This window comes from Labrus bergylta, chromosome 5, assembly GCF_963930695.1.
Source record: "Labrus bergylta chromosome 5, fLabBer1.1, whole genome shotgun sequence".
In the NCBI taxonomy this organism is placed as follows: domain Eukaryota; kingdom Metazoa; phylum Chordata; class Actinopteri; order Labriformes; family Labridae; genus Labrus; species Labrus bergylta.
In genome coordinates, this window is record NC_089199.1 from 14802600 (window position 1) to 15084725 (window position 282126).

General features: G+C 39.3%; 25 protein-coding genes and 1 long non-coding RNA gene across 42 annotated transcripts in view; 14 read left to right on the plus strand and 12 right to left on the minus strand.

Annotated features, from left to right (window-relative positions):
* The first annotated feature begins 8687 nt into the window (after window positions 1-8687).
* Window positions 8688-24523, plus strand: c1ql4b (complement component 1, q subcomponent-like 4b). The gene is made up of 3 exons (XM_020646868.3): window positions 8688-9144; window positions 9698-11029; window positions 21837-24523. Exons 2-3 carry the CDS (start codon window positions 10490-10492, stop codon window positions 22014-22016), a joined length of 720 nt encoding a protein of 239 aa, XP_020502524.1. The 5' UTR covers window positions 8688-9144; window positions 9698-10489; the 3' UTR covers window positions 22017-24523.
* A 5008-nt stretch (window positions 24524-29531) lies between these two features.
* smarcc2 (SWI/SNF related, matrix associated, actin dependent regulator of chromatin, subfamily c, member 2) lies at window positions 29532-42561 on the plus strand. 2 transcript variants are annotated; one of them, XM_020646865.2, is made up of 26 exons: window positions 29532-29689; window positions 30564-30683; window positions 30769-30854; window positions 30986-31067; window positions 31472-31564; window positions 31762-31831; window positions 31925-31994; window positions 32198-32273; window positions 33377-33621; window positions 33774-33898; window positions 34018-34071; window positions 35200-35237; window positions 35333-35463; window positions 35635-35706; window positions 36702-36815; window positions 36938-37091; window positions 37186-37302; window positions 37393-37455; window positions 37541-37799; window positions 38161-38322; window positions 38455-38516; window positions 38598-38718; window positions 38819-38982; window positions 39078-39212; window positions 39318-39681; window positions 40426-42561. In XM_020646865.2, exons 1-26 carry the CDS (start codon window positions 29579-29581, stop codon window positions 40488-40490), a joined length of 3153 nt encoding a protein of 1050 aa, XP_020502521.1. In that variant the 5' UTR covers window positions 29532-29578; the 3' UTR covers window positions 40491-42561. The 2 variants fall into 2 exon arrangements, with proteins under 2 accessions (XP_020502521.1, XP_020502522.1); XM_020646866.2 differs by having other exon boundaries at window positions 30992-31067.
* Window positions 42562-42914: 353 nt separating this feature from the next.
* On the minus strand, window positions 42915-46198 carry myl6 (myosin, light chain 6, alkali, smooth muscle and non-muscle). The gene is made up of 6 exons (XM_020646864.3): window positions 46071-46198; window positions 45716-45743; window positions 44591-44734; window positions 44113-44286; window positions 43852-43929; window positions 42915-43301 (listed from the first exon to the last, which is right to left on the minus strand). Exons 1-6 carry the CDS (start codon window positions 46071-46073, stop codon window positions 43273-43275), a joined length of 456 nt encoding a protein of 151 aa, XP_020502520.1. The 5' UTR covers window positions 46074-46198; the 3' UTR covers window positions 42915-43272.
* A 463-nt stretch (window positions 46199-46661) lies between these two features.
* tsfm (Ts translation elongation factor, mitochondrial) lies at window positions 46662-52590 on the minus strand. 2 transcript variants are annotated; one of them, XM_065954947.1, is made up of 6 exons: window positions 52452-52590; window positions 48988-49140; window positions 48735-48863; window positions 48514-48636; window positions 47804-47885; window positions 46662-47407 (listed from the first exon to the last, which is right to left on the minus strand). In XM_065954947.1, the coding sequence occupies exons 2-6, from the start codon at window positions 49066-49068 to the stop codon at window positions 47013-47015; spliced, it is 810 nt and encodes a 269-aa protein (XP_065811019.1). In that variant the 5' UTR covers window positions 49069-49140; window positions 52452-52590; the 3' UTR covers window positions 46662-47012. The 2 variants fall into 2 exon arrangements, with proteins under 2 accessions (XP_065811019.1, XP_020502504.2); XM_020646848.3 differs by lacking the exon at window positions 52452-52590 and adding an exon at window positions 49446-49604.
* endou (endonuclease, polyU-specific) lies at window positions 51997-56341 on the plus strand. Its single transcript, XM_020646851.3, has 9 exons — window positions 51997-52144; window positions 52247-52369; window positions 52486-52608; window positions 54301-54472; window positions 54590-54795; window positions 55376-55489; window positions 55596-55702; window positions 55788-55930; window positions 56007-56341. The coding sequence occupies exons 1-9, from the start codon at window positions 52087-52089 to the stop codon at window positions 56125-56127; spliced, it is 1167 nt and encodes a 388-aa protein (XP_020502507.2). The 5' UTR covers window positions 51997-52086; the 3' UTR covers window positions 56128-56341.
* A 3965-nt stretch (window positions 56342-60306) lies between these two features.
* Window positions 60307-63351, plus strand: LOC109993735 (neurogenic differentiation factor 4-like). Its single transcript, XM_065955523.1, has 2 exons — window positions 60307-60466; window positions 61604-63351. Exon 2 carries the CDS (start codon window positions 61608-61610, stop codon window positions 62595-62597), a length of 990 nt encoding a protein of 329 aa, XP_065811595.1. The 5' UTR covers window positions 60307-60466; window positions 61604-61607; the 3' UTR covers window positions 62598-63351.
* A 7919-nt stretch (window positions 63352-71270) lies between these two features.
* LOC109993744 (zinc finger protein 385A) lies at window positions 71271-100799 on the plus strand. 3 transcript variants are annotated; one of them, XM_065954949.1, is made up of 9 exons: window positions 71271-71754; window positions 81427-81634; window positions 86876-87021; window positions 91066-91176; window positions 97087-97261; window positions 97570-97878; window positions 98394-98581; window positions 98672-98758; window positions 98895-100799. In XM_065954949.1, the coding sequence occupies exons 3-9, from the start codon at window positions 86947-86949 to the stop codon at window positions 99120-99122; spliced, it is 1173 nt and encodes a 390-aa protein (XP_065811021.1). In that variant the 5' UTR covers window positions 71271-71754; window positions 81427-81634; window positions 86876-86946; the 3' UTR covers window positions 99123-100799. The 3 variants fall into 3 exon arrangements, with proteins under 3 accessions (XP_065811021.1, XP_020502464.2, XP_020502465.2); XM_020646808.2 differs by lacking the exon at window positions 81427-81634; XM_020646809.2 differs by lacking the exons at window positions 71271-71754; window positions 81427-81634 and adding an exon at window positions 75475-75917.
* Window positions 100800-101926: 1127 nt separating this feature from the next.
* LOC109993738 (G-protein coupled receptor 84-like) lies at window positions 101927-105275 on the plus strand. The gene has a single exon (XM_020646799.3). The coding sequence runs from the start codon at window positions 102992-102994 to the stop codon at window positions 104171-104173; it is 1182 nt and encodes a 393-aa protein (XP_020502455.2). The 5' UTR covers window positions 101927-102991; the 3' UTR covers window positions 104174-105275.
* Window positions 105276-112048: 6773 nt separating this feature from the next.
* Window positions 112049-113644, plus strand: LOC109993765 (G-protein coupled receptor 84-like). The gene has a single exon (XM_029279883.2). The coding sequence runs from the start codon at window positions 112398-112400 to the stop codon at window positions 113604-113606; it is 1209 nt and encodes a 402-aa protein (XP_029135716.1). The 5' UTR covers window positions 112049-112397; the 3' UTR covers window positions 113607-113644.
* Window positions 113645-124794: 11150 nt separating this feature from the next.
* Window positions 124795-127772, plus strand: LOC109993781 (G-protein coupled receptor 84-like). Its single transcript, XM_029279871.2, has 2 exons — window positions 124795-125584; window positions 125980-127772. The coding sequence occupies exon 2, from the start codon at window positions 125988-125990 to the stop codon at window positions 127200-127202; it is 1215 nt and encodes a 404-aa protein (XP_029135704.1). The 5' UTR covers window positions 124795-125584; window positions 125980-125987; the 3' UTR covers window positions 127203-127772.
* A 1415-nt stretch (window positions 127773-129187) lies between these two features.
* stat2 (signal transducer and activator of transcription 2) lies at window positions 129188-140343 on the minus strand. 3 transcript variants are annotated; one of them, XM_065954950.1, is made up of 25 exons: window positions 140163-140343; window positions 139356-139493; window positions 139104-139248; window positions 138795-138890; window positions 138464-138556; window positions 138288-138366; window positions 138076-138155; window positions 137823-137974; window positions 137410-137568; window positions 137233-137322; window positions 136796-136855; window positions 136662-136682; window positions 136440-136533; window positions 136253-136300; window positions 136035-136118; window positions 135817-135915; window positions 135247-135382; window positions 134069-134121; window positions 132291-132376; window positions 132048-132184; window positions 131719-131907; window positions 131532-131586; window positions 131292-131383; window positions 131083-131158; window positions 129800-129995 (listed from the first exon to the last, which is right to left on the minus strand). In XM_065954950.1, exons 2-25 carry the CDS (start codon window positions 139484-139486, stop codon window positions 129944-129946), a joined length of 2307 nt encoding a protein of 768 aa, XP_065811022.1. In that variant the 5' UTR covers window positions 139487-139493; window positions 140163-140343; the 3' UTR covers window positions 129800-129943. The 3 variants fall into 3 exon arrangements, with proteins under 3 accessions (XP_020502474.2, XP_065811022.1, XP_065811023.1); XM_020646818.3 differs by lacking the exon at window positions 131083-131158 and having other exon boundaries at window positions 129188-129995; window positions 140163-140341; XM_065954951.1 differs by lacking the exons at window positions 131083-131158; window positions 131292-131383.
* A 4311-nt stretch (window positions 140344-144654) lies between these two features.
* On the minus strand, window positions 144655-147380 carry apof (apolipoprotein F). Its single transcript, XM_020646840.3, has 2 exons — window positions 147222-147380; window positions 144655-146589 (listed from the first exon to the last, which is right to left on the minus strand). Exon 2 carries the CDS (start codon window positions 146554-146556, stop codon window positions 145228-145230), a length of 1329 nt encoding a protein of 442 aa, XP_020502496.1. The 5' UTR covers window positions 146557-146589; window positions 147222-147380; the 3' UTR covers window positions 144655-145227.
* Window positions 147381-153492: 6112 nt separating this feature from the next.
* On the plus strand, window positions 153493-157849 carry tac3b (tachykinin precursor 3b). Its single transcript, XM_065954959.1, has 7 exons — window positions 153493-153801; window positions 155208-155325; window positions 155437-155548; window positions 155639-155668; window positions 156330-156374; window positions 157211-157280; window positions 157368-157849. The coding sequence occupies exons 2-6, from the start codon at window positions 155212-155214 to the stop codon at window positions 157276-157278; spliced, it is 369 nt and encodes a 122-aa protein (XP_065811031.1). The 5' UTR covers window positions 153493-153801; window positions 155208-155211; the 3' UTR covers window positions 157279-157280; window positions 157368-157849.
* Window positions 157850-159621: 1772 nt separating this feature from the next.
* LOC109993788 (glycoprotein-N-acetylgalactosamine 3-beta-galactosyltransferase 1-B-like) lies at window positions 159622-160921 on the minus strand. The gene is made up of 2 exons (XM_065955095.1): window positions 160271-160921; window positions 159622-159909 (listed from the first exon to the last, which is right to left on the minus strand). The coding sequence occupies exons 1-2, from the start codon at window positions 160919-160921 to the stop codon at window positions 159622-159624; spliced, it is 939 nt and encodes a 312-aa protein (XP_065811167.1).
* Window positions 160922-163360: 2439 nt separating this feature from the next.
* LOC109993786 (glycoprotein-N-acetylgalactosamine 3-beta-galactosyltransferase 1-B-like) lies at window positions 163361-178062 on the minus strand. 4 transcript variants are annotated; one of them, XM_065954957.1, is made up of 5 exons: window positions 172878-173948; window positions 172097-172367; window positions 170737-171401; window positions 170194-170455; window positions 163361-163395 (listed from the first exon to the last, which is right to left on the minus strand). In XM_065954957.1, exons 2-5 carry the CDS (start codon window positions 172320-172322, stop codon window positions 163376-163378), a joined length of 1173 nt encoding a protein of 390 aa, XP_065811029.1. In that variant the 5' UTR covers window positions 172323-172367; window positions 172878-173948; the 3' UTR covers window positions 163361-163375. The 4 variants fall into 4 exon arrangements, with proteins under 4 accessions (XP_065811029.1, XP_065811027.1, XP_065811026.1 ...); XM_065954955.1 differs by lacking the exons at window positions 163361-163395; window positions 172878-173948 and adding exons at window positions 167904-169630; window positions 177924-178062; XM_065954954.1 differs by lacking the exon at window positions 163361-163395 and adding an exon at window positions 167904-169630 and having other exon boundaries at window positions 172878-173952.
* LOC109976825 (glycoprotein-N-acetylgalactosamine 3-beta-galactosyltransferase 1-B) lies at window positions 176794-182431 on the minus strand. The gene is made up of 4 exons (XM_020626802.3): window positions 181423-182431; window positions 180099-180369; window positions 178588-179252; window positions 176794-178225 (listed from the first exon to the last, which is right to left on the minus strand). Exons 2-4 carry the CDS (start codon window positions 180322-180324, stop codon window positions 177932-177934), a joined length of 1185 nt encoding a protein of 394 aa, XP_020482458.2. The 5' UTR covers window positions 180325-180369; window positions 181423-182431; the 3' UTR covers window positions 176794-177931.
* A 40-nt stretch (window positions 182432-182471) lies between these two features.
* On the minus strand, window positions 182472-190920 carry c1galt1lb (core 1 synthase, glycoprotein-N-acetylgalactosamine 3-beta-galactosyltransferase 1, like b). 2 transcript variants are annotated; one of them, XM_065954958.1, is made up of 5 exons: window positions 190399-190920; window positions 189973-190240; window positions 188925-189589; window positions 188261-188562; window positions 182472-182600 (listed from the first exon to the last, which is right to left on the minus strand). In XM_065954958.1, the coding sequence occupies exons 2-4, from the start codon at window positions 190193-190195 to the stop codon at window positions 188269-188271; spliced, it is 1182 nt and encodes a 393-aa protein (XP_065811030.1). In that variant the 5' UTR covers window positions 190196-190240; window positions 190399-190920; the 3' UTR covers window positions 182472-182600; window positions 188261-188268. The 2 variants fall into 2 exon arrangements, with proteins under 2 accessions (XP_065811030.1, XP_020502515.1); XM_020646859.3 differs by lacking the exon at window positions 182472-182600 and having other exon boundaries at window positions 185072-188562.
* A 22-nt stretch (window positions 190921-190942) lies between these two features.
* On the plus strand, window positions 190943-195292 carry LOC114920971 (uncharacterized). Its single transcript, XR_003809262.2, has 2 exons — window positions 190943-191057; window positions 194718-195292. It is a non-coding gene; the product is annotated as an uncharacterized lncRNA (long non-coding RNA).
* os9 (OS9 endoplasmic reticulum lectin) lies at window positions 191956-200754 on the minus strand. Of its 3 annotated transcripts, none has more exons than XM_020646833.3 (15): window positions 200560-200753; window positions 199961-200143; window positions 197834-197897; window positions 197663-197739; window positions 197016-197114; window positions 196651-196852; window positions 196226-196381; window positions 195998-196113; window positions 195755-195806; window positions 195438-195520; window positions 195148-195351; window positions 194844-195045; window positions 194250-194417; window positions 193613-193722; window positions 191956-193266 (listed from the first exon to the last, which is right to left on the minus strand). In XM_020646833.3, exons 1-15 carry the CDS (start codon window positions 200707-200709, stop codon window positions 193129-193131), a joined length of 2004 nt encoding a protein of 667 aa, XP_020502489.3. In that variant the 5' UTR covers window positions 200710-200753; the 3' UTR covers window positions 191956-193128. The 3 variants fall into 3 exon arrangements, with proteins under 3 accessions (XP_020502489.3, XP_020502488.3, XP_065811025.1); XM_020646832.3 differs by having other exon boundaries at window positions 195746-195806; XM_065954953.1 differs by lacking the exon at window positions 194250-194417 and having other exon boundaries at window positions 195746-195806; window positions 200560-200754.
* Window positions 200755-201724: 970 nt separating this feature from the next.
* Window positions 201725-211836, plus strand: b4galnt1b (beta-1,4-N-acetyl-galactosaminyl transferase 1b). Its single transcript, XM_020646830.3, has 12 exons — window positions 201725-202059; window positions 203385-203481; window positions 205504-205726; window positions 205811-205987; window positions 206336-206442; window positions 206738-206775; window positions 206865-207045; window positions 208104-208196; window positions 208327-208514; window positions 208615-208755; window positions 208848-209085; window positions 209967-211836. The coding sequence occupies exons 3-12, from the start codon at window positions 205512-205514 to the stop codon at window positions 210182-210184; spliced, it is 1596 nt and encodes a 531-aa protein (XP_020502486.1). The 5' UTR covers window positions 201725-202059; window positions 203385-203481; window positions 205504-205511; the 3' UTR covers window positions 210185-211836.
* A 2704-nt stretch (window positions 211837-214540) lies between these two features.
* Window positions 214541-235487, minus strand: arhgef25b (Rho guanine nucleotide exchange factor (GEF) 25b). Its single transcript, XM_020646810.3, has 15 exons — window positions 235127-235487; window positions 227202-227524; window positions 226987-227091; window positions 225106-225233; window positions 223849-223915; window positions 223444-223547; window positions 223187-223256; window positions 221903-221992; window positions 221717-221809; window positions 220980-221030; window positions 220426-220503; window positions 220133-220324; window positions 219861-220041; window positions 219509-219768; window positions 214541-215472 (listed from the first exon to the last, which is right to left on the minus strand). Exons 1-15 carry the CDS (start codon window positions 235218-235220, stop codon window positions 215368-215370), a joined length of 1941 nt encoding a protein of 646 aa, XP_020502466.1. The 5' UTR covers window positions 235221-235487; the 3' UTR covers window positions 214541-215367.
* A 5576-nt stretch (window positions 235488-241063) lies between these two features.
* Window positions 241064-247275, plus strand: ankrd33ab (ankyrin repeat domain 33Ab). Its single transcript, XM_020646838.3, has 5 exons — window positions 241064-241265; window positions 242076-242384; window positions 242529-242658; window positions 242813-242953; window positions 244372-247275. The coding sequence occupies exons 2-5, from the start codon at window positions 242124-242126 to the stop codon at window positions 245211-245213; spliced, it is 1374 nt and encodes a 457-aa protein (XP_020502494.3). The 5' UTR covers window positions 241064-241265; window positions 242076-242123; the 3' UTR covers window positions 245214-247275.
* A 535-nt stretch (window positions 247276-247810) lies between these two features.
* On the plus strand, window positions 247811-259627 carry LOC109993736 (activin receptor type-1B-like). The gene is made up of 9 exons (XM_020646797.3): window positions 247811-247977; window positions 251151-251396; window positions 252759-253025; window positions 253132-253362; window positions 253473-253640; window positions 254346-254502; window positions 254616-254740; window positions 254856-254986; window positions 257014-259627. Exons 1-9 carry the CDS (start codon window positions 247911-247913, stop codon window positions 257137-257139), a joined length of 1518 nt encoding a protein of 505 aa, XP_020502453.1. The 5' UTR covers window positions 247811-247910; the 3' UTR covers window positions 257140-259627.
* Window positions 259628-259877: 250 nt separating this feature from the next.
* Window positions 259878-266354, minus strand: prkag1 (protein kinase, AMP-activated, gamma 1 non-catalytic subunit). The gene is made up of 13 exons (XM_020646798.3): window positions 266204-266354; window positions 265355-265406; window positions 264715-264815; window positions 264546-264627; window positions 264402-264460; window positions 264261-264306; window positions 264101-264155; window positions 263337-263463; window positions 262934-263099; window positions 262795-262832; window positions 261982-262128; window positions 261759-261858; window positions 259878-261609 (listed from the first exon to the last, which is right to left on the minus strand). Exons 1-13 carry the CDS (start codon window positions 266336-266338, stop codon window positions 261599-261601), a joined length of 1119 nt encoding a protein of 372 aa, XP_020502454.2. The 5' UTR covers window positions 266339-266354; the 3' UTR covers window positions 259878-261598.
* A 728-nt stretch (window positions 266355-267082) lies between these two features.
* Window positions 267083-272194, minus strand: rhebl1 (Ras homolog, mTORC1 binding like 1). Its single transcript, XM_020646858.3, has 8 exons — window positions 271778-272194; window positions 271026-271097; window positions 270853-270920; window positions 270392-270474; window positions 269960-270016; window positions 269805-269852; window positions 268890-268971; window positions 267083-268793 (listed from the first exon to the last, which is right to left on the minus strand). The coding sequence occupies exons 1-8, from the start codon at window positions 271827-271829 to the stop codon at window positions 268701-268703; spliced, it is 555 nt and encodes a 184-aa protein (XP_020502514.1). The 5' UTR covers window positions 271830-272194; the 3' UTR covers window positions 267083-268700.
* Window positions 272195-274233: 2039 nt separating this feature from the next.
* LOC109993752 (zinc finger protein Eos) overlaps window positions 274234-282126 on the plus strand; it is a 9134-nt gene continuing 1241 nt past the window's right edge. Inside the window, exons 1-8 of one of the 5 annotated variants that reach the window (XM_020646820.3) lie at window positions 274234-274347; window positions 275407-275447; window positions 275545-275649; window positions 277156-277455; window positions 277719-277886; window positions 277983-278132; window positions 278357-278488; window positions 279008-282126. The exon at window positions 279008-282126 is cut by the window's right edge and continues 1241 nt beyond it. In XM_020646820.3, the coding sequence (XP_020502476.1) occupies window positions 275408-275447; window positions 275545-275649; window positions 277156-277455; window positions 277719-277886; window positions 277983-278132; window positions 278357-278488; window positions 279008-279876 (1764 nt within the window). In that variant the 5' untranslated portion in view covers window positions 274234-274347; window position 275407 and the 3' untranslated portion in view covers window positions 279877-282126. Of the gene's footprint in view, window positions 274391-274448; window positions 274722-275406; window positions 275448-275544; window positions 275650-277155; window positions 277456-277718; window positions 277887-277982; window positions 278133-278356; window positions 278489-279007 lie in introns of those variants that run through there. The other 4 variants (XM_065954960.1, XM_029279874.2, XM_029279875.2 and 1 more) reach the window with 4 other exon arrangements.

Sequence of the window (282126 nt, forward strand, 5' to 3'; positions counted from 1 at the left end):
CTCTGCACCCTTTGCATAGCCTACAAACTGTCACTTAACTACACTGCTGTCTGCTCTGCCTAGTTAATGCTGAGCTTTATTAAAGAAAGATCTTACTCATAATTTCCAGTTTCTCATAACTCAAACAATCACAGGACTTAAGGCTTGACAAAAAAAAGTCTACGGATGAGTGGTTAGGTAGCAAACACGTCTTGAAGTTTAAAGACAAATGATCTGTTGAGATTATGAAAGTGTCTGTTAAAAATAAACACAAAGATTAAGGAGATCATTAGTTAAGGGTCTACATGTAACTTTCTACATGTATAAATCGTTTATCACGCATTAATAAGCGAACGGTTAACTGATGTGAAAAAGTGGATGTTCACTGTCTATCTGTGTTGCCTGTATACATTTTTTTACCCGGGTCGGTTTTTCTGCGAAAGCTCCAGGAAGTGACGTTATATGCGCGTTCACGACGTCCTCCTCGCTCCACTCCACTTAGGGCCCTGACAAAAGCAGACGGCAGAGAACTAGTGGCGACGAAGGCCGCCTGTACCGTCGGCTTCACCTTTTGTCTTGGCCAAAAAGTTGCACTAGAACACACCGCAAAGACTGCGGCCAACCACCACGTGCCTCTACTGCGTTATACTAAACTGTAAGATATGCCATTTACATGTAGAACAGAAGCCAATCAAAATGTAATCTGCAACACCAACACAGTCATAAGAAAAAGGAAAAAGAGATTTCTTTAACAATGTTTGAGATACCAATTTTGTGTTCACTAGGACTGTTTTTGGATGCTAAGGGGATAAATGCATTTTTTACTATATCAGACTTCCAGTGGTTGTAAATATGTATAGGCCAATTAAATCAGGGAGGTCAATGCCTGCAACATGATTCATGGAGTCATTGCCATATGTTGCCTGATAAATGATCATGTTTTTAATGAAGCAAGTCTGATTAGGAATACATAGAAATCTGATGTTTTGCTGTATAAGTAATCACAAAAAGCCTCAGAAATAAAACTGTGTGTGTGTATGTGTGTATAGGAGTGCGTATTAGAGAGCATTGTCCAGTATATCAGACAGGCCCTGTCATGTTCATGTCGCAGCAGCAGGGTATAGGAGGTGTTCTTGTCTCTGAGTGATGTGATGGCATGAACAGCATGGTTTAAAAGCTAAAAGAAGGTCATCGATGTCTCGCTTCACTATCTCTCCCTCCTTTTCCCTCCTCTCTCTGTTGCCCCTGTCATCCCTGCTGGATGATCCCTGGCTCTCTCTTCTAACCCAGGCTGTCTTTCTGTCCTTCGTCACGGGTTGCTGTGTCCCATTTCTTTCATTTATTTTTTTTTATTCCTGCATCCTGCTCCGTGTTGAACTCCACTCCAACGGACTGATTTTATTTTTGCTACATTCCCACGGAAATAAATGTTGGTAAACTGGCGTGCAGAAAAAAGGCAAGGGTCTAAGACCAGCAAAGATTTGTCACTCTGTCCAAGGGAATAAGATATGAAAGGAGCCAGAGGACAGAGTCTCCAGATCCATCTACTGTCATTATTTAGAGAGGCTGTGTGACCTCTGAGCATCAAGAGGATCACCACTGATACATTATTCAGAACTCTTTTTTTTTTCATATGAATGACAGGTTATGTGTGGGTATCTGGGTAATTTGGTGGGTTTAAATGAAGTGTTAATGGTTATTTTACCCACTGTCCTTGGTGACAGGAGGATGCTTCCCCTAACAGGCTCTTGGGAATGAATATCAGATAGATTCCCACCATATCACATCAGGAAATCTAGTTAAAAATATCTGCTGTAGCTCAGCATATACAGTGCAAGGTTGGGTGTTATCTGAAATGACATGGAAGGTCAATGTTCTCTGACTGAATGTGACCCTGTGGATGTGTCCGTAAACAAGACTAATAAGAGTCACATAGGTTCATATGAAGCTGGTCAAAGGCGTATTGTTGCTTAGAGCTTAATACATAGCATGGACACATTGTTATTAGAACAATAATGACCAGCTGATGTGTAGCAGGTACTTATTTTGCTGATCTTTTTATTTCACTTAGTATGCATAATACTTGATGACATTGGGCACCAAGTGCATCTGTAACTAAAGGAAATCTTCCAATAGTTTTGAGATATTCAAGTTTGGAGCAAATTGAATTAATACCCAACAGGAAATAATAGTCATATCTGTTTATAAGCCCTTGTTTAAATAGGTCATGACCCTTTCCTTTTTTTGATATAAATAAAGCTGGGTTTTTAAATCACAGTCCTCAATTAATATGACAACAGTTACCTAGATGTAATTTTCATGGAACATCATTCTTTTCACTTGTTTGTAAAGTGTTAGTGGAAAAAAATACTAATTCCCTTCTCAAATATGAATATGAGCACATCATGCAATGACATTATAAATGTGTCTTTTAATTGCATATTTACTGCTGTGATATTTTCACATTTTTCCTGTAAAAACACCCCTAAATCTACGAGACAGCCCTTTATTCCATTTATGGTCCACATCTTTTGTCTGATCATCTCATCTCTTGTTTCATTGTGTAATTACTGTCTCACTGTATAGTACAAAAAGACCTTCAATCCAATATTTATATAAGAAATGGTTATATCAGACATAGGCACATTTCCATAAACAAAAATTAAATGAGTTTAAGAAGTTTAAGAGATTTTTTAGCATCATGTGTAAATGTTATGCCTTTTTAGCTGCAACTTACAAGTTTTTAATGTTTTTAGCAACAACAAAAACTCAAACCTTCTCTCGATGGACCACAGCACTCACTTGGAAACAACTGGGAATTTAGGAACAATTTGAGATCCACTCAAACATAGAATAACGATTTTTTTTAATACAAAAATGCCCAATCATTAGAATAGAACAGAATATATGTGTATTGCCATTTGCACAGGTACAGGACAGTACAGGTACATTGGAATTTTTGTGCATTTCTCCCTGAGTCAGTTCTACAAAAAAGTTAAAAGTATATATAAAATAGGATAGCAATATAAAAAAAGAGTAGAAAAACAATAATAAGAAATACAAAAAATAAAAATAAGTTGTAGTAACAACTAAGAAAAAATAAACTCTACAGAAACTATACACTCTATTGAAGCAATGATATAATACAAAGGGAAACACTGTACAATGAAAAAATGTAAATATGTTCTCTTGTCCTATTGTCTGTCTCATTGTCTCATTACTTTCACTGCATGAATTAAAATTATTGCTTTGGACTTGCATGCACGTCATACATGTGGTGCGGTCTCAATCCATGTTTCCCATGTTAGAGGGAATCACTGATCGCCATGGCGGGAGCAGCAGGTAGTTGGAGAACACAATAGATTTCATTAATGCTCAGTGTGGGGTCGAGGAGTTTTGACACAGTTGCTCACTAGGGATCTTGTAGCTACTTTTGATATAGAGTAGTGAACTGTACATGGTACTCTTATTCTTCATATTTTTCTTTAATTGCATATCATTTTGTTCATCTTCCCAAAATAACTGCAGTTAGAAGGCTTGTATTAACATTGTTAAATGCTTAAAAATATGTCCTTAAAAAAATGGCAGAGTTTGGATAGCTGGAACAGACAAAAACAAAACCAATGTGCCTGAAGACGATTAGAGCAAAGGAAGAAAATAGATCTTTAAATAAGATGAAAATCAGTATTTGACAAAAAATGAAACAAAAGCCATGTTAATGGAAAAATATCTAATTACAGAGCACCAACATGGATATCAATTGGAGTGATAAATCATTATTTACCGATGTGAGAGTGCTTACTTAACCTTGGAGTGCTGGCAGAATTAAAATGTGCATTTCAGTGGGAAAACCCACTCAGTATGCTGACCATGCCAAGGAAGGAGAGCAAGACACGAGAGGCAAGAGGGGGAAAAGAGGAGTGCAAGAGCTGGAGATGGAGATGCAAGAAAAACGTCAGGAAAAGGAACAGGTGCAGGGCACAGAACAACACACAGAAAGGCAACAAATTGAAAGACGTGTGTTGTGCGGGGAATCTTTGGAGGAGATTAAGGTATGAGATGGAATAAGCAGCTCAGAGTAAGGGACAGGTAGAGGAGGAATAGTGTGTTTTGGAGGGGATGAGGAGGGACAGAAGGGAGAGGGGAGGGTTTGGTGAGGAGAGCACAAGACAGACGACAAATTGTGATTAATAGATGGGGTCCGGGGCAGCAGTGTGGAGCGCAACTCATTAATAGAGAGAATTAGAGAGGCTGTGCAACTCAATCTGCACACTGTCACTCGCAATCAAGGACCATAATCAGATCAACAGTACACAGACAGAGGTAGATGTACGACAGGAGGGAGACTCTTACCCATACATACTCTATTTCCCTACACTTACATAGAATCAGCAGCATTAAATCCCAGGGCCTAAACTATCCCGAGCCGCTAAGCCTGAAAGCTAAGGCTTGACTTGAACTCTTAACACCAAACTGCCAAACTGCCTCTATGAGGTTAGGATACTTATATATTCATATAAGTAAAATAAATGAAACCTATCAATGAGATTGTTTGATCAACAACTGTTACTCTAAGGTTATGAGTTAATTATTAGCCTGTGGTTTACAGCCAAAAGGGATGAAAAGTTGCTGAAATCAGAGGAGATCACAAAGTTGTTATGGTGAAAGATTTAGAATTTGATTCAAATATCCAATGTTAAAAATCTGGCAGAAGTTTTATAATTGGTCTAAAGTTGTCTGACTTTCCCTATTGAAGTGAGTGTCTCTTAATCTTCTCTGGTCAGGAGACCTCTAATCCTGAACCTTGTAGATCAAATACACTAAATTAAGGATAATCAGTGTGTCGTCTGCATATAGGTGATAACATTTTTTTTTGTCAAGTATAGGTAATGACTTAGAAGGAGCATGCACAGGTTTAACAGTAGTGGCCTAAGAACCGAACCCTGGGGGACTCCTCTCATTTATGATCACACATTCTTTCAAGATATGATATAAACCCAGTAATTATTCCACACTTTTTTAGTCCTTTAAGATATATTTTGGTCCTTAGTATCAACAGCTACCCTAGAGTGCTTTGTCTTAAAGTCACACGCTTATAGCCTCTCCGACAAGTTTTGCAGTCTCATAATTTTCTTATGTGACTTCTGACACACAGGAGTTACAGTTTTCCTACACCAGACTAAAACAAAAAGTAAGCGACATAGGTAGATGATGAATCACACTAAACAGTCTTGTGTTTCTTTAAATGCTCGCCCTTGTGATGCTATAGGACTCTTACCTTTCCTTTTCCCTCCCTGCCTCTCAGCTTTCCGTCATTTTGTGGCTTGAGCTCTTTCCGTCTCATTTACTCTCTGACCTGTGAGATTGCAGGTCAGGTTAAGCCCTTTCCACAGCCACTTACTCTGCTTACATTTGTGACTGGCTGTGTTGATAGTACCTGCATCATGGAATGAGCTGGTTAATACCATTGTAACGCCTCTGATCACATGCTGACTATCTGCTCAGGTCATGATTGCTTTTACTGATTCTTCCAAAAGGAGAGAATGACCTGCTGGTGAATCACCTATGTCCAGTCTTATCTATATCATTGGCTGCTGAATGGATGACCACAGTGTATCAACTGGAATGACTCATACCAAAACGTAGGTCCTTTTTAATGACAATGAATCTTGTGTAGTCTCTAAGCCTGCAAAGACTTAAGTTCAAACTGGGTAGTTGGGATGAATCCACACTATAAAACATAAAACTCTGTATAGGTCAAGGAAGGCTGTTATGTAGCTGAAGACACTTTATCCTTAGAGGATGTAAAAAGGAAATCACAACTTACATATTTAATCCAAAAATCATTAACTTGACTGTTACTTCTTACCTGAAGAGTTGTATATAATATTTAATAAAGATTTAAAGATATTTTGCTTCATCAAAACAAAAGTTATTAGTAGTTTGTAGCTATAGAATAAAACAACAATGAAGGCATAGAGACTATTGTATGCCATTAGTCAAACGTATGATAAAGGATGTATACCATATTTACGCCCCTCTTAAAGGTACAGTGAGTTACGCCTCTTTCTCGTTGGATCAGAGATCTTCACATTCAGCTTATGTCTAATTTCAAGACCGCCCTTGCAATTAAATTAATGGCTTGTCCTTAAATATCCTTTCTCCCTCTGCCAGAATGTTATCCTTGTGTTTTGGCTGTAGTTGAAAGTAGCCAACGTGCCATGTATTCTCTTCCCAGGTTTGTGGGAAAATGCTTTGTTGTTGTTTTCTTGTTATGTTTGCTTTAGAAAATGCTTGTTTATTTTACTGCACAATATATATTTTTAGTTTGTACTTGTCGTTATCTGTTTTATAGAGAGTTCCCTGTTTTCAGTTTAAAGAGAATTGTCCTAGCTCTTAGGTCACTCTTGTGATTTTATTGGTAATAATACAAAGATATAGCCTATAGTTGTAGTCACCATCCTATGCTGCAGCATTTCAAAGTCAAAGTCAAAGTCAACTTTATTGTCAATTTCAAAATATGCCAGACATACAGTGGAATCGAAATTGCGTTTGTCTCCGTCCCGCAGTGCAATACAACCAAAATAGGTAAAATAAGATAAGGTAAAATAGATAAAATAAAATGAGGTAAAAATAAGATAAATAATATTTACAGTAATAAATTCAAATTTTCTAATTTGACTTCAGTTTTCTTCTTGCTGGGGCTTCTTGACAGGGTTGGGTCAGCATACCTTTGTGTTAACAACAACAGCCATGTCTCCCACCTGAGACTTAACCCTGTAGTCCTTAAATCTTTCTGCCTGTTGTTGCTCTAAAGCCTTATATAAGTCATATCTCCACAGCGTAGTAACCTGAAGGTCAGAAAAGAGAAGGATAGATATTGAAGTCAAAAAAGGCAAGAGGATCAAACACCTAGCCAGGTTACAGGTTACCCTAAATAATATTTAGCAACGGGTTAGTAAACAATATTTTGTCAGATGAATTCAGTATCAATTTCTTCCTGTAAACAAGCGCTTTAAATAAACACAGGAGAGGATGATATATACATTACAGACAGGAACATGATATCATATATCATGAAGAAACAGAGTCACAGACAGATATTATCTCTTTACAGCTTATATATTCATCGGCTTGGTTAATATTTCATAAGGCTCTAAAACCCTCATTCTCTCTAAATTGTCCTCGCTGCTTGGCAATAATAATTTAAATGCAGGAAGACTCTGAGTGTGCTGCAGTCCACATGTAAATTGTAGGTGTATGTGTGCACATATGTATGCATGTAGGCACTCTTACTCATGCAATAAAGCCACATAAAGGAGCATTACCAGGCACACAGACACAAACAAAGAGTAGGATATAACTGACAGTATACTGTAAAATCACATGCAGAAAATTCCAGTTTCAATGTGTTTTTTTATTTTTGTTATAACCAATTTTGTAAGATGTAAAGACCCCCAGTGTCCCACTTTCTGAAAAGCAGTAGTTATTTTTTATCTCCACATGCAAATGTGACTAGAGGCTCAGCATCTGCCTGAGGGCTCAGTCGGCTGACAGTATGCATTCTGGGGAGTGATCTATTGATCCATATTCAATATTTGCTACACTTTCTTGCTCAGTAAAGTTGGGAGATGAATAAATAAAGAGCAGAACTGACAGAACATACAAGTGCACTAGTGCCTTAGAGGACTGGAGGCTTCCTAAATTGTTTTCTTGCTTGGTTCTCATGTGGACGCCCCCTAGACCAAAATGTCTTGATAGAATAAGCACATAAGAGCCATTCTGCTTTAAGGACGTATGTGTTCCGATTCTAATCAGTTTGTTTCTGAAACAATAAAACATTAAAACAATATTTTTCCATGATTTATAGGCATAAGCACCGCATAAATAATGTCCAATTTAACACTGAATTAATTTATTAAGATTATAAATTTTAAGTCAGTAATAGAGAGAGAAGGAGAGGGGGCGAAAAGAAAGAAACCAGGAGGAGATTGAGGAGCAATGGGAGGGGGTGTTGTCAGCAGCGATACATCTTTCATCTCTAACGAGGTCTGAAAGCTACAGAAAAAAAAAAACCAGAGACATTGACAACAGCCTTAAGAAACACAGCTCTCTTCCTTTCACCTTATCCTTTTCCCTTCCACCCTCCTCCCTCCTGCGTGATATGTGTCAGTCTCACATGTGTAACCCACCGCTTTCTTGCACTCACACCTCAGTCTTTACATGGTGCTGCTGTTCTCAAACACAGCTCAACAGGTAGCTGCAACCTTCACTGGGAAATCTTATTTTTTAATTCTCAGTGATATGCTGTCTGGAACTCAGTCGTGGGACAAAATCTCAGGAAATTTTAGCTACATGTTTGCAAGAAAACAAGGATACAATATAAGAAAAAGAAAAACTGGAAAAAGCCGATATTATAGTCAAAAGAACACCTGTCATCTTAGATAAGGATGCTGTAAATCAAAGGACATCACAGTCAAAATACAAATATTTACACAATACCTTTTCCTTGTATGAAATTGGTGCAAATAAATCCTCTATATTTAAATGGCAGACGACAACCATGATGGAACTATTTAATGGATGTAGTCATTGGATTTGTTAAAAGGTCACAGGCAGGATGATGGGACGGTGAATCTGTGTGTATTAGTGAGCATGTGTGTGTGTGTGTAGGGTGTGTGTGTTACAGAGAGAGGGAGGGGGAGCAGTAGTGGGCAGATGCTGAGGAGAGAGAAGCAGGACGGAAAATACAACAAGTGAATGAACTGTTGCTCTGCAAATAAAGTCGCTGTGCAGCGGGATTTCTGCAGGGCGGAAGTCGGCCAAAGTCACTCGTCAGGATGTGTGGCTTTATTTGAAGGGACATTACGCGACTTTAAACCATTTTATACTGTTTCTTTTTTTTTTTATTTGTCCGTGTGTGCTCGGACTGCCCGTGAGCGCTGCCCGGAGCGTTTTGCATGCTGTGGTCCGGTCTGCATGCCGCAATCGTGGATCTAAAGAAACTGCAAGTTTGAATATTAGTGAGACTTCAGCTGAACTTCACCCGATCCGAGAGAGATAAGTCTGTGAAGGATTCCATCCCGCCCGGAGCAGTTTTCTGCGGCGTTTCCGTCTGAACCCGCAGCTTGAAAATCCGAAACAAGAAGGAAATAAAAAAACTCAGTGAGTTAGTCTAATCTTTCCCTCTTTTGTTGTCTTTATTTTTGCTGGGGTTTTCAGAGGTTTGCTAATGATTTTGGTTTGTTAGATTAAACTTGGATAAACAGCATTCAATGATAATGAGCTCGAAATTACTATCAAACTTTAAATTGGTTTAAAGGGACATATGGTCAAGTTAGTATAGCCTACTGTTGTATTATTTTTAATTTATATTTAACGGACCTGTCGCCTACATTAATATCAACATATAGCTGTGAATGATTAAAAAATATATTAGTCTTTACAATGACAAAGATGACTTTGTGTAAGACGTTATACAAGTCTCTTTGTATAGTCACAAGTCATTTTGTTTAAAATTGTTGAGCAAACATTTTAGTAGGCTACATAGGCTATAATAAAAATAAGTTTTTAATTTAATGCACTTTATTTTTATTTTTTCAGTTGAAAGTTAATGATTTTCAGTGGAGGTGGTTTTATTTGTCAGTGACAGGTAATTTGATATATTTGTGTGTGTGTGTGTGTGTGTGTGTGTGTGTGTGTGTGTGTTTCTTTACAGATTCAGAGATTTGATGCACTGTAATAAAAAAAAAGAAATCAGCTGACTTCGGAAAAAGAGATACTTTAAAAAAAATCTGTAACCAATCTGTATTTAAATTTGATCTAATCCAGGCTCCTTAAAAAAATTACATTCAGATCTAAGAAAGGTGTACAGCTGATCAACACAAAAAGGGAGGAAGGAAGAAAGGCGCTGAGATTTTGCAGTTTCCTCTTTTCTTCTCATTCCTGTACAGGCAAATACAGCTCCTTTCCCCATATGTGGTGGGTGAGATGAACTCCAGTGGGAATACTGTAGACCCCACCTGACAGTTCTCTGCCTGAGCAACTAAGCTTTTCACTTGAGCCACTATAGAGCTTGTTTAAAAAAGATCAAATCAAACATCTGATTTGAAACCTTTGTTATTTTTGGCTTGCAGAATGATGTTTTAACTCTAGAAAGGTTAAAAGCTCCAGACATTCTAAACCAGAGAAAAGTGAAAAGTGAAATGTTACAGAACAATTACTGAACATCAAGAAATGGAAAAACCTTTTTGTCTCCTCCATCCTATATCAGATTTTTTCCTGTCTAAGACTTTTCAATCCCGACTTTAGAATAGAGGCCAACTTCTATTCTCTGCCCGTCACCATCTCACACATTCGACTGCCACCCTCTTAAGTAGTGACTATCTGCCCAAAGTTCAGTCTGGCAGGCACAACCATCCCAGCTAAGGGGGAGGAGGACTTCCTCACACTGGCCGCCTCCCGGCTCAGCCGTAAAAAACGAGTTATCGGGGCTGGAGTTGGCGTGGCAATGGTCCTGGTCCTACTGGTGGCCATTCCCCTATTGGTCCACACCACCAAGGGGGGAGGGTCCGGAGGAGGGGGCACGCATTACGAGATGCTTGGGAGCTGCAAGATGGTGTGTGACACTTTCACCCCCCCACAGGGAGAGCTCACGGCCGTCTCCCCTCAGCCCCCGGACTTCCAAAACCGGAGGGGCAAACATGGGCTCAAAGGGAGCCCCGGACTCCCTGGTCCTCCAGGTCCTAAGGGCCCCCCTGGAGAGCCTGGCAAACCTGGCCCACCTGGACCACCAGGGCCTGGACCTGGAGGTTATGGCCAGTCCCTCTACAGTCCTAAAATTGCCTTCTATGCCGGTCTTCGGAAACAACACGAAGGAAGTGAGATACTGAAGTTTGACGATGTGGTAACCAATGTTGGGAACTACTACGAACCAAGCACGGGCAAGTTCACCTGCCCTCTGCCTGGCATCTACTACTTCACCTACCACGTCCTGATGAGAGGAGGGGACGGTACGAGTATGTGGGCTGACCTAAAGAAGAACGGGCAAGTGAGTATGTTCTCAAGGGCAGAGATGGTTGAGTTTGTGTTGTATGAGTGTTTTCACAAAGTTTAGCTTTTCAAAAGCACACCAGAAATCTCCCAAGTCAGAGTTCATTCATCCTACTTGATCTCCCCCCCCCCCCAATGAGGCTATATAACATCAACACTATGTTCCCATTTTCTTCTAACAAACAAGACTGACTTTTAGAGTAAATTTGCTTTCCTGACGCAGGGTAAAATAAAAAAAAAGGAAAACTCAAAAAAGAAGATGATTGACTAATAGTTTGTTCTCATTGCCGAGTTCTGAATTGGACTGGATGCTCTGCACAGGGGTTGCTATAATTGAAATAAGTTTACTAACAATGTAATCAGAGAACAAGAAATATACACAGAGAGTTATAAAGCAAATGTCTTTATAATGAAAAAGAATGAAAATATGTTTACTTTGAGCAGATATAAACCAGGATGTCAACTGATGTGTCTCAACTCGTTAGTTTCAGCTCGTTAGTTTAATCAAAATAATTAACATTTTTGATTTACTTTGGAGGATAAAGAAAAAGAAAGGAAGGCAATGTGAATGTAGAAACAGAAGAAGGGCTAAATTCTGCTTTATCAAGAGCAAAAAATAATTAAATGTACAAATTTCAAACCAAAGGCGAGGGAGAGAGAGTGACAGCCGAGCGATCAGGAGGATAACAATCCTCCTCGTCTCAGTGGAACAGAGCCAAAACGCAACAGCTGGCTACTGTCCTCTGAGGAACTCTGACTTTAACTCTAATAAATAAACAAGCATGAATGCCTGGAAAAAGCCTTGAACGCTTCCATCTGGAGATCCGTGACAAGCTTGAAGTACTAAGCCCTCACAGTGGTGAGGAGCCCCGATTCTGACACGTGTGCTGCAGAACAGAAGAGTGATATTCTGGGAATTACGAAACAAGATGAAAATGACTTGCATTGCATTGTTACAAGGCCAGTCAAACAATGCTGGGTGTTTTATGTTACAACAGTAGTTGCTCTGCACAGAATTTGACAGCAATATGCTGCTTAGGAGACTGTCACCCTGCTATTTGTTGACACTGAATACACGTCAAAATTACTTATAATACAGTAGGCAAGCAAATAGGAACTTAACAGCTCAATAGTTTACACTTAAAACTCTCTCACCTATCCCTGTCTCAAGTTGTTTCTCAACAGGAAACGTGTGATTTCTAATTAATCCACAACTTGAGTCTGAACATCCCAAAAACATTTCCCTGTTTTATATAAAATAAACTTTAAAAAAAAGTATTTACACTTGTGCTGTAAACTTAATCCATCTTCATTGTTAATTGATTTAATTCATCAGAAGTACAAAAAGGGAAAACACCTCACAATAGTGCAGAGACACATCAAATAACAGATGCGGATACAATTCTCAAAGAATGCAGGAAGCTGAAAAAAGCTTTAAACTTTAATAAATGAGAAGAAAAAGAACAATTTACAGATTGACAGCAAAAACAATTCAAATTCATCAGCTCAACAATTAAAACTTAGAGTTGGGGTCTGATACTCGGAATCAAAGGTTTCGGTTATAGAGTGACTCTTTACCTTTACAGTAGCCCATTCCCCAAAATATTGTAGAGGGAAAAATGCACACCACTATCTCCAGAAAACCAAAGTAATATACTTGCATGTAAGTCCTTAATCCATAGTTATTAAATTGACTACGTTCCATCGAAGGAAAAACAGCAAACCCCTCTATTTAAATAATAAAGGTTTGTCATGTTGACCTGGAAAATTGCTAAAATTGTTAACTGATAATCAATCAGATAATAATTTCTAAAATCATACCTCCACCATGGCCACACAATTATACCCAGAATAGTTTGATAAAAGTTTATCTGTGAACTTGCATATAAGCCAACAACTCAAAGAAATATAAAGTCAGGTTCCGGACAAGATTAGATTTCTTTTTCAAAATGCTGTCGGTTCATTGACTCGCCAAATATACACATCATGATGTTTTTGATTGTTTTTTTAAGACTGTTCAAGTTCATAAAAACAGTTCCCTTCTGTTTTATTGATTTGTTGGGATGTGCATGAAGTGCAGAGCAAAGACGATTGACAGTTAAATGCCAGGTATAATTGGGGGACTTGGTTTGTTGCGTGCCTTTACAGACATTGTCATTCCTGTCTTCTCCTGCTGTTAAATCTTTCATAGCCTTTAGATGAGATCCTCTCGCCTCCACCTGTGCCCTCCCTTTACACACACACACACACACACACTTTTATAATTCACACTGGCTATTGACTCATTCCCCATTAATTATCTTTTCATCAACTAAATTATTTAACCCAATTCTGTGCTGATCTTGCCCTCAAAGTTTCTTTGCTTGCTTTGTTTAGCTGTGGATAGACAAGTGCTCTAGTAGCAGATTGATCAAGTCAGGTAAGAGTGAAAACATTCAGGAGAAACCCCAAAAAAACATTTGTCCATTCGGAGACTCTTAAAGGCATTTCCAAGCATTGTGTGTCAATTGTATTAGTTAGGAAACACAATCTTTCTAAAGGAATATGTTGTTCTTGTATTTCTTTTAGTCCATTATGACACAATGAGTTTGACATTTTGGGAATTGCGTTTATTTGCTTTGCAGTGAGGAATTGAATGAGAAGATTGATGCCTTATGTCTGTTTTGGCTTTCTATAATGTGTTTTTGCAGCATGGGCATGGGCGTGTGAGTATGCACGTGTTTACATGTGTTAACAAGAATGAGCAGACTGATATGTTAAATGGACTTGAGCTTGTATAGCACTTTTCTAGTCTTATACACCGCTTGTCACACCTACCCATTCACACCCCCAACCCCCCAACCTTCAGCCTTGCGGTTGAGAACTGAAAGACTTCACCAGATGAGCCAAAGCCCCATGATATGCATGGTGTTGATCAGAGTCTGAGAATAAGACGCATCATAAGGACAGCAAAGACAGACAGTACACAGACATGGGGGTAGACATAGAGAGAAACAGAGATGGAGAATTGCGAGAAAAAAACACTTAAAGGCATCTATATTGTTGAAGGGCAGGGTTGATGTTAAGGGAATAAATATACGAAAAATCTGACTCGCGTTCCCAGCTGACCACCTTCCTGTTACTGTTGTCTAATGAAATGTGCAATGATGTCTAACTGATGTGAAAGTTAACATGAAGTTTGCAGAGCAGAATCAATCAATGTGAGGAATCCTTTTTCCTCCTCGTGTCCCATAACTCATCAAAAGATTGGTGTTGAGGTGGATGACCTTTTCAATGGATATATAATTCACCACCAATATGTACTTTGCCCTTTGCAGTGATGAGCATGGAGGGAGAGTATGAATATTTATAGCTGATCCAGGTTGGTTGGTCAGTTGGTCCGTTTGTAGTGCCCTGACACACAGACACACACATTAGTTTGTGTGACATCACTCTTGTGGACATTTGTCAACCTTGCAGTAGCATTAGGGTGAGGCTATTGGACATGATCCGACATGTTGCTCTGCCTTAACAAGCATGTGTTGGCTGTTATTTTATTGAATGAGTTTTTCAATTCATTAGTGCCAAGTAAAGGTTATCAATAAGTTGTTGCAAAGTGCTTTTTTTTTGCATCTTTAATTGAGTCCCAAGGCTGTGTGCCTGTACATGAAAATAACTAATATATCAAGAGCTTATTAGATGATTAAATGTGCACTTAAAAGTTGAAGTGATGACAAGCTCTGACTCAATTAAAGAAGGAAACGTCTCTTCTCCAGTAGCTAGGTGTGATGCGGCTTCTGTGAGAGGTGGAAGCTGCTAATTACAGAATGTGAGACAAGGTGTCAATATGAACCTCATGTGGCTCATTATGAGACTCTTTCCAATTTGTTTTATTTAGGCATTTTTGAAACTGCCCCCCCTTACCCCCAACCTTACACATCCACTCACAGTTGGATGTGTTTGTACAGTTTATAATACTTTTCTTTGTGGTACTTTGCTTAAGTACCAGATGCAATAGTCTACATTATGTGATAAAAAAACGAAAGTCCACGGTTTCAGACAAGGAACCGTCTCTTACATCCTGCAGCCCGCCGTTTTTTATCTTCTCGTCTTTTGCCCTGAAGACACACACACACACACACACACACACACACACACACACACACACACACACACACACACACACACACACACACATCTATGTTTATCCACACAGCCATTATTTGACTATACGTTTCTGTTATAATGGCTGAGGCCATTACATTGTGTTGACTAAAATGAGCGGGCTGGCTGTACCGCGCTTTCTCATGCCTTTGTTGTGCTTTCCTTTCGCTGCCCCATTATATTGTTGTTCCTGCTCATCAAGAGCAGGAATCTGTCTCTCACATCAGTAGTGTTTGTTCGATGCAGAAGCAACACGAACAATGGTAAAAAGAACTTGATGATTAACATTAACAAAAGTCAGTATATCATTTTTAATGGGACAGTAACTTATTTTCTGTGATTGGTTTAACAGGACACATCTAAATTTCTGTTTTATCCCTTTCTGCATTCCTCCCTATATGTGTCTAGGTATTTGTGCACATAACTTTGAAAAACACACAAATTACACTATTGACTGTAAAGAATATCTCACATATGAATATTATAATGTAACTTTAGAGCTCAGGTTCTACAGGTACTATAGACGAGGGGTTCCCAAACTTTTCAGATTGCGAACCCCAAAAAGAAATTGCCAGAAACTGGGTTCCCCATATGTTAAAGCGTATAACTTTTCACACAGCTGTGCACACACGCTAATAGACCTATCCAACCACTGGCATTAGAACAACACACAAGAATACAAAAAAACTATAAAAACACTGTTATATGATACAGTAATTTATTGTATGAAAGGCTAGAACAGTAACAAGCAATTTTGACGTATAGACTTTGGCTCTGAGTGCACATAACAAAACCTAAGAAATAGACACAACTGTGTGTTCATCGTTATGTGTAAAGAGCAGCAGACACCAACATAGTTGCTTTGCAAGGTTTTTTACACATTTTTTTTTTACAAACATTCACACTTTTATTTGAGAAATAAATCGAATTAAATGACATGGTTATATTTTGTGTGTATATTTTTTTTACAATAATAGAAAAAATATGCTGTTTAAAATCATTTAGAATTTGTCTTTGTTTGTTTGGAAGGCATTTTGTGACCCCCTCTTGGTGTCTCTTGACCCCCAAGATACCAGGGCGGTACCGACCCCACTTTGGGAGTCAGTGCTGTAGACCGTCCACAGAACCGATTTATGTCCAATTAAAGAACCTCCTCCACCCTCAAAGGCTTCAGTCTAGAGCCAATTAGAGACTTTCTAATCAACATCTTGACAACTTGGGTTGAGTGTCATGACAAAATATTAACATTTAGTATGCCAATTAGTGTGTGAGTGTGCACTGCAGGAGAAATCTTACACATAGAACTACATTATAGAAACAGGGAACCTCAGGCGTGTACACATAAACTGTATGAAGTCAGAGATACATTGTAGCTTTTACACTGGCGGCCATTTCGATTGTCCTACTCCTTCTCCCTCTCCCAGTTTACCCTTAGAGGTCCCTCAGGTAACTTTAAGAGACCCGTTCTCAATCGCCTCGCTCTGCTCTGAGAGGTCTGTACATCACAGTGAATGAATCCTGTCAGTTTTATTGTCAAAGGATCAAGGCACTGCTGCGAAACAAAACAAAAGTGAAAAAATAACACAGTGCGTGCACGGACAGCCCACCTCCCCAGCCTCATTTCTATGCCCTCCTCTGAAGCAGGCATGCTTGATCAGTTTGTTATCCAACAGGCTCCCTCCCTATCACTCAAAGCCCCACTCAACTTTGGCTTCCTTTACCAGCATCCTGTGCTTAGACTGTTAAAAGTGCATGCAGCTGCTCAGCTGTCTTTAAGTCCTTATCCAAATATCATCCCTCATTCTCACTATCCTGTATTGTCCCTCTTTCCATTATGTTTAATTCAATAAAAAAAACATTCGACCTAAACATTATGATGTAAGACTTTGACACTTGTTTGAGATACAAAAAAAAGGAAATCTTTGGCTTGATAAATTTGATACACAGTAGCTCAGCTCTAAAATATGTCACACCAATCAGTGGCACACAGCTGAAAATGTGGATTTTATTGAGCATCTAGTACTGTCAATGAATTATTTCCCTGCTGTAACCCCCCTCTCTTTCTCTCTTTCTCACCATTTCTTGCCTCTCTCTCCCCCCATTTCATGCTGCCCCCTAATGAAAAGTGTAGGCAGTGTAATCGTCTCCATTGTCCCGCGGGTCTCCGCTTTCCCCACCAGCAGCAGATCACGTCAGAACTGTGTTTGTCCAACAGACAGAAATTCACTCCCTTGTCACTATCAATCTCTGCAGCTGTTGACAATAATCCTGATCTGCCTTTCCCTCTTGTTTTCACTCCCAAAGCCCCTTGTGCCTCCTGCCCACTTAAAGAACACCATGTTTCACTGTTATTGTTTCTGACAGTAAAGATTCATCTGTGGTGGTTTCAGGGCCACAAAACTCTGCAATGTCTCTAAATCGAGCTCAGATCAAGAAATTATACAATCCACAGTCCGACACAAGGATTCATAAACTATGCAAAAATGGTCTGTTGCAAGCAAAGTATTCACTCAAATTCCCAAAACATAAAATGGCATATTTCTTACTGCAAAACAGAAAGAAAATATTTAAAAATATATATTTTTAAATGATTACATAAAAACATTTACATTTTACACAACTACCTGTTGTAAGGCTTTGGATTTTTTAAATTATTTCAAATGAAGTTAAATGTCAGAATTTACAAAGAAAAAACATACTTAATGTAACACATCTGTAGTTGAAAGAGTTTCAGTAAAGCTCTTCAATAGAGGGGCAACAGTGCAGAAGATTTTTTTACTGCCATATAATAGATGGTGGAGCTCAAGCTAGTTTTACAAACTGTACTCTTGGGTAGTCTGCTGTTTAAGCACTGTATTTATATATTCCTAACATATTCTTCTTATTTTAACACATCTGTTATATAAAGCTTTGCTTATTTATTCATACGACACAATAATGAAATACAAATCATTTAATCAGTTATAGAACCACTCCCATGTGGCAAATCTCTCTTTTATTTATGTTGAGAGAACGAGCAGACTATTTTCTAATGATAAACTCCTGTACCAATGTGGCAGTGATATTGATAATGAGGTAGTATTTTAAATGTCAGACTCTTAAAACATGTTCATAGAATGTATAAAATGGTTTATTGTGCCCTGAGTTACTGTAAATACAGGAGGATGATGCGCCTTTGAATTAATCATAGAAATAACACATTAAATGTCAGCATCTTTGCTGTGTGAGGCGAGGCTAAGTAAACCTGCATGTCTCATAAGGAAGTCAGCCATAAAGAGCCATAAATAACATCATGTCCTTTTGGCTGGCAAATTAGCTGATGTTCATGTTTAAAAGGCCATTTCAATAAGATGATATGAATATCTCTGCTGCAGCGTTTTTTTTCTCCATGGTTCTTAATTATGGCTGATAGGTAGGGAAACCGTAAAATACACATTTTTTAATAGGCTGCATGCAGTTCAATTGTGTATTTTAATAAGTGGAATTGTAATTCTGGTTCCGAACGCATAGTGAAGTAATTGCACAAACAAATGTGATCTTTACTGCTTTTGTAGAAAGTTAAAGCAGCCTTTCAGCCTGTAACTCAGCTCAAGATACTATCAGGGGAATCCTGCCGTTCAGCCATGTAGACAGATGTTGGATGTACAAGATGTCAGATTCTCTTTGCTGTTATATTTTTCCCAAAACCTATTAGGCCTCCTCAGGGGAACAGTTCGGTCCCTTCAGAGCAAAGCAGTCTAACAGTATCAAACAACAAAATGTCTTAGATGCCAAGTGTTTTTTCTCAGGTGTTCGCTTTAGATTCATAAAAAAACAATGACGAATGAGAGGTGCTCTTAGGGAGAGAGTGGAGTCTGCCCGTGTGTGTATGTGTATTTGTGTGTGTGTGTGTGTGTGTGTGTGTGTGTGTGTGTGTGTGTGTGTGTGTTCTTATCTTATCCTGACCTCCTGCTAGGATTTCATGGGCCTATTTGACCACTGTAGCCTATACCCTGTGCCCCCGTTCGTTGTGATTGTATGGCGTTATTGAGGAGTTAGACCTATTAGGCTGGGAGCTGCCATGGCTGTCCAACTACCAATTACTGTAGCCTGCAGCCGTGTATGGCCTTCCCCTACGCATCTGGAGGTAGGGAGGCAGGGGTTGGGGGTTGGGGAGAGGGGGGTCGAGTGTGTAGGAAGGGGAGGGGGGGTCCTCAGGAGACCTGCCACAGTGCGCACCGTTAATCAATCCGATTTAGACCGGACAGGGACACACTTAGTCGCTTCTCCTGCCAACACTGCCCTGGTGGGGGAGAGGAGAAAACGTGCTCGTGACCTGCATCTCATTCTGGCAAAAGGACACAAAAAGATGGATAGACGGGTGCAGAATGAAGAGATAGTGATGGAGTAGCGATTGGGGTGGGATGATGGAGGGGGGGGGGGGGGGGGGGGGGGCTTGAGGTATGGAGGGGGAGACAACAATTAATGGAGTGATGTGAGCAGAATTAAAACAAAGGAAATGTATCGATTAATTTCTGTCTGGAGGAGGGGAATAAATATGTTCACCTTCGCAACACGGACAAAATGCTTGTAGAACTGAATTGATGACATGGGTGGGGAAAAAGAGTATTGGATAGAGGATGAGAAGAAATGGGAAGTTTAGTCTTATTTCATTTGTCTTGGTGATCACGAGAGAGTCAGGGAGGCCTGATGACTGGTGGATATGGACCATATTCTCCATCAGACCCTCTGCGGGGACAAGGATGGAGTGAGGGGAACATATTTGCATTCATTAATATGTATGCACTTGTGTACTTTATTTCCCTCTATTAAATGGATTGCCTGCTTGAATAGTTGGTTACTTCCAATGATAGAGCTATTTATTATAAGCTGATTTGCTTACTGGCTGCTAAAAAAAATTTAATTGACAAAATAATAGATACCTTTATGATGAATAAATGTGCCCTATTCCCCAACTGTTTACCCACACTGGATCCTGACCTGATCAAAGTGAGACAATGGATTGTTCTTCTCCTTTGATTAAGGAAGAAACCTGGCTTTATGTTAAGCAATTGCGTGGGTTTGACTTCATGTAATAAAATCAACATATACACAGGAGCATTTTGATCTTTAAATGACAGAGCAACATTAGATATGTGTTCAGCTGTTGTGCTTACTGCTATGTAAATATGTACAATGGCCATTAGATTTAATGACTTCATGTTAAATGGTTGGTCACACCATTAAAGAGCCAGTAGCATGTAGAGTGTATGATTCTCCTCACATAAACCCGTCTACATACGTGGATTAAAGAGTGAAGAATGACTCATCAGACCATCATAAGATCTTTTTTTTTGTGAGGCTAAATGATCTGTGGCCTTCAGATAGTGCATCTCTAGTGTGTTACCTTTGAATAGAACATAGAACACACATTAATGAGAGATCTATTATACAGCTCTTCTTGTTATTGTGTCAGAAGGAGGTTGATTATAATGTTCGGTCATTTCAGGAGATGATGTTGTGAAACTATCCAAGGCAGCCGCTGTGTGTGATGTCCACGTTTGGCTTAACATGTACAGAATTAGGATCTTTTATTCTTTGATATGTTACATAATGACGCTTTCCAAACTTGATTTATATGTACTTAATTAAACTGAAGATGATTTAGTGACTCACTGGCTATTAAATATTAAATATTATCTGTACAATAAAAAAGTAATGAGTCAAATTATTGTATCTAATCCAGAAACAGTTCCGACAGTCGAAATTAACATACTGAAAATTAAAACCTGACTTTCCCATTAAAAAAATAAGGTTTGTTGTGTTCGCTGTTATGGACACATGTCCTCCCTGATTGTCCTTGCATTGCCCATCAGACTGTTCCCTGCAACATGTGGATCAGGTGTGAGAGCAACAACCCGGTGGAAAAATTGATAGCGGCTAAAAAGGTTGAGCTCTCAGATGGAGGTTTGAGGCCAAAGATCACTGCACATCTCATCTATCTACCCAGTGGACGGGAAGGTATCTGTACTGATGACATTACACAGAGATCACAGAATGAAACAGGAAATAAAATGGTAACGGTAGCACTGGTAACATCCAGATAAAGTGAAAAGATGGTTTGCGGTTTGGAAACTGTGAGAAGTTTTGAAAGATACACTTATCATAAGCCCTTAATAGAAAACATGTGATTTGAAAGAAATTGTTGGTTGTGCCATTCTTATCAATCAACTGGATGATACCATTTCTGCATCCCAACAAATGCTTTCTTTATGCTCAACTTAGAATTCCACATTTCTACCATGTCTTTCTCCATTACCTGGTTATTAACATTTACAGTAGATGGCTGTAGTGAACAAGCCTCCATCCTAATAACTAGTGGTATGTGAGGACCAGGGATTTAAATAGAAGCAGAGAAGTTTGTTGCACGATTATTTCTCAAACTACATTTTTAGAAACTAGCAGGTGACAATCATTCATTGGCAATATACAGTTTGGGTGGTACATTCTTCCATGCTCTTAGATGTCTAAAAACCATATGACATATTTTTCCTTGTTATCATTTAGTTTACATGTCAGTATACAGTGAAACAGTGAAACACAATGCCAAACAATTATCCATTCCTTTTTTATATGTGTATGTATTTGCAACAAATTAACTACTACTATTGTCTCTAACTCAGGTAAGGGCGAGTGCAATCGCTCAAGATGCAGACCAAAACTACGACTACGCCTCCAACAGTGTCATCCTGCACCTGGATGTCGGGGACGAGGTGTGTGTACAGCTGGATGGAGGCAAAGTTCATGGAGGAAACACCAATAAATACAGCACCTTCTCTGGCTTCCTCATCTACCCTGACTGACAGTATTCTCACATTTCTATACTCTCTTTCCTCAAGCAAAAAGTCTCCTCTCCTTTCTGCATCTAACACACCATGCTACCATGATGTAATATGCCATTTCAATGCTGTCCAGTACAAAAAAACATGTAATAACATGCTAACAAATAGAGTTTGAAAAGAATTTCTGTAAAAATGAATATAGTTATGTATATATCAACAGTTAACATTTACTTCTGAATCACACACTTGTGTAATCATTATTCTGTGCCATGTACAGTATGTGTAAGGGCATCCTAAACATCTGTTTCACATGCTTGTACAAACACATGCACACACAGGCACACACATGAATTGAATTTCTCCTATTGCTTGCTAGGCTGAGACAAGATGGCAATTTTAGCCACCAGTCTGAAATCGACTGAAATGATCTCTGAATGTAGCCTGTAAATTGAAGTGTGTGTACTCGGCTGCAGCCTCTCGCCTTCACTGTGAGATGGATTTCCAAACAAGAAAAGTTATGAATATATTGATTGCAGCTGATAATACGGTCAACACGGTGAACATAATCCAGTGTGTTCATGCTGTTTGAGAGCACGTGTGTGTTTGTGTCGGGCTGTGAAAGCATCACGTAACAGTCCCTTAACGCTCAGGGTAAGTCGATACTGAGGTTTAGCTTTGAGATTTTCTCTGAGCCATAGCTTATGACAGTCTCATCATGTCCTGCTAATGAGCAGGACAGGATACGCCATGTCACTCACTCTCACACCTGGCACCCATTGCTGTATGACTGTACTGAAAAAGTTCGACATGATAAGAAATAGACATTTGCTTTTTTTGTAGTATGTTTATTGGCATGATTGATAGCACTCTCATTTCATTTTGACACTACAGGAAATGTATCTAAGCCGAGCATAGGAACTGGGTTTTTTTGTATGAAGTGTTTTCTGACCATGTTGGAAATCAAAGTGAGAACCCAACACCAGAGGTTGTCTGTATAAATAGATTCTGAATACAGACGAATACAGGATCCATAGGCAAGAAAAAGATTTTGGGGTCTGAAGTGTTTAGGTTTCCATTCACAATGTAACATGCGTAACTTTGTACACTTTTGTTCCGGCATTGCCTGTAGGCTATGCAAGAAAGCAATCTGTGTATAAGAGGATGTAATGAAATCCCAGTCCCCATCATGCGATGTCAATTTAGCTGTTTTAATCTCGATAAACATACATTTGCATATAAACAAGCTAACGTGCTAACGTTCATAGTCAACGACTGTCCATTCTATAACTCAAATCACCCATATAAACTATGGCCATTGCACAGAAAAGATTACCATCTGAATAACATCTGGTCACACTGGAAGACCTGAAAATTGTCCATTGCTCTGAGAGGTTATGTTGTTGTCTGCTGATAGCCAATGGGTTTTGAGACTTCAATGAAGGGAGCGAAACACCACCTGTTCCATTTTCTCATTCAGAAACATATAAATAGTTTTTGTAACAAAAAAAAAAAAAGGTAGAGAGAGAAGTTCATTTCCTGGCTCCTTCATAAACCCTCACACAGCTGACCAAATACAGCGTTGATTGTTGAACAGGACTTGCAGGTTAAAGCTAACAACATTGGGAACAGAGGGAAACAGCTAGCTCAGCTCTATATAAATGAAATGCAGTCCAACCACTGGGCTTTATAGCTCACCAGATAACATGTTACCACTTCAGTTTTATAAAAATGTAAGTATTCAAAAAAACAAAAAAAGAAGAATGTTTGTGGGTTTTTTTTTTTTTTTTGGTAGGCTTAATACAGAAAGAGCTAGCCTGGCTATTTCCTTCTGTTTTGAGTCTTAAGCTAGCTGTCTTCAGTCTGTCTGTTGTTATCATACACGCATGAGAGTGGTTTGAATGTTCTTGTCTAACTAGCTTAATAAAGCAAATCAAGGTAGGCTAATTCATTCATCTTACAAAGAATGATTTAACATGCAGGTAGCTGTTGGTGTTTTACTGCCATATACCACACCTCAAGGTTTTCTGTGCCTTACACTATCGTTTGGATGTGTGAACAAGCAGATTTCTATGATAAGTCCATGTAAGTTGTTAATCACTTATCACAGAATCTAACTGAGGACATTGACTGTCAATCTTTGTATGTAAAATAATGTAGCTCATTGCTGTAAAAAAAAAAGAAATGGAAAAAAGGCCCCAAAATGGAGACGGATTCTGTTCAGATAGAAACACCTGTTGGAATGAACAACAGAAGCATGTTTATGTGTAGTTAAAAAAAGGATTTCAAAAATATATAAATACATTGATGTAGACAAATTATGACATTCAACTTTTATTTTCATGACCTATCCATTGTGCCAAGTTGCATCCTGTGTGTGTTTTCTGACGCTGTTGCCTTTGTTCACGAGCCATGTGGTCAGTGTACTTTGCAGGCTGAGTTGTGTGTGTATTTGTTATGTATGAAATCAACATGGATTTTTCTCTGCCCTTGATGACCATGAAACACAATAAAGAAGAAAAGAAAATTCAGGATTGTTTTGCCCTCTGAGTCAGAGTAAAACAAGTCTGGTCTTTACTCTTTGTTCATTTTGTTCCTCACTCTCTCTCTTTTTTCTTTCAAGGAAAATCAAGAACTGTGAGGGCGCTGACATCTGGTTTAATCACTTTAACTGCTCAGGGGGTAATATGAATACAAAGATCTCTGATAAATTAACTTATTTGTGAAATCGAATTTTAAAACAACTGAGAAATATTTTCCAGTACTTTAACCAAACCCATCAAAAACCTACCTGTACATGTGTGTCTTTCATTGCTAAAGAATAATGAGGTAATGTTTTATGACTACATTATGGTTTTTAGGTTTTGTTATGTTTGTTACAGTGTTTGATTTAAAACATTGTTCAATGTACATGCATTTATTTATGTAGGCTTAAAATGGAAAGAAAAAAAGAGAAGCAACATGAATATGAAGCATTTAACATCCTAATGCCATGATGTTTAAGTTGTTTAAAAGAAAGTAAACATAACCACCTCTTTAACACAATGTTAAAACTGAGAAAATATTCGAAATAATTTTATAGGTTTAGATATTTTGTCTGATATATGGTTGATTCGGTTTCTGTCTTTGTGCGAGTTATGATTAAATAAGATATTTAAACACATAAAAATGAAAGAAAAAAACACCACATCATATGTGTTGATACAGGGATTACTTCAAACTCACAAATGAACCCTTCATGATGAGGTTTATAACTGTAATATATTTCTTTAGATCAAGTGTGAGAGCCTGATGTTCTCTATGGGATGTAAACAAATATGAAAACAGAGTTTGGATAACAGACAATGTGCTCAGATGTTCAGAAACATCATATGATCTTATATGATGATGTAATAGTTTGCATTTTGTACGACTTATACGACGGACAAACTGAAGTTAAGGATCATCTAAAAAGTGCACTTCATGATGCCTGACCTTCCTCCATTAAATGCATCATGCATTTTTTCTTTGCAGTATGAATGGAAATGATCTGTTATGATCCTTTTCATTGATTTGTTTTTCCACTGACACTTGATGCTTTGCATACATCGGGGAAAATATCATTTTGATTTGTAAAACTTTCTTTTGAGTTTCCTTAATTCATATCAGCCTTATCTATATAGCCTCTTTTTTTATGGTGTGGTTCTTATAACCTAAAAAAAAACATGCTCATTTGTTTTGTTTAATTTATTATGTACTTGAATATTACAAAAACTATTATACTTTTTAATATTTTGTCTGCTACACTTATTCTTACAGTAATAGTGTACTTTTCATGGTTTATAAATCTTAGTAATTGAAACAAAAAATCCAGGTGCTTGTCATGACAATCAGATATATACATATAGATATTTATGAAATTTATGAAAACTGAAAAAAAAGTTTTTTGTTTAACATGTGATTTTGATTGATATTATTGTATTATTGTGTCATGCATAAACAATATGCCCAGCCTAAAACAAGCCTACAAGACACCATTATTAATACAAAGAGACCAAAAATACATTGAAATGAAACAACCATTCCATCATGTCATCATCGGTCCTCCATATAGAGCTTTTGCCTTTTTCACATAGACATTTTCTGTAGTAAAAAGAATATAATAACGATATGTTGAGATTGGGAGAGTCTATAGAACCAAGACGTCTAAGAAATCATGTTTTACAGTGAAGTATGTTTCCATAAAGAAGTGGAGCCTGTATATCAATTGTATATTTAATTTGAAGCTTGAGGAAAAAGCTGCAACACAAATTTGAAATTAGAGATAGAATTAGGAGAATCTGTAACTTTGTAACACTACCCTGTGTAAATGAAACACCGTCTGAAGGAAGTTCTCACCTCACCAGGACCAGACAAAGAGATGACTCTTTAATTAAAGGTGAGCGGTAACACTATTCTTGAAGACGGGGTTCTTGCTGAATGTGGTGTACAGTACATGAGGGGTTTGGCGGGAGGCTGGTCTCAGCAGTGTCTCCCCCTCTCTGAGTCCCAACGCTCCTCCTGGCAGATTCCAGAGTTGAGTTAATTGGACAGAGAGAGAGCTGCTGAGGAGGGAAACATTCAGCCCCATTAGCAATTCCCCCGAGGAGGCCGAGCCGAGAGGATCACAGACTCACAAATAGGAGGATTAAAATAATCAATAGGCTTCACTCTCCCTACTTCAGCACACACACACATGCAAACACATACACACACACGCAAACGAGCAAACACACAGACAGCCTGAGAAATACTAGTTCAAGGAGCACTACTCTCCTAAACGTTTACTCTGGACTTCACAAATGTAGACAAGCATGCACACACAAACATACACACAAGCACACACACACACACACACACACACACACACACACACACACACACACACACACACACACACACACACACACACACACACACACACACACAAACACACACACAAGCACACACACACACACACACACACACACACACACACACACATATGCAAATCTTAATTCATGCCAGCACACTTCCTTTCAGATAACAAAGCAATAACTTTTATACAAGCAGTACATTAAATATACATGTATACTATTAAATACAATAAATTCTTTCTATTCTATCGATCAAATTTCTAGGACATGATATCAGGATAAGCTGCGCATTTGCGACATCCTTCTCTGTTAATGTAAGTTCATTTGGGTCTTCAGTAAAAACAAATATATATATATATATATATTTTTTTTTTTTTTTGTACTCTCAGAACTACTAAATTTATTATATGACTTTCATATAAAAGTTTCATTCTTTATCTGAATCAACTCATTATGAGAGATTTTTTTTATTTCCATAATGAATATTATTTATGGAGTATAATAACTACAGGCCAGTTAATACATTTCATTACATATCTATGTATAATATCACATATATTAACATATATTGATGTATATTAACTCCATATATTTATCTCTTTCTGAGGTAATATTTGTATGATATGAAAAGATACACTGTGGGTCATAGTCCTGTTTTTTCACATTTATCTATAACAAAATGTGTCATGCTGCAGATGTCAGTGTGTTCTGTGCACTTTTATCAAGTGTTACATTTAAGTAATTTAAATAACCACAGAGGAATGGAAATAGATGTTTTCCTCAGGACAAGTTTGTGAATAAATTGACCAATTTCATCACTTGTTTTTGTTTGACCCAAAACATATACGTATATTTAACATCCTCTGATATTTATTTATGAAATTGTTTGTTTTTATACTACCCTTCTGATCAATGTTGTGTTTTTTTTCTTTTGTCCTTTAAAATGATGTCTTTTTATTGTGTGTGTGTTGTTTTTTGCAGTGCTGCTGGCTGTAAAACAATTTGCCCTTCAGTGATGACACAGATACCATTTATATCTTGACATATAACTCATGAACCAGCTTAAACATGAATGTGCTCTGATCCCAAACCTACTGTTTGGTGGGAAAAACAAATTAAAATAATAATAAGAAACGCAAAACATGTTTTTATTATCTGGCAAATGACCGGAAATTATTACAGGGCTGACGATGTTGAATTGGTTTAATACATATACAACGATTAGTTAATGTAAAAGTAAGTATAAGTTGTTAATCTTGTTTATTTAAATGCTGCCTCCTTGTGTAGTCTATCAAAGGCAGCAGGGTTTAATCAACCTGTAAATCACTCTCAGCGAGGAGGCAGAGAGTGACGGACTGAAATGCACTGAGACGTCTGCATCATAATTCATTCCCAAACAGATTCTCTTCTTTGAATTGCCACTTTCAGAGAGCACTGACAACACTTTGTGGAGCTTCAAACTAGCTGCAGAAGGAACATAACACTGTAGTGAAGGGCCATGTGTGGCAGGGAAACTACTGTCAGAAGAGTGACAATTAGATAATAATACTTCTCTCCATTTTTCCCAGTTTTGCTTAATTAGTGTAACAAGTTCTGAGTGAGTGTTTGGAGTAATTAACACGGAAGCAAATGTTATATGTTGGTGCTTCTGAAGATGAAGTCACGAAAATCAGAGCTTAACTGGGAGAAAAAGCTGAATCTATTTTTATTTTGTGACTTACTCGTTGGTGCTTTCACAACTTCTGTGACCTCTTCAAACCTTCTCTTTCCCCACTGCACTTTATTCTTTTTTCACTAACCATTTTACGTTTTATGTACATTTACATTCATGCACATATAGTACTGTACTATACTACAGATTTCAGGCATTTGCACTTAACTCAAAACAACTAAACACAATGGCTTTTAACACCGCAAATATTTGTATTTTTGCCAAAAAAATCTGTAATTTTTTAACAATTATGAAACTGCAAAAATGTTATGTACATAATGTTGTTGACAGTAATTTATCAAGCATGTCAAACTTTCAGCAGTTCCAGCTTCTTACATGTAAATGTTTGCTGCTTTTCTTTGCCATTAATGTTATTTACTGAAGAGTGAGTGCTTTCTAGACTGTTACACTGACGGAATAAGCCATTTAGAGACATCACTTTGAACAGTGCGAAATTATGATAATGATCATTTTCACTTTTTCACTCCATTTTATAGAGTTGGTGATGAATTGTGACAATGATTATCGGATTTATCAATAATGATAATATCACTTCCAGCCCTGGTTGCTCTTTTTTTAAAGGCTGTATTGTTGCGTATTAAAACACTCTGAGTGACATTAAGCAATGAAAGGTCCCCCTCGACCAGCCACAAATCTAGGACAGTTTACATGTAAATGTCTTAAAATTAATGATCCAGTAGCTAATATAATTACATGACACCAACAGTATACATTCTGCAAAATGTTTTTTTTCTGCTCTAAAACACGTTTTTTTAAACAAGGCATTGTTAGTTTTGTTGAAAAATAAACATCGCGGATTTTTCCACCACTGTGCTTTTTAAAATCTCTTAAATTGTGAAGCTACATTTTAACTTATTCTCTAAACAACTGCGCCATCTGCTGCACATGTGTTGTTATTGCCTTGTGCTGTCCAGTATTTGCAGTACCACACGTCGGCCACTAGGCGGCAGCCGGAGACGACTAGTTGTCTGCAGGCAAAGATGGCGGTGAGGAAGAAAGACGGCGGCCCGAATGTAAAATATTTCGAAGCGTCTGACACCGTTTCCCAGTTTGATAATGTCCGCGTCTGGCTGGGAAAGAATTACAAAAAGGTATTGACTGCATGTTTTGTATCCACACACGCCAAGCTTACGTCTTCAGCCTTGAAATGTGGGCACTTACCTTTTGGGCAGAGGCTGTGACAAAGAGAGGAGGGAGGGTGCTGCTGAACATCCAGCTGTTTGATTCACGCGAGCCGGGATACAAAAGGATGCTGAGAGAACAGCTGCACCAGGAGCATCCGCGAAATGCGTTGCCACATTAACGTGACATTGATGTGTCTAAACAGATTCAGAAGCAGCACATATTGAGACATTAAGAAGGATATTTTGCTAAAAGGGGCACTTTAGCCGGCCAGCCAGCTAGCTAGTTAGCCAGTCTGCTAACGGTAATGCAGCTCAGATCCAGATGTTGGCTCTGTGGCGCGCGGCGCTGACTGAAGCTGTGGCCCGTCTGGGATAACACTGAGCAGTGTGCTCGCATAAAACACGCTGATTTACGATCAAAAAACAAAAACAAACCACATTTACTCCAAAAACAAGCATGTGATAATGATGAAGGAAACACTATTTATTGTTTTTTTTAACTCATATCAATTAAAACAGAGTATATAACTGGTAATGTACCCTGGAAAAAAAGAAAAGAAAACACCACTTTTTAAACTAATGACAAAATGAAAGTGTTGTAACCAGCACCTGATGGACTAAAGGTTTGTAAATACATTATTTGAATAAACAATAGTGATATTTTTGGGAGCCACAGTGTTGCATGTCTTTTTGCTTTATATCCAATGATTTTTTTGTACTAATGTGTGTTTATGCAGACTTTTTTCTCTAAATCCTTATAAGAAATAAAACCTTCCACAATGTAGGATAATTTGGTGTGTACTCCCAGCTCTAAGCGCTCTCCGTGTTGTTGTGCCCTCAGTACATCCAGGCTGAACCCCCAACAAACAAGTCTCTGTCAAGCCTTGTGGTCCAGCTGCTCCAGTTCCAGGAGGAAGTGTTTGGACGACATGTTAGCAACCCCCCACTCACAAAACTGCCGGTATGTCTCTGTGTCTCTCTGTTGACATCACATATTGTAAAATTTCAAACATGAGAGGTATTCTTTAACTGTTTTGTGTCTGCAGATGAAGTGTTTTCTGGACTTCAAATCAGGAGGCGCTCTTTGCCACATCCTGGCAGCTGCCTACAAGTTCAAGAGTGACCAAGGATGGTAGGACTTTCTTTCTGGCAGGATTGAATGTTCAAAGTGAAGATATACTGTGTAATCTTAATGTATAACGCGTAATTATAATTTGGCTATGATGCTGTTTCATGTGTAACTCCAGTCTAATTTCCTGGTAGGCGCAGGTTTGACTTCCAGAATCCGTCGAGGATGGACCGAAATGTGGAGATGTTCATGACGATTGAGAAGTCCTTAGTGCAGGTGAGTTTGTCTTCAACCTTCTCTTTGTTACACATGTTTTACCGCAAGTGCCAGAGATAAATGATTCACAGAAAATAACTTGTTTGAGATGTTGCATATCTCCTCACTTACAATATATACAAGAAGTGGGTGAGAAACAGGCTGCTCGAGCTTAACAGACAGAAATGATGAAAGGCATCCTGTCATGTTACATAACCAGTAATCCTATTTAATCAGTCCTTCAGTTACACCACCAGATCATCCCACTCTGTTAATCTGAAGAGTTTAAACTGCTGAGACTTCTTTTCTTAAGTGAAGATTGTATAAAATGTAAGAAGTAGTTATGTACCAGTAAATGTCCTAACAATTTAAATGAATGCGTGTGAATGACTCGGTTTCGCTCATTTACTCATCTGTTGCATCAGAACAACTGCCTGACGAGACCTGTCATCTACCTGAGCTCTGACATTGAGCCCAAACTGCTCGGCAAACTCAAAGACATCATCAAAAGGCATCAGGTACGTTTTATATTTGTTGATATTTTAGTTATACAGACAAACACTTCCCTGCATGTGAGAGCCACGTTCAGAGTACGGTAATACATATGTAATGTTTAAAGCTTTACCGCTTTTTTTCACTCGTGTTTTCCAAACTGAAACAAAGTCGTTGAGATGTTTTTCAAGATCATATTTGATTGTATCGACAATTTTTGCAGGGCTCAGTTACCGAGGACAAGGCCTCCAGCTCACATGTTGTCGTTCCAATCCCCAGCAGCCTTGAGGAAGGTGAGACTTCATGTGTTTTGTTTTGGCACAGTGCTTTTCTATTTATTCCGTGCACTGATTCACTTGGTACACTTCTCCTCTTTTTTTCTCCAGAGGAGTGGGTCCGTCCTGTGATGAAGAGAGATAAGCAGGTGCTGCTCCACTGGGGATACTTTCCTGACAGGTGCTGAATTTACAGAGCTGTGAACACCATCCAATATTCGACACCTCACTGAAAACTGTTACCTCATCTCTTTTTGTGGACGTTTAACACAATTCCCAACTTGATGAGCAGATCTGCTTTATATTCTTGTTATCCTGAAACTTTGTTTCCACTTGTAATCATCTCCTGCCTTCACCTTTGACCTTGCTTCTCTCATTGTTCAGTTATGATACTTGGATTCCAGCCAGTGAGGTTGAAGCTGCTGTGGAGGATCCCCCCAGCACAGAAAAGCCCAGGAAGGTATGTCAGTTCTTCTGTTGGTTCAAACGTCTTGTGTCTTTTCTTTCAATTTTTCATAATCTCCTCCTAGTTTAAAAACAAAATGTGTTTACCTTTTTTTCTCTGTTAATTTCCCTAAGGTGAACAATCCTTTATCATCTCTCAGTATGATGCAGTTTAATTCTTACACTATTACTTCATGCTGTTCAAAGACATGTTTTTCTTTAAGCCTGCAGGAGGAACTGTTGCATCTATTTATAGAAACAGTGTGCACTGTTTATGTGCATGATTGTTTTGAACATTTCTTTATGTTGTGTTTTTTTTTTTTATAAAACATTAGTTTGTATAAGATAGAGTTCTTTATGTTCTTTAAGCTGAATTGTACTTAGAGCTCAATACCCCTTAGTGTGGAAACTTTTCTCTCTCTATTTTATATTTCTCTCTGCTATAAACATCACATAATGAATTGCCATGTAAAATTGGCACATGGAGCAGCAGGGCCTTGTTTGACATTTGACTGAACAATAAATTCAAAGCAGGAGGCTCTTATTGAGATTCAGTCAGAGAGCATCAGTCACTCACGTAGTTGTACTCTCAGAAGGGCATGACAGTCGGAGCGATGATGGAGACGCTTTTATCCAAAGCGACAGACATACATCAGAGAGTAACTACAACACTAATACATTCATACACCGCCACCGAAGCAGAGGGAGCAATGGAGGGGGTTAAGTGTCTTGCCCAAGGACACATCGGACTTGTTGCTCAGCTGGGGATCGAACCCCACTCTCCTGTGGATCTGGCGACTCTACCAACTGAGCCACTGTCGCCCATTCAAACAATAATCAAGAGTCATGTCACTCTGTTTATTCACGTTGGGAATATCTACAACAGACCACAACTACATAGTTATATATTCATGTGGATTGCTTTTATGCATTTTATTTAAAAAAAATTGATTATTAAATGCGTCTGCCAAAAAACACTCCCAGAGACAGTTGGTGATTTTGACAAGATGTGGCTACTTTAGGTAGAGTCTGTAAACATTTCTCGGTTACATTTCACTCCTCTGAATGATATATGTTTTTGTTTTGCTCACACATCGTATTGTACGGTCTCATCCACAGGTCCACGCCAAGTGGATTTTAGACCTGGACCAGTATAATGAGTGGATGAACGAGGAGGACTATGAGGTGGGCGAGGGCTGCCCCAAGAGGAAGAGGATCTCAGCCAAGACCCTGACGGATGAGGTCACCACGCCTGATGAGCGGAGGGACAAGAAGCCTGGCAGTGCCAAGAAGAGGAAGCGCTCACCTTCCCCCTCCCCCACACCACCGCCACAGGAGAACAAAAAGAAGAATACCAAAAAAGGGTGTGTAGACCTCACACGTCTTTTTGCAACTCATCAGCTGCAAGGGAAAATCTGTTGCTTTAATTTTTTTTTTTTTCTCAGAATCAGCAATAATATAATGTCCTTTATATGTATGTACGTGTGTATGCATGTGTGTGGGTGTGTGTCAATAGCCCAACGACCCCTTACACCAAGTCCAAACGGGGGCAGAGGGAGGAGGAACCGGAGGATCTGAGTAAGGACTTGGAAGAAGCGTCTCCCATTCCAGCATCTGAAGATGGAAACCCAGCAAAGTCAAGTAATGGAGTCCACATATGCCAAAGATAACATTACCAACATTAATTATCAATTGAAATGAGCATGAGATGTCATCTCGTTGGTGCTTTGAGTAAGTTTTTGATATTTATTTCGTTTTAGATAACACGAAGAAGGACTCTGATTCAACTCCAGTCAAAGGAGGAACAGATATGGGTGAGCAGAACGTTTTTGCATTTCCTCTATCACGGCCACCTGTAACTTCTTTCAAAATAAAATATCCTTTTCTCAGTGCACTGATAATTAATATTAAGGCTGTCAGCGTTAATGCATACATTGAAAAGTGATGAAGGTAAAAAAAGTTAAATGTATCCAATTATTTTGGATCACATTAATTGTGTGCTTTTTTGTCTCTTTTGGCACACCATAGTTAAGCCACTGTCTTCCTGCTCCTGCCATAATGAAAAATAATGACACCACAAAACTGTAAAAACATCCCAGACAGCTCAGACAAGTCCAAATGAATATCCACCTTGGTTTAAGCGGAAATAAAACATCACCAGTGTACTCTTAGTTTGAGCTATCAGCTACGAGCTTTGCATACAGGAGCAGCCAATCAGACTGATGTCAGTCAGTGCCCGAACCGCCACTGACCTTCAAGAATTTGACTACAGTGCTTGCTTAATGTGTGGCAACTGACTGCAGGCCAGTCAAAGTTGTGGAAGACTGGGGTCTAAGAGACGTCCTCAGGTCAGCATGTTGTGACCAGATATCCGCCTTACTCCTGCATATTTCTTTGTGTGTGACAGTGTTATGCTAAAACAATATTTCACAGAACAAACACTTCGAGGCTGTCTCCTACCTCTGAGCAATGGTGTATCAGTGCAGCACTGGTTTAGATAATACATTTAATAGTCAAGGTCTCAAAGTACATTTCTCTGCATAGATTGGATTCCCAAATCAAGACACTGGTAAGAATTACTTTTTAAAGTTAATATGGACTAAAAAAAATGTTTCAAACGCAAAATAATCAATAACAAATACTATGAATTGTAATTCACTTTTGAAATTCAGCACTAAATAAAAAAAACTAAATAAAACAAATAATTGTTTAACAGCCCTAATTCAGATCAAACAGTGGAAAGGCAACAGTTTGTCACTGACTTGTTTATCTCAGGTTTTAACACATCTGTTTATTACTTTAGAGACACTTCTTTTCATCTTAATTTTCTGACTGTCCCTTTGTATTCTCTTATCTTAAGCAGTTCTCTATCCTAAACACGGTTACAATTTTCTGATAATCTGTGTTTACATTAAGCTGATGTTGCTTTTTGATTTGATCAGATGAGCCGGAGGATGAATCCATGGAGACAACAGGCAAGGTAAGAACGTTTGTGAAAGAGCAGGAAAAGTATGACAGAGGGGAAGTTAAAAACCAATATGCCACCTTGAATGTGTTTTTTTTTTGTCCAACCAGGAAGAGGAGGAAGGATCACCGAGTGTGAAGGGTGAACCGGTGAAAGGCTCTGACCTTCACGAGGACAATGTGACCGAGCAAACTCATCACATCATTATACCGAGCTACGCTGCCTGGTTTGACTACAACAGGTAGGTATTTTCAAATGATTGATATCAGCTGGTGTTACTTCTAGTGGGAATGAAATCCAGTACAGTCTCAGCACCAATCGGTACAGAGCTTGAGACTCGACTCAAAAAATAAGAAGTTGCTCATGTCGATGTATTTCATTATTTCATGTTCATATTTAATGTTTCCCACAGTGTTCATGCCATTGAGCGCAGAGCCCTGCCAGAGTTCTTCAATGGAAAGAATAAATCCAAAACCCCTGAGATGTAAGTATCTCACCATGACAAAACACAGTATCAGATGTTTATATTACAGTTAATTAGAACAGGAACCACATCATTTGTGGTAAAAGTGGGGAATTCACTCAGAATGGATTTCCGGTCCAAATATCACTTCAAATCAACTGCTCCAGCTACCTGCTCCATCTCAGGGTCTGTTTCACATATTGTGTTCGTGAGAAGTCAGCTCAATGCAGTTTTCTCTACGACTGATGATTGTGGAGAGCAGCTGTCTGCACTTTCATGCAGACCGAGCTCAATTCCATCCAACATGTAGATGATGAGCTGGGAGGGGAGGGAACACTTTTTTTCAAATTTATTGTGAGGCCAGAATGAAGAATGTGATTTGAGTTTTTGGCCGTTTGAAAAAAAAAAATGTCCTTCCTGAATGGAGCTAGCAAGGGCAACTTGTTCATTCATATGAAACAGACCGTGTTCTCACTTATGGATGATGTGTGCCTGTATGTGTGGGTCAAGCCACTGACAGCACAAGACTGATGATAACTTCATTGTATATATAATAGGGATGTCAGGGTATTGATTGTATTTAATATTCAATCGTTTCCCTCTCAATCATTTGTAAGGTGGAATTGGTGTCATTATTGCTGAAAAGTCTGAGTATGACATCCTTTATAAACACTGTGGTGCAGTCAACAGCAGCTCTCAGCAGACAGTCATTTTCTCACTTTAACTGCTCGTAGCTGTTACTGGATACTTATTTTGCAATGATGCTCATTTGCATTGAAAGGGGGCATTTTCCCCCAAATGATCGCATCATGACTCACTCAAATAAGCACAGCGAGTGAGCACAGAGAAGCTGTTTGAGCTGCAGTACTGTGTGATTTGTGTCATTTTCAGTATCTTTTTATCGTATTTGCACACGTTTAGTAAGCTGCTCAATCCTTCTGTGAATTAGGCAGTCAGTTTCTTTTCTTTTCCTTTCAAATACATCTTTTGAATCCATGGCCTTTTTCTTCTTTCAGTTACCTGGCGTACAGGAACTTCATGATTGACACCTACCGACTGAACCCTCAAGAGTACCTGACCTCCACCGCCTGCCGCAGGAACCTGGCAGGAGACGTGTGTGCAATCATGAGGTGGGTGAAGGCTTAATATTTTTATGTCAATCTAGAGATTTAACTATCTGTATCCAGACAGTCATTTATTTTAGTCAAACTTCCATCAGTGACGTAAATACACTTTGTGTCTTCTGCTGCAGAGTCCACGCCTTCCTGGAGCAATGGGGGCTGATCAACTACCAGGTGGACTCTGAGAGCCGACCCACACCCATGGGTCCACCACCCACCTCTCACTTTCATGTCCTGGCCGACACTCCATCCAGTCTGGTGCCCCTGCAGCCCAAGACATCCCAGGTCCACATAAACGAAAAGACACATACAATTAGACACATACAGACATATTTTGGGCTATATTTACATTTGTCCCTCTGTCACTGTGGGCCTGCAGACTCCTGCCACCCAGCAGATGATGTCCTTCCCTGATAAAGTGAAGGATAAACCAGCAGATCTTCAAAACTTTGGGCTGCGGACTGACATGTACAGCAAGAAGACTGGCTCTGTAAAGGTACATTTCTAACACTATGCTTGACAGAATGATTCTTCTGCTGTGTTTATCAATCACACTGATAAGGTGGTGGTAAATATCTGTGTACAGAGCAAAAGTGCAGCCAGCTCTATGAGGGATTGGACAGAACAAGAAACACTACTACTTCTTGAGGTAAAAATGAAACTCAAAATTAACCTTTTGGTGTGAAATGAACAAAAAGAAATACATAGCTAAATGAAAACCTCACTTTCCTCAGGGCCTGGAGATGTACAAGGACGACTGGAACAAGGTGTCAGAACATGTGGGTAGCCGTACTCAAGATGAGTGTATCCTGCACTTCCTGCGGCTGCCCATTGAAGACCCTTACCTGGAAGACCACTCCTCGTCCCTGGGGCCGCTGGCCTATCAGCCTATTCCTTTCAGCCAAGCGGGAAACCCTGTCATGAGCACAGTGGCCTTCCTTGCCTCTGTGGTTGACCCACGTGTGGCCTCAGCTGCCGCCAAATCTGCTCTTGGTGAGAAAAAACTTTTTTTAAATATGTGCACAAACACCAAAAACAATCTCAGCATAATGTGCTGCTGTACACAGGGTACTTAATGACAAAGATTTGATTAAATATTAAGATTAATAAAATATGAAATGAACTTGTTTTACCTTGTAGTTTTTGTCTTTGAAAACTTTTCGACCTTCTCACGACCTGCAATTATTCTGTATATAACCAGCAAAAGGATTGCGCATAATTATTCTGTTGAGGTGAAAAAAAAATGAATGGCATTGTAAATGTAAAAACACATTACCTCCACATGATATTGTCCTTTGTCATTATAGGTTACACTTTTTTTTTTGTTCATTACTAACGTCTTTTCCCCTCTCAGAGGAGTTCTCTCGTATGAAGGAGGAGGTTCCTGCAGCACTTGTTGAGGCTCATGTGCGGCGGGTGGAGGAGGCAGCGAGGGTCAGCGGCCGACAGGACCCGCTCTATGGACTGGAGGGGAGCGGCATTGCAGGCACCGGGCTGGAGGAGGGAGAGAGGCCTGGTAGGATGGACACACACAACACACATACAGTACAGTACAGCATACACACAGAGTTTAAAGATACAAGAAAGAAAAACTCCTTCACATGGAAAAACTAGAAAAGCAAATAAAAAGGATCTGACTTCCCTGCAGATGAAAGCAGTGATGAAAGCAAGAGTGACAGCCAATCAAGTGAAGAGAAGAGGGAGGCAAAGGTATGATGCATACCTGTCATGATATAAGGATTTAGGAGTTCTGTTGCATGGCTCATTATACTGCATTCACTTTCCGCACAGGACAGCAAAGATGGAGCTGCTGAAGAAGAGGAGAAGCAGGCGGAGAATGGGAAGAAGGAAGAAGAACGAAGTGGAGAGCAAGAAGGAGAGAGGGAGGTGGACAAAACAGAGTCAGAGATTGGTACGGAAATACACCTCTATTTCTGACGGTCAGATACAGAAAAAATGCTTATCCTAATTTTTGTCAGTGATGGTGACAATATAACTTTTTTCTCTCTCAGGGGATAGGGAGAAGGAGAAGGATGGAAAAGAGGGCACAGAGGAGGGACAAAAAGAAGCAGAGAGTGAAGGAGAAAGAAAAGCCAAGGTGGAGCGTGATGTGGGAGAGGGGAACCTGGCCACTGCTGCAGCATCTGCACTCGCTGCTGCTGCTGTAAAAGCCAAGGTAGGGTTTTGTTCAGGGGCCAATTCATGTATAAATTTACATATATGTTTTTCTTATTTCTCTCTTCTTACGTTTCTCCTTCATTTTCTGTGTAGCATTTGGCTGCAGTGGAAGAGAGGAAGATCAAATCTCTTGTTGCTCTGCTGGTGGAGACCCAGATGAAAAAGTTAGAGATTAAACTGCGACATTTTGAAGAACTGGAAACCATTATGGACAGAGAGAGGGAGGCTGTAAGTGAGGCATTCTAGGGTTTGTAGTATCACAAAAGTGAAGTCAGTGTCCTTACAACTAAAACCTGTAACATTTGCTGTTGTGCTGTGTTTTTATGTGTGTAGTTGGAGTACCAGCGTCAGCAGTTGCTGGCTGACCGTCAGTCCTTCCACATGGAGCAGCTGAAATACGCTGAGATGAGAGCCCGCCAGCAGCACTTCCAACAGATCCAGCACCAGCAACACAGCCAGTCCGGGGGTCCTCATTCTAATCAGGCTGCCTCGGGCCAGCCAGCCCAGGGTCCAACTCAGCAAGCTCCAAGCACACCAGCACCACAGCCTGCCCCAAGCCCCGCTCCTACAGCCTCTTCTGCCCAACCCTCTGAGTCCCAGCCGGCTCAGGGTGCTCACACCTCGCCCCCCTGCCCCCCAGGCCAGACCCCAGCTGCCCACTCCAGCTCCAGCTCCAGCTCAACCCCTGTACTCCACGGTGAGCACAAAGCAGCAGCTTTAAGAGATTCTAGTGTTAAAATAACAAGCAGGTTTAATATGTAATAACATATAATGCATAAAATATAAAATGATAACCTCCTGAGTTAGGAGTTATATTCCAAGCTTGATCCAAAGGCAATTGGACTTGGTTCAAGATCTTCAAACAAGTCCAATTGCCTTTGGATCAAGCTTCAAATTCACCCTGACCTGGGTGACTGAGAACCTACACAGACCCCCTGAGTTATAGTTTGGTAGATGTGATGGTTTATGTAATTTCTTGTGGTCAGACTGATGTTTCACATATTGAACAGCAAACAGTTGTTCACAGCAAGTATAAAAAAAACAGCAAAATGAACAAACTAATCAAACAGCTAAATGGGACAAGGGGGGATCACATGTGCATCCCAAAGCTTTATTGTTGGTAAGAAATATTCACAGTTTGGCAGCTTTGAGGAAAAGATAACATCCAATACAGGGAGAGTAAATATCAAACATTGTAGTGTTGTTAGTAACCTAAATATTTGGTTACATTCTAGGACTGTAACTTGTAGTTTTGTTTCCTATTAGCCTGTCAATCGTATTTAAACAAACAGCAACATCATCAAATTCTCATTTTTATAGACTTATCATCCCAAACCCAAATAATGTACACTCTACAACTATAAAAACAGAGAAGTAAGCAAATCCGACAGCTACCAAGTTATACAGATTCATAACAATTGTCTCCTGTTCCTCATCACAGAACCCAGCGCCCCTCTCCCCGGGGAAACGCTCCACCCCTCAGCTCCCGTCCCGCCTCCCCAGTGAGAGAAAAGCGAAACTGCCTGAGGATCTGAATGACTCTGACCACTTAGAATCCTGTCTGTATCATCGGAAATGAAGACATAAGAGGAAAGAAAAGAACACATTTTACATGTTACGCATTTTTTTCTGTCGTTTTTTCTTCCTACAAGACTATTTGATGTGAGAAAGAAAAAAAAAAATATATACGTCCATGTGAAACCACCTCTACTTTGAATAACCGTCGAAAATGAAGAACTCCCTTTCAATTGGATCTGCCTATGAAGAAAACGTACTGTCATGAAGAAGCCGTTCATCCTGCGTGGTCTATTATTGGACAGCAACATCTTACTTCCTGATTTTAAGCTCAACACCAGAGGTCAGGTGAGCTGCGAGGGTCTAAAAACATGCTGGTACTTATGAAGAAGAGACTCATCTCTTGTTTTCAGTGTTTTGGAAAATGTTGCATTCATGTCCTGCAATAGTAGTTCGCAGCGTGTGAAGTTACATGCTTCACAATGTCTCCCCCCTTTGTACTGTAGGTACTGATGAAAAAATGCACTTTTAATCTAGGTCTCATTGAAAAAACTTGAAGCATCCATGAAATTGAACTTCAGCACTTATATCGTCCTTTATCTTGTCTGAATTGCTTTTCCATACTGAAGGTTTTAGAAACTTGGATTTACTTTTCCGTCTTTATTGTAATACATTGACTTATGGTCTCTGTACAGAGTCGGACCTGAAGGTCACATGTCTTGAACCGACTTTTCTCTGCAGAAAAATGTATGTGATGAATGAAAATCAGAAGCCAGTTAGAAATTACAAAATGCTGGTTGGAATGCAGATGAAGAAAAAGAACTGTAAAAAGTGGGCGTTCTGTTACAAAAGTATTTTGTTGCTCTGTTGTGATCCTATTTAAAAGTACTGACGGCATGAGACCATCATCCTTAAAGGACTTATACTTAGGAATATCTTAATTCTGTCCCCTATTTTAACAGCACTTAGTGAAAAAACATGAGGAGCTTCATGTTTTTGCAATTTTGGATGAATTGAAAGAATCCAGGTTGGATTGTTGTGAAGAATGTAGTCATGTTCAAAAGGAGCCAATGAAAGAAAAGAAAGGTCTGAGAACAGTAATTCTACCAGCTACCACATTCAGTTTGTGTTTTATTCATAATCTGACTTTGTGTTTATTGCTAAACCAAATTGTTTTTATAATCATGTTTATCTCACTTTTATTCAGTGAGTTTTGTTACGGTTGCTCGGGAAATTAAGAGGACTTTTTTAGCAGCTTGTTTTTTTGTCGGTGCATTTCAAGTTTTACGTGGAAGAAATGTCAAAGAAGTCAAAAAAACAAGGGAGCTTGCACCTTAAACAGCTGACAATGGTTAGATTGTGTCCTTAATATCAGCAACAGTTTCCTCACTTTTTATCCTATCCATTTTTGTATTTTTTACTGTTTCCATCTCCTTTTTTTTATACGTCATCATTGTATCTGTATATTCTTACCCTTGTAGCCTATATTTACCCTCTCCACTGTTGTGTATGACGCGTGCAGGTCTGCTGGATCTGCCTCAAATGTGACTGAGCATGTGTGTACTTGGACGCATGCCATTACCGTCGGTTAACAACATTACCGTTCAGTTTTATTTTCAGTGCCATTTGCTGTTTGTTGCAACAAAAAAAAAACTGAAGAATGAAAAAAAAAAAAAACATGCTTTGTGTTGCACAAGGCATCATGTCAGTGTCATGAAAAATATTCCAGTCAGATGGTGAAACTTTACAGTTAATGTCTGTCAAGCCAGTATTGCAGACCTCACTATGGTCGTGATAATAAATGGACTTATTTTATCTGTCTTATTACTACATTGTGTGGATTTTGTGATATGAAAACAAGTGTCCGTTCAGTTTCTGTGTTTTTCACAATGCTGGAGGTAGCAGCAGTTGCATTGATTATTATACAGTAGAAATCCTTTTTCCTCAGTAAATCATCACGTTAGTGCTGACTGATACTCTGGCAGTTTGTATTAAAAATGGAAGGCGTATGAGGTTCAGCTTTTCATTACATGTCGGGGAAAAAATAAAGATTTGAAGAGGAGTCAATGTGTAGTTTTGTTTATTTTTTTCTACATCAACTCCACAGACCAGTAACACACACAGGTGAACAGAGACGAGTGGAAATCTAGTTTCATAAACTAGATTTTGAGGATGCCACAGAGCAGAGAAACAAATCATTATCCCACTGCTTATCTTCAAGACTCAACCTGGAACATGCTAAATCACTGATCACAAGTTATGCAACACTAGTGAAATAGTTTCTGACCTTCAACATATCATTTCAGTATTTTTCCTGATAAAGTTCAACTATTTGATTGATCTTATTTTAATGTAATTGACAATGTGTTTGAGCAATGAAGAAATATTTGACTTACAAAGACTCACAGCCTTAAAGACACTTTGGAAAGAAGGATGTTTATTCAATACTGTTCAATGTAACATTTCACATTATCATGTACACACAAACAAACTAATGACAACGAGACTGACTGAGAGTGAGAATGTTAAATCATCAGAATGTACAACTGTACCTGTGAGATGTAATACTGTTGAGACTAAGATGAAAGGGGTTATTCACATTAGACAGAAAAGGCACTTAAAAAATGTCATACAGATGTAAAAAAAAAAAACGACAACAAAATAAACAGACTTGTTGGAGGTAGGATGACTTGATGGACGGGTTACAAGAGACAAACCAAACAAAAACATTTAGGAATAAGATTAAAGCTGGAGATGTGTGAATCTGAACTCCTCAACCGCTCATCACCATACGGACGAGTTCTGACAGGACAGAAACAGAGAGACACAACATCAGATTTCAATTGGAAAACAAGGAATTATCCATATGGTGAAAAAATGGGGGCGGGGGGGGACAGGATACATTTAAGAAATGGATTGCTTTTATCATCAAAAAATAAATACATTTATTTTTGTCTGAAATGTTTCTTTTTTTTGACTCTATTGTCAGTGTCTTGGGGACTTTTTTAGATGTTACATGCAGGCTTTAGCCTGGGGAGACCAGTGACCAAAGCAGGAGAGAAAGGTTAAAGGTCAACAGAGAACACCAGCAATGCTCTAAGGCCATAGAATTAACCGTTTATAAATAACAATACCTGCTATGCTGTATAGTAAACCTGCCACACTGACTTCATTTATTATTTACTGTGAAGATGAACATGAGGCCTCTGGGCTTTTGTAAGTCTCTGTCTGGATATCACAGAGTCATTGAGCATGTGACACACAAAGACCACATGTTGCTGTCTAGTACTTGATACAGTCTGGTTGTGTCGTTTAGTTTTAAGGTGTTGTTCCACATTCTCTTCACTTTTACCTTCATAGTTAATGCAGCCATTGGCGTCTTCGTGTCCTGCTAGAAGAGTCTCCACCTCCTCCTCCGTCATTTTCTCACCTTGAAAACACAGAAGAAAAATGATGTACTGTACTTCTAAGAAGCAGGTTTAATTTGGTACAGATAACGTGCGTCTGGGAATGTTGCTTTAGATGTGCAGGACAAGAGGACAGATATCTGTAAAGTGAGGTTACTGGATAAAGAGAAATGACAAATCTTTGTACTAAGCTGGTGTTTACTTACCTAGTGTAGTGAGCACATGACGTAGCTCGGCTCCCATCACTGTACCGTTTCCCTCCTTGTCAAAGACACGCAGACCCTCTACAATGTCCTCAAAGGAGCCCTGGTCCTTGTTCTTGGCAATCGCCTGAAGCATGGGCAGAAACTGTTCAAAATCCAGCATCTTGTGGTTCATCTCTGCAGATAGAAACAAAGGGATGAGAAAGGATGAAAAGGAGTTAGAGAAACTCTCTTTGTTCCCACCAAAGTAAAAAAAAACAAACAAAAAAAAACAGCATTATCTCAAGACACTAAAAAAAAGAGCAGGTCTAGACGTACTGTTATATTGACCCACAATGAGCACAGCACTAAGTGACATTTAACAAAGTTACAGTGGAAAGAAAACACTACCTAAAACTGGAGCATCATTTTATTTTTTATCATTATTATTATTATAAATTATTATTATTTTTTCTATAAATATCTTAAATATGAATCTTACCTTCTAACTTGGGGTTTCCCAGGACCTTGAGCACCTCAGCATTGACGGGGTTCTGACCGAGGGCCCGCATGACATCACCACACTGGCTGAAGGTGATCTTTCCCTCACCCGTCCGGTCAAACAAGAGGAACGCCTCCTTGAATTCTAACATAGATACAGAGGGGTATAGTTCAAAACTCAGCTGTTTAATCACAGTAGATTAAATAGACTTCACTAACAAACTGTGGAGACAAAAGAAAACATGGTTTTGACAGGAGAAAAAAAAAATGTCTTCATCGCAGGTTAAGTGTACAACATTAAAGCAACAAGTCAGCTGATAATGTTATTGTGACATTACCTAAATTCAGTTACATCGCATTTATGAGCATGGGCATTCAAACATGAATACCCTGATTATTTGATCAACTGTAATATATTTTTTTAAAAGACCAGAGCACTGCCCTACCCTATAGTACACACTGGATCAAGATAACATTTACAAACATACTTTGAGTTAAAAACTGATTAGGACTGTTAAAACCTGCTAATCTAATCTCCTCAACCCCCACAGCTACACTGGTGGGTTTCACTGAGAGGGGGTGGGGGCTGTTGAAACAAAACTAAACTTAAAAAAAGACTAATGTTTACAACTTTAACAACACTCCTGTTATATTGACCACAAAGCAACTATTGTTCTGCATTAATGTATCTGTCTGTCACTAATCATTGGAGGGCCACTGAACAGTAGTTTCAGTGTCCTTTAAAAACACCACAAAAAGTCTGGGCCAACACACCCCGAGTCCTGCACTGCTTTGTAAAACACAAGCTGTCAATATTACTGTTGACATGCAGGATATCTGAAGTGCATATGTGTCCATCAGCATGCAGAAACACAAAGATGCTGTGCCAAACATGTAAGGTGTTAGTAGTATAGTGCAGAGTAGTAGTATTGACAAGCTTGGAAAGATCAACATGACACCTCACAGTTCAGAAATACTGTGTTGAGTTACCTGAAAGGTCTCAGTGGATTTCAGAGACGACTAACGAATTTATAGAGCTATTTTAGACAGCAGTTGTCAGGGTTATCCTGCAGCTTAACAGTAAAATAATGGGGGAATCCCCTCAGTTTATCAGCTGTGAACTCACCCATGATCTGGTCTTCAGTGAAGTCAGACTGGTTGAAGCAGGCACGGTTAAAAAGCACAAGGGAATAACAAGTAGGTTAGAGGCTACTGACGGACAACAGGCTAGCATTAGTCTGATTAATCCTGCATTAGAGCTAGCGTACAGTTACACAAGGCAAAAGGCTTTACAAACACTGCAGCTAGCTGGTGATGGGATGAGTGAAGCAGGCCAGGAGGGATAACGCAGCTAGCTTAACGTTAACTGGGTTAAATACTTACACAGCCATCGAAAGACGAACAAGGTATTGCACATTTGAGTTCAAACCTTTAAAAAAAAAACGAAAGCATTCAATCATTTAAACATTGTAAGGACTTACCATGTCTGTTTTAGGTTACAGGGTGGCAGACGGACGGGGGTCTCGTATCTTCCCTAGGCTAGGAGGATGACACTAACTACGAGCTGCATTATATCACTGATGACGTGGAGGCAAAGGTTGCAACAGCCAATCACAGGCGTCGATTTTACAGATGCATTGCTGGCATTTTTGTGCGTAGGAAGCTACAGCTTGAGGGCACCCTTAAAATAACAAACACTACCTTTTTTGACAACCTAGAGAGTTGTGTTGTAATAGAAAAGCATTAAACCGTTTCAACTTACAATGACGGACAATAAAAAAACAAAACAATTTCCATTTGCAGGCTCAGCAAAAACAACACATCAGAAACTCATGCAGTCAAAGGCAACTAGTTCATTTAGATTGCCTGATAGAGGTGGTAAATGGAGAACTTAGATAATTAGTTGCCACAGTCAGTAATGTGTTAAAAACTCTCTTGTGTCAAACAATCCTAAACATCAGTAGGAAAAAAGGGGAAGAAGTCTTATTAAGGCATCAATATTGTGTTCCTTTTTTAAAATCACAATCAGAAACACATCAACAAGGAACTCAGAGATGATGAAACTTGTGGGGTAACTTGATTTAGGGGATATTTATTTGAACAAAACAATATTTGTATTCATAATGCTTCCGACATAAATCATTAAAAGATACATCTCTGCAGTTTACATTAATTATATATATTATTATAATCTTAAAACATTGATTATAATACACAAATAAATACAATAATGAGTCGTAAGTAATTTTTTCAAAAAGAGAGCATTTTATTGTTAGATTAGTTATTTCATCAGGCATCAGTGGAGGTATGCCAACATATTCTGCTTTAAATTTATGATGTCACTGTTTGACTGAATGTGCATTTCATCTTCAAATCACAATGAGAAACATAAAGAATTACTTGACGTTAACAATTTCCAATCTTCATTTTTCCTCCTCACCAGTTCTCTCACCACATTGAAATCGGACAAAGTCCAGCACCCGAGCCTGTTGCCCCAAGAGGAATTGTGCCACAGTTCTGCTGGGGTCTCCTAGGAAGGTCTGAGGCAGCAGGCGGGTCTCACTTTCACCGCAGGGCAGGTCATCCATGTTCCCCAGGGACACAGGGGCTTCTCCCACTATGTGCTGTCCCAGCTTGTGTCCTAGAATATCCTGCTCTCCCTCCTTACCACCCTTAAATACAACCAGGGCACCATAGCGACCCATGGCCACCTTTGTCTGGCTGCTCACACCGCCGTGTACGTATGAGCCAACGTTCCATTCAGCAGGGACACTTAGGGTCACCGCCCGTTTCACTGACATGTTCTCACCAAGACGACCTGAGGTCAAAGAGATTTTTATCAATTAATGTTTAAATATAAAGATTTCAGCAAAACAAGTTTCATTTCATAGAAGGTGAAGAAATGTTTTCGAGTTTTGAAATCTGTCAGCAGGCAGTCAGTCAGTAATTCTTATATGTGAAAAAACTTGTGTGAAGGTCAATTTACAGTACATAAACATGATGTGCAATTACAAGCTCTCCTGTGCACAGGACGTTTTAATCCTCCTGTGACATAATGCTAATCGTTTCATTACTTCAGAGAATAAAATATTTGATTACTGTAGAAATGTATTAATGAAGAAAACTAGGTGTGAACACAGGAGCAGAGTGGGTTTGAACTACACAGTAGTCTTCAAAAGAGAAATAGAGCAGTGTCCCTTCGAGATGAACATACCTATTGTTAGAGCCACCCGGTCAGCAAGTGAAGCTCCTTCATCCACACTGAGTTTGCACACCTCATCACCTGCCAGGATGCTCTGTGAACAAATGTGCATGAGCAGAATTAAAGTACAACAAAGGAAACAGGACTGATGTGTTTGAATATTACACTGTTTTCTAGTAAACAGTGTAGCCTAATTCAAACATAATTATTATTTTCTATCAACATTAAGCCTTATGATGCATTTCATACATTTGACAAATAATAAAAAGGTTGAACTTCTGCTTGCAGAAGAGAAAATTAGCTAGAATCGTGGAACTCAGCAGGGTTGCACACTTTCCCCTTTTTTGTCTGCTGTTGATATTGAACCTCTGGCAGTGGCCTTCAGGTCCTGTCAGATTTTAGGAATTTTAGGAGAGGGCACCAAGCATAAAATTGGCCTTGTACACTGATCTATATTATTATTATTAGATATTTTACTTTATTTTTTATTTTATTTTTATCTCCCAACCACACAGTTCTATCCCTCTTTTGATAACCCTGTTAAATGAGTTTCAGATTAATGAGTTATTATACTGTGTTGGCTTTCCTAGAAAATATAAAAATGTTTACACTGTTTTTGAACCGGTTTAATAAACGGATAATAAAACGAATCAAGCTATCAAATCAAACCATCAGAATATCAAACTTCCAGTACAAATCCTGTCCTCACTGTATGGTCTTACCTTCACATATCCTCCTTTACTTTGGGTTTTGTTTTGGTGGTGCGTCATGGTAGCAAAAGCTACGTCCTTCACCAGCTGTTGGAAATTCTCATTGCGGGCGACAAAGTCTGTCTCACAGTTAACCTGCACCAAGCAAAGGAGAAAACCAACCATTCATAAAACCATCATGTCCAACAAATCTAAAAAAAAAGATATACGCAAGTATATAGATCTGGCTTTACCTCCACCATAACTGCAGTTTTATCTCCAATAAACAGGCCAATCAGACCCTCTTTGGCTTTGCGACCCTCCAGCTTGTTTGCTTTGCTCCAGCCCTCTTTCTGTGCCTGCTCATTTAACCACGTCTCCGCCTGAGAGTTTGTAAATCACATCATTTTACACAGCAAGTACTTTCAATTGTCAAAACAGCAATCAATTAACCACTGTTTCACATCTCAATAGTAGGTGCAGAAAGAGCCGGGGAGATGGGTTTACCTGTGATATGTCATTATCAAACTTCTCCAGGGCTTTCTTGCAGTTGATAAAGGTGTAGCCCGTGCTTTTCCGCAGTTTCATCAGGAGGGCTTTCTCAGCTGCCAGAAGATGACAACCTGTGTGCAATGACTGGACATGCTGGCAAATACCGACCTGAGGATTAGAGATGAAAGGTGTTACATTCAATGTAGGGTAACTTTAAAAAGCCCAGTGCCCCAAGACTTACCCTAAAGACTTACTCTGTCTTTAATACAGTTTTTCAATTCAAGGTGAATACATGTAACTAAAAGGTAACTCTATGAAGTGTTAATGTTAGATGGTTAATCAGAAAGTAGGGAACTTGACGTTAGCCAACAAGTCATCCAACATTATTTCACAACTGGTGTTTACAGCCAACAGTGACAGCTCAAGCCTCAGGTTGTTAGACACGTGACAGACTAAAGGATTCATGCACTCACCTTTGCAGCGTCTCTTGCAATTGCTTTAAATAAAAAGGATAATGACATCTTTACAGTCTGTACAAGTGACGTGCCTTATGAAAGCTCCTCTATAGAAAGCTCAGAATGTCATTGAAAGCCACGCTGTGTCAGGAAGCCGGGAAGGGGCAAAAATAAAATAGAAGTCTACGTAAGTTATTACTGCCCTCTACTGGACGGGAGGGGGACTACATCCAGACACTGTAAGGCTACTGACCTAAAAAAAAGAAATAAAGCAATACTTTAATGATGAATTCGGATTTGATTCCATAGATCTGATTGTCTGTCTGTCTGACTGACTGACTGTCTGTTTGTCTGACTGTCTGTCTGTTTGTCTGTCTGTCTGTCTGACTGTCTGACTGTCTGTCTGTTTGTCTGTCTGACTGACTGACTGTCTGTTTGTCTGTCTATCTGTCTGTCTGTCTGACTGTCTGTCTGTCTGTCTGTCTGACTAACTGTCTGTCTGTCTGTCTGACTGTCTGACTGTCTGTCTGTTTGTCTGTCTGTCTGTCTGACTGTCTGACTGTCTGACTGTCTGTCTGTCTGACTGTCTGACTGTCTGTCTGTTTGTCTGTCTGACTGACTGACTGTCTGTTTGTCTGTCTATCTGTCTGTCTGTCTGACTGTCTGTCTGTCTGTCTGTCTGACTAACTGTCTGTCTGTCTGTCTGACTGTCTGACTGTCTGACTGTCTGTCTGTTTGTCTGTCTGTCTGTCTGACTGTCTGACTGTCTGACTGTCTGACTGTCTGTCTGTCTGACTGTCTGACTGTCTGTCTGTTTGTCTGTCTGTCTGTCTGTCTGTCTGTCTGTCTGTCTGTCTGACTGTCTGACTGTCTGACTGTCTGTCTGTTTGTCTGTCTGTCTGTCTGACTGTCTGACTGTCTGACTGTCTGACTGTCTGACTGTCTGACTGTCTGACTGTCTGTCTATAAGGCACCTGGTACGGTGAACACCAACAGAAACTCCTTTGTCAGGAGGGCACTGATCTAAGGTCAGGCTGTACCCAGATCCTGAGGAGCGTATCTGTTGGAGACACAGACCAAGGCCATACAGAGAAACAGTTTCTAATTGCGAAATGATGCACGAACATCCTAATCTTTCAAGGTTAAAACGAAGGCAACAGACAGAGAGTATTTTTCCATTACACTGTCTGTCTCTCTGTCTGTCTTTCTGTCTGTCTGTCTGTCTGTCTGATATTGAGAAAATCTGAATTAATTGAGAGATCCCCTGAAAAATAAAGTAAAGTATTAAAAATAAGAAATCAAATTATATTTTTCAACTTTGTTAAAGGTTGTCTGCAAAGTTCGTCGGAGGAGAGATATTGCAGGTCCTTCCTTCTTGCTCCAGTCAGACTCTTTAACCAGGCCCGCTCCTAGTATAGATCACCAAACACACACAAAACAAGCTGGAGACAATTCACTCCAACTAGTAAATTATTATCATATTACAATATCCTCTGATACTTAATAATATACGGAACTTACTTGTTGCAGTAACATGTTCAAATTTTATGTATGTTCAGACTTCATTTGTTACAACTGCAGCTCTGTTTCGGCTCCTCAATTACTTAATTGTGCACTGTGTGCTCTCTTTTAGTCCATGCTTGCTCTTTGTGGCTGTAACAATGTTAATTTCTGCATTGAGGGGATAAATAAAGGTTTATCTCATCTTATCTTAACAAATGTTTCCCACTGTCTCCACATTTTTTAACTCCCTAGTGAAGCCTATTTGTCAACTGTTTGTGAGCATGAAAAATCAAAGATTTCACTCATCGTTACAGTTGAAAAATTGTGATTTATACTGCTGAACAGAAAGAAAATCTTCATTTGTCATTAAAAAGTGCACTGCTGCTGTTCTTGTTCTACTGGCAAGACTCCCGTGGTGTTAATAAATGGAAATGAACAATCAGGAAACAATACTTGTGTAACTTCAAAGATCACCATGCATCTTTGCAGGGTGGTATTTGCAGTTGGAGCACGTGAGGTCAACACGAGCACGGACACTGAGGCAGGTGAGCGACTCTGTGTTATCTTTTATAAACCCTGTGAAAAACAGCACCTGGTCTTAAAAAAAGCTCTTGCTGAGTTAAGGTATTTTAACAAACTTTATTAATAAACCCCTAATATGCAACTGGCAAGAATAAACATTTAGCTTCATCATTATTCATCTTAAAATGACCTTCATTTCATGAAAGAGCAAAACATCGGTTGGCTGTCATTTTTACACTTCATACTTTGTAATGGTTTTATTCTGATACAGTAAAGTACTGTTACAGTGCCAAACAGGTGAGAGAGAAAAAAACAACAAAAAGTTTGTTTGCAGCTTTCAAAATTATTTTTTCACACTTCTTAAAACGATGTCTTGATTTACAACAGGTCAATCATCAACTCTGTCCACCAGTTTGAAAAATAACCAACAATTAAGGAGTTTCATTGTGCAAGTGAGGATACATATTGTCCAAAAGACATGATGAAGCATGTCCAGATGAAGCAGTTGGCCTCTTGATTTAGGGGCTGGATTAACTTCAAAGTCTGGTTTGGATTGGTCAGGTTAAACTTGCTATAAAAGGGAGACCATGGTAAGAGCTGGAACACCTTGTTTTCAGGTTGCAGCTGATCTAGGATGAAAGTCGTTGCTTTCCTTGCACTGTTGGTGACCCTCTTTCACCAGGGATACAGCAGTAGGAGAAGTTTTCTGCTCTATTATAATCATAAACTGGTTTATGTATAACAGTGTTATATCATTTTAAAAAGGTTTTACTGTCTTGTCTGTTCATCCTCAGACAGTCTGGACTCATGTGAGGGACGCTGTGGTTATGGCACAGACAATAACTTCTCCTGTCAGTGTAACCCTTCCTGTGAGCGCTTCAGAGACTGCTGCTCTGACTACACTGAGCTCTGTAAAGGTGAGTGGTGTAAGCACACTCTTGTTCTATACCTCAGAACTTAGTACACAGAAATGCTTTTATTTAATATAATGCATATCACCTTTTGTTCCAAAGTGTGTTTTCTCTCCTTCTAGCTGAAGCCACGTCTTGTAAAGGCAGATGTGACGAGAAATACGACCATGACAACAAGTGCCACTGCAACTCTAAGTGCACCCAGTACAACAACTGCTGCAGCGACTACAAAGACCTCTGTGACAGTAAGAACAGAGCACCTGACACCTACTGTATAGGACTGACTCCGTCTCACATGCAGATCAGTTTGTCACCACTGTTAGTCTGCTAGCTTCCCTCTGTTTGCACTACTTCTTTTGAACAGCTACTCGGCTCATGTAACACCTGCTCTCTTTCACATTGTAGATACTGAATCTAAGAGAACGCAGATAAAGCCCCCAGACTCTGGACTGAGGAAAATTATTTTCTCAAATTACTACACATGACTTTGAGAATTTTCCTCTTAACTTTCTTAGTTTCACTTCAACAACTGTTTGAAGCTTGAGTGGTTCTTATTATACTTATTATATACTTTTCAATGAATTTATTTATTGAATAAGGACAGAGCACATTCAATCAACACTATCAGCATATTGCATCTATGTGAATATGCTGGAACTAATACGAAAGCTACATTTAATCCTTAGTCAGGTACTAACAAACGTAACAGATGTTTACAACTACAGGACACCTCACAGGACAGTCTTCAGAACAGCGCACTAAAGAACTCACAGACAATATTACAAACAAAATGGACACAGTTGTCACATAAGAAATAACAGACCCACATACAGTTAGCTAATTAAAAATGGAGGATGAGGCGGATGGGCACCAGAAAGGGAGGACAGATATTATATATGAATAAATGGTTTGCTTTTAACCAATGTTTAAGTTTTTTTTAAAGGTTGAGAAGTTCTCACAATCCCTGATATGTGCTGGTAATTTGTTTCAGGATTGTGTTCCTCTAACAGACTTTTTGACTTAATTCAGTTCTACGCCTCGGTACATTAATCTCCTCTAGTTTGTGCTCCTGAATTTATCCTCCTCTTTGCTTTTTTTAGTTGAGTTCTATTTTTAATTCAGGAGTTTTAATCGTAAATCAGTATTTTTATGTTGTAGGATTTTTAAATTCCTCTTCCACAAACTGTTGACCTGTATGGTCAGCAGCCTCTCTTTGTCAAATCTTCTTCTAGTATATGACCTGCAGGTGTCACTGTTGTGCTCTATACAACACTTTGAAAGCAATAAAGGGTTCAGACCTTCCTCTCTCTACTGTAAGAACAAAGTGGTAAAACACGTAATAATGCAATATGCACTCAAATGTAGAAAACATATCCTTAATCAGAGGGATTTGAATTCTTATCAAATTGTAACTTATAATGTAAACATCAAATTCATGTTTGGGCTGATTGAGGTGGAGCACAGCAGCTAAGGCTAATATTTCTATCTTTCAATACACTGATTGCACTGTCTCTTTGTATCTTGTGCACAATCTTAATCGCAAAAAAACAACAACATATAGCTGGAAAATAAATGTAATGTGGTTAAAAAAAAGTCCAGCATTTAATTTTTTTTAAATGAACATAAAATGCAAGCGGGTTAAAGTACCTCACAACTTTGCTTAAGTATCATACTTGAGAATATTGACTTGTAATTCTTGATAACCTTCCATCACTGGTATTACCACAGAAATGTTTAAATCAGTACAACAGGTAAACAAAAGAAACATGATTAACGCATAGTGTGTATGTGTGTGTGTGTGTGTGTGTGTGTGTGTGTGTGTGTGTGTGTGTGTGTGTGTGTGTGTGTGTGTGTGTGTGTGTGTGTGTGTGTGTGTGTGTGTGTGTGTGTTGTGTGTGTGTGCATGTGTGTGTGTGTGTGTATGTGATTATGTACAGGTGATGGAGGAGGTGGAGGTGGTGTGATCACTGATGCTGAGATCAAGAGTCTCTCTGAGACACTCTACGCTCTGGATTCAAACAAGGCTTCAGCCTCACAGTTGATCATTGACCCCCAGGCTCTGGTGCACGACTCTCAGACCGGCTCCCAGTCTGACCTCTCCTCAAGACTGTGAGCAGACAATGTGTTCATAACTACAGGCCTCTCTCTTTGTTTTTGCTTATAATTAATCTTCATAACTTAACTATATTTTTCTGTCTCTATTGGTGTCTGTCTTTGTGTTTCCAGGTTGTTCAAATACCTGGATGAGCAGACTCTGTTTTCCAGACCCACATACGCCGCCCTGCTGGCTGTGCTGGACAACTACAACAGGATGACAGGACAGACGGAGGACATGAGTTCTCAGCAGCTGGCTGAGCAGGACACCTTCGTGAAAGAGACCATGTCCAACACTGAGCTGGGCAGAGAGCTGTTTGCTTTCCTCTACACCAAGGGTAACTGCGGGTCCATGCTGAATACTTCATCCTGGGATTTGTTCCCGAACTACATTGTGGTCTGATAAAGCTAGTGCTGTAAAGCAGAGGATTTCAAAGTCTGACACTAGCAATCTGTCACAGTTTAAGGATGTTCTGGTTTACAATTGGTAACATTTGAACATTTTAAGAGGTAACTAAAATAAGCTATCAGTTTCTGTTTGCATGGCACTGTGCATATACACACACACACACACACACATATATATATATGTTTAGATTAAACTAAGTAAAGATTCAGTGAAAATGTGTAATATTTTTTTATATCATTTGAAGGCCAATTTGGGCTTTATTTGACAAGACAGATTTAGAGAGACAGGGCAAATGACATGCAGCAAACAGCACCTGGACTGGGAGTCAAACCTGCTGTCAGTGTGTGAAGGACTACAGCCTCTGTACACGTGGCACCCGCTTTACCAACTGAGCTAAACCAGCACCTCAAAGGTTGCAGTTTTGTAGGCATTTAGCAGCCACATCAAGCAGTCTCTCTTTTTCATGATCTTTATATCCATCCAAAAAGTATTTTATTCTGTATTTCCAGGTGTCTATGCATCAGAGGAAGACTTCATTCATGATCTGAAGATGATGTGGTTCGGTCTGTACTCCAGAAACAACAACAAGATGGACTCCAGCGGGTTTGAACACATCTTTGCAGGTTAGGAAGGAGCAGGTTTCTTAAAAGCACAACAGATGTTTGCAACTACTTTTTTTTTTTTTTTTTTTTTTACATAACCCTGATGAAGAACAATATTCTTTGATAGGTGAGGTCAAGGGAGGAAAGGTGTCTGGTTTCCACAACTGGATCCAGTTTTATCTTCTTGAGAAAAGAGGGAAGCTGAACTACTATAGCCACAGCTTCAATGGGCCTGTAAGCTACACAACTCAATGTGTGTTGATTTGCTCAAGCGCATATATTTCAAATTTTTAAATTTCTTTCTTTCAACTGCTCCTAGTGGACCACCTACCCTGATGTTCTGGGGATGCAGTTCAAGTGGGATGGCTACTACAAGCAGGTCGGCTCCGCAGTGATTGGCTGCAGCCCTGAGTTTGACTTTGCCTTGTACAGCCTCTGCTACATCACTCGCCCGGGAAAACAGTGGGTATATCTATGTCCTGCAATCTTTTTTATTTCTTTAAAAAAAAAAAAATTGTTCATGGTCTATTTTCTGCAGGTGTCGTCTGAGTCTGGGAGGGAAGGAGCTCATGATCCAAACTTATACCTGGGACAATTCTTCATATGGTGATGGAAAGAAGTTCATTGGCTCTGCCTTCCCTGCAACCCCCAGGAACTGAAGCTGCTGTCTGCAAAAACTCTCATAGGAGTCCGCTTGGTTTTCAGGACATAAAGCCTTTGAAAATTTGTTTCTGTCTACGATTTAGAAGTAAAAAGTTCAAAATATCTTAACTTCATTCCCAAAATGTTTTAATAAAACAGACCCAAAAAATCAGAAAAACAAGTTGCTGCTCTTTTTGACAAACAGTTGCATAAATAAAACAATAAATCAGACAGTTGATTATCTGAAGTGTAACCTTTCCACAGAACAAGGGAATGTGGTGCTCTCCCAGGGGCACGATCAAGCTGTGCCTAATTGTGCAAGAAATGGGCGTTTACACGGCCTGAGAGGGCACAATACTGACACCGGCCTGTGAGTGGTAAGAGCATGTGTGCATATGACACAAACGCTTATTGTCTTATATGGGAGCAAAACAAAACAAAAAAACAAAAAACTAAGCACAGTCTTTTGCAGTTTAAACTATAGAAACAAAAAGACATTAACAGATCCTGTTCTGCTTGACCTGCTTCAAACAGTAGCCACCAGCTAAACCTGTTCTTATCAGCTGCCCATAAAGCTGCGGGTGTAACTCCCCAGTGTGTGTGTGTGTGTGTGTGTGTGTGTGTGTGTGTGTGTGTGTGTGTGCCTGTTTGAATTGGTGCATCTTTATATTGTGAGTGTGTGTCCAGCTGGGATGGGGGTTGATTTTACTCTTTCACTCATCCAGGGTGACTAACAGGATAAATGTGGGTCTGCCGACAGAACAGGGGGACACACTTGCAGCCCTGTTTGAAGAGAATATTACTGGAGACGGATCTGCCACTGATCCCATTGTCCACTAGTCTGCGTGCATTCATGCAAAAACAAGCGCACAAGACCAGTCACTTTGCAGGAAAATGCAGCCTTCAGCGTTTCATCTGATTTGCGCCTCACATGCAGCAACACAACAATAAAGTCGGCTCAGAGAAGAATTTCTCACTATTTTGTCAGGCTATATTACATTTTCTGAGCTGGTGACTCCAGAAATTAGAAAAGTAAATCTTCTCTCTTTTCACTCAGCCCTTTTAAAAGCCCCAGTGGAATCAAATTAAATCACAGTGGGGCAAATAAAAGAAAAAAAATTCAATTGTGTCTTTTGTAGCTCACACAACTTCATAATCGAATTATAGCTGGCCACCCGCCAGCGTATCCTTGCATCTCCCCCAAAAGAGCTCCTCCTGGCAGATCTCGTGAGCCACCTGACTTTTGTTTTGTAATTATATTATCCCGCTCTCTCTTTAGCGTGTTGTGGCTAATGGCTGCGCGGGCTAGCCCAGCTGCACATGCAGAAACAAAGCTGCTTATGGGGCCAGACAATGGACCCGTGGAAAAGGGACGCCTGAAGGCGGTCAGCCAATGAGCGCGCACAACAGGGGGTCGACAGAGGGTTTAGGGAAGGGTTAAGGGGGTTTAGGGGTTTGGGCAGAGGGGAGGTTTCTATTTTATCCAGAAGTAGGGTCCATCAATGAGGTGGTTAGTAGAGGACACATGGTCAATATCACCCCTGTCTCCTCTGGGTTGGTGATGGGCTGGAGGGAGGTTCAAGTTTGGCTTAGATGCCGGCCATTTCTAAAGTTGATGGGGGAGTGTGAAATGCAGAGCTACATTCATTCTCTGGAGTTTTGTGTGCTCTCTAAACAATTTCATGACCTATATTGTCAATGCCTTTACCAATCGCATGCATTTTGATGTTTTTTTAGACAAAGGCAGCAAGAGAAATCTTCTTGGTTGGTTAAATTGGGGTTGTTTTTTTGTTTTGTTTTTTACATAACTTTGCAGTAAAAGTAGGCTATATCTAAGGAAAATTTTGAATTGCTGCACATGCCATCCATTCAGCTCTACAAACACAAGCACACACACAGTAACATGCACACATTCCTCATGCTGCAGTGTCGATATCTCTCAGAGGACTCCCAGTATGACAGATGGACAAAACCCACTTTTCCCCAACTGTCACACTCAGAAACTCTGGGGATTCAGGGAAAGGTCATGTTTGTGTGTGTACTGGAGTGAAGTTTTATCCATCCTTCATATTTTATAATATTAAACTAAATCCCATATCTCTATCACACCTAGAGGACATGCTGAGTGAGCTGAGCAGCCAGTGGAGGATAGATGAGCATCTGAGCCACACACACATTAAAACAAGAGATAAGTGAGAAGGCCATCTGCAGCAGGACTTCATCATGTGCGGTCAGCACTGAGGGACTTGGGGACATCATGGCACACATAGTGCTACACTTGGGCAACACTTGTACAACATAAAGACTGGGTGATATTCAAAGTGGGTCAAACTGAAAATAAAAATGAAAAAGAAAGCAAAAGACAGGAGGAAGTAAAAAAAAAAAAAAAAGTAGACCAACTTGGCAAATGAATTCAACCAAAACCCCATTTTGAAATGAAACACATATAATTGCTTATTTTAGTATCATATAAGCGGTGTATGAGTGTATGCAAAAGGGACACGAGACCTCAGCAATCAAACTCCCCTGCTAGTTCCACTCTGGGGATGATCCGACTCGGCTATTCCCATTTCAGGCTGCAGGTGTGCAATAGGAAAGGCAGAAACCCCAGGGAGAGGAGAAGTGAGGAAGGTGGTTGACCTCGGAATGAGAAGCTCATAATTTGAGTTAGCAGATTACATTCCAATCGACCTCCACTTCAGTGCATGTAGTGCTCGGTTTCTAAACCATGGATATATTCTCTGTCACCATGTTCCCCGATTAGTGATCATTTCTGTCAACAAGATGTTCTTTTTTTAAACAGAACACGTGTGTAGATTCTTTCCTGTACACATTTGAGTTAGTTTGTGTATTATTACATCTGTTTGACACATTATCTTCAGTTCAATTTGAAGCAATATCATATTAGTAACCTATTAAGTGTGTGTGTGTGGCTGTTCAGGGAGCCAAACCTTGTGTCATGATTTGGTCTTGTTTAATTTTGTATTTGGCAAATTTTCAGAGTTTAGATTTCCCTTTCTTGTTTTATTTGTGTCTTTATTTATTTTAACTTTTACATGTTTAGTCTTCAGTGTTTCTGCCTTCCCCTATCCTACTGTTGTGTTTTAATGTTCAAAAACTGAATCCATCCAAGTCATTAAAGAGGGAACCTTTCATTTATGATGATACAGCAATTAGCATATATTGTAAAAATACCAAAGCTAATACATTTTCAGGTTCAGGTTCAGGTTACTTTATTTGTATACCCGTAGGTAGATGAGTTCGCAGCCAGCAAGATCTAGGCTGCTCAAGTAATGTACTCAAAGAAAGTTTGTATGTATGTATTCAAGAACAATCCCCTCAGGTTACAGGTTCGAATGTACTATGGCTAATATGTAAGAAAGCTATAAGTCCAATGGAAGTTGTGTCAAGACTGATAAAGGTTGAGGTCTCTTAAATCAGTGTCCTTTATGATGACACAGACACAACCTTGAAAAGATCAAACTTTTAAATGCTGCTTACATATTGCAGCATATAAAAAACATGATTTAAAAAAAAAAAATTAGCATTATGAGTTTTGACACCTAGAAAACAATTTGCATATACTTATTTATTAATGTATTAATTTAAAGTCAGAACTTACTTGTGATACCTTTATTTAATATTGATGTGTTTTAAAATTTCACTTGATTACAGGAAGTGAGTTCATCTTCTTCTACCGCAGTTAACCTAATCAATGATGCCTTGCATTATCTGAAAATGCTGAAGGCATGGACCTACATACTTCAGAGTGAAGAAGCCATTTAATGAGTCCCAGAGAAACTTTCTCCCAGTTTGGTCAGAGCTGCCCCAGGGTGGGATGAACATGTTCAGCAGCCTGCGAAGGAAAGGATGACTAGAAAAGGGGATGGAGCAAGCACCTGCTCACATGCAACTTCAAGCTGTCACATACAGTTAAGATCAGCCTACTGAGCGCGTCTCTTCCTCCGCTCAGTGCGAACGTGTTGCGGATTTGGCGGCCGTCCTCGCGACGCAACAAAGGCCTGGGCCTCTCCTGTTTGTCACACACACACACACGCACACACACACGCACACACGCACGCAGGGGCTCGAGCCACGGGCCGGCCACGCGCGAGCTCAACAGCGACAACAGAAATTGGATGGGAGGATGGGGAGGAGCTTAAACTTGGAGGTTAAAACCCAGAGCCCCCGCAGAGTGACCCACGCTGAGACTCAGTGGGACAAGTCTGCGCAGGGACACAGCAAGGGACTTCTCCACACTGACAGTACACAGAGAGACCAGAAACTAGACCCGAAGACATTTGAACACTTCATCTGGCACACTTCCTGAGAGGCTCGCGAGATAAAGCAGCTCGGGTAAGTTTTATAGTCATTTATGAAAAGTTTGTCTGACTTCTGTCTCTGTGTGTGAAATAGATGTGCTAATCAGGAAAACAGATAGTCTTTTTTTTTTTTTTTTTTGGTCTAGATCAGTCGCATCATTGAATCATTTTCAAGTTTTGGAAAAGCATGTACTTTAGCAAAAACTAAAGGCAATGAAAAGCCTATATTTTATTTAATTTAAAATAAACCAAATGACTTATTTAATATGCTTTAGCCGAGACGACAGAAAAGCGATTCTGAGTAAAACATAATAACGTAATATTTCTGTGCAAATGTCTGAATTCAATTCCCTCTGAGTCGTCTGTCACTGATCTCGGGCCGCCGATCTTTCATTTAATCCCATGGTAGCCTTCATCCACGGAGCAAATCCTGCGATGGCCCAGATTGAAGTGCTGTCGTGGCTTTACCAGTTCACAAGATAACCGGGATTACCCTAAAAGAGAGGGAGGGGGAGGGGAGGGGGGTATTTTACACGATAATTAATAAATGTAAGGCCTATAGTAATATATAGGCTAGGTCTAGAACATAAAGTCAATGTCATGTTATTGGTTTTGTCGGCAGCATCACCTGTGACAAGAGAAGTGCGAGACAGTAAGGAACTGTCCGGTGCTGAAACTGTCCGTCTGTTTCAAGTGCTGCTTACAGTACTAGTTCATTAAATGCTGGTTGGTTTTTAACATTAGTTCAAAAACGTAACATCGCTGGCTTCAGGTTGTTGATTGTAGTAGTAGAAGTACCAGCTTGTAGAAGTACCAAGCCCCCCCTCCCCCCCCCCTGAAATGCACCTCTCCTAAGGTTAGAAAAAATAAAGGCCCAAAAATGTCTTATAATTAAGATTAAAAAAACCATTTTGCCCTTATGCTCCATTGTTAATAAAGTAAACCAAAAGGCATGTCTCCTGTTTAATTGTAATCAAATTTCAACACATTGGTTCTTAAATTCTAAAATAATAATCATTACAATGCAATACAATGTGGGGATTGCATGAAACATGGAGGACAGACAGCTTTACATTTGCAGTGTTGAAGCAGACTTGTAAGATAAATACTACAGAACTTGTGATTTTGCACAGCTGTAAAATATAACAAATATGTTGTCGTGTTTCTACAGTACAATGATGATCAAGCCCTATGCGAGACAAGGCGAGGAAGAAGATGTGGTCAGTCCTCTGCAGTGGATGGATGGAGACATGAGCTCACCTGATGGAGAAGCATCAGGCTCGTCACACCACTTCAGAGCAAATCAACAGAACAGAGAGTTGGGGAGCGAGGACGCAGAGGAAGACGAGGAGGAAGAGGAGGAGGAACAGGAGGATGAAAACGGGTCCAAACGACGAGGGCCCAAAAAAAAGCGCATGACCAAGGCCCGACAGGAGCGATTCCGTGCGAGGCGGGTGAAGGCCAATGCCAGGGAGCGTTCACGTATGCACGGCCTGAACGATGCATTGGAAAACCTACGTACCATCATGCCCTGCCACTCCAAAACTCAGAAACTGTCCAAAATCGAGACTCTACGACTCGCCCGTAACTATATCTGTGCTCTGTCTGAGGCCCTGGAGGGAGGTTTGTCCACAGAGAGCAGGGCCTTCATGGACACACTGTGTAAGGGCCTCTCTCAGCCCACCTCAAACCTGGTGGCCGGCTGCCTGCAGTTGGGATCGTCTCCTGTTGCAGGAATGAGACCTGAGGACAGACACAGGGTCCGAGTAGCACCCACTTCTCTGGGGAGCATGGTGAGCTACTCCTCCCCGGGTCTGCCAAGTCCCCCGTACGGCACCTTTGACTCTGCTCACCTGCTCCACCTGAGGGCCATGAAAGGAGGAGTGTACGAGAATCACTCACCCAATGAATACAATGCTAGCGGTGTGGGGACCCCTCCATACGACGGGCCCCCTACGCCACCCCTGAGTATCAGCAGCAACCTGGTGCCCAAGCAAGAGACCTCGCCCCACTACCCACCCGGACAGCATTACTCCTCCTCCCCTGTGGAGCAGGGGCTGTATCAGACTCAGCCTGGATACGACATACACTTAGAGGGGACGTATGACTCCTACCATGCAGCACACATGCCCCTCCGACAGATCACCTCTGTGTACAGAGACTGAGACAGAAGAGGAGGGTTGTCTCTGCTAGAGCCATCAGTACAACCTGACTGATCATCTTGTTCTTTGTGAACACTGCTGGACTTACGGCTGATGGATGATTCCTAAAAGAATGCTTGATGAGGACCTGAAGAAATAAACTGGTCTGTTTACATGTGTGGTGCATTTAAACTAGCACTGCTGAACAATTGTTGAAATTAAAAAGAAAAAAAAACTTGACTTAAAGGGAAACACTCACAAATCTGATTACCAAATGAATTAAGGACCTGCAGGGCTGAGACAGGATGACTTTGACCAGGCGTCCCGTTGTTGTTATATAAGCACTTCTGGATTAGTTGTGACGACATTAGATATTTTACATACATTTAAAGTATTTCTATTTATTCTCTTATTTAATACAGTGTATATTAACTTTGTTCTGAAGTGCAGGTGTGTGTCTCTTTCTGTATATATTTGTGGCAGAGGATTCTCTTTGTTTGCAATTAAGTGTTATAATTTATCTCACCTTTCTTTAGTGTCCACTTTTTCTCTGTTGTTTGTTACATCATGTACACATATCAAGAGGTAGCTGTCCTAGAACAATGTAGCTGATCTGTGCTTTCTACCGAAGCAAAAATGTTTTCATTAAAAAACTTTGAAAAAAAAAAGAATGCAAAGTGAGTGTGAAGAAGCAACAAGGTTGTTCTCAGGTAAAAAGAACATCTTATTTTTGTCTTTTTCTTTCTTATGTCATTAAAATGTCCAAAAATGTAATTAATCCTTCGCTTCTGTGTGTGACATCAATTCAGCATAAACATCACCAGCGATCCTGTTTACTTGCTACTTTGTTTCACAATTTTCTCTCCAGATCTCGGTGGTTTATCTGCACTAATCCTCTGGCCGTCGTTTAATGAAAGGTTAGATGTGGAAGGGCGGATTGTTAGATAAACATTTGTTATTAACATGGCTGCATGGCAACGCAGACATTCTTCTTCATCAACACTACGACAGCACAATCCTGTCCTGACAAAGTCAGGACATTACTTGACACTCAAATAAGTAATAAACACATTTGTATATAGGCTATGTATATCCTTTACCTTTCATGAAAACACACAAGAATTCAGAAAAAACACATATAAAGCTGAATAAAGATAAATTGGGGTTTTCTTTTGATGGAGAGACAATTAAAAAGCCAAGAAATGACCACAAGTGGAAAAGAAAAAAGAAACACTAAAAAGATTATCTGACTGAAGTCTGAAGACATGCCAAGGAGAAGACGTGACAACAAAAACAAAGGTCTGATCTAAGAGCAGCCACTTCTGTTGATTCATGGCCACACTGGTCAGTGTGAAGGCCACCCACTGAGAGGTCAGTTAGAGGGGGTCACAAAGGTCACACAGGGTCACAGCTCACTGGTGGGAATGGTCTGAAAGCATCATGGCCGCCACTTTTAACAGCTATTTCATGGTCAAATTATTAATTCCATGTTCACAGCACTTTCTATTTAAAACAGTGAGTGTTTGCCAAGTATGATGTTTGAGGTTATTTTATGGATAAAATGCTCTTAATCCTGATAAACATGCCGATGAACATCCCACGCTTGACCTGCACTCGGAGGAAATATATCACTTTGTTTTTGCAAGGATTAGTATAAGCCTGTGTGTGTGTGTGTGTGTGTGTGTGTGTGTGTGTGTGTGTGTGTGTGTGTGTGTGTGTGTGTGTGCGTGTCTGTTTGTAGAACATTTGTACTTCTAACCAGCATCTAACTTTGAAGCGGCCGGATGAATAACAAAAGCAGGGTATCTCTCTGCTCTCTGAAGGCAAACACTCCTCAGCAGGAGATCGGATAGTAGATATGTGGGATGTATTAATCCAAATGGTAGATGATAGTCAGATGATGGCCAAATGTTGTTGAAGGACAAAAGATTTCTAATTTGAAAAGGACACTTTTGCACCAAGACAAATGACCGGCTGCAACCGCTTCTGACTTCTGACCCCTCTGACCGTGACTCCCGATCCAGATGATCCTTTATATCTCGTGTGCCATTCAGAATATATCTGTAAAATCAGACGTTTTAGTCAGTGAAGCACTCCCACTCTCTAAAAGAGCATTCTGAGAATATCATTTACAAATTTTAAAAAAGGGGAAAACAAACATCTTCAAGTTTAAACTATGGGATTCACTATTAAATTCTGAAAATGGTATTCAAATATATTTTCCATCACATCATACAAAGTCTGTTTTTACACAGAATTGTAGGTGAGTAGTTTTTTCAATTAAAAAAACAGTGAATGTAGATAAAAAAATTAAAATATTATTAACGTTGGTTTTATCGCAATAGTTAATTGAAGAAAATGTATTTTCTTTGTTTCATTTAAATTTTTTACAATAATTTTAAAGACATGACCTATGACAATGTTCTAAAATAAAATAAAATCTGTTAAAGTTTAGTTTATAATTTTGAGGCGTGAGATTGATCAAAGAGCAGCTTATTGTAAATTTTATTTTCAAGTCACCTTTAAAAAACAAAGTGTTGGATATAGTTGTGGTATATGTGTCTTTATGCATGTGTGTGCATGGTGGTGTTATTGGGGGATAAAACATCATTAAGCAGCTGATCAGAGCTCAGTGTTTCAATGGTTGCATTAACTCACTAATCCTTAGAGGAGAGGGGCAGACAGGGCAGCAGCTCCCCCCCCCCCCCCCCTTCATAGTTTCATACATAACAGCATGAAGCTATTGTGCACTTTAGTACTGAATAACAAAGCAACTCAGGGTGATAACATTAACATAGCACAAATTCTGATTTCTTAATTTAAGAGGTTCATAGTAGTTTTATTGTACTGTATATGCCTAAAGGAGTGCTTTGGCCATCATGAGATGCATTTCTTAAAGTCTTGAGTTTATAATTGATGTGAGCCGACGGGACAGTAGAGTGGCAGCGTCACCCACTGGAGACTTTTTTTTAAAAGAAAAAAAAAACTACATTTGGATGGGAGTTCAGCATTTGTCCACAAGGTGTCACCATTAGACAACATTTTGGGCTCTGACAGGCCTTCTGAAGATACTTTAGTTGAAAGAAACATGAACATACTTCTTTGCTAAAGTTGATGAGAGATTGAAATTAATATGTTAAAAACAATCTGTGACACTAAAAAATCGCAAACTCTGTAGTTTATATTTGACAGAAATGTTGCACAAGGATGTCACAGATAACATTTGGTGGAAGTGAATTCGTAAACACAGACGAGTGAGAGGGTTGAGTGAGAATAGAATTAACCTATTTACATGTAAACTGGTTGGTGGAGTGTGTTTGGATCAGAATAATCAGGCTAATGAAGGTACCTAGGGACTCAGCTTCATCAGAAATATGCACGCTGTCCTCTCTATCCAGCCATTGATTGTATCACATTGTGTAATTATGAACCGTGAAAGGACATGAAAAAGGATTAATCAAGGGAAACTGACCGATTTAATCTTCAAAGGCTCAACTGAAGAGCAAAGTCTGGTAGAGAGGAGGGATGTAGTAGTCTGTGCTTTCATCCTGGAGGTGGAAAAAGCAAATAACAAAATCAGACAGTGCTCTGTAAAGCTGTAGGCACATCTCCCCACATAACAATTTCTATGTGATAATATCTGGTGTAGGTCAAGATGAAACTTATTTGTAAATGTTTGGGATGTAGGTTAGAACTCACTAATGTTTACTTAGTGTTCATGGACTCTCACAGCACCAGTTAAAGTCAGTGGTCAGCACATAGTTGATCAAATTTAGAACCTGAGATACAACTCGTCAATTAACTTCTTCAAAGGAATTAAAGATATATTCCAATACACACACACCTATTATTCTAAGGTATATTTATTTATAATTTCAGTACTCTGAATGCACTATCATACTTTAAACTTAACAATGTATCTGAAAGCATAATTGACTTTGCAGAATAAAATCAAGACACAATCCACTAGTTATGCAGTATAAGGCATTAGAGTAACCTGCAGAGTATTAAAGTATTAAACAAAATATGATTACGTTATTTTACTTATGACAGATTGCATTCTTTTCATACTTCTGGTCTTTCACTTTAGATTGTGAATGAAGTTATTTACACAATTTAGTGTTTTTTAATTTATGTAAAGGATTGGAATCATTTCTTTAACTTTCACAAAAAAACATTCTCTCAGGGATAAAAGAAGCTCAAACATGAATATATTCTTACAAGCTGTATAATCAAGTCAGTGACAATCAGTCCTCTTAGCTGCAGAAACCTACACTAAAACCACATTAGATTGGAAAATCAAGAAAATATACTAATTTATGGACGCATATAATTTTTTTCATGGAATGACCTTTTGTTTATATTTAGAAAATGTCAGCTCTTCTAAAGCAAGTGTGCAGCAGTTGTCCTTGTTTGACCTTCCTCTGAGGACAGACAATCCTCCTTTGACAGTATTTTTTTTTTTTTTTAAACAAAAAGAAAAACAAGACAGTAATCATGAAAATATAGAGCTGTAAAATGTAACTGTAATGTGATTTGCTGGTTAAGGAATCTTTATTTTAGATTAGGGGAAATGAGACAGAAATGGTAAAGGGAGGGACGGAGAGATAGAGAGAGAGAGAGAGAGAGAGAGAGAGAGAGAGAGAGAGAGAGAGAGAGAGAGAGAGAGAGAGAGAGAGAGATAATGTTTTACAAAGAGACAAGCTAACCTGACTGGGAGGAGGGAGGTGTCAGTGTATGTATGTGTATGTGTGTGTTTGTGTGTTTGTGTGTGTGTGTATGTATGTGTATGTGTGTGTGTATGTGTGTGTGTGTGTGTGTGTGTGTGTGTGTGTGTGTGTGTGTGTGTGTGTGTGTGTGAGAGAGAAACTCAAACCCCCTTGTGAAATGTGCTTACTCTTTCACTTTGCTGTCCTTCCTCACTGTCCCTCAACATAACCTCTGTATGGCATTCTGCCAGAAGATGTGAGGTGTGTGTGGCATATTATTAATATGCAAATAAAACAAACATGGAGGTGTCTGTCTTAAATGAATGAAGAAGACGTGTTTACGTGCACATATCTTCCTCAGTGACACAGTGGGACTCTGCCAAGCCTGACTGGGCGCTGCCTTTACTGCTTTTACTGCCTGCCTTAAACACTTGTTTTTTATAGACGGCAGATGTTATTATCACAGGAGCACTCCAAACACTGAATGCCAAGTGTTCATACAGATCTAGTAGACTTCACTCCACCATATACATTCACATTACTTTCTTGGTAAGTTGTAAACCTGGAGGCAGGGTAGCGCAGACTTGATTGCGAGCTCCCAGCATTTCAGAATTAGCCTGACATTTACTCGACATTGCGCCATGCGTCAGTCTCACCTCAGGCCTCTCCTTCGGTCTCCTCCACAAAATACTCCCCCACCTCTCGGAAAAAAAACACTTGTAAGCACATTTACGATATCTGATCTGAATTAACACTTTGACTGGTAGCAGTGTGGATTTAATTTGCTAGCACACAGAAGTCTAACTGTATCATGTTTGTAAATGTTGAGCTGCTGTCTTCATCTCACAGCCATGCATCCATGTTTTGATTTAATCATCCCAGCAATTCAAGTTCTCCACTGTGGGAGTTCCATTGGATGACATGTTGAACTTTGTAATTGGAGATTAGTTAGCTGGGGCTTGCAGTAGATCAGCATTTTATTGAAGGCCTCCTGATGTTTGATGATTTGCACTGTGGGGTGACAGCATCAAGAGAGTGGCATGCTCCTTTCCTTAGCCTTTTAGCTAAATTGTTTAAACGCTTTAAGAGGATGTGACTAAGATAATCAGCGCATGTTTCTCACTATACTCTGAATATGGTTACAGAACGGGGCAAAAATGTACAAAAACGCCACTATAAAAAGTCTCCTGAATACTAATGTCATGTTATTCCAAAACATCTCATTAGTACGGTGGCCCTGAAGGTTAACCGTACAAACATTTCATGACCGCATTAAACATTTCACTGAACGCCATAAACAGTTCACAAAAATTACAACTGTTTCATGAAACACAAGAACATTGCTTGAAACTGAAAACTATTTCACAAAACTTATAACCAGACACATAACACATTCTGTAATGAGCTCCAGCTCCATTTCCATGCAAGACCAAAGTTATCTCTACAGTAGCATCTATTAACAGGAATTGATGTATGACTGTTGCTACAAATTTGGGTTTTGTACAATACAAGATGTGTAGGTTTACCCTTTCAGTTTTCATGAAATCATTTTTTTATTAACTGATGTGCTTTTTCACTTTGTGAATTTTATTTTGTCCTGCAGATTCTTTTTGTCTTTATTTTTCTGTTGTTTTTTTTAACATTTTGTTAAATATTTGTACATTTTGTGAAATGGTTTAGCGTTCCATGACATTCATTAAATGTTATTATTTTTTATGGATCCAGTGATTTTCTTTTTGCAGCTATGAAATGTTTGTACATTTGAAGCAACAAAATGTACAGCAACCTAAAAATAGAAGTATTTAAGTCAATCTTGTAGTACAATAACTTTAAACAGAGATAATAGTGTCGCTCTCATATCCACAGCACAGCCTGGTTGCCTGCAATTATCACCATGTAACTTTGGCAGCTGCCTGCGGTCATCTCATGAGAAGTGCATACGGTTATACGACACTAATTAACACAATAATCTTCAGCCGTCTCTGTACTGTTGGATACAATGGCTGAGGCTAAGAGATGGAAGGGGACAGTGACGGATGAAGCGGGACTGATTCAGCAAAGAAGAGAAAAAGAAAGTGACAGGGCAAGATTCAGGACTAGAGGAGTTATTGGACAGGCTTTTACATGTTGGCGAGAGCCTCGTGAAACAGGTTGCAGGCAAAGGCGCCCTTCTGAGCAGCCTGTTTAAGTTGGTTGTCACCTACATTTGCCTGACTGAAGTAGGTTGCAACAGTGTTTCTTTGCTCATTTTAATATGGCTTTGTGTGACGGCATTTCCACTGAGGCGATGTTGCAGTTGCAGTGTGTGCAAAACGCAGCATATTCATTGGCTGGTACTTTTCAAAGGAAGCTGTAACTCTCCAGTAGTGTTGGGACTAAAACTGTAACTATCTATTTAGTAAAATACCAACATGAATATGGCTACAGTGTTATTTGAAATGTGCAAGTTGTCACCGCTAAATAATGTGAGCACTAATTTTGTTTTGATCGTTGTTTGAAAAATAATATTAAGTCCTTTGTCAGTTTACGAATCTGTTGTTTATTGCCGGTAACATGTAGTTAGCATACACCTTCTACCTCGGCTATCTATCTTACCTCTGTCTATCTTTTACATGTCTCATAGCTTTTATGATTAACCACTATCACCACCTTGTGGTCAACTGTAATAGCACTTGATCATCGCACTAATATGCGTACTGAGAGAAAAAGATTTCCCAAGTACTTACTTTTTGATAGTAGTAACTGTAACTAGTTACTAATTTTCAGTTACCTGCTGAACAATGCTCTCCAGAGGCTGACTTTCTTTTCATTATCACCGCTAGCCTACCTGTCGCTATGCAACAAGTCCTGTTAGTATGATAAGCTAGGCTAGCTATGCAACTGCACCAACCCAGAGATTGATTGACACAACAATACAGACAAATCAGTATTGAACTTTGACCCCTGATGCATTAGTGATGTTTTCTCTATGGATTCAAAAACCGACAGCCTTGACAACGACATTGATTAATATACAGACAAATCAGTGTTGCCAGCAAAGCAAGGATGAATCGAATAGGTACATGAATTAGAAATGGCATGAATAATAAGATGGACCCAAATATGACCTCCAGCAGTGACCTCCGTTGTCCATACATACACGTAGTCTGTACCCTTTGTGATGATGATTATGACATCAAGTCGGCAAGTCAGGCGAATCATATTTTTTTCGACTTTCGGAGTTGTTTTTCCGACTTGAGCAGGTGTTCATGTGCATTTTACAACTCTGAGACTCATTTTTCCCATGTTTCCGACACCACATGAATGCACCATAAGGCACAAGCAAACTGGCACACAAGGACGGAAACACAGATAACAAGACACAAGTGAGACACATCAGGTAATCACAGATTCAGGGAGAAACTGGGGGAAGGGCAGGAAGGATCATACCTTAAACGAGGCACAGGGTAAGAAACCAAAATAAAACAGGAAACACAAGACATAAAACACAAGGATAACAAAATAAAATACATAACTAGCGTGGAGCTGTGCCAGAAAGAAGCTAGTTTGGCAGAACCAATTGTCTGTGCACTTTTTTCCAAATCAAACAAACATGTCCGTCTGCAAGCCATCTTTAATCTGCAATCATATTTCTTTTTGCGTCAACATTTCCTTCTTCTCCTTCATGTCTCTCAAGTTACAACGACTTGCAGTCCTCCTTCTGCTCAACAACAGCACACACACAGACACGCACGCACGCACACACACACACACACACACACACACACACACACACACACACACACACACACACACACACACACACACACACACACACACACACACACACACACACACACACACACACACAAATCCATGTTTCCTCTGATCTTCCATCAGTAGCCAGATCCCCCTCCTCTGTGTCCTGCCCCTCCTCCTCGTCACTATCTCTCTCTCTGCCGGTGTCTCTCTCCCTCCACAGTTGTCATCACATATTAAATTCCCCACGTCCTAAGAAGCAGAACGAGCCTCTGGAATCTAGTGCACTGGTTTCGCTTCACGGAAAGAGGTGACGGTATGAAGGGTGACGGTATGAAGGGGAATCACTGAAGTTAGAAAAGACCACAGAGAGGGATTAATGAGAATCTGAGAAGAGTTAGGGAAATAGACTGTGAGGAAGATGATCAAGCTAAACATCAAGCCACCTGCTGTTTAATGCAGCGACATTGCTGGCATGTGGCTGCCTGTGCACAGTGGTTCCCTCTCCTCCCTCCAGCTGACGGCTGCAGGATCCGCACTCAAGTCGACGCTTGCTGCCTTATTTATCTTTTAGCAGTAACGTAAAGCAAAAACGTTCACTGATTCCGCTCATATAAAGGATCTCTGTCTGTACATCTTCATGCCGGCTGACACACTGACCTTTGGGAAAACTCTACTGGACGTGGATCACTTCAAGCCACGTGAATAACAGAGGCGACCTATGTGGAGCTCAGGTAAGCTCATCACAGACTACTGAGCAATGTGAACCCACCGACAACCTCGAGCAGTCCTCCTTTGATCACCTTAAAGTAACCGAGGGGTGTGTAATGCCCTCATTATTGCAATATTCAGAGCAGAAAGAAAGAGGGGGTGACAGAAGACTTTGAAGGTTTCTCTTTTTGATGAAAGTTAGGGTCGTCTCCAACTAATGTCAGCACTCAGAGTCCGATAAGAACCTACACTTGTTCCTTGTCTGACCTCTGACCTTTATCGTGAAGTTCCGACATGATGCAGAGAAGGAATGATGGATGAAGGGAGAGAGAAAGAGAGCATGCTGAGATACAGACAACTCTTGATGTGCACTTCATAACATCCCACAAGTTGTTCCTCCACCAGTATCACAACAGGAGAGTTCTTGAGATACTGGAGTGGAAGTAAGTTTTTAGTTTTGAAGGCATGGATTCAAATGATTGTAAATTGTTACAGAATCTCAATGGGGAGACGTTCTGCAACAAAACAGTTTATAAAAATGCAATCGGATCAATTTTTCCCCCTACTCAGGACCTGTAGGGTCCTACTCATGCCTACGCCTTGAGCTGCTAAGAACTCAAAACATCATCTCCATTATATCAGGTCAAGTCACTACTAGTCATGTGATCTCAGTCAATCATGTGATATGAGCTGATCTTACATGCTGGGGATTTTTGAGTGGAGTATTTGCTGCTTAGTAAAAATATATATTAAAAAATATGCACCCAAATAACAAACTGATAATACAGTTTATGATTAATGAGTATTTTAACATTACAAAATGTCAGAAAATTGATATTTTAAATGGTCCAGTAAGTTTAAATATATTAAACATAGTAGATAAGTTGAGTTAATTACTCAACAAAGCATGGTGTGTCTGTATGTGTGTGTGTACATTTAACAGTGAACTTGACTCCTCATTCCAAGGGTACAGGTTTAGCCCAGACTGTGTGTGTGTCTCTGTGTGTGATTTTTTTTGTGTCCATTCTAGTAACAACTATTTTAACCTCTGAGGTGCAGTAAACTGACGCTCTGCTCTCTGCCCCTCCAGCTCTCACTCTGCAACAGAAGTTTTAGTTAAACAACCACACACCTTCATACTAGCTTGATATTGTTATCAGAAATCAGGGTTTCTCAGAAATTACTTTAAACAATTGGATTGTGTAAAACATAGAGTTAAACATAATTCTGATGCAGGATAGAAAACTGCAGTAAAATATGTGAGAAAAGTTAAACGTTCATGAGTAGATTTCATCTCTTTGTCTCTGTCAGTTTTCCTTTTAACCTGCAAGGGTCCGATTTAACATAATTTTAGGGGCAATTCACGTGTGAAAGACATTAAATGAAGAATGCGTTAAATGTAGGCAGGACTCCTCAGGTCTCCTCAGGGCTCAACGGTAACGATCACAGCTAAAATTAGAGCTCAACAAGCCTGTCGACACAGTTATGGCCTGCTGGGGCAGTTTGACAGAACTGATAGGGTGGCTGGGGCCACACTCGACTGACACATACTTGCTCACACATATACATATAAACAAGCCTTGTGACTACTCTGCACTCAAACATTTTTTATCATTTCATCTATACTTTTTAAATAATTTGTAACTTATTATTACATAAATAAATATTATGAGGAATGTAACTCCACCTCAACTGTGTTAGGCATTTACTGCATGCGTTCAGTGTACCTGCCTACCAGAAACAAGTCCACTTTTCAAACACTTAGATTTGATCAGAAAATTAGTATTGTTTCCTGTCTTTTATTTAGAGAAGTTTGGCGGTGAATCCATTTTTTTTAAAACGTTAACTCAGATTACGGGGCTGAGCAAAATATGATTATTAGCTAAAAACAACCAACGTTTTTTTAAAGCAGCAAATACAGCAGGGGTTTTCAAAAAAGCTCTGCTCTCTAGCAAATAGCTGTGCCACCAAACAAAAGCAAATCTACCCTCTTTAAAGTGATGACAAAGTGAGCTTGAAACACTAGAGAAGGTTCAGTGGGCCTTAAGTCTTTTGTTTCCTTTTTTTAATTGTTTCTGTCACAATCTTTAAATTATTTTACTTTACTTGTGTTGATATCATGGTAAAAATACTGCATGAAAGGGGCATGCAGCTGAGATTAAGAATCAATCACTATCTACTTTATCTTTGAAAATGCTATGGAATAGTTGTTTAAATGTGGATGAAAAAAACCCGAAATAAACAGTTTAGATTAGTCAATTTTATAACTAAATGCATTCAAATATACTGAGACAAACACATGTATAAGCCTCTATTGTCACTGTGCCTGTACAGTAAAACTGCTGAGAACACTTCTATAGACTCCTGCAATAGAGTCTTTTTATTATAATTCTGACAGCTCTTGTATGTATAAGACGCTGTGCATTGTAAGTAAAAGGTTAGCTTAATTGAGATACGTCTTAAAGGCGTAATTATATTGTACAATATTCTATCAACCTTGCAGTAACATCTTGCAATTCTAAAACTGAAAAAAAAAAAAAAATAGTCAATCGTTTTACCAAGTAAGCAACTAAAAGCCTTCACTTGCATCCCCATGAGACACGCACATGCAGGATGGTGTGTCACCCGAGTCCAGTGATCTGGTTTCAGTTTCCCATGATGACATCCATTAAAGTCATGCTGGATCTGACCCTCCTGCCTCAGACAGCCACATTAGCACCTGGCCCATTGGCCACAACAATACACCTACCTGCATTATTCAGCTCAACTCGACTAATGAGGAAACCTTATCTCATGCACAAAAAACCCTATCGTGGGATCACACAAGTTAAACAAACAGCATTTGTTGTGACGACGGTTCATCATAATATGATGAACATACATGAATATTATTATCATGACTTCTTTTTCCAGTCAATCCTTGAAACGCGCTGCCTCATTTGCGTTAGAGAGTCTGATAGTCATGAATACACTTTAGCAAAGTGTTTATCTTTAGAGACAATTCTGGGAAATGTTGTCACAGTTGGGCGTGCAGATGGCTCACTTTTTGGGCTCATTCAGCACTCCCTGTGTGTCAAACAGCTGTCATCGACCTCCTTCATCCTGCTGTTCCAACACATCTTCAACATTTCTTCACCTTCCTCTCCATCTCTAGTCAGTCTGTGTTAACCTCAATCTATCCCCGCCCCCCCCCCCCCCCCCCCATGCTTCATCGAGTGTCGGGAGCTGTCAGCCTGTGTCGCACTTCAGTGTCCACTTTTTTTTGTTCTGCAAGAACAGAGCACGAGCTCTGTCAGCATTGTAAAGAGTTTACTCTTGTCTCTGTGTAAACAGGTAGAAAGAGAGACAACAGCAGGTACAGCACAGGGGTAGGGGGCGTTGTGAATGCAGACATAAAATGTACTCAAGACATGTTTCAGATGCAACTGGGGTGAGGTGCAAGGTAGACAACAGAGCGTGACAAGAGGGGAATAAAAATTGTTAGAGGTAAACAGTAGAAAAAAGGGTGACAGAGGGAAAGGCAGAGCACAATTGACAGCAGCATTATCACTCTGCCTCCTGAATCAAACACGCAAAGAAAACGCTCTGCACCGACTGCTGCCATTGGCTGAACCTTCAGCCTATCATGGCTCGGGAATGCAAGGTGCCTTTAGGTTATAGCCAACCCCAAAAGATGAGAGAGGGAGAGAGAAGAGAGAGAGAGAGAGAGAGAGAGAGAGAGAGAGAGAGAGAGAGAGAGAGAGAGAGAGAGAGAGGCATGCTGTGGTGCAGAGGTTCCTCCAACAGTGCACAGCTCCATCTCAGCTGCATTCTCTGCTGTTCCTCCTGCTGGACTGAATATATAATAGTGAATAAATTACAGGCTCTCTTGCAGTAGTTTGAGTGTATGTTGTGTTGCGGTCAGGACTGCTGCTGCTGTACTGCTGTACCGCTCCTCCTTCTCTTGCAACAGCTGGCTGGGCTGGAGATGTGTGTCGAGATCTGAAGGAGAGGCATCTCATGTGGTAGAGGGGAAGAAGAGGAGGAGAAACAGCGTAGGGATGCAAAGTGAAGGTTGTAACGCCTCATGTCTTCTCCATGTTGAGTTTTGAGTCACGTCAGTAGCAGATCGAGGAAGAGAAGAGTCAAGCAGGAGGAAAGCGTTCTACAGAGAAGTTGACAGTGGAAGGATACAGGATGATCTTGGGTAAGAGCATCAGAAAGGATTCGTCTCTCACTTTATATGGATTGGATTGATTTCTTGTTACACTTACATTCCTTTTCTGTGAAGGTAGGTACGTTTGGCAAAAAGTTTGGGCTGCATGTGCTTTAGTCTCAAACTTAGTTGTACCTTAGATGATCTATTTACTATGTTAAATAGTTAAGTTCACATGAAGACGAGTGCATCATGGTAGGGTTGATTTAGGAAAAATGCATAGATTGTGTGAGAAAGATTAGTTACTGTTTTTGTTAATTTAACGTTCCAAACAGAAATACAATCCCAGCATTCCCTGTGTTGGGAGAGGAAAGTATTGCAGTAACTATCTGACGCTATTACTCTGAAACACACATGCACACTGACACACACACACACACACACACACACACACACACACACACACACACACACACACACCCACACACACACAAGGACAGATAAGAGGCAAACCCGCATTTTGAAGCTGAAAGATCCAATCCATTTACACACTTAATATTACCACATTCAGCTTTTCATATATTTTAAGGAATCTTTTCCAAAAAAGAAAGCCCAGTGAAGGTCATATTTAATTTCAGATACTCCAACCTGACCCTCAGTCAAGAATGTCTTGGTGATAGTCCAACTTCAGTGATCAGTCATCTCATCTTCTCACTGGTTCAAGTGGCCTCACCACTGACAGAATGTCCGCATGTCATTCATCAATATAATCTCCTGCCTCGTTAACAAACATTATTATCATACACCTCTCAGTTTTCATGGCCAATGTTCATTCAGTCTGAGGATTAAGTATCCAGACTGCTTAAGTGCAGTCTCTCGCTCACTCAGTGTTAATACAAAGGCTTAAACATAACGTATCCACTCAGACAGGAGAAACATACGTGCACTTGACTGAGTGTAGATTTTCTGTACTTTTTTTTTTTTTTTTTTATGTGACGCAGTCTTTTACATTAGATTTCACCATCAAATACAAACACTTTATCTTGTCAGACTAACTCTTGTTAATTCATATTTGACCAGTTCATTTTTGTTTGCTTGCTCTCATCGCTGCTCAAGTCTCGAGTGATTTGGCAGTAAGTTTGAGCTGGTGGTAATCCCGCTGTGGAGCTTTAAATATGTGTGTGCATTACACACTAAACACACTGACACTAGATCACAACAACATGGACTGATCAGGTCTGAAATATTGTGTTAGTTTCCTTTAACGCAGACTAGGATGGAAACCAAAATAGTTTTGGTGAAATGCAACGTCAGTGAAAGTGTTGATAAGAAAAGATGGAGGGACAAACACAGAGAAAGAGCCCCTCCCCCCCCCTCCATTAGTCTGTTATGTCCTCTCCATCCAGCAGCGCCTTCTAAATACTTCATTTCTTAAGCAAAGCTTAAACATGTTGACACAATCGGCAGCTAAGTATGAAAGAACTGTGCACAAGCCTGCTTATCTCTGCCTGTGCAGAGGAGCAGGAAACAGTTTAGTAACTCTTGTGTGATTTTAACGATGAATATTTCAGACCCTGCAGGTTTGAAGTCTTTATTTATTTAAAAATGGGCCAAGGCTTTTTCCAGTCTGACGCAAAGACCTCACTCATCGCTATAAAAAAAGCTTTGTGGCTTGCATCACTATTCATCCATCTAATATAAAGGAACCAATAAATGTGTGCTGTGTGTGTTTGGGGATGTGCATACAGCCAACACACACATAATTCAACCACTCATCAATGTCCTCCAAAAGACTCACAGGTGTAAGCTGTCTCAAACAAAAGTGTGACCTTTGAATGGAGGCGATGCAGTGAGGGATGAAAAGTATTGACATTTAAAACAGGAAAATGTGTCAGCCACTCAGTATGTTTGATGAGGTGACACATATTGCACATTTGTGTGTGAATCAAATTATTGCTTAGGACAAAACCAGCACGAATTACCAATGAAGAGAAGGACCAGTGGCTGTAAAGGTCTAAAGTTAGAGTTTATGTTTCATATGCAGTCTGTTCTCACAAGAAAAAGCTTTCATTTTTCATTCAGCCTGAAAAATCTTGGTCCAATATTTACCTGTCAAGGAGCTCAAATGACAGTTGGAGTATGACTCTTACCTGTCATCAGAAAAGGAAAGAAAAGTCTACGTTTAAAAGCACTGATAGAAAAGCTTTGACTGTTCAGGTTTGTAAAGAAACGGCCTCTCTGCGCATATTGGTACATTTTTGTGTTTCAGACAGTTTCAGTGAACTATTACGTCCACATACAGTATCTAAAATGAATGAAAGATGCTGGATGATTATGTGTGAAGCTTGGCATTTAAATGTGTCTTTTACATTGTTATTTATTCATTTTAATGCAAAAGTCCATCGACCACCGGTGTGAACAGTACAGTTTGCTGTGGGAGAAGTTTGGTGTCAGTTGCGAGTGGTGTGAGTTCGATCTTTGTGAGTCCGATAATTTTGACTTTCTTTAATGTATTTGCTTACTTTAGATGCTGACAGAACCAGATGTACTATTTTGTCTTCTGTTTGTGTTTTTTTTAGCTCTTATATTTGTCAATGAAGCGAAAACAAGAATAAACAAACTAGAAGAGGCTCGACTTTTTTTCAAATAGATGACTTTATCTTTATATACGGATCCTTCGTTAGTATTTGAGTCTCAGAAGTGTTCTGATTTTTGGTTTTAAAAGTGGAATGAATAGTTGTCCGTCCCTCCTAGAGACTTAATCGGTGTCAGACAATAGCCAATGGGCTCCCACTCTGGATCACTTAACAGGGAGATCATATTGCCAATGTTCCCATTGTACATTTATTCATTCAAGAGGTCAACCTTTTTAATTATAGGAGAAAAGACTGGCTAACATAGGATTTATAACTACTCATGTACTCATTACCAAGAAAAGCCACCGATTAAGAAAAAAAACAGGTGACACAGTGGTTACATTATGTCACCTGGGTAATGCAGTTTATCCAGATACATTATTAATTGCTGAAGGGATCTGGTATGGACAGAGCAGAAAAGAGAACCAGCAGCATGAGAAATTACAGAGGGCGAGAAGAAGTCACCAAAGTCACAAAAAACAGTAGAACATTTTGTGACCATTTATAAAATAAATTATTAAATAAATCACAAAATACATTTTAAAGATAGATTGAGGACATGATAAACAATAAGCCTGCTGTTGATGTTTCAGGAAAATGCTTTAAGGTTTAACCCCTGGATATCTGTGCAGTATTTCATTGCAATCCATTCAATAATTAGAAATGAACAACATTTACACATTTTCATGACAATCACTCAATCACAATCAGTGGCACAAGTGGTGGCCCATGGATGGACATTATCATGAAGTCCTTTTGCATAGTATTGAATGTTTTTATGGTTTTGGAGGGCCTGCTGGTATCACTGTGTCCAATCAGGAAATGTTTGTTAATGTTGCTTTGAGAAGCTTGATTTATTATTTTGTCATTTGTTCCTTGTCCTAAATTGTTAGCAGTTGTGACTTTTTTCTGAAATAGGGCACTTGCTGTGATTTTACTCCTGGTATAAAGGTTGAATAAGTATTTTTTAAGCACATACTTTTCTTAGTTCTTAGAGGACTTGTTGGCCATAATAATAAAGTAGAAGGTCTTAAAAAAAACCTGCAGCTCAGAACCTTAAGTCCCTCACTTTATGGTTCAAAGGATCAAGAGTCGAGAGGGCACATGGGCAGATTATTACAACTCTTTGTTGTTTATTGTCCTGAAGCTATGCAGACCACAGCTGACTCTTTCCCTCCATAACCTGCTCGTGTCACTTTGAGACAAAGCTATAGAATGAAACCACACTCTGCCCTTGAGGCTCCCAAAATGCAGCCTGTAATTTGTGCTTCTCGTCAAGCTATATGTTTTTCAGCTTCATGCATCATCCTTTTGTTCTATTTTGATTATGCATTCATTGCCTTTGTGTGTTTTTCTATTTATTCTATTGTATTAAATCATAAGGAGATGCACCTGGCTTATGTGCCTCTGATGCCATTGTTGCATGTGTGTGTTCACCTTTTTGCACATGTGCCTTTGTGTGTTTGTTTTGTGTGATCTTTCAGCAGGTGTGTAAATGGTCTGGCAAACAGAATAATAATGTGGGGAAGGGCTGTGGATCATGTTGGCACAGTGATCTCCTAATGGCCCTCACTTTGCTGTGTATGATTTGATGTAGTGGTGCTTTCTGCTTCTAACTGTGTTACATCATGACTGCAGTGTCATGAAAGAAAGTTGGCAGCAAAGTTCAGGTTGTTCGGACAACTCCCTGAACAGCTGAAGCCTGAGAGGAGCTAGGGAGAGGCATATTTTCAGGAGACTCTTCAACAAACTCAGAGTGAACGTTTGAAACTAGCCAGACATCAGGCACATACAAATTATATCAATGTGACTGTTTCATATAAATACGGTTGAAATCAAATCTTGTCTGATCTTTCAGTATTTGTCAACCTAGGTGGACCTTTTCCATCTTGCCCCTTTTAACTATTAGATTATTTTGCTCATTAAGTACATAATAAGGAAAACTGAAGCAAGAGTCTTATGGATTGGGGAAAGGAAAGTCAGCTGGACAGCTTTCCAACAAACTGGTTAGAATTGTGAAATAAACAGAGGTCTCCAGTTCATTTCAATTAATTGCCTCCCTCATGCCTCTCAAGTTATTACAGCCTCTAGAGGTCTCTGACACTTGAAGGTAAAAAGATTCAACTGTTTTGATTATATTAAGGCTAAGGGTTATGAATGTATTTGCATAATAAGGGGCTGGTTGATTCGACTGACAGGTAGGCGTATTTAGCTGTTGGCCAGGCCCAGGACGTTTAAGATCCACCTCAACTCAAGTCTGGAGTCTGTATTTCCAATATGGAATATATACTAATATTTCCAGTATTTCCATTGTTGGGCTTCTTAATGCCTCTTCAGAAACCAATGGGTGATGTCACTGGAGCTCTGTCCATGTTTTAAACAGTCTATGATTGGGACAAAATTATGTAATTTTTTTAATTGAATTTCACAAAATGTTTTCACTTGAAGAAAAAGGCAGGTTCTAACATGGTGGATCCTTGTTGGAATAAACAAAGATTGCAAAAACAGTGAGTCAGTCAAACTTATGTAAAGTACACCTGTAGCAAAAAAATGCTGCACTATAACGCACAACCACACCAACTGAAGGCATCAGGCAAACAGAGTGGACCCCATATGACCCAAACTTCAAACTCCATGTATCAGGATTTGTCTGAATTCTTAAAACAAGACATGACATGCAGGCAACCTTCAGGGAGGCCGACAAAATAACCCAAAATTGTTCATGCGTGTATGACATTTTTCATGTGACAGGCAAAGGTTAACTCCTACAAACGTTTGAACCGTCTGGACTGTTTTCATTGCTCTGACAATGTAACCATGAGATTTTGAACACATGACCAGTATAGTGTGTCACATGCTGCAGTGAGTATAACTGCTTTCTTTAGTTAACAGATGGGTTTTTTTTTCTGTGCATTAACCTGCAGGTTACCATGGCTTTTTACCTCCTCTGGTCACCTTGGACTCACCTCAAAACATGCGGCTCCCTCCCCCTCCTCCATGCTTCCCTTCTTTTTCCACCTCATCTCCCCTCCTCAGCCAGACCTCTTTTCCTCGCTCAATCGACTTCAGCCACTCAGCCTCGCCTCCATTATTTCCAACCAAAGTCCTCATCTCTGGTTCCTCACTAACCAGGTCTTTTTTTTCTTTTTACCTCTTCATGATGTTTCATAATCCACCACTACAGAGAGAGAAACATAATTTTTGAGAAATGAGAAATTGTGAGAAATTGTAAGTAAGGACAAGTTCAAACAAGCTATGTTCTACATTTGTTACATAATGATTTTTAATTTTAATGAGAGCAGGGTTGAATCTGTTAGGGGAAACAAAAGTCATCATTAGTTACGAATACTGCATTCAATCAGATCTCACTGCATGAGCTAACACATATATACACACACACACACACACCCATGCACATTTCCAGTGAAAGAGGGCTTCTGAGCATTCTCTAGGAGGTGGCATTTAAGTGTGGCCACTGGGGCGCAGAGCATCTATCATTAAAATAAAGTACGGGCTGAAATCAACTGTGTTCTCCTTCAGCAGCACTCAGCCCTCCTCTTCACCGTGTCCTTCCCTCACACTGCCCAGACCTCACTCGGACGAACAATAATCAGCAATGAGCCAATAAGTTACTCCTTTTCAACAATTCAGAGTATAAAGGTTTGTGTGTGCAGTGTTTTCTGTCGCCTGCTTAAGGTTGAAACAGCTGCCTTTGACTTGAGGCTAAGCCGAGCTGCAGTAAATTGGATTTCATGCTCAGTCCTTCACAGTAGCAGTATGCGACACTAAGACAGACCCCCCCACCCAAAGTTAATACTCTGTTTCTTCAAAAGTTTACATTACATTTACACCACATGTATGAAAGATGATGTAAAAAAAAAAAAAATCATTTAAAGCATTTATACAGCTGTTCTTGTAGGTGGTTATTTTGTTATGTCACTTATTCCAAAAATGTGGGGGCTCAGCATTCCTGCCACAGAACAGCAAACAGAAGTCATAAAGCATTTAAAAAGATGGCAATCATTGACTTGGAAATTGTCATCTGTCAAATAATCTTGGATCAACTGTTTTTCACATTGTGTTGCAGAAAAGGGTAAACAACAGAGTGGATCCAGTGGTTTTTCGGGGTAGCACTGCAGTGTTGTCCCTTGTTGCTGCAGTGAAATTGGAGGGGGGTCAGGGGGTAGGCATGCTTATCTGCCACTGAGGCTTAATTCAGAGTCTTCTGTGTAGAGAAGCCCATGCAGATGCAGATGTGAGGCAGCTGTCATCGAATGCCAAGCTTGTCCTCTTCAGTGTGGGTCTGAAAGTCAAGATGCTTTTTTGACCATTTATTTCCCTTTCTTTTTTGATAGAAAGCTGCAGAGCTTCTTCGATTCAGTCTTCATTCTGTCACCCATTCTCCTGGTCCCATCATGGAGCACTAAGATGGAGAAGGGGACCGAATACAGAGAGGCTCCAGCTGCGTCACTGACATTGACATTACCTCTGAGATCATTAAACCTAAATTGGCTAAATGAATTGCCAATTTGAGAGGCCTTAGTCACAGCATATTGGTGTCGGCACGCCAATGTGTGCACACACTGAGACGACTAGATCCTGTCTCTAGATGTCTGTTTTTCTTTTGTCCCTTTAGCCTGTATCTCTTCATTGCTGTCCAACTACCTTTCCCTCCACATTTCATGCAAAAATTCAATAAGCTATTACACAGGCATTGATCTTTTTCTCACCCAAACATTTGCATTAGAAAAAAGGGCAGTGTGATGAGGGGCTGGGTGAGAGAGCGCTGTCTGTGCATTTTAGTGGGGAGAAAAAGCAATAGACAGAGCGACCTAGATTTATAGAGTTTGGCAGCACTTTAACACTTTAACGCTCCTCAGAATGTGTCCAATCAATGCGCTCCCTCCCTGCGTGGCTGCTGTCGAAGAGAAGTGGCGTTCACTTATCTGATGTCATTGTAAATCACTCAGGAGGAGGGTTAGCTCATAAGATGCTGCTGCTACACTTACACCACATCCAGCTGCTGTGGAATGGTGCAGAATATCACCCAACCACTAAATCCATCACTCTGTTAGTGTCTCCACAGTAAGCCCAGACTTATAAGAAACAGGACTTGCTCTGACCTTTAAATCTGTGTGGCGTAAAATGAGATGCAGACGAGGATGCGAATCAGGAATACGCTTCACTAATCAATGAGGAAACACAATGATGATACCACTGAGCCAATCCATAAAGCTTAAGCGATAATTTCCCTCTATGTGCTTTAAGAACCACGTTTAATTACCTCAAAGACATTTTTCCACCTTGTATTTCAGATTGTGAAATAATAAGGATAAAAGTAGTAATCTTCTGTATTTTATATTAATGAAGTATATTAATGAACCACATACAAGTATCTAATTCCTCTGTGCCATTGAGGTCAATAAATGATTTTATAATACGTAAGTAAGAAACACTTGGTCTGGATGTTGTGTTCCTCTCCTTGCGTGAACATGGACAGTACAGTCTGAGTTTTGAGCGTAGACTTGATAAATATTGCATGTAGCAACTATGGCATCAACCATTAGTGTGTTGATGCCCCTTTTTGAAGCCTCCACTTTGGCATTTTGGCTGCCCCCATGTTGGTTCTCTGGAGCTTAAAGTGACCATATTTTTCAACACAAGCACTGGAGAGGAGAGAGGTGCAAATACCAAGTTACAAAAGCTTAACAGTATGTGGCTCATTCATTAGCTGTTTGTATGAGCTAGTCAATCTTTGTGTTTCCCACAGAATGGGATGTTGTTTGTAGTGGAAACAGAACAGGATTGTCACAGCAACTACCAAAGATAATTATGCATACGTTTGACGTCAATATAATTCGACCTCAAAAAGGTTGATATAGAAAGAGAGAGGAACTATAGAGACCAAACAGTGTTTTTGTTAACCAAACAGACTAAACATGCAAATGCTGCTGCAGTTCTGTATTTTAATATTGTCACACTGAACCAGCCATTGTGGCTAAAAATGTTTTACTTTCAGTTCTCATAATCCATGCTGTCACTCTCGACTCTACCAGAGATATTTTTTGCTTTAAATGTTGATTTTAGCACGGCTTTTGGTCAGAAACCAGAGGTTTTATGACTGTTTTACGAACCAGGTTTTTTATGAGAGAAACACCTGCGCTGCAATGCGTGCCCAAGTTTATTTAGCGCACTCTCGGCGTGACAGCAGTGAAGCTGTCAGCTGCCCTTTCAGCTGTGACACACACAGGTGCTTTAGGATGATTGCAGCAGTTATTACAAATTGACCTCAAAATAATTACAGACAAAACATCAGTAAGCCAGGACAATGGTCTCTAGTTGAGAATAATGTTACTGTTTTTTTAAGGCAGTATTTTAACTGGCCTGAGCGGGCCAGTGGAACATGCAATCAGCTGGCCCGGACTCTGTTATTCATGCGTCGGGGCCAGCGAGCCATTTATAATGTTGTCCAGCCCTACAACATATTTGGGTTAGGTCTGTCCCTTTGATTTAATGTCTTCAAATCGTTTATCATTATTTAAGGCCAGTGCCAGATTGCTTTTCCTTTATTTTTTTTAACCAAAGCTCAGCTCTCATTTACAATTGATCGCACTTTTGCCTTCATTATATCTGGTGTTGAGCATGTGTGTATCAACTAAGACTAAGATGTGTTATTATGGCTCTTTCTTCGTGCCACACAAACTTTGCTGTGGTTGCATTGGAGAGGTGATAATGGCGTCCATGTGAGCTGTGGCGTTCATGGCATGTCTGTAAGACATTTAAAGCATGACCTGCACATTATATCAAATTTCCCTCCTACCTCCCCTTTATTATGCAGCATACTGTATGCAAAATTAGCCAGACAAAAATGACAATAGCTACAGCTGAGCTTCAGCTGTCACAGCCTCACAAGGACTGACGCAGCCTGAAGAGGAATGCTAGAAGGAGTGACTTTCCCCTCCATCTATTTCTGATCCTGACAGCACATTCTTTTTGTCTCCCCTGCAGTCAGTGGAAGAAGAATCCTTTCTGTTACCAAAATAGCTTCTTCTCTCCCTCATTTGCACAAGTGACCAGTTTTCTTTACAAATGTAACAAATTGGTAAGTAGTCACCACAAAGCAGCGGCAAAAAAGGATGATGATTGCGTATAATCTCAGAGGAAGATTATTCAAATTCTCTCTGCGTAGCCAGATAGGGCCCCAAGCAGCCTGCTGGTGTACGCTACAGAAAAGAATAAGGGGAGAAAGAAAAGAGGATGAGAAGAGGCATGAACAAAACAGCTGGGAGGACTGGTACGGGGAGAAGTAGACTTGGGCGACAGTGGCAGGCAGACAGAATAAGGGACCATAAAATGGGGATAGAAAACTGCTTGGTGAGAGAGAGAGAGACAGAGGGAGAAATGGAGAAAAGGCTGATATCTGTGGCACCCCAGCTGCGAGGCTTAAGGAGCTTAGCCCTCCTGCCCATCACAGAAGACTCCTCAAGTGCAGGCATTCAGTGCTGCTGAGCTACGACTGAGAAAAAAAAAAGTGAGCAAGAAAGGCAGAGATGTGTGTTGGGCTCAGTATAAGGGAAAACTAAGCAGAAGATGAGGGTTTAGATTTTGAAACAGGGGATAGAACTCATCTTAAATCAGGTTCAGTTTAGTGTTTAGTGAAGCTTCATTTTGGGGAATACTCTGAGAACATTTGTTTTGTTGCAAAGAGTTTGATGAAAAGATCAATAACCAATCAAATGTCTGCACCATAATAATGAAGCTGCAACAAGCAGTTTGGTCTCAGAAATATGTGGAAAGATAACATTCTCTTAACACTGCACGGTGTAGGGGTGGCACATTGTGTATGAAGATTTAACAGCCTGCATCACAGAAAGAATGACGATGGAAAGTCAACTAGCATCTCCTTTTGTAGTGGACACACAACTCCTTCAGAAAGTCAGTTGAGGCCGTGTAAGGAGTGAAAAAGTTTGCTTGGGGTAGGGAGCCGAAGTGTTGATGGCTTGTGATAAGAAGTCGCAGTCATTTCAAGAATTTATAAAAGGAAGGATGAGCCCTTACTAATTCACTTAGTTAGAGTAACCTTCTAAAAAAAAACAACAACAAAACACAACACATTGTGGTTATGTCATGGACTCCAGTACTGAGTTGCTCCAGCTACATGTAAGTTCGAACCTAGCCTAGCTGGAAGCCTCATACTGACATCATAACAACATTGATCGTTTTATCTCACTTTTGGTGTACGTTGATTTCCAAAAATATTTTGTAAAATATACATTAAAATTTCTGAAAAGACTTTTTCATCTGTTAACTGACAAACCATGTACAATGTCTTCATTTTGTGAGAATCTTATTTATCCTCCTCATCTTCCACAGGAAGTGTAAACCGACCGGGGCCGGTCCCTGCCTTCCTCAGGAGTCCCACTGTCATCCCATCCCCACTGGACATGAAGCACTTCCTCCAGTTCCCCCTGGAGTCACCTCACTCGGCCGGCATCGGCCTCTTCCACAACTTTAACACAGTGAGTGCTTACCTGCTATATGAACAAAGCGTGTGCACATTTTCTTATCCTCTTGTTTCACACAATCGAAGACAGAGATGAGATTCAGTCGTCATTCCGGAGCATTGCCTTCTGAACGAAGACAAGGGATGAAGTGTTTAGGATTTGTACCTTTATAAGCCAAAATGATAGGGTCACAGCTGTTTACTTTTTATTCAGCAGAGTGAGTTTCAGCATAATTAAGGAAATGCCTGGTGGAGTGTTTTACTGCATTAAAATGAGTAACAGCTAATCAACTGTATAAGAGGCACAGGCTGTGTTCTCTACAGTCAGCATTTTCTATGGCTCCTTCTCATTTCCAGATTGGGTTTCATGTGAAGGTCAGTGTGGCGACAAGCAGAGATTCACATGCATCTCACACACACACACACACACACACACACACACACACACACACACACACACACACACACACACACACACACACACACACACACCTTATAGTCATGCACTCAGGCAAAATGATCTGTCCGCAGGTTAGTGATTCATCCTGCTTCAGTGAGGACATTGAGTGTGGCCACTAACACCAGAACATTGTGGGTTGGCCAGAATGCACTGACAGGAAACAGAGAAAGGGAAACAGACAAATACATCTGGTTATTTTGTTTAAACCGTTGAGTGTTCCTGCTTGGGACAAAACTTTTAGTGGGGTTGTGGGAGTTATCCAGAGAACCCAAATCAGGTCTGTCCCACCAGGATTACAGGTAGTTTCCGGCAATTAGGATTCTAAGGAGTATACAGCAGTCCTCACCTTTGTGAATAGAGACATGAGCTGCACACTGAGTCCTGTGCAGAGGGAGACAATGAGCCTGTCACTCTGAGGATTTGTAACAATCCAGAGGAAAATATTTTTTCAGTTGGTCAAATTATTAAAGTAAATGTCATTACTCTTTGCGTATATTTCAGAAAGTGATTGTACTCCTAAGTAGAATTCCTAAGATTGAATTATATTAAATAACATTTGATATCTTTAAAGGTTTTCCTTTTAGAAAAAAAAATCAACTTAACTGGAATCTGTAAATGTGTCTCAGCCAGAGTAGGACTGGTGTCTCAGTTCCTCTCTAACCCGGTTAACAGCCTGAGGAGATTAGAACAATGTGCAGGGCAACATGGCTAAAATGATCATCACTTAATTTGCTTTGCATTGTTCCAGACGGCTTTCACTTGCATTTCATGTGTCTTGAGTATTTTTTTTCCGCTTTGCTTTAAATAACAAAGCCTGGATTACAAGATAAAAGATTAAACCTCTGATGTTATATTTGTAATCTTGTATTTGTTTTTGTTTTTTTTGAGGCAGCTTTGACAGTGAAAGCCCAAGAAGGTTGAACTCATTTCATAGTCGACTTTTTAGGTGTTACCAAATCAACCAAGACTGAAAAATTGGAGATTATCACTTCAAAATGGTTAAATACATGCAATACTAAGGAATGGTTAAAGACTTTAAAGTCTATTTTAAATTCCAGCTTTTCTCTACCTTTCATTTTGGTTGACAGGTCACCACCCCAAAGAAAGGCACTCACTTTAATCATAGAATTCACATCATTGCTGTGCGATCGTATTTATTTTACCAAAACATGAATGTCTTTACCGCGTTTCACTGTCCTGTGCAGCCAATTAAGACATTTCTGGAATGGCGGTACGGTTTACAATTATCATTGTGTTGGCAGTCTACATCCAGTGTGAAATTTTGCTTAAGCTAACCCTTTGTTGACGTCATTTTCAGACGCAGACCCAGCGCTCTGATGTTAGATTACAAGATAAACAAACAGGGACGTCCATCACATAGAGAGAACTGTATAACTGTTGTAATGTAATTTCTTTTCATGTACACTTTTTTTTTAAATAAAAATAAATAGCACATTTAGGTGATTCAATTCAGCCAATGATGCAGCACGCATTAAGCTTTCACCTTATTACACTTCCTCTCAGCCAGAGATTACCTTTCAAGTTTTTGTTAGTTTGGCATCAGCAGGATGTAAACTGAAGTCAACATGACAACGATAGAATCCAATAAGGTATGGGGGTGGGGGGTTTGTTTTTGGTAGCACTTTTGGAAAAAGTAATTTGAAGGTGTTACAGGTCCTCAGATGAAAATCACAAAACCACAGAGGTCAATTGGAGACATGGGCAGCAGTAGCTTAGTGATTAGGGATTTGGGCTGGGAACCGAAGGGTCACAGGTTCAAGTCGCAGTGCAGACCAAATCTGGAAGTTGGTCTGGTAGCTGGAGAGGTACCTGAGCACTGCAGAGGTGCCCTTGAGCAAGGCACTGACTCCCCACCCCCACTACCATCGGCTCAACAGAGCCCACTGTGCAGCTCCCTCACTCTGGCATCTCTTCATTAGTGCATGTCCATAGGATCCTGTTTGTGCATGTGTGTATTTCAACCTATGTGTGTGTTGCATGACTTACAAAGTGTAAAAGCAGAAATTTCCCCTTGAGGAGATCAATAAAGTAGATCTTAATCTTAATCTAAATAAGAAAGAAGGGCAGAAAAAGCAGTCTATAAATATGTCTAACATTGAATTCAGACAGGGTTTAGGTTTTCAGACCAATTAAACAATTTCCCTCTGGTGCTTGACAGTGTAAACAGTCTCTCTTTTGGCAGCGTACATTTACGCTCTGAGCAGGAGATGAGAGGCTGAGTATAACCGCGGTGTGCTTTTTTTTTTTTTTTGCTACTTATTAAGGACAACCCCGAGAACAACGGTTCTTGAACCCCGCTAGTTCAGAAAGCTCACGAGTCCATTTGAGTCATTTCAAAACGAAACATTTCACGAGAGGACACAATAAAGCTTGGCTGGTATTTTTCAGAATTCGATTTGACATTTTATTAAGATTTTGCACATAAATTATTTCTCCATTTATTTCCTCATGTTTTGACAAATTACAAATTACAACTGGGCAGCAGTAGCTCAGTCTGTAGGGACTTGGGTTAGGAATCAGAGGGTCACTGGTTGAAGTCCCAGCACAGACCAAGTCCAGAAATTGGCCTGGTAGCTGGAGAGGTGCCAGTCCACTTCCTGAGCACTGCTGAGGTGCCTTTGAGCAAGGCACCAAACCCCCCACCAGCTCAGGAGCACCCACTGCGGGCAGCCCCCTCACTCTGAAACCTTTCTATTAGTGCATGTCCATAGGATCCTGTTTGTGCATGTGTGTGTATTTCAGCCTATGTTTGTGTAGCATGTTTACTAGACAGAGTGGATCAATAAAGTATACATTATTAAATTATCCTTATTCTTTTTCATAAAATGTTGTTATCCTATTGTGCAAGTCATCACATAAGACAAACACTGGGGTGCATATTTCTAATGAGAATGATTTTACTTTTGTTTAGATAAAATAATTCACCTATTCACCTATTTTTCATTGTACATTAAATTAACTTAAATATAAATATAATCCTCCATCCTTCTGTGTTATGTTTGACTAATTTTACTGTATTTGAATTTAAATATCTTTATGAATTATAATAACTCTGTGTTGTATTTATCACCTATGTTAAAAGACTTTCCTTCTAGCCAAATTGGGATGTTTTTCTTGCAACAAGCAACTACTTGTCCCACAGCAATCAGTTGAATTCTATCTATACCTTTTTTCTCTCATTAATGTGCACATGACTGCAAACCTGTAATGTTTGAAGTATTTCTCTGCTATGGTGAAAAGCAGAGATTTTGTAGCACACGAACAAAGTAGATATTTTTTCAGACAGGGAGTCTGTAATTAGGCCCTTCCAACCCCAGCATGAATTAAAGTGTTTGAACGGCACCCAAGAACTCAGGCGCAGACAGCAGCACCAGCTGCTACGGAGAAAACACACCCCCCATGTCCACATCAATCAATGTTCCCTCTTTAATTCACTCTTTCCCATTCTTTTTATCTTTAAAGAAAGACAAAAATGCCGTTCACCTGCACTGTGGTTAGGTGAAACAGTGACACTTCCCTCTGAACTCTTCCTGTATTGCTGAACCGTTGATATGAACTCTGGACTGTCTCTCTCCTCAGATGGACCCTGTCCAGAAGGCTGTCATGACGCACACGTTTGGGCCACCTCTGGTGAAGACAAAGCGGCCAATCATTTCCTGCAATGTCTGTCAGATACGTTTCAACTCAGAGGTATGACACCTTGAATCAAGATTCAAGATTTTATTTGACACATGCATATATGCATCTGATACATATATGCATAAAATATATATAAAAAATGAGTAAAGCGAGATGCGTGTGTGTGTGTGTGTGTGTGTGTGTGTGTGTGTGTGTGTGTGTGTGTGTGTGTGTGCATCTTGTATGTGTTCCAGTTCCAGTGTGTTATGTTGATGAGGTGCTACAGTATGTTTTGACCAGAGGAGGGCAGAGTTAACAGTCCTCTTCCCGTGTCTCTCTGGTTGTGTCAAGTTATATGTTCTGCCTTTATTAGATAGTTTTGGAAAGAGACAGGAAAGGTTGGGAGGAGAGCGGGGGTTGACATGCAGCAATCCCACGGTCCTTGTAAAGATGAACTATAGCCTCTGTACATGAGGGCACGACATAACTGGTAGGCTAGCCAAACCCCCACGGTCTGGATTTTTCACTATGCCAAAGAAATGTGCATGTGACAGTAATGAGTAGTGATACCTGGCATTTTAACAACAGTTGGTCCTGGAACAGCTACGACTGTTTTGAGGGGAACAACACTCACTAACTCCTTGCACACATTCCCTTATAAAAAATAATTACATTTTTATTATTCGCTAGATTGCTATTTGAAAGTTGCTAAATAGATTTATGCCAAATATATAAGGCTTTTTCCCCTTTCCTAATTTTATCCAATTTTTTTTATTATGTACCCACTGTGAAATACTCATCCATTAACTGAAATCACTTCACTGTGATTCAAATTTACAGTTTTATACCTTAGTGCCCACTATGCCATGTCACTTCAAGGTGTCATTTAGGGTCAGAAATGAACAACTGCAAAGCGCCAAATGTGGGAGGATTTTGTGTTTGGCAAGTACATTTCAGAGGGCTATCCACCACACGGCAGGTAAATGTTTGTACAATAATAGTATTTTATAAAAAATAAGCTGAGCTTTCAGCGAGTTGCTGTAGCTGTAGCCTCTCTCTCCTGCTCCTCTGCTGTCAACATGTCTGAGCGTCCGAAGCGTGCTGACACACACACACACACACACACACACACACACACACACACACACACACACACACACACACACACACACACACACACACAGAGGAATGCCAGCCGCCACGTGCACCTGTTTACTTCTAGTGCAACGGAACACAGTCTGTGATCTACTCGAACAGTCTTTATGGCTGTGAACACGTGATCCGGTCAAACTTGTTTTTGTAGATTAAAGCAAATGTATTACTCGCAGGTGGATTTTAATTAAGAGTTTGTAAAGTTGTAAGATGGTAGCAGGGGTGGCCTGGGTACTACTACCGTTTAAAAAAAATAATCTACATTTTTTAAATCTACCTGCCATCTTGGCCAGTTAGTCAAAAAGTTATTTTTGGACCCCAGTGTTGTACATAAAGCTGGAGGTAGTTTCATTAAAAAAAATTAATAAGGAGCTGTTTTTCTATCAACACTATCAGGATCAACTGCATGTGTGCCATTAAAACCAAAAAAATCAACAGAAGTTGTAACTAATGATAGATTTACTAACTGAGGTGGAGCACAACGAAAAGTCCAACATTCATAGAGAACACTAGAAAAGAAATCATGACCCAAACAGTTGGCTGGCCTCAGAGTTCATTGGTGATTGAATGTACAGCTGTGCAGGTGAGATCTTGCTTCACAGTTTCTCAGCTCCATTTTTAGCCCACCAAGGAAGGAGAGAAGGGGAAAGAGGGCAGAGAAAAACCCTGTTTGCATATTTAATAACGTGACGGTCCAGTATTATTTTTTATGCCCCTTCAAAGTATCAAAGTCAGCGAATATCAGAAAACAGAAAGACAGCAAGAATTTTATTAAACATTTTTTTAATCATTGTTTTGTTCAAGACTACAGATACTTAGGTTTTTATCGATGAGTGTGAAACATGTGAGGGTTAAACACAGCTAACATGAGCTTGCCCCTTACAGCTGATTATGCACATTTTCTGCATTTCACTGTTGACAGACGGTGCTACTCCAACATGGATCAGAGGGACTGAAATAAAAGAGGCCAGAAGTGATGAAACTCTAGAGGAATGATTTGAGTACCCGCATTAAAGAGGCAGTAGTGTTAACTAAGGCTGGAAAGTAAATAACTCATAATGTGGACATCTAAAACCAAGCTCCTTGATGACATGATTGATGTGTTAAGGGTCTGGTACTAGGCTTTTTACAGTGTGTGTTTTTGAAAGCATGTGTGTGGTTAAATTTCTTTAAGGCCTGTCTCTCTTTGGGGAGCACATTGCCTGGTTGACCATCAGATGGATGACACACAATTATGGTCAATCTGTTGGTCCGTTCCTGTTACAAAAAATAAATATCCTTAGCCACACGACTGGGTATTTTGATCACATTTGAGTGATGTGTATTTATCCATTTTGAATAGCCTTTTTGGACATAAAGTAATGATACATATGACTAAGACTGTAACCTCTGACATATACATGAGTAGAAATCTAACAAAAGTCTGACATTCAAGCGAAGCTAAAAATATAAGTGCATTCCCGTGAAAGAGTGCTTAATACTTCCACTCTAAATGCAGTCGTGTGTAAAGGACACAGGCAGGGAGGGAGACATCTGAAACTCATGTAACACTGCCCTGTTCTCTCTGTGAGGGGCCACTTAATTATATCTCCCTCACCCACTGCACCTATTTACTCCAGTAAGTTCCCATGTGCATCATAACATAGTGTAGATATGTATGTACATGTATGAAAACGTCAGGTTACTCTGTTTAAATAGTAGTAAGACTGCTACGCAGTCAGATCTCTAATCCGGAGCTATCTGTTTGTCCTGCCTGCTGTTTTACTTTGAGTCACACTGCGAATCTGCTCTGCCGCAGCTCTATAGCTTTGTCCACAGTAACCTGATCAACTGGGAGCTTAAATCACGCTGGACATTCTTTAATAATGAAAGAATACTCTGCTTACAGGACATAACTTGGCTTACTTTAGCTGTCTGAACTGCACCACAGGTCCAAAGAAGACAGTCATTCTTTTTTATTAAAGCCTGACAGATGTATTGGGTATTAGCGTATATTTTACAAATATGCTACTGATATTAACACATACAATGCAGAAAAAGGGCCTAAGCTAGTTTAAATTGATGTCATGAAGACGACGACCATCAGACGCAGGTTTTAATTACATTGTTTACAATACTCAACACTGCAGCAGATGTAGTGGGGAATCACAGCTCATTAAACAGCATCACAGTTGATAGCTGATATTTGATAAAAAAGGTCACTTGCTCTTCACTATAGCTGTTTGAGGAAGCAACCTTCTGCTTATCCTTGCATATTCATATTTGTGCACAATCCTCAAAGGTCTTTTCCATTCCCAGGTCTATTCCATTCAGCTTTTATAACTTCATAAGTATCTTATTAATATACCAACTTACGTGTTCCTGTTTTTGTCTGGGAGAGGCTGGTGTTACATGTGAGTTCCTGAGTAATACTCAAATACAGAGGTTTATAGAAAAAAATGGTTTTGGGGTTTAGTTACTGTTTAAGCAACATGACACACTGTTTGGTAGTGGGCCTTCAGGTAGGTGTTTCACACTGCTACTACTCTGTAGCAACACTTGTTGTAATTGTAACATTGCATTTCATTCAGACCACAGAGGACTGATTAGCCTGCCAGCCTTTAGCTTGGCTTTGCTGCAAGGCTGACGTCACACCATGCTGCATTAGCCATCATCACCACTGCAGCACTGTGTTCTTCTCTTTTTCTCTTTTTGTTTTTCACACCAAACCTCTGTTCACTTATATCTCCTATCTGCTCAGCACGTCAGTTTGCTAACCGATTTCCTTGTCAGTATTCATGTTTCTTCATGCTTCTCCCTCTGCAGGGTGCACTGTATCATCTATCCCCCTCTCCTTCTCTCCAGCTTCTTCCCACCCCCTCTTCCTGTCGCCGCTGCCAGCACCCTGTACAGTAGATTTGGCTGCTAGACCCGCTCTCTCTCTGCTTTCTGTGCCTTTGTCGCTTTATAGATAAAACATCAAAGCACATCCTGCTTAGAGAGAAAGGGGATTTCAGGGACTTTCACTTGCTCTCATTTTCTCCCTCTTTAATCCCATCTCTGCTTCTTCATTCATCTTAATCCCCCTTTTCCATAGGCTCTCTTGTCGCCTCTCTCAGTCCATTTCACTTTCTAAACAGGACATCATTTATTTATATTATCATTATTCGCTTCTCAACACCAAAGATCTGATACCATGATCTATTTTACACCCTATTGTCCTCTGCATCTCACCCCCACCTTCGAGGCTGTCAATTCTTTTTATACTTGATGTCACAACTTAATCAGTTTCTTAAGGCCTGACACTGAAGGTCACAAGGAGAGTGGAAGTGACAGAGATTAAGAAAAAGTAAAACAAATCAAGAAAGGGGAAGAAAAATAAGGATGACTGTGTTAAGTGCAAAAAGAAGAAGAGGAATGAAGTATTTTTGCCTTTCAGAAAGGTTAAGGTCTTCCTCTCCTTGTCAGATTGCAGGGGTCTCAGTAGCAGCAGTCAGTGGAGTTGTGTTACACTGGCAGAGCTATATCTGCTTTTCTGTCAACACCAATCAGGATGGGGGCTATATGGGTAGCTATCATGGGCAGCTAATGCCTAGGGCTTACACAGGCTTCCAGAACACGTCCCAGTGGGCCACTTGCATCAGTGCAAGCACCCCACCCTTCAGAGCCCCAGAACATTTAGGCCTTTATGAAGGTCCCTCAACCTTTTATTGACATAACGAATCCTGTCTAATCCCAGGAGGCCCTGGCTTGCATTTACAGTCACACATAACACAATCTTGTAAGTCTGTATTAGTGAGAAGCTTGGAGGAACTATATTTTTGTCCTAACATATCACTCCGTGCTTTGATTTCATCTGATGAGGGCATTTGGGTTTGAAGGGTAAGGTTAGTTTCTTCGATCAGTATATCTGTGACATATCCTATATATATTTATATATTACTTTTTTTTAATCCATCTTTATTTCATTGTTATTTTATTACATTCCTTTTGGTGTGCATTAGTCTCTTAATGATTTTTCAAACTACCTTTTCATCAATCACTTTTTTCTGCACTTTTGTAAATCACTTTGAACTGCAATTGAATTTGTCTGAAAAGTGCTATATAAATAAAGTTGGATTGATAGATTGATTATCTCTATATTGGCCTTGTGATAAATGGTCTAGAAAACAAAACTACTTTTTGTAATAGCTGTAATCGCTAATATGACTGCACTTTTGACAGCATAAACAATCATGTTATCACACAATGCAGAGCCATTGAATGTTGCTCACCATATAGTATCAAAAGGGATTTGATTCAATGTAAATCATAAGCATTTTAACTTTCCCACTATCTTAACCCCCCCCCCACCCCCACCCCTTCAACACACCCTCGTCGACCTAAACTCATCTTGATTTGCTCCATTTTGTAAGCAACTGACTGTCGACTGTCAACAGTCAACAGTTGTCCACAGCCCACTCATTAATCATCATCAGCTCAGCAGGCTTGTTCAGTGATTTCACCAGAAGTAAAGATGAGAACATTGTGAAGGCCAATCTTCCCTAACAGCCTCTTGCGCACATCAGACCCACAAACCATCAACTTAACAACCATTTAGTGAAATGCTTTGAAAACCCAGTGCGCCAGAATATGTTTTAAACAATTTCCAGTACTTACTGGAGTAACCCATCACAGACTGGCATCAACTAATTCTCACTTATCTGAACTGGTCTTTAGAGCTTTTGTAGGTGTCGGCATGTACAAATACACAAGTAAAACTGTAGTACAAGACATATCTCTTATATGTCTTTACTGTGTACATCTAATGAGTCTATTGTTAACCTCCATGTCTTTTTTTCCCCCTGACAGAGCCAGGCAGAGGCCCACTATAAGGGCAACCGCCATGCTCGCAGGGTGAAGGGGATAGAGACATCAAAGACAGCTCGCCCCCAAGATGGCGACAAGCAGCACCCTCCACCTTCTGCTTCTCCCTCCCCAATAGGCCCCTCACCATCCAGCCCAGAGCCTGATCCTAATAAGCAGGGTGAGCACTTTGGACTTATGTTGCACACACATTAAGAAATCACCCGAGATACACAACCAAGCTGTTATGTGTGGGCTTAAAAAAGAAGAGTGTCCCAATGTCTATTAAGTTACTTTTATTTCATGATTAAATTGTTTCAAATATCTAAACTAAGTTTTCTGTATCCAATCAAAGCACTATACCTGACAAACAAAACATTATGTCCATCATTTGACATCATCGCCTGTATGATCAGGGCAGAAGAATAAATGTTAAGGTTGATTCTTTACAATTCTTCACTAACTTGATCAACGTTGTGCTCTTTACAGATGACACCCAATCCTGTTCCAACCTTAACAAGCCACCTTTGACCCCTGGCCAACTTCCAACACCCACACTGAGCTCTACAGATGCAGAGTGTCCCCTCTTGCCTTCGGTCAGCATGCCCTTGTCATCCTCTCCCTCACCCTCACCCTCTGCTATTGATCCAGCAGCGTCTGGTCTTCCTGACATCCCGTCACCAGCACCCAGCTCTATGTCAGGGGAGTCAGAGGAAGAGAAAGCCAAGAAGCTTCTTTACTGTTCCTTGTGCAAAGTAGCTGTTAATTCCCTCTCACAACTGGAGGCACACAATAAAGGTAATTCTAATAAAGCTTTGTCAGTTTTAAGAACATCACTCTACAAAGTATGCATAGTGTTAAGAGAAGAAAAGCTTAACAAACAACATTATTATGCTCGAGTCACTCTTTAAAGCAACGTCCCTTAGATTGGCTCTTTAGAAGCACTTCTGCACATTTCTGCCACAGGATGTAAAAACTAAAGCAGGAGCATTAGTGCCACTTAGTGGTAAGAATAGCGGGTTGAAAACTACAGGCTTTGACTTGGTTTTTATGGGTGCTACAACCTTCATCATTGCCCTGCCACCTACATAAGATATTGTCATGCTCACCTAATCAAATAACAGGAATATACTCCCATCTCAATGTTTTCTATAAGGGCCAAGGATTACTCATGATAATTAAAACAGGAACTTTTCAAACATAATCTCTCCAAAGATAAAATTCAGTACTTTGTCTTTAGTATGCAACATTTATACACAATAATATGGCCTTGATTGCAACCAAAGATGATACCTTTCTTTTATTGTTTCCAGGTACCAAACACAAAACCATTCTGGAGGCTCGGAGTGGACTGGGGCCCATTAAGGCATACCCGCGTCTTGGTCCCAAACCCAGCCCAGAGCAGGGAGGGGAGTTGTCCTCTGACCCGAACACTCAGGAACGTACCTTCCACTGTGAGATCTGCAACGTCAGAGTCAACTCAGAGCTCCAGCTCAAACAGGTGAGAAACCCACATAGGAACAAATATCCTGACAAGGGTACACTAGCAACCTCAAATATTCAACTCTGACCTTCTTATTTTATGTTTCAGCATATATCTAGTAGGAGACATCGAGATGGAGTTGCAGGGAAACCTAATCCTCTTCTCAGTCGGCACAAGAAGCGCACAGACTTTATGGTAGAGACTCAGTTTGTCCTTCTCCCAGTCTTATTCCATTTTCTCAATTATCTAAAATCATTATGATTCAGCTTTAAGGAACGATTTGAATGCTTCAATACTGATAACATTTAAATGTCCCTTGACTTTCTCAAAGGAACTCCAAAAAACTCTGGGGGCAGGACTTTTACCAAGTCCTCTGGCTGTTGCTGCAGCAATGGCAGCCGCAGCATCCTCCAATCAGATGGCACTACGTCCTCCTGGCCCATCCTCCCACCCTCATCCCCATCACCACCTCCTGCAGGGAACACCTCTCAGCCTGCTGAGGCCGGCTCCAGGTCCAATTCGCACCACACATGGGCCAATCCTCTTTACTCCTTACTGATGCAATGGATGAGGAACAATCACAAAGAAGCACACTGTGAAGTGGTGGCCTGCAACTGTTTGCCAAGAAGAGCTCAGCTGGTGTTGTTTCAGCAGTAGACACAACTGTGACTCTTTATGTGCAAACTGCAGTTACAGACCACCTCTGTTACTATGAAAAAGAACAGCCACCTTACAAAGCTCAGATATTTCAGAGAGACCTAATGTGTCCATCCTCCCAGTTCCCTTCATCACTCTAGCTACCTGCCGATCAACAAGCAGACTCTGCAGATAGTAAAAAAACAAACAAAAATGTTTTGATCAAGCATGGACTTCTTTGAGCATGCTCGAATCTGAAATCTCCACCGTATTTGAATCAAAACCCTACCTCTCTTATGTTTTCAATGTTCGCCTCCGCAAGGATTTATGACATATCCAAACAGCATTAAACATGCCTGCTGGGGGAGAAATAGTAACTGCCACAGATGTTAGCTGGTATCATACAGTAGCTGTCACATAGCGTGGATAGAACCACTGTTAGGTCCTGTTTTTTGTAGCTTATAAAGAGAAAAAGACACAGATATTTTGGGCAATGTTTCTGCAGTTGGCAAACATTTCTCTGTTTTGTATGTCTACATTATCACAAAATGCATACATTGTCTATATTAACCACTGTGGGGCAAAAACTGGCAAATAAAGAGAAAAATTAGTGTAGAAGTAACATGACGTCTTAAATCTGTAGTGATAAGTACTTCAACCATGTCTATGGGTTGGCAAAGTTGAACAGAAGTAATTTATTGGTGCACTATGAATCAATCAGGGTTTCTTTCAAATATGTGTGTAAAATGTTGTTAGATTGGACAAAATAATTTACGAACGAGGGTGAGAACTAAATTTGTTTGTGTAAAGCAGGTCCAGATGTAACAATCCCCACTTAAATAAATGATTTCCCAGTTTTCTCCCTTGGTAGCCAACAAACGGGCAATGGTCTTTGCATTAAAAAATAACTAAGCACATATGTAAAAGTCTGGGGAGCAAAGTGTAAACAGGTTCAGCAAGTGACCATCTATGGTTTTTGTATCTGTTACGTGCAAAACTGAAAGGTTTCAGTGTCTTAATAAGTTCACTGTGAACACAGCGGTATAATGGATGTGTGATGACTCTAGAAGCAGGTATTTGCATTTCCTGCACATTTGATTATGCAGACCACATTTTTATCACCACTCATACACGGTTTGAGGAAACAGTGGGATGAAAGACACCAGCATTATGTTACAGAAGGAAAAGAAGTGGACCACATGATGAGGTGAGTGGCTGTATGCAAAAAAAAAAACAACACACTGTTTGTGTTAGTGTTATAGGCCTGTAATGGGATAAAACAAGTATTTAGGTTGTCTGCTCTGCCTTGTGTGCTTCCTACATGACCCTGAACTATCCCAGTGAAAACTCTCATGATGGCTTGTACCACATTAGAAGGAAGCTTTAGGAAACTGAAACTGTAGCAATACTTAAAGCACTCCTACTAACTATTCCTGTTCAATGCAATAAAAGAAAATGTCTTCAAATGTATGAATTGTTATGTAGGGGAAGTGTCTTGAATCATTATTGTAAATGTAGATTATTAAAAACATTAGAGAAGGAACATGTTGGGCTCTTAATTGTTAAATAAAAATAAAAATATATAAAAAAAATAAACTGAGTTTATGGTTGTAAGCAATATTGTTTGTATGTTTTGCACATTTTTAAATGTCATTTGATATAACTACAAGAATTGATTACAACAGAAGTTGGTTGTACCAGTAGATTATTTATTTTATCATGTGAACAAATGGCATGCACAACTTGAGCAATGTTAAACATATTTCAGATCAGGGTTTTGACTTACAGGACATTCCTAAAGTTAATAAGTAATTATATAGCACATCCATGATTTGGCTTTCAAATTATTCATGATCATATTACATCCATGGAGTTTCACAGGTTAGTGCAGTTTTCAAAAACCTATTATTATATGACAATTTGCTTAAACTTTAAACCTCCTTTAAGTTTACATGAGGTTAACTTTGTTAAAATCTGAAATTTAAATTTCCACAAATGGTATAGATAAACTGAAAAAAAGGGCAGGCACATAAAACATCCGCGAACAGGAAGCGTGAGAACAAGAGGACAAGCTCACTACAGGGCATAAAGTACGCTTCAAATGATCAAACAATCGGACAGTTGGAAGTTATTTAGACTGAGGCGAGGCAACAATCCTGGTAACTACTTCTATTTAAATGCTTATTTATTTACACCTTAGAAAATTGATTTAAGCTAATGGAAGATTTGGCTGGTTGATTATTGACCTCAGTTGGCTCTTTTTTTTTTACTTGTGACAGGAAATGTTCAACATTTTAAACTGAAATAACAATATAAACCAAAATATAATAATGGACAATCACAATAATTATTAGCTGCTGACTTTCTCTAAGTTTTATTGCATTTTTCCCCTAATTGAGAGGATTCAGAGCTACTCTAATTCATATAAAGCGTTTTTTTGTTATGCAGCATCTATACTGTATAATTTCATCAAGTTAAAGAGACACCAGACAAGGCTGCTGTCTTTCCCTTTAACCTAAATTTACTCAGATTAGTTTCTAGCTACTGTATAAAACGGCTCAATCCTCTCTTACATTATATGAAAGGATGTATGACACTTGGAATGAAAAATCCCAAGTTTTTATAAACAAAGTGAAAATGTAGCTAGTAGCAGTAAGTCAGTTAAAAGGAAGATACCTTAGACGACATTATCGTCATTGTTGGGCTCGTTACTGAAAAAAAGTTATGTATTACTCATTACTTATTTTAAAAGTTATATCATTACTTTAATTATTACTGTCTGATAACAGTAATTTGTTACACTACTCGTTGTAGAAACATAGTCCATCTCTGAAAGTTTAAATGCTTTCTTCAACTCAGCTTCCCTCAAAGTGTATTCCTTGTCTAGATAGCTTTCAAATATTTTTTTACCTGGGAGTCTTGCATTCCCTTTTACTGGTATTTCCTCAAGTATCTGTCTGAAAGACGCATATTCAACTGTGGAGACATTTCATCCAGCACATACCCGGGCACAAGGTTCATTAGTTCTTTTTCGCTTGTAGCCTGCTGTCCACGATTTAAATCCAGTCTTGGTTGTTTAGGCATTGTAGGGCTACAGCTATCCTCCGCGCCCGCAGAGGGCTCGTTGGTGGGGTTTATTTCCACAAGCTTGTAGTTGTTTTGCTGTCGTTGTTAGTTCTTAAGGAGGTTTGAGGTCGTGTTATTAGCAGTAGAAAGAGTCCTTCTACCGAGACACAATCTGACAACGATGTTCTTGTCATCTTTCCTCTCAACAAAACTAAAGTAATGGGTATATTTCCAGCTGCTGAATGTAAATGTGTGCGCTTCCATCTTCCAAGCTAGACAGGATTGCAGGGTATATGTGTCAACAACTGTGGAAAAACTAAAAAATACCCACGGCAGCACCTAAAAAAAAGCCCAATTCCACAGGAAAATCGCTTACCTGTCAACCATGCTTGCTTAGCTGATGTGTACGACGAGATTAATCTGAGGATTGTTGCATTTTAAATCAGAAGAGGGGTAATAACAACAACAGTAAGGTTGTAACTAGTTATTTTTTGTGTGGGTAACTGTAATGTTATTACTGGAATTTAATACTAATTTGTTACACTACTCATAAAAGTAATTTTATTACTGTAAAGCGTTACTAGTAATGCGTTACTGCCCAACACTGATTATCGTATACTTTTAAAGAAATGTGGCTATGGCTATGTAGCAAGATCAGAAAAGATAAAATAAAAAAATGGACATGAAACAAACCTTTTGAAATGTGTTAAACTGTTCTGTGTTTAGATGAACCACACAAACCAAACAGAGGAAGACCTCTTCTCCTGCTACAGTCCATCGGTCGTAGGTTACCGATACTTTGCTGTGCTGTGGGGATGTGCTGTGACCATCATCGGTACGTTAGGGAACCTGATGACCATTCTAGCCTTCACCTTAGACCCACGTCTGAGGACTCGCTTTAATGCACTCATCATCAACCTGGCTGTAGCTGACCTCCTATACTGCACCATACTGCAGCCTATCTTAGTTGACTCGTATTTACACCTCAGGTGGCGCAGTGGTCAGCTCTGGTGCAGCATCGTTGGACTGCTCCTTTTCCTCTCCAACTCTGTGTCCATCATCACCCTTTGCTTGGTAGCATTGAGCAGATATCTCCTGGTTGCAAAAAGGGCCATGTTTGACCGTATCTTCTCCAACCATGGTCTTATTTTACTCCTGATGTCAGTGTGGGCACTAGGTCTTGCCAGCGTTGGCCCACTCTGGCATGTTTACGTGTTTGTGCCACAAGTGTGCACATGCAGCTTCCATCGGACCAGGGGTCGACCCTACACCACCATCCTGCTTTTTGTCTACTTCTTTGTTGGTTTGGGCTGTGTTGGCGTATTCTACCTCCTCATTTACAGACATGTCATGATTGCATCGCAAGCTCTGGTCCGCTACAGATTCAGCCGAAGGTCATCTAGAAGGAATGCAGCGCCTTCATCACAGGGGACTGATGACAGTGGTGTAGAGACTGGTATTGTCAACACATGTAGCTGTGAACTGAGCAGCAAGCTGGAAAAAAACCCAAACCAGGAAGAGATCACCTGTAATAAGTGCTCCCAATCTACACAGGCCTCAACTACTGCTTCAAATCCACCCATTGATACCGTCTCGATACCAGCTTCACCGACACCTGCTCCCCAAATCGCAGCACCTTCGAACTCCACAGCCTCAAGTGGAGATGATAAGGACATGAAGCGTGTAACTTCCATGTGTTTAATTGTTTTCCTGTGTTTTGTATTCTGCTTTGTTCCATTCCTGTTGATCAACATAGCCGACAAACACAACCGTGCTCCACAGTTACTTTACATGTTCTGTACAAACCTAACCTGGCTCAACAGCTGTATCAACCCAATACTTTATGCTGTCATGAACAGACAGTTTCGCCAAGCCTATTACATACTGCTCACCAGGGCTGTTGCATAATTTACCTGCCAGAGATCCTGATTTACTCCAACTTGCCGAGTGCTAATTGTAAAACATAAACCCAGACACCAGCGATTTTAGGATCAGATCTTAAGGGGTGCTCAACTCCTAAATAAAATGTGACATTTTGAGATACTATATAATCCTCCTGCTAAACCACTAACTTCAAGAACAATAAATATTTTCCTACATGTAAAAATGTTATTCATAACATGAAGTCACACATATTTTACACTACATAATAGTTTTAAGGAGATGAAAGTAGAAATGAGCTGTTTTTGCAAAAGCTTTAAATTGGTACAGGTAGTATTATTGTTATTATGAAATTATTATTTGTACATTATTTTGTAAGCAGTTCAGCATAACTCTTCTCATTGTTGAGCCATATTTTAATGCCAATACCATTATACTATTATATCAATGTTTTGAATGCAGGGCTTTTAAATGTAACATGCATCTCAACCTTATTTATAATAACTACTTTTACTAAAGTAAATTATCTTGACATTTTTAGGATGGAAGTAAGGGTCCTAAAATAAGCTAAATCTTAATATTTTCTCACTGAAAATAACCTACCTTTTGCATCTCTGGGTTTTTCTGCTATTCGTGAGTAAGAAAATGAAATATTTTCTTACGCATCCTGACAGGGAATTATCATTTAGAATTTAGGAATACTGCAGCTGGTAAAATGATATTTAACATTCTCACCTTTACTGTCGTGAAATATATATTATTATATTACACATGATATTATTATAATCGACTAGTGATGAAGACTCTTCTGTTAAAGGATGGTGTAAAGTCATGTCAGAACTGGTTTACCTTAGAATAACTTGCAAGTACTTTACATGCAAAAAATAAAAACAGTATAACAAAGTCTGGCAGCCCTATCTGAATTATCTTGGGCTGGCTCTCTCTGCCATTGTCAACAAGGATTCTCCTCAATCTGAATTGTAACATATAGGGCAAGGGGAGTAGCAATCCTTTTTCGTAATAATGTCCCCTTTCTACTTAAATCCAGAATTTCAGATCCAAATGGGAGATTTATTCTTATTTCTGGATATATTAATTCATTCCCAATTACTTTGTTAAACATATGGCCCAAATTCTGACGATCCTACATTTTTTCGTGAAGTTTTCGAATTACTTCCAGAGGATGGGTCCTCCAATATTCTCATTGGTGGAGATTTAAATTGCCATTTAGATCCATCTTTAAACAGATCATCTCCTAAATCTCCTACAACTATTAACTCTGTTCAGACATTAAACAATTTGATAAAATCAAGAAATATGGTAGATAACTGGAGAATACAACACCCCGATAAAAAGGAATATTCATTTTACTCACATGTGCATCAGTCTTATACTAGAATTGATTATTTTATAGTGGAGGCCAGTTTGATCTCACATATCAGTAACACGTGTTATCATAATATTCTGATCTCGGATCATAGTCCTGTTACATTACAGCTCCAATCCTCTTTTAACAAACCAAAATACAACTGGAGATTTAATCCTCTATTACTATCAACACCTGGGTTTACAAACCCACAACATATTAACAGTTGTTTTAAATAATTTTATTCCAAACTCTATTCCCCTACTTCCACAGCAACAGAGACAGATTACTCTCAGTTCTTCAATTCTTTGACTCTGTCACAACTAAATGAGAAAAACCAACAATTTTTGGAAAGAATGTTCTCTGTTGCTGAGTTAGAGGACGCAATTAAGACATTCCCTAAAGGAAAATGCCCTGGACCAGATCTATTTGGTTCTGAGTTATATCAAGCATTTCAGGAGATTTTAGCACCTTACTTACTTAGGATGATACATGATTCAATTGCAAAAAAAAACACTACCACCATCTTTATATGAGGCAAACATATGTTTGTTACTGAAAAGCGGGAAAGATCCCATTGATCCTGCCAATTACCGACCCATCTCTCTTCTAAATTCAGATCACAAAATCTTAACAAAAGTATTAGCCACTAGATTAAATACATTTATAGCAACAATTATTCATCCAGACCAAGTGGGCTTCATCACAGGCAGGCTTTCTTTTTTTAATGTGCGTCGGGTGTTGAATATTTTGCATTCTGACTTAGGTAAAGATACTAAAGCTGCTGTCATAACACTGGATGCCCAGAAAGCGTTTGACTCTATCGAATGGTTTTACTTATTTGAAACCTTGAAAAGGTTCGGACTTGATTAAAATGATATATCATTCCCCTAAATCCTCAGTTTTAACAAATAATACATTATCAGAGTCTTTTAGTCTACACCAGGGTGTGAGACAGGGAGATTGTCTGTCCCCCTTATTATTTAATATTGCATTAAAGCCTTTGGCTCATCCACACATAAAGGGAATTTCAGCTGGTACATCTGAACGTCTTGTTACACTTTACGTGGATGATTTACTTGTTACCTTAATAAATCCTGAAGTGGGTACCCCTTATCTTTTAAAATATGTAGAACTATTCAGTAAGATCTCGGGCTACACAATAAATTGGGACAAAAGTGAACTTGTGCTTATTGGAGAGAATACAATTCTACATGATTGTCCTTTCAAGATTGCTCATGATCACATCACATATTTGGGCATTAAAATATCAAAAAACCCTAAGCGTTTGTTCAAATTAAATCTGTTCGCAGGTCTTGATAGGCTAAAACGCAGCATAGAATACTGGAGGACCTTACCTCTATCTATGATTGGCAGAGTTAATGCCATTAAAATGGTATCCTTACCAAAATTCTCATCTTTTTCAAAATCTGCCTATTTGGATCAAAGCTGACTTTTTCAAGTTTTAGACTTTGTTTGGGGTTATAAAAAACACAGACTTTCCAAAAAAATGCTCTGGGCCACAGTGTATATCATACAATGATAGCAGTATCTCAGACTATGGAATGATTGATGCTATTTACATATTTGATCAAAATGAGGCGACACTTAATGGAAATCAGACCACTCATGCAATGGCCACAGTTATGATGTCAGACGACCACAGATGCCCATTGCCTTGCCAAGATTCCACACAAGACACTTTCTGCCTTGAACAACTATGATGTAGATCAGGGGTGTCCAAAGTGCGGCCCGAGGGCCATTTCCGGCCCTTGAGGGGATTTTTTGCGGCCCGTGACTTCAAATGAAGAATCAGAAGATTTTGAGGCCTTGATTAAGATTGGCACATTATCTTATTTTTCTTTTTCATGTTAACAAGGGCTGAACAATATTCATAAAATAGAAAATGTTCAGTAACATGTATGTTGTTGTTGTTTTTAAATCTGCAGCTTTTACTATTTTCCAAATTTTTTTGTAAACTATGAACAAAAAACATATACAAAGTTTTTGCAAACAAGCAGACTGATGTTTAACCATTTATGACCTGAGCTAAATGAAGAAAGCTTTTCCAAAAACATGAACCATGTTACAGACTCGATTCTGAGAAAAAAACAAATAAAGTAGAACGAAGAAATCTAAATATTTGATTTCCTTTCATTAAAGGGTTTCTTTAGCGAGCCTTTTGATTCTGATCTACAAAGCCTTACTATTTTGTCATCTATATTTTAAAAAACAAAACCTGCGGCCCACGAGCAATTCTAACACGACAATTTTGGCCCGCAAGAAAAAAAGTTTGGACACCACTGATGTAGATGGATAAGACCTTCACAGGTAGTCTGAACATATATAAACAATGTCTTGTCAACTAGGTAAATCATCAGGAGCACATAAGGCCTCATTTGGATGAGGGCTTTCTTCTCTGAGTGTTTATTCTTTCTTTAGGCCGCAAGAATCTTGAGTTTCTTTCAAATGTCAAGTTGAAAAAAATGGCAACCTATTGTTTTTCATTAGAAATATGTTTGTCCCCTCACCATTCCTCCCCAGCCCCCTTTGTCATTTCATCCTGGCGCCATTGTTCCAGACCTAATTTAGATAATTTCTCATCACTGATCTATCCCCAGAAAGAACAGTATGTAAATTCCCCTGCTAGGGGGCCCTCAATCAAGACTATTAGGCAAATGCAAACGCTTCTTTGGCATGGCTGGATATTTTTCCTTGCATTTTCTCAAGTATTTTCACGGTGACGATTTGTCAAGGGGCTTCTCATATAACTTGTATACCCCAACATGTACATTAGATAATGCAGTCTGGCAGTGTCTGCATATCGTCACCTTCTCCTTTCTTATTTCTTGACAAGGGAAAACAGAAATGCTTCAACACGTCAGATTTAAAAGGCACTGGACGCCCACAATTTCCAATCGTCTCGCTGTACTCCCTCGTAAATAATAGTAGTTTTCCGCCATTTTTTCTGTATTGAGGCACCAAGAGATGATGGGGATCTCTGTAGTTCCCACTTCCCTTTGCTCTGCTCCAGTGCGGCTGAAACAGAACAACACTTTTCTGCCCAGAAGACCTTTTGTTTCACCATCACAGGCCCATGACGGTACAAGCGATATTGTGGAATTGAACCGTAACATCCCATGTAGTTCAACAATGCAACTCGCCAATCTAAACAAAACTTTCAGTGATTGGTCTCCCTAACTCTCTCCCATCAATTATAAACTGTCCCAGTGAGTTCTCTTATAGGCCTGGGGCACTTCTGCTGAAAATATTCTAAGCATTTATCTATAGGCAGTTGTTTTCTGAATACCTGTTATTGATTTTGCCCTGTTTATGTACTTGCAGCGCATTTGTAGTTCATGCAATTTTAAATCAAATTGATAACAGCTAACTACAGTGACAGAAACCATGCTTCAGAAAAATCATTTGGCGTGTTTTTTAATCTTCTGGTTTGACTCAAATACCATTTGTTAACATTAGGAGGCAGAATTTATAACCTATACTGCTGCCAGTGGGAGGAGCTCTGTATTGCTTTGCTTCATTTTTCTACAATTCACGCTTTGATCCAAATCGACATGTACATCAGCGAGTAAGTAGGATCTAGAAAAAAGGAAACAATGTCAGTAAATGCAAAGATCAGCTTAAAGTCTGATTGGACAGGTGCTGACAGGCATTGCACAACATTGACGGCAGTTCTTCAGAGCTCTAACCAGTATAGAAAGAGTTGTTAGAAAGAGAGTTGTAATAGTCAATGAGTGATATCACAAGAGCCTGTACCAGGAGCTGTGTAGCATGTTCTGGCAGGTAAGGTCTGATCTTCCTGATGTTATACAGGGAAAATCGACATGACCGGGCAATCAAGGCCACTTGAACCTTAAATGTTAGCTGGTCATCAATCATGACACCCAGGTTCTGGGCAGACTTTGTTGGCATGAGTTTGGTTGTACCAAGCTGGATATTGATCTGTGGTTGTATAGAAGGACTAGCTGGGATGACAAGGAGCTCAGTATTTGAAAGGTTGAGTTGAAGGTGGCTTTCAGTCATCCATTTAGAGATATAAGCAAGGCATGACGAGATTCTTGCTGAGACTGTAACACTTTCTGGCGGTAATGACAGGAAGAGCTGGGTATCGTCAACATAGCAGTGGTATGAGCAGATTATTGAACCAAGTGAGCTTGTGTAAATGGAGAAGAGAAGGGGACCAAGCACTGACCCTTGGGGTACCCCTGTGGATAAATAGTGCCCTATGGACACTTCTCCCTTCCAAGACACTCTAAAAGATCGCCTGGAGAGGTAGGACACAAACCAGCAGAGGGCAGATCCTGAGATGTCAAGTTCGGAGAGCGTGGATAGGAGGATTTGATGGTTAACTGTGTCAAAGGCAGGACTGACCCGCAGCTCGTACCGATTATGTTACTGACAGTAGTGCAGTCTCAGTAGAGTGGCTCCACTTAAAGCCTGACTGATTTGGGTCAAACAGATCGTTTCTGGACAGGAACTTAGGGACTTGATTAAAGACTGTGCGCTCAAGTATTTTTGACAGAAAGGGCAGAAGAGAAATCGGTCTGTAGTTTTCAACCTGGGCTGGGTTGAGTGTGGGTTTTTTGAGCAGAGGGGTGACCCGAGCTTGCTTGAATGCGGTGGGGAACACACCCGTTGACAGAGAGGAGTTGATGATATGCTTAAGTGCAGCATTAAGCGGAGAGGAAATGGTCTGCAGGAGGCTTGATGGTATTGGGTATAGAGGACAGGTGGTGGGCCGAGAGTCTAGCACAAGCTTAGAGACTTTGTCCTCAGTCAGAGAGGAGAATGAGTCGAGTTAGGCACTTTTGGTTGGTGCCTTTGGGCTGAGTTGGTCAGGCTTAGAAAACTGGTTACTGATGGTTGCAAGCTTTTCAGTAAAATATGAGGCAAACATGTCTGGTGTGAACACATCGGAGGGTGGAGGAGGAGGTGGTTGAAGCACTGAGTTAAAAGCAGAAAACATTTTTCATCCGTGGCATTGCATATCTTGTTCTGATAATATGTTGTCTTGGCTATTTTCAGGCTGGAGGAAAAAGAGACAAGTCTTTGCTTATAGTCATTGAGGTCAGCGGAATGTTTGGATATTTGTCATTTTCTCTTCAGTGAGCCATGGACTAGAGTAGGTTTTGCGAGCGGGTTTGGACACTAGAGGGTCAGAGTTTGTTCAGAGATGAGGTTAGTGTGGAGCAGAGTGAGTCTGTAGCCTCATCTGTAGAGAGTGCGGTAAATACTTTATCGGCAGGCATGGCAGCAAAGGAAGTCTGTTGCCTGGGCTTTATCAGTGTATGTTCCCATGACAATCAGTGGTGTTCCATCCTCAGGGATTTCTGAGAGTAGCATGTCCAGTTCCACAACAAAATCATTCAGATTACACCCTGGTGGGTGGTAAATGATGGCAATGTACATTTTAACAGGAGCAGTAACCATGATTGTGTGATAGACAAATGAGGAGTTGTTGCTCAGTGGGAAGAGTTTATTGAATTTCCAGATATTAGAAATGCGGATAAAAGTTCAGTAAGGGCAAGTGCCTGGATGTCTGACATTTTTGCAAGTGCTTGGATGAATAGTTGTCTATTGCGGTGTCTTTTCCTGTTCCCATGAATGACAGAGATTTGTTTGTAGCACATGTTGCATTTGGCAGATGACCAGAGGAAATATAGCAAAGGGTGTTTGCTATATTTGGCTCTGTGGTCATAGATAGCTTCCTAGTTTTCAGATCAGAGCTTTTTCTGCTAGAAGTTTCGGATTCAGACTCTTTTAAGCTTGGAATTTAGTGAAAATCTATAGCATTTACAAATTCATCTGATTTAACCTCTAAGACAAAATTTCATTAATGTGTCACAGGAATTGAAAAGTTTAAAGCTAAACTCTTAGATAATAAAGTAGGCTGGTAAAAATAACGTTCACATGGTGTAGATTTGTTTATCCTTTGATCTAACCAACTAAAAACGTAGGTTATCTTGATAAATATAAAATTGGGATTACGTAATATAAACACCTATAGTTACATTAAGCAGAATTATTTTTAATACAATACACAGAACCATTGCAAGCAATATTGGGCACAAGTTAAACCTAGTACTTAGTAAGCTATGACATTAACTGAGGTTACATCCTTTTTTGTTTGGACAGTCCCCAAAATGCCTGCAGGCAACATGCGAATATAACTACTTGGTTATATTTCCCTATTAAAGCCATTTATCTTGCAATTATTTATTACATTAAGCACACTAAAACAAAGTTTCATGGTTCCTTCACTTCAAATAAGGAAGTGAACACACATGGGTGTGAAAACCTCACATTATGCAGAGATTACTAATACAACACGGAGAAGCACATGAAATGTAATAGCAGGAGGAAGTCACGCATTCAGCAAAGCAGATCAGATCACAGCAGACGTTTATACTGCTATGACATCAACAAGTTGAAGGCAGCAGAGAACCAGCAAATTCAGAAGATTTAAGGTGAGCAGCATTGAATATATTTTTCAATCTTCTATTCACCTCAAATATTAAAAAACACCTTTATTTTAACGTGAAAAATGTTTTTTAAATTGCTTAACAAATTTTTGATTCTGCCTTTATTCTATTTATTTTTTTACTTCAAAAAGTAAAAAGTAATCATCTTTACCAATAATTCGTCTCAGTGGTGTGAACATATTATCCATACAAAAGTCTTTGTAAAAGAATTAGTGGTTTTATCGAGACCAACTGTAACCAAATTACATGGGTGACCAACTGTCACCTGTGGCACTGCTAACCACAATATGAAGGGGGGTGGACTAGTTTTCTGTTTAAATGTAACTACGAGAAATACATCAAATTACAGAAATGTTTATCTACGGTTTGATTCCTCAATAGAATGCTGATGAACCACACAAACCAAACAGAGGAAGACCTCTTCTCCTGCTACAGTCCATCGGTCGTAGGTTACCGATACTTTGCTGTGCTGTGGGGATGTGCTGTGACCATCATCGGTACGTTAGGGAACCTGATGACCATTCTAATCTTCACCTTAGACCCACGTCTGAGGACTCGCTTTAATGCACTCATCATCAACCTGGCTGTAGCTGACCTCCTATACTGCACCATACTGCAGCCTATCTTAGTTGACTCGTATTTACACCTCAGGTGGCGCAGTGGTCAGCTCTGGTGCAGCATCGTTGGACTGCTCCTTTTCCTCTCCAACTCTGTGTCCATCATCACCCTTTGCTTGGTAGCATTGAGCAGATATCTCCTGGTTGCAAAAAGGGCCATGTTTGACCGTATCTTCTCCAACCATGGTCTTATTTTACTCCTGATGTCAGTGTGGGCACTAGGTCTTGCCAGCGTTGGCCCACTCTGGCATGTTTACGTGTTTGTGCCACAAGTGTGCACATGCAGCTTCCATCGGACCAGGGGTCGACCCTACACCACCATCCTGCTTTTTGTCTACTTCTTTGTTGGTTTGGGCTGTGTTGGCGCATTCTACCTCCTCATTTACAGACATGTCATGATTGCATCGCAAGCTCTGGTCCACTACAGATTCAGCCGAAGGTCATCTAGAAGGAATGCAGCGCCTTCATCACAGGGGACTGATGACAGTGGTGTAGAGACTGGTATTGTCAACACATGTAGCTGTGAACTGAGCAGCAAGCTGGAAAAAAACCCAAACCAGGAAGAGATCACCTGTAATAAGTGCTCCCAATCTACACAGGCCTCAACTACTGCTTCAAATCCACCCATTGATACCGTCTTGATACCAGCTTCACCGACACCTGCTCCCCAAATCGCAGCACCTTCGTACTCCACAGCCTCAAGTGGAGGAGATAAGGACATGAAGCGTGTAACTTCCATGTGTTTAATTGTTTTCCTGTGTTTTGTATTCTGCTTTGTTCCATTCCTGTTGATCAACATAGCCGACAAACACAACCGTGCTCCACAGTTACTTTACATGTTCTGTACAAACCTAACCTGGCTCAACAGCTGTATCAACCCAATACTTTATGCTGTCATGAACAGACAGTTTCGCCAAGCCTATTACATACTGCTCACCAGGGCTGTTGCACAATTTACCTGCCAGAGATCCTGATTTACTCCAACTTGCCAAGTGCTAATTGTAAAACATAAACCCAGACACCAGCGATTTTAGGATCCTCCTGCTAAACCACTAACTTCAAGAACAATAAATATTTTCCTACATGTAAAAATGTTATTCATAACATGAAGTCACACATATTTTACACTACATAATAGTTTTAAGGAGATGAAAGTAGAAATGAGCTGTTTTTGCAAAAGCTTTAAATTGGTACAGGTAGTATTATTGTTATTATGAAATTATTATTTGTACATTATTTTGTAAGCAGTTCAGCATAACTCTTCTCATTGTTGAGCCATATTTTAATGCTAATACCATTATACTATTATATCAATGTTTTGAATGCAGGGCTTTTAAATGTAACATGCATCTCAACCTTATTTATAATAACTACTTTTACTAAAGTAAATTATCTTGACATTTTTAGGATGGAAGTAAGGGTCCTAAAATAAGCTAAATCTTAATATTTTCTCACTGAAAATAACCTACCGTTTGCATCTCTGGGTTTTTCTGCTATTCGTGAGTAAGAAAATCAAATATTTTCTTACGCATCCTGACAGGAATTATCATTTAGAATTTAGTTTTTCACTACTTGTTACCTGTGATATTGTGGTGTAAAAATTGTCCACCTACTCTCCTACTGTCCTAAGATTCATGCAGTTCTAAACTCTGCAGTTCTAAACACTATGCAATGTTATCACAAGGCATTCTTAATGTTAGTTGGCAACCTAGAGCTCTTAACCACCGGATTTAAGGAAGGCTTATATCTTTGGCTGGTGCTTAAGGAAAAATAACTTCTACTCCCCCAACCTTTTTTATTTTTTTCATATGTACATTGTTCTTCTTCTTGTATCCTTTTATTTCTCTTCTGAATTTAAAGCATTCTGGTCCATCAATTCACATTCAACACATAACCCCTCATTTTGTGGGAAACCTGCACAGCCTTTGCAAGAGGATTGATTATATCACACTCTGCCACACAGAGGCACCAGAAGCTGGAAAATCTTTAGAAACTGAACTTCTAGATAAAGAAAGAGTCTATATTAACACGCCTACTTTATGGACTGAAACATCTGCCAACCAATCAGCTATTAATTGTCTCCTTACTAGTAATGTAGAGAAAAAAATCAGGTAAACTAAACTGAAGTTTTATGAACATGAAGACAAACCAAGAAAATGTCTGCATATCTAGTAAATAAAGAGTAGGATCTCAATCACAGATGGAACAGATGTCTCTAATTCTGGGGCTCCAAAGTAGGAATACTGCAGCTGGTAAAATGATATTTAACATTCTCACCTTTACTGTCGTGAAATATACATTATTATATTACACATGATATTATTATAATCGACTAGTGATGAAGACTCTTCTGTTAAAGGATGGTGTAAAGTCATGTCAGAACTGGTTTACCTTAGAATAACTTGCAAGTACTTTACATGCAAAAAATAAAAACAGTATAACAAAGTCTGGCAGCCCTATCTGAATTATCTTGGGCTGGCTCTCTCTGCCATTGTCAACAAGGATTCTCCTCAATCTGAATTGTAACATATAGGGCAAGGGGAGTAGCAATCCTTTTTCGTAATAATGTCCCCTTTCTACTTAAATCCAGAATTTCAGATCCAAATGGGAGATTTATTCTTATTTCTGGATATATTAATTCATTCCCAACTTCCTGTAACGTGGACAATTAGTGTAAATGTAATTTTGTTGACCTGAGCTGTGTTTTTTGTCTGTATTTGTTTCTACCTGCTAGGTCGGGTTACTGTGGCTTGTATCACTCTTAGAAAATTCAATAAACATGTGGAAAAAAACAAGGGTGTGTCTTTTTACAAATTATGTAGAGCCTCCTACACTACAAAGACTAACTTCAAGGGGCCACAGGCAGCTAGAAATCAGGTGAAAGCAACACACACAGTGGGTCTTTTTCAAACCAGCCACTACACTACCTGAGAGAGGGAAGTTTTTCCCAAAGCCTGCCGATGTATTTCTACCCTTACCCTTGATGAAGGGGACTTCACTCAGCTCCGTCACGGAGGGGGAGGGGGTAGGGGTTGGTTTGAAAAAGGACCAGTGTCTACACAAGCCATCTTCTCTGGAAGACCAGATGAGATCAGATGTCAAAATTCAGCTGTGGATGCTGGCATCAAGATCTATTTGCTTTTGACACCAAATATCACCGAAGCTGTCTTGACCATTTCATCACTGAAAGAAATGTGGCTGCAGCCAGATGAAAATGTCAAAATGAGGATAGCTGTAAGCTCACTGAGTACCCTTGTAGAAAGATTCGAAAGCAATCTGAAAATGCACTCAACTCGTGATTAAATGTGCGTCATGAAAGTTGAAGCCGAAGCCGCTTAATCACTACAAAGATGAAATTGTGTTTGTAGAACGGCAAGGTAAATCAGATTTGGTTTGCTCAACCAGTTTACCTATTGGCCTTGTGATGAGGGAAGCTGCTTTACTCAAGTAAAATGACACAAAAGAAAGTGATGATGTGCATTAAGAATGCTCTGCGCTGGCACAATCAAGTCTTTCTTCTTTTTTTTTATATATCATCCATGCCATGTATGAAATGATGGATGGACAAATGAATTATGATTATTTGAGTTATTTGTAAGTATGTCTACAATTCTAAATGATAAAATTACACTAACCTCGTGGAATGTGAGGGGCGTTGGAAATGACATAAAATGCGGGAAGGTTTTCTCTCATTTGAAATCACTAAATGCAGACATTTTGTTCCTACAAGAGACTCACACTATTAAAGACACTGAATATAAACTAAAACCAAACTGGATCTCTCAGGTGTACCACGCTGTCATGATTTGGTCTTATTTAGGTTTGTATTTAGGTTTCCATGTTTTGCTTTCTCCTGTTCTTCCCTAGTGTTGCTGGTTTTTCCCTTGTGTGTTTCCTAGTTTAATCATAAGTGTTATTTTGTCATTTCAAATCCTTGCGTCCCTCTCAGTTCCAGTGTGTCTTGATGTTTAACAGTGTCTTCAGTGTTTCATGTATTTGTCATAGTTGTCCTCAGTGTTTCTTGTCCTGCCTCTGTGTGTTTCCTCCAGTGTTGATTGTCTTCACCTGTGTCGTTAGTCTCACCTGTGTCTGATTACCCCTTGTCTATTTAGTCTCAGTGTTTCTTGCTTTCTGTGTCAGTTCATTGTATGTGTTCTTTGTACGTAGTTTGTTGGTGTGTCAGGTTTTTTGCTCGTGCTCCTCTGTGGCTCCCTATTTTTGATCCTTGTGTTTTTTGTTGAACTTTTGAAAGTAAGTTTTTGTTGCCTTTGGCCTTTTTGTTTAATTAAACATTTTTGGGTCCACCTCCCTTGTTTCCCAACCGTTCGTGACACATGCTCCTTTTACATATAGGGCAAGGGGAGTAGCAATCCTTTTTTGTAATAATGTCCCCTTTCTACTTAAATCCAGAATTTCAGATCCAAATGGGAGATTTATTCTTATTTCTGGATATATTAATTCATTCCCAATTACTTTGTTAAACATATGGCCCAAATTCTGACGATCCTACATTTTTTTTGTGAAGTTTTCGAATTACTTCCAGAGGATGGGTCCTCCAATATTCTCATTGGTGGAGATTTAAATTGCTATTTAGATCCATCTTTAAACAGATCATCTCCTAAATCTCCTACAACTATTAACTCTGTTCAGACGTTAAACAATTTGATAAAATCAAGAAATATGGTAGATAACTGGAGAATACAACACCCCGATAAAAAGGAATATTCATTTTACTCACATGTGCATCAGTCTTATACTAGAATTGATTATTTTATAGTGGAGGCCAGTTTGATCTCACATATCAGTAACACGTGTTATCATAATATTCTGATCTCGGATCATAGTCCTGTTACATTACAGCTCCAATCCTCTTTTAACAAACCAAAATACAACTGGAGATTTAGTTCTCTATTACTATCAACACCTGGGTTTAAAGAGTACATGGTTAGAAACTTTTTGAGATCAATGACAATGGAGAAGTTTCAGACTCTACACTCTGGGAAGCACTTAAAGTTACCATGAGAGGATTCGTTATTTCTTTTGAGACCTTTCGAAAAAAGGAAAAATGTAGAAGAATAAAAGAAATAGAACAAGAAATTACCCAACTTGAACAAATAGAACTTCCCTGTCACAGTCTGACTATAATAAAATTATGAGATTAAAATCAGAATATAACTCTGTTCTTGGAGGGGAAATTAAGAATCTACTACTGTAGACCAGACAAAAACATTTTGAATTGAGCGATAAACCTCAATAATTACTTTCAAGACAATTTAAAGGGGAGCAAGCAAAGACGACTATTCATAAAATACAGTCCAAAACTGGTAAAATACTCACAAACCCACAACATATTAACAGTTGTTTTAAATAATTTTATTCCAAACTCTATTCCCCTACTTCCACAGCAACAGAGACAGATTACTCTCAGTTCTTCAATTCTTTGACTCTGTCACAGCTAAATGAGAAAAACCAACAATTTTTGGAAAGAATGTTCTCTGTTGCTGAGTTAAGAGGACGCAATTAAGACATTCCCTAAAGGAAAATGCCCTGGACCAGATCTATTTGGTTCTGAGTTATATCAAGCATTTCAGGAGATTTTAGCACCTTACTTACTTAGGATGATACATGATTCAATTGCAAAAAAAAAACACTACCACCATCTTTATATGAGGCAAACATATGTTTGTTACTGAAAAGCGGGAAAGATCCCATTGATCCTGCCAATTACCGACCCATCTCTCTTCTAAATTCAGATCACAAAATCTTAACAAAAGTATTAGCCACTAGATTAAATACATTTATAGCAACAATTATTCATCCAGACCAAGTGGGCTTCATCACAGGCAGGCTTTCTTTTTTTAATGTGCGTCGGGTGTTGAATATTTTGCATTCTGACTTAGGTAAAGATACTAAAGCTGCTGTCATAACACTGGATGCCCAGAAAGCGTTTGACTCTATCGAATGGTCTTACTTATTTGAAACCTTGAAAAGGTTCGGACTTGATTAAAATGATATATCATTCCCCTAAATCCTCAGTTTTAACAAATAATACATTATCAGAGTCTTTTAGTCTACACCAGGGTGTGAGACAGGGAGATTGTCTGTCCCCCTTATTATTTAATATTGCATTAAAGCCTTTGGCTCATCCACACATAAAGGGAATTTCAGCTGGTACATCTGAACGTCTTGTTACACTTTACGTGGATGATTTACTTGTTACCTTAATAAATCCTGAAGTGGGTACCCCTTATCTTTTAAAATATGTAGAACTATTCAGTAAGATCTCGGGCTACACAATAAATTGGGACAAAAGTGAACTTGTGCTTATTGGAGAGAATACAATTCTACATGATTGTCCTTTCAAGATTGCTCATGATCACATCACATATTTGGGCATTAAAATATCAAAAAACCCTAAGCGTTTGTTCAAATTAAATCTGTTAGCAGGTCTTGATAGGCTAAAACGCAGCATAGAATACTGGAGGACCTTACCTCTATCTATGATTGGCAGAGTTAATGCCATTAAAACAGACTTTCCAAAAAAACATTTATTCAGGTCAACCCAGGATGGGGGTTTGGGTCTTCCTGTATTTAAAGATTACTATTGGGCTGCCGATGCTAGGGCAATGGCATTCTGGCAATGGGGTTCTCCAGACCATGAATCACTAAACTCTGCCTCCCTCTGGTTAAAATTAGAACTTTCATCTCTGATACAACCATATGTGTCACTATCCTTCTTACTCTATACCAACCTTTCATCTAAGACTAAACCAGTTAGTCATAGTTTTGTTGTCAGAAAAGCCTTGAAAATTCTTAGCCAAATTGAAAAAAGTTTCAAAATCCCTGTAATTTCAATACACACACCAGTCTGCCATAACCATGCCTTCGCCCCAGCATTGCTGGATAATACTTTTGCTTTGTGGTGTGAAAAAGGATTGTGTATAGGTGTATAGGAGATTTTTATTTGGACAACAAGTTTGCATCTTTTGGGCAACTAAGTTTAGAGTATAATCTACCTCATTCACATTTATTTTGTTATATGCAATTTAGGCACTTTGGAAGAGAAAACATCTCATTTTGAATCAACCTGTGAGAGACATCCTCTGTTAGAATTGCTTTCTCTTTCACCAGTGAGTAAGAAGCTTATCACTAAATTTGTTAATTATTTTTCTGAGGATTCAGTATCTGCTGAGTGTATTAAGAATGCTTGGAAAGAGAAATTAGTGCTGCATTGCCTGATAAACTATGGAGAACTGCACTATCCCGTATTCATAGTTTTTCCAATTAATAGTAGGCACAGGTTAATTCAGTTCAAAGTCATTCACCGTTTTCATTATTCTAAAGTTATGCTTCATAAGATTTACCCCTCTGTGTCTCCAATATATGATAAATGTAACTCAAAAGATGGTACTTTACTGCATTTATTTTGGGATTGTCCATTAATCTATCAGTTCTGGTCTGGAACTTTTTTGTTTTTTTCTGGGGTTTATCACAGGTCTCTCCTGACAGAAACGTGGCTCTCTTTGGAGCTTCAGAGGACTCTGTATTGCTCCCTTCATATATCCAAACTGCTCTTTTGATGGGCATGGTTTTTTGATGGGCATGGCTCTTTTGAAAGACTGGAAGACACCAACTCCACCATTCCTCCGAAACTGGTTGCATGAACTGGTCTCAGTGATACACATGGAGGAATTGCAAGCTAATGATTCAAAATGTAAACATAAATGGGAAGAATGTTGGGGTCCCTTCTTGCAACATTTGGACTTAACCTGACAACATTGGTACCTGTATGAATTTATCTTTTTTTTCTTGTTTTATGTATGGATATTTCTGTTGCGGACAGCTTGGATGTACTAACTCATTGATGATGTATAATGATATGTATGCTGTTTGTGTCCCTGGCACAGGGTTTAGATGAACTATTTGTAATATGTGTACCTCCTCTCTGAGGAGGTACACAGAGGAACACCATGGAAGAGGTAAAGCAAGACTGCATCTTATATGGGAGTAGTGCACATCTGTCCTGTCATTCTTGTCAGGATTATGTACCCAACATGCTCTATGACTTTGTGAATTGGTGTGTGAATAAAAATGCACATTGAAGTGTCCAAACAGGTGAGGAACCTTCATTGAAGGAAAACCTCCATGTAATAGCTGTCTGAATGCCATGAATGACATCATTGCACAATTATTATGATACATCATGAATTTGGGAGCAAGGCACTTATCAACAAGCTAAATGCTCTGGGCCACAGTGTATATCATACAATGATAGCAGTATCTCAGACTATGGAATGATTGATGCTATTTACATATTTGATCAAAATGAGGCGACACTTAATGGAAATCAGACCACTCATGCAATGGCCACAGTTATGATGTCAGACGACCACAGATGCCCATTGCCTTGCCAAGATTCCACACAAGACACTTTCTGCCTTGAACAACTATGATGTAGATGGATAAGACCTTCACAGGTAGTCTGAACATATATAAACAATGTCTTGTCAACTAGGTAAATCATCAGGAGCACATAAGGCCTCATTTGGATGAGGGCTTTCTTCTCTGAGTATTTATTCTTTCATTAGGCCGCAAGAATCTTGAGTTTCTTTCAAATGTCAAGTTGAAAAAAATGGCAACCTATTGTTTTTCATTAGAAATATGTTTGTCCCCTCACCATTCCTCCCCAGCCCCCTTTGTCATTTCATCCTGGTGCCATTGTTCCAGACCTAATTTAGATAATTTCTCATCACTGATCTATCCCCAGAAAGAACAGTATGTAAATTCCCCTGCTAGGGGGCCCTCAATCAAGACTATTAGGCAAATACAAACGCTTCTTTGGCATGGCTGGATATTTTTCCTTGCATTTTTCCAAGTATTTTCACGGTGACGATTTGTCAAGGGGCTTCTCATATAACTTGTATTCCCCAACATGTACATTAGATAATGCAGTCTGGCAGTGTCTGCATATCGTCACCTTCTCCTTTCTTATTTCTTGACAAGGGAAAACAGAAATGCTTCAACACGTCAGATTTAAAAGGCACTGGACGCCCACAATTTCCAGTCGTCTCGCTGTACTCCCTCGTAAATAATAGTAGTTTTCCGCCATTTTTTCTGTATTGAGGCACCAAGAGATGATGGGGATCTCTGTAGTTCCCACTTCCCTTTGCTCTGCTCCAGTGCGGCTGAAACAGAACAACACTTTTCTGCCCAGAAGACCTTTTGTTTCACCATCACAGGCCCATGACGGTACAAGCGATATTGTGGAATTGAACCGTAACATTCCATGTAGTTCAACAATGCAACTCGCCAATCTAAACAAAACTTTCAGTGATTGGTCTCCCTAACTCTCTCCCATCAATTATAAACTGTCCCAGTGAGTTCTCTTATAGGCCTGGGGCACTTCTGCTGAAAATATTCTAAGCATTTATCTATAGGCAGTTGTTTTCTGAATACCTGTTATTGATTTTGCCCTGTTTATGTACTTGCAGCGCATTTGTAGTTCATGCAGTTGTTTGGGAAGTTTGCATTTGCTTTTGAATGTGGATAGTTTCTGAATATGCTACTCATTTCAGTTGTGCCGAGCTGTTGCCCCTTTTTGAAACTGTACATCCAATCTGTTAATCCAGAGCACACAGTACTGCAGGAGCCACATTTCGAAATATTTGTAAATCATGGGATTATCCATCAATTGAATACTTAAAACTAAACTTAACAGAAAATGAAAACAAACATTTTAAATCAAATTGATAACAGCTAACTACAGTGACAGAAACCATGCTTCAGAAAAATCATTTGGCGTGTTTTTTAATCTTCTGGTTTGACTCAAATACCATTTGTTAACATTAGGAGGCAGAATTTATAACCTATACTGCTGCCAGTGGGAGGAGCTCTGTATTGCTTTGCTTCATTTTTCTACAATTCACGCTTTGATCCAAATCGACATGTACATCAGCGAGTAAGTAGGATCTAGAAAAAAGGAAACAATGTCAGTAAATGCAAAGATCAGCTTAAAGTCTGATTGGACAGGTGCTGACAGGCATTGCACAACATTGACGGCAGTTCTTCAGAGCTCTAACCAGTATAGAAAGAGTTAGAAAGAGAGTTGTAATAGTCAATGAGTGTTATCACAAGAGCCTGTACCAGGAGCTGTGTAGCATGTTCTGGCAGGTAAGGTCTGATCTTCCTGATGTTATACAGGGAAAATCGACATGACCGGGCAATCAAGGCCACTTGAACCTTAAATGTTAGCTGGTCATCAATCGTGACACCCAGGTTCTGGGCAGACTTTGTTGGCATGAGTTTGGTTGTACCAAGCTGGATATTGATCTGTGGTTGTATAGAAGGACTAGCTGGGATGACAAGGAGCTCAGTATTTGAAAGGTTGAGTTGAAGGTGGCTTTCAGTCATCCATTTAGAGATATAAGCAAGGCATGACGAGATTCTTGCTGAGACTGTAACACTTTCTGGCGGTAATGACAGGAAGAGCTGGGTATCGTCAACATAGCAGTGGTATGAGCAGATTATTGAACCAAGTGAGCTTGTGTAAATGGAGAAGAGAAGGGGACCAAGCACTGACCCTTGGGGTACCCCTGTGGATACCCCTATGGACACTTCTCCCTTCCAAGACACTCTAAAAGATCGCCTGGAGAGGTAGGACACAAACCAGCAGAGGGCAGATCCTGAGATGTCAAGTTCAGAGAGCGTGGATAGGAGGATTTGATGGTTAACTGTGTCAAAGGCAGGACTGACCCGCAGCTCGTACCGATTATGTTACTGACAGTAGTGCAGTCTCAGTAGAGTGGCTCCACTTAAAGCCTGACTGATTTGGGTCAAACAGATCGTTTCTGGACAGGAACTTAGGGACTTGATTAAAGACTGTGCGCTCAAGTATTTTTGACAGAAACGGCAGAAGAGAAATCGGTCTGTAGTTTTCAACCTGGGCTGGGTTGAGTGTGGGTTTTTTGAGCAGAGGGGTGACCCGAGCTTGCTTGAATGCGGTGGGGAACACACCCGTTGACAGAGAGGAGTTGATGATATGCTTAAGTGCAGCATTAAGCGGAGAGGAAATGGTCTGCAGGAGGCTTGATGGTATTGGGTATAGAGGACAGGTGGTGGGCCGAGAGTCTAGCACAAGCTTAGAGACTTTGTCCTCAGTCAGAGAGGAGAATGAGTCGAGTTAGGCACTTTTGGTTGGTGCCTTTGGGCTGAGTTGGTCAGGCTTAGAAAACTGGTTACTGATGGTTGCAAGCTTTTCAGTAAAATATGAGGCAAAAATGTCTGGTGTGAACACATCGGAGGGTGGAGGAGGAGGTGGTTGAAGCACTGAGTTAAAAGCAGAAAACATTTTTCATCCGTGGCATTGCATATCTTGTTCTGATAATATGTTGTCTTGGCCATTTTCAGGCTGGAGGAAAAAGAGACAAGTCTTTGCTTATAGTCATTGAGGTCAGCGGAATGTTTGGATATTTGTCATTTTCTCTTCAGTGAGCCATGGACTAGAGTAGGTTTTGCGAGCGGGTTTGGACACTAGAGGGTCAGAGTTTGTTCAGAGATGAGGTTAGTGTGGAGCAGAGTGAGTCTGTAGCCTCATCTGTAGAGAGTGCGGTAAATACTTTATCGGCAGGCATGGCAGCAAAGGAAGTCTGTTGCCTGGGCTTTATCAGTATATGTTCCCATGACAATCAGTGGTGTTCCATCCTCAGGGATTTCTGAGAGTAGCATGTCCAGTTCCACAACAAAATCATTCAGATTACACCCTGGTGGGTGGTAAATGATGGCAATGTACATTTTAACAGGAGCAGTAACCATGATTGTGTGATAGACAAATGAGGAGTTGTTGCTCAGTGGGAAGAGTTTATTGAATTTCCAGATATTAGAAATGCGGATAAAAGTTCAGTAAGGGCAAGTGCCTGGATGTCTGACATTTTTGCAAGTGCTTGGATGAATTCAGTTTTATTCACAGCAGATTGACAGTTCCAGAGGCCAAAAGTAAATGAAGGGTGGGGAGAAGAGGCTTTCTTAAGCAGAGACAAGTTATAAGATTGCGTTGTCTATTGCGGTGTCTTTTCCTGTTCCCATGAATGACAGAGATTTGTTTGTAGCACATGTTGCATTTGGCAGATGAGCAGAGGAAATATAGCAAAGGGTGTTTGCTATATTTGGTTCTGTGGTTGAAGCGTCATAGATAGCTTCCTAGTTTTCAGATCAGAGCTTTTTCTGCTAGCAGTTTCGGATTCAGACTCTTTTAAGCTTGGAATTTAGTGAAAATCTATAGCATTTACAAATTCATCTGATTTAACCTCTAAGACAAAATTTCATTAATGTGTCACAGGAATTGAAAAGTTTAAAGCTAAACTCTTAGATAATAAAGTAGGCTGGTAAAAATAACGTTCACATGGTGTAGATTTGTTTATCCTTTGATCAAACCAACTAAAACGTAGGTTATCTTGATAAATATAAAATTGGGATTACGTAATATAAACACCTATAGTTACATTAAGCAGAATTATTTTTAATACAATACACAGAACCATTGCAAGCAATATTGGGCACAAGTTAAACCTAGTACTTAGTAAGCTATGACATTAACTGAGGTTACATCCCTTTTTGTTTGGACAGTCCCCAAAATGCCTGCAGGCAGCATGCAATATAACTACTTGGTTATATTTCCCTATTAAAGCCATTTATCTCGCAATTATTTATTACATTAAGCACACTAAAACAAAGTTTCATGGTTCCTTCACTTCAAATAAGGAAGTGAACACATATGGGTGTGAAAACCTCACATTATGCAAAGATTACTAATGCAACACGGAGAAGCACATGAAATGTAATAGCAGGAGGAAGTCACGCATTCAGCAAAGCAGATCAGATCACAGCAGACGTTTATACTGCTATGACATCAACAAGTTGAAGGCAGCAGAGAACCAGCAAATTCAGAAGATTTAAGGTGAGCAGCATTGAATATATTTTTCGATCTTCTATTCACCTCAAATATTAAAAAACACCTTTATTTTAACGTGAAAAATGTTTTTTAAATTGCTTAACAAATTTTTGATTCTGCCTTTATTCTATTTATTTTTTTACTTCAAAAAGTAAAAAGTAATCATCTTTACCAATAATTCGTCTCAGTGGCGTGAACATATTATCCATACAAAAGTCTTTGTAAAAGAATTAGTGGTTTTATCGAGACCAACTGTAACCAAATTACATGGGTGACCAACTGTCACCTGTGGCACTGCTAACCACAATATGAAGGGGGGTGGACTAGTTTTCTGTTTAAATGTAACTACGAGAAATACATCAAATTACAGAAATGTTTATCTGCGGTTTGATTCCTCTTAGGCAATAGAATGCTGATGAACCACACAAACCAAACAGAGGAAGACCTCTTCTCCTGCTACAGTCCATCGGTCGTAGGTTACCGATACTTTGCTGTGCTGTGGGGATGTGCTGTGACCATCATCGGTACGTTAGGGAACCTGATGACCATTCTAGCCTTCACCTTAGACCCACGTCTGAGGACTCGCTTTAATGCACTCATCATCAACCTGGCTGTAGCTGACCTCCTATACTGCACCATACTGCAGCCTATGTCAGTTGACTCGTATTTACACCTCAGGTGGCGCAGTGGTCAGCTCTGGTGCAGCATCTTTGGACTGCTCCTTTTCCTCTCCAACTCTGTGTCCATCATCACCCTTTGCTTGGTAGCATTGAGCAGATATCTCCTGGTTGCAAAAAGGGCCATGTTTGACCGTATCTTCTCCAACCATGGTCTTATTTTACTCCTGATGTCAGTGTGGGCACTAGGTCTTGCCAGCTTTGGCCCACTCTGGCATGTTTACGTGTTTGTGCCACAAGTGTGCACATGCAGCTTCCATCGGACCAGGGGTCGACCCTACACCACCATCCTGCTTTTTGTCTACTTCTTTGTTGGTTTGGGCTGTGTTGGCGTATTCTACCTCCTCATTTACAGACATGTCATGATTGCATCGCAAGCTCTGGTCCGCTACAGATTCAGCCGAAGGTCATCTAGAAGGAAAGCAGCTCCTTCATCACAGGGGACTGATGACAGTGATGTAGAGACTGGTATTGTCAACACATCTAGCTGTGAACTGAGCAACCAAGAAGAACAAACCCAAAATAAGGATGACAACGTTAATAAGAGCTCTTCCAAGGCCCCAGTTTCATCAGCAGCCAAAAGGTCTTCCTCTCACATTGTCCCTGCCACAAAAACCCTAACAACTCAAGCATCTTCTTACAACTCAGCATCTTCAGGAGATGATCGCGAATTTAAATATGTGACACGAATGTGCTTTACTGTTTTTCTGTGTTTTGCATTCTGCTTTGTCCCTTTTCTTTTGCTAAACATAGCAGACAAACATAACAGTGCACCCAAGGTATTGCACATGCTCAGTGCAAACCTTACGTGGCTCAACAGCTGTATTAACCCGGTACTCTATGCTGTCATGAACCGACAGTTTCGACAGGCCTATCACATGCTTTTCACTAAAGCTATTGCACCATGCACCTGTCTCTTGCGCTGGAGATGGCATCTGCAATCCTGATTTTTCTGCAAGTTATGTTGGTCTTACACCTACCAAGTTTTCAAGCAATTGAAAGACTAGAAAGGCATTCAGGAAGGTACAAGGCATTTTTAGATTGTAGCATTCTTGTAGAGAGATGTAAATATTGGGGTAACTTTTAAAAATGTATATTTTAGCAAAAAATACTTTTCAAGTACGTTTAAGCTATTGAATTCAAATTTTCCTCCATTACAAAACCAAATCTGATATAATAATAAATCCAGGTTGGCATATTATCACTCAAAATCCAACTCTAAAATTCATCCCAAAATAAACGAGATATTTATTTTAAAATATTGTAATCTCATATTGCCAACTCGTGCATGATGGTAAATAACCTCAAAAGGAAGTTTAAGTCTGCAGTTAGCGACTCTATTAAAAGACTCCAGGCCAGCTGATCGCACGTTCCACTGGCCCTTTGTGGCATTAAAAAAAATATATATATATGAATCTGATGTATGATACATTTGTAGGTAGTGGTGCAGGTTATCAATTTGTCTTGTTGAATAGTAGTAAACTTGATAATTACAAATAAAAAATGTTTTAAAGCTTTCTGACATGTCATCATGTATTTCACTTTAAAACTAAAGGTACATATTTGAAGAATATTAATATCAGAAATAGTCACACTGTCACACTTCAAAAAAAGTGAGGATAGCATCACAGGACTTGGAGAAAGTTGCCTTACTGAATGATGACTCATTCAGTAAGTGAGATAATTAAATATTAGGCTATAATATAACGTAAGAATACGAGAACAATGGGGGGAAAAAAAGCAATAATTCCAAGAGTTTTTTAATTTTACTGCAGACAAAACAAATGTGATCTTTTAGTTTCCCATCATTTAAGATCCCTAGAAATCAGAAGATCAGATCTATTCTTAAATTACGTTTTTTTTATACAACTGTAACACAACCTCCCATTTTGTTTCCTAACAACATTAGAGTTGTACAATGACAGTTCAAATCCTTAGTTTCTTTAGCATTTATGTTAAAGCAACTACTAAAAAGTCATTGAAGAGTGATATGTAATGCACAAGCTGGTCGGACTTTTTTGTTAGGCTGCTTAAGACAGACTAAAACTTACACATATAGTAATAATAGCTGGTGCAACAGACCACAGGACATTTAAGTCCAAATTATGCCTAATTCTGAGAAGTCCAAATTTTAACTTAAAACTAGACATGATTTAAATTTTAAAACTGTAAAAAGGTATGACCCCGAATCCTAGGTCTACCCCACTTCTTTCACAATAGAGGAAACAACAACAAATTATCACAGGATGTTCCAGTCCTGCACAACTCCCCACGCCCACAAAAATAAAATAAAAGCCACCATGGGGAAAAAACAAGAATACAATCTTCGTTCATTGTTAGTTTTGAGGAAAAAAAGCTAATTCATTTTTCACCAATACATTTAGTTTACATTGTATTAAAGCTGCTTCAGTCCAGAATCCATGAGAACACGGACGGACAATCAAACTGAGTTTCCACCTTTTTCAAACAGCGTGTACCCACAAAAGCTAGCTTGATTGACATATTAGCCATAGTTTACTTAAAGTTTAAACGCAACATTAAGGTTTTGTTTTTGGCCATTTGCCGAATATTAGTAAAGTATTCATCGGACTTCATCGTAACTCCTTGAGAAAACTATCGAGTTGTATGATACCTGTCTGTGTTTCACTTTAAACAAGCGACTGACGTGATGCTACATGACCACGTGGTCGATGAATACGACCAATAATGAGCTACTAAACATAATAAATGACGTGATAAACAAAAGTCAATTTTAAAATGTTGGATACATGTATCTCCGTAGCTTCTCTGAATTTGGTTTAATTTGATTACAGTATTTGAGACTTGAAGCAAGTCTGAACTATCAGCCTTTTTTTAAGCTTCTATGATCTTTGACCTGTTACAAAAACATCTCTCATAAATCATGTAAGACATCCAGTTATTGACACATATACAAAGCTATATCGTCTTTATTGAGAAAGCATGTAGGCCATTGTTTTTTGTAAAGGAGCAGGTTAATATAAAATACGTTTTAAGTAGTTCTTCAAAGGGTTTTCACCAGAAACACAACCATTGAACGACTCTGACATTAAAATATAGTTGATAAATGTGCAGCCTAATTAATATTCTCTAAAATACATTATATAAGCTTTTTTCAGTACATAAATTCATTTTATGTCTAATCTTGACAACAGCCCTCAAAAAACAAATTGTATCTATGGATACTAATAAAGGGGTGTGTTAAGGTGCCTGGGACACTAGTGAATGAGTCCAGTTAATTTTATAATCTCTCCTTTCTGTGTTTAAATGGTCCCAATGACTTGATCATAAGACATTAAAATTGCCAATTTCTGATAAGTCCAAAGTGCACAATTCAGAGGCTGTCATGTAAATCGCTTTCAAACAGTATTCAAAGTTAAGTATGATGTTGCCTCTACTCTGCTATGGTGCAACAATTTGTGATATTGATGTAATGCAAGAAGCTAGAGTACAGCTGGCGATGCATGATGGATACATGATAGTGGTTTAACCTATATGCCAAAACAAAAAGGCTCATTGGAAAATCGATTGTATTGGCAGGCAGTGTAATTCTTGAAGAGGAAAATCGGGCTCATCTTGCAAGATGTCAGGGTCACCAAAGAGGTTGGGGTTGTTGAGATACAGCAGTAAATCTTCTTCTTGGGGTGGAACAGAGCCAGACAGCATGGGATCAGGGTGATAAGCCAGGGGTGAATTCAGTGGATGATGATCCCCGCTTGCTTCTAAGAGGAGAGAAAGGGACAAATGAAATAATTACTGTTTCTGCTTGCATGGCTTGGTTGTATAGTTCTGGTACTGCTTTTACTGAGTATATGAGTGACAACACTATGTTTGTCATGCAACTGGATAAATGAGGAAGCGAGCTGAGGAAGTAGAAACATATAGGCACATTGGGCTTGATTGTGAGAAAGAGATATGCATGTGGTACTTTTTCATCAGCTTCTTAAATTGTGGTTACTCAAACACATTTCTGTTATATTATATTTTCTGTCTTTGTTTATGCCTCTCATACACTTTAAAAACACATTTGAGGACCTCTTCATCTTAATAACTAACAAGCTGTACTTTCATGAATTCATCATATAAAAATGAATCTAAAAGCGACTAATCTTTCTTTTTTTCTTTTTTAGAATTGATCATCTACAGGTTAATAGCTTTGGACTACTTCAAATGGTTGGCAGATACAGTATTTAAGTCTTGCTCAGCTACAGGGCTAAGCTAAGCTGCTGCATGTTGTGACCTTATATCTACTAGACAGAAATGAGAGTACTATTGATATTATCACTCTGCAAAATTAAAAATCTAATACATTAACACATTTTTCAAAATGTCTTTTTTTTACAAGAATTATAATTATTTAAAAAGTGTCCAACCATTTCTCAATTTTGGCTTTAAGTGGATCTACAGTTTTACTGGAATGTTAAATAAATTTAAAGGTTTTGATGCATGTTTTTAAAGGCCATGAAAAAAAAATACATATTTTGCTTTGACTGGAACCACTGGAAAGAAAATGTTATTACAACCGAACCTTCAAATTTACAATACTTATAGAATAACTTCCATAATGATGTAAGATGAATAATATTATAAGTTATAAAATATAGGATTTCATTTCATTATCATTGAAAGTTGAGTGGCTTACCCTATAGCTTTTTACTGTTTTACATTTAGTGTCTTTAAGTGATTTAAATACACTCACAAAGCAAAGTGTGCAAGCATAGCAGATAGAATCAGAAAGCTTTGAAACACCCACTAATGTACACACTAATGTGTTAGTAACAGTTTTGCTCAATCCAATCCCTTCCACACCTGAGATGAAGTTGAGTAGATGTAGCCAACAGCCTCAGAAGATGAAAGAAGGTTATAGCTGCTGCCTGGCATCTATCTAAACACAATCACCATTGATTTCTGACACCACAAGGAAAAATCATGGATGGTAACGCGGAACTCAAATGGAGAGCGATTTGTTTGATTAAGGTTTTCAGCTAGATGGGACAGCAAGGAGAGCCAGGACTCACCCACTGCCTCCCCAAACAGGCCTTTCATTGGCTCCAGGCCTTCACCCTGTGCCATGTCAGAGTGCATAGGTGACCTAGCCTCCAGGGCGTTCCTACATGACCAATAACACATTGTCATTACAACCAGTTGCTCATAACATTAAAGGCCTTGGATACACTTCTTTTTCGGGTAATTTGTTTACCAAGTTGATGTTTCTGTATGAATAGCATATGTGAAACTGAAACTGTGAAAATACTTACTCCTTTGAAACAAACACCAGCTTGGTTTTGATGTACTTTATGTAAGGACTGTTATCTGAAAGAAAGTAATTTTATTGTGACTAACTTGCCAGAAAAAAGACAGTATGGTGCAACTTCACATAAGTAAAGAGTTTTTCTTTCTACAAAATTTCAAATAAAGACATAAATGAAAAGAAGAGTACTTTACCTCCACTCATCTCAGAATAGTATTTTGCGAAAGCCTCGTCCCTAGCTGTGTCAGGATAAAGGTAAAGCAGAGGACTTTCTGGGACATTGTCTGCTTCAAAGATTTGGAAATTCCTGATGATTTCATGGAAGGGGATCTGGGAAAGGTCAGTTTTGGTGAAGGGCTGGACTGTCTTAACATCAGGCTCACCTAGAATAGACAGAGGATGAGTGTTGTTTAAAAAAAAGTGAGTGAAACTATACAACAGCAAGCTTTTATTGTGTCAGCCTAACGTTTCAACAATACAAAAATATTTTTGGAAGCATTATGAAATAAAATAAAAAACTCACCAGTCATGGTGGTCTCAACCCAAGAGAATGTGATTCCTCCAATGACACTTTCACTGAAGCGCAACAAGAATGTGCCTCTCTGTTTTTTCTTAAGGAGGGACTTCTCTTTGCCTTTACTCACAAAACCCATGATTAGGCTACAGTGCAGAAAGAAAGTCTCATTTAAAACACATATTACTCCCGAGTAGAAAGGCAGGAGCTGATGCACTCTGCACTGAATCAGAATATGTTGAGAAAACATACCCATCCCTCCACAGGTCTTCAAGGTAAGTTTTCACCATCACCAAGATGCCATCGAACCACACCCAGAAAGTGTCGGGTGTGTTTTCCTGTTACAAAATGGTGTTGAAAAGGTCATCAATAAACAACTGTAACAATAAACACAAAATGAAGGGAAGCAAGCAAGATGCTCTGAGAGGCTGCAATACTTAATGCAAGATTCCAATTAAAGGAAAATATAGTTTTAAGAACATTAAGGGCCAGATTTACTAAGCTCCCAATTAAAGAGTACTAAATTGCGTGTTCACTCCAAAAGTTTGCACGTTTGGTTGCTGGCCGTTATGCAGGTGATCTACTAAGAAAATTTGCGGGAATGACAACAGGTGCAAACCTTGTGGGGACGGTACTATTTAAGTTAAGCTTTTGCGTGTTCTACTGGTTTAAGTCATGGAGAGTTTGGACGGAAAGCAGGATGACTGCAAGCGCAAAATAGGTATCAGTGAGAGAGGCAAATAAACGCACAATACTTTCGAGTTATAGGATATAAATCTGAATATTACAAAGAAGATTTTGGTTAAGAAAACCTCGGCATTAAACAGGGCCTCTCTTTTCTTCCCTTAATCTTAAGAATGAAGTGTCATACACTGCGCAGGAGGTGCGAGCTGTCTCCTCTGTGGCACGGATGCTCTACACTCGCCGTTGTTAAGCACCAGACAGCTGGCCAGCGCTGTGTCTGATCGGATATAAATGCCTGGAAAGAGATATCGAAGACGGGGGTACAAACAGTGGTGAGGTCCCCCAATCAAAGCGTCCTACAGAGTAGTAGCAGCAGCGGGCTGTAGAGGGAGGAGACGCGCGCATTATGGAGAGGAGCGCAACAGAGGGGGCGAGCTGGGGGAGAGACGCGCGACCCGAGAAAAAGGAAATCCCCAGTTTAAAATGTAATGTTGGCGAAAAGAGGGAAATAGGAAGAAATAAACGTCAATGTTGAAATTCTATAGAATTCAGAGGCTGTGAATGTTCAGTTTTCTTTGGCTGTAGGCTATGGCAACAATAGCCTGTAGTTTAATCATGGTATTTCTCTTCCTTAACGATTAGAATATTGAATCAAATGAAAAAATAAATGCATGCCATTTATTTTTCTGTCATTTGAAACATGTAAACACGAGGGGAAAAACGTGATCTTTATGCCTTCTTTTGTTGTGCCTTTGTCTCCTCCTAACTACAATAACAGTAGCATGTTGTGTGTAACGCTGGCCTCCTGGGTTAGCATGTTCTTTTCAAAGGTGTTAAATACAGACACCGTCATAATCACCGTAATTTTTGCCAGGTTTGGTAAATCGCAATGTGTGTACTAACTTAACTTCTTTGCATTTTCTCCTCCCAGTATTTTGCACCTTAAGGCAGAAACGCCCCATATTGCATATTCATTAAGTTAAACGTACTAAATGGTCAATGCGTGTTGTTTTGCTCATTTGAAAGACGCAATCCTCACTGTTAGTAGATCAGATAGCATTTTTTTTGTTGGTGGTATCAAGTTTGCACACGTTTTAAGACACGCAAACCTTTAGTAAATCTGGCCCTAAGTGCAATTTGAAAATGAAGTGAGGATCACTATATTAGATCCTTTTCAGTCAAATTAAATTAAAGTATGATAAGAGATGATATGGAGATAAACCACAAAATGTCAACTTTCTTGTGAGGCCAGAGATGAATTCAAAGTTAAGAAATGTTGAACTGATTTTTAGGGATAGGGTTAATCTCTTTAGCGTTGCTGAAAAATATTTTCTCAGTTTCCTCACCTTGCTGAATTTTGGCCAAGCAACCTTGCAGTTGTCATAGTTCACCTGTTTTCCTGTTGGGATAGAAAATATGTCATTGAATAATACAATAGTCCTTATAATTAACTGACTAATCAGTGTGAACTGTGCAAAAGTCCTGCTTAGTGCCTTCATACTTCCAATCCAGTAACATTAAGACACATTTCCACAGGATACAAGAAAACGTAATAACAAATCAATTATACAGTTGTCCTTATAATGAAGTTGTGTCAACCTACAAATCTAGTGTTTGCTCTGATACATACTAGAAAAACGTCAAGAGTAATCAAGAGTTTTTTAAACCTAATGAAAAAAGCACTCTTACGTCGCGATCACACCGAGACGCGCTGCTACAGCAAAATGCCTAAAAAGCGCGTCGTGCAAAACAGCGTGGTGTGCCTGAAGCCGGGCTGCGTGCTCAACGGGGCGATTAAATGTTATAACGGTAATGGAAAATGAGGAGGGGGGGGAAGTTAGAGAAAATATAAGCAGAGATTTTGGGTTCATGACATACTGAAAAAAAGGAAACAGTATGGTGACACGCAAGCCCATGCGGGAGCCCTTCTGTTTGAGTTAGAATAATTAGATGATTTTGAATTATAAAGCTCCTCATAGATGAGTTTGCCATTTTTGCACAGGTCATTCTTCTTCATGGGAGAGGAAGTGGTACACTAGTACCATAGGAAGTGGTACAGTAGTAAGGCCCGCCTCTTAATTGATTTGATTGGTTGCCTGTGCCAAGTGTGACATTGACGAGCGGTGCCTTGTTCAGAAAAGTTGAGAATATTTTCACTTTAAAGCGCGTCTAAATAACGCTAGAAAAATGCGACGCACGGAACGAGCGTGCTATACCCTATGAAAATAATGGTTTTGCTTTTGTTGTCTCGGTGTGATCAGGGCCTTAGATTATACTCCGTTTTATAGGAGAGAGCTCAAGCGAAGTTCAATATTTAGTCACTATGTTTCTAGCGATTCAAAGTGCTGCTGTGACATTAGTTGTGTCTCTTAAATGATAAAACCAGTCAAGTACAAGATGTACAAGACAGTACAAGATGCATTTTAATATATTAAGGTCAGACCATAGTGTTACCTAAAATTATGTTGAACTCACAGATCAGTGGATTTAGTTAAGCAGAGACAAGAAGCTGAAGTAGCATTACCAAAGAGCCTGTGTGCAATCATCTCCAGCTGAGCATCATTCAGACCTCGTTTAGTGGCAGAGAGAAACTGCCAACTCAACATCTCTCCAAACTGTGGCCAAGGGGCTGCAGGAGTGTTGGCAAAGTACATGACATCCTGGAGAAACAGACACACATTAACATATACAGATATAATGGTAAATGGACTTGAGCTTATATAGCTCGTTTCTAGTCTTCTGACTACTCACAGCGCTTTTACACCGCAGGTCACACCTACACATTCACACCCACTCGCACACTGATGGCAGCGGTTGCTATCAGAAGTAACTAATCCCATTCAAATGCATTCATGTGTCCCCGACGAAGCAGCGGGAGCAATTCCGGGTTAAGTGTCTTGCCCAAGGACACATCGGACATGTTGCTGCAGGGGTTGGGGATCCGTTTGAGAGACAACACTCTACCAATTGAGCCACGATTATATGAGTATAGATAAAAAAAATACATCAAAATGAATCTCCACCACGCTGAAAGAGCACAACTGTATTGCTAAGTGCAACAATGGCGTGAGTTAGTCATGTGGGGATCTCTTACCTTGGTGTTTTGGCTGAGCATGTTGAACCAGAGGACAGTTGCCCAAGCACTCTGCTGCTGACTGGAGTTGGAGATGATGACCACGGGGAGAGATGAGGCCTGTGTTTGGTGCCAGGGGAAAGCAACTTTAATGCAAGTCACATTTCCATGATAAAGACAACAAGCACAACACTAAAACGCTCATTTTTTTTTTTCATAAAGAAAGCCTGAAATTCTACCTGTAGTTCAACTGAAAAGCCTTTATACTCAAAGACAGTGTCAAAGTAGATGATGTGCAGCTCCTCTGTGACACTGAGAGAAATCTGTCAACACACAGACACACACACACGCACACACACATCACTTTTTTTGGTTGTTTGCATAGACTTGAATCATGGAAAACAAAGTTTGACTAGAAGCACAGATGATTTGTTAAGGGTTGCCAGAGTCAACTCACATCGCTGACTCCTTTGCCACCGCCTCCAGACTTCTGCTCCTTCAGGGTCTACAGATAAATAAACGGACACAAAAATAACTAAGATTTACCATTGGAATGATTCAGATATCACATTTAAAGAGACTTTATATCTGGCTTCCTTAATGTATCCTTTAACAATGTCTCTTTTAAAATAATTATCACTCACAAGATGTCTGAAATCGGCCACCATTCCGCCACTCTGGCTCTCTGCCATGTTCAAGGCCTTGGTTTTGGTTCCTAGAACATTAAACCGCCTATATCTACAGGCATATAAGGATCGGTAAAAGAAAATACACATTAAGTGTGAAAGTTCTGTATTGATCATCTAGAAATATCACATGATTTGGAAGCTTAAGTTATATTAAATGAATTTATACATTAATCTCACCCTTTGATCTGAGGAGCCTCTCTAGTTAAAGAGAAAGAGGAAAAAAGGGAGTTATCAAAACATTGTCCTCTAATGTTTGAAGTCAAGAACTAAAGTCTGTGGTTTCACTTCGTGTGAAGTGAAAGTAACCTCACCTGTCCATAGACACGTTCACTTTCATGGAGTGATTCAGCTCGGGGAACTTCACCAGAAGTCTGAAAATATTCAGTTGGGGGAAAAAATATTACAACGTCAATATAAAAAGAGACTGAAACTTGAACTTACTAAGGTTTCAGTATGGATGTGAAGAAAGTTGTAAGATCAGAATCATGTTTAAGAAAAAGTAGAAAATAAGGTGTTCAAAAAAAGCATTAAATTCTATTGCTCTCCCCTTTGTTCTGATAAAACTTTAGATGTTTATGTATCACACACAGTTATCAGAATTACAGCTGCAGATTCAAATATTAATTTATAGGTAAGAATGGATGGAAATTAGAAAAATGCATGCACTTAGCTAATGAAACAGACATGTAACAAATACATTCAGATAAATACAAAGCACTTCAGTGATTGTCTGAAGTGGTGCACTGACCTGGTCTTGACAGAGAACTGGACGTTTGTGCGGAGCACCAAGGGTCCTTTCCCCTGCGGCATGGATGGCTGAGTCTCAACCACAACGGAACTTTAAGAAACAATAATGTCAGGAAAACTTACAATGAAATCATAGGATAGTATGAGAGTGTGGGAAAATGTTTCCTAAAATGGCCACCTTTTAAGTAAGTCCTTAAGAAGCTTGTCATTTCTCCTTCGCAGTGCTGGTTTTTGAGCCTTTACAGGGTCCCCGTCATAGGACAGCTTCCCTTCTAGCTCGTCAAGCTTATTGAGAAACTCGCGTAACTGGAACAGACACCCTGCCACACAGGTGAACCTACAAAACGAGAAGACGAGAGCCAAAGTGATGATGACCGTCAGTGAGATGACAATAATGGTTGTTGGATTGGCAAAGTCTAGATTTTCAGCTTTCAGACAATTTCCCAATTTCAGTCCAAACAAATTGATTTAATCAAAACTAAAACGATGAGAGCAGCCAAGCAACTCAGGCACAGATGGATTATTGATACAACTGTGACAGTAAATGCCAAAATATCAAAACTGATGAGAAGCAAGTGCATATAAATATACCACGACTCTAGCTGGTTGAGACAAACACTGTCTGGAGCACCAATGCAGGCTTTCTGCTGCCTCCTCTGCCACTCCGTCAGCTCCTTGGTCAACAGTATGAAAATAAGGTCCTCACTCCGAGCCAGGAGTTTATTTAGATCACACAGTGTGCTCTGAGAAGGAGATGTATGAGACAAAAATATGAAAAAATAGATATAATAACAAATAATGAGATCAAATAATTAAGAATTTAAGAATATTAATAACGCTCTACCTTTCTGCATTCATTCAGTTTGTTGATAAGAATCTGAAAACTTTTAATTCGTTCTTGCTTCACAGCCTCATCTACCACAGCTGCATGATCGTTTCAACCATGGGAAGGTAGGGAAGTTTGCATGGAAGAAAAAAAAAGAACAAGATTCAAATTTTATTATCACCCATCATCAGAACATTACAAATCACACCAGAATAGTTTGAACATTTTACCTTCCATCTTGTAGGTCTGATATTTGAAATCAAACTCATCCTGCTGCTCCTCCAAACATAGCATTGTATGTTCCATGCACTGTATCCAGAAAGAAAAGAATGAAATAACCAAAGGACAGTAATAGGTTTGACTTACGAAAGCTGAACGAAATGGCAGAAAGCAACAGAAACTCTACCTGCATGTCATTCCTGAGACCAGCCATTTTACGTTCAAGGTCATGTTGGCTGCTGGTCTCCATGCTTTCCTGCTCTATACACAAAAACTGGACCTGCAGCAAAGCAAAGGTTGGATGGTTTAAAATATTTACATATACAAATTAGGTGTATGTACTGAGGACACAAAGCTCCTCTGCATGTTTTTAAGTTAAAATAAAAAGGCTGTGTATTTAGTGACCTCATGGTGTTAGCTAAACAATTCAGATGTCAAGTGCATTGTTCTTTGACAAAACGTGTTGCAGGTGTGACTAAACTATTACAGTCTAGTGTCAATACTTTACTTTGCCCTACCTGCTCAGGCAGATCAGCTTTATCCAGGATTTCCTTTTCTTTTTGCAGAAACCAAAGAATTGTGTTTGCCAGGACCCATGGCTCATCCAGGTACCTCTGTCATGGAAGAGAGGTGAGATGAATATTTAGAGTTAAAGCTGCTTACCAGGCAGGATAATGGGAGCAAAAATCAACTTTAAAAGCATTCTAAGTTAGCCTACTTTACAATCTGACAGTATAAACAGTAAGATGGTGGACCCTCAAAATCTTCCCTGTGTATGTTTGTATATATCATAAACTGAGATAACACCTAATGCTGCTAATACAAACCTGGAAGTTCTGCTTATAGCGCCTAATATTGTGCTGCATTAAGAATGACTCCTCCTGAACAAAACGGCTGTGTTGGATATCCAGATGCTCCAGCAGGACCTGGAAAAGTACCACAGCCCAGTTATGGTCCCTCGCTGCTCTTTGCCTGAGAATGAAAACAAAAGCAGATACAAAGAGACTATGTTACAAACATGGTTTGCACATACAATTAGTTAAACTTTTTAATGGGGTTCCAGAATAGAGTTGCCTTACCAGTCCTGCTTCTCTATCCAGGCTGACAGGTAGTGTCGGACATCCATAGGCAAAGCATCCCTGTCATAGAGCTCATGTAACTGCTGTGTGTACACGGCAGGCAACTGCCGCAGTCTTTCCCATTGAGCCATTCTGATGCTGTCAGTGAAACCCAACATGGACACAGACACAAAACTACACTTAATGGGTGTGTACCGAGCATTATAAATGTGCTCACATATTAAAATCTAGTTTTAGATCTCTTTACAAGAAGACAGTGTCAATATAATAGGCTAAATGTGAAGTGAAGTGCATCAGTTGCACTTCAATTAGATATAACAATGCCTAAATGTATTGTCCCTGACAAATAAACTGATAAATAAATAAGTCTGTTATCAAGTCAAGTCAAAGTTTATTTATGTAGCACATTAAATAACAACCTCAGTTGACCAAAGTGCTGTAGGCCTACATGTTAAAAAAAACACACAAATAGACTAATATATAGCAGTACAAGCACAACAAATAACACTTTATAAAAATCACCACAATAAACAGGATGATCATAAAATGTCAAGTTGAACTTGTTTTGAAGGCCAACGCAAAGAGGTGTGTTTTAAGCAGCGATTAATCGACAGAGCAAAGTGCAAACTTTAGAAGAACAGCTGTCCTGTGAATGCTACTGATGAACATGATGTATGACACTTAATTACAGCAAATTGTACAAACGCTGTTTACATTAGTTTGTTTGTGATAGCAAAGAGCCTCTGGAAGGACCGTCGATCAACACCTGTAATATGTACAGTCTGTGGTAATAACACATTTACTCACCTAGCTTCACGCTGTCAGTCCACGACAAATTAAAAATGACTTCAAATAAGCAAACTTGGAACTTAAAACAGGTGCATAGCTTGGTAACGTTACTGATAATCGCTTTTCAAGGTAGCTGTTGTAGCTGGAAGACGTTTCTACAATAAACAACTGAGACTGTGTCACTTCCCCGTATTTTTCTAATCTTACCCTGTTTCATTGGATATCTACTTAACCCTCCCAATATGTACATCTCATGCCAAACATGGGCACCATTTTGACTCTCAAATCCACCTTTTCCTGTGGCAGCTAAGAGCCGGAATGTCCGACCCAGGCAACGCAGTTTCATCATGACCTCAGAGCCCACAGCTCATTGGTCAAAGAGGAGACGGAGCAGCACGCGCTGTTAGTCCGCCTGCACGTCAATCTTCCACGGGGGCGTGGTCAATAGCAAAATAGAAACTTATGGCAATGTCTGAACATTTCCCGTGAAATGACATTATGAAAGTGGTGAAGCGACTGCCGTGTGACGCATTTATTAAATATTTCCATTCAACGAAACAGACTGTCCTACCGTGTTGTTACGTGTATTGTATGTTGACGTAGGCCTAAATGTTGGGTTGATATGAATCATAATAAATGATGTCTAATTGAAGAGAAGCTATTACATAATGTTAAAATTCAGTTAAAGAGCAGACATAAACAGTGTACTACATATTATGTTCCAGTAGGCTACTTGTATCTAAATTTCATATTTAGATACGCTAAATGTGAATTATATTTAAATATCAACATTTTTACTATTTTACATATTGCCATTTAGTGCCTTCATTTACACTTTATTTAACTTGGTTGACTGCTCAAGTTCAGTTCTTTAGGCAAACATTTTGAGACATAATTGTGTTTTACTCTGTACTTGAATTTACAACATTATATTGGCAGTTAAGTTACTTTCCAGAATTAAATTATTGAAGCAACATAAAATAACCCTTATTTTATGTTTTATTGAGTTTAAGTGTTTATTATTGAATATCTTATATTTTGTAATTAGGCCTATTACGCTTCTCAGCAGTATATAATTATTAACCTATTTTAAATGAGCCCCTTGTTTGCCTGCTGAAACAACATGTTAATGACACTAGTTATGCAAAAATGGGTAGGACTACTTCTATTTGTATGTGTAGCCTACATTGTGTATGCTTCAGCTTATCTTCTCATTTTACTTCCTTACAGCTGTGTAGTTCGCACTCTTACCAGAAGAGGTCAGACTGTACACACCATTACAGAGATTAATCTGGCTTTGGTTTATTGAAAATACATTTTCAAGTTGTTCAAAACTGAAACTGGTCATCAAAGCTGTATATACGGCTAGAACACTAGTTAGCCTATAAGATAATACGTTCTTTCTTTCTGTTTTCTTACATAGGTCTATATAAATAAAGATTCCGTGATTTGGGAGGATTTACAGAAATTGACTTCAGAAACAGCAGTACGGCCTAATAGGCTAAGTGAAAAGATTAAAACTACTGCTGGAGTTACTTGCCAACTCGAAAGGTGGAATTTCAATGAACTAGTGTCACAGAAGTGTGATGTAGTCTTTTTAATAAATCTTGTGTTTCTTAAACTTACTTCTGTCATAACCACTCTGGTGACGATACAGTATTTTACAAGTTGAAATGAGTCTGTAGGCCTACTGCACATATGCATATGTACCCACCGTGGTGCTCCACCTTGACTATATTACTGACTTCGACAGAGTCCTTGAAAGAGACTGGTTGTGTCCGAAATCACGCACACATCCCTTACTCCCTATATATGGAGTTATATGTAGTGGACTATATCACACAACCAGTCTCTGTCAAGGGCTCGGCTCTGAACCTCATCTCTCAACCATAGACTGTAAATATAATCTTATAGCCTAGATGCTCTGAACTGAACACTTCTTCCTTTTGGGGCGTCAGTGGCACCTGGCATCCAAGAAGTTGCATTATACTGCCATCTGCTGGATTTAATTTATCTCTCACCACTCTATCACCCAATACTGGACTTTAGTGTGCTCTTTCTTTCCCGGCATGCCTTTAAAACTGTTATTGTTGGGTGACTGTCTGTATGTATGCCCTCTTAGGTTCTGTTAATAATTAGCTGACAGCTGTTTAATTTTAATTTGGGTCCCACATCGATTTTAAGGCAGCAACATCAGCTCTCAAATCTAAAAGACATCTCATCCTGCATTTTATTTACAACATAATTTACTTTTTTCCCCTTTTTTTCCCCCAAAATTATTTTTTTCTTATATAATCAAAAATATCATATAATTGAAAAAAAAATCAGACTTATCACGCTTCCCTGTGGTGTCCCATTCTCTACAACATACTTTTTAGATATTTCTGCTCCTATTTTAACTTGAATAGATCTCACGTTTTTAAAGTCCATTATCCAGTTGAACATCCTTCCTTTAACGCCCATGAGATGCAACCTAATCAACATTCCTTCTCTCCAAATCATATACGCTGCACTATCCTGAGTGTCTCTGCACTCAAATGCTTTAACATGATTGAACATATCTCATCTTTCCCTGTGGCACTTATCCCAGACTTAGCCTATGCTTTTGTTTAATGGTACACTTATCTCATCCTCAAGATGATTCTTCCTACTCAGTGCCTCCATATTTCCAACTTAGTTTTGTCCCTCTACCTTCTTGCCTCCTCACTCAAATTATTAGAACTGTGTAACAAAAGTTTCAGTATTTGAAAGGGTAGGTTTCCGTTTTTCATTGCCTCTTTACACATCTCATCCCACTGAAACCGCTTTTCTCCTTTGTTTTGCCTGCTCTCTATACTGCTATGTATTCCTCTTAAGTCCGTAACCATCCTTCATGGCAGGCCTTTTTTTGACAACAATACACAATTAAAATCACAATAGTCAATCACAGTAAATATTAAATAACATTCCCAAAATAAACACAAATGTATTGTCTTCTATACTCTAGCAAATTCTATAATTCAAAACCATATTAAATAAATGTATTACTTAATAATGGCCCTTACAAGCAGTCTAAAGGCTAAATTTGGCAGTCTAAACTTAGCTTTATTAAAAATGAGTTCTCTAGCTGGCAAGTCACCCTTAATTTATGATTTTGTTATAAAGAATAACCTTGATTTTATGTTTTACTGGTTAACTGAACACGATAATGCAGCAGTTCTTATTGAAATAGCTCCGCTAGATTAATGCACATTTATTTTGGATGATTTTGCTGGTCTCGTGTCTATTGTGGTAAATTATTCTGACTGTGTAGTCATAGTTATATAGTTACGCTTTTCAACTTATTTAATAACATTCATCAAAAGTCAGAGTTTTAGTTTTACTTGATCTCAGTGCTGCTGTTGACACAGCTGACCACAACATTGCACCAATGAAAAAGTGTATTGAAGGAATTAATGAGCAGATGACAGTGCAAACTTCGTTCACGTGCTAATTTTTAGCAGGCTAGATTATTGTAACAGTGTTTTTACAGGTCTGACTTAAATATCAGATAGCTGCAGCTCATCTAGACGGCTGCTGCCCGAGTCCTCACCAACCAGGACAAGAAGAACACATTACAACTGTCCTCAAATCTGTGCACTGGCTTGCTGTGAGTCAGGGTTGGATTTTAAAATCTTACTTCTATATAAAGCACTAAATGATCAGACCTGAGAGTTGGTTATGTGGCATTCAGGCCCATTGATGTTTTTAGTCACTGCTGCCTTTCCGCAAATTCAATCACTTCTTATCTTACGCTTCATCATTGTTATAAATTAAGTCATCTTAAGTGTTCTCTTTTTTGCCTTCAAATGCCCTCTTTTTGCTCCTGTACTTATAATATAAGTAAATATATAAATACACTTTTCTTAACTTAAGCTCAGCACACATAAAAAAAAACTGTTTCAGAGTCTTTCCTGGCATCAAGCATTATTACTTCCGTAGATTGAAAAAAAAAACTCTCAGCAAAAAGTTAAAAACAAAGGTAATTTTAAGACAAACAGAAAAGTAATCTATTGTAAGTAAATGGATCTTAACCTTGTGTAGCTCTTATTAAAACAAATCCTTTATGTAAAGGATCAGCATTGTGCTCTGGACAGCTGATTAAACAAACCCAGCCGGTTCCTCTAGTTCCATCAAAGCTAACACAATATGTTGAACAGTATTAAGGGAACAGTGGATTAATAAAGCTGACCAATTTGTTTGGTCAGAGAGCAGAGTTCACAGGACAAAGTGCAGAGAGATAATTTTACTGCGACCAGCTGTTTGTTCATGACTTTTGCCAAACATGTTGAAATGCAGAAATTTCCTTCCAAACCCTGGACATGTCATTCATGTAAACTTAGTGAAGTGTTGATTAAGCATGAAACTGTCATATGATACAATATGTGTTTGATCATATGTGTGCAGGGATACCATTAAGGGGAGAAAATCCCCACAATCCCTGGTGGTACCCATATATGTGTTTGTGCTAAAGTACCACACTAACAATTACTGTATGCACACAGATTTATTGTACAATATATTGACATTTGGGAAATGAGAATCAAAACACAAATAAAGTCCCTGCACTTGCACCAGAGGTGGGAATGTAACTTTTAGCTGAAATAATGTTTTAAGAAGAGAAAAATAATAAGGGTGATGACAAAGAGGGAACAGAAGAAAATACACTTGAGGGAGGATAGAATTATAATGTTACGGGATTGAGCGTTTAATTCCTGAGACCATTTTTATCAAAATATACTGCTTAACATGATAAATGTTTTAACTATTCACTGTAGAAAATGCAAAACGGTTCAAAGCAAAGGCTTCTTTAAGATCCTGCTAATTTCCATGTATTTTTAAAAAATGTTTACAATGCATAGGAGAAGAATCAACTTTTCACTCAAACAAAATGTAAATACACTTTGTTTCTCAGAAGGTAAACGCATTCGTTGAAGAAAAGCAGTTAGTATCATGACAAATTGTGTCAATTATGTCAATAAAAATTATGTGTTAATTCTTATCAGAAAAATGCATTAACCCATTACATTTATTGCTGAAGCTTCATAGGTTGGTTTCTTCTTTTTTACTGGACGGTGATGACACCTTCTTCCCAGCTGAACTGGTTCACCAGCACATCATCTTCCTTCTTCATAGAACTGAGCAGATACCTCACACCGGCTTTTACCCCAGTCTTCACCCCTGCACCAAGCGCATAGCCTGCCACCCCAGCTGCCCCCCCTGTCGCCACCATGATAGCGTCCGTACCAAGGTCGACAGCGCTGAGGATGGCTCTCTCCTTGGCTGTTTCAGAGCAGTTGACTGAGGCGTAATACACAGCTGTGCCGAGGTTATAGAGGGTGCTGACCCCAGGGATCCACTCCATCACATTGTACACACGCTCCTCGCTCCTGTTGATGCAGTTCGTCTGTGGGCTTCGCTTCATCCGTCGGCTTGAACCTGCTGGAGTGAAAACATCCTCCTCTGTGCTGCACTGACGGATCCAACTCTCAGACTCGGAGGATTCAGAGGGCAGGATGCGACTACCTTTCCGAAGCAAGACCTGGTATTTTTTGTGCTTGAGCAGTCCACTGCTAGTCACACCAGCACACAGGACTCCCAGTCCCTCACAGGTGCTCAAAGCCTCCTCTAGATCACCTGTGGCTCCTTCCACAGCTGTTCCCACCAGTGTTGTTCCATTCACCCTGCTCCAGCCCTCACAGTGCCCCTCCTGTTTAATGTTTCCTTCTCCCACCAAGGCCAACTGCTGGATGTTGAACATCACAGCCTCTATGTGGCGTCCTGCTTCATCCCTCTCTGATGGCAGTGATGATGATGCAGGTGCAGGTGTAGATTCAGACTTGCTCACCCTCCTCTCGATCAGATCCTCCACCTCCATCAGGAGCTCCCCAGTATCCTTCACTCCCAATAGCTCATACAGCTTGAGCACCAGGGTATGAGCCTCCTGTGTGCAGCCTGCCACCACCAGCACAGGCACTAAAGACAGACCCAGAAGCTCCTGGGGGAGCATAGAGGATGAGGTGTCATCCAGAGTGCTCGCAGACAGCAGCTCCATACAGCTGATGTTCCTCTGTATGTGCAGATGATCTTGGATCTGACCCTGAAGCTTCTCGCTTAGGACTGATATTATAAGTTTTGCAGAATGAACTCGCTCCCCTTTTTGCACAACCTCTGATACAGGACCAGGTTTTTCTGCAGATGTGAGGCCACGGTGGAGCTGGGATCCAAGGAGAGTGAGATGATCATGTTTGGCTGTCTCCTCTAAGTCTTCCTGAAAGTCAGTTTGTGGAAGAAGTTTGTTTCTTGGCGCCGGAAAAGGAGGGACCCTGCACAGAGCCTGGTCAACCAGCAGGAGCTGGATCATAAGCAGCCACTTCACTTTGGAGGACATCATATCGCTCTTGTTACAGCGGTATGTGCAAAATCACTACATGAGACAAAGAAACGAAAAAACCATCCATGTCAAAAGTGTACATTAACTGTTAATGCTTTAGGTGCTTTATGTTTTTTTTGTCTCGGTTTTAAAAGCTTTTCTGCACACACTAAACTAGTACATCACATACCATAATTAGTTATTCTAGTTTTTTTTTAGCATGATAAGTAATTATCTGTGTATAATGCACCATATATGTTTAATCCAATCTAGCTGCAATGAAGTGAAATCAATGCAAATTCTGAGTACAGAAGTAAACTGATAATTTTGGCTTCTATGATATCAATGATAGTATATTGCTGTTGCATAATTTACATATTAAGCAATTAAGCAATATGATAGTATAACAATACATTTTTTAAAAAGAGGACAAGATAGCAACAGGGAAATTAACAGAAGTATAACCAATGGTCAAACCAACAATAAACCTTGACTTTAGAAATTCTAAAAAATGTTCTTTGCGGTGCAGGGAAGAGACAACGCAAGACTCTCCAATTACAGCTTAACATTTATGCAGTTCTTGTTTTCTGCTCTGACTCTGACTATAAATAGAAATAGTACTGCGCACAACTACTTAATCTCATTGTGTATGTTGGTCCCTCAGAAGCTATGCAATCAGCACCTACCTTAATAACACTCTGGTGTGCTGTTCTGGTTGTAGCAGTAAGACCAAGATGGCTTCAGCATGTAGGATGCTTCTTTTTTTTGTCATTTTCCCCCCTGAAACATGCATAGCACTCTTCTCTCCCCTAGCCTCCAATGAGATTCTCCTTCTTTACACATGACATCCCACAGCCCTCCCTCTGTCTTATCTGTCTTTGAGCTTCCTCTTCTCTTTGGCCTCATTGCTCAACAGGGGAGATCAGTGCTTGAATGCTAATTCGCATGGGGAAAGTCCATGTGTTCTGGAGCAGTTTTGTTTGCCTGACCTACAATCCTCACCCCCTGCTTCCTCGCTCACTCAGTCGTTTTGTTTTTGACCCAAATACTTCCCTACAAGAAATCTCCCTACATGCAGTGAGCAAATACATCTCCTACAGGAAAGAAAAGACAAGCAAGGCAAACAGGGGGCTGTGTAAGGTAAAGACGGAACAAATAGTATTTAAAATATATTCAAGAATCCATACCATTAAGGATGTATTTTCACTTATGTCAAACCCTTTGATGACCATTTAATTTGACATGTTTTACCTCATACTTTACTTTATTCTTGTTTTGTTAGCATCATATGGATTTTTTTTTTAACACTTTGTTCAACATTAAAGGGGACATATTATGAAAAATCCACTTTTACAGTGTTTTTGAACATATATTTGGGTAACCTGAGTTTCTACCAAACAATTTGTGAAATAAACCCATCCAGTCCTTTGTTTGTAGTCTGCATAGTCTTACAACACCAAGAAAAAAATCTCAGTTTCAAATTGGCTCAACTTGTGATGTCACAAGTTGGATTCTAGTCAAAAAAAAAAAAAAATACCTTCTCTCCCCTGGTATCATCACCCATGGACTCCACCCCCCTGCCTAGAACAAAACTTGTATTTCAGAAATACAGGATAGCGGCAGCAACTGGATATATTGTGTTGTGGATTATATCTTTCACGGGATTTGAGTCAAGGACATGCCCACCTGGAAGCTTACTCAAATTTCCCTGCAACTGCAAACAAGATCCTACTCCTATAGAAATCCCCACAGCCTCCCCTCTTTAAAGCTTGCCTGCTTATGTTTTATTTCTCCTCAAGTTGCCGAAAATGTAATTAATTCTTAGAGTCTGTTCTGATCAATTTTTTTCCCACTGGAGGCCGTCTGCCACCTATTGTATTCACTTTATTATAGGTACAAGGTTTGTTGAAATGTATTTAGCAAACTACCACAATAACATGATCTTCTTAAGGAAAGTTATGAACATCAAGGATTGGACAGCAGCATCATCATTTAACAAAGAGGGAATACATTTGGATACAGGTTACATGTTGGCAAATAATGACACTTCACAGTCCCTGCAGTGGTCTACAAAATCAAAGGTAGAGCAAGAGAAAAATTATATTAAGATGTTTGGTGTAAAAATGTAAGGTGCTGTAACAAGCCTGGGCTTGTGGACTCCAATGGCTTCCTCAGGGGGTCATTCAAGAAAGGATGGAGTGTCTTGCCACCTGTGTTGTTAGTAACGTGTTACTGTAACACCATGGCCCATGACTATTTCGGGCAACTAGTGATGTATCAAGTTACTTTCCAGATTCAATTACTGACATTTAAAAGCACACATCACTTGTTACTCTATGTGAAATAGCAGACAACAACACAAGATTAAGGTTAATTGACATCGATTCGGCGGGCGAGGTTAAGCTAACCTCAGCAAGGTAGAATCCTGGGAGAAAGAGCGTCGCACACAATAAAACAAACACAGGCAGGTTATCATCCAGCCATGAGCTTTCTGATCCCAGAAATACCGACATTATTGTGCTTGCTTGAGTTAAATGACATGAGTATAGTAGTGTCGTTTATATGCAGGAAGGAAAATTTCTCTCACAAGAAAGAAGCACCGATCTAAACAACACCACAACTTGTTGTCAGAGAGCATGGCACTGCAGACACCGTTAGACCAAGGAGACACTCCATACAAACAGGCAGCTTGATTTAAAACCTGCTCCACAATCTGAAGGCCAGACTAGCTGACTGATAGACAGATGTTGTTAGAAACAGCTTCATATCAACTTTTGAGCCTATTTAATAAAAAACATACATAATGAAAATAACTACAGTGTTATTTGAAATGTGTGAGTAATCACAGTACGATTCTGCGACAGCAACACTAAATAATGTGAACACTAATAAGAGAACTGAGAGAAAAAAGTGACACTTAAGTTACTTTCCCAAGTAGCTAGTTACTAACTCAGTTGTTGATGGTAGTAAGTAGTAACTATAGTAATTTATTTTCAGTAACGTGCCCAACACTGCTCCTGCATAATGTCCAGTTTACTGCCATTGCAGGAATTTGGATTTTGAGCTATTCCACATCTGTACATCTCACAGGATGTCACTGTAGCCACTCCATTTCCTGCTCTACCTCTGTCCTGAATCAAGTCTTTGACTTGACCAGAATACCCTAATTGTTTTCCATATAATTGAGGTCCTGAGAGTTCTGTCTGAAGTTATTCCTTTCTCCTACAGTATTTGTCCTGCATTCATACACGATGATAAGATAATAATTAAATTTGATTCCTTGTATTATACGATCTTGGGTTTTCTTCTTCCAAAATGAGACCAGAAATAGAGAACACGATCAATCTGTCACTTTCACTATTCTCTTTATCTTTGGGTTTTCACAGAGGGGAGATACTGGACCTAAAGTAGGCAGCTCCAATGGTCTGACTTATTGAGCAATCTGAAAAGTCAAAAACACAGCAGATACGTGATTCATAAGGTAGGAATGTTAATCAGAGCACTGTCTGCATAGTTATTTTTCTGCAGGGAAATTAATAGAATTGACGGACAGGAAAAACCTCTAGAGTCCTATCAAAAACCCTCAAAACTTGCTAATGCAAGCTGATTCCCTTGCTCTTCACATGGCTGTGATTTGATTGACTAAGCTAAGCTCATTTATGGACAGTCACTTACAATGCAATTCATGATCACACTGTTACTCCCATGCCAATTATCAAGTTTGGATCATATATATATATATTTATATCAGAGATGAAACCATTCTTCAAATCAAATGAGTAACTGGATTTCTAAAATGCGGCGAGGGAAATTATCTGCCAACATCTGGGAGAGAGAGAGAGAGGGCACGACGCACCACGTACTTTGTCGATTAGAGCGTCTTAACAGAAACCGTCTGTGCCTTTAATGCAATGTTTCGACGATCACCGGAGGCTGGAACTTTCAGCATTATTTTCCGCTTTTTCCTGTGTTTTTTTGGATTAGGATATATCAGTCTGAATGGGAAAAGTTTTTACAGCTGTGAAATCAGACGTGACTCTCTCAGCAGAAGCAGCAAGATTTTCCATTGATGACATCACAAAGGGAAGTAACCCCTCCCTCAGATTTCAACCGTAAACATGGTGTAAGACAGCCCTAGCCATATTGCTTTCCAGAGGGGGACGTGGTCTGTATGCTGTCTGTCAGACCAGAATGACAGCATCCTGATGATGCTTCAGCAAGCAGTTTGTCATGTTATTCAAGGGAGGTACTAGAGGATAAACCTCTAATGAGTAGGAACTCATTTAATCTTTATTACCGAGGAAGTCCTTGAGATCTCCGAGATAAAACAGAAAAGACAGACAACACTGACACCTACCAAAAGACGAAAACTACAGCATACTGCTCTCTCTCAGGTGTGACAAAGTGGGTGAGACCCTTCTCCCTTTCCCACCTGTTGTCCCTTCGTTCACATATCACATGACAGTTCTCTCCACATGTTAACATTTGTTCATTTTGCTATATTTAATTTTATATTAATAACTTTGCCACACTCATTGTGCTGGGTTTGTTTGCGTTAGCATTGTTTCCCTTTATTTAAGTTGCATGATTGTATTGCTACAATGAAACACGAGCTGTCCTGCCCTTAAACCTGACTCTTCATCTGTTAGATTGCTGGCCTCTATACCAGAAATTCTTCAGTTGACTGGTAAACTAAGTTTTAATTGTTTCGGCAACAATAAACAGTTCCTAAAATGGGTAGTTATAGACTTCTATTGATTGAAATCTAAAAACAAAGGATATTTTTTGTGCCAATGTTTTTTGTTTTATTTCATCTGATTTTATGAAAAGTTGTTTAGCAAGACCTGAAGCAGAGTTGAAAAAAGGGAGGCTTGATTTGCTTCCAGAATTCATGAGGATTATTGAGAATTTCTGCCAGTTTTTAGGTAGTAGTTCTGATTAAGACTAAATCAATTTCATTATTTTTTAAAGAACATGTCTGCAGCCATAACTCATCTGAACCAAATTACTCGTCTCACTTTTTCAGTTGAAGCTTGTTACATACTGCTGTAAAGACATTGTGTAATGCACGACTCACTCAAATTAACACCAGATGTATCCTGTCAAAAGTGACGCAAGGTGTTTGTCAACGAGCAAAAAACCCAACCAACTTGTGAGGTGTTAATAAAGTGCGATTGATTCAATTACCTGGTGCAAACACCCATTAACATGTATTCTCATACACACACACACACGCACGCACGCACGCACGCACGCACGCACACACGCGCGCACGCACACACACACACACACACACACACACACACACACACACACACACACACACACACACACTCCATTAAGTTCTTGATTTTACTTATGATTAATATTTGAGGTACCTAAGCCCAACACTTACATAATATCTTACCAAGTTTTGAATGCTTGGGAAAATTCCGGTTTTATATTTATTTCTCCCTACTTCATTCCTGAGGAAATCATTTTTTAATAATAACTAACGCCCAAACTGCTTTTTTTCAGACTGATTTCAGAGAAGTTACATACAAAGGCAGGCAGAGAAGAACTTCAACCTTATCCCACAAGTTGAAGTTTTCTTCAACCAATGAAGACTTTATACGGATATATGTCTGTCACAGTGTGAGTTGTTGATTGAATTATGTTTCAAAAAATGCAGATATGGACGTACATTTGGGTTCTTTGTAAACTCTTTAAAGCTCATTAACTGTGCAGCAGTAATAGTATTTTCTCAGAGTGCAAAGTCAAATCTTGCCTTGAACAATAGAAAAATTGAAGTGCAAGTAATTCTACAGCAGTTCAGTAATAAATGCATGTTAGTTGACTAATCTGAGAATGAACATTGCATATGTGAAGTCAAACGAGGAAGAACGTCCATATTTTATAAAATATTTGTTTCTCAATTAACCCAAAGCTTCAATCCAATCAGGAACTCTGATATTACCCATCATTTTATTCTTTTAAAACTAGATTGGCTAGTGGTTAGGTTGGCTATGTTCAGTGGCTATGGCCCACCAAGTGGGTGGCCCGGGTTCAAGTCCGACCTGTGCCTCCTTTCTAGCATGTCATTACCCACTCTCTCTCCGATTAACCTATCCACTGCCCTATCAAATAAAGTCAAATAGCCGCCCCCAGCCTTCCCAAAAAAAAGAAAATGAGCCAAAAAAGTAAAAGTATGCTCCTCTCTATGTGCCAATACAAGGGATGTGACAGAAATGCTCTCTTTTTTCCTTCTGATTCACATTAAAGGGGACATTTACGTGATGAAATAGAAGGAACCGCGCTTAACAGAATAGGAAGAACAATGTCGCCATGCATGCTGCGTAGGCGGGTTGTTTTGTGAAACCCAGAGTGCTTGGCTGTCCTTTTGACCTTGTAAATTTCAGGTAGGTGTAATGAAAGTTTTGAGTTTTTGTCAGTGGAAAGGAAGGTCAGTTGAAGGGCTTCCGCTTATCATCTGAGGGCTCATTGATTTAGAGAGTGTGGGAGTTATTTGGCTTTCTGCTCTTACACATCAACTAATTACAGTAGAAAGAGATGTGATATCCGCTAGTAGGGCGTATACACAGTTTCAACCCTTAATCCTCTCATACAGGCACATGATACATTCAATTTATCTCTAAAACACACAGCCTTATTGTTGTTATGTTTTGTAAGTAATAATAAACCAAACATATAATAACTTTAAAAAAAATCTATATTACAACTGCCAGTGTGAGAATGTTTTATTCATTCATTATCACTGCTTTCCATGCTGTGTGAAAATGAAACCTTTTTTCCCTCATTTTTACTTTTCCAAGTGTAAAACATTCTTACATCAACACATTACATGTTAGATGAACTATATCTCTCAACTTGGGAAAAAAGGCATTTTCATCTTGACTTGATAGAAGCAGAGAATAGTCAACAGAATACTCCTATCATTTATAAAATTAACAAGGACAAGAGAACAGACGATTTTTCCCCCTATACTAGTTTGTCATGACATGATGGCATCCAAAAATCCAGCGATGACTTTCTCAGTTATTCATAAAGACTGGATCATGCTGTGTGTGTGTGTGTGTGTGTGTGTGTGTGTATGTGTGTGCAGGGGGTTTGGGTGGTGGGTGGAGCCCTAAGTTGATTACAAATGACCTCCGGGACTATAATAACTGGGGTACGGACGCCTGAGCAGAAAGACGCATTTTGAGGTGGCACCAAGTAAACTGTAGAACAGATCACTGTATTTTACCTTTGGATCCTATCTGTTAACAGGTAAGCCTTTAATGTTCTTTAACATTAATGTATCTTTAATGTCTAATGCACAGAAGAGATAAAGATATGGTTCTAGCTTATTTTACAACAAAATGCTTTCTATTTTCCTTATTTCCTTTTATACTGAATGGATAATTGAATATAGTGATAGATTTAGGGCGTTGTCTTCAATATCCACTGAAAAGTGTTCTGCAGTACTGATCATGTGATTATGATTACGAGACTGTCTTTACTATGTTTTGTTTGAGATTACAGCCTCTATTGTCATGTCAAGAGAATGCTGTGACAAGGTGGAGTCATTTTATTACTTAATGACACTTAATCTTATCAGGTCCTCATTTCCCAGCAGTCATTTTGCTTATAGATAGCTAAGAGCATGCTAAAGATAATATTAACATTACAGGGAACAAGGAAATCGAACTCTTCATACAGTACACCTGCTTAGTGCCCCATGATGTATAAATACAGGATATATCATACAATCCTCATCCTGTTACCATAAAGAAATTATCAAATCACTGTGAGCATATAATATAAGTTAAACAGTTGACTTTTTGAAATTACTGTTGCTTCTTTCCTTATTTTAGATCACACCCAATGATCTCACACATGGTTTCCGTAGAAAGTGAATTTCAGAGCATCTGATTTTCTTCTCTGCAATGCAATATCTCTCAACATATGTGCCTGATGTTCCCTTGCGGTGTGTTGCCTCATTGTCAATATAGTTTACTGGTACATTTTATAGGAAAGTGTATGTGAAATTTTCTTCTTCAAAATACCAATTTAACTCAGAGGGATGTAACCACAAGGTGCGGGAGGTAAAGCTATATAAACATAAGTTACTGAAATTGTAATATACTATATGATATCCCAAAAATGTATATATCAAAAAGTTCCTCAATATGGCATGGATTACGTGCAACATAGACACTGTTGTTGCATTGGCTGCCATAATATTAATTATAGAATTGTCAGGATAGTCATATAATGCTCAATACTGACTAATATAAAGATGGTCAGAAGACAGAAAGAGAAATGTATGTCAAGAATAAGCTGTGTTTGATGGAAGGGATGACATGAAATACATTTAAACTGATTGCACTGAATATAAATGATCAGTTAGTGTTGGGAGTGAGCAGAGGCCTTTTAAACACTTAAGAGGAAATCAGAATCAGAATATATAGGATACAATGATTGGTCAGAGACAAAGAAATAAGTTTGATGACAATAGATAAGTCTCTAGTCTCCTGCTGTGTTCTCATATTATCCCACTCAGACATGCTACGGAAAAAAAATACTAACGGGCTCACAGGAGAAACTCAGGGTGAAGTCAGAGTAAAAAAATGTGTACACTCAGCCTGGTAATGTTCAGGCTTGATCTGTTCTAAATCTGGTTTACATTTCAGGGTAATGGAGAGAAGTTCAAACTGCAGCACTCTTGCTTCACTGATTGCTTTAGTCATCCTCGTCATAATGCCTGCGAGGACTTGGTGCAAGGAAGAAACCTACAAATCACTGACCGAGGTAAGACTAGCCACAAGAGGGCCGATTTTAAAATCCACCTGATAGCCGAAAGCTAGATACACAATTTCTTCCCAAGTCAGACAAGTGATCATTTGTTGTTTTGTCTTTCAGAGAAAACCAGAGTGCTGCGTTGGTGAAGCTACAGAGCTGAAGAGGTTTGATGACATCGACTATGACAGCTTTGTGAGTCTAATGGGGAGGAGAAGTGCAGCTCAGCAGAACAGTGAGTTGTCTTTTAAGCAAATAACCCATCCTCAATCAGTTTCTCTGATATTAGAACGCTTTTCATCTGACCTCACAACTCTTTTTGCAGGTGACAGAAACATCCAGAATACAAGAAAAAGTAAGAACCTAAACTCAATAACTTCAAAGTATGCAGCATACAGGTCCTGTTTGTACATAAGTGTGATTCGGGCCTATGTCTGTGAGAGGCATGTCCCTAATACAATAACAGATCGTAAACACGAATTTCCCCTCGGGGATTAATAAAGTATATCAAATCAAAAAATCAAAATCAAAATTTTTGTAAACATGAAACAAGATTTTTGGTGAAAGGCCAATTTCATTGTGACCTCACATCTATTTCACTGGCAGACATGAAATCATTTTTATGTTTTCATCCCTGATTCAATCTCATCCCTCAGATAATTGTTAGTTTTCTGTTTAATGGTAATATTTACCCATACTCCACCACCTGTTCCCTTCTGCTGTCATAAAAAGAGTCCTCTGACAATCACATGCATTACAGAGAGACAGACAAAGAGTCATTCTCAGATTAACGTCGGCCTCAGTATGTCAATGTTTTCCATTATGCTGTCTTTCAGATATTTGCAATGTACAAATGTGATCCCCATCACTGACATGGTTACACTGGTGCATGGGAAAACCTAAAGGCTGTAAAGTGTGATTTGTCTTCTTGTCAGTGGTTCTTGAACCTCACAGCATTTCAAGTCGTATAAGAACCTGACATACCTTTATAATAATGTTGTGTTCTCTTCTTACAGAAAATATGGATCACATCCTGGCTGATCTGTTGGGCCAGAAAAAAAGTGAGTGACTTCAGCCACACTGCTAGAAATACATTGAGCAAGTCATGCAATGTCCTGAAGGTTCACTTTTTTTTCTATTTTAGTCTACCGTGTAGCTACAAGAAATAATGTTTTTAGATAATGGTGCAGACTTTTTTTATTATTTACAAAAAATTAAACCTATTAGCATTGATCACAACTTGTTTACCTCACAATAAAATATGAGCCTTGTTTTCAAATACAGTCTTAATATAGTAAGGTTGTAGATTCACTAGCTTTTTCAACAACAAGAAAAAAATACCTATGCATAAGCAATTCTGCACAATCATCACTTATTGGCCTCCATACATGTGTGGCCAATGACACCAAGGGGATAAAGCTTGTGTTAAAATGAGGTTGAACCTCGTGCTGGCTTTTAACCGTGGATGTGGAGTTGACCTGCTTTCAGTTAGACATGGGGGCCAAACAGCGGCTCTTAGTTTGTACTAGCGTAACGTAGCTTGCAGTGTAGGTACAGGAAGTAAATGCACATTTACTGTAGGAAGTTTGCGCTTCTGGGGGGCGATGAGCCAAGGAGGTGGGGCCCAATTTGAATGTTGTGTTTACCAAAAGGTGGTAGGTGAGGAAGTAGTAGATACGTTGTATCAACTTGTGGATTTTGGATAAAAGCTGCTAATACACTCAAGTAAATTTACTGGACATTTTTTACACTTCATTCATATAACCATTTTTATCAACATTCATGTGCTTAAGTATAACTGAACTTAACAAGATAATATAAGATAACCATCTATAATCATGTCCTGGACTGTTAACCTTGGGTGATTAAGCAGCTGTTTTCTCTTGGTATCCAACAGGAATCCCTTTCCCATGTGCAGAGGAATATCTACATAAGAAAGGTCCATTCATCAACGAGGGGAGGTAGAGGTAGGAAACATTAGCCTGCATCCCCCATTATTGTAAATCTTGTCATCATTATTATTTTTGACATATTTTCCTGTTCTCTCTACTTAGATTTCAACAAATTCTGTAGTGGAGACGACAGGCCTGCACAACCAAGACAATTTGTAAAACATCCTCAAAGTTTTCCTAACTATTGTATCAACAGAGAAACATGTCTTTTTAACCACAGAGTTAAAAAAAAAAAAAAAACATATTAAATCATGCATGACTGCTTTTACACTGTCTCTATATATAATCATCTGATGTTATAATCCAAAGTGTTGTAAACAAATTAAAGAACAACAAAAATGTACAATAAAATATGCATTATTAATAGAGATTAGGGTACCATTCATTCCATCCAAAAATGTTGATGCACACACTAAATCATGTGTGCTGGCCTACACACAAACTAATTTACACTCTCAAAGGTATTGACCAGACTAAAAATGATTTCCCCCTTTCCCTTTAGTTGGTTTCATCCAAACATTTATGAGATTGGTTGAAAACAGTGTGTTCTCGTGGAATCAGACAATAAACTGTGAATAATGGTGGACGAGGCCTGAGTGACGTCATCCATTGGTAACTGGTGAATTCTTCACAGCAAGTGGTATTGAGGCATTTGCTCAAATTTAAATCATAATCAATAGACTTTAAAAGGAAGAATGTGCAACTTTTTGATCCAGTAGATGTCGCCCTTGAGCACCAGCATGAAACCAAAACAAACTGCTGTTTGGCGACACATCCGCCACACTGAATCCCCCGCTCTCCTACAGTTTCTGAAAAAACGACATTATCAGAAAAAAATATTATTTACTTTATTAACCCTTGTGCCCTCCTTGAACATTTTTTGGTGGTTTGAGTTTTTTTTCTGCAATTTTTTTGGCTGTGATCACAAATTAGTAGAGGTAGGTGGTTTTGGAAGATTGGATTTTTAACGAACTGTAATAACAACATGTTCCCGTGATTTTTTTTTAAAACACATACAATAGAATCCCCTTTGACCAATATTAGGCAGAAACACATTTTCATCTCCCTTGAAATAAAGGTTAATGAAGGTGATTTTAAATTCTTTCCCCATTTCATTTTGTGCATGCGCAAGCCGGGGAAACATGGAACATTTGTTTTTGAAGTGACAACAAACCAAAGGTGCAGTTAAATCCCCTCCATGTAAATTAAGGGAACATGAACTCATGTCCCTTTGCCCAACAACAACATAATCAACTTTGAATTTCAGCAAACCGAATGGCAAAAGTGCAAAAATCTAAATAATGCTGCTTAGAGCAGAAGTATGCAGGTACAGTGCATACCAAGCGGAGTAACATAATTTTACAATTCTATAATTCTCCCCCTCTCTCAAGTCTGTGAATTTCGATGTCTGTTTTTTTATTGTTCTTACTTTTTTCTTCTTCTCTTCCTAATAAATCGATCGATAAATTGTGCAAATTGTGTCAGTGCAAGTATGGAAGTCAAGACCTTTGGACGAGCACAGTTGAAGAGAGCTCAGCACAGACATGCACACGAACAATAGTTTTACCCCAAACAGGAAGACATGATAGGAACAACAATGTACATTGATATTGATTTGGCATAAACCACCCCTCTTGTTCGGAATGAAAATGATTTCCAAATGGGCCGAATCAGACCAGTCTCTTCCAACTGACGTTTTTACATGACACAAATTTATTCTGATCAGGCTTTTATTCTGATTATTTGTGTCCATGTAAGCATAACTAGTGTATGTATTCATTTTATTTTAAGTATTCTGAAAAGTGTCACTCTCATTAGGTCAAAGTGCAAAGTCATACTCTAGCAGATGGCTCATATTGTGATTTTAGAACAAAAAACTTAAAAGGTCATCTGATGCAAGGCGTTGAACTGAACTGGTTCCTGTTCTGTGGGAGCAAGATAATTATCTTGTGCTCACATATCAGCTGGTTTGCACAATGTAACTATCTTTTCATCACAAGATACTTACTTTTCCACAATATCCAATATAATATCGTGTGCACAAGATAAAATAAATGTTCTTTAAGGAACTTCAGGGTTAACTTAAGCTGTGGTGCTTTTTTTTCTTTTTCAACCCACTAGTTTTGGATAATCAATGCAAACTAGTTAGGTCTCATAGGCCTCTGAGGCACATAGTTATCTATTTTTGAAATGACGTGGAAAAAACATTTTGCAGGAATTTTGCTATCACAGTTTATCTAAGTAGGAGTGCTTCAGCTGAGGGATCTACTGCCAGCACAGGTGTATGTGGGGACATTTTTAGAATCAAAAATGAACTGAATGATAAGTTTCCTCAACACACTCCACCATAATGTTTTTAGCCTGATGTGGCAGCAGGGGGGTCTTCACCAGCTACTTGAACTCTGAAGGGATTATCTGAGTCTTCTCCTTTTCTGTCCTCCTGAGAAGCTGCCATAGTTTGTCCTTCTGTAGCAGCTTGAGCACGTAACTTCTCAACATTGTTGCCGATATATTGAGCAGGGGGCTGGTAACGGTAACTGTATCCAAAGGCACGCAGGTGATAGGTGTAGTACTCCATTAAATACATTTGTGAAGCACCAACATAGTGGAATGACACTGAAAGGTCCGAGCAGCAGTTTGGACCCTGAGGGTGGAAAAAACAGAACATGACGTTATGCTACAAAGTACAGACTTCAAAGGGTCACATTTTATTTCACTCCCTAAGGGTTTGAATAATTATCACAGTTTCATGCCTATGAGAGAGTACATAACATAAAGCAAATAGTATCCAGTAGCAGCAGCAGCAGTGTTTCATTATAGTTAACCTTTCACTGTGGTTTAGATTGTGACTAAATTAAGAAGACTAACAAAAAGCTTGAAAAAAAATAAAGTTTTGTAAATTTGAGCTAACAAAAAGCAAACATTATCTGATGAATATATTTACAATATTGCTTGATACCAGTTAAGGGCCTCATCAAAAAAAACATGATGTTAACTGAACTTGCCTCTGAGATGGGGTGGTAGCAGTAGCTCCAATACCAGAAGCTCTTTGGGAACTTATGTGTTAGGTGCTGCTCAGGGACAAATGGATGAAATGTCTCCCTTTGCATACTGTCTCTGGAGTCCCCAGCCAACACCCCAACTTTCTCCATGCACCGTCCCATTTCAAGATCCTCTGTAGAGGAAGCGTGAGTGCACACATTGGTTTTAAATCCTCCTACAAATCTTCGCAGAGCTTCTTTGCTCAACACATAGCCTGCCCCACCACTCATGTAGCCCTGCTTTACGTAGGGCTTAAATCTTCGGCCAAAGTAAACTGGTTCCTCGGGTGTGTGGTTGGCGAGAACTAAACGCAGGTTATCTACAATAACATAGGTGTCGTCATCTGCCTTGAGGAACCAATCTGCCTCGTTGATGTGATGCTCGTAGACATAATGGAATGCCTTGATTGTTTTCCAGTACAACTGATCCCGACCCTCCTTCATGCCTAAGCCCACTGTGGGAAAGTCGGGGTCGTCCACAGAGCTCATGAAAATCACAATATTACAGTGGCGACTCCAAGTAGACTTCACATGGCGAGTCTTCTTCTCCAGGTTGTTTGGTCCAGTCATCACCCAGCAAAGAATACGGACCTTTTTGTACAGCTCATCAGCCATGCGGCCGTCCTCTCCTGGTTAGGAAATACAAACATGAATATTCCCATTAAATTCTAAGCATCAAAAACACTGATGTTGAAAAACTGATGTTAATCATTATGTTTTATAAAATGTACGAGTCAGAGGTGCTGCTTCAAATTGGAACTAATTTCCGAGGAGATAATCATCAAAGGTAGAGTTGTAGAAAATTCAGATAAACCAGTTAATGTCCAAGTTGGAATTTTATGATATTTTTCACAGCACTCATTGTACCATCTGAACTAAGAGTTAAGGGGTGACGCTACAGTGCCAGTTTTTCTCTAATGACTATTTATTTGCTGTTGGTCATAAGGGTGGGTAGGTTTTTATTTTCACCCAAAACCTTAAATAAATAAAAATTCTCATCCTCATAATTATTCATACACACAAAAGTCTGGAGTCTTGCAACATATGTTTAGAAATTATTATAATAATCAATTGCTTTTTCTTATTTCTTCAGTGCAGGGATCAAACTTTGAAGCTATTGAAGCGATCTGAGGCACTCAGAGGGGTATGGTTAAAAAGCCTTTAATTCATCAGGGCTACAGGTTCATAAAAACATCCCCACATGTTTCAGCCATGCATTGTCTTCGTCATGGCAGGTGAGGAAGGCAATGTAAAGCCATTTGATTTGCTTTACATTTTAAAGAGGCTCATCATGGCAGCTGAAACTCTAATGGTCAGGTATTGACCAAATACCAAGCTCAATCAGAGGTGGAGACAGATAGAAAAGGCTCATACAAATAGAGTCCCTTTGGATTTAAAAGCTCTGAAATATCCAGTCTAAATGGGGAACTGGACTCACTTTAAAAAAAATATATATATATATATATATATATATATTTTTTTTTTTATATATATATTTAGTCATGTATTTTAAAAGTCCAGTTTTAGCCCGGCTAACACAATAAATCAACATTTTCTAACTACATGTAAACGAACTCACTTATTCCTCCTTCCTGTTAAAGGGAGAATGTGTGATTTTTTGATCCAGTAGGTGTCGCCCTTGAGCACCAGCATTCAACCAAAAAAAACTGCTGTTTGGCTACACCGCCGCTAATCTGAAGCCTCCACTCTCCTCCACCTCTAACCCCCCTCCATTCGCGTTCGCATGAAGGATTGCACAATAATTAAGTACCATTAAGCGCAAGCAGCGACTCAAATCGTCCTGCATTGTTGTGTTTGCAGGCTAATGTTAGCATGCTTTGGTTAACTCATAGTTTCACATGGCACATCCATTGACATGGAATGACCGTGTTTGGCTATCATATTTTTAGTCATTAACTAAATTAGCTTCATACGCAAGGCAGTCCCATCAATGTAAACATGATGTAAACACGGTCGACAACTAAACAGCTAGTGGGACTCACGCTTCTCAGTCATGACTCAGAGAGACATTTATAGAGGAAATACTTGATTTATATGTATGCGTAAAATGTTGCACATTCTTCCTTTATTGTGTCACTGTTTGTGTGTTGTGTGAAATAATCAAAAGTAAAGTGATGTAAACCAAAGCATTTAGGCCTCAAGAGGAATTTCTTGTGGTAGTTTCAGGGTGAGTCTTAAATCTACAGTGTCAAGGAGAAAACTCCTTGTGGAAACCTGTAAGTTTTTTTCCCAAAGTGGTATGTAAACTCAAATCTAAACATTGTATGGTTTAAAAAAATCCATATTGTATATTCTAATAGCTGACAAGTAAGTGAGGAAAATACTTCTATGTATTCCTTATATCCCTATGTATGTACACAGTATAAAGTTTAACAGGACAAAGGACTGTCATATAAGTCATGCATGACATCACGGCAGTCATTAGTAATTAAATAGTCTTGTTTGCCATCTATCATCATCCTAAAAGGACTAAAAAACTATGCCGCTTGTAGACAAACCCAAAAATGATGTCTAGAGGATCTTGTGAAATCTACTTCCAAAGTGCAGGAAAAGGTAATATATTTTATCTATTAATATATCTATTCAGTAAAAAAAACAACTTTAACATGAGAGTCAACAATACAATTCTGTGTTATATAAATAAGTACAGAAAAGCTGAAATTTTTATCTAGTGGTAGTTCAAATTTGGTGAAAGATGTGGTCACATTGAATCCTTACAACAACACACAAACCTAGTAAAGGTCATACTCTGAAGAATTAAACATGAACATCTATAAGTATCAGCTCCTATATGGTTTACCTGGATGATGAGGATGCTCCAGATTGAAAAGGGCAGACCTTTCCTCTTTCCATATCTTAATTTCTTCCTTGAGCTGTTCCTTGTAACCCTGGAGTTTGTTGAGGTTGGTTGCCTGCAGTGATGAAGTCTTCTGAAACCATTCCTGCCGCAGGAAAACGTACAGTGTCAAGGTTCCCAACATGAAACCAGCGTAGAAGGAGAATCGGTATTTGGGAGTTTTCATGCTGGCCCAGATGCCTCGCTGTGGGTCATTTCAACTCGACTGCCGCTGAAAAAGACAGGAGAGACAGAACGTAGAAGAAACTAGTTTAATTGAAGGAGCCCCACAGAGGAGCTGTACACTACCCGTCTCGTTACTGTGCTCGTGAGTGTGAGTATGTTACATGAGTCACAATTCACTGAAGGTGTGCTTAGCGCAAATAAAAACGCTAATCAAATTATCTGGGTAACACCATAATAACCATCATCTACATAAAATGTTTTTCTCATAGTCCACTGCACAGCTCCTACATTGCACCTTTTATACATTTTGGGGTTTTTTTTATTTTTTTTATATTTTATATCTTACATTTTTAAATTCTATTTTATATATTGTAATAGCTTCTTATACTGTATTAAGTACAGTATAAGAAGTATGTGTAAATGTACTTGGCAATAAAACCCGATTCTGATTCTGATACTGATTCTAAGGGTAAAGATAGTTAAAGGGATACTTCAACCTTTGAAACATGAATCTGTATTGAAATTGGGTCATATATGTAGTAGAAATGTTAAATAAATTTTGAAGTTGGTGCCTTCTTGACCAAGAAAAGGCAGACAGTGTCTATTTGGATGAAAGACAACAACTCCAGCGCATTTCTTTTCAGCGCACAAATGCTTCATGCCGACACTCCCAAGTGCACAGTCAACGCTTTTCTGCCCGGAAAAAACGCTAAGTGTACAGAGTACATGGTGCCTTAGTTGGCAAATTCATTAAGTAGATGACGCAAAATGACGTTTTTTGCGTCCCTGACCGTACATGTGGCTCTGAAGATGGACAAACTCATTCAAGATCGACACTGCTTTCTTTAAAATATCTTTCCGAACAAAACAGCAGACTCGTAGCTGAAGCAGTCAGCTCAGTGAAGATCTGAAACATGCAACACGACGACGTGATCTGGGACTCTTTCACATGCTGAACCCCAGCATTCTAGTTCATTCTAGTAGCATATACTAGTTGAATACGTCAAACTTCAATTAGATTGAGATTTAGTACAAGGTCAAATTTTAAATATCTGAAGGGGCGGCTGTTAAAAATCTCAAGCCTAAAGCTTCACTGAGACTGCAGTAGGTGGAGTCAATCAGTGTAGGGAGGAGTTTGCAGGTGATTTAAGGGCCAGGTGTAGCCGCTTCAACTCTTTGTCTGCTCATGCTGCCACTGCACTCCAGTAAGTTTTTTTGAATTGTTTGTTCGATGAATTGTTTAGTTTTTGAGTGAATCTGTAACATAAAATGTATCTTTAATGAAGCTTTGTAGGTTTATGTTCAAAAGCAACTAATTCCCGTGTATGGTCAATGTACAGAATAAAAAGGGACACTGAAGCCGACAAATGTTTGTATCAACCTTAAAGACAGCTCAAACTTTGAGTACACCTCTTATTTAAATGTAGAATGTGTAATAATTTATGTTTACAGAATAGGAATTTCGATAAAGGCCCTATTTCCTTGTTTGACCTAATGGATGCATAAATATTGTAAGTTTTTAATTCACCCTCTTCGATTAATTCATGTCTGAAGTTTGTGTGGACCATAATGAATTTCCTTTTGTTTATTGTACAGAAAATCTTCTGTCCACCCCTCTACTTGACCTTGTACCAAATAAATGGTTAAGTGGCTTTGGATCCCTGTGTTTGAATGTTCACACCAACTAGAGGTTCAATGGGCTATAATCAAGACACTCACTGAGACTAATTAAAAATAGTTAGTATTTTTACAACCATTTTAACCAGATTCACCCAACACCGATACAACATCCCAAGGAGGAAGGAGGTGCAACTCCCATTAGTGAAGAATTTGTGCTCCATGGATAGCAATCTGTACAAGCCACGTTACTGTCCCTCGCCCAAGCAGCTGTGCCAGCATGCTTCAAAGCCACCTCCATTGTCCCAGTGCCGAAACACTCCAGCCCGACAGGCCTGAACGACTACCGCCCTGTGGCACTCACACCCATCATAATGAAGTGCTTTGAGCGGCTGGTCCTAGCACACCTGAAAAACTGCCTCCCACCCACACTGGACCCATTCCAGTTTGCCTACCGCAGCAATAGGAGTACAGAGGATGCAGTCTCCACTGCGTTGCACTCTGTGCTCACTCATCTGGACAATAACAACAGATACGCACGAATGCTGTTTGTTGATTTTAGCTCAGCATTCAACTCTGTCATCCCCTCCAAGCTGAACACTAAACTCGGAGACCTGGGCTTCAACTCCTCCCTCCGTCACTGGATAATGGACTTTCTGACCAACAGACCCCAGTATGTTAGGTCAGGACACACCTGCTCCACCACCATCACACTCAACACAGGCGTACCACAGGGCTGTGTGCTGAGCCCATTCCTCTACTCCCTCTTCACCCACGACTGCAGACCTGTACATGGATCCAACACCATCATCAAGTTTGCGGACGATACAGCGGTGATTGGCCTCATCAGCAACAACGATGACACGGCCTACAGGGAGGAGGTACAGCATCTGTCCGCCTGGTGTGCTGACAACAACCTGCTCCTCAGCACCAGCAAGACGAAGGAGCTCATCGTGGACTTCAGGAGAGAAAGAGGAAGCACGCACAACCCCATTCACATCAACGGGATGGCTGTTGAACGTGTCTCCAGCTTCAAGTTCCTGGGGACCCACATCACAGAGGACCTCTCCTGGTCCACTAACACCTCCAGTCTGGTTAAGAAGGCTCATCAACGACTCTTTTTTCCTGAGGACACTGAAGAGACACCACCTGTCTTCAGCTGTACTGATGAACTTCTACCGCTGTGTGATCGAGAGCATCCTGACCAGCAGTGTCTCAGTCTGGTACGGAAACTGCTCTGTCGCAGACCGTAAGGCGCTACAGCGGGTGGTAAAAACCGCCCAGCGCATCACAAGGTGTCCACTTCCTGCCATTGAGGATGTCCAAAGAACACGCTGTCTGCGACGAGCTCATGGCATCCTTAAAGACTCCTCCCACCCTGCCCACAGACTGTTTACCCTCCTGCCCTCCGGCAGGCGCTTCAGAAGCCTCCGGACCAGAACCAGCAGACTGAGGAACAGCTTTTTCCCCAGAGCTGTTTCTCTACTGAACTCTACCCCCCGAACTCTGAACTCTGTCTCTCTCTCTCTCTCTCCCTCTCTCTCTCCGCACCCTGCTGACCCCCCTTTCCCCTCCATATCACCTCACACCCATCATCCCCCCACCACTCCTCCTGGTCACACACACACATCTCTCATCCATCTGTATTATTGTATTATAGTATGTTCATATTCTTTAAATTATCTGTAAACTTGTATAACATGCTCACTGCATCTTAATCTGTATATTATTAGTATAGCATGCTCACTGCATCTTATTCTGTATATTATTAGTATAGCATGCTCACTGCACCTTAATCTGTATATTATTAGTATAGCATGCTCACTGCATCTTAATCTGTATATTATAATCCTAAAAACACACTTATTTTGTAGCATTACTTATTTATAGCATTTATTTATATTTATTGCATCCCATTAATCCAGCCATCCAGATTTACCTAATAATTCACTTTTTTTGTCTACATCTGTAAATTTTGCAATTACTGTACATAGCACAGAATTACTGTACATAGCACAGACTCTTGCACTCAATTACTGTACATAGCACAGACTCTTGCACTTTCTGCTTATTTGCACTTCTGGTGAGATGCCAAACCTCATTTCGTTACTCTATACTTGTATATGTGTAATGACAATAAAGTTGAATCTCATCTCATCTCAACTACTGGAGGCTAACTCCAGATAGACTGTAGCCCAGGGACAGTGATGAACAGTGCACTTAATCCTAAATGTTTGGGTGTCTAACCGTAACCCTAAGGGGTACTTTAGTATTAAGCTGAGGCTGCGCTTATAGAGCCTTCCATTGGATCACGGTCCCATCAACATTGAATCCCTCTCCCTTTCCAGTTGATCATGCATCAGGGGAGGAAGTAGTGGGTGCAGTGTTGATTATTAACTCTGTGTCCTTATTGATTCAATGACTCAGTGGTAGTATTTTCTTGTATGATTGACTGAAAAGTGTGTTTTGTTTTAAATGTTGAGAAACACCACTTTGATAATCATGACTGTGTTGAATTGGGCTACTAGGTATTTGGTGCTTATCAGCTCGTTATTAAGCAAGCCCTAATATCAACCACAGCTTTTTTGTAATTATCTGTGCACTACACAGATGGGATGTACCCTCGGACTGCTCAGAGGATAAAGTAGAGTGAACACGTCAGTGCTTTATATCCTCTTTATATAGAGCATACAGGCTACAGTATTCTCCCACATCACTTCTCAGATCTTCCTCCTCTCTTCTCTGATGAGCAGTAAGAGCTTTGGAGTAATCTTATTAAATGATCACAGCTATTATATCATCTAGAGAAATATGTTTCAAGTTATGTAATGAAAAAAATGGAAGCCATATTAAACCATGTATAAATACTTACAAAGTCTTTTGTACGGTCACTTGAAAATGATCTGACATAACTATGCAATATCAGTTAAACAAATGTACAATAAAATACTTTATTTATAGTGATCAAAGTACCATTCAGTGAAAACAATGCTGCACACCAATAATGTGTGCTCACATACTCACACAAACTCATTTACACACTCAAGGGTATTGACTGAATTGACATTGATAGGAACATAAATATACTTCAATATAAATACACACTGTACACCTTTCCCTTTAATAAAATTAGAATGGGCTTGTGAGGACTTGGTGTGTTTATCTCTAGAATAAGAAACCACTTTTAGGAGTTTTGGGCCTCAGAACTTTTATGCGCAGCTTGTAAGAATCAGCAGTCATTTGCAAACTAAAACGTTCAACCACTGAATCCTGTCAGATGTCTAAAGCTGGTTTCTTGTATTTGGTAATTACTAGATCTTTCACAATATTAGGTTTCTGTTTGGTTACAAAGTAGGTTTCAACAATGTTTAAGTATACATAATATAATAGCAACAAAAGGAAAAAGCTCTGACCCACACATTCTTCTAAAATCAAACATGATAGTAAATAAAATATCAGAAAATCTCTTCTTCTGATTAAAATAAAAACACCACAAACCCACCATCCACTGGCTGTCCCAGAGCTAAGATTTAAAACATGGAAGGGTTCAGTATAGTTTAAGCTGATCTGAAAGCATCCATCTCCTTAAGGTGAAGTCACAGTGCAAAGTCATCCATGTAGCAGGAGGCTCATTTAGTCTCAGTTCAGAAGGCACAAGCTAAAAGTCATCTGATGCAAGGAGCTGTGAAGTGTGTGTGCCAGGGCCTTTACTTCCAGGAGATTGTGTTTTATTACAAACGTGTCCTATTACTGGGTGTGTCAGTAAATACTCTAACACTGGAGTACTGTGATGTGTTGTAAACTGTATTTAGTTTAAAAACACTTCATTGGATAGGACAGCCGGGAGGAGACATGACATGCAGCACAGGGCTGAGTCCAGACCCGAACCCCACGGCCGCTGCCCTGAGGACCACCGCCTCCACACATGGGGCCCGCATCACAACCTCTATAGGCTATCGGCGCCCCAACAAGGCGATTTTTATTCTTTTGCTTGGACTTCACAAAAAGTATGATGAAATTAGATTAAGAAAAAAAAAATACACTGCCATAGAATGGACTGAATGGTAAGCCCACTGCATCATGACAAGAAATCTATCACCACAGTCTGGAAGCCTAACTAATGATCAGAGGCATATTCAAATGAACAAAAAGATGGAGAACAGAGAGACTAATGAGAGATACAAAGATTCACTTCATTATTGCTAAGATAGAAAGTAGACTAACAGTTATGGGTCTGTCTTAAATCCTGTATCACATCTTGAGAAAATCTTTAGCTTTACTGATTTTGTAGGTTTTCCTGACACTGGTTTAAGGTTGCAAGATCATGTCTGAAATTTGAGTCAAAACAATCGATAGACCTGAATGCTTTTTTTTGTACTTTCAAGAAGACATTAACATTAAGCAGAGTTTTACTGCTTTATTTTCTTTGCTGCTCCCCTCAGTTGTCAGTATCTTTTGTTTCCACTGTTGCATTTATACATGTTGTAGTTATGTTACCATGGAAAAGGTCACCATAATGGAACACTCCTCTTCCTCCTGCATGTGATACTCCACGACGCCCCCTTATCTAAACCAAACCGAGTCTTTTGAGTTGAGTGAGCGAGGCCAACAAAAAAAATCACCTGTTGTAAGGTTCATCAGTGAAAAGAAAGTTCCTGAAAGTCCTGAAATAATATAGAAAACGTCAAGAGTTCATGAGTGAAACGGGCTTATGTGTGAATGAAACAAAAGAACTCTAGCAAGTTACATCGCTTTACAGGGTGGTCCATCAAGTTTGGTGGGTTTGACATAGTTTAAAAATACTTTTTTAAAAACCTGTTAAATCAATTTTGTCAGATTTGTAGAAAACTTAGTTCTTATAGAAAATTGATACTTTAAAAAAAAGTGCTTCACTTATTTTCAAATGACTGAAGCTAACAGAAAGCAGTTCCCACTTTTTTAAAAGACACTGTCTTATAGCTAAACCAAACAAACCTGATAATCAAGAATTAAAGTCCTGAAGGAATTCTTTAGTAAAAGTAGGAGTGCCTCAGCTGAGAAATACGAGTGAAATGTTTCCCTCGATGAGCCAAGAACAACAAAATGAATTAACAAACTCAGAAGGTGTGTGAAGGAAACTTATTAGGTAGAGTGTTTAAATGTTTGTTAATTCATAAACACTCTACCTAATAAGTTTCCTTCACACACCTTCTGATTTACCCTGATGGAGCAGCAGGAGGGTCTTTACCAGCTGCTTGAGGGGGATCTGCATTCTGTCTTTTGTCAGTCCTGGATTGATCCTCCCCATCTCCTCGCCTGTTTTTCTGAGGAGCTGGTCTGTTTTTCACTTCCACAGATTTCTCAATACCATAGCCAAGTGGAGCAGGCAGCTGGTAACGGTAACTGTATCCAAAGGCACGCAGGTGATAGGTGTAGTACTCCATTAAATACATTTGTAAAGGAACAACATAGTGGAATGACACTGAAAGGTCCGAGCAGCAGTTTGGACCCTGAGGGTGGAAAAAACAGAACATGACGTCATGCTACAAAGTACAGACTTCAAAGGGTCACATTTTATTTCACTCCCTAAGGGTTTGAATAATTATCACAGTTTCATGCCTATGAGAGAGTACATAACATAAAGCAAATAGTATCCAGTAGTAGCAGCAGTGTTTCATTATAGTTAACCTTTCACTGTGGTTTAGATTGTGACTAAATTAAGAAGACTAACAAAAAGCTTGATACCAGTTAAGGGCCTCATCAAAAGAAACATGATGTTAACTGAACTTGCCTCTGAGATGGGGTGGTAGCAGTAGCTCCAATACCAGAAGCTCTTTGGTAACTTATGTGTCAGGTGCTGCTCAGGGCGAAGTGGATGAAATGTCTCCCTTTGCATACTGTCTCTGGAGTCCCCAGCCAACACCCCAACTTTCTCCATGCAGCGTCCCATTTCAAGATCCTCTGTAGAGGAAGTGTGAGTGCACACATTGGTTTTAAATCCTCCTACAAATCTTCGCAGAGCTTCTTTGCTCAACACATAGCCTGCACCACCACTCATGTAGCCCTGCTTTACGTAGGGCTTAAATCTTCGGCCAAAGTAAACTGGTTCCTCGGGTGTGTGGTTGGCGAGAACTAAACGCAGGTTATCTACAATAACATAGGTGTCGTCATCTGCCTTGAGGAACCAATCTGCCTCGTTGATGTGATGCTCGTAGACATAATGGAATGCCTTGATTGTTTTCCAGTACAACTGATCCCGACCCTCCTTTGTGCCTAAGCCCACCGTGGGAAAGTCGGGGTCGTCCACAGAGCTCATGAAAATCACAATATTACAGTGGCGACTCCAAGTAGACTTCACATGGCGAGTCTTCTCCTCCAGGTTGTTTGGTGCAGTCATCACCCAGCAAAGAATACGGACCTTTTTGTACAGCTCATCAGCCATGCGGCCGTCCTCTCCTGATTTGGGAAAACAGGTGCATAGGAGAGCAACGTGTCCATCAAAAAGTTAAAGGTAAACTTCAGCACATTATCTAACTGGCAAACAAACATTTATTGGCAAAGTTTCGGTACTAGACCTTCATCAGGCAAAAATGTTGTCAAAATGGGCATGTCATCTGAAACAGCAAGTGGCTACAGGCCTGCATCATAATTATGCTCTGAATCATCAAATTAATTGAGAGCACACACACACAAAAATCTTTTGATCGTTTGATCAGTTGCATCGTTTCTGATTTTTTGTTTTGATCTTGGTTTGTCTATTGGGATCTTTATTTTCCCCTGAACTGAATTTAGGGCTTTTGGCAGTTTTTTCAATCTTTTCAGTATAGACCTTCAACTTTTTGCCCGATGAAGGTCTATACCGAAACAGTGTCAATAAATGTTTGTTTGCAAGTTACACAGTGTCCAAGAGTTTACCTTTAAGATAAACATTTGGGGAAAGTGGTCACACTGAATCCTTACAACACACAAACCTACAGAAGCACATTGCATTCACCAAAGAAAATAATTTGACACCTTGTAATTATGAGAAAAGAATGTGTCTATTTTTTTTTTTATTTGGTGAATGCAATGTGCTTCCGTACAAACCTAGTTAAAACATGCTCTGAATTATTCAACTTGAACCTCTAAAAGGCTGTTTCCTAATGGCGAACCTGTATGAAGAGGATGCTCCAGATTGAAAAGGGCAGACCTTTCCTTTCTCCATTTCTTAATTTCTTTCTCGAGCTGTTCTTGGTCATCGCTGACTTTGTTCAGGTTTGTTCCATGCTGTGATAACAAAGTGCTCTCAAACCGCACCTGCTGCAGGAAAACATACAGCGTGATGGTTCCCACCAGGAAACCAGCGTAGAAGGAGAATTGGTATTTGGGGGCTTTCATGCTGCACCAGATGCCTCGCTGTGGGTCGTTTCAACTCAACTGCAGCTGAAAAAGACAGGAGAGACAGAACGCAGAAGAAAAGAGTTTAATTAAAGGAGCCCCAGAGAGGAGCTGTAGACTACACATCCCATTACTGTGCCTATGTTACATGTGTGACATTTAATTGAAGGTGTGGTTAGAGCAAATGGAAACGCTAGTCAAACTATCTTGATGGTATAAAAAACAATAATTATATACAGATACAGTGGACCACTATATATCATTGGACAGACTTGAGAACTATTGTGGCATCTCAGGTCATATTTAATGATTGCAGATGTGCATCAGATGTGAACTACATATCTCAAATTCTTTACAATGATGAAGATGTGCATTTTGAATAGGCATAACCCGACTTGTGGGTCATGGCACAGGACGGAAGGAGTCAGAAGTTATCAAAGAAAATTATTAATTTATGATAAAACAAGTTAAATTAATGCTCAATAACAAAGAGTTATGAGGTGTGTTTAATCTGTATCATCAGTGTGGATGTATGTGAAAGCAGAGTGCACTTACATCAAGAACTAAAGCAACAACAAGCTTCAGTCGGGCTGAGGGGGAATGAGGGAAACCAGCAGACAAGAGTGCACCGGGCCAAGGTGCAGCTGACACTGTTGGTGAGCCTACAGCTAGGACACACACACACACACACACAAAAGAAAGACAGACAGACAGACAGACAGACAGCAGCAAGCCAAAGTCTCCCAGTGGCCAGTTGGCAAGGTCGTCACTGAATGTAAATAAGTTGTGTAGAGTGCATTAAAAAAGTATCAAAATTAATGTTGATAATCCACAAGATTCTCTGTGAGCAAATGTACCTCCTTTCAGGCTTTGTAAGAGCTGTTATGTGTAACTCCCTATTTAAAGTGTCTATCATTTGAGACTCTCTCTCCACCCAGCTCTGCATTTAAGGTGTGGTTATAGAGCAAGTAAAGAAGGCGGTGTAGCTCACAATAATTAGCAGACCAAGGTGGAGCCACTCCAGCAAACAGCTGGCTTGGTTTTAAATCACTGCCACCTCTGCGAACTGTGAGCCCGGACTAAAGAGACTGATAGTATGGTATGTTGTTGAAGACTTGCTTCCCATACCAACTGTTGAATCTGTTGTCTTCAGAGAACTAATTAGCTAATAACTACGTATTGAAATGGCTACCATGTTATACTAAATGTGTTAGTTGCTTCTTCTCACACTGCCAAAGCAACACTTTTTTTTGATAATTATATTCCTGTTTCTTGAGCTGTTGTAACAAAAAGAAATTCCCCCATGGGGGATCAATAAAGTTTATCAAAAAAGTTTAAAGTTTATTTTTTAAATAATGTGCACATTCAAGTATCTAGTAACAATTTTAATGCAGTAACTAATTAGTTACTCAGTTACTTTTTTATATAACTACTAACTGTAATTAGTTCTGATTTACAACTTGTCCAACACTGCTGTTGATAATTCTGTGAACAGGAATATCTGCCTCTATTCTCTCTCCCAAGAAAAAACAATAAAGCTCAATCTCATAATTGAGATCTGAATCAAGGAGAACTTCATGGACAAAGGCTAGATTTGTACCACTTCCCTTCAACCATCCAGTCTTAACCATAAAAGTTGAATGTAGCAGGTAGTCAAATGCCCCCTTTTAACCACCGTAGCTCCAGGTCCACACCAGCGCCTCCTGCTTCCGCAATGCCACTTATTCATCCCGGTATATAAACAGCCAGTTATGGTTCTCATATGCGGTAGCTTTTTCTGTTTTTTCCCCTTCCTTTGTTGTTGCTGCTTTTCATTGTGGTTTTGGTGCAATGCTTTTTGAAACGTGCCGTGGCGAGTCAGTGAGATTGCGCATTCGTGTCACACATAAGATATAGACTGTTATTATTATTATTATAATTATTATAAAGAATATATTATCTTGCCATGCCTCAGGTCCTGTTTTCGACCTGTTTCGGGCAGATGAGGGTTGGCTGCACTGAACTTTGAGGTTGAGCTCAACATGTTATTGTAAAAGGTACACTGATCTAAACTTGTATTTTTGTTTTGTTTGTTTGTGCACGTGGCAGCGCAGCATTTAATGCTGTAATATCGTTCTTTTTAGATGATTTGCCACTTGTTAGGTGTTTTATTTACCTTTCCCTCTTTTGTTTTCCTTAGCCTTATTCAGCCTTGTTTAAATCTTTTGCATTGTTTGGGCAACATTTGTTTTCATTCAAAATGTACTTATTTAGCTTATTTCCCTTTTGTCCCCCTACTCCTGTGTGTGTGTGTGTGTGTGTGTGTGTGTGTGTGTGTGTGTGTGTGTGTGTGTGTGTGTGTGTGTGTGTGTGTGTGTGTGTGTGTGTGTGTGTGTACACACACCAGGACAGGTAAAACGCTGGTCCGCCACAATCAGTTTTATTATTAAGTCAGCCAGTTTATCATTGTAGCGCAGATTTCTCCTGTTTTATATAAATATTGTTGAGGGTAAATTATTGTCTCTTTTGTTTTCAACTTCGACATTCGATCAATTGCTGTTTTATTATTGTAAAAAATAAAATAGTTTTATTAAGCTAAGCTCTTGTGTCCTTTTCTTTCTGTCAAATGCATCCTCTTATTGGACTGTTAAGCCACCTCCTATGGGTTTAAAGGAAACCTAACCCCCTAACCCTAACCCTAAGGGGGGTTTGCCCTGCAGCCTCAGGTCAAACCTCTCCTATTTTAGATATTTGGTTGACATATGGGGGATCTGGCCTCACACTAGAGGATGTTGGGAACTTTTTAACCACTTTGGATATTAAAGTATTTTTTTAAGAAGACATATAGTAATGCTCTACTCCACAAAACTAGCCACCATCCTAAACACGCCTATGCTGGACTGGTAAAGTCTCAGTTGCTGACATTTTATAAAATATGTGTCAACAAAGAGGACTTTAAACAGGCCACGAAAACGCTGTTCTCAGTGTTGGCCACCAGAGGGTATTCCCGCATTCCAGGAGACAAAACCCCAATTGATTTCCTCAATTTTGCCCTCTGTCTCCGCATACTCTTCAACAGCTGTTAACTTGGTCGTAGTGATTAACTATAATTTCCAAAACATCTTAGGAGAAAACAAAATTTTATGAGACCACAGGATCATTGCAGCATTCAGAAAAAACAGGAACCTGAAAGATTACCTAAGGCAAGAGTCCTACAAATCATAACAAATCCAAACAGCAAATGTTTGTCAAATATCATCCACGAATACATCAGGAAGAACATCTACAGCCAGATGTATCCGCCTCAAAGTCATTTAACTTCCTCTTAAAAGCCTCCTGTGAGAGAAGTTCATTACGTTTCAGCTCTTTTTGTAATTCGTTCCAATTAAAGGGAGCAGCAAACTGAAAGGCCTTTTTCCCCAGTTCAGTTCTGACTTTTGGAACAGACAGCAAGAAAAGATCTTGAGATCAAAGATTATAAGACCCTGTATTCTTCTGACTGATGAAGGACAGAAGGTACGAAGGATGCAGACCTAAAATAGACTTGTAGATTAAAGTATGCCAATGTTTAAGTCTACGTAGGGTCAAAGAAGTCCATCCAACACGTTCATACAACAGTGATGAGTGAGGGATTTAAAATTAGTGATGAACCTCAGAGCTCCATGATACACAGTGTCCAGAGCATGTAAGCTTTGTGAGGAGGCGTGCATGTATAAAACATCAGTGTAGTCCAACACAGACATAAAAGTGGAAGCAACCAGCCTCTTCTTAGACTCAAAAGAAAGGCAGGATTTTATTCTAAAGTAGAATCCCAGTTTCAGCTTTACCCTTTTTACCAGCTACTGAATGTGAGGAGTAAAAGAAAGAGACACATCAATTAAAATGTCAAGATATCTGTAACTCGAAACAGACTCGATTTGCATCCCTTGAGAGGTGGAAATTGAAAGGAGGTTTGATGGTTTCATTTTTGCCTTAGAGAACATCATGACTTTGATTTTGTCTGCGTTTAAAACAAGTTTTAAGTCAAATTTTGTTGAACAGTGTTAAAAGCAAGTTGTAACTGTGAGAGAGCTTGGTCTGGAGTGGGTGCTGAGCAGTACATTGGACCTTGGCCAGGACAGAGTTTTGAGATGGGCCTATAGTTATTTAAAATAGTGGGGTCACCCCCTTTAAGGAGCGGAAGTACAAAGGCAGATTTCCATATTTGCGGGATAATATTGGTGGCTAGGAAGAAAAAAAATCTCAGAGCAATCACAGCAAACAACAAATAAAGAAGGATTTATTCTTGAACTGTATATTGACTTTGAAATGACACTAGCCTGCATCAGGATATTCCTTTTAAACTCTGCACTAATCCTGTTTGGAAGAGGCGATCAGAGACAGACCAACAGGTTAAGCAGTGTGCACATGACAAGTGTTGACTTATTGCACAAGTTGAGGCACTTTGACTTAGAATGATCTAATTCAGAAAAAAAAACCTCCAGATCAGAGATCCAGCTGTATCTTGGCTGTTTTAATCCAACAGTTTTTAATCACCTCAATGTAAATAAACTGGGTCTCATTGTCCTATGAGGCACATAGTTGTCCATATCCACTTTCACAACAGCAATGCACACCTCACAGTTTCCCCATGTTGTCCAGGTGGGGCAAATGTATGAACTCTAATGGTTAAATCTATTCACTTCCACTTTATCCTTCCGGCCCACTAGTAAAATAACACTGTAGCAATAAATGTGTATATAGTCTGTGTGAGCAGGTTTGATGATTGTCTGGAACATTTAGTGAAACGGAGTGGGCAGGGAGTGATGAGTCAAAACAATCGACAGATCTGAATGCTTTTTTTGCACTGTCACAAAAACATTATTAACATTGAGCAGAGTTTCACGGCTTTATTCTCTAAGCTACTCCCCTCAGTTGTCTGTATTTTTGTTTTCCACTGTCGTATTTGCTTGCTGAAATTACTTATACATGTTGTAGTTATGTTACCATGGAAAAGGTCACCATTATGGAACACTCCTCTTCCTCCTGCATGTGATACTCCATGACGCCCCCTTATCTAAACCAAACCGAGTCTTTTGAGTTGAGTGAGCGAGGCCAACAAAAAAAATCACCTGTTGTAAGGTTCATCAGTGAAAAGAAAGTTCCTGAAAGTCCTGAAATAATATAGAAAACGTCAAGAGTTCATGAGTGAAACGGGCTTATGTGTGAATGAAACAAAAGAACTCTAGAAAGTTACATCGCTTTACAGAGTGGTCCATCAAGTTTGGTGGGTTTGACATAGTTTAAAAATACTTTTTTAAAAACCTGTTAAATCAATTTTGTCAGATTTGTAGAAAACTTAGTTCTTATAGAAAATTGATACTTTAAAAAAAAGTGCTTCACTTATTTTCAAATGACTGAAGCTAACAGAAAGCAGTTCCCACTTTTTTAAAAGACACTGTCTTATAGCTCAACCAAACAAACCTGATAATCAAGAATTAAAGTCCTGAAGGAATTCTTTAGTAAAAGTAGGAGTGCCTCAGCTGAGAAATACGAGTGAAATGTTTCCCTCAATGAGCCAAGAACAACAAAATGAATTAACAAACATTTAAACACTCTACCTAATAAGTTTCCTTCACACACCTTCTGATTTACCCTGATGGAGCAGCAGGAGGGTCTTTACCAGCTGCTTGAGGGGGATCTGCATTCTGTCTTTTGTCAGTCCTGGATTGATCCTCCCCATCTCCTCGCCTGTTTTTCTGAGGAGCTGGTCTGTTTTTCACTTCCACAGATTTCTCAATACCATAGCCAAGTGGAGCAGGCGGCTGGTAATGGTAATTGTATCCAAAGGCACGCAGGTGATAGGTGTAGTACTCCATTAAATACATTTGTGAAGCACCAACATAGTGGAATGACACTGAAAGGTCCGAGCAGCAGTTTGGACCCTGAGGGTGGAAAAAACAGAACATGACGTCATGCTACAAAGTACAGACTTCAAAGGGTCACATTTTATTTCACTCCCTAAGGGTTTGAATAATTATCACAGTTTCATGCCTATGAGAGAGTACATAACATAAAGCAAATAGTATCCAGTAGTAGCAGCAGCAGTGTTTCATTATAGTTAACCTTTCACTGTGGTTTAGATTGTGACTAAATTAAGAAGACTAACAAAAAGCTTGAAAAAAAATAAAGTTTTGTAAATTTGAGCGAACAAAAAGCAAACATTATCTGATGAATATATTTACAATATTGCTTGATACCAGTTAAGGGCCTCATCAAAAGAAAACATGATGTTAACTGAACTTGCCTCTGAGATGGGGTGGTAGCAGTAGCTCCAATACCAGAAGCTCTTTGGGAACTTATGTGTCAGGTGCTGCTCAGGGACAAATGGATGAAATGTCTCCCTTTGCATACTGTCTCTGGAGTCCCCAGCCAACACCCCAACTTTCTCCATGCACCGTCCCATTTCAACATCCTCTGTAGAGGAAGCGTGAGTGCACACATTGGTTTTAAATCCTCCTACAAATCTTCGCAGAGCTTCTTTGCTCAACACATAGCCTGCACCACCACTCATGTAGCCCTGCTTTACGTAGGGCTTAAATCTTCGGCCAAAGTAAACTGGTTCCTCGGGTGTGTGGTTGGCGAGAACTAAACGCAGGTTATCTACAATAACATAGGTGTCGTCATCTGCCTTGAGGAACCAATCTGCCTCGTTGATGTGATGCTCGTAGACATAATGGAATGCCTTGATTGTTTTCCAGTACAACTGATCCCGACCCTCCTTCGTGCCTAAGCCCACCGTGGGAAAATCGGGGTCTTCCACAGAACTCATGAAAATCACAATATTACAGTGGCGACTCCAAGTAGACTTCACATGGCGAGTCTTCTTCTCCAGGTTCTTTGGTGCAGTCATCACCCAGCAAAGAATACGGACCTTTTTGTACAGCTCATCAGCCATGCGGCCGTCCTCTCCTGATTTGGGAAAACAGGTGCATAGGAGAGCAACGTGTCCATCAAAAAGTTAAAGGTAAACTTCAGCACATTATCTAACTGGCAAACAAACATTTATTGGCAAAGTTTCGGTACTAGACCTTCATCAGGCAAAAATGTTGTCAAAATGGGCATGTCATCTGAAACAGCAAGTGGCTACAGGCCTGCATCATAATTATGCTCTGAATCATCAAATTAATTGAGAGCACACACACACAAAAATCTTTTGAGCGTTTGATCATCTGCATCGTTTCTGATTTTTTGTTTTGATCTTGGTTTGTCTATTGGGATCTTTATTTTCCCCTGAACTGAATTTAGAATTGCCTATTAGGGCTTTTGGCAGTTTTTTCAATCTTTTCAGTATAGACCTTCAACTTTTTGCCCGATGAAGGTCTATACCGAAACAGTGTCAATAAATGTTTGTTTGCAAGTTACACAGTGTCCAAGAGTTTACCTTTAAGATAAACATTTGGGGAAAGTGGTCACACTGAATCCTTACAACACACAAACCTACAGAAGCACATTGCATTCACCAAAGAAAATAATTTGACACCTTGTAATTATGAGAAAAGAATGTGTCTATTTTTTTTTTAATTTGGTGAATGCAATGTGCTTCCATACAAACCTAGTTAAAACATGCTCTGAATTATTCAACTTGAACCTCTAAAAGGCTGTTTCCTAATGGCGAATTTTGATCTAGTGGTAATTAAAATTTGGTGAAAGATGTGGTCACACTGAATCCTTACAACAACACACAAACCTAGTAAAGGTTATACTCTGAAGAATTAAACGTGAACATCTATAAGGATCAGCTTTTATATGGTTTACCTGGATGATGAGGATGCTCCAGATTGAAAAGGGCAGACCCTTCCTTTCTCCATTTCTTAATTTCTTTCTCGAGCTGTTCTTGGTCATCGCTGACTTTGTTCAGGTTTGTTCCATGCTGTGATAACAAAGTGCTCTCAAACCGCACCTGCCGCAGGAAAACATACAGCGTGATGGTTCCCACCAGGAAACCAGCGTAGAAGGAGAATTGGTATTTGGGGGCTTTCATGCTGCACCAGATGCCTCGCTGTGGGTCATTTCAACTCGACTGCAGCTGAAAAAGACAGGAGAGACAGAACGCAGAAGAAAAGAGTTTAATTGAAGGAGCCCCAGAGAGGAGCTGTAGACTACACATCCCATTACTGTGCCTATGTTACATGTGTGACATTTAATTGAAGGTGTGGTTAGAGCAAATGGAAATGCTGGTCAAACTATCTTGATGGTATAAAAAACAATAATTATAATGTCATAATTCAACTATTTGCCCCTTGTATAAGTAGAGCTGTTGGGATAACTGTTATTGAATGGATACATTGCTTGCGTAAAATTTAGACTTAAAAAGTTTTAGTCTTAATTATATTTGATTTAATTAATTTTAAACTGTAAATGGGCCATGTATAATATAAAAAATATACACTATTTTTACCATTTGATGTATTGTATCGGAGTTAGCTTGCAGTATATGAATATTTAAATTCAGTGCGACGTTAGGGTTTGTCTTTATGTGGAAAGTTAATATATATTTAATCATTTACTGTAGATCACTAAGAACGAGGAAATCACATTATCATTTTATTATATGCACACAAAAGTCCACAATGTCAAATCAGTTGTTAGACAGCAAATCAGTTCTTAAATTATTTCTCTTAAGTGATCTATTTGAGCCACTGCAGTCAGGTATTTTGAGTTAATCACTTCACAGTAACTGCACTTACAAAGGTGGTGAGTTATTTGTTATTGGCTGTAGACTCAGACTCAACTTCAGTTTTATTGTTGTTGGATCTTAGTGCTGTTTTTGATACAGTGGACCACTATATATCATTGGACAGACTTGAGAACTATTGTGGCATCTCAGGTCATGTGAAATATTTAATGATGATCAGATGTGAACTACATATCTCAAATTCTTTACAATGATGAAGATGTGCATTTTGAATAGGCATAACCCGACTTGTGGGTCATGGCACAGGACGGAAGGAGTCAGAAGTTATCAAAGAAAATTATTAATTTATGATAAAACAAGTTAAATTAATGCTCAATAACAAAGAGTTATGAGGTGTGTTTAATCTGTATCATCAGTGTGGATGTGAAAGCAGAGTGCACTTACATCAAGAACTAAAGCAACAACAAGCTTCAGTCGGGCTGACAGACAGCAGCAAGCCAAAGTCTCCCAGTGGCCAGTTGGCAAGGTCGTCACTGAATGTAAATAAGTTGTGTAGAGTGCATTAAAAAAGTATCAAAATTAATGTTGATAATCCACAAGATTCTCTGTGAGCAAATGTACCTCCTTTCAGGCTTTGTAAGAGCTGTTATGTGTAACTCCCTATTTAAAGTGTCTATCATATTGAGACTCTCTCTCCACCCAGCTCTGCATTTAAAGGTGTGGTTATAGAGCAAATAAAGAAGGCGGTGCAGCTCACATTAATTAGTAGCCCAAGGTGGAGCCACTCCAGCAAACAGCTGGCTTGGTTTTAAATTACTGCCACCTCTACGATCTGTGAGCCCGGACTAAAGAGACTGATAGTATGGTATGTTGTTGAAGATTTACAACTTGTCCAACACTGCTGTTGATAATTCTGTGAACAGGAATATCTGCCTCTATTCTCTCTCCCAAGAAGAAACAATAAAGCTCAATCTCAATGCTTTTTGAAACGTGCCATGGCGAGTCAGTGAGATTGCGCATTCGTGTCACACATAAGATATAGATTGTTATTATTATTATTATTATTAATATTATTAAGAATATATTATCTTGCCATGCCTCAGGTCCTGTTTTCGACCTGTTTCGGGCAGATGAGGGTTGGCTGCACTGAACTTTGAGGTTGAGCTCAACATCTTATTGTAAAAGGTACACTGATCTAAACTTGTATTTTTGTTTTGTTTGTTTGTGCACGTGGCAGCGCAGCATTTAATGCTGTAATATCGTTCTTTTTAGATGATTTGCCACTTGTTAGGTGTTTTATTTACCTTTCCCTCTTTTGTTTTCCTTAGCCTTATTCAGCCTTATTTAAATCTTTTGCATTGTTTGGGCAACATTTGTTTTCATTCAAAATGTACTTATTTAGCTTATTTCCCTTTTGTCCCCCTACTCCTGATTGCATCGGCTAGGTGGTGTGTGTGTGTGTGTGTGTGTGTGTGTGTGTGTGTGTGTGTGTGTGTGTGTGTGTGTGTGTGTGTGTGTACACCAGGTCGGGGATACATGTGTGATGTTTGGCTCCTGTTTCCTCTCTCTCCCTTCACTATTGGACAGGTAAAACGCTGGTCCGACACACATAATATTGGTGGCTAGGGAGAGATTAAAAATGTGCATTAGAGGTGTAGCAATAAAATCTAATGCTAACTTTAAAGATTTACTTTATTGATCCCCCATTGGGGTAAATTTCTTTGTTACAACAGCTCAAAAACAGTAGTATAATTAGTAAAAATAGCAAAAAGTTGAAAAACAAATATATTTTCATTAATTAAATAAAGCAAGAAATGATAATAGAGACTAGGCATATACTATAAACACTTTCACTTGTGGAAAGACAGAGGACAGTTCTTATTAAAAGACACACACAGTGTGTAGAATTACTGATTGTGATTGTGAACATTATTAGAGTCAGGTGGTAGTACTGTTGAACAGTCTGACTGCAGATGATATGAGCGACCTGCGGTAGCGCTCAGTCTTGCAGGGTGGGTGTCTGAGTCTGCTGCTGAAGGAGCTGCTCAGAGCCCCCACAGTGTCATGCAGGGGGTGAGAGGGGTTGTCCATGATGGATGTCAGCTTCACTAACATCCTCCTCTCACCCACCTCCTCTACAGAGTCCAGAGGACAGTCCAAGACAGAACTGGCCCTCCTGACCAGTCTGTTCAGTCTCTTCTTGTCTCTCTCTGTGCTCCCTCCTCTCCAGCAGACCACTGCATAGAAAAGTGCAGATGCCACCACAGTGTCATAAAAAGTCTGTATCAGAGTCCTGCACACTCCAAAGGACCTCAGTCGCCTCAGCAGGTGAAGTCGACTTTGGACTTTCTTGTACAGGACGTCTGTGTTGTGTGACCAGTCCAGTTTATTGTTGAGGTGAACACCCAGGTATTTGTATGTCTCCACCATCTCAGTGTCCAAGCCCTGGATGTTCACCGGTGCAGTCTGGGGTGAGTCCTGCGGAAGTCAATCACCATCTCCTTTGTCTTGCTGGCGTTGAGCTGAAGGTGGTTGAGCTCACTCCAGTCGACAAAGTCCATGATGACCTGCCTGTACTCCTGTTCGCTCCCCTTAGACACACACCCCACGATGGCTGTGTCATCTGAGAACTTCTGCATGTGGCAGCTCCCAGAGTTGTAACTGAAGTCTGAGTTATACAGGGTGAAGAGAACAGGGGAGAGAACTGTCCCCTGCGGGACACTTTCAAAATTATGGTTCCAATTTATCATGGCCTGCAGATTTTGTTGTGTCCAGGAGCCTAAGGGCTTTGGGTACATCAGATACTGTGATAGGAATCAAATTAAAAGACTGACTTGATGGAACTTCAGACACTACAGAATTTGACGTCAATTGAGTGGGGTTCAAGGACTCAAATAAATAACCAGAAGCTGTAAAATGTTCACTAAAACAACCAAGCATTTCAGTCTGTCACAGATTGTTTGGGAGCCAGTGACAATGCATGGAGGAAGCTCTAAGATTTTATTGTTTTCAGATAAAGATCTGATAGAGTTCCAAAATTTGGATGGATTATTTTGATTTTTTGAGGTTTGCGAAAGGACATGTTCGGCTTTGGCTTTTTTGATTTTCATTGTTCATGCATTGCGCAATCGCCTGAAGATCAGCCAGTCAGGGTTTTGGTTTGTTTTTCTGGCTCATGCCTATGCAAGGTTACGCTCATGCAGCAGAGTAGACAAATCCGGAGTGACCCATGCATTGCTCCGACATTTGACTCTGTAGCTCTTAAGAGCTTATTCACAATATTGTTAAAACCCTCATAAAAGAAGTTCCAGGCAATCTCAACATCCGTAAAGAGATATATTTTTACCCAACCAAAGTGAAATAAGTCATGGAAGAACCCCTGTTCCGAGAAATGTTTCATGTAACATTTAACTATGACGCACGGCCTGGTTTTAGCTATTTTAGTATTCCTAACAGTTGCAACTACACCGTGGTCACTGATGTCATTTGCAAATATTGAGGCAGTGGTGTATTTATGAGGGGCATTTGTGATCATTTTCTTGTATTATTGACTGAAAAAACAGATTGACATTTGTTTTAAATGTTGAAAAACACCACTTTGATAATCATGACTGTGTTGAATTGGGCTACTAGGTATTTGGTGCTTATCAGTTCATGTTATCATTTAGCTAGGCCTAATATCAATCACAGATTTTTTTGTAATTATCTGTGCACTACACAGATGGGATGTACCCTCAGACTGCTCAGAGGATGAAGTAGAGTGAACACATGCCAGTGCTTTATATCCTCTTTATATAGAGCATACAGGCTACAGTATTCTCCCACATCACTTCTCAGATCTTCCTCCTCTCTTCTCTGATGAGCAGTAAGAGCTTTGGAGTAGTCGGGCCTGCACAGCCTTGACACGGGCCTTCAATCTTATTAAATGATCACAGCTGTTATATCATCTAGAGAAATATGTTTCAAGTTATGTAATGAAAAAATGGAAGCCATATTAAACCATGTATAAATACTTACAAAGTCTTTTGTACGGTCACTTGAAAATGTTCTGACATAACTATGCAATATCAGTTAAACAAATTTAAAACAAATGTACAATAAAATACTTTATTTATAGTGATCAAAGTACCATTCAGTGAAAACAATGCTGCACACCAATAATGTGTGCTCACATACTCACACAAACTCATTTACACACTCAAGGGTATTGACTGAATTGACATTGATAGGAACATAAATATACTTCAATATAAATACACACTGTACACCTTTCCCTTTAATAAAATTAGAATGGGCTTGTGAGGACTTGGTGTGTTTATCTCTAGAATAAGAAACCACTTTTAGGAGTTTTGGGCCTCAGAACTTTTATGCGCAGCTTGTAAGAATCAGCAGTCATTTGCAAACTAAAACGTTCAACCACTGAATCCTGTCAGATGTCTAAAGCTGGTTTCTTGTATTTGGTAATTACTAGATCTTTCACAATATTAGTTCTCTGTTTGGTTACAAAGTAGGTTTCAACAATGTTTAAGTATACATAATATAATAGCAACAAAAGAAAAAGCTCTGACCCACACATTCTTCTAAAATCAAACATGATAGTAAATAAAATATCAGAAAATCTCTTCTTCTGATTAAAATAAAAACACCACAAACCCACTATCCACTGGCTGTCCCAGAGCTAAGATTTAAAACATGGAAGGGTTCAGTATAGTTTAAGCTGATCTGAAAGCATCCATCTCCTTAAGGTGAAGTCACAGTGCAAAGTCATCCATGTAGCAGGAGGCTCATTTAGTCTCAGTTCAGAAGGCACAAGCTAAAAGTCATCTGATGCAGGGAGCTGTGAAGTGTGTGTGCCAGGGCCTTTACTTCCAGGAGATTGTGTTTTATTACAAACGTGTCCTATTACTGGGTGTGTCAGTAAATACTCTAACACTGGAGTACTGTGATGTGTTGTAAACTGTATTTAGTTTCAAAACACTTAAAAGCACAGGGCCGAGTCCAGCTGCCGCTGCCCTGAGGACCACCGCCTCCACACATGGGGCCCGCATCACAACCTCTATAGGCTATCAGCGCCCCAACAAGGCGATTTTTATTCTTTTGCTTGGACTTCACAAAAAGCATGATAAAATTAGATAAAAGAAATGGAATATACTGCCTTGCATAGAATGGACTGAATGGTAAGCCCCCTGCATCATGACAAGAAATCTATCACCACAGTCTGGAATTAATAAGCCCTACTAATGATCAGAGGCATATTCAAATGAACAAAAAGATGGAGAACAGAGAGACTAATGAGAGATACAAAGATTCACTTCATTATTGCCAAGATAGAAAGTAGACTAACAGTTATGGGTCTGTCTTAAATCCTGTATCACATCTTGAGAAAATCTTTGGCTTAAATGATCTTGTAGGTTTTAAGGATAAATGTTAAGTTAAATGTATTAATAACATTTCCTATTCTCCTGGCACTGGTTTAAGGCTGCAAGATCATGTCTTAAATTTAGAGTCAGAACAATCGTTAGATTTGAATGCTTTTTTTGTACTTTCAGAAAAAAACATTAATTCAATTGGTGTGTTCAAATAGTTTGACAAATACTCAGGACAGGAAGCAACAGAAGCCAAACATGACATAGGACATGGCCGAATGCAACAGTGAACTCGTAGTGTTTGACTAGTATTAGAAATACTAGTTATTTGGGTTTTAGGAAGTCCTACCAGGGTTTTTTTTAGACATTTCTATCAATTTTTAACTCATGGAGAAATTATTAGTTGATGAATTAGTAAAGAAAAAATAATCTGCAGCTGAATTTGTTCTGAAATCTGGTAATGAAAACGTATAACTCTAAAAATCTGAAAAGATTGCTTACGTATAAGATTCTTGATTTTAAAAAGAAAAATCTCAGAGCAATCACAGCAAACAACAAATAAAGAAGGATTTATTCTTGAACTGTATATTGACTTTGAAATGACACTAGCCTGCATCAGGATATTCCTTTTAAACTCTGCACTAATCCTGTTTGGAAGAGGCGATCAGAGACAGACCAACAGGTTAAGCAGTGTGCACATGACAAGTGTTGACTTATTGCACAAGTTGAGGCACTTTGACTTAGAATGATCTAATTCAGAAAAAAAAAACCTCCAGATCAGAGATCCAGCTGTATCTTGGCTGTTTTAATCCAACAGTTTTTAATCACCTCAATGTAAATAAACTGGGTCTCATTGTCCTATGAGGCACATAGTTGTCCATATCCACTTTCACAACAGCAATGCACACCTCACAGTTTCCCCATGTTGTCCAGGTGGGGCAAATGTATGAACTCTAATGGTTAAATCTATTCACTTCCACTTTATCCTTCCGGCCCACTAGAAAAATAACACTGTAGCAATAAATGTGTATATAGTCTGTGTGAGCAGGTTTGATGATTGTCTGGAACATTTAGTGAAACGGAGTGGGCAGGGAGTGATGAGTCAAAACAATCGACAGATCTGAATGCTTTTTTTGCACTGTCACAAAAACATTATTAACATTGAGCAGAGTTTCACGGCTTTATTCTCTAAGCTACTCCCCTCAGTTGCCTGTATTTTTGTTTTCCACTGTTGTATTTGCTTGCTGAAATTACTTATACATGTTGTAGTTATGTTACCATGGAAAAGGTCACCATAATGGAACACTCCTCTTCCTCCTGCATGTGATACTCCACGACGCCCCCTTATCTAAACCAAACCGAGTCTTTTGAGTTGAGTGAGCGAGGCCAACAAAAAAAAAATCACCTGTTGTAAGGTTCATCAGTGAAAAGAAAGTTCCTGAAAGTCCTGAAATAATATAGAAAACGTCAAGAGTTCATGAGTGAAACGGGCTTATGTGTGAATGAAACAAAAGAACTCTAGAAAGTTACATCGCTTTGCAGGGTGGTCCATCAAGTTTGGTGGGTTTGACATAGTTTAAAAATACTTTTTTAAAAACCTGTTAAATCAATTTTGTCAGATTTGTAGAAAACTTAGTTCTTATAGAAAATTGATACTTTAAAAAAAAGTGCTTCACTTATTTTCAAATGACTGAAGCTAACAGAAAGCAGTTCCCACCTTTTTAAAGAAGACACTGTCTTATAGCTAAACCAAACAAACCTGATAATCAAGAATTAAAGTCCTGAAGGAATTCTGAAGAAAGTAGGAGTGCCTCAGCTGAGAAATACGAGTGAAATGTTTCCCTCAATGAGCCAAGAACAACAAAATGAATTAACAAACATTTAAACACTCTACCTAATAAGTTTCCTTCACACACCTTCTGATTTACCCTGATGGAGCAGCAGGAGGGTCTTTACCAGCTGCTTGAGGGGGATCTGCATTCTGTCTTTTGTCAGTCCTGGATTGATCCTCCCCATCTCCTCGCCTGTTTTCCTGAGGAGCTGGTCTGTTTTTCACTTCCACAGATTTCTCAATACCATAGCCAAGTGGAGCAGGCGGCTGGTAACGGTAATTGTATCCAAAGGCACGCAGGTGATAGGTGTAGTACTCCATTAAATACATTTGTGAAGCACCAACATAGTGGAATGACACTGAAAGGTCCGAGCAGCAGTTTGGACCCTGAGGGTGGAAAAAACAGAACATGACGTCATGCTACAAAGTACAGATTTCAAAGGGTCACATTTTATTTCACTTCCTAAGGGTTTGAATAATTATCACAGTTTCATGCCTATGAGAGAGTACATAACATAAAGCAAATAGTATCCAGTAGCAGCAGCAGCAGTGTTTCATTATAGTTAACCTTTCACTGTGGTTTAGATTGTGACTAAATTAAGAAGACTAACAAAAAGCTTGAAAAAAAAAAAAGTTTTGTAAATTTGAGCTAACAAAAAGCAAACATTATCTGATGAATATATTTACAATATTGCTTGATACCAGTTAAGGGCCTCATCAAAAGAAAACATGATGTTAACTGAACTTGCCTCTGAGATGGGATGGTAGCAGTAGCGCCAATACCAGAAGCTCTTTGGGAACTTATGTGTCAGGTGCTGCTCAGGGACAAATGGATGAAATGTCTCCCTTTGCATACTGTCTCTGGAGTCCCCAGCCAACACCCCAACTTTCTCCATGCACCGTCCCATTTCAAGATCCTCTGTAGAGGAAGTGTGAGTGCACACATTGGTTTTAAATCCTCCTACAAATCTTCGCAGAGCTTCTTTGCTCAACACATAGCCTGCACCACCACTCATGTAGCCCTGCTTTACGTAGGGCTTAAATCTTCGGCCAAAGTAAACTGGTTCCTCGGGTGTGTGGTTGGCGAGAACTAAACGCAGGTTATCTACAATAACATAGGTGTCGTCATCTGCCTTGAGGAACCAATCTGCCTCGTTGATGTGATGCTCGTAGACATAATGGAATGCCTTGATTGTTTTCCAGTACAACTGATCCCGACCCTCCTTCGTGCCTAAGCCCACCGTGGGAAAGTCGGGGTCGTCCACAGAACTCATGAAAATCACAATATTACAGTGGCGACTCCAAGTAGACTTCACATGGCGAGTCTTCTTCTCCAGGTTGCTTGGTCCAGTCATCACCCAGCAAAGAATACGGACCTTTTTGTACAGCTCATCAGCCATGCGGCCGTCTTCTCCTGATTAGGAAATACAAACATGAATATTCCCATTAAATTCTAAGCATTAAAAACACTGATACATAGTGGCAATGTTAATCAATATGCTGCCCAGGTTTGAGACCTCCTCTCCTGCATTTCATTACCCACTCTCTCTCCCTGTTTTACCACTGTATCCACTGTCCTATCCAATAAATGCAAAAAGCCCAAAATTAAATCAGACATCTAGAACAACCTTTTTGTTAGTTTCAAGATGAGTATGAAATCGGGGAAGCTGAAACTTTGACCTACTAGAACAGGTGAAAGAAGTGGTCCCATTAATCCTTACAACACACAAACCTAGTTAAGACATGCTCTGAATTATTTCAAGTGAACCTCTCAAAGACTGTTTCCATATGTCGGACCTGTATGATGAGGATGCTCCAGATTGAAAAGGGCAGACCTTTCCTTTTTCCATATCTTCATTTCTTCCTCGAGCTGTTCTTGGTCATCGCTGACTTTGTTCAGGTTTGTTCCCTGACGTGATAAAGTCCCCTCAAACCACACCTGCCGCAGGAAAACGTACAGCGTGACGGTTCCCACCACGAAACCAGCGTAGAAGGAGAATCGGAATAAGAGGGCCTTCATGCTGGACCAGTTGTCTCCAGTTTGGTCGTTTCAACTCGAAAGCGGCTGAATAAGAGAAATGGATAAACGGCATACAGGAAAGTGTCATTAAAGTGTCCCCAGTGCGGAGCTGTAAACTACACGTCCAGTCACCGTGTTGGTCAGTGTCACTATGTTACATGACGTGTGGGCTGTTCAACCAGTTGAAGGAGTGGTTTACTCACCACAGGTCCTGCAGATACCATCGCAGCGCCCTCACTCCACAGCTACTTCATTGTTAATGCAAAATATCATCTTTAAAGAGGAACCAGTTTCTCCGCTGGACGACAACTTAGCTCAGCTAGCCACACTAAACGACGCTTACGATTAAAAGGTGTATTAAAACACTGAGAGAGCAAATTAAAACACGCAAGGACATTCAACAAACAATAGCTGTACTGTCTTCATTACTTAATGGCTCTTAGCTAGACTAGTTGTCGGGACAACAGGCGTTAGCTTCCTGGCTAGTCCGTTATTCCGTCGACTCTCCTGTGCCAAGTTAGCGGTCCTTCTTGTCTCGTCAACAAAGCTACATGAACCATTACAGAGGAAGCTGATAGACAATACACACGTCGAGTGTCTGAAATAAGCACAGCACTTTATGGAGTAACACTAAGACTAAAATGTCAACATAAAAACGACGCTGTAAAAACTATTTCTAACTTATCTAGCTGCTGACTTCTTCCGCCCCCCTGACGAAAAAAAATAATAACAACTTCCGGTCAGAGATTTCAAAAGAAAAGCGCAGTGAGAGCGGGATTTAGAAAAGTGTCTTGCCCGCCATCGTATATTCAGGTGTTGCTGATTATTTAGCGTTAAGACGTCAAACTATGTCAACACTGTGGTGAGTTTGTGTGCTTTGTCGGTTGCCGTGTTTGCGTCTATCAATATTTGATTAACTCTGATGTCCGTTTTCGACGACGTCAGTCTGTGTGGTGTGGCAATACAGAAAAGGCACACCTTTTTTGAAAAATAAAAAAATCCAAAAGTGCAATTTTGATGTTTGAATACAGTAGGCTACACGTAATCTGATCTGTTAAATTATCCTGACCTATACATAACTGAAATATCGGTGCTTTAACAGCACAATGCCAGCAGCTAAGTAAATCAAGTAATGAATGCTACACGCAGTCTCACACAATCACCTGCATGTGTTAATCAACGCATAAAAGGAAACCGGCTGGGTTATGTAAAGGCACAGAAAGGAGAGTCCTATAGGCTGGGTTCCTTTTTTTATTTGTCAAAAAAATGCCAGACTGTAATGCCAAAGTTGTGTTCCAAATACAGTTATTGAGGCTAAGTCAAGATAGCCTTCCTGCTGTGGGCCTTTTAGCTGAAATGTGCTATATAAACTTGCCTTGTCTTTTGGTTGCCTGAGCCCATTGTTGTTGACCTACATAGTAACTGATAATTCAGACCTCACTAATTCTTGATGTACTGTAGTTTCCCTGTGTAGCTATGATAGACTTTATGTGAACGATTCAGAAAAATAAATCTGCCATGATGACAGAAAAAAACTGTCAAGTAGAAAAAAGCTTTCTTACTCATAAAATGTCACTTACTGGCAATTGATCATGTGCCTGTTAAGCATCATCATTCTTTACGAATGACTGATTTAATTGGAGAAACAACCAAGAAACACATCCTCACAGCTGGACTTTTTCCTGCTTATGTATATCTCAGCTCCAGGTCCTGGGAACTGGCTGTGCATGAACTAAATCAATAATTAAAAAATTCTTACAGTTTGTTTAAGTTTGTTTATGACTTAATCACACATTGAAAAGATGCTTCATGTACAACAGAGAACAGTCACATATTTATATGTGTTTACTCAGGTAACTCAAGCCCTACTCAGACTGTGCTTATGTACAACATATCATAGAAAAAAAAAAGATATTTATGCAGCAATTATGTACAAAATAACTTCCTTGTAGCCACAATATTAACAAAATTTACATTTTCAGCCCTTTAAAGTACACTTCTGAAGGATCTTTAGAAAAGTTTTTGGAGGATTTATCATTTGTAATACACTGAAGCTGACTGACATTGTAGCTTTCACTGCAAAATGCATTTAAATTGAATATAAGCAGTCCTTGTTGAAACAAAATATTTTAAAGATTGCAACCCAAGGGGAAGCTTCTTATTCAGGAAAACAATCTCTAGATATACGTCCATGAAACACCTCTAAGTATATCAAGTGGCAAAGCATGTGTACGAACACTCATGGGATCGTTGTTGCTGTTGTTTGCTGTAAATGGAGCGTGTTGGAACAGTTGAGAACTGAAATATGAACCTTTGAGTGCAAGTCCTTTGTTTTTCTTAGAGATATAATCACAGCCAAGAAAAAAAAATAGCATTTGAAAGCTCTCATCCACGAACAATGCCAAGATGTGTCAGTGCCAAGGTGTGTCACTTGGAAGGTGGGGACTGTTTTTTCTAAGACAACGTTGAGAAATAGTTCAACTGTGCACACAGAGTGCTGCTGAAAACTTCAGCACTACTCACTGTAGATGCAAATATTCAAATAAAATTAAATACCGACATAACTGTATAGAATATATCAGTATAAAAAAACATATCTTTATCACTAGGCTTTTTCTAGCCTGTCAGACTGAATCCCATTAAAACGGGGAAATGCATTAAACTCAAATTAACAGCACAAGTAAAGCTGACATGTTGTGGCTTTATTGTGCAACATACACCATTACTGGTGCCAACTAGAAACATATTGCCTATTGAAGACAACAACAAAAAATGTTCTGAATGTGCAAACAGGCCAGTGAATATTTTCTGCCTGGTTTAATAGCAGTATTTAAACATGTGGCTCTTCTTTCAACTTTGAGGCTGCACTTCAGAGTCCCCCTCTCTGCTGGTCTCCCCAGGAGTTCATTATCTCAAAATATGACTGAATGAGCTCATACGTCCACATCGTCTGAGTCAGAGGTGCTTGATGACTGTGACTCCTCCTGAGACTCTCCCCACACAAACCTATAGTTGTTTTCCAACTCCTGCTGCCTCTTTTGCTCTTTGTAAACTTCTTCTGTGCCTCCAGTCTGTAACAGTAAGTAGAAAAAAACAATATGTAAAAAAAAAACAACAATTCATCACTGTTTAATTGACTTGCTGATAAAGCTAACTGCATGTATGTAGCAGCTCCCAATGACAGATCACTGACATACACACTCATAACATAGTAAAGGTTGCTAAGCAAGAGACAAGGAAGCATTAGGAATGCAAAGCATCCATGTAATTCAGTCCTACTTGTAAATGCAGATATACAGACAAGAGCTTTTTAAGTAAGCAAACTGCTGAAGACACACACACACACAATGTATAAGTGTGTGTAACTCACAGTCAAAAGATCCAAGTGGACCCAATAAAAAGTGACGCTTTAATTACCAGCAGATTTATGAGGAGCTCTCTGAAGGACTTTGTATCTTCCTCTGTCAGCCACTGATCACCTGTCTCCTCTGCATTTTTTCGTGTCAAGATCTTTACCTCGATTTTACCTAAAGGGAAAACACAGGAAACAAGACAGGCTTTCCAGTTTAACAAGATGTATACTTCTTTGTCTCCCAGAGTAAACAAGAAACACGTTTCACCAACAAAGTAACCCGTGAAGAATGGAACAAACATAAAAGTGAATGAAAAAGAAAGAACACACATGGATTACACACATTGTGTGTCCCTTTGTCTGCTTAACTGCTGTCTGAGATTGTTGGTTTTTGACTTAGTGTTACCATGATCTTTTCGCAATTATGTTCATAAAAATAATGAGGGACTAGTTTACTGTCTGGAGACTCATTTTATCTAAATACATTTTGGATTGGTTATAAAAGCTTTGCATTAATTGCTTGCAGGATGAAGAATGTTTGCAATCATCAGTACTATTGGCATTAAACTTGCTTGAGAACAGCTAAACCCTTCAAACTCTAAATCTGACAGTAGTATGCTTTTGACAAAGATGAGAGGAGGAATAGGTTCAAGATGGAAGAGAGAAAACGCCATGAGTGTTTTGGGCACTCCCCCCTCGTACCTTCTGCCTTCAGTCCTGCTTTCTCTAGCTGTTCTTTAACCACGTCCTTTATGTGCTGCCACTGGGGATCTCCTTCGCCCATCTCCTGAACTTTCACCTCCCCATCAGGGCTGCTGCCCGTCTTATACTTAGTAATTTTGATCTTAACATGGTCGTCAGCCGCTTGGTCTGGGGTGACGAGACAAAAGAGGGACAAACAACAAAGTTCACCTCAAAACCCGTAAGCAGGGCCACAAGACGGAGGAGGCAGGAGCCAAGAATGTGTCATCTAATACATCTTACATTTGTGCAGTATCATAGACTTATAGAGATTATTGAAACTGATTTCAGCTATTTTAATTGAATTACTTTCATATTACCCACAGATACATTAATAGCAGCAGGAGAGAGGCCTCTGACTAACTGGAAAAGTACAAAGTATGAATCTGACGACATTTCTGTGGATTAACTCGTGTGAATCTTTTCTAGGATTAAAGATGTAAAGACAAACGAGGACTCTGCCAATGGACGGAAAATGAGGATGATGGAGGCGGCACAGAGTGAACACATATGAGCATGGCCACGGAGAGTGGTAGAGACAGTCTGCCCAGTTACCTGGTTGCTTCGGAGCCAAACTGGGACTTCCTCTGGCCGGGTCGCTTCCTGTCTGAACCCCCGGTGTTTGCTGCTCCGTGTCCTGGACGTCTTTCTCCTCTAATTGATCGAGCAGCTTGTCTAGGGTCGTCTCCAGTGTCTGTGTGGCCTGAGTGCGATCAAACTCTCCTTTCAGACCTTCTGTCTCTAATTCCTGCTGGGCCTAAAGCACAGAGAGAAGCATCAGAAAATGTTACACAACTATATTTCATTGTGTCAGATATGCCTCATAGCCTTTTAAAATTAACGATCTCTTGATGGCGACCTCATTAATGATGTTGTCAAACTCCTTCTGCATTTCCTCCTTTATTTCTTCAATCTTTTCTGAGGGCACGGAGAGGTCAGCCATCTCCTCGTCAAACTCCTGCAGCAGGCCGTCATCTTCATTCTTCCCTTCCTCGCCCAGCTTCTTCGGTTCCCTATTGCTTGTTGCTTTCTCTCCTTGAATTTTAGCTTGGTTTTCTGCTTTCTGGAGAGAGAAAAAAAATGCTGAATTATATATATACCAAGTGCACAAAAAAAGTATCACACGTAGCAATCATGACGAGTATTTACCTTCCTGTTACTCTCTTTCAGATGTTGGACAAATTTCATCAGGTCCGCCGGGTCAGTGATGATTTTAAAGTTGAATTTTTCAACTGAAAGACATAAATTTGCAGAGAAAAGAAGCTAGTACAACAGTGAACGACAACACGTAAGCCGAAAAGTTTGGTAATATATCACTTAGTACCCCATATGGACTTAAAACTGTTGAATTTGCAAATCATGAAACTTAACTGCCCAGACATGAGCGAGTCTAGACTCTAAAGTTCTGTCAATGTTTTATATTATGTGTGTATGTTTTATACAGCCTATAGTCATACCTTCCTCACCGTCTTCTATGACCTCATTGTCTGTAATTGAGTTATAGTCTTCATCTGGTGCCTGTAGGAGGGAGAGAGCAGGTTAGAGTTCTTAAGTTAGAAGAGAAACTGTAGACCTACTACACCCTCTAGTGTTTGGTGTAACAACAATTCTTCTGACATATAAAACTCCTGTGCCTCAAATAATGCGTATTTTGACATTTGGAAAGGATAGCAGTAGCTTATGTGATTCAAACTGGTTTCAGGTCACACCTGATCCTTCTGCTGAGATGCTGTGGTTTTTGAACTCCCTGGCTTGGTGACTCCCTCCCAGAACTCAGAATCTTCTCCTTCCTCTGACCCAGCATCCTCAAAGACATCAGTGGTTTCTGTTTAAAAAAAAAAAAAGGCACAGCATGCATGATGATATTTGATTAAGTGCCATGACAACTTAGTACAATTCTCTGAATGCCATTCTGCTCTTAGGAGTGAACAATTCACCTTCTTTTTCGGACCCATTGAAGATATCAGTGGCTGAAGGTGATGTTTCTTCTGTTGTCACTTCCACCGCTCCATCTGTCCCTTCATTAGCAGCCAGCATCTCATCAAGACTCCTCAGCTCCTCCGAGATCTGCTCCACTTTACGCTTTGTGTCCGCTGGGACCAAAACAGAAAAAGAAGAAGAAGAAGAAGAAACATAACACATTTTCATTTATTTTTCTATTAGACAGAAGAGGTCATATCACACAGCTTTTCAATAATATTATGTACTGTATTATTTACTGTCTTTATAATCCTAATATCACTGCCATACTTTTAAACTCTAGCAATATCATGTCCTTTCTCAAGAGGAACAACATTGAAGTAATGAAGTTTCATCCTCTCCAAAACTGCGTCATGGTGACCTTCACTTTTTGTCAACTCACAGACTTGAGCCTTGACGTAGTCCATGTACTGTTGGGCACTTAGCGCTGGCTGGCAGACAATCCCTTGCGGCTTGGCAGTGGATGGTGGCTTTAGGAATGGATGCTGGCAGGTGCGACCGGTGTGAACGGTCAGAACGTAGCGGCATGACTGAGGCTCATCAACACGGACAATGTAGTCACTCGCGCCTTCTTCACACACAAACTGGAAACAAACACAGAAAAGTTGTCTCGGTGTGTTCAGGCAGATGACGTTGGGAAAACATGGTATTTACACTGATTCTGTTTGGAATAACAAAACAGGAAAACCAGACAAATCAAAACAGGCAGCACAGAATACAAACACATCCTATGTTCAAATGTCTCACCCGGACTTCAGTCTCTCTTGGATTTCCATTGAGGTCGCACTTTGAGCCGTTCACATAGGACTGACTGTGGTAGCGCTTCAGTCTGTGCTGCTTGGACGCCTGCAAAATAAAAAGAACAGAAATTGATTGAACATACTCAGACAAGGAGGCCCAGTTTTAAGTAAGTGGGAATTTGATTTATTTAAAAAAAAAAGATATATCACATTTTTGTGCAGGTGGAAAAAAATCTGATCACAGAATCTAATTCACTGTAACATTTATAATTTTGAAGTTCTGAAGATTGTGTTAGTTTTATAATCTGCACGTCATTATTAAAGAGTTTCAGGTCAGGTTTGACAAACATATTTCAGTGTTCCTCTAATACTCTGTGTGTGGTTACAGAAGTTAATTGCTGTAAATATTTATCTAGTGCCTACTTAAGAACACAATGCAACCAAAGCTTAATGACTTGTAAATCTCCATTAAGTAAATATGGCGGTCATAATCTGGCCATGTTTGAAGTCATGAGCAGTTGACACAACTAACTGGAGTTGAAGAAGACACGGCTGTTGTTTAAATAAAGCATTTATGAGCTTTAGTGCAAAACATCATCACTCGTAGTTAAATCGGGAAAATCACACAGACCACAAAAATCCAAACCACTTTACCTTTGCTGTTTCATTGTTCCAATCAAATTCAGATTCGTAATAACCTAGGAAGAGTATGTCTCCTTTGATCTCGGTGTCTAAAAAGAAGACAACATGTGTCAAACACAGCTTCTGTGTCAGAGTGATTGTCATAAATACTTCAGGTTAAAAAGCATGAAGGCACTCTCCCACCTTCAAGGTGGTACTGTCTGATGTGCTGACCATGGCAGAATTCATAAGTCCACCAGTCCTTCGTCTGCAGGAAGCACCGACAGAAAACATTATTGAAACAGTTATTGTCTAAAACATTTCATGGCTATGTGTATAAAGTCAAAACAATATCACAGGTCATCCTAAAATGACCCACTATCTCAAAAAAACATTGTAGACAAGTCATTTTGTTTCTGAACAAGTAAAGCTGACTATCACTATTTGTAACCATTGACTTTCACTTATTTCTGATTATTAAACACCAGTATTTAGATCATGTCTGCTACTATCTCAGAGCAGAAACAAGACTAGAGGCTGCTCTGGGTTCCTTAAACAATGATACTACATGTCTTCCCTTCGGAGATTATTAAGGTGAATTGATCTTAATGCAGCTAATCTCACATCAAATACCACTTAGTAAGAGGTTAAGGCAATAAACAATAGCCACATAAGGTTGATACATTGGGCATTTTATTGTTAGACACCAACTCTTTACTTTTCCCAGAAGATTCCTTGTTAAGTTTTAAAAAGCTCTTGCTCATCCATACATTAACATCCGAGAGACAGGCAATGAGAGGGGGAGACGGAAATATATAATAGACTGTGGTCGGCATAAAAATGATGATTGATGTTGTGCTATGTTATGATGTTTCCAAGTGGAAGCATGCATAGTGAAAATAAAATAGGTCCAAGAATGCTTTCTTGAGGGATACTGTAATTAAAACCAAGTTTCTCTGACACACGAGCACCGAGGCTGACATAAAACTGTCTCTTAAAAAGATCTGAGCTGAACCAGGCAAAAACATGATCAGTTACACTTTAGATCACAGCCCCCTGTGTACAACATAATGCCTCTAAAAGTACAGAGTACTTACAGCATACCAGTGTAGTATGTGTCAGCGCTTACATGAAGGTCCAAGGGAACACTCCATTCGATCTGCAGAGTCCCTCTGTACCTTTAAGAAAAAGCTAAAGACCCAGCTTTTTCATGAATACCTACTAACTTAATGATGATGGTCTCCATATTATTGATGATGATGATGGTAATGACGATGGTTTTTGTTTGATAACGATGACTTATAAGATGGTTTCTATACTGATTAGAGCTCTCAAGAACTGCCGTCAATGTTGTGCTTTGCCTCTGGTCACTTCCTGTCAGCACCTGTGTGTCCAATCGGACAGCAAAGCTGATCGTTTGCTCTTACTGACTGTAAGTGCCATTTTTGCATTAATAAGTTTGATTATTATTGTTTTGAATTATGATTTGCTAGAGCATAGCAGATGATATGTTTGTGTTTATCTTGGGAATATTTACTGAGATTATTCCTATTTTATTTTGAAGGTTTGTTGTGATTCTGTAAGACTTCCGTAGTCGTGATCAGGAGAAAGGAAGTGAAGTGTATTGTTATGTGTTACGCTGTCTAAGTAAAATAAACGAGTGACGGCGGAGCAACACGGTAGTTTTACCGTGGACACATGGGAACATGTTTGAAGCCAACTCAACGCGTAAAACAGTGTAATGTCGTCACTATAGAGTGGTTAAGAAAGAACTAAGTTTAAGAACAGAAAGATTTACTAAGAAGACCGAAGAAACCACTACACTGACATTGTTCCCTTTTTTCTAGATCCTTGCTTGTTTTGTACCTACTCTCTGATGTACGTCGCTTTGGATAAAAGCATCTGCTGAGTGAATTGTAGAATTGTAGGACACGTCATTTCTAAATATTAGACACCTCTTTCATATGGGCTTGAACTTCGTGGAGAGCTGCACAACGGTCACAAGGTGAGTGACCATTATCAACATTTGTTTCTGATAAGAGGTCAGCTCAGTCTTGGAATGGCTTAGAGCGTGTTTTCTGTTACACAAAACTTCTGTATCAGAGAAGGTGTAATGCTGGTAACTTAGGTTTCTCAACTTGAGAAATGACTCTCAATAAACTTTCAGTTCCCCATTTTGCTGAATTCTGGACTAGAGAGAATGTTTAGTAGTCATTTTGAAATGACTCACAGGAAAAACATTTCAAAAGCAACACAAATTATAATAACCCCCAACCCTACCCAATAGGCGTGTAATGAATTCATCACTCTGATAGGCTGTTGAGAACTAACCTTCACCAGACACTGGTTACTGTGCATTGGACTTAGTAGATCTGGGATATCAGGCCCGTTGTACCCTGGTGATTCAGGCTCAGATGCAGGATCCTGATGAAAGCGGACAGCCATGGCTGGAAGTCGACACTCGTACAGCTGCTTGTACTTATTGGAAACCATCATAACCTCCTCTGTCTTGGTCTGAAAGAGAGACACAGTCAAGACCACTACAGCATATTTCAGTGTAACAATGTCCAATTGATCAGAGTGCTAGATTGTTTAAAGCTAATTGAAAGCCTGGTTTTGAGAATCAATGTGTGGTTGGTCATCACCATAAACAATATAAAGAATATGCAAGTAGCACAGGTGAAGGTGAGGAGTTTAGTTGTGTGACAGCTGTCAACAGTGACTGCTGCGTAAGTCACTTTCCCATCAACCCTTCATTACGTGATTTGAAAACATATAGTACGTTTTAAATTACGTTTGACATAAAGCTAAGATACCGACTTATCTTTGCTCCAGTCACATTTAAGAGCAGATACTTATCGCTATGTTACAGAAGCTTACTTTCTAGCTACCAAGCTAACAGTTAGCTTCCCCCGAACACCCTCACTCACCTGGCCTAAGATGACGGGATCGGGAAGAATTTGAATACCATATTTCATCTCGTTCAGCTCCTCTAAATTCAGGAAGGCCGGGACACAAAGGGGACATGTCAACAAGAAAACGCACAATCTTTTTAGCCACCGTACCAAGGAAGCAGCCATGATTGACTCAGTCTTCAGTAACCCCCATTTGTGTCTGACAGCAACAAAACATAGACAGCCTGACATGGTAGCAGCTGATTGGTCGATACGGGAACAGCTTCTCTGTCATTGGCTATTTTCTTCCTCTAGTTTTGGGGTATGTTGGTTTCTGATTCCGTCACAGAGTGGATGGGCGGTAACTGATATCAACATCATAAATCCTTATAAGACACCGCGCATGTCAGCTGTATGCGTGTACCTCTCCACAAAATAAACTCACACATCGTGAAAAGACTGAAGATGCGTTGACCAGTTGGTGAGGCGTCTCAAATTGGCCAATTTAGTATGATGTGGTTAATTTTTTTGTTAAATTTGGTCAAACTCACATTATACAAGTCTGACAATAAAATAAAATGTAGCCTAACTGGTGTGAAAATACACTTTATTGTTCATAAATTTGAACGCCAACAGTTTGATATTCATAGGCTAATAGTCAGTGTGGAAACAGAGTCAAAGTGACTAACAAAAAACACTCTCCCTTCAAACATGCACTTACACATTCCCACACATGTTCCCAGACACACACACACACACACACACACACGCACGCGCACACACACACACACACACACACACACACACACACACACACACACACACCAGTGGCGGTTCTAGACCACTTTTCCTGAGGGGCCAGTTGTTTTGTCAGAGGGGAACATTAAACCCAGATGAAAAATAGACAAAGATGATCGCTTTTAAAAATATATATCATGCCAAATAATAACACACATCCTTTAATACCATGATTTATATGTGTTTCAGTAAAAGTATTCAATATATTGTGAGTCCGGTTGTTGAGTCAAATGCTGTGTATGTGTTATGAGGGGGGGGGGGTGGCCACAGGGGGGACCAAGCTCAGTGTTACAGGGGCACTGGCCCCCGTTGGCCCCTACCTAGAACCGCCCATGACACACGCACGCACGCACGCACGCACGCACACACACACACATATTATTGTTGAGAATGTTTATGATTACGTCTAGTTGTTGGATATGAATATTCAGTAATCATGTGTTACATGTCGCATTGAGCTCTGTGATCAGGCGGCCGCTCCGCTGACTGGCCGATGTGCGTTGCGTTTAGGTGCGGTGCGCTCTCCGCTGTGCTGCTGCTGCTTCTGCTGCAGGGGGAGCGTGGGTTCACAGCCTGCAGTGCTGCGATGTGCGGTCGCTTTACTTGTCTCCTCGCTGCTCCCTTTCTCCACATCTAATCCCATTTGCAGAGCCACTGAAGACCAGAGGCATTAAGAGGGAGCGACCTCCATGCAGACGGGAGGTGAACCATTTTACACTGGGCGTCTTTGAAACTGAGGTGAGCTCCTTCATGTGATTTCAATGTATTAACAATAGGCCTGTATCGCCTGCCTTCTTTTTTTTTTTTTTTCTCGGTGTTTTCTTTTCTCTGGGTGAACATTTAACGGATAGCCTACTCTACCGGATAAAATCGAGAAGACAAGGAGAAGGGCATGGAAAAGGAGACACTGGACTATCGATTAAAGAGCCTTTCTCGATGTAATGATCTTTGGATTTGATCAGACGTGTTATAGCAATTAAGGAATGTTCAAGCTTTGTGCAATCTTATTCAGGACAAGGTTGGCTAATAGGCCTGTCTGAGAGATCGTGTCATATCTGCAGTCATGTATGCTCGCTGGTCCGAAATGCTGGACAAATGAATGCGTTACTGTGACATTATTCTAACGTTTGAGAATGATGGACGGTAAGGAGGAGTCCCTGATGCAGAACCAAAATGCGGCGATTTAATCTGAAAGAGGCAACATATCTGTAACGCGCACTTTGGGAGGGACCCATGGAGCTGCTGTACCCATAAAATACCGTCCATAGCTCTCCTTACCTCCTCATTGGCCTGTTTGTAGGTAAACGAAAACAGCTTGAGCTATACAGTTTAATTCTGATACGCCTATGAGCATTTATTTTCAATTTAGATAATCTCACATCATGTTTTACAATATAATACACCTAATTATCATTCTAAATGCATATCTTTGAAGCCATATGAAAATGGAAAAAGGCCAGAGCCACTACAGTGGTTTATTTAGTAAGTTTAACAAGACACAGGTCAAATCACATTGTTTATCATTACTCTAATGCTAAAGATACTAAGCATTGCATTATTCTTTTTGTTAGTAATTTTCTGCAGATTTGACTTGTAGCAGGGCTGAACAGCATTTTAGAATTATTGTTAAGGCTATCTATGGGGGTATGGACATACCATAAACTTGTGTATTATAATAAACACAAGATATGTATCTGGGTGTATCCTTCGTCACTGATAGAGCAGGAGTAAAAAGGTGCACTCCTGTGAGAGATGTGCTTTAGTCCAAAACAGCTCTGCTGATTGGCTGCTTATTGCTGATCCTATATATCCCTCTCCCCTATTGATTTTTTCCAATTTACTACATAACGTTGAATGTGTCTGCCCCCAACTTTAGAGGATTTCCCAAAGGGGATGTGAGACCATGCAAGCTGCTCCTTGCATGGTCTCATCATATCATATCATCATATGGATGGTGTCTTTATATGACAGTGGCTTTGCACAGTTCTGTAGTATATTCTTAATGATTATAGCTTGTGTGTTTCAATTTTATTCCTGCAATGTTTTGTTTTTCTTGTTTCCAGATGGGGAAGGCCCTCACTAATTTATGTGAATATCTACACAGTTTCTGGAGATGGAGGTGTCTTCAGAAAATGCCCTTTCACTGACTGGATAGAGGCAGTTGAGTATATCTTGTAAAGTTTATCATACATGTAGGGCTGACAGAAGAAAAGTGAATTAAACAGTCTCATCCTTTTTCGAGCTGGTTGCAGTTACCAGCGAACAGCATTTGCAGAGAACTTCATACAATATTTGACACAAGTGGGGGCAGCAGTGGCTCAGTTGTGGATTCGGTTGTTTCTCAACAGAAAGGTTCGGAGTTCAATCCCGACTCATTTGCTGAAGTGTCCTCCCTGCGAGACACTGAACCCCAAATTGCGTGCTGCTACGTCAACGGCGTGTAAATGTTTACAAATGGGATTAGTGAATACTTATGGACACTTACTGTGTGGATGTTGGGTAAATTGGAGAATGTGACATGCGGAGCAGAAAGTGCTTTAAGTTGTCTGAAGACTAGAGAAGTGCTCTATCCGTATGCACAAGTTATCAAATAGAATAAACCTGAATAGCCAGTCATAATCGTTATGTCACAGCAAAACAAACAGCCGTTTTATTCCATAATCTCAGGCTTTATTCAGGCATTAAACTTTATGAAACTATTGTGGCTGAATAAACATTAGAAGATCAATGTCTGTTGATTCTGGAGACAATTCATAGTAGCAGCAGTCCTAAACAAGCAGGCAAGCAAGCAAGAAAGGAAGCAAAAAAGCAAGAAAGACTTCAGTAGATGTTTGGTGCTTTGAGATCATTGTGTTTAGCTTCAGAAGGAAAGAGACAGAGCATTTCTCTGAGAAAGATTCCCAGAACAAATACTCAGCTCTTGTCACACAAACACACCAGAAATAGATTTTTGCTCATCACTTCTGAATGTTGGAGAAAGAGCTTATTATGTAGTAGTAGGAAACTTTCAGAGACATGCGTTCAGAGGCTGTTGCTGTGACAAAGAGGGAAGATCGAAGACAGATAGAGAGAAGAAAACAACCTCCTTGCTGTGAATCTGCTGTTGTTAAATGTGGGGAGATTTCCAGAGTAAACATAGTTAAGCAGCAGAGCACTCAGCAGACAGAACACTCAGGAAATAGGAGCCACAATGCTGATTGCTTGTTGTCATTCAGAATATTTTACGACTGAAAATGAAGTGCACCATGAATATGTATCATACCATCTACGCTTCGGCTCTTAATTGAATGAATGCTTTTACAGCCAGAGCTTTTTCCCCAGCTCTGGAGTCTTGATGGATTGCAGGACAGACTTTGTAAGTCTGTCAAAAAAATGATTATATAGTTCAGCCTAAGCTAATGGAAGGGCTTCAACAGTTAATCTTGCAGAAATGTTCAATACTTAATGCTTGTTCTTTTTTTTTATAATTCACTCTCTCTGTTTGCCTGGTAAGTGTTAATGTTCTGAGACATAACACAGAACATTGCATACCACTAATTGTTCAAACAGCGTTTGATTAACTTCAAAATGTACAACACTGAGTTCTGACAAACTAATCTGATTGGAAGAGGGGCATTCTATGTGTACAGATACAGAGTACAACAGCACTTGGACTTAAACTATACAAAACACTGCACTGCTTTTAATGAACATTACAGCAGATGGTTTAGATTGAGCAGTCACACGTGCCCCTAAAGCAACTGTCATAGACTCTTATTTCACTGTTTGTGTTAAAACATGAAAACTATGATTCTCCTCAGTACAAAGTAGCTGGTCTGCTGAAACATGTGGACACACTGTTTTGCAACAGTCAAGTTCTAGTCAGGTTGATGAAATTAAGTATGGGATTTAATAAACAAAATATAATACTTTTGTTGAATATTTGTTATGTGTAAACCTGTTGTATGAAATCACACTGGAGACTGTGCTGTTGTTCTACTTATCTGCAGTGACATACATATGTCCAAATCACAACAATGCTGATATTCAGAACAACAGCGCTCCCTGCCCTATGATACTGCATACGTTTTACACCGGAAAAAGGAATATGGATTATGTTGGTATGGTCGTATGGTAGGTGTGGACAGAAGGAAAAACTACATCACCTACCAAAGTCTTAATACTCCCCCATGTCTGTGACAGGTTTTAGGATGCGTTCCCTAAGAAAGACCGTGTTGCTCGCCATCCTGGTGTCTGTGGTGCTGGTACTGGCCCTACTGCATTCGTGGCCCACTCGGGCTTACCCCGCAGTGGATGTGTGGCAGCGTCCAGGGCTGATAGCAGAAAGACACCTGGAGGAGAGGCTTCCGGACCTAGACCACCGATTAGACCACATCCCCTTTCATGTGAAGGACAGTGTTGTTAGGTAGGTGAAAACAGATAGTTTTCTTAAACCACAGTTCAGCTTACACCTCATTTCCTCACACACTTAAACCTCTGATCTTTGCAGCTTGTTGGCACGTAATGGGTGTGTATGTGAGGGAGAGAGTGGAGGCGTTAACCTGCCCTTCGCCCAACTTTTATTCCCGAGGGTGTCAGCACACCCGCTACACACTGCCTTTGAGGCCTCTGAGCTGGAGGAGATGAAGAAGAGACGGGCCAAAGAATACAAAAGTTTCCAGAAAAGGTAATGATCAATTGTACATGTACGTTTTCTTTATCAGGTACGAATTCCAGTCATCTCTGGATCATTTCTAAGAAGTCCTTTATGTCCCTTTCTTTCTGTCAACCTGAAATAGTCCAGAACACATCAGCAGTGCGGCTTAGGGGGTCAAACTGGAATACTTATACAGCGACAGTGTCTGTGCTATTATTAGCTCCTGACGAATTTGGCAGCTGAAGTGTTTCCAAAGAGCCGAACAATTCTCCTGAATTTAAAGCGCACTTGCCGACCCTCTTCCAGTCCATGTTCCTGAATGAATGTTTTGATTAGGCTAAAGTAAGCATGTTACTGATGTGACATCTCCCCTCTCAGGTCACAGACACCTGCAGATGTTCTCGTGATTGCAGAGGCTAACAATCCCTTACAGTATCCAACACAGGGGGTGGAGGTACGACCCCTGAAAACAATCATCATCCCAGGTGAGACCTCAGACAGAGTGGGGCTGTTGAAAGTGGTTAATTTTGATGAATATTTGAGTAGATGATTTTATAAAGCATTTCCAACTAAAACAGCTAATAAATAATCAAACTTCTACAGATTTCCCTATTAGGAAAATGTTTCCGGTAAAAAAAAGAGTAGACATAGAGATTACAATGAAACAATGTAACCAGGAAAAGTAGTTTTTATTTTTTATTGCTGGGGATATGAGGTTGACTGAAGGCATACCAGTTGCTGTGTTATCTAAGTTTGTCATTTGTTGTCATGTTTTCTCAGGTTTGGCCTTACATGACCTTCCCAGAGACCACTACTCGGTAAGTATTTTAGTGTCCTACATCACCTAGCCTAACTCTGGCTATCTGCTGTCTTTGAATCCATCTGCTTTCTGTCCATCCATCTGCAGATAAACATCACTGCCACGCTGGGAACATTAAATGTAGCTGCAGAGGTTGACGGGGTGAAAATTAAAGGTGACGGTGAGATGCACATGACTCTGTCCAGCGTCGTCCTGCAGAACCTGAACCGACAGCTTCAGTTTGTCACATATACAAACACACTGTTCCACCCAAGCACTGCAGACACAGGTATGGCCTTAAAAAAATGTTCCTTTTAGCCCCATCTGCTTTCTGGACATTTATATTGATTCTTGCTTTAAGTGATCGGGGAAAGTGCATGCTATGAAAAATTAAATACCCATCTGATTTTCTGAAAATTCGTGTTCTCTTTCCGGCATCAAGTTATGAAAGGTAGATCTCCACCTTGATCATTTCTGTATCGTAAACCTGAAGCTGCAGCCATCAGCTGGTTAGCTAAGTAAACACAAACACAGTAACCAGGGAGAAAGAGGAAACTTGTTTCTGTACTCAGGAAACCAAATCACACCTACCACTTCTAAAGTTAGACTTTTTATATATCTTGGTGTGTACAGAAGTCAATAGAAAGCAAAATGTATTCGACAATTATATTTTAAAAAACATTTGTGTTCCTTTCTATTTTGCACAGTTGTCAGGCATCAGGCTAGCCCTGGCTGTAAAATAGTAAGACACATGAATTAATTTAATTATTACCCAGAAAATATTATTATTTTCTATGAACACAAGTTACAATGGGTTAAATTTGAGCCTTGAAGAAGAATTATGTCAACTTTAGTCAGATTAGGCTGGAGGTTTCCATCTGTATGGTAAGCTAATGCAGTTAGCTTAGTAAGCCAAGTCACAGAGGTCAGCTGTAGACCGGGAGCTGTTACAATAACACAAAATATATATTTTAAAGATGAGATTAAAGTCGCATGAAATTGATAAATTAATGAATATTTTGTTAATCGTGTCCCTTCTCAGTATTAAAATCTTAAAATCTTAGTAAGCTAAGCTATCTGGCTGCTGGATGTAGCTATATATTGATCAAATACTTGAGGTGGTGTTGTTCTTTTATCAGACATTTTGCGTGGAAGCAATAACGTATTTTTCCCAAAATGTGAAACTGTTGCAGTCAAGATTTAACTTAGTGATTTGACTCCAATTTATGACTCAAAAAAAACAAAACATCCAACTAACAAACCAACAAACAAAAACTCATAACTTGGGAGTAACAAAAAGATCCTATCTATAAATTCATTAAAAGTCGTATTTGTTTGGTCTTTTAGTGCAGTTTGATACAGAGGGTCATCAAGCTGTCTTCACTATCAAGATCCGTCACGGTGTAACACCCAAATTGTATAACACAGGATCCACAAGCGGTAAAGCACAACGCCTGCACATCAACACTGTAACAAAGACATGCAATTATTAAAACCATTGTGATTTCTGCATTTGAAATATTTTTATGTTATTTATTTTTAATGGTTGTTTGATCTTCCTTCCCTACAGAGTACAATGTCAGTGCACTTGTTACCATAGCTACAAAGACCTTCTTGCGGTATAATAAGCTACAAGATCTAATCAACAGCGTGAGAAAATACTATCCTACCGTCACCATAGTCATTGCAGATGACAGTGAAAATCCTCAATCCATCTCTGGGCCTTACATTGAACATTACATCATGCCTTTTGGAAAGGTAGGGGAGAAGGACAAAAAGAAGAAGTCATTTATTTCACATCTTTGTTGTCACTGTTTATGCTTCTTCTGTGCTCAGCGCTCTGTGTTGTGTGTCTCAGGGTTGGTTTGCTGGACGAAATCTGGCTGTCTCTCAGGTGACCACAAAGTACGTACTTTGGGTGGATGATGATTTCATCTTCACAGCCAACACCAAGCTGGAGAAACTGGTGGATGTTTTAGAGAGAACAACTCTGGACTTGGTGAGAAATGTACTGTTTGTTCTCTATGGTGGTTAGCTGTGTTGAGCTATCAGTCACATCAGTATTTGTGGTGTGTGTGTGTGTGTATCTAGGTGGGTGGTGCAGTGCGTGAGGCCACAGGTTACACAGCCACCTACAGACAGACTATCTCTATTGAGCCTGGGGAGGAGGATGGAGACTGTTTACACATGAGGAGAGGGTTTCATCACATCATTCAAGGCTTTCCAAACTGTGTTGTGACTGACGGGGTCATCAACTTCTTCCTGGCTCGCACTGACAAAGTGCAGCAGGTTGGCTTTGACCCGCGCCTCGCAAGGGTGGCTCACCTGGGTGAGTATGCCTCAGATTGAATTACTGTATATGCATGTTAAATAGACAGTATGCAACGCTATAAACATATAAGTGATATAGAATTGTGTACAGCGTGTTCTGGCATCTATTGCAGTCAATTTAACCAAATCACCAAATCCAGAAAATTGGGGATGCAAACTTTCATTCTTGATTATTTTTAGTTTTTAACCTATATTTTATATCTACCTCATACAGAGCTATGAAATTAACACACTTAACATTTTCTCAACAAGAGTCAAAGGGGAAATAATGCACTGTTTCATCTAAATTATTGTTACTTTACCTAAAACTGTCTGAAACATTCAAAACATTAGAAAAGTGATCTGATAACACAACTGCAAAATCCTCAACCCACAGTTCAAAACTAACTGTTCAAGTAACTCATTCCTTTAAAGATTTGAATCTTATTACAGTTTCTGAGCTAGTATCATATACCAATCTTAGACTGATACCAATATAGTACTATGAAATTTTCTTATCAGCAAATACAAGTATCCCAGCATCAGTGTTCCACTAAAATTAATCAAAACCCACGCTCTAGATTATTAAATTATTGAAAATGAAATGCCTTAGTAACCCTTCTTCTCCTAGTGTTAAGGTTGTTGAAATCTTTTTTAAATCTGTTTTCATGTTTATGGTTGCATCAGTCAAATATATTTATTTATACTATGTAGATTATTTCTTATGTCAGACATTAGCTTCTTTTAAATTATGTACTCTATGTTGTGTCTTTGAACCTTAAAGCATTGTATTGTAGCATGTATTTAATGGTTTGAAGAGAGGTTTAAGAAAGGTTGAAATTGGAGTTGAAATTAAGTGAATTTAAGATTTGGCTGAATTAGGATGTTTCTATTTTTCAGAGTTTTTCATTGACGGCCTGGGATCCCTCCATGTTGGCTCCTGTGATGATGTCATTGTCAATCATGCAACCAAAATCAAACTTCCCTGGGTCAGCCAATCGGAGAGCGACAAGATTTACGCAAAGTTCCGTTACCCGCCTGCCTCCTCTGATGCCACGCACACTAAAAACGGCCTGTTGTTCTTTAAGAACCGATTTCAGTGTTTGACTCATAATTAGTTGCCCTCCCCTTTATCCTGAGGGTTCCTCTGCTCCTCCTGAGTTGCCAAAGAGTTCTTCTCCATTGCGTCCAGTCAGATAAGATTTCAAATTAACACTTAAATTGACCTTTTCCTTAAAACCTGCCGAAGAGATTTCCAGTTTTACTGGATGTCTGACATGTATTCAGTCAGTGAAGAGGTCTGCAGGGAGCTACAAAGTTCTCAAACGCAGTCCAGAAGTCAACTTCAAAAAGTCAGGCTCCTTTCTAGTGCAGAAATGTTTCCTCTTGTTTACACAGACCCAGTTAGATTTAACCTTATCTTAATGAATTCAAGGTTTTGAAGTGTTTTTGCTTTTTGTCCATCAAATCTTATCTGGCTTTACATCCTTGAGTTGTTGAGCTTTGGGGAAACATGGTAGCGTCTTTACGGACAGATTCACTTCATTGATGTGAGAAGAGGTACATGTGTCCTACTTCAATTTGCACTATCATACAAGAACAAGCTTGGAAAAGAGCGTTTGCTGATGAGAACTCAGCCTTAGCAAGGACAAAAGGGACACTTGCCTAAAAGTGACAATCCTGTGCACACAGAGCATGGGTATCCTTTTCACCAATGCCACATGAAGAACGCATTCAGTACTTTTTTCACCAGTGGTACTCACGCTCTTTGTGCCAAAGGTTTGGCAACGGGCTTTGGAGTGTTTGAGCCTGTTTGTTTTATGGTTTTGCCTTTTTTTTTTTAACCCAGAGTCCTCTGAGTCATTTGACATTTTGTTCCTGAACTATTTCAGGACTATTTTTGTTCTATACTATTTGTCGCTTTCCCTGTTGCTTCAGCAAACATGTAAAGAAGAGTGGCGTTTTTGTCCTGCGTAGCTGATGGGAAAAGATGAAAGCGATTGCATCTTTACATGCTGCCTAAAAGAGAAGTTGAATGAACCAAAGTGCATGTTTATTTTCCTCATCATGAAGAAGAAAAGAGAGAAACAGATGCATTGAGTTGTGAAATGGAATATTGATGGTACATTGACACCTTGAAATACAGTTGAAGTCGGAGCATGGAGAAAAAACTGAGTGGCATCCAGTGGAACAAAGTAGACAAGACAATTAAACAAATCCTGGTTTAACTGCCGTCTCTGTGGCGAACACTCACGCCTGAAGTGATGATGCTGTTCTTTTATATCATGGCCTTTAGATGGCGCCCTTGTATCCCTCTCGTTTTTTTTTTCATTAGCAGAAGGTGCCACTGATTTACCTTCAGGTTTTTCTTAACTCTTAAGAGGGAGATTTTAAAGCTATTTTGTGTGATGTTTCTGTCATGGATTTTATGTATTCCTCTTTTCGTTTTATTTTGTTCATTAATATGCAGCATCAGCTCTGGTGACAGTAGTCACAACCAAACTTAATCAGTGACCCTAATAGAAAATGCTTTTGTGTAGTTGTGTGTTCAGAAATCTGTCTCATGTTAGGGTTTGTAACAGTAGACAGATCAATAGCTGAGCTGAAAACTTTTTTTTTTTTTAAAGGAAAAAAACACAATATTAATATTTGTTGTATTACACTGAAAAATTACTTGCCTGCTCCACCCAAACACACCGGTGTAAGTCATCCGATCACAGCATTTTATTTATTTATTTCAACTGTTGACAAATTAAAATGTATGTGCAAACATCTCTCTATTATTCCCAACAAAAAGAGGCTGTATGCTGGAGCACTGCATGGGGAGAAAACTGACGGACACAATCTAAGTCTATCATTGATCTTCAGGGCACATATACAGCTCCACAGGTGTAAGACAGGTTGTTACAGCAAAGGTGAAAGTGCATTTTTTTCACCAGATGTTGGGCAATGACACCAGACCTAGCTCTTTACATTTATGGAAAAAGTTTAGTGTCTTTTGGTTTTCACCTGAGTCATTAAGTTCATTTAATCTTTCATATTTATTCACCTTCTTGGCCATTATTTTTCTGATTCATGCCAACCAAATGCTGAACAAATGAAACCAAAAAGAAAAACAGTCACAAAAGATCACTGAATACAAAAAAAAAAAGATGAATAATTCTAACTTGGTGAACCGTTACACATCAAATTAAAGGCCAGACAACGTTTTGGTGAGCCCATTTAATGATTAATAAATCACTGTAGAACTAATACTGTTGGGAACAAAAGTTTATAATAAGGTGTTAAAGAGAAAGTGATTTCTTATTGCATTTGTAAATCTATTATTAAAAATAAAATCGATTTTTGTAGCACTCTTCAAAAATAAGTCACAAAGTGCTTTACAATATAAACAAGCATAAACGAGTAAAAAAAAAAATACACTTATCGACAAATAATAGAGGAAATCACTGGATTCTTTTTTTCTAAGTAAGGAGAAAGGAATGTCCTGATTTAGGTTCATTAGTTGAGCAAAGCAGAACTGAATCACTTTGGTCACTTGGGTATCAAAAGATAGCTCTGAAAGTTATTTGAGGGCATAGGGTACCCAGGACTTGCCCCAGGGGTTGCATGTAAACAGTGACTAATAGGGGACCCAGAATAGGCCCCTGGGGGACCTCATAAGAAAGAGGAACACAAGAGGAAGAAGAATCTCTGTGCATTAGAGAAAAATACCTGTTTGACAGAAAGTAAATAAACTAGCCCAGTACCGCACCCCTGATGTCAACAGTGTATTTCATAAGGCTAATTATTATGTTTTATATATATAAATTACACTATTTTTCATCATGGTCAATTTTTCTGTTTGAATAAACCCACCTTATCAGAAAAACCTTAAAGAAACTTTAACTATAACTTTACTGTTGTTCGTAAAGGCGGACTGCACGCAGTCTGTCAGCCTGCCACCTCCAATCAAAAACAGTTTAAATGAACACTAAGACTCAGACAGAATATGTCAAATGCCTCTGCTAAAACTCTCCTCCATCTCCTCCTGTTCAACCGCAATTCGCTGGCCATTGCATTAAATCTGCCAATATACATATGTATACATTTTTGTTTATTTAAAGTTTGATGTCAAGGCTGTGGAAAGAAACCTTGAATTAAAAAAAAAATTAATTAGATTTTGTAGGTATCTAATGATAAAATATAATTATATTTTCATTCAATTTAAAATCAATTCAATTTCAATGAATAGATGTACTAACTACAGGCCTGTCACAGCCCACAATGCAAGATCTCTTTTCCATTCATTGTCAAAGAATTTAATTCATGATTGCTGTGTAGACATAAGGATAATTTCTACAAATATACCTAATAATGTTTCTTAAATAAACTGTGCACCTTAGTTTTCTTAAATGTATCCACTAGAGGGCAGTAGATACACACAGGGTCTCGGTTCTGAAATCTATGTTGTCTCAGATTTGATTTATTACAGTTTCAAATATAATTTTGACATAAGAAATGAGAATGTGACCAAGCAACTCAGCTTGTTTTCAATCTTGAATAGTTTTGCTAAGAATGAAAGTGTGTAGGGGTTCAGACACATTTGTGGTTTCCTGTAGTGACTTGTGAAAGCACTCCACATGAAACTGCAGTAAAAGTGGAGAATTAATTTCTATCAAGGGGCAATGATGGCCTAGTGGTTAAGTTGTGCCGCATGTACAGAGGCTGTAGTCCTCCAAAGCTGGTAGCCTGGGTTCAAGTCTGACATGTATCTCTCTTACCGCATGTCATTTGCCGCATTTCATTCCCCACTCTCTCTCTCTTACGATTTCCTACTCTATCCACTGTCCTGTCTTCATAAAAAAAATAATAATAATACAAAAATAATATCTATCAAAATGGAATATTGGATTTATTATTGAATATGCCTCACAGGCACAGGATCCCAAAGGGTTTATTGTTGAATAGTCAATCAGATAACTACACTGAGACATAAAATGACCACAAATACCCAACAGACCAAAGAGATGTCAAACATCCAGAAAAAAAGCTAAAAACAGAATTAAACCTATTGAAAAGATTTTGGTCATTTACTTCAAAGAGATGCAAAATGTCACATGACACCAAAAGATTCAAAACAACAAGTAAAATACTTCAAAAGTGATGCACAGTTACCAAGAGACACAAAAAGACCACAAAGACATGCAAGGCAAACTGCAGCAAACAAAAAGCTGCAAAACAACCACAAGACACAAAATAACTACAAAAAAGCAAGAGACATCATTTGAAATCACGATACTACAAATGTTGCAGCCTATGCTTTTAGTCATTGTGGTCGTTATGCGTCTCCTTTTGTCTGAGTATCTTGCTTTCCTGAATGAACTGCTGAGGAATATTTAACCTGTTTGTGCCTAGAGGTACGTGGTTAAAACAGACAGGAACATACAACATTCAGGTTCCTTTTTAGAAAAGAATGACAGATCTTGACAGCATTTTTATTTAATCAAAGTGTGTGTATCAGGACACACACGTCGAAAAGTTTTATTGATTCAATCCCATATGAGATTGTTTACATTGCAGAATACAGTGATGGATGTGAACCTTTGTTTTATCTTGTTCCTCTTTTTCTCTTTCTGCTCAATTTGTGGTAGTTTGCCAATGTGTTTCGTTGAGATAACCCCTCAACAATGGTGGAGTTAAAATAGCCCACTGGAGGGAAAACACTGCAATTTACTAATCTGCTGGGAAAGCACAGACATACAAAGCTCGTACAGTAGGGGCTCGGATCCCACAGTGAAGCTGGACTCTACAGTTACCCAGGGATGTAGTTATTTGAGGACATAGTCTGACAGAGATTTGAGAGCCAGGTCTCAGAGGGAATTGAGTCAAACTATTCTTGTGAAAATATGATGCATTACAAAAATATTAATCAAGGAACTTCAATGGAAAAACTAAGAAATGTATGCATATACAAAGATGGAGCACAGTTTCTGTGGTGCTTCAAAACCATATTTTAAGACATCTAATCGGATTTGTTCTCACCATCCCCAGAAGAATTGATATGCAGTGTATGCACACACATACACTCAGTCACACTATTATTAAAGAGTATCAAATCCAGGAAAGCTTATGCCATAACGGTAGTCAAGGGAAAATGAGGACAACACATACAGTTTAAACAGACAAACTGAGACCTCTGTGACCTCAGTGCCAGAGTGAAACAAAGAAGCTGACAGAGCACCACTTCCTGCATGTTCAGATAAATTCAGGTTATGACTGACAAGTCACTCCTTATCCAGAGTTAATTTATCTTTGCAGGTCATTGATGCTTGCTCCCCATCAGCTCATCCAGGTTTGTTGGACGATTTGCTGAATGAAGTCTATCCTCGTTTAATTTGGTTGCCTGGAAACCAGCTGTCAAACCCTGAGAGGAAAAAATAAGGCAGATTAATTGTTTTCTGTTACATAAATTATATTTCTTTGAAAAATTAATCAATTTTCATAGATCCCTCCACTCGAATGAGAAATTCTAAAGAGGGGGGGGGGGGAAATTGAAATGAACTGGTTCTTATAAAATTAATAAAACAAATATGAAACACAGCTGCTAATTGCTTTACTGTTTTAATCATTGAAGCAGACAAAAATTAGATCTAAATAATTATTCAAAAAAAGTTGGTCTCTACAAAATTATTTTCACCAGCTGAAGCTTCTAACTGCACTTTGGTTGTTTGCAGGAAGTGTATACGTTTTTAGAGTTTTTACCAGCCTACTGTTGTTTGAAATTCAACATTAAGAGAAGTGACCAATCTTGTGCGGGTCAATGGGTGTTCTCCTGTGTGGGTCTGGTGCTAATCAAGAATTCTGCCTGATAAATGGCCATTAAACTTACTAGTGTCGAGTGCTTACACATTAGTGGATTAAGTTGGGTCTCTGTCAATGATATTACAAAGAATACAATCAAGCTCTATATGTTAAGATTTTTGAAGACAACTTTTGCTGTGGTTTGGTGCCATGTGAATAATACTTGATTTACTGAACAAAAAGGTTATAGTGGGGCGTATAATCTAAACAACAACCTGAAGACACGAACTGCTTGAGCTGACAATGTGGCTTTAAAAGAGATATGTATGGGTCTTTTAGCCACCAAAAAAAAATCATTTTTGTGTTTCCCAACCTCAACTTTTTTCTTTGAGCCTACTTCAGACTGGATTTTACTTTAACAAAATAAAGAAAACTGAGCTGTAACTTTGATATGTCATGTTGGTGGAAAACAGATGTTTATTATCTAAAATCTGGCAAATTCTTTTCCCTAAAAGATAAGCACCATGGAGGTTATAATTTTGGCAACACGGTAAACATGTCTGAGTTCCTCACCTAGAAAGCAGGATGGAAACATGGCTGTTCCAAAAAAAACATGAAGGGGAAAATTAAGAGGACGGGAGCAACTTTATGGAATCTGGCCAGATAAGAGTGTCTAATAAGAACTTTGTGATTAAACAATTTCCTTCTCGAAGTGGAAGTCTGAGACTATAAAATAAAAATATCAGGGCAGTTGGTCCATACACTGGATGAGTGACTAACAGCAGCTACTGATTAGATCCATCAGGTTTGTAAATCCACACAGAGACAACAACAGGATATTAAACAAAGGCAAACAAAGAGCCATTTCCGCTCATCATCAGTGATCAGGTTGTGGCCTCAAGTTGCTGACACAGAGATAACAGCTCCACATAGTTAAAAAAAACAGTTTTATGTAATGGGCTTAATACTCACTCAGCTGTGTCGTTATGAAGTGTACAATCTAACCTCATACAATACAAACCTGCAGATGATACAGAAGTGTTTTCTCTGCTCAACTCAGAGTTTCCATTCGATTGGATTTTACTCATTTTGCAAACAATACTTTTCATTTGATAAATGTAATACTCCTAAAATGCGATTGTTAAGATTTAAAATAAAATAAAATATATTACATTTATACAGGCCTAAGCAAAAGGAAAAGAGACATACAACATATCATACACAATTGGAGCAGGCACAAACAAAGCACAATCAAAGCAGTTCATGCAATAAAGACAATACTGGGGCGACAAGGGAAAAGAATGATCACAGAGGCCACACTGAAAGCACAAGGTCACCTCGTGTGGTGCTTCTAGTGATCTGACTGCTGTTATGTTGGATTGTGAATGAGTTCAAAGGAGGAGGAGCAGTGTTATGCTGAATTTTGTAGACCGGGTAGATGTTTCTGTATTTCATAACATCTTCCCAGCTCAGCAGTTTATGGTTATTTAATATAATACAATGATATGAACTGTTAGGCTTCTGGTCTAACACTGAGGGTTTTCTTGTAGAGAGTAGCTACTGGCTGCTAGTTTGACCCCAGCTTGTCATACAGTATGTTAGATGTGAAATAATCATGGCATCCATAAACAGTTTGGCAGCATTAAAAGTTAGTGCATTTCTAATAAATTTAAAATTGACTAGGCTAAATTTGACCCTATTGCACACTTTCTTAATGTGCGCTTTAAAAGAGAGATTAGAATCAATAATAACACCCAGATACTTAAATTGCGGCACAATACTAATGTTTTGACCAGAAATTGTTATATTCGAAACAATGTTACATTGTCTTTTTGTGAAAAACATTCCTACATGGAACGGCTTGAACGGCATGAACGGTTTAGCCAATTGGTTATCTGATTCGTGGCTTTAGTGAGTTGGGCAGCAGCCAGATGTTTTGTCTTGGCGTGCACATACAGTATACTACGGTGTCGTCTACATACATTTGTGTTTTGATGTCAGGGCAAACCGACGGCAGATCATTCATATATAAACTAAACAAAAGTGGGCCAAGTATCGATCCTTGTGGTACCACAATGCATAAATTAAGAGAACGTTGGTTGTTTACAGAAACATGTTGACTTTTACCAGTTAAATATGACTCAAACCATTTGAGCGCCAACGGGGAGAGGTTAAAAGCAGACAGTTGTGTAAAAGCGGACCTGATGGTTGACTGTGTCGAAAGCTTTGCGAAGGTCTAAAAACACCAACAACACCTCCCTTGTCAACCATTGCTCTGACCGTCTCTAAAAAGAAACAGTTAGCTTTTTCTGCAGAGTGAAAAAAATAAACAAGCTGCTCTGATACACACCTCTCAGCAACCTTGGAAATCACAGGTAAAATACTGATTGGGCCGTAGTTACATATGTTCGGAGGGTCATCTGACTTGAATATGGGAGTTACAATTGCGGTCTTCCAGGTAGTTGGGAATATCCCCTGTAGTACTGACTGGTTGATAGATTGTGTGATGGGGTAGACTAGATGTTCTTTCAGAGAACCATACCATATATACCATAAATATCCTTTGCTGTTGAAAGAGAATTAATTATTGCTTGAGTTTTAAGTTCAGAGATAGGTTGAATGCTGAAAGAAGGCTTGCTTTCATCTACTTTAAGAATATTTTCAGTTGTTAGAGGAAAATTCTGGGCAATTTCAGCCACAGAATTGATAAAATATTCATTGAAGGCTACAGCTATTTGTGCTGGATCTTGCATTAATTTACCTTTTAAATTCAGCTGTAACTTGTTCCTAGGTCTGTAGCTAATCCCCATTACATTCTTAATTTGTTCCCAGATCCGCTTTGTGTTACCCTTTGCTTCATTGATAATTGATATGAAAAAATTGGCTTTAGCCTTTCTGATCACCTTGATTACTCTTTTACGTAATGAAGTGAACCTAAGTGAACCTTCTTTCCGTTGACCTTTCTTGTAAACTCCTTAACTAGACTATGTAACTTGGTTGCAAACATTTCGCTATATGCTTCTGTGTTGCTCCCACTAAGTATATTTTTCCAATCAGTCTCCTGCACTGCTCTTTGGAAATTACAGGGATTAAAGCAAAAAAAATATTTTTGACTGAAAATTCTCAACGTATAAAACAAGTAGCAAATAGCCTATTATAATTGGTGTTTTCTTTCTAAGGAATAAAACTGACACTTATTCTTTTTTGAAAGCTCAAGCTCGAGGCTGACAGATATGAACTAGCTTCTTTTTGACAAATGTGACCTACAGTCAAGTGCATTATATATATAAATTAACAGTCACAGCAGGTGAAAGTATATAATAGAAAATTAAGGTAGGGGGGTCTGGGGGGACTTCCCCCAGAAGAAAGAAATAGCCAATTTAACATCCAAATTAAGTTGTCCTAAAAAAAAGAGTTTTAAGAGACCTTTGAGATTAACTATAATCTGACAGCAAAAAATAAACTTCCCTTTCTGGTTTAATTTCTTTTCATGTGCTGTTTTCCACCTTTAACTACATGCAACAGTGATGCCACTGTATAGTAACGACACTGAAGTTGTTGTGATTTAAGGGAGGTCACTTTTAAAATTTGAATTTAAAAAACATCTATTTCAGAATGTCAATGAAGTTTCCATTTTGTATCAAATGAGACTGATGTACCTGCATGCTATGCAAGCTGCAGGTCAAGCCGTTTGCTGTCCCATGGCCTCGTCCTTCCTTCAAGGCGGGGCTATGATGTGTTGGATACAGAGAGGGCAGCGAGGTGTTGTAGGCCAGCATGCAGTGCTGCTGACGTCGGTCCATGGATGCTGAGGAGCGAGGTCTGAGGCCTGATGCTGACGCAGATGGAGACTTTATGTTCCTGCCTAGGCTGCTTGATTTGCTCTCCTTTCGTTGGTACTCTATCGGAGACTGAAGGGCTGCAGCGGACAGTAAGAGGTGTCACATGACTCAAATGTACATAAGAATAAAAAAACTCTTAAACTGTGCGGTCACAGAAGAAACACTTTACCATTTAGGAAGTTCCTTTGTGTCTCTAACATCTGGACTACGTCATTGAGCCAAGCTTCCTGTATATCCGGAGATGATGTCTGCATGATGTAACGTGTCAAGATGCCATTAGTCCCTCGCGAGGTCAGGGCCAGACAGCATGGATCTTCCTCAGAATGATCCTCCACGCCCAAACAGCTGACCTGAAGTAAGCAGGAGAATTGTTCAACATGAAAAAATGACATCAACCCAAGAACTTTATAGATGTTTTCAAACCTAGTCCATAACTCTCACCTTGATGCTGTTTTTAAAAGTGTACCCTGGACAAGAGAAGCCCTTTTTCTTATCTATTGGCTCACTGAAGATGACCAGCTGCTCAAACAGGAAGACCCGCCTCTCCCTCGGCCTGGACATTAGACCACTTTCCTGCTCGCTGACGGAGAAAGTATCCTGCTGGAGCAGCTTCCCCTGAGCTGTGATTTTCCCCTGAAAACAGAGGGCAAACTTTGTTGCAGACCTCAGGACATCCTGGATGTCGTAATGTGTTCCTACTGCAATAATATGTAAGATTATAGTTTGTGTCTTACCTCAAAACCCTGCAGTCTGCCCACATTCATCATATCATTACAGCGTTTTGGCACAAAGCACATCACCTCCACCGCCCTCTGATGGAAGAAAGACAGTGGAGGAGAATCAGTAAGTGGGTGAGTTATATACAGACTCCAATCGTACTTTATACATTCATTTGCCAACTTATTAGATACATGTGGCTAAAACCAAAGCAGTCCAACAAAACTATGTTACAATAAATCCTCCCTTCATGAAAAACGATTTGGATATTCAGCTGTGTTTTTCTGTATTTTGGAGGCTGAACTTGATTTGGGGTTTGAATTTATTGCTTTACACAAAGAGGTGAATCTGTTATGCAGCCTGTATTGATATAAATGGAGTTGACAAAATAAAAGAAACACGCATCCAGCAGATACTAATATCAGTAAAAACTTAGCAATACAATATTAATGAACCGAAAATGTATTGGAGGACTTTTGTATAAGACTTCATTGGTTGTAGCTAAAGTCAGTGTTCCTAATAAACTGACCGATGTAAATGTATGTTTTCACATTCAGTAGTGACGTCTTACCTGCAGCTCCTCAACATCCCGAGCTGCTTTGCTGTAGTACTTCAGGAAGTCCTGCAGTTGAAAGTTGTATTATGAGATTCAGTAACATCAAGAAAGGAGGAACAAATCCAATGTAATCAATTCCCTGCAGCTGTATGATTCCAACAAAGACATATGTAATGAATATACATAACAGCAATATTGCGGCTGGAGCTGGGGACATGTATAATGAATATTTCAAAGGAATGATTTCTCAAATCAAAATGGAATAAGTATGCAGACAGTATACAAGAACAGTTGCACCATAATCAGGAGGACATGTTACCAGGAAACCTCTCTCTCTTTCCTTTTTCTTTTACCACTATACACTCATCAGTTTATCCTTGACCATGAGTGAATGTTTGTGCCTAGTTTTAAAATATTTCCTTCAGGTGTTTCTTGAAATTTCACTTTCACAATAATTGCCCTGTAAAGTTAGCCAGGAAAGCATATTTCCAGGACATTATGCCACAGTGAAGTAGACCTTTGACCTTTTTTGCTTAAAAAAAAAAAAAAACATAATCTTTTCATCACTTTATCCTATTGTAACAAAATTCTAATCGCTTCAATCTGGAGTCCAAGTGAATGTTTGAGCAAAACTTCAAGACATTTCACTCGGGAGTTCCTGAGATGTGAATGGGCGTAAGGATGTAAGGAAAAACAACCTGATAAAAGCATGTACCACTGCCTGGCATGCAGAGGAGCGTTAAAGAGCAAACCTTTAGCAGTAGCTGATACTTCATTATCCTCTGAACAGGTTTAATGAGCAGATCATTGAGCTGCAGCCTGTGACCTAGCTGCTGTCGGAGATCCTGTCAGGAGGAGAAAAGCAGTGAAGATGTGTTGTCAGTAAAAAGTGTTTCAGGAGCGCCTTAAATCGGACTGCAGTGTAAAAGTTTACTAACCTCAAAGAAGGTCTCAATATACTCAGAGACAATGTGCTCTGATTTGGGCTTATTCTGGCAGTAAACAACATACATCTGAAGACGCCGTTCCTGGAAATACAAGGACTGATGAGCGAGAAAAATGACTCATGTGACAATAATTACAAATATTCTGTGTCATAAGGAATGGAAAGAGGAAGAATTAAGCTTCTGAGCTGTTCTGACTCAGTCTCAGGGTGTTTCCATTACTCTCAGGCCTCAGGGGTTTGTTTGGGGGGGGGGGGGGAGTTTAGTTAAATTTGTGCAGGGATTTTGCCTCATTAAATAGTTCCAGTGGCTGAGAGAGAAGAGAAAGAAAGGATGGTTTGATTTGCTGTTGCTTAATTAGGCAACACTGAGTGAAGCGGATATAAAAGCTGTGTTGGAAAGAGCTGCAATAAATCAAAAAGATTCTCCAAAAGTCTTTTTTTTTACAACAAGACTAACAAGGGGCGGCAGTAGCTCAGTCTGTAGGTGACCTGGGTTGGGAACCAGAGGGTCGCCGGTGCAAGTCCCGGCACGGACCAAGTCCGGAATGTGGCCTGACAGCTGAGGCTACCTGAGTTGCCACTTCCTGAGCACTGCAGAGTTGCCCTTGAGCAAGGCACAGAACCCGAAAAAAAACTGTTCTGGGGCGCTCGCTGTGGGCAGCCCACTCACTCTGAGACCTCTCCATTAATGCATGTCCATAGGATACTGTTTGTATATGTGTATGTATTTCAGCCTGTGTGTGTTCATGTTCATTTAACAGAGTGTAAAACCGAATTTCCCCTCACAGGATTAATAAAGTATAAATTATTATTATTATAGACACAGATTTGTAAAGTGCCAATAAAAAGTATTAATCTGTGATGGTTTTTTTTTGTTACTGTTCCCTGGTATTAAAAACATTAATATAACAGTAATATAACCACAATTACTTATGAAAAACCTCAAGTTAGAGCTCTAAGATCTGTGATTCCAGCTCATTTTAAAACAGACTGCGGTCTCTGCGCAGTATCTTTCAAACTGATTGTTATCTTTGAGAGCTTTTTAGTCGAACCAGTGTGATAACAAGAGCCTTTATTCTGCAGCTGCACCTGCAGGCAAGTGATCTGCAACATGAGGACACATCTGGATGGCAGGGGGCCAAGGCTTTACACACAGCCAGAGTTCTAATTTGTGTGATGGCTGCAAACTTTAGCTGAACTTTAAAACACCCACAGAGAGACCTAAAAAAAGAAACTTCTCGTCAGAACTTTGTTACTCACTGATCTGTGCACTCACGTGTTTGATGAAGAGCTGGGCCAGACTGTCTGGATCGTCCACACATTTCTCCAGCTCTCCCAGGAAATAACTGTGTTAAAACGAAGCAGAGAGGTTCAGGAGGCAGGAGTCACGCAGCCAAAAACACACACACACTCACAGACACTCACAGGAAGGAAACACAAGCACAGAGGAATATACAATCATGAAACATAAAGTGCTCAATAAAATAAGTGGACATTTTCAAATTCAAAGACAGAGGATCTGCTCTCACTCACTCCTTATGCCAGTCATAAATCTGGTGGATGTTTCCAAAGACAATCCTGTCCTTTCCTTTCATGTCCTCCGGAACTCCTTGATTGGCTATGGTGGCCATGTAGCCCTATAAATACATAATTGCACACACACACACACACACAAACACACACACACACACACACACACACACACACACACACACACACACACACACACACACACACACACACACACACACACACACACACACACACACACACACACACACACACACACACACACACACACACACACACCATAAATCGCAGTGGTGTCAAAAAAAAATGTTTCTTTAACACGTGAAAATTCCAGAATACTAATGACGTAGGAATCTGAAGTATGTCTTGTATAAATAATCTTATTTAATAAATAAAACAGAGACACACCTGCACTATGAGTCCAAGATCATCCACATACAACCGTTCGGTCTCTACTAGCTCTGTCAGCACATATCTGATAGAGAGAGAGGAAAACAGAGAGAGAGAGAGAGACATGGAGAGAGATAAAGAGAAAAAGAGAGGAGGTAATGGTGAGTGAAACCAAAAATAATAGATGTTGATCATTTACTTACAGAATGAAACATTTAAAAATAATTTAACTGTATACGTGTTCAAGAAAGTTTGATGTTTTGGAAATTCACAGATTTGTCCTGAGTTGCATGAAAAAGTTGAAACCACACAGCCAGCTGGCCTATCTTATCTTATCAGTTTATCTTATTTAAGCTTAGCTTAATCTATTTTATCTTAGTTTAGTTTAGCTTAAGTTAACGTAGCTTAGTTCAAACTATCTTAGCATAGTTAGGCTTAGCTTATTTTAGTTTAGCTTAGTGTAATACTTGAAACGGGAAGAAATATTTCACTTAGTTATGCCCAAGTTAAGCTTAAGTCACAACTTCCAGTGTTCAAAAAATTAAACAAATTAAAAAAAAACGTGATCACAATGTTGTGATCAAAGTCACACATGAGTGTCTTTAGCTAATTTCTGAATTAGTAAAAGCTGTGCAGAGAATAAATGTTTTTTATAACTCATCCTTTTTATAAAGGATGGCTGAGATGACAGGCAAACAGGGGCAGTGAAGCTGTTTACCAGGAGGCTTAAGGCCCATCTCAGCTCCATGTCTTGTCTGTCGCTAGGTTGACCGAAAGTTAATGGAGTCAGTCCATTATGTTGACTGCTATCACTAGGCTTCAACCCTTCTCTTCAGAAACCAGTGGGTTCCATCACTCAGACTCTGTTTGTGTTTTAAACCAGCAGGTCAGCTCAAGCATGTTAAGTCTTGCTTGTTTAATTAAATAAAGGAGCCAGATGCAGTGACTTCCTAGAGTCTTTTCTGGTCATTTTCTGGTCATTCAATTGCAATAAAAATGTCAATGAACATTTTTCCATGCCTCTATATTGATGGCAAAGAAGATACATCTTGACTAAACTTAAGAGGTGATGAAACTGTCTTATCTTTGTGCAGAACAAAGCTAGCTGTTTCCCTTTATTTCATGCTAAGCTAAGCTAAAAGTCTGCCTGTATACAGTTTACCATACAAGCATGAGTCTGGCATCAATCTTCTCATGTCACGCTTTGCAAGAAAGCAAAAAAGTGCACTTGATAAACCTCAAACTTCTGTTGTAAATATAACTGTAAAAACATACATGCTCTTCTCTAAGGCAATGTTCATCTCCTCCTCGCTGTCTGTTGTAGCAGACGACTGGCTGGCCGAGTCCTCAGTCACTTTGCAGCTGTCTTCTCCATCTAGATTGTTGATACTCGATTTTTGACTCTGAAACACACAAACAACACAGTACAGGTTTTAGTTCATTAACATTTTAACATATTATGTAAGAAACAACAGATAGAAAGACGTCCTGTTCTGTTTGACAGTTAAACAAAAAGGAAAGTACATTTATCAAAATGGTTTTACATGCGTGTGTGTGTTTGTGTGTTCATTTGTGTTGTGAATGCACACAAAAAAAATCTGCAACGTGTGGAAATCTAGGCTATTCAACTGGTAGAATACAAATGATGAATCCTCCATTACCAACAGATGATGTTAATGAATTTGATCGATAGAACACTTTGAACAATTTGTAAAAGTGTTTACAGAATTGGTGGTTCAATTATCAATTTCTCAACTACCTCTGTTGTGATTTTGACAGAAAGACCATATTTTAAATGTTTACCCAACATAACAGAAGGCAAAGAGCCGGAGCTAAGGCGGGCCTTAAGCCTCCTGACAAACAGCCTCATCACGGCCCTAATTATGCTTAACGCGTATCCTTCATAAAATCAACACCGATGAGTACTGATGAATACAAAAATTCACACCTTGTTGTGTGTGCCGATAAGGATAGTAACTTATCAGACAATAATTGTTTTTATACCGGGCTGTAAATGTGTTCATTTCTGCTGTCAAAACGGACATTTGAGCATTGGGGGTGTCAATGGGACGTCTGGGGCTTTTGGAACCAGCCTCAAGCGGACACTTGAGGAATAGCAGTTTTTTTGCACTTCCTCACTGGGTTCATTTTTCAACACCCGAGGTTGCCGCTTTTTGAACACAACACATTTGAACAGAAAATTCTCAATTCAGGGTAAGAAAAGACCCCTCCGCTTTGCTCACACTGTCGTGGTTCCATTTAGCAACAACAACCTGCTCACTCCAATTGTCCTGCTTATTATCAAAAATTAATCAATAATTTCAAAAAATTGGGTTGGGGGGGGTTATTTGATTAATTTAAAACGATCATTTCTTCATCTAACAAACCGTCTGTTGGAATCCACAGTTAGAGCCATGTCTGTAACAATGGTTATCTCTGTAGCCTTCATAAAATGAGCTCAACAAGCCTTCATCACTCACATTTGACTGAACATTTCCACTAATGGTAATGTGAGACAAGGAGAATAGAATAGACCGCTGTCTAGGAATAAAGTCAATAGATTGTGTGGCGCTATATAGCCTAATTCAGTGTATATGATACCAATAAGTTCTTTGCAAATAGTATGTTACAACAAGAACTAAGAGTGAAATTCTGCCATAGCCCCTCAGCAGCAGCAGCCCCTCAATCAGTTTGCTGCTGACAGTGAGAGTGAGGAAGAGCCCCTAAGCACTCCCAAACACAAGCCATGAGCCCATAACTCCAGAGTGCGCAGGATTCAGTAAATGCTAATATTATACTGTGACGAGTGCAGTCTAGACCTGTTGGGAAAAGTGCCAAGACAAATCGTAAAGATTTAGCGCTATATAAATTAAACTGACTTGAAAGATTATTGAAAAGACATTTGTAAAGAGGGAATAGTTGTAAAACGTGACCTTGTGTTTTAAATCACATGGTTAGTCATAATTATGTGTTGTATAAGTTGCAAAGAAAAGTGCACTTTTTAAACCTTATATACTAGAAAGGCTGAACTTGTATATCTCCAGTAAAAGGTCATGAACTAAAGTGGGCTGGTCTGAGAAAAATTAAACTCCAGGGCTGAAAATGAGTCTTCCTCTGGCCCTGGAATAGAATAGAATAGAATAGAATCAACATTACCTCACTCTGCATGTCTCTTTCTTGCGGGAGGTTAGGAAAGGGCCTCTGACAGGGCAGTTGTTTGGGAGAAAGAGCTTCTGGACTACACATCCTGTTTCTCCCCACCTGTTCAACACACACACAAAATATCAAAAAGAAGAAGCTCGCTGTTAGGTGTTTTTAAGTGCAGGAGGTTTAAATTAAAGGCACTGCATATGTCTGTCTTAGAGCCTCACTGTGTCTCCACAGGGAACGATGGTGTAGCTGTGGTGCGGCTCCAGAGGCCTCAGCTGAGCTTCGCTGTGGGAAAGGAGCGATGGCGGCTGCCTCCCGTCTGACCTGCACATCTGCTTCTCCACTTTTCCCATTCTTTCTCTTGCATCAGAGCTTAGCTTGCGGACAGGATTGGTGAGCCATTTCTTGAGGGCGCTGACATGGTGCCGTGATCCTCCAGTTGGGGAGTGTGAGCAGGGGCTGGAGCTGCCTGAGGCCTGGTGGGGCACAGAGCCCACTGATGGAGGAATGCTGCCGTCACTGCACGCCACAGAGTACGACTCCGCTGCAGAGAGACATTAAGAGAGAGAGAGAGCGAGAGAGAGAGAGAGCAGGCGAGACAGGGGGAAAAAGATTGAGTTAACGTACAGAAGCTAATTGTGGGGTTACGTCCTCTCAGGTCAGATAATGCAGACAGATTTCTGCACAAAAATGCTGTTCAATTTCCTGTCTTGAGCCTTAACTGTAACTTCAGTACAGTACATACCGATCCTAAATCATTATAAACACCAAAAGGGATCTGTTCTCACGAGGAGGGACTCATAGATTCAATTGGAAATGATGTACTGCAGCTTGACTGCACATAATTGCTGTACATAAAGAGAATGTATTTCAACCAAAAGGATCAACCCTAAGCTCTCAGTCTGTTTAAAAGATTGTCAGATGTGTTGATTCTTTTTTGTCATATTAACAGTTTAGCCAATCGGCATTCGAAAAGCAAAACAACCTATAGGCTCTGTAGTCTGTACTATTTGGTAATCCAGTTGTTCTGTCCTTTTCATGTCGCTCTATTTTTATGTCTCTCTATTTAAACTTATTCAGTATCTTGACTGTAAAAATGACTGTACTGTACTCATGCATTGAAATCTTTTATAGGAAGCTAGTAACTGTCTGATAGATGTCATGCAAAATCCCCCTGTGAAATGTAGTAGAACTCTAATGAAGCATCAAATGGATGAAAATAATACAAGTGAATAATTAGGAACTCAGCGTTAGTTCATGTTCAGGTAAATGTGCAGTAACATTAGTTAATCGATCTGTTGGATCCCCCTGTTTTGGCACACCTCGTACCTGGAGCCTTGTTTGACAGAAGTAGTTTGTAGCTAGTTAGTAGCACCTAATGCTCTCTTTATTTCTCCACCTGGGCCTGAACCAGTACTAGGGCTGACACCATTTAACTCCGCAGCTGGATTTGGTTTCCAACTCTACGTCTCTGGAATCTGGTATCTAATCCTCAAAACACACTGTTTTCACCAAGCACCCTAACATTTAGATTTCACTCTGTTCTGCTGATCATAGCAAAGTAGAATCTGTCAGGAGCCCCATTTTGTCGTTTTGGACTCTTCCCAAAAGCCACTATCCCCTGTCAGCACATTTATGTAAGCTGTAATCATAATAACAAGCTTTAAAGAAGCCAGTGGAAATCTGGGCCAGCTTTATGCCAGAACTGCCCGCTACTGCCATGATAGTACACTACAAGTGAATAATGTTTTTTTTCTCTCCACCATTTCACTTCTCTTCTTATTTCATGGGGAGCAGTGAAATCTTCCCTAAATATGAAAAACGCACAAAAAAGAATCAAAAATCAAAGATGATCATGGTAGTGATTTTATTAGTGTTCGTTGACAGATTCATTCTAATGGCTTTACAGAAATGCTTTTAAGATTAATTTAACAAATCTGTAACCACGATAAGAGCAAAGCAGAAGAGCAACACATTCAGCTGGTGCGATTGTCTACAGATGCTCACATACGGTACACACAGACACTGTTTGTGATCATGATGAGAAGAGACAGCCATCTGCTCTCCTTATTTTTCATCAGTCAAGGTCAGCTCTTACAGGACAACAAACACCGCCTCACCATCTGTCAAAATATTACAAATGCACCTTGCTGCAGGTTCGTTGAGTACATATATCAACATATTCTACAAAGTGACCCTTAATGGTGCATAATGATCATTTGTGACATCCAAAACAGCAGCCAAGCTCTGAGACTGCAGCTTCATGTTTGTTTGAGACACTTATGTAATGTGTCATTTTCCCACAGTGTAACAGCTGGACCCCCGTCCCGACTGCAGAGAGTGTCAGCAATGCCTGCTAGCATGCATGCTGTGAATGCTTCCTCACAGGCGAAGGGGGGGGGGGGGGGGCTTTTAATCAGTCATATTCTTTTTTCTAATATTGGCCATTACTTAAGCGATATAACTCGCTACATTTGGAATCAAATCAACTGATGATGCCCAAGGCTTCATAGCATATTCAAGCCAACAACTTTGGAGTTTATGCTGTTTATTCTTTGTTTGTAGAAAACCAAAGAAGTTTCTGCTCCTTGCCTCTGACTTTTCTTTGTTGTCAAAACCATGTACACCAATATCAGCCTAAAAAAAAGTGACAATGTTTTTCTGTGCGGTCTCTGAGTTGATCATTTTAATTTTCATCAAGTTGTTATTTTAACATTTTCAGTTTTTTACTGGTAAAGTGAAAGATCTTCTACTGAGTAAAACCATGTAGCGGTCTTTTAACAGTCAATGTGATGTGATATATTGGGCACATCTCTGTATCACAGAGGGTAGTTGCAATAACTTTTAAAATAAACACTTAGAATTGACAAAACAATGTAGTAAATCCACAGATAGAACGTAAAGGCTAATAATTGATCAAAACTAAATCTATTCTATAAATCCAAGCTTACAATGAGAAGATAGTGTTTTAGAAGTCAGCTTATATTACATAAGAAAAATAAATATACAAATGCTTATCCAGCTGCGGTGGGGTGGGGGAGAGAGTGAGCGAGAGAGAGAGAAAAAGAGAGAGAGAGAGAGAGAGCTGTTTCTGTGACCTACTTTAAATTAAAGTAGTCACTCTCACTCTCTTTGCATAACCCTCTCTCCTTCTCTTTGAAGAACAGATGGCTTGGAGACAGTTAGCTCCACATTAGCCTGTTTAACTCCATAAATGGTCATGGTCAGCAGTGCTGTTTGAGCACTGCTTTAAACAGTATGATGACACCTCAACAAGTCTAAGTGTGACTAAAGTATATCACATGCCAGGCATTTATTGGTCTGTGTATGGGATATTAAAACTGTTGGTGCTCGTAATTCTGTACATGCTGATTGATGAAATCATCCCTATTGCGATCAAATCCAGTCTACTTCACTTCCTGTCGGAAAAATTGCCAGAAAAAAACAAATCTGCCCCTTTTATGTCATCTGCATCTGCTCACTCCTAACCTTGATGGTGCAGGCTTCATCTGACAGATTAATATAATTAAAACACTCACATGCACACGTACACAAACAAGTCGTCTTCTCTTCGCAGCATTAAAATAATTGTTTCTAAAAAGAAGACTTTAACTTGCATGCATGAAGTGATAGAAACATTTGCATTGAAAGCTCTTTGACAAGCGGCTGGTAACAATGTAAAAATGCAGAGTGGAGCTCAAGGTTAAACCAGGATTTGATTGGCTGATCCCCCTTTTCATCAACTTATTCAAATCCAGAAGATACAAACGTCTATAGGTCATTAGCCTGTACTGCCTTGTAACAACAAAAGTGCCTCCAACCACATCAGCCTTCCATCTTATGCATATTTATTGTTTTATAACTGTGTTGTGCTGTGTGTGCTGCTAAAGCTACCTGATATCCACTGGCCAGTTGCCAGTGCTGCATAACAAAACAGTTCAGTAAGTACTTAATCTCAAACTCAGAGACACCGGGCATTTGAACAAACATTACATCACGGATGTTGCCTTTGTGTTCAGATATCCATGAATGTTTCACCCCTGCAGTTGGTTTGCTCTTTATTTTGGTCATAGGGTCATATTATTTGTGTTTGCTGGTCAACTGTGATAAAAATGACAGCTATTAAAGTGATTATGACTGTTATCCCTACACGTCATGATCTAGTTGAACTTTTGTATTGCAGCAGGACAAATGACTATGTTTTCTTCAGACCATTACTTTCTTTTACCCAACACCAATTTCACAGTTCTTTGCACTGAAATCAGTTAGCAGTCTGCTAATGATTCCCCAAGTACAAACTAAACATGAAGAAGCACTACACTACAATATGTCACTGTTTCTGAAAACAGAGAAACTGCCCCAACTCTCCAATGTCTAAATAAAAGTTGAAAATGTTCATGTTATCTACTCTCTGTGAGCACAGCAGTGACATTAACTCCCTTTAGAAGTTGATATGGCAACATTTTACCAAACATGTGGTGCACAAATCATAAAGATGCGGAGCTAAATTAGCATCAATTTAAGTTGTGCTTTAGGATTGTAAGCAAGCAAAAGCTTCACTGTTTTCCTCATCAATAACTTCGTCCATCTACAAGCAGACAGCTGGTATATCAAATCCATCTGCTAAAAACAGCTGCCTGTAAGTTGCAGATCCTGTGAGAGCCTCTTTGCATTGTTTACTTTCCTGGTGCTGCTCTCTGGGCTGCAGACTTGTGAAGCAGTGTTATCAGCAGGATGAGACACACCAGGGGACAGGTCATGTTTAAATCAGGGGCAGCAGCCGGTCTTCAGATCTCCTTAAGACGACGAACCTCTCTGCTTTTGATTTTGGTTTCTTTGTCTTTGGTTTTACAGAAGAACAACCAAACCGCACACTTCAGCTTACCCACACTTTACACAACTAACTTTGCAGATTCTTCAAATCTACAGGTTTTTGTTTGTTTTGATTTCATTTTCTTTCAAATAACTCACTTTATTGATTCTTAACATGTGTGTCTCCTGTTTTTTTTCCAGCCTAAGAGTTGGGTGGTGACAATGCATACAGTTGCATGTTACGTGTAAGTACACTTAAAAGTTAAAGAAAAGGCTCTCTGACGACCACAGAATGATAAAGGTCGTCATGAACACAAAACAGATTAGATGACAGAAAGAGTCCTTGCTATCCTGACTGTAACTTGTGCCCTTTGTGTTGACACTCACAAACAGGAACACGAGTTGTTAAGAAGGAAGAAAATAGCTCACAGCGATTGAAACATCCCATCACACATGCAATGTTAAGCAAAGAGAAAATGTCAATGACATTCCTCTAAGATTATCAAACTAAATTGAGAGAGCAAAAGGATCTTAACACGAGGGTTTTTTTTTTTACATTTCACACATCTATCTGCAGAGTCTGCAGAGCAGTGCAGCTCAAAAGAGAGCTATTCTGTAATCACTCCCTGAGCAACTGGAACAACAGAGGATTTGAGGGTCGGGGCAGTAATGGGATGTGTTTGTGTCTGTGTGTATGCTTATGCAGTATGTTTGAATGTGTGTGTGCGTATACAGCTGCCTTTGAATTATTGACACACAGCATTAAAGGGATAGAGATTAAGAAAATCACTCTGTTTTCACATGCTGCCTCATAAATACTTCTTCACCAAACAGCAGTGGCATGAAATAAAAAATAAAAAACAGGACTTACGCTATGCAAGAATAGAAAGATAAAAGTGTTATACTTAACAGTGATGCTATACTGGCAAGTAGTAATATGTTTTATCATGAAATAAACTAATTATTTCTCCCTCCTCATGTATTTCATTGAGACCAGGTGACAACCTCTGGGGCTGAAAGTGCCAAACACCGCAATTCCTGGAGTGGCAACTTAGGGGCCCATTTTTATAAAAGAAAATTTTAAAAAAGGTTCACAGCCTGGTACAAAATTATTTTTGCATGGCCATTTGCTAATTTTCCCATCCGAAAAAAACTGCAGAGTGGCTGAGCTATAGGTGATTACTTTAAGCTGTCTACTCGATCAGTGGGTCGCTCCAAAGTCGGTTCGCGGAGCTTTGTTCAGTGGGTCGCGATTGTGTGCCTTCGAGGTAAAAAAAGTCTTCAAACATGTTTGTTTTGTTCAATTTCTTTGCTCTGCCACCGGTTTGTAACATCTGAAGTCCAAATTGCACAGTTAAAAAAAGGCTCTATGTAAAATAATTAAATAAATCTGATGAGGTTGAATCATACCTGATATTTGGGACTCTATTTTTCATGATGGAGTTGGCATGTGTCTTGAGTCTGGACCAGTTGAAAACCACTGCTGTAGATGACATTAACTGAAATGATTTCTCTACAGTTTTGTCATGTTGGCGCCTTTTGGAGAATTTTACTCAAAAATACTGGAAAATAATTTGTGTGGGGTTAATCGTCGTAAGGCATGGCAAGGCAAGTTTACAACACCATCCATACACAAAGCAATTCATTGTGCTCTGTGGTAACTGAACATCAAAGATTTCTCCAGTTTATTTTGAATGAACTATATTATAATAATAATTTAGAAATTATTTGCAGCTGTGCTGTGCTTTCCATTCAAAGCCATTTCGGGTTTTTTTTTAAATACACTTTTTCATTGGTTTAATCTGTTCCTTTCCTTTTCTGTTCTTTTCTGTCTGTTTTTATGTGGCACACTTTGGGCTGTATGTTTGTATGTATGAAAGGTGCTTTATATTAAGTTGAGTGTTATACGTTGTTTGGTTCATGCTGCTGATCCACCACTCTGACCCGAGATGTGTTTGATTGACCAGAGTGGTCCCATCTTGCATTTTGTCTGATAAACAGACAACTCCCCTCAGATAGAATCTCATTTGGTGGCAATCACTGTTGTTCACAAGAACAAGTCAGCTCATGAATTAGTCACCGTGCATACAATGTATAACTTTGATAGTGTAATGTTTGCCAACCCCTCTTCTTCAGCTCCAAACTCTCACAAAAGATTGTCACTTGTAGCTCCTGAATATAAGAGGTCGATATCCATAATGACAAAACCCAAAGCTTCAAAAAAGTCTACTTCAACATGTGTGGCATTAAGGTGGCTAAGTCTGTTTCTTTTTCACATCTTATGAGTCAGACATGAATCAGCTCTAGCTCTTTTTCTAAAACACCGCCAGTATCTCCAATGTTGCTGAAATTCTCACTTGTTACCATCGCTTGGTCATTGGCTGATTTGTAAACAAGGAGCAACAATGTTGGAGCTAAAATGCTTAAAATTGTCAGGCTTTTTCCACTTGGCAAGCAAAAAACAAAAAACAAATACAGAGCAAAATACAGAGCTCTCAAAGATTAACCAACCTCTCTAGTAAGCCCTTTTTTTCCTGGTAAGGTTTTGGCCCGTTGGCCTGATGTGTCTACACAGTAGCTAAAAGTCCACAGGCTGAGATATATGCAAAAATAGTCTCTTTCATTAAGACATGAGTGGTCAAAAATATAGGTGCTCGCAGTGCAAAAAAGCAAACAAAATCAGCAGCAAACGATTTAGTGCTGGACTATCATCAGTACTACTTATGATATCAGGTATCTCCTCGTCAATTTTCTAAAATTGTCTCCAATACTGACACATCCAAGTGAAACTTTTTTGATGCCCTGGCTAAGCGCAGTCTCACACCTTCTGACGTACCCAGGAAAACACTTAGTGGAGGCTAATTCAGATTACAAATAACAATGTGCTGTTAGTCTTGCAGACATAGCTAAGGAGTGTGCGCTTGTTTATGTGGTTGATGCTTTTAAAAGGCTGGGGGGCACATCCTACAACTTCTTTAGTATTTTAATTTATCTCTGTCCTCTACAACTCCAGACCACATTTACGCCAAAGATAAAGGACCCAAAGGAGGACGGATTTATCCAAACTGCACACTCAATAGTTTTCAGGATATCTGATGATGCTGCCCTCTCACTTTAACAGGCATAAGAACACTGTCATGTGAATGGATGGATAAAGAACGCTTTATTGTAATCAGACTAAAGTACACTAAACAGAAAGGAGAATTACTTTCCAAACATTGAGTAAAAACATTTTTATATACAAAATGTTCATATATAAATCATCATCTGTAAAAACTCCACAAATAAGGGAAGAACTGTAGTTAATGTCCAGCTGAACAGCAGCACTACATACCTCTAACTCGGACAAAGCAGCAGCCACATTTACTGAGCAGTTTCCTAAACAGGTGTGGACAACCACATCCTCGCTGGTGCTGTCCCCCTCTCATAATGATCCACTCCCGCAGCCAGACTGAAGACTAACAGAAAGAGACATCATGCTTGGCAGACACAGGAACTAATCCTTTAGTAACTCCAAGAGGGGATCCGCAGTCATGTTCCAAATCTGAATAGAAACTCCGGAGACAAAAAAAAAAAGGCAAGCTGCTCCTATCCCATGATTAGAAGAATAACAGCAGGAAATACAGAGAGCTCGTGCTCTGCTTCACTCTGCAGCCGCTCTGTGTGGTCAGATAGTGGGCAAAGATTATGAGAGGGACCAAAAGTGAGTGAGGGAGCGACAGAGAGGCAGGCAATGGGAGGGGCTGTGGCGATGAAGGGGGTGGAAGCTTACACACTGCACTGCTGTGCTAACATCTGTTTCCCAGTTCAACCTCCAATCATTTCTCTTCCCTCACCTCCTGCTTCCTCTCCCCTCTCTCCCTTTATAACTCCCTCACCAGTTTCTTTTCTCAGTGCTGCCTCTGTGTCTGTGGGAGCATCCAATTTTAATACTGATATTCATGGCTCCCAGAGAATGAAAAACTGAGCAAATCCTCTCTCTATTTCTTAAGCATCAGCATGAAGTAAACATTTGGGGTTTTGAGTGTTTTGTGCAGACAATTATTCAATGGAGTGCCATAGAATTTGTGTTGGACAGTTTGTCCCTCTGTGGGGGAATTGTTGCAGGTGACTTGTCAATTTTTTTTCATCCAACACCATGTCAACTTGCAAAAATGTGTCCAATAGTGGGGTTTATTAACAGTGGTCATTAGGTGCAAAGGTTCTGCAACAGCAGAAATGATGTGTATTTAGAAAAACGTTGCACATTCAAAAGCAAAAAGACAAAACAACTGCATTAACATCAAATGTGTCACTTGTTTTTTTTTTTTGCTTGCCAAGTGGATACATACATGAAACAAGTCAAAAACCTAAATACACATATTCAGAAAACAACTGCAAGTAGAGAAAAACTGCAAATGCAACCTGAGTGCTCCAGTCCTGTAGGGGCGCTCTGTGGGAGTGGCCTGTCAATCACTGGTAGCACCGACCTAACATTACCTTGCTTCATCCTCTACTTACTCATATGGGAGAATGATGTACAAAATGATCATCATGAACCCCTTTCACACATACAGAAATCTCCTGAAAAACTCTGGAGATTTGGCTAACCGGAGGTTCTTTAGGCTATGTGTGAACGCAAACAGCCGCATTTTTCGCGCGGTCTTTACCTGGAGCAGACCCCTTTATCCGGCCAGACCCCTAATATTTTTTCCGCAGAAAATCCGAGTGAGCTGATGTCTGAACGCCGCAGCATATTCTACGGAGATTTCAACTCGAGCCAATAGAAAGAAAGTGACGTTTATATAGTGACTGGCTAAAGTGTCTGCAAGCGACCACTACGATCTCCGTGCACGTCATTACACGGCTGCATTATGTTTTCTGTTCGTCAGTATGTTGTTCTCCTCTCTTTTGTGGATGTTGTCATTCCATTGGATTACACATAGCATTGATATAAAGGAAAATATTCAAATTTTAACATAGCGGACTCTGTTGCTTCGGCCGCTACTTCCGTGTTGTTACGTCACGTCTTACCTCAGGAAATCCCCCGATCCCCCTCCCCTCTATCAGGGATAGTCCCCCGCTGTGAGGAGCATATGTGAACGGCTAGGTTGGGAGAATATTTGTAATTATCTAGATATTATCTGGAGTGCATAATGTGAAAACGGCTATATTGTGATCTTGGAGAAAAAATTCTTGAAACTATAACGGTTGAGACCATTAATGTATTTGGAAAATGTTTACTGAGGTAATAAATGGACTGAGAAATCAGGTTAATTTTCTCATCTGGTTTCAGACAATCAGAGCTCTTTTTGCAATCATTGCGGTCCCCCCCTGCAGTCCGTTAGAAGGTATGCAGGTTTAAAGCATTGTTTTCAGTGTACTCATTTGAGATATGCAAATGTTTATCAAGGTATTAAAGTCTTTGCCCAAGGCTATCTTTTTAGCAGTTGATCAGATAGATTGATTATTGTTGACTTCTGTATTTATTTTAATAGAGCATGTAGAACTCGATGCTAGCGAGCTAGCAAAAGGTGGAAAAACCAAACATATTGGAAAACTTGAAATCAATCACGTCTTCTCATCACTTCGGCCATTTTTTTCTCTTTGGGGAAACCAACAACAATTCTAAATGCCATAAGCTTGCCAAACACTCTTGAACAAGCTATGGACAAGCTAACAAGCCAGTCATGGTGCAGGGGCTGACATCAACTGAGACTCCCTGGGATCTTACATACATATCCAATCATATTAGAATTTAACTTAATAGAAAAACTGGGGCAAATATTGATTTTAATTATTTTTAATTGCACTAATTTTATAGCAAGTCATTTCTCTAGTAAAACCACTAAATTCTCCTTAGTCACAAACATCACTAAAAGCCAAAGAGATGTCAGGCGCTAAAATTAGCTGAGGTGAGAGCTAGCAGACGACTAGCAGCACTTACATGTCACTTAAAGCCAGCACACCCTTAATCATGCATTCTTCTGATCCTCAAAACAGTTAAAGTGGGTGAATAATATATCAAATAAATCCTGCTACATTTTTCATAAATGTGAAAAGGAACTAGAGGGACCAACATGATGTCAGCTTATGACAGCATTTTAAGATGGGGTCTGTGGGGATGTAATTGTTTGATTGGTTTTTAAGGGCCATTCCAAACAAAGATCAGCCGACACACATGTTTGATTTTTTAAACACGTTAAGAACCTTTTCTCTGATCAATTATGCAGCCGTCTGGTTTCCTTTTTCATAACAACTACTAAAGAATTTCCTCTGCTGTGGAAAAAACATGTGGAAATATCAAACACACACACACACACACACACACAGCAAGCTGAGCTGGCAGGATGAAGGCAGGCCGATTTAATCTCAAAGCTAAGATTAAGCATTCATGACTAGATGATCTTCTAAGCACAGCTGTCCAGGCTCGTGGCAGCCAGCTCTGTGATTCAAGGAGATTTATGCGTAAACTTGTACGAACCCTAACATGATGAATTTAGTGAAGAAGAAGATGTATAAAAAAGAAAGGAGGAGAGCTGCTGTTTAAATGTGACTCACCTATGTTACACATCACACACACGGATAGATAAGCACACAATCATGTCACAGTTTGACCAACACAACGCTGGAATCTCAATCCAGAGAGGACAGATTACAGCTATAAAAATATCACAATGCTCTCCCTCTCTTTCCCTGGAGTTAAGCTTTTAAAAACTCTGACATGATGATCCCTGTGAGCTGAAAAGCACTGATCGCTCTGCAATGATGGATTATTATATGTACATGCATGTGTATGCAAGCGAGCATGTAACTAATTAGCCAATATTTAAACATCAGGATAAGGAAGAAGAGTATGTTTTAATCAGTGTCGCTACATATCACATTCATACAATCTGTTTCTTGTAACAAGACAAACACATTACTCTCTGATGTGATGGATGCTCTTCAGATACAAACTGTTTTTCTCTGAATTCACTGAAGTCAAGCGAGCAGTAGATAAACATGCTGTGTTACCTTTGCATTCTACAGCCACACTGGACTTCCTGGCCCTCTTGAGCTGTGCCTGCACGTCTTTATTGTGTTCATTGGACAGCAGTTTCTCCCGACTGGGGTCTGAAATCTTACAAACAAAACAGACATTGGAGTGACTGTGAAATTACAAATAATACAGTTCAAACTTATTTTTTCAAAACAACAACACTTGTCCGCCTTTCAAAAAAGCATCAACTAGATCAAAAGAGTCCGGTAATTTAAAGGCCTGTGTCTATGTGGGACCGAAAAGGTAACTGGCTTAATTACACCACTTTCCCACTCTATTTCACCTCTCTCTCCAAACTCCTCTTTCTTTCCTATTTCAGCTTCAGCTTGAGTGGTTTCTTATCTTATCTGAGGAATTTTCTCTGAGAGGACTTAACTAATCACCAGAGGACAACTTTGACTCCTAGTTTAAGGGCTTGATTTTTCAGTTTACTGCAGTTCAGTTTACTAAACAAGTGAAAGCAAACTGAAAACCCTGATGATAGATGGCTGTTTATCAAGTTTGATGGAGTCTGAAGCGTAAAGCCAGACTGTGAATGGAGCTGAGTGAGAATACAAAAAGCAACGGCACATAAACAGCCACGTTTTGTCAAAATACAAGCTCAATGAATATAAGTATATATCTTCTTTCCATTCAGCCAGTTATACTCACACTAATAATGAATTCAATATTTTATAGTATTTAATATGATAATCAGATAAAAGAATGAGCACTAGCACTTTAAAACACATGTTATGGAAGAGAAATAGAATAATGTTATTAATATCGGATTGTAAATCTAAAATAATATTAAAATTCAACAAGAGAAGAACTTCACTAAAGCAAGGTTAAGATTGTAAGACACAAATAAATGTAAACAGGAGCTGAAGCAATCATCCAATATTCTTACTTTCATATACTCCTCAAGTTATTAAAGGTTATTAAACACTTTCACTATATTGAAATACACACTATTCCAAGACTTGTGTACGTGTTAGCAGAGATTCAGAATTGATCCTTGCACATTTTCAGCATTGACTTAAGTTATTTCTGAAATTGTTGGCCTCATGGACAGAGACACTCACTTTCTCAACCCTGTATCCCAGAAGTTGTTCAGTCCTCCATTGCGCTTTTGCCAAATTCTTCATTTTCAATCTCTTGTCTTCTTTCCACTTGAGTTTGTCCAAATTTGGTGATACTTTTTCATCACCTGATATCCTAAAAAATATAGCAAATCCACTGCTGGTCCTGCACGAGTCTTTGACTGACTTCTAGGAGAAGGGAAAAACGGGACAATCTATGCTTTGCACCAGGTTTTTTTCTCCTCTGGGCAGAGGGGAAGCTGTTTAATTGCAGTGGGACTTGTCCTCAGGCCCATTCTAGACAAGCAGAGGGTCAATCTGTCTGGACAAGTCCGGTCACATCCCACAGGTCCCATCGGCTAAATTCAGCCAGTGAAACAGAATTTCTAACCTCTTAAAACAGCCCCAGAAAGGCCATAAGAACTTTGATATGACTACTGAGTAAACCAGTGTATACTGCCAAATCTCTTTTTTTATTTGTATTGGTCCTTAAATCATGCAAAAAAAGTTTTTAAATTCTTTTAATAATTGAAAAAGATATTAATGTGCCTCACTTTCACTCTTTGATGAGCATATTTCAAAGGCTGAATGTGAGAAGTGTGAGAGACCTGCCCACCCTCCGGTGAAGCTGAGAAATATCTGAATCAGCATGTGCTGCTACTTTTCTATAAAATGGGTTTTGTTGCTGGTTAAACTCCTGAGTCTGGAATCTGTCCCATCTGTTCACTGCACTTTGGTCACATCTGATGGGATTCGATCGTTTGTCAGTCTTAACAATTAATTAGATTCCTCTGGTGTAAGCAGCTTACAGTTAACATTTAGACATTTACAATTGGATTAATGACTTATGTGATTTAAGTGTTTTTTTCATGATTTGTTTGTGATCTAATCTATTTTTCATCCTGACATTAAATGCTCCAGTAACAGTTGCAAAATATGATTAAACAAGCAGAAAAACTAAATGTGTAACAATAGATTTAAGAAACATGAGACAAAAAGAAAAGTAGCATACAACTTTCTTTTTTTTTTATCTCAGTTTAGCCACTTTAAAACCTCATATAATGAGAAGGTAGCACGGACTAAACTGCTGATGTCCCGTAAGGTGAAAGGGCCTGCAGCAGGATGTAATCCTCTTTATGAAGCTGTTGTAAGTGGGATGAGCTGAGAACAGGAGGTGAACACAGCGAGTCTCTGAGAAGACTCTCTGAAGACTCCTCCTCTCAGTTTTATGTCATCACTACATTATGTGGCATGGAAATGGGTGACTTGTCAGCTGCTCTGAAAAACACAGAAGTGCTGGAGGAAGTCAGAAGTCACCCAGAAGAAGTCACTAAGGTCGGACATGAACAGTGGATACATCTACATTTTCAGCTAATTTGATGCCCTTATTGGTAAGTGTATTTCAGCTATGTTAATATTTGTGTATAATATAGTTTGTTCTCAGTGATCGTAAAGTCTATAATGATGAAAGACGGTGAACGCTGCACTTTTTTCTGAGAATATCAACTTCTATATTTTGGTTTCATCAGAATTAACCTGTGACATTTATGATTGGACGCGTGTTCATTTCTCAAAGTAAGAGGTGCTTTCTTGTATAACAATTTCTTAAATCGGAAAGTGCGTTTCACCTGAGTACCCGGAAAATTTGCATGTGATTACATACATGCTATTTTAAGATTCAGTGAAATATCAGTAGTTATTATTATTTTAGTAGTCATATTTACTTCAGACAGCAGTACGAGGGCCAAAACATGAGCTTAGCAGGTCCACGTGCAGCTGAGTTTATTCTGAGGTGGATTGTTCCACATTTAGCCCATGCTGTATGTTCCGCGGGGCTTTCAAGTGCTGATCCAGTTACTCAACAGTAAAGGCACACTGAGCTCACACGGCCACACCCCCTCTATGACACTCACATAACACACTCATAATCCCTGACAGACACAGTCATGTTACCCCAGGTCAACCTGACAAACTTTTGATCTTTCAAATAGACTCATCTGAAGTTTGACACCTACAGCATGATGAGGTGCACACAATAAGGAGATGATGTGGAGGTTTCAATGTGTGTAACCAAAGAGAGCTTTCCAGGCAGGAGAGATTCATCCTCAGTGTTCAATCTCTAGAGCTAATGGCGACTTTGTTGCAAGAGATGATGACCAGTGTTTTCAAATTCAGTTGTTTCTGTTTTGATCGTCTTGTAGATGTAGTCTAAGAACACAGTGTCATCGCATCTGCTCTGCCGTTGGAAGATGGCTACCGCAGCCGGGGACCCCCACCTTGGCTCAGGCCCTGATGAAGACGACCTGTCTCTGTCAGGGAGTGAGTCCGATTCAGACAGCATTCTCTCAGATGACTCGGTGCTCCCTGACTACAAGTCGGAGTTTACAAACGGCTGCATCGCAACAACTCTGTATCAAGCATGCGCCCGCAATGAGCCTGTCTCTCTGCGCAAAGTGCTGGAGAGGGGGGTCACAAAAGAAGAAGCCATGGAGCTGGACATCAATAGCTGGGTGAGGGTCTCATTGATAATGTTTTTAAATTTAGAAGATAACCAGAGCTGTGCAGATATCCAGTACAACAGCACAACCTCAAGTGTGTTATTGTCAGAGTATTCCCAATGTCATTTATCCTCACTGTTGACCCTTCTCCAACAGAACGGCTTGATGTTGGCTTGTTGCAAAGGTTATGTGGATATTGTGTATGGGCTCCATAGCTGTCCCTTCCTCGACATAAATCATCAGGACAATGAAGGCAACACTGCTCTGATGATTGCATCACAGGCAGGTAAGTCAGACCACCTCGTTTACAAATTTATAAAAAAGATGGTCAGCTTTTCTTGTAATGTAATACATAAAGCTTTTTTTAAATTCAAATTTCACTAATTTTCTGATACACTTGCTGATCTGATCTCTAAATCCTGTTGTTTTCTTCTCCTCAGGTCATGTAAACACAGTCATGTATCTCCTAAACTACTACTCTGGAATAGACATGGAAATAAGAGACTGTCGAGGCTTCACAGCCCTCATCAAAGCTGCTATGACGGGCCGTAATGACGTCGTGGCCGCCCTTGTTATGGCTGGTACGTATGAAAGCAGGGTCACAGATAAAACCTCTCAAGCACAAGATTGACAGCTTTTCTTCATTTGAAATGTATGACCACTAAAGTTTGGGAAGTCTATATTAGTTTATCATTTTACACTTACTTACTTTATACTTAGGAGAAACACAAATGAACCCGTTAAAAAATGTACATGAACATACAAAATACAGCTCAGATTGGTGAGAATATATTTTGCTTGTTCAAGTCCCACCTTTTTCAAACACTATGTCTGTATCCTCTTTATCCTAACCCATCTCACATTGTTGCACTCACACAGTGCTCACACTGTACTATGATATTAATAGGTCTTTTTTTTTCCACACCCTGACATTAGCTCATTAACCAGGCCCCCTGCTAGTAAAGAATAGTTACAGCTCTAGCGGTGAGAATAGCTGAGCCCACGGTTTATCCATATTTGAAGACTGCTAACTTTGTTGGTGAGTGACGATACGATGACGCCAGGCCAGTTTAAGGGATCATTCTGAGGACATTATCACATCTTAACACCGTGTCCAGTTGTCTAATCTCTGATTTACTAGTCTTGGAGGCTGGCTGTAGATTAGCCAACAGCTATTTGTAGACTTCAAATGTTTTTCTTACTCTCAGTCATAATTTATTGTTTGAAACTGCAGTCAGGCAACAACTCATATATTTATAGCCTACTTTTTTTTTTAATCGATAAATTGATGAATCTTTGAGTCTGTTGGCTTGGCATGTGATATGTTTGTAACATTACAAACTAGTTGTATTATAAAGCCATATAAAGGCACTCTCCACAAAACACATTGGGGACATTTTGCCATGTCCTAGTTATAATTTGCACGGGTGTAAATCATAAAATTAATGGCCGAATCCCATTTAGCTGCACCAGTTTGAGGATCCTGGTTATATGCATGCTGGTTAATATTGTCATAACCTAATAAAGATACTTGAACACAAAAGAGCTGGTTTAAAAAAGACAAAATTGGCCAAACGTGCTTTTGCCACTACGAAAAGTGAAAATTGTCTAACCTAAATAACGCTGGATTGGTGTCTACTTTTCTGTCTTTTGACAATGTTTTGTCGAGAAATATGATTGAAGCCTTTTTTGGGGCAGATTTGACATGACATGGCAGAAAACACCTCAGTGTAAAGATTCACACGAGATGCTTCAGTTTCAGGGATGCATGTTGGAACACTATGTTGCCATAGTGGGTTCTTCACCTGTAAACTGGAATTAAGTAATCTTTAGAGTGATTTAAGACACTTGTGCTTTTCCTACCACTACCATCCACATTTTACCTGGCCTCATAGAAAATGAGTGCTCCCCAGATCTGAATATGATTTAAAACAGAGAGTGACTAAATAAGGCTATTAGTTTCAAAATGCTTCATTCTTTTCCACATCTTTCTCACCAGGGGCTGATACACATGCAGTAGACACCACAAAAGGAAAATGTGCTCGGGACTGGGCACTAAAAACGGGTCGCTATGAGACCCTGTATCGTCTCCGTCGCCTTAAATTGCGGCCGAAAGCTGAGCAGTTCTGTGAGAATTTCATCCCTGAGTGGCCTGAGCTCAAGGAGCGGGTAGCCAAGGCCACAGCTGAGAAAAGTGCCAGGGAAAAAATTACTCAGCGATTAAAGAACACATTTGGATTCAGATTACCTCATGACCCTGAGGATAACGGGTGCCTGGACCATATGGTGCGCATCACCACCAGTGTCCACAGTCCCCTGATTTCAACTGGATGCCGTCCCCTCTGTCCTACAAGCCCTCCTGAGGTGGGGAAGAGGCGCTTGGCTGTCCCAGAGCTGGTGAAGAAACACCCAGAAAATGAGTTAGTAGAGAGCTCAGTGTGCCACAGTAATGGTTCAGTATCACACATCATACCCACAATCCAATCTGCAGAGTCCATCACTACAACGTGCTGTACTGATCCTGACAGGCGAGGCAGCATCCTGTCTCTGGCTTCCACCAAAGTCGCTTCTACATTTATTCCCCGCAGTATGGCGAGACGAAACAGCGTGTTCCCTTCTGGCTGCATCCCCCAGATCAACATCAACAGGCCTACAGAGGCAACGCCAAAGAAACAAAAGAAGAAGAAGAAAATGGAAAAGGGCTTCCTGGAACCACCCAAGTGGAAGTACAAGGAGATCAAGGATGAGAAAAAGAAGGAGAAAAAGAAGGCAGAGAAAGAAAAGATGGAGAAGGAGAAAAATGAGAAAAAGGAAAGAGACAAAAAGAAGGTAAAGAATTAAAAAGGCTGTTTGGCTGTATGAACCATTTATTACCAAATATTCAGCCTTTGTTGCACTTACGTCCTTTAGGAAAAATAAGTTAGAAAGGAGATTTTTTTTTTGTTAAATCTGAACTGTAGAGGAACATAAATGAGCCCTGCAATGACAAAGTGGGAGGAGTTTGAAGCATAATCTCCATAATGTTTCGGGGCTCTGATTATATCTTATATTTTGAGTAACAGTAGAAAAGAGCTATTTTTTTCACCAGGAGCATTAAAAATATAAGTTTATAGCATTAAAAAAGGCTAAAAAATAGTTTTATTATGATGATTATAATAAAAAATTGAAGGTGATCATCTCAGTTTGACATGTGCTCAAACATTTACAGAATCTACCTCATCAATGAAATAAAACCCATGAAGGCACATACTGTATAAATGACAAATGCAAGATGTAAGAGACACACAATGCTACAGGGAGCTTTACATTCTTTACAGTGTTATATACTGTGTTATGGTAAATGGCAAATGGACTTGAGTTTATAAAGCGCTTCTGACTACTCAAAACGTTTTTACTCTGCATGTCACACCTACCCATTCACACCCGTTCACACAATGATGGTAGTGGTCGCTATATAGTGAGACCATCAGAAGTAACTAATCCCATTCATACGCATTCATACGCCGTCAACGAAGCAGCGGGATTAAGTGTCTTGCACAAGGACACATCATACATGTTGCAGCAGGAGCTAGGGATTGAACCCTCGACCTTCAGGTTGAGAGACAATGACTCTACCAACTGAGCCACAGCCGTTGAATCTGTTGTAATGATTGTTTTTGTAAGAAAAAAAAGACAGCCATAAATCATTTGTAAATATTGTATAGAATAATAGAATGTAGCAAAACTGCAACAGATGGGTTTTTTTTTTTTGCCATTTTCTGATATTGCCAATAACATCATCATATGATATGTCCTGCTTTTATTAACTCTATGAGTGCATGGAATTCATGAAATTGCAAATAAATTGAGGGCATTTAAAGTTGAATTCAGTCAAGTGTTCGAAGTTAGGATTTTATTTATGTTTGTTTTTTTAGGTCTTTCTTTTTGTTTTTTTTCTGTTCACATCTTTGCTTTCATAAATTTTCATTGCAGCCATGGCATGCAACTGTATTCATCCAAAAGCTGTGAAAAAAACACTGTACTCAATTAAATACATGGTAATGTCATAACATTGAAGTCCTAGCCTTTACTTTGGAACCTCAAAGAAAGAATATTCTTCTGTCTGTGGGTCTAGATCACAGACCGTAAATATTAATGGACGAAGCCTGAGTGACGTCAGCCATCTGTCAGGGCAGGGGGCTTTAAGCCTTATGACACACCTTTACATCGCGCCCACCTGTCAATCATGTCAGCCACGTGCGTCACTATGGATAACACATATTGTTTATACAATCTAAAATGAGCCATTTAAAAAAAAATCACCCTTGCACACTGTGTGCCAGTGATGACAATAACTGATCAGATATTTCATTTCTCGCATCCGGCTTTTAACATGTTAATTGCTGCTGTAAAAAAAAGTTTTCTTTGGCTGTGGTGTGTGTGTGACTTCTGGCGCTCCTGGAGCCAGCCTCAAGCGGTCTCTCGACGAACTGCAGGATTTTGTACTTTGCATTGGCTTCATTTTTAAGACGGAAAGGTTGCAGCTCGGTCCAGACTAAGACATTCATGCTACGCCCATATGCATTTACATCTGTCTTTGCTGAGGACCAAAGAGGTAAGCCCATGTGAATGATCTGATCTCTGGCTGTATCTGGATGCATTAATAGATGGGATTGATAGATATAATAAGACTTTTCTAATTATGATTTTGATCAAATGAATCCTGACAAATCCCATATGTATCTACATGTACAGCAGTTGTTGCTGAGGATCAAATAGTGTAGTCTTTTAGAGTGATGTGTTCTCTACAATGATGGAAGCGGGACTAAAAGGGGGCCGAGCATTTTAGCTCGCTCCACATCAGACTGGTAGCTTTAATGTCCAACGTTCAGAGGTAGAGAAACAAGACTTGAATCTAGCAACATATCACTACTTACATATACTGCCAGGCATCTTAAGATATTATAATGCTTCATAATGTTTGTTTTGAATATTATTGACTTGATAACTTCATAGTGATTTGCTAAATAAATCTACAACAAAAAAAAAAGAAACATTAATGTTGTGCATTTACATTTTGTAACACAACTGAAGTGTCTGTAGCTACAGGTGATGAGCAAGAAATAAACAGATTAAAAAAAATTAGGTCAATCATATTTTCATGATGCTGCAGGAGATCAGAATGAAAATAAATAGGAGTTTATGGTTTTGAAAAAGGGGCCATATGTAGAGTTAGTAATGTGTTTGTCCATAGTGATCCTCTCCATCCTGGATTAACAAACAGTATATCATCATGATGTTAAACTAGATAGATAGATAGATAGGTAATCTGTCTCCTCTGTGTGTGTGTGTGTGTGTGTGTGTGTGTGTGTGTGTGTGTGTGTGTGTGTGTGTGTGTGTGTGTGTGTGTGTGTGTGTGTGTGTGTGTGTGTGCTGCCTGCTGGTGGACCATGTTACTTAATACACTGACAGCCTGGTTAGCTGTCACTACTCGCCACACTTAGCCTAACGCTGAGCTAAGAAAACGTGTCAATGCGATGAAACTGGAATATATTGATCATGGCTAACCTGCGGATCACGTTAGCCGTCGTGGTTGTTCACAGCGTCCTGTTCAAACCCTGCGAGGGTGAGTAACTTACTGTTTTGTTTTGTCCTTCAGCACAACGCTGCTGCCATCATCGAGGAAAAATGAATGTGCAGTTAGCTGCTAGCTGCGTTAGCTTCAGCCTAGCCGAAGGAGACGGTCAATAAAGCGGCGGAGAGGAAACCAGGTCAGCCTTCATTTGTGTGAACGCCGGGACTGCTTTAAGAAAATGTGAAGTAAATGTCACAATAAAAGATATCTCACACTCTTCCTGTCGTTTTCGAGTCTGAAACAGAACATAAAAAGGTTTGTTTGGGTAGATTTGGCTGTCAGCTCAGTGATTGATTTGTTGTAAACAGAGCTACATAAATAACCCAGATGGGTCTCTTTGAAGTCTCCTTATCACATCACCCGAAAACAATGTTTTACAAACATTTGACAGAACCTGGATATGAAGCAGGTGAAACAATGATGCCATCAGGATATTACTGTAAGTGTCGGGATTTTAAAGGGCTGCTCAAATGTCGATGTAATGAGGATGGATGCCCTCAGATCACTCTTAGGGAGGCAGTAGTAATGTGATATGTGAGAATTCAGGCTCAGATATGAAGACTGAACTCTTCTAACAATGATGCTGCAAAGCTATTAACCTTACAGTCTATGATTATAACCCTGTGTTAAACCATGTTTACCGGTGTGCTAAATACATTATGTCTGTTTCCACGGATTTGTAGTCTGAGTGAGCCAGGTGTGTTCACTCAGTACAGGAGCTATGACTATTATGTGTTTGATATTTGAGCAGTATTAGATTTTTTTTTTTTCACTCAAAGAATAGTTTATTAGACAGTGGATTTATATTAATTTACTACAGGCAAAGCAGGACTGAGTAAGTAACATATAGTATCTTTATTCAACATCCAGATTTCTGAAAACTCAATGTAAACCACTTTATTGTTTAAATAATCATTTATGTTTGTCCACATTTTTTAATTAGAGGGCAAAAATATTTTTTGTAGCCTTTTTTGTTTCAACAACAATGATTATTATTGTTACTAGTATTACTATTATTGTTATTAAAGTGGCCAATTGTTTTCTTACATGATCATTATATCTTAACAATAGTGCAAAGGGCTTTAAAAATATTCTTTAAACCAAGAGATATTAGATTTTTGGTGAATTAGATACTTGTAAGTGTTTTTGCTGGAATGATTGAATGGATTAGTTGAGTACTGATCCAGTGTTAAGAAATATGAGGACTGATCTCGTCATTTCTTCTGTTATGCACACTCTTAAATAGTGCTTGAAACACATGTAAGTAACACTGCACATGCCTTTGTAATGTCAGAGCGCAATGTATCGCAAGAAAGTTACTGATCATGTTGCTGTCTTTAAAACTATGGAACATGAAGTTGATGGTTGATGTTAGAAGATTCTTAAAACATGGTTTTTCAGTTCTGTTGTTGTAAAAACACGCTGCTGAAGTGATGTCTTTATCAGACAGAGAACTGTCACACAGCTGTGAACTGCCAAGTCAGAACATGCAGTGAGGGCACATCGGTAAATGAAATGTTAAGGGACTAAAGCATGTCATACAGGTCTAACTGGTATTGACAATAGGTAGCGCTTTAAGAAATATTAAATTTTTTAGATATGTTCAGATTTGGTCTCTACCCAAACAAGTACCGTTTGAGGCTGTTTGGACCCTGTATGTTTGAGCAACGGGAACTTCCTGTCATATGGCAAGACATCACATTTTGACAAGCCATCACAGCCGCACCCTTTGAGTTTCGTTCCGGAGCTGACTAACCTTTTTCTTCAATGTTGTTTCTAGCACTACAATAATTTTGACTCACCCCCTAGAAGGAGTTAATCCCAGTGGACAAAACTTATTTTCCCTTTTTTTAACCAACATTTTTTTAAATGGCAGACTTGCTGTTGGTTTTACAATATGGAATCCGAGCGGCTTTTGTGTAGGTCTTGGTATGGTCCATATGCTTTTCTGAATCCTAGGGTCTGCATGCTGCAGGGGCTGAATTTATGACATTTTGTAGGGGGCACTATTGAGTCATGTAGCCACGCCGAGCAACACAATCCATATCAATCTTCTCCTTTTGTCAGTGATCTTTTTACTACCAAGTTTCATGCCTGTACCAGAGTTTTAAACCCCTGAAAAATGACTTAAACTTAACAAGGTAGTATTGCAAAAGCCTCAGAATGTTCCAAACCAATTTATATGGGGACAGTGATCTCTCATACCTAATTTAACACTTGTCATCCACCGAAACCACCAAAGTGTCAAATATTTCACCAGGCGAGTTTTGGTGAATTTTTGTATGATTTCTATTCCTAATGCATCATACAGGACTCATTGTCCCCATATAAATTGCAGTTGTGCATCATTAATAGGTATGGAAAATCTGAAATGTCTCTTTTGAAGTTTAGTCAACATTTGTCTTCCCTGGATGTTTTGCCTCTCGGATCTGACTACTAGCATCTGCCAAGTAGGTGTTGGTCATTGTGTAAAGCCACAAAATATGTTGTAATGTATTATACTGAATTTCCCCTATTTGACTCAGATGAGAGTAAAGTCCATGATCTGCATGCATGTCGGCCTGTGCCACATCCTGCACAGAGGCTCTGGCAAGGGCGTTTTGTACAGAGAATCCACTGGTTTGTTTGTCAGAGTTACTAGAATATCACACCATGTCTATGTCTTTATATCATGCGTGAGGATATAGTCATCTCTTGAATAACACTTACTGCTTCTCATTCAATCTCTAATCCTGCATACGTTCACATAATCTCTCCTACCGTCCTCCTCAAGGCCCGGCCAGGTGAACATACCCTAACTCACCCGACCTCTTTTTTCTAACCTTCTTTATACCATTGTCTGCTTCTCTGTCCTAACTCCTCTTTTCATTTTGTGAGAAATCAGAAATCTTGCAAAATTGTATTTTCGAACCTTGTCAGGTAGTTGCTACACAAAGGACACCAACAATCCAAATGAATTGTTTTGCCTTCAAATTTAACAATATAACTGCTAAAGAAAAACAACAAACTATTAATCACAGACAGTCCATCACAATAACCTGTCTTTTATGTGTGAGTATAAGGATATCATGGTGCTACAGAGTTCATCTCCAATGTTGATTGTTGTGGTGGTTTTTTAAAGATAAATTCATTATGCATAACACTGTGTTTCTCTGTCTCTGCAGCTCTTTGGTGTAACTGCACTACTCCCCAGTGTGAGAAGACTAGTTCCCGTTGTGAGACTGATGGAGCCTGCATGGCCTCCACTTCTTTCATCGATGGCCAAGAGCAGCACATTCGCATCTGCATCACACGGGACAAACTTGTGCCTCCCGGACAGCCGTTCTACTGCCTCGGTGCAGAGGGTCTGCTCAACATCCACTGCTGCTACACCGACTACTGCAACAGCATAGACCTCCAAGTACCCTCAGGTGTGGGACCTGAGCATTTACAGAACCAGTTACATTCAGAGTTTGAATGTATTGGCGACACACGCCGACACACGACGACACACGACGACACACGACGACACACGCCGACACAAACACTTGAAGGAATCTTGGTGTTCATGCGTTACTTTTAATGACAGCTGTCCTTTTCTATCGGAAAGGTATCCTTAAATGACTTCTTTCCCTGATTTCCGACTCTATCCACGATCCTATCTCTACAATAAAGCCCCAAAATAAACCCTTGACCTTCAAGGGGGGCGTCCTAATATAATGGTTGGGGAAACACTGATACTGTATACCTAACAACCCAGGCAATAGCATGTTTCTGTGTTTAATTAGTGGGCATGAGTGGGGGCTTTTGCACTGGTATCTGAAGCATTTCAGCGCCAGTGAAATGTTTTTTTTTTTCCACACTTTGGTGACTCATGGTTCCTGAGAAGTTTCCTGTGGTGTTTTGTACCGTAGACCAAAATATTTTTAGAGGAAAGAATGTTAGCTAGGAAACAATTCTTACAGCAAGTTGTCATCAGCATCACCACCATTAACAGAAAACACACGTCATTTTGGATGAAGCTTTTAACCGACACCAGTGCTTAAGAAGCCTGGTGTAAACTGTGCATTTGAATTAAATATCAAGTTGTCCCTCTTGGAATCTATCGGTATGAATATCATTTTCATGGTGAACTGTGCAACACTTAGAATAATGCATATAAAAGACTACAGTTTGTTTCCATTCCACAGTAGGATAGTTTTGTTGTCCTCAAATTATTTTGGTACCAGGATCCTAAATGCTTGAACCAGCTGTAGGGACTTTTGATATAAATTACCTAATGAACCCAAAATGATGATTTTTTTTTGAGTTTGAGGAGGAAGTTGTTGCCTGGGAACAGATCTTTGGAAGCTTTAAATGGTCAGAATTTGTAATGTGAAACTGAATGTATTTCAGCATGGCTACAAATGACTTTTTTATCTTTTTATCTCAGATTGAGGGGGTTGGCAGGGCTCTTGTGATAAGTTAACGTGAAACCCAAAACTCACTAACAGCGTCACACTGAAAAAGCACAGCTGAAAAAGAAAGCAGTCAAGAGAGGAAATAAGCTGACCTTTTGCAGAAAAGTAAACTTATCTTGTACATGTGCTTCACAAAAAACTCTTTCAGTGTAGAGAAGTAAACATTCTTTGAGATGTTGCTGTAGTCAAAAGAAATGAATGCCTGAGTTGAATTTGGATTATTTAATTGACCTTTAGCATTTAACGTAAAGCTGTCATTCTCAAGGTAGTTTCATTCAGGGCATGGAGTCAGTTTTTAGCTGTTGTATTTACATTTTGTTGTTTTCTTTACAGTCACAACTCAGTCGGGACTTGGGGGAGGTTACGGTCCAGGCGGTACGTGGGGGCTGGTGGAACTAGTGGCTGTGATCGCAGGACCATTGTTCCTGCTCTGTCTGCTGCTGCTGATGGTTGTGTTCCTGTATCAGTACCACCAGAGGGCCTACAGCCACAGGCAGAGGCTGGAGGTGGAGGACCCCTCCTGTGACCACCTCTACCTGGCCAAAGACAGTACCCTGCAGGACCTCATATACGATCTGTCCACGTCAGGTTCAGGCTCCGGTCAGTGCACAATGTGGTAACAGACCCACAGGCGAGCATGCATTTTTCTTCTTGCCCTTCTTCTGGCTGCTGCTAATTGTTCTTTGTTCTCATATATTCTCTGCAGGTCTCCCTCTGTTTGTGCAGCGGACTGTTGCCAGAACGATTGTCCTCCAGGAGATCATCGGTAAAGGGCGTTTTGGGGAGGTGTGGCGAGGACGGTGGAGAGGAGGCGATGTGGCAGTGAAGATTTTCTCGTCCAGAGAGGAACGCTCCTGGTTCCGGGAGGCAGAAATCTATCAGACCATTATGCTTCGCCATGAAAACATCCTCGGCTTTATCGCTGCGGATAACAAAGGTGCAAAGGATCGAAAAACTAAAGGCTCATTGTACAATTTGTCATGCAGTTATTCATGATTCTTAAGACCTGTCATTGTCATCATATCTGTATTTTTGTCTCTTGACCAGACAACGGCACATGGACCCAGTTGTGGTTGGTGTCCGACTACCATGAGTACGGCTCCCTGTTTGACTACTTGAACCGCTACTCTGTCACTACTGAAGGAATGATCAAACTGGCACTGTCAGCTGCCAGCGGCCTTGCACATCTTCATATGGAGATTCTTGGAACACAAGGTAGTGTCTCTATAAATGGGCATTTGTAGTTAGTAGTTTTTTACCTGGCTTCTTTGATATTTTCACCTTGAAGAAAAAGCAGGTAATGTTTCTAGTCTGCATGCATGATAACAAGATATGGACAGACTTTCCATTGGAGTATTTCATTGTTTAGTAGTATTTTATAATGAAACATTTATTTTAAATGTATTTATACATTAGTTTAGTTGCTGTTTGGTTTTGAAGAATCAGGCTGAATAAGTTTGAATACAATATTTGTAGTACAAATTCATGCTTTAGTTTTGAAGGTCTTTGGCAACAAAGCAAACACAGTGACATCTTCATACTACTCCTGTCCAAAATCCAAACACTGTATATTACATGTCATAAAAATGACAGACACAAGCAGCAAATCCTTAAAACTTTATCAACATGGATGGCAATTAATTTTCTTTTGAACAACTTATTGATTTTGTGAATAATTGTTGGGGCTCTTCTTAGATTCCTTAGCTCTGCTTAGTTTTAGGTCATTGAAATTTAAAGTGCTGTGGTCTGCTTTTTGTTTCACTAGTGGAGGAGTGTTTTCTATTTTCAACCAAGCTTAAACCAAAGGAAATTGCATAACTTAGGGGAATTTCCAAATGTTCATGGAACAGAAAATCCTTATTGACGTGCTAAAAAAGAATGTAAGAAGAGAATTTATCTCACACATTTTTGTTTTGTTAGGAAAGCCGGGCATCGCTCACAGAGACTTGAAGTCTAAGAACATCCTCGTGAAGAAGAACTGCACCTGTGCCATTGCTGACCTGGGGTTGGCAGTCCGACATGACTCTGCCTCAGACACTATCGACATTGCACCCAATCAAAGGGTGGGCACCAAGAGGTCTGTGTCAATATACACACCTGCTGTTAGATTGGTCACTCTCTCTTACAGATACCCAGAATGCCTTCTACTTCCACATATTTACAAACTGTGATTGTTGTAACTTCTAACAGGTATATGGCTCCAGAGGTTCTGGATGAGACCATCAACATGAGACACTTTGACTCCTTTAAATGCGCTGATATCTATGCTCTGGGGCTGGTCTATTGGGAGATCGCACGCCGCTGTAATACTGGAGGTCAGAGTTATTTGTTCACTCTGAATTTTCATCCTGTGTCTGGTCTTTTTTCTGTATTTATAGCTAGCATCCCCAGCAGCACTGATCTGACCTCTACATTGTCTCACACTCTCAGGTATCCACGAAGAGTACCAGCTGCCCTACTATGACCTGGTGCCCTCTGACCCCTCCATAGAGGAGATGAGAAAGGTGGTGTGTGACCAAAAACTACGACCCAACATCCCAAACTGGTGGCAGAGCTACGAGGTAGGAAAATGATTCACTCCAACTTTTTGAACACTAGCTGGTTTTAGCTTGACCTGGACTTAGAGGTTTCAAGCAATCTTTATTTGTATAGGGCAAATTCATAACACATGTAATCTCGAGAGCAGGTAAAAGATCTTTCTCTTTGTTATGTTATTTACAAAGACTAAGCAACATTTAGCAAAGACTCAGTGACAAGGGAAAAACTGCCTATTAAGAGACAGAAACCTCAAGCAGAACCAGACTCATGATGAACAGCCATCCGGTGAAACTGTGTTGGGCTTGGAGGAGGGAGATGCAGGAAGAAGGAGATGGATAGAGACAAACAGAGATAAGATTTATAGCTACAAATCATGTGTCGACTGATATGAAACGCATGCACAGATATTGGACAGAAATACACTAGGGGCCAGATTTACTAAGATCCCAATTAAAGAGTAATAATTTGCGTGTTCGTTTCAACAAATTGCACGTTTGGTTGCTGGGCGTTTTGCGGGTGATTTTGAAGAAAATTTGCGTGAATGACAACAGGTGCAAACCTTGTGGGGGCGGGACTATTTAAGTTTGGTTTTTGCGTATTCTACTGGTTTAAGTCATGGAGAGTTTGGACGGAAAGCAGGATGACTGCAAGCGCGAAACAGGTTATCAGTGGAAGAGGCAAATAAACGTACAATATTTTTGAGTTACAGCAGATAAAACTGAATATTACAAAAAGGAAATTTGGCTTACAAGAAAACCTCGGCATTAAACAGGGCCTCTCTTTCCTTCCCTCCATCTTTTGAAGATGAATTGTCATACATTGCGCAGAAGGTGCGAGCTGTCTCCTCTGTGGCGCTCAGACGCGACACTCGGGACATTGTTGCAGGTGGCCAGTGCTGTGTCTGATTGGACATAAATGCTCTGGCATGAAGTATCGAAGATGGGGGTACAAGCAGTGGTGAGGTCCCACCATCCAAGCGTAGCAGCAGCGGGCTGTAGAGGGAGGAGACGCTCGCACTATGGAGAGGAGTGCACCAGAGGGGGCGAGCAGGGGGAGAGACGCGCAGAAAAAGGAAGTCCCCAGTTTAAAATATAATGTTGGCGAAAAGAGGGAAATAGGAAGAAATAAATGTCAATGTGGAAATTCTTCAGAATGCAGAGGCTGTGAATGTTCAGTTTTGTTGGCTATACATAGGCAACAATATAGTTTAATCATGCTGTTTCCTGCTGTCATTCCAAACATATTAACATGTGTGGGGAATAACGCGATCTTTATGCCTTCTTTTGTTGTGCCTATGTCTCCTCCTAACTACAATAACAGCAGCCTGTTGTGTGTAACGCTGGTCTCCTGGGTTAGCACGTTCTTTTCAAAGGTGTTAAATACAGACACCGTCATAATCACCGCAATTTTTGCCTTAACTTCTTTGCATTTTCTCTGCCCAGTATTTTGCACCTTAGGGCAGAAACGCCCCATATTGCATATTCATTAAGTTAAACGTACTAAATGGTCAATGCGTGTTGTTTTTCTCATATGAAAGACGCAATCCTCACTGTTAGTAGATCAGATAGCACTTTTTTTGCCGGTGGTATCAAGTTTGCACACGTTTTAAAACAAGCAAACCTTTAGTAAATCTGGCCCTAGGTCTCCGAGAACAGTGTCTCCATCAGATAGTTTGTCCACCAGATAGCAGTGACAAGTTTATGTTACCAGTTGTCCAATTCATTTTTGGTAGAAAAATAAAACTTGATCTGTATCGAAGAAAGTACTACATCAGTCTTATCTGCCACAAAAAACCCAGCACTGCTTGGGGTCATCCTTAATATCATCAGACTGTTCATGTTTTTTGCCAAATCAGTCTCAGCAATTACTTGTGTGGGTCAATATCACTAGACCTGGTGGAAATGTTCACCAAATCTACCTATATCAAACCACTGATGCAACGATCCGGGTTATTTCTGAGGTGTTTTTTTGTGCACGCAACTTTTGTGTTTCTTTTTGTATTAAAATGCAAAACAAAGCTTTTCCTAAAACGTTTCCACTGCTTTTCTAGGCTTTGCGGATTATGGGCAAAATCATGAGAGAGTGTTGGTATTCTAATGGAGCTGCCCGCTTGACAGCCCTGCGCATCAAAAAGACTCTGTCCCAGCTCAGTGTTCAAGAGGACATTAAAGTCTGAGCCGAGATCTTAGAAAGTGCACTGATCGAGACCCGACTCCTGACTGTGAGAGAGGAGCCGGGCCTTCTACAAGGAACGCACAAAGTCAGAGATTATGGTGGAACGTCGCACTTTGTAAAATATTACTTCATAGACACTCCTGCCAGTTTTGAAGCCACTTGATTTCTGACAAACCCTACCTCGCTTACCCAGCCAAACTACCAAGAACACCTTCCCTGTCTTGTCTCAGCTACTGCTGCCCTACCTGAACCTTTTTGTCCCTCTCTACACTCCAACACTAACAAAACACCTTGGATTTCCTGTGTACTTGTATGCAATAGATAGCAGAAAATGTAATTAACTTCTTAAGATTTGGAAAATCAGTCGTTATATTATGTCCAAGTCCGATTGATCACTGTTGCTTTGTAGTGAAAAAACAAGATTTCGCTCTTTTTTGAATTCAAAAGGAGACAAGCTGGGAGATTTTGGAGTACTTTTAACTTGTTTTTTGTTATCCTGTTTAAATGATTAGATATTGTTATTAACATATGGGTGTTTCTGGGGTTCTTGTGCAGGTTTCTCTGTGTAACCTGCAGCACACAGGCATGTATAGTGCGTCTGCTACGACTGTGCTTTAGTTGTCTGCTGATAACAACTACGTGAGCATGTACAAAGCAGTTTAGGGAGTTTGTGTAAAAGCAGCATATTGACTTCAAACACACTGGTTGAGACTTAAAAGACCCTGGATTCTTAAACATGATTTAGCCTTTGGACAAACTGCCTGGAGCCCATCCAATGAGCTGTTGTAAACCTCAGGTTTTCCTATGCTTACTGACACCCCCCCCCCCCCCCTTTATTTTATTTTCAGTATAGAACTGTCTAAAGAAAAAAAAATGTACATCAAGGAATTATTAAGCAAGGATAGAGAGTTATAAGCAAAGTGTTATACTAACTGTTTCTTCCTTGACAACTGGTTCAAATTGGGACACAGGTAGCCCCATGGTATTTGTAGTTTATATAAATTATAAAGATCTTATTTGGATGCAGCCACTGTCTCTTAATCAGCCCATAGACTAAATCCTGCCATTAGAGCGAATGTTGCTCCAGTCCCTCAGATAAACTGGTACACAAAACATTTGTTCTTTGTAACAGCCAGCACTATTTATACTGTAGCTGAAATATGAGCAAAAAAAGTTTCATTTTTGAACTTTTCTAAAAAAACAAAAACCCTAACTCCAGGAATCTAAATGATGGTTTGTTCCTATGTTGATTTTTTTTTTTTGTATCTGTTAGAGCGATCTTAAATGTTCTTTTCCCCTCAGGGTGCATTCTCCCTGGCCAAGTACAACTACTGCACATAATCTAGCTTTTTAAGGAAATAGTTGTGTAGATAAGACGGTCAGATGTTACTTCATGTTGATGCTTCGGTCATGTTTTAGATAGTCAAGTCTTTTATACTGGAATTTTGGTTGTTGGTTAAAAAAATACAAGACTTCTGTCTTGCTGTTTGTAGACACAATTATGTACCAATGAACTTTCTGACGATTACTGTCTGTCAGATACACTTCTTTATGTTGACCTTCTCCTATAGCTCTTTTATTACTGCAGATTAGTTTTTGACTTTACTGGATGTTTCCACCTCCCAGCTCCTTTTGTCCAACATATATTACCTCCTAAATGTGTAACTCATATGTGGATTGTTTCCTTCAAGCTAACATTGTCAGAAATCACTGTCTACATTTATCAGGTAAAAGGTGCACTTTTGTCTTCAGCTGTATGCAAAATCAACAGGTACTGTTTGTGTTGAGTCTTTCCCACTTTATTTATAATCGTATGCTGTGAGTCCCTGTGGAAGCCTGAAAGGCCACAGTGTGCACTACTACTGACCTCACAGCACTAAAACCAAATTGTTCACAGAGTCATCTCTGGTTACCATGGCCTCTGGTGTTTATTTAAGATCACACCGTTGAAAATGAGAATGTTTTTGCAAATCATGCCAATAGGTTTCAGTATACCTAAAACTGTAAAAAGAATCAGAATTTTTATTTGGGAGAAGGAATGTTGAAACTGAATACTACTGAAATGTCTCGATGTGGTCCCAAAAAATGTGTTTGACAGATACTCGTATTTATAAATGACTTGTTAACTGCACTGTATTAAGTCTTACAGGATGTGTGTTAGCACCAACGGACTGCACTTAAGCTGTAGTTTTTCTCTGGAAAGACTGGTGGGCTCTACTGTTGAATAGGATGTTTAGTGTCAACAATAATCTTACGCTAAAGGGGTGTTTTTTTTTTTACTGTTCCTGCTTAACAATACACACAACACATTGTTTATTGAAGGTTTTTAATGCCTTGCACCAAGTATGAAAGAAAAAGCGTCAAAGAAAAGGTTATTATATTAAAGGTGGTGACCACAATAGTCTCAGACACACATGCATCCATGTATAAACCCCTTCAGGACTTCAATCATGTAACTTCTGATATAATAAAAGCAATTGTTTTTCCTATGTGGTGTCTGTTTTTTTTTTAACTGTTTGTCCGAGACAATTCAATACGTGGACCAGCAAAGATTAAATTGTGTTAATTTGCCTTTTTATGCTTATGGAATTGTTTTTTTTTCTTCCTACAAAGGATCACATGACTCTTTGAAACTGACCCCTTGTAATGATCTCAAAAAATGTGATCCTCTTTCAGATGTCCAAAATAATTATTTCTAGTAATGTAGAGAAAGGTAAATAATGTGATGTGCTAGATGCAGACATTTAAAATGAACTTACACTCTTTATTGCTCATCCTTTATATTATAATCTCGATACAGATTAGTACAAAAACTTTGCGTTTACATATAGTTGTACATGTTCAATTCATATATAGCTAAACGGGAAATGTGACATGTTCCTGGCTTTTCTTAAACAAAAAAGGAAATGTTCATATTCATTGGTTCTGGGAGAAAAAAAGTCCCATTCAAATGCAAACAGCTGAATAGACCTGTTAGGTTATCAACTGTCCTAACTGTAACTGACTTCGACATAGCACACCAAAAAGATATAAATCAAACAATGAACAAGAACACAAATCTTCTGAAATTGACCCTGGATTTTAAAGTGACAGGTCACTTTTTAAGGGGGCGGGAAGGTTGCAGTGTGGGTAACAGGCAGAAAATGTCAAATCTATTAAACTTTTGTTTTTTTCATCTTCACAACACAGACAAAGGTGGCAGAACATATTTACCCTTAATTATCTAGAGCCTGTTCACTCACGTACAACGTAGGACTATTAACATTTACTTTGAACAGCATATTCAAAATGCTGAACTACGTTTCACTATTCTGGTCTTATCAGCAGCCTGAAGTGCTCTTCTATTTTGACACAACTAATTCAACCCTGAAGCCTCGATTTCTTCACAGACTGATTGGAGTCAATTGATTGAACTGTGTCTGACTTGACAGACGCAGACTGAATACCTTCAGGTCAGTGAAACGGCGGGTTCAAATTCTCGAAGAATGTAAAAAATTAACAAGTCCCAAGTCTGAACCCGCTCTCTGACATGTTTTGTTGGACTTTGAACTGGCCTTTTTAATGTGCTATCCAATAAGTGTTTTACATGTAACTGATTTGTAAAGACTACAGACTTGTACAGTGTCTTCAAGGTGTTGTGTTTAAATTATAAATGAAGCTAAATTATTATAATATTCACCCAAACGTATCACGTTGCTGTTTTTTTTATTCTGCACTTCATGTACACACAAAGACAAATACTTCAGTAACTAACGTGTTCCAAATCAAAACAGGATGGTTGTTCAGAGAAAATGATTAACAAAATGAACCCCGTACAAATTGTAATTTAACTGAATAAAATGAGTAAAGCCTGAAAACACCATTATATGTAAATGTACATAGAATAAGGCTCAGGCAAATGTCATAGCTCAATCTACTGTTCTGTCAAATTTTATATTTCTTTAATGACCCTTTTCGTACACTGAATGCACATCTAGTTTTAGACTTATAATAGCCAACAAAAGGCAGAATAGGTGAATCTTTTTTTTTTCTGTAGCGAGTAACTGATTGTTTAATTCATATTATCGTGGATACATTTGTAATCAAGTCATAATCAATGGTTCTTCCCTACTCAGCTCAGCACAAGAAGCCATTGTTGCTAGGGTGATGAGAGGCTTCAGCTCCTCTTGTGCTTTCAGTTGATCTTTCTCTGCTCCTTTTCTGGCTCAGAATTTGGCTAAACATACAGGAGCTTCTTGTCTTGTGCTTCTCCAGGTCTATATTGCTGTAATGCTAAAACATCATCTTTTTTGCTGATGTGGAAGAACTATTATATGAATGTAGGAAACCTGGAGACAAAAGCTAGATGGTGAGGAGACTTTAATATTCTGTCATTTTTCCCTTCTCAGATCTTAATTCTCTTTCACCTTTGATCTGACCTCCTTTTAAACATGTGCAGCCTTTCCTTGTTTTCAGTTACTTCAAGCGGAGCCTGTGGACAGAAGAATCAAATTATGACTTCTAGTTTACCATGAAGACATTTAGGACAATTTAAGGACAGTAACTATACTTTAAATACAGTGTCCTGTATGTCTATATTAAAACTTTAAACATCTTTGACAGCTACTCAGCTTTACTTACCCTGCTCACCATCAGTAAGCACTAGTGCCTGGAGAATATCTGAAAGGGAGACAATTCCCTTCACGACATCCTGTTCATCCACTACCACCAGCCTGTGCACCTGAATGACACACAGGAGCATTGACGTTCAGTTTATCAAACACTGACAGGCAATACTAAAAATCAAGTGGGGTCAAAAGAGTCAGAAAAGATGGCGTCTTGGTATCGCATTTTGAACTCTCACCTCAGCCTCCACCAGTCTGTTGATGATGGCCTCCAGAGTCTCGTGTCTGTGGCAGGTCAGTACTCCTTCAAAGTACTGTGAGCGGTGCTGCAAGGCTTTGGTCACTGTCAAATCCAGGTTGTTGTATGTCTTCTCTGCTGCCAGGTTCTGTGATTAAACACAAGGCTTCAGGTTTTTTCCCCAATTTTTTGCCTTTATAGGACAGGACAGCTGAAGAGAGACAGGAATGATAGGAGGAGAGAGTGGTGGAAGACATGCAGCAAAGGATAGAGGTTCAGATTCAAACCTACGGCAGCTGCGGCGAGGACAATAGCCTCTGTACATGGGTCCCATGATATGACCATTTAACTATACGGCTTCCTGCACAAAATGGTTCTTAAAGAGATGCATTTAAAATGTAAGCCGTGAGCCAAACTCCCAGAACAAAAGTGTCACTTTAGTAAGGATGAGTAAGACTTTGTGACACTATGTGATTTTATATCCCAATATCACTATAATATCCATTATATGTATATTATCCCTGTACTTCTGTGTCATAGCTGTCATAGATTCCAATTAGGAAGATGTCACGCTTTATTTGATTGTAAACAGAATATTTGGAGGGGTACTGACTGATAATCAACTTTGACAAGCAATGAGAATGCATCATCACCATCGCCATTTGAAAGTTTGAGCATGTACCTCTTATTTTCTGACATTTTAGGGTGATTAACCAAAAAAACAAAAAGGAAAATAGAGCAATTAGAAGACACACTGCTTGTACTGATAAAGGTTGAAAATACAGTGAGTAGACAATGTGAGGTTACAACTTACTATGACATCGAATTTTGAGTATATATCCACCACTCGCCCTGCAAAAGAGAGGACGATATCAGCGCACACACAATATTCAACATGTGTCTGGTCATCAACATGAATTGAACGAGGGCGAGATCTCCTCTAACCGACATACCTTTGTCATCCACAACAGGGAGCGCTGATACTCGCTGCTCAACAAAAATACCAAGCGCAGTGTAAAGCGGTGTGTCCGTGCGGACAACTGCTATCTTCTGGAATGTCCCGATGTTCAGCTCCTCCAAGGTTAGACTCAAGAACGAGGGTTTCGGCATTTCTGATATCTGAATACAGTAATGAGAGATCATGCATTTTTGATCCACACTGTAGGAGAAATTGTTTTTTCCGTAAAAAAAAGTTTTATAGTATGCTGTTTTTTTTGGTGTAGCTACTAGTTCCTACACTTTTCTACACGTCGGATGGGTTACTATTGGACTCAAACATTGAAAAGGTGACCACAGATTGTTAAAGTATTTCATGTATTAGAAGTGGTAATGAGGAGAGAAGACAGAGGGACTTACAAAAAGCTTCAGGAACTTGAGAATCCGCTTGTGTGTGAGGATGTAAAGTGTGTTTCCAGTCAGTGGGTCGATTACAGGCAGTCTGTGGATCTTATTCTTCAGCAGTGATGATACTGCATCATACAAGCTGTGAACAGAAGAACACATGATCAAGGTTTTTCAGATGCAACCAGTTGTGAGATACTATGTAGCTGAGTGAAAAATAATTGATTGGAGACGTATAAAAAATTACGTTTATCTGCAGGTATAGAGAGAAAAGCAAAAGAAGAAATTATGCAAGTGTAAGTTTAGTACAGCAGTTACACAGAAAATATTGTGTAAAAACAAAAATAATAATTCAGATCAGATCTCCCAGCAACCTTTTCTGTCTCTCAGTTCTCTCAGAACATGGCAGAAACAACTACACATTTGGAGTTGTATTATTGATAACTTTAACTTATTCATACATTTCAATCATTGACAATACAGAAACTGCTTATATTAATATCACTAACTTATTTCCAGGTTGTGCCTCAATGTACAGAGATATGGGTCAAAAGAATAGGGGTTGGAGGATATTGTATTACACCTGAAACTTTAGTACATATAACCAGACAGTATTGACATTGCTTAAGAAAGACAAACTGTTAAGGCTAACTACCACCGGCTGAGCCCTCTAGCTGTACGTCCCAACATGCAACAACTGTGTATTCAGGGAAATGAAATTTGAAACCAACAACCAAAATGATATTGACGACCAAGCATGAACAAGATCACACACTCACCTTGCATTAGGAGATATGCTAACCAAGGGCTTGAAAGAGTCTTGTAGATACAACTCTATTGTAAAAAAAATAAAAAAAATAAAAAACAGAACAAATAAACACAAAATGTAGTTTGAAAAGTAATTGTTGCTGTAATTTACTTTCTGTTATCCATGCTCACCTCTCCATGTTTCTATTTTGTGCTCTTCCAACTCATATATCTGAACCTAGTACATCGAGAAAAAGAACAGGGACCTTTAAAGGCTACTGAGAAACAATTCAAGATGATCTCATCATTAAAGGACTACAAAGACCATCTTACCAAGGGAGATTTGTAGTAACGATGAAGGATGTTTATAAAGTCTGTGATGGTTAGCATACCTGTGCAGATGCAGAGAAGCATCAAGTCAGTACTTAATCAAGTGTTAGACCAACTCAATGTGTTTTGACTAGAAATCATTCTTACCAACAAAGCACTGTTTCTTACTGTCCCATAGAGGTGCTGCTCTTACCCCGTTAGAAACAAGAGCAAAAAATGCCTTCTTGACCTGAAAAATAATTTACACAATGTTTGAAATGTGAAATATCTAATTGGCGATACATTCAACTTTTTAGATTCATCATTCATGTTTCACCTGTAGGGATGTATCAAACACGACCAATTTGGAGCTTGTAGGTACCAGGTCATAACACCGGTGGGACTTCATAAACCTGGTGTACACATTGTGCTCTGGGTCTAAAGGAATGAGGGAGAGAATAGAATAGAATAGAAAAGAATAGATTTACTTTATTGATCCCAAACTGGGAAATTGTCGCGTTACAGCAGCAGGTTATCCAACACACAATATGAGTAAAAAAAAAAAAAACACAATGTTAGCAAATCGAAACACAATATAATATTAACTACAAAGTAAATATGTACTAAAAATATCAAAACTAAGAATGTGAATATATACAACCAACCAGGATTTAACTAAGCATTACTAGTCTTAAATAGGAAGATTAAATGTAAATGTGCAAGAACAGAGTCATAAATGGTTGTAAATTAAATATGGAAGATTAAATGTAAATGTGCAAGAACAGAGCTGTAAATGGACAGTATTGACATAAGTTAAAGTGCATGAGTGTAAACTTATTATAAGCAGAAACTATACAATATAACGGCGAGTAGACAGCCAAATGAAGTGAATGAGATGAGCTTTTAATCACACTTTCTGTGCTGTTAAATTTCTCTCATTTTATGTTAGTGTTACAAGATTAAAACAAGTCATGTACCCTCTATCAATGCGTCCTTTTTGCACTCTAGATCATCAACAGGTACTGGAATCTGAAATAAAACAAATAAAGGTCATGAAGTTTCACTTTGTCTCGGTAACTGAAGGTTTAAGGGATCAGTCATTTATTCTTGTTAGAGTTAAATAAATAGCAGTGACTTGCCTACCAATTATAATGATTTAGGTACAATCCTTATAATAGTTATGTTTATCCACAATGCTGTTATTAATATAAGTGCTAAGTGTAAGACAGGATAGGGAATGAGTATTCATCAAGATCTCTCCATAAACAGGTCCACTTCATTACCACGACAGGTAATTATATCTTGTGTCAAGGTGTCAACCCTAAATATATATATATATATATATATATATATATATATACGGTTATATGCATGGATATCTGAGATTAGCTCTTTAATTTAACAACATTACCCGGTTGGCAATACTTGGTGAGAAACGCTAAACCATAGTTATTACATGAGCAAAGTATCCACGTCCAGCTAGCTAGCGTCATGGTTTGTTGTTGTCGTTTAGTGGAGGTGACTTTCCATTACAGCTCTCAGCTTTTACCTCCGTTATCCTGCACTAACATTGTGTAGCAAATTGTTTTGTATGAGAAATGATTGTACATCGATATCAGCCTTTACGCCTTCGTCATATCCTCCGGGAACAATGTGTTTGTCTTCCTCATAGTTACAACAAACGAGCTTGTCCTTATAGTTAGCTAGCCACTACCGTTAGCATGCTTCGGAAAGTCTTTAAGTTGTAGAGAGGTAGACGGTAATTGAGAAGCTTTACTATGAAAGTTGACGATGTAGGCAGTTTGGAAAAGGATTGGATAACTCACACACTCCATGTCCCATTCGCCGTGTCGTCTGCCTGTAAGTATGTAGGATCCAGGATCCTGAAACTTGCAACCCGCACAGGTCTTCCGCAACAACTGAGCAACTTGAATGGCAGTCTGATGGTTACCGTAATACATGTAGTGTTATCGCACCATAATCTCAAGTATGAAGCAGACTGCGAGGCAAACCCAAAGCAGCAATGCCGTACAGGCCTACACACGACACCTACATATTGGAATATTCTCCCACTCACAATAAGAGACTCACAAACATGTGCAACCTTCAAAACACACCTCAAACAGTGAATATAAGAAAACCAAGTCTGTGACCACCTTTAACCTCTATTATTGTCTTGTGTCACTTGTGCCTTTGTATTTGTATTTTATTTTTTAATTTGTCTTTCTCTGTTACCTGCCTAGGGACAACAGATGGAAACTAGCACTTCTGCTATAATCTGGCATTTTCACAGCTGTAATTGTTACAGCTGTTCATTAATATGCACTGTCCCTGACAAATACATTAAAATATTAACAAGTTAAAAAAGAGCTCCACACAGTGGTAAGTTTAAATCGTGTTTTCTGTATAATAAATTCATCTTATACATTGCTTTTTGAAAGCTTACGTTTGAGGAAAAGCACGCATGATTTTCATTAAATCAGTCAGCCCTATAAATACATCGAAATGCCACAAAAATACAATTATACGCTGGTGTTCAAGGACAATTGTGCTACATCTGATTGACAACAGAAACGGCGATTTGCAAACTAATTTACTCACATCGCTGTCGAAGTGAAACTGACCAAAAATATAACAAGAATCAATCTTGACTGTGCATTAATAATGCTTTTTGCTACCTAAATAATGAAACAAAAGTCAACACATCAAATGAGTAACAGATTTATTTATATACAAAACTGTTTACAGCAAGATTTCTGAATTAACATTAACCCCCAAGGGTGTAATAATGTTCAGGTGTACAACACCACCTGCACCAAAGTATCAAGTGAACAGAAGAGGGTGGGGGTGGTGGGGGACCTTGAAGAGCACCTTAAGTCATGACGGGAAGAAGATGGGGGTGTTCGAAGAACTGTAAGGCACAAGACACAGCATCACCAGCTTCTCTTCAACCATCAGCAATCACCCGAAAAACTATCTATTCAGCAAAGCACTTGATAAAAAAAAACAACAACTTAGAATTACCCACTACAGGTACAACATCAGGATTATGAAGACAAATGCACATTGTGCCATGTCTTTGTAAGGCTACAAGAGCTAAGAGGAGAAGTCATTTAGGATCTTAAGCATCTGACAGTGATCATGCAAGGCCCAATATCCAATAAAAGGACAACATGCCAACTTGGCTTAGTTTTATTTGGCTGGCATGATCCATAGAATCCAAACCATGAGCTAACTTTGTGGCCTTCAGCCACTTAAAGTCTTGTGCAGTGTTCAATTCTATTTGAAAAAATATCCAATCAACAATGTTCATAATTATATTGCATTTCAAACCATATATTCTCCTAAAGGATATTGAAGGGATAGCACACCTGCACCACTCGGCATATAACCAATAATAAACTATCTTTGATTCTATGTATGTTGTATAAAAAGGCCATGGCTGGTTAATACCAAAGATCTATTTATAGCTATAATAAATTTCTGAGGGATGTCAATAACATAACATCTCCATTACAGTAAATTAGAAGAATTAAACTGTTGATACAAAGATCTAATCCACTTCACAGAAGAGCTTTAAATGTGAGTTAAGATAAACAGATCCCTCCATTGTGAAGACACAAGAGTTCCAGAGTCCATTGGTGAAAGGTACCTGAAGATGAGTTGATAAATATAACAGTGACACAAACAGTGAGATTTCATGTGTGAAACCTCATTCCTGGGTGTTTAAGGAAGTCCACTATTTGTGAGAAATACTGACATTTTAGCACCACATTTAAAGCAATGTGTACTGTGACTGTCAAAAAAGACCTGCTAGATAATACCAATCCTTAGACGGTTACAAGTCCTCACTTGAGATTAGCTAAACTAGTCAGTTATGAGACATAAGCCAATGATGTCTCAGACGTCAGAACCCATTTTTAAGTTCTTGGAAAAAGTGTGATGCAATTCAAAAGAATCAAATACTTTTCAATTCTATTCTTTTTTTTTTTTTTTTTTAATGTTTTCTGGCTTAACTCAAGGTCAAGATTTTCAGAAGTCATAGATAACATTCCTGTACTAAAGAAAGTGTTGGTTGACTGTGCTTCTTTGCCTTAAACAGAGATTAATCTTGCTCTTGGAAACTTCTACCTTTACATTCACCGGGATAGTTTGCAGACTGTCTTGGCAGTTGTCTTGCTATGGAAATCAAGATGATATCATGGTGGAGCAGAAATCAATCTACTGCCATGTCTTGGTATTTGTGAGGTTGCGTTTTGTTGGCCGGTGAAGATGTGCCTCCTGTCTTCAGCAACTGAGTTTACTGATGTCCTGGATACACTCTTACATCACAGCACACTTCTTCTCCTCTTGGGGGGCATTTCCATCAGCTTTCTCCATCTCCAAAATGATCCGCTTGAAAACCTCCACTGCAGTCTTCATAGACAGAACATTGTCATCAGAGTGGGCAGAAAAAAACAAAACTTTGCACTGCATCAATTAGCTTATAATGAAAAATATTTCTAATATTACCTCATTCTCCTTGGCTGAGGACTCCATGAATGCAGCACCCATGGTATCAGCAAGTTTCTTTCCCTCCTCTGGCTTAATAACTCTATGAAATATGGAATGAAAACTTCAGTCTACACAGAGAACTCTCTTTTTGTATAACAAACATATAGTGACTGAGCTCTTGTTTGAGTGGAATGAAACATAAAAGCAGAGCCAAAGAGAAAAGTTTGTTGGATAGTTTCAAAGGTTACACATTAAAATATTCTTGATATCATTGATTGTCAAGATAGATATAATGTTGGTGCATCTCTAAAATACTTTTGAACATTACCCGCATGTCTTTGACCTTCAAGTTTAAGACTTTTTTTGAAGGATTATAAATGCAGAGTAGACTGTATGTCCACTTACAAACTTGAGAGCGTGGTGATCTTGTTCAAGCAAATATAACTCAATCAGGAGGGGAAAGCATTTTTGGGGGATTATTTTGTGCTTAAATGTTTCATTGAGTGTGCCCCTTAAGGTAATGGCATATGATGGTGATACATCATAATGGTAAATGACTGAGCTGACGCAAAAAAAAAAAACATGTTATCTAGTCCAGCAGTGCAGCATGTACATGGTGTGTACCTTTTTGATATTTTGTGGGAAACCAAAAAAAAGGTCTAAAGCCATTTTAAGACTTTGGTTACAAAGGCAATATATGTTAATAAGATCAAGACCTTTTTTTCTTTGGATTTATTTTACAAAGCAAACCCAAGATATCGCCATGTTTATCTTTCATTTACCTAAATAAAAAGTGCTAGCCCTTCAAAATTGTCTATGACGTTGAGTTTTAGATTCAAAGAGCAATAATTCAGAATTCACGGTGTTATTACTTATCTGTCAGGAACAACAAACGCAAAGTTTGTCCAGCAAAACTTTCATCATATTAATCACCTTTCCATGTGGAGGTCTTTTTTGTTCCCTACAAGAACAGTTGGGACTCTAAACAGGAAAAACAGAAGGAACAACAGTTGAGAAAAAGGTTTTATGGAACAACAAAAAGGGACAATTTTGGAAACAATGACTACAAAAGATTCAGTCACACTTACTGAATCTTCCCAACCATGTCCAGCATCTTGTCATGTAGAGCCTTCACAACTTCAAAACTGAAAAGAAACCACAAATAAAGTGCTTTTTAGATACGCAACTGAACATCTAATTTGCTTTTACTTACTAATAATAATACCAAGTATAATAATTCAGTGCAAGTCCCAGGATGTTTAACTGGTTAAAACAACAGAAAAACAGTATTAAACCACATCAAAGATGAAAGCATTGAAAAATACCTTAACAATGACTTAAGCCCTCTTAGATACAGTATTTTTAAGAATGAACAAAAATATTCTATCACGAACGGTAAAACTTCACAACTTCAATTATAATAATACAAGTATCGATTGTAAAAACACATTGATTGAGGACTGTTAACTGTGTAGTCCTCATTATTCATAACGATTTTGAAAGTTCTAAACCATCATTACCTTTTCGCAGAAGTCACTGAGTAAACAAGGACGTAACCATGGATATCCATTGTGTGGGATTGTGGAAAAATAGAGTACTCATCCTTGAGAAGAAGAGAAGGTGTCAAGTTATTTGGAAAAATGGTACAAATGTGATGGGAAATATTATGCACAGTATAAACAACGTAAGAGTACAACTAAGCAAATAATTCAATACACCACAGAGAACACAGTAGAGAACGTACCACAGAAATGTTTTAACTTTCTGGGAGATTTATCTACTGATGTTACAAAAATTACCATGACACCAAACACCAAACACTATTAAATAGAATCTTAAAAGACCAGAAAACTTTCCAATCAGACATCACGTCATAATACCAGCAATGCATACATTTTAATTAAAGATCTAATATGTCATAATTGTCCATTTAAAACCAGTGGCTGTGTCAGATTGATGTGGTGAAAGATGAACAACTTACTTGTCCAGCTGTATCAACCAGCTGAAGATTAAAGTCCTGACCATTCACATTGACCAGTTTGTTAAAGGCTGGGGAGAGGGGGGAACTGGTTTTACTCAACATGTCTTTACATTTGAGACAAATCAGCTGGAACAGATGCAATGTCTTTTTAAGGACACAATAATGATACATACTGTTTTCGATGGTGGGATCGTAGGAGTCAACAAACTGTCCTTCCACAAACTGTATCGTGAGGGATGACTTTCCTGTGCAATGCAAACAATGAACAAATGAAGGAATACAAATTCATAAATCGTCTTAACATTTTAGAATCGTATCACAAACTAATTCAGAGGCTAGTGAAGCTGTACTGACAGGTGTGCTCTGTGCTTATCACATAATTATAAACATTTTTTATTTCATATCAGTTCAACAGGTATGAAAAGTATGACGTTGACTGTCTCCAGTGTAGACACCAACAGAGTTAAATGTTAATATAATACTTTCTGTGTTTACTGTATTTGATAGGTCGTGTAAGTGTACATCGGTCTTGTAAGGACATTTAAGAAATCCAAAGGCAAACATTACGGTAACAAGCGCATTTACTTTGATAATCCACATACTATCATTGTACAGTTACACACGACTGACTGAAAGTTTCGTCCGCCGCATCAACACTAAAGCAGGATGTCGTCGACCGAGCCTCCTTTATTCACACCAACACGTCAGAAATAGTAGCAGATGGTTTCACCTATTCAACAGGATAACGTTTTTCTCAGTGTTGATTAGTAATCAGTTGCTTTGTGTAACACAAAGACGCGTGAACAAAGGTAACCACGCGTTACTAGTGTCAGTCGGACACATACAAGAGGAAAACAAAGCCAGGACTTTAGCATGTTAGCAAGCTAGCTGCCTGGCATTAGCTGTACTCGTGTGCTTTACTCACCTACAGACCTGTAACCCATAACTGCAATCTTTCGATGTTTTGGTTGAGGCATTGTGAGGAAAACGGTGTTCAGTTGGCTATGGTAAAGTAGACCGCCACCTAGTTTTACAACCGAAACAAACTTTTATCGCCACATTCGTCTCACGTCACGTGACAACAACAAACTTTTCAGAGCTGCCGCTCGAGCTCTCTGCTGGGCCTCGAGCTGGAAGTTCAGAGTTAAAGTACAGCAAGTACGACTCGTATTAAACCCAGGAAACGTCTCTCTCTGGACCATATATTGTAAAAGATGTCGATCGTTAATTGTAATTTATGAAATAGACGTTTCAACGGAAACATGAAACGAAAAAAAAAGGCTGTTCAACACGACTACGATTTGCAAGTCAAAGTGACGGAAACTGTCATTGTGTAAGCACACCGTCGTAAAACAAGCGAATACGTCAGAAGGGACATCGACGTGAATTTGTACAGCAGAGGTCACTCTTTGTGCATCCCCTTGGTTTGTATGCTACTAGCCATTTTAGACTTTTCCAGATCTAAAAAAAAAACATATGGAACATTTTGCAGGGCTTCATATGAAATGTGGTTTTCCATTGTTTCACTACACAACAATAAACAGAACTTCAGTATAGTGGATTGTGAACGTCTACAGGTGGTCGGTCAAATCATACATTAACAGATCCAGGAATCCCTACCATGTATTGCTTGTCTGACCATAACATAACTCAACATATGTAACGACCATTGGATAAAAACAAACAGGCCAAAAATAATTCATACTTCAAAACCTTTGAAGAAAAATAAATTATAGAGAATACAAAATCATCTTCTAACATCTTAGTGTTTATGAATGATCGATGTTAATAACTAGGCTATTAAACTGTATGGCGTAACTTTTGACACTATCTCTCTTTAGAAGGAACTAGTCATCATGTTTATGTATTGTGTTGAAAATGTTAAGAAAGAAAAGTTGGTGAGATAAAACGTAATTCATAGGCTGCATCTCGTAAGGTTCAACCATTATGGACCAAACAAGATCATGATAAAGTACTGCCAATGAGACTATTGGCTTCTAAAACAAGTTATATATAAAACCATCTTAAAAGGATCTTTGCAAAGGCAAACCCCAAATTCCCTGCATGGTCGAATTTTGTTTAGACAAAACTAAAGTTTATGATTTCAAAGGTTTGACTTTGAAACAATTAAGGAGGTGTTGAAAATCTTATCACGTTACATTGTTGTATTTCTGGTATTGAAAAACTATTCAATAAAATGTGTTACCTGTTGATTGCACTGTTTATGAACGGCAACGTTGTTAAAATAAAATAAAAAAACACCTTTGATATAATACGGTTAACTCGTCTTTTTTCCCTTTGATATAAAGGAGCAGTTTTGCTCTGTCTAAATAATGGTAAAAATGAATGAAAGAACGCTTACAGTTAGGAATCACCATAACATATTGGTATGTGTGTATAGGAATTTATTTAAAACAAGTTGGGAGTCATAGCCTTCAAATGCAGTAGTTTACGAGATATTTTAAACCGAAACAAAGAGTGTCTGTTTACGGAGCATAAGCAGCAATCTGCAATTCAGATTGCACTTTACTTTAGCTGATGTGTGTTTATATGCCGATTTGAAATCTTAACCACCTTTACATGTTACAGAAATGTGATACTTAAGGTTTTTTGATTGATTAAATTTATTTCAGACATATCAAATAAAATCAAACATATCAAAAATACAAAACAAAATGAAAAGCACGAAAATACAATAAACAAAAAACAATGTTCAAATTATTTCACAAAAAAAGCAAAAGCAAATTACATATATTCAATTGATATGCCTGAAAAGGAGTAGGAAGAAGTATAAAACTTATTTAATCCTACCCCTTTTCCACAGCTCAATAATTAATATTTATTAAATTAAATTAACTTCCTGTGTTCCTTATAATCGCTCTATATATACAATCTATCTATATAGAATTTGCTATACTATATTTATGATACTATATTTGATATTTGCAATCCAATGATTGTCCATACATATATACAACTTGGTATACTATGATTTTTTATAATTTATATATTTATACAATCCTTATATCTATACAGTTTGGTACAGTATGTTTACAATTATACATTTAATACAATCTATATATACAATTTGATATAGGCTACTATATGTACAATTTACATATATATATATATATATATATATATATAATACACATTAACATACACCTGTGTATACAGAACTTGTAAACCCAATTATTATTATTGTTATTATATTTATTTTATTATTGTTATTATTATTATTATTTGTTCCTTCTTAAAGCTCTCCCTCATCCCTGTACCTTTTGAAAATCAAAAGTGTGTGTGTGTGTGTGTGTGTGTGTGTGTGTGTGTGTGTGTGTGTGTGTGTGTGTGTGTGTGTGTGCGCGCGCGCGCGCTACATTTGAGGAATCCAACCGGAAATTGTCTGGAGCAGAGGGTAACCGCTGCCGGGAGATGCTGCCGTCATAAACAGGCAGATGAAAATACAGAATAAACTCACTGAAACGGCCCTGACAGGTAGGAGGAATGCGCCTGATGTGCGGGGATCCGTACAAGTAACGTAATTTCCTTCTGCCTCCGCTGTGACATGTTGTTAAAGTCAGCTCCAGCCCTTCAGGGAAGGCAAGTTAGCTAGCTAACAACCAAGTGGCTAACAGTAGCATCTGGGAGGCGGTGGCTGCCATAGCAACCGTTTAGGAAACAATACTGAGACGCTAGCTAGCTTACACAGTAGAGGCTAACCTCGGTTTGTTATGCTAGCGTCAAACATACCGTAGTCGATACTTGAATGTCCAATTTAACATCAGTCAGCCAAGCTATGACACAACGTCGTTATTTGTCTTGTTCCTTCGCCCACATTACTTAGCAGTCAGTCTGTTAAACGCTTCAATGTAAGCTGTTGACGATGGCAAAGGGTTGTAACCTTGTGGTGTTTAGTGTAGCTAGCTTGGCTTAAGGGTAGTTTTCATCACAAGCAGTGAGCTAGCGTTAGCTGGCAAGGCCCACCCGTAAACTTAAGTTATCTGTTATCTGGCCAAGCGCTATCTCTGTCTGTGGTGGGCTACATGTTGTTTTTACAGAGAGGCCTGGCATCGAGTTAGCTGTACATTGAATTACTTCATCACTGTTGTCTGAGGCCAGACTGAGCCAATCAGCTGATATATTGTTAATGTTAGAGAGTTTGCGTTAAGTTAGCTTCTAAATTAGTTTTCCTTTTTTTTCCCTTAAAGGAGCAATACGCCTCCATCAGCTGATCTTTTTATATTGTTTTTGTAGTTGTTTAATATTTTAGTCAAACATTGCTGCAGGGTATGTGAAATTAACATCACTTAATCTTTAATTGATTTTGAAAGACTAGGTTGCATTTGGAGATTTTTTTTGTCTTGTCTGATACCAGTTTGGCCTCCCATGCATCCGTGAATTGAATATCATAATGTGACATGTCCAACACCTGTAAATACTACATGTCTCTTTCTTCATGATTAATGTGGAATGAGTACAGTCTTAACTCTGATGAATATGTGAGACTCAGACAGCATCATCCTAACATCTGACATCATATTTCATATTGACTAGTATGGACGTTGAAGACTGCAATGGCCAATCTTACATATCAGGTAGGATTACGGTTTATTTTCTCACTGATTTACCTTCCTACAAAGCTATGCAAAATATAAGTATGACAATGATGCCTTTCTTTCCCTCTGGTTTCAGCAAGTGGAGACTCTTCAATGGAGAGGGAGTTTTCTGGGGCCCTTAGAGGACCAACAGCGAGCACTCCAAACAGCAAAGAGGGCTCTCCTAGTCGCTCCCTCAGTGGTCAGTGTGAAAGAAAGTCTGAATCGTACAAAAGAACAATTTAAATCTTTGGTTATGGTTTTAATTATGTCCAAGTAAATCATGGGGTCATATATCATTTCATTTCATATTTGATTTATTTGCTCATTTTAGTGTTTGGTTCCCACAAAATATAACACTGTCCATAAGCAAAAAGGAGCAGGAAGAAGAAAATTTATAATACCTGCCCCTTTCTTAATAACAAAATATGCTATTGAAACAGAATAAGATGGCTGACCTGTTGTTTTGTTTTCTTTCACAAAACAAAAATAAATCAACAATATAGAAACAATCAAATACAATCATTTAGATTTACTCAATAAATTCACAATTTCCCAAAACTCTTTCTTTATACATTTCTTTAAATTGTATAATACTTGAGCAGCATTTTAAGTGATTGTCGAGAGAATTCCATCATTTAACTCCATTTACTGAACTACACATTTGTTTTAATGTAGTGTGTGCAAATGGACTTTTAAAATTCAATCTCAGTTTATTATCCTTCTCATTAGATGTAAACACAAACAACTTCTGAACATTTTCAGGCAATGATCTATTTCTGTATTTAAACATGACTAGTAATGTTTTCAAATGAACTAGATCTTGAAATTTCAATACATGTGAGCAGATAAATAGTCTGTTAGTATGTTCTCTAACATTCACCTTGTTTATAAGTCTGATCGCTCTTTTCTGTAACACAGTGTTGGTCGCATACATGTTACCTCGGTACAATAACTAAAATATGGAAGAACAGGCAAACAATACAACATATGGAGAGAAGCACAATCCAAAGTGTCCTTTATTTTGTACAAAACACCAATCAATATATCATTGTATTGTGCTTTTTGAAATGTCCATATGTTGTGTAATAGTTTAACATTATATTTACAACAATTTTAATACTCAAATGACACTTAGGGGTGGCTGTGGCTCAGTGCTAGGTTGGGGGTTCGATCCCCAGCTCCTGCAGCCCCATGTTCCGATGTGTCCTGGGGCAAGACCTCACTGCTTTGGCGGTGGGGTAGGAATTTGTATGATATATATATGCCTGTGAAGTTAATACTGATGGACACTTTACAAAGCAGCATCTGCCATCAGTGTGTGAATGTGGGGTGAATGGGTAGGCGTGACCTGGGGTGTAAAAGCGCTTTGAGTAGACAGAACACTAGAAAAGCGATATAAAAGTTAAAGACCATTTACTTTATACAGCTATATTAACCTGCCAAGAGACTGCAGTTGCAAACTAGCTCTAACCTAACTCTAGTACAATGCATCAAATGGCAACATTTATGTTTAATATTGTACATGGTCCCTTAACAACTAAAATAAATAAATAAAAATTAATATGCTCTGTATTTACAATGGACGCCACTCTCTTCTGTCAAGTTGTGACTATGTCTTTTCTATTGTCCTTTTCTCCTCACTCTGTCAACATGTTGGTTAAATATGTGATTTCATTCAAGCATTTCTTTATGCTTGACTCTTTAGCCAACTCCATTAAAGTGGAGCTGTACAGTGATGAAGACCTTGGTCGCAGTACTGAAGATGAGAGAGGAGAACGGGTCGAGGAAGGAGGTCCTGAGCATGGTTCTGACCCTGTTGGAGGCTACAGGCAGCCCAGCAAATTGCCCCTTGGGGACAATAACGACTTTCCCATCCAATCCCCCAACCCAGATACCATACCCACTGGAGCCCCAAGAATGCCAAATGGAAAGCTCATGTGTGACATCTGTGGAATGATCTGCATTGGGCCTAATGTTCTTATGGTGCACAAACGCAGCCATACAGGTGACTGATCAGTTTAGGAGAAAACATGCATTCACTTCAAAAAATATTTCAAAACAAAGTTTGATACAGACATATCTTAATATTTCTTAACTGTTACTTAGTTGTTATATAACCCTAGATAATGGTTGATTGCCTTAAATTATTTAAACCACCTGTACATACCAATAGGAGAAATAAAAAGAGTGAATATTGCACAATGCCCAATGTGTTTGATGCCTAATAAGGTAAATGAAGTTGGTTTGATGAATTGGATCTATTTCCAGGTGAGCGACCATTCCAGTGTAATCAATGTGGAGCATCCTTCACCCAAAAGGGTAACCTGCTCCGCCACATCAAGCTGCACTCAGGTGAGAAGCCCTTTAAATGTCCTTTCTGCAGCTATGCCTGTCGAAGAAGAGATGCACTAACTGGTCACCTTCGCACTCATGCAGGTACGATACATCCCAGCTAACAAATTGAATCTATAAAAAATAACATTTTCTATAGAAAATAACACTAATAATGCAATCTTCCCATTATTTTCCCAGTGTCCTCGCCGACTGTAGGGAAACCATACAAGTGCAGTTATTGTGGCCGTAGTTACAAGCAGCAGAGCACCCTGGAGGAGCACCGTGAGCGTTGCCACAGCTACTTACAGAGTGTGGAGTCGCAGCAGCCATCCAGTGCACAGAATCCAGGTACTGTTTCTGGTGTTCATTGAGAATTCCTGTCAGAAGTTAAGTATAATTATTCAGACGAGAATGTACATCACAACAATTTACTGCCTCAACAAAGCTAGGTGGACAACCACTGCTTGGTTCCCTTTCTATTACATTTTGGTATACACTGCACTGTAATGAAAAACAAGCCTCCAACTTAATCACCCCAAAATAACATTACAATTTGTTTGTATTCTGTGCAGGAGAGGAGATGAGAGAGCTAGAGTTTATACCCGACTCTCTACTGCAACCCTCCTCAGACAAGATGGCATTTATTGATCGGCTTGCCAACAGTATCACCAAACGCAAGAGATCCACACCACAAAAATTTGTAGGTGAGCATTTGTTCTCAGTGTGGACAGCTTGAGGAAACTGAATTGGAAAACAGATAAAAAAGTAATGCTTTTTTCTGTTCAAACATCTATGATTATCTATTGCTCCAAATCAAATGTTGAAGGGAAACAAGATTTTATGGGCTGATTTTATGAGTTGTTATTTCTACAATAGAGGATACAGGCTCAGGACAATAAAACAAAATCAAACTATGACTCAGTGAAAAAAGAGAATCCTGATAAACATGAACCAAAGCCTACACACACAAAAAAAAATTAGATGGATGTCATCACTTCGATTTTTTTTTTTATATTCCTTGGAACTACAGGGTATATATTTACACTTTATATATATCAATAACTTTTGGAATTTCAGAAAGGAAATACATAAATCTTGACTCTGAAAGAACTTTCATCTAAGTGCTTTCATCTATGCTTGTAATAAAATTTTAAAAAATTTCTGTATAAAAATACAGATTCTTGCAAAGCTTCTAGTAATTAAGATCGTGTTTCCTCATGCAGGACAGAAGCTTATCCGCCTCAACCTGGCAGATGCACCTTATGAGCTCAGTGCTGGTTTGGATAAAGACAGGGAGATGCACACAGGGGACCTTGAAGCTCAGCACTTTACTGGTCTGGGAGGAGAATATGCAGGTGTAGAGGGTAATGGAGGAGACACACTGAGGCCTCTACACCTTCCCACCACTCATCCTTCATGTTTATCAGAACTAAGGTCAGTCCACAGCTCAGTTCACCCCTCTGGAGCTCTGGGCCCAAGGTTGGATTGTACAGGCACTGGAGCTAGGCTGGGAGCTGTAGGAGGGAGGGAGGCTGCAGAGGGTCATGAAGATCTCCCAGCAGCGCGGAGTCACGCACCTTCCCCTAGCAATGGTTGCCAGGACTCTACTGACACAGAGAGCATGCCGGATGAGCCATGCAACAGCACTGCACCGACTCCAACTCTACACAGCAACAACCGCAACCATCTCCTTCACTCTAACAACCATCACTCAGCGCCTCCTCATCACGCACACCACAGGAGTCGGGAGAGACACAGTCCCAGCCATGCCAAAGATAGGGAGGTGAAAAGAGAGGATGTGGGTCACTCAGCTCTCCCAACTGCTACCCTCGCACCAACTCCCAGCTCACCCACAGCACCCTCCTCTACCTCTAGAGAGGCTTTTCGGGTTGTAGACGGGGAGGGTCGAGCTGTGCGATCTTTCCGCTGTGAACACTGTCGTGTGCTTTTCCTGGACCACGTCATGTTTACCATCCACATGGGCTGCCATGGGTTCCGGCAGCCTTTCGAGTGTAACATCTGCGGCCACCGAAGCCAAGACCGCTATGAATTTTCTTCACACATTGTCCGTGGGGAGCACATCCTCGACTGAAGGAAAATGGCGGACAATCTGCTTCGGATCGAGCTGATTTTACACTGAGACAAGGACCTTTCTGGGTTTGGTCTGCACAATCGTTTAAAGAGACAAAGAGGAAATGATAGGAATCTCTCAAACAGGCTGTGATGAATTTAGCATTGATGACAGGTTTATTTGTGTTTTTTCTTAAATTTTAAAATGGTCCTTATTAATTTGAATGCACTTTGAACAATGGACCAATTTAAAATGCACTTTAATCAAATTTAATCCAAAGTAGATGAAGAGCCAAAGCACTTTTTTCATCTGCACATGTGCCTTGCTCTGAGTTGGGATTCAAACCTGATGCACAAATTGACAAATCTGATGTTTGTCAAGAACCTGAAAGCTTTCACTTTTCATGCACTTTAATGGAGATAAAACAAATGAATACTTAATTAAATAAAGTTCATAGGTTCACCTACATTGGATTCTTAAGAAATTGTATTACCTTGCTCTTAGAGAACTTAATTTGGAACAATTCTCTGACTGATGTTGCGGGTGGCAATGTTTTTATCGAACTTGGGGTTCCTTCTGTACCATAGAAAGCTTGATATAATGTGAGACGAAGTGCAGACCAAACTCAGAAACCGGGTCCAAGTCGACTGGATGTGTTTGCGGGGTCGTTGATGAATTAAAAACTGCACTTTTCTTGTTAACAGGGTTGGGTTGGACATTTTTGAGTGTGTGTTTGAGATAGAGGAAGAACATGACAGCCTGATGTTTTTTGGAGGTGAAGTTGAATAGGTAAGGTGGAAAATGAAGGCCTTTGTGTGAATGCTATGTGGGGCAGTGTATGAAATGTTTGTTGTTGTTTTGTTTTTCTTTTCTATGACTGCTTTGGTTGCACTGATACGTACCAGAATACTTAAATTATATTAAACTATTTTATGGAATACATTGATCTGCACATTTCTCTCAAAGTGTGAGAAAAACTAATGGAAGGTTTTTTTCTCACCAGGGGGAAGGGGTACGAGATTCACTGCCACAGTTTTAGAGATTACTGAAGCGGGTAGGATCATTACAAGTCTTAAACATTTTCCCTTTCATAACTACATATAAGTGAAAACTATCAGTCATTGTTTATGATATATTCAGATCTTATTTTGTTGTTCTATCTCATTGTGATGTGCCTTTCTTCACCCTGATCACACCTTGTTGAGCAGGCTGAAGGACATAAACTTCCACAGTCATATCTTAAGGATCATTGTGGCTGATTATATTGACCATGAGTCACAGAATTGCTTTAAAGTTTTTAAACTAAAGGTTCTGGCTAATAGCTTTGCACAACGATTATCTTCTCCTGTATAACTTAAGCTGGATTGATTTTCGGGAATGAATCAGCAAAGAACTTTGATTAATGACTTCATGTGCATGGCACTTTGCACAAGCTTTTATGACATGAACTAGTGCAGTTTGGAGTGACAGTTTACTACAGTCCTAACAGTTTCATTAAAACAAATGTTATTTGACAGAGTTGTCTTTCACTGGTTTGACAAATGACTTTTTGTCTGCTAAAGAAAATGTGGGGTATTTTTAAATCACCAAAATCTTTTCAGATTCCTAATGCAGACTGAACAGAAACAAAGGCTTTACATGGATATTTAGTCTTAGTGTTGTGACTGGTTCATTGGTTTCGTCTGATTTCAATAGTGGTGTAGATGGGCAGAAGCTCTGAACTACCGTTTCTGTTTTTGGAATAAAAAGGTACTTGCTTTTAAATTCTTTCTAGATCACCGTGGCTGTGGCTCTATACAGCGCCACCGGTTCTAATAATGGTTCCTCCATGGCCAAAGAACCACCACTTCTTACTTTCAAGAACTTTTCTTATGAAAGGCTAAATAAAAAATTACAAATCTTATCTATATTTGTACAGAAGAGTATGAAGAAAGAGGCGGCTGTGGTTTCTTCTCATTACTCTTGTCAGTAAAACCCTGTAGATGTAGAAGTTCTTTTTATTCCTGCAGTTTTCTCCAGACTTTTGGTTCTCTTTCAAATAAATATCACAACTGCTAATCTCCATTTACTTTTCATTTTAACAATTGTTACAAGTTCTTAAGTGGACCTACATTTGTTTTTGATTTATTTGTAAAGGACGTTGGTTTCTATCCACTTTGTTGTATGAGATTTAAGAGATAGAAAGTTACTCAGACACAATGCACTGCAATGATTGTCTCAGTTTAGAAACACAAGCATACATTCAAGGTTTTAATGTTCTTTTTCCGTCCC

Coding starts and splice junctions, on each gene's coding strand:
- endou (XM_020646851.3), top strand. CDS start 52,087: ATGAAAGTCGTTGCTTTCCTTGCACTGTTGGTGACCCTCTTTCACCAG. Junction 54,473..54,589: donor TCTGACCTCTCCTCAAGACT/GTGAGCAGACAA, acceptor TTGTGTTTCCAG/GTTGTTCAAATACCTGGATG. Junction 55,490..55,595: donor GTTTGAACACATCTTTGCAG/GTTAGGAAGGAG, acceptor ATTCTTTGATAG/GTGAGGTCAAGGGAGGAAAG.
- LOC109993736 (XM_020646797.3), top strand. CDS start 247,911: ATGGCTAACCTGCGGATCACGTTAGCCGTCGTGGTTGTTCACAGCGTC. Junction 254,503..254,615: donor CAAAGGGTGGGCACCAAGAG/GTCTGTGTCAAT, acceptor AACTTCTAACAG/GTATATGGCTCCAGAGGTTC. Junction 254,987..257,013: donor ACTGGTGGCAGAGCTACGAG/GTAGGAAAATGA, acceptor CTGCTTTTCTAG/GCTTTGCGGATTATGGGCAA.
- stat2 (XM_020646818.3), bottom strand. CDS start 139,486: ATGGCTCAATGGGAAAGACTGCGGCAGTTGCCTGCCGTGTACACACAG. Junction 138,557..138,794: donor AAGCTGATCTGCCTGAGCAG/GTAGGGCAAAGT, acceptor GCTTTGCTGCAG/GTCCAGTTTTTGTGTATAGA. Junction 136,683..136,795: donor GTGAACGTGTCTATGGACAG/GTGAGGTTACTT, acceptor CTCTTTAACTAG/AGAGGCTCCTCAGATCAAAG.
- arhgef25b (XM_020646810.3), bottom strand. CDS start 235,220: ATGAGAGGGGGACAGCACCAGCGAGGATGTGGTTGTCCACACCTGTTT. Junction 223,257..223,443: donor ATTTATGACTGGCATAAGGA/GTGAGTGAGAGC, acceptor GTTTTAACACAG/TTATTTCCTGGGAGAGCTGG. Junction 220,325..220,425: donor GCAGACTGCAGGGTTTTGAG/GTAAGACACAAA, acceptor CTCTGTTTTCAG/GGGAAAATCACAGCTCAGGG.
- apof (XM_020646840.3), bottom strand. CDS start 146,556: ATGATGTCCTCCAAAGTGAAGTGGCTGCTTATGATCCAGCTCCTGCTG.
- LOC109993744 (XM_020646808.2), top strand. Junction 97,262..97,569: donor GCCTGATCCTAATAAGCAGG/GTGAGCACTTTG, acceptor TGCTCTTTACAG/ATGACACCCAATCCTGTTCC. Junction 98,582..98,671: donor CAGAGCTCCAGCTCAAACAG/GTGAGAAACCCA, acceptor TTTATGTTTCAG/CATATATCTAGTAGGAGACA.
- LOC109993738 (XM_020646799.3), top strand. CDS start 102,992: ATGAACCACACAAACCAAACAGAGGAAGACCTCTTCTCCTGCTACAGT.
- c1ql4b (XM_020646868.3), top strand. CDS start 10,490: ATGGTCCTGGTCCTACTGGTGGCCATTCCCCTATTGGTCCACACCACC. Junction 11,030..21,836: donor ACCTAAAGAAGAACGGGCAA/GTGAGTATGTTC, acceptor TCTCTAACTCAG/GTAAGGGCGAGTGCAATCGC.
- LOC109993735 (XM_065955523.1), top strand. CDS start 61,608: ATGATGATCAAGCCCTATGCGAGACAAGGCGAGGAAGAAGATGTGGTC.
- LOC109993781 (XM_029279871.2), top strand. CDS start 125,988: ATGCTGATGAACCACACAAACCAAACAGAGGAAGACCTCTTCTCCTGC.
- tac3b (XM_065954959.1), top strand. CDS start 155,212: ATGGAGAGAAGTTCAAACTGCAGCACTCTTGCTTCACTGATTGCTTTA. Junction 155,326..155,436: donor CCTACAAATCACTGACCGAG/GTAAGACTAGCC, acceptor TTTGTCTTTCAG/AGAAAACCAGAGTGCTGCGT. Junction 155,669..156,329: donor CATCCAGAATACAAGAAAAA/GTAAGAACCTAA, acceptor CTCTTCTTACAG/AAAATATGGATCACATCCTG.
- b4galnt1b (XM_020646830.3), top strand. CDS start 205,512: ATGCGTTCCCTAAGAAAGACCGTGTTGCTCGCCATCCTGGTGTCTGTG. Junction 206,443..206,737: donor GAAAACAATCATCATCCCAG/GTGAGACCTCAG, acceptor ATGTTTTCTCAG/GTTTGGCCTTACATGACCTT. Junction 208,515..208,614: donor ACATCATGCCTTTTGGAAAG/GTAGGGGAGAAG, acceptor TGTGTGTCTCAG/GGTTGGTTTGCTGGACGAAA.
- tsfm (XM_020646848.3), bottom strand. CDS start 49,493: ATGTCATTATCCTTTTTATTTAAAGCAATTGCAAGAGACGCTGCAAAG. Junction 48,637..48,734: donor AAACTGCAGTTATGGTGGAG/GTAAAGCCAGAT, acceptor TGCTTGGTGCAG/GTTAACTGTGAGACAGACTT. Junction 47,886..48,513: donor GTAAAGGAGGATATGTGAAG/GTAAGACCATAC, acceptor ATTTGTTCACAG/AGCATCCTGGCAGGTGATGA.
- rhebl1 (XM_020646858.3), bottom strand. CDS start 271,829: ATGCCTCAACCAAAACATCGAAAGATTGCAGTTATGGGTTACAGGTCT. Junction 271,098..271,777: donor TATGGGTTACAGGTCTGTAG/GTGAGTAAAGCA, acceptor TGCATTGCACAG/GAAAGTCATCCCTCACGATA. Junction 268,794..268,889: donor CCTCAGCCAAGGAGAATGAG/GTAATATTAGAA, acceptor CTGTCTATGAAG/ACTGCAGTGGAGGTTTTCAA.
- c1galt1lb (XM_065954958.1), bottom strand. CDS start 190,195: ATGAAGGCCCTCTTATTCCGATTCTCCTTCTACGCTGGTTTCGTGGTG. Junction 189,590..189,972: donor GGAGCATCCTCATCATACAG/GTCCGACATATG, acceptor TTTCCTAATCAG/GAGAAGACGGCCGCATGGCT. Junction 188,563..188,924: donor GCTACCATCCCATCTCAGAG/GCAAGTTCAGTT, acceptor TTCCACCCTCAG/GGTCCAAACTGCTGCTCGGA.
- prkag1 (XM_020646798.3), bottom strand. CDS start 266,338: ATGTATTACGGTAACCATCAGACTGCCATTCAAGTTGCTCAGTTGTTG. Junction 264,307..264,401: donor GTTACTACAAATCTCCCTTG/GTAAGATGGTCT, acceptor TCGATGTACTAG/GTTCAGATATATGAGTTGGA. Junction 262,129..262,794: donor ACTCAAAATTCGATGTCATA/GTAAGTTGTAAC, acceptor GTTTAATCACAG/AACCTGGCAGCAGAGAAGAC.
- LOC109993765 (XM_029279883.2), top strand. CDS start 112,398: ATGCTGATGAACCACACAAACCAAACAGAGGAAGACCTCTTCTCCTGC.
- LOC109976825 (XM_020626802.3), bottom strand. CDS start 180,324: ATGAAAGCCCCCAAATACCAATTCTCCTTCTACGCTGGTTTCCTGGTG. Junction 179,253..180,098: donor GGAGCATCCTCATCATCCAG/GTAAACCATATA, acceptor TTCCCAAATCAG/GAGAGGACGGCCGCATGGCT. Junction 178,226..178,587: donor GCTACCACCCCATCTCAGAG/GCAAGTTCAGTT, acceptor TTCCACCCTCAG/GGTCCAAACTGCTGCTCGGA.
- LOC109993788 (XM_065955095.1), bottom strand. CDS start 160,921: ATGGCTGATGAGCTGTACAAAAAGGTCCGTATTCTTTGCTGGGTGATG. Junction 159,910..160,270: donor GCTACCACCCCATCTCAGAG/GCAAGTTCAGTT, acceptor TTCCACCCTCAG/GGTCCAAACTGCTGCTCGGA.
- myl6 (XM_020646864.3), bottom strand. Junction 44,735..45,715: donor CACTGAAGACCAGATCATGG/GTGAGTTCACAG, acceptor TATCTATGTTAG/AATTCAAGGAGGCGTTCCTC. Junction 43,302..43,851: donor TGGCTGCATTAACTATGAAG/GTAAAAGTGAAG, acceptor CTGTCCTGTCAG/AACTCGTCCGTATGGTGATG.
- os9 (XM_020646832.3), bottom strand. CDS start 200,709: ATGGCTGCTTCCTTGGTACGGTGGCTAAAAAGATTGTGCGTTTTCTTG. Junction 197,740..197,833: donor CAGACAGTACCACCTTGAAG/GTGGGAGAGTGC, acceptor TCTTCTTTTTAG/ACACCGAGATCAAAGGAGAC. Junction 195,807..195,997: donor CATCTCAGCAGAAGGATCAG/GTGTGACCTGAA, acceptor TCCCTCCTACAG/GCACCAGATGAAGACTATAA.
- LOC109993786 (XM_065954955.1), bottom strand. CDS start 172,322: ATGAAAGCCCCCAAATACCAATTCTCCTTCTACGCTGGTTTCCTGGTG. Junction 170,456..170,736: donor GCTACCACCCCATCTCAGAG/GCAAGTTCAGTT, acceptor TTCCACCCTCAG/GGTCCAAACTGCTGCTCGGA. Junction 169,631..170,193: donor AGATCCCCCTCAAGCAGCTG/GTAAAGACCCTC, acceptor ATATTATTTCAG/GACTTTCAGGAACTTTCTTT.
- smarcc2 (XM_020646865.2), top strand. CDS start 29,579: ATGGCGGTGAGGAAGAAAGACGGCGGCCCGAATGTAAAATATTTCGAA. Junction 33,899..34,017: donor TGGAAACCCAGCAAAGTCAA/GTAATGGAGTCC, acceptor ATTTCGTTTTAG/ATAACACGAAGAAGGACTCT. Junction 37,303..37,392: donor AGAAGACTGGCTCTGTAAAG/GTACATTTCTAA, acceptor ATCTGTGTACAG/AGCAAAAGTGCAGCCAGCTC.
- ankrd33ab (XM_020646838.3), top strand. CDS start 242,124: ATGGCTACCGCAGCCGGGGACCCCCACCTTGGCTCAGGCCCTGATGAA. Junction 242,659..242,812: donor GATGATTGCATCACAGGCAG/GTAAGTCAGACC, acceptor TCTTCTCCTCAG/GTCATGTAAACACAGTCATG. Junction 242,954..244,371: donor GGCCGCCCTTGTTATGGCTG/GTACGTATGAAA, acceptor CTTTCTCACCAG/GGGCTGATACACATGCAGTA.